The sequence below is a fragment of the Boleophthalmus pectinirostris genome, unplaced genomic scaffold (assembly GCF_026225935.1).
Source record: "Boleophthalmus pectinirostris isolate CB_2022bp ecotype Guang Dong unplaced genomic scaffold, ASM2622593v1 HiC_scaffold_21, whole genome shotgun sequence".
In the NCBI taxonomy this organism is placed as follows: Eukaryota; Metazoa; Chordata; class Actinopteri; order Gobiiformes; family Gobiidae; genus Boleophthalmus; species Boleophthalmus pectinirostris.
The window spans coordinates 23,722,379-23,990,654 of NW_026571175.1; the positions used below are offsets into that span (position 1 = coordinate 23,722,379).

Consider the following 268,276-nt stretch of genomic DNA (forward strand, 5'->3'; position numbering starts at 1 on the left):
TGCTATAGGACAATATATTTCGGGGTCCAATATTTATCATGGGTGGGTATGTTTTCTTTGCAATAGTGGGGAGATTTTGGCCATTATTTATGTAATATGATGAGATTTGGGCTGTAGGGTAGAATAGGTGCCATCTACTGCCTCCACTCAATTTCATTTCTCTCCAGCGACTAGGACAGGTCCAAGAAGTGAAACCGGCTGATGAATCAGGCTAAGAATAAGTCACTTCTATAGCTAATTATTGATTAATTCTGCTATTTATTTGTTGTTGTGTTAATTACAATGTGGTAATTATGGGTTTACTCGGATTTTATTATAAGAAATGAGTCAAGGAGAACATTAGTGCCAACTGAGATCACTGTTCAGATCAAGTCGTGTAGATTCTGTGCACTGTGTGCCACCTGCTTTTCTCCATGAAGATGTTTTTGCTTTGTCTGGAATGTTTCACAGTATGGTATTAAACCTTTCTATCTTCATGGAGACCAAACCAGACCAAGTTACAGGTCAGATCTGTGGAGATCTGTCAGAATACCTGTTTTCTTATGTGTTTTTGAGCAATAAAACCATCTGTAATTGAATAAATGTTAGGTAGATCTGTTTAATGTCATACTGTGAGAAAGTGACTCACTATCAAAAAATTACACAATGCACCTTTAATAAAAAGTGAAGAAAGACTTAATTTAAGACAAGACAAGCTTAGTAACTAACTACACACTTAAGAGACTAACCTAACTTCTTGGTATTTCTTGAAGTTTTATTATTGTGTTTTATTATTACTAAAGCACAACCCCACAACAGAAAATAAAATACAAAATTACAAGCGCATTGTGTTGCATTTTTGTATGAAAGCACTCTATAAATAAAGTTTGATTGAGTGATTGATACAATAAAAAATACAATAAAATACAATAAAAGATTCAACTAGTCCATTCCTTTCCAGAGTTTTTCTTTTCACGCTTTACCTTACAACCTCTTGTATATTGCTGAGATATTTTATTACTTATTTTCTGTTTCTATTTTATTTTTACTTATACATATATATTTATATAATTATGCCTCATTTGACACCATTTTCTTGCTATTTTTGCTACTTACTTGGAATTTATTACTATTTATATTTTTTTCTCTTTGTTATTATATTGTGACGTGTGAGCTACTGTGTCCAAATGATTTCCCTTGTGGATCAATAAAGTTTGTTTAAGTCTAAGTGTAAGAGAAGAATATGTCTTCTTTTGTTCCACTGTATTTTGTTGTGTATTATTTGTTCATGGATTCACGGTCATTAAAATTCTGCTAGGCGTATTCCACATTACATTACAGTACATGTCCTAAAAGTGCTAAGGGTGCAATACAGAAGCTGAACAAAGCCACCCCATCACAGAAACACCAGAGTAAGCAAAAGGGGTCGGACCCTCATGAATCAGTAACTATCAGTAACAGTGAGGTAGTCATTTTTTCCATGTTTTATTTTCCATTCTATAAAGCTACAGCAAATAATCTGTGTCCTTGTATGTAATCTATTTATTTAGAGTTTACATGAGATGCCCTTCCAGACCTTTTCCATTCATTATACAGGCTTAGGACTAGCACAAAAGAATATTAAGGACTATACAGAAGTTTTAATTATGCCTATGTGATTTCACTTCATGGAAACCGTCTGACCTCACAGCATTAGGCTTCGTTCAGGGGGCTACTTTTTTATTTAACTGATCACTGCTATTTGGTTGTGATGTATGCAATGCGCTAGTCAGGCTGGCTCCACCTAGTACCTCTGCTCAATTTCATTTCTCTCCAGTGACTAGGTCAAGAATCTGAATACACTAGACAGTTTGCAAGAACCCCAGAAGTGCGAGTCCAGGCACCAGCCAGTCAACGAAGAGCCATACATTCTGTGTTGGCAACGGTTCCAGAGATCGAGGATTTAAAGCCAGAATAAAGAGAATGTTTGGTGAATTTTATCAAGGGGAAAGATGTTATTGCCCTTCTTCCTACGGGATTTGGGAAAGCTTAATATACCAGTTAGCTCCGTTAGCGGTACATTACATACGTCACGACCAAATAACAGTGCTTGGTTAAATTAATTAAACGAATTCTAATGCTGCGAGGTCAGAGGTTTCTAAGAAGTGAAACATTCTGATAAATCAGGCTAATAATTCGCTGCTAACGGGGCTAACTGGTATGTTAAGCTTTTCCCAAATCCCGTAGGAAGAAGGGCAATAACGTCTTTCTCCTTGATAAAATTCACCAAACAATCTCTTTGTTCCAGCTTTAAATCCTTGATCTCAGGAATCGTTGCCAACACAGAATGTATGGCTTCTTCTACATCTTGTTTACTGGTGTGTTATACCACAAAAGGGACCCAGACAGACCCAGTCAGGGAATTTGACATTATGGCTTTACAACTCTTCGCTGATTGGCTGGTGTGCGGTCTACAACTTCAGGGGGTTCTTGCAAACCGTCTGTATTCTGATTCCTGACCTAGTCGCTGGAGAGAAATGAAATTGAGCGGAAGCACTAGGTGGCGCCAGCCTGACTAACGTGGTTGTGCTTCTGTTATAAAATATGATGATGTTACAATTTCAGATAGTGGGCACTGGTCTGATTCTATGGAAGATACACTAAACTGAGAATCCACAAATGTTGAAAAAAAAAAAAAAAAAGGAATAAGGTAAACTCTTTTCACAATGACACAATCTCACTTTGGGGTTGAATAATGGCACAACTTTCTGAGGCTAATTTCACTTTCACTTTTACTTTTACTCTTGCATTTTAAGTGAACAGGCCACCTATTGTTAATCGCTTTAATTTTCCGTCACTCTGAACCCCATGGGTAGAGTACTTTATAGTAGTAGTCCTTGCTGAAAATTTTGCAAGGAGAGTCAAAAAAATATAACTTATTATTACTAGTTGCCACAAGGGTCCAGATCCTGTTCTGGGGTCACTTGAGGTCACCCCCACATTTGCCCAGTCCACAGAAACATAACTGCTGTTTCTCTACAACATGCTGATTCACCACTTTAACCTGTGCAAGGCAAGCTTAGTCTAACTGACACTAACGACTCCATGATAAAGAGTGCGTGTGGGACTAGTACCATTGAGTAGGAGCTTATATAAATCCACTACTGCAGGTTTATCCATGTCTGCATTTCTCGAGTTCTATACATGGAACTGCTATTTTTTCACATGTTTTGCTCTTTATACCAATATATTTTTAGTTCTATATTCATCATGGTCACAAAGGGCCAAACGAGAGTTTTTCAGAGATTTGATCCAAGCGTTTACAAGGATTTGGCATGATCTTTGCAATACTGAACAGCATATTCTTTCTATGTTTTAACGCAAAAATTATACTATTACTTCTGAAAGTAACTGTAGACTTTTTGAAAGAAGCAATGTCACTGTCAGGGCATGGCATGACCTGGTCTTGCAAAAAGGTACAAAAAAATGAGGCATACATGGACACAAGGTTCAGTTAAGGGGTAAATGCTGTTTACATCTGAGACACAAGTCACATAGTACTGTATGAAGCTAACCCCCTAGAGGAGCTGAAGGACGTGTCCGGGGTGAAGGAAGTTTAGAAGTCCCTGCTTAGACTGCCCCCGCGACCCAGCCCTAGCCAGGCTGGAGCCACCTAGTGCCTCCGCTCAATTTCATTTCTCTCCAGCAACTAGGTCAGGAATCGGAATACACTAGATGGTTTACAAGAACCCCGGAAAATGTAGACTGCACGCTGGCCAATCAGCGAAAAACTGTGAAGCCATGATGTCAAACTCAAGCTCCTGTCTGGGTCCCTTTTGTGGTACAGCACAGCAGTAAACAGAGCGATCAAGATGGATGTAGACGAAGCCAAACATTCTGTGTTGACAACAATTCCCAAGATCGAGGATTTAAAGCCAGAATAAAGAGAATGTTTGGTGAATTTTATCAAGGGGAAAAACGTTATTGCCCTTCATCCTACTGGATTTGGGAAAAGCTTAATATACCAGCGCATTATATACATTACGACCAAATAGCAGTGATTGGTTAAATAAAAAAAGTACCCGCCTACTGTTGAGTGAATGAATCCTAATGCTGGGAAGTCAGACAGTTTCCATGAAGTGAAACTGGCTGATGAATCAGGCTAACCCGGCCCAGGATAAGCAGAAGAAAATGGATGGGTGGATCATTAAGAATAATAGAAATCAACAGATGTGTTTTTTTTTTTTAATAGCCAATATAAATATTTTCCCGATCAAACAAAGACATGTTGATGCTGATTTTGATCATACTTCATAAATTATTTAAAATGGTATACTAAATGTCTGTTTGTACTCTTCTGCATAATACAATAAAAGTACAATGTAGAAAAACAACATTAACAGACATTTTTTGACACATCACCTAATCACATTATGTGCAGTGCACTTTTTGCACTTAAATTAAAGCTGTATGTCTTTTCTTTAAGTAGATAAATATTGGCCTAAGGGGGATTCAAGATACAAGATTCAAGATTCAAGCACAGATAAAAAGTACAAATATCATATCATGAGTCAAATAAAATCCCCATTTGAACCTTTTGATTCTCCCTCTGCCCCCTCTGAGTAGGCAGCAGACATGTGCAGTTTGGTTTAGCCACAGACCAGATGCTTCACCAACGCACCGCCATTGGAAAAGACATTAGAGTGTGGCCAACGTGTCATGGTTTAAAGCATTTTTACAGTGTGTAGTCAGGCAGGTCAATGCAGGCAAAGAAAAGTCACTGAATACAGAGAGGGTGGAGAGAACTTACAGCATCTATAGAGACACTGGTGATTATTAAGTGTCAATTAAGAACCACATTAAAGGCTGGAGGTATATCAGCTGCAATTATATCCCTCAGTAGAAGAATATTGACTTTTTTTTTACTTAAGACTATTTAATTAATTACAATTTGTTTGCACTGTGTAACTTTTTAGTTGGGGATCCGTCACCTGCTTGTTTCTATGGATATGTCACTGCTAACCTGGAATATTCCACAGTACAGCATTAAACAATTCTAAATTACATTTATTCAATTGCAGATGGTTTTGCAGGCCAGTCTGCCATTTTGTGTTCGTGCCTGTCTCTTTCGTGTCACTCACTCGTTTGTACTAATATGTGTCTGACGTTGTTTGTTGCATTGAGACACTTGTTTAGTTTAGTTCTGTTTTGTGCCTTTTTTATTTTGTCACTTGATTCTGTTTGTGGGTTTATGTGGTTTTACTTTGGGGCACTTGTGTTTTAGTTTTGTTGTGTGTCTCTTAGTTTAATCACTCGTTTTTGTGTAAACCTGCGTGACCCGTTTTTTGTTTTTTTGGGGGGGTTTTTTGACACAAAACTTGTATGTTAATCCTCTTTTGTTTCTTAGTTTAGGTTATTTTCTGTATATATTTTTAGTCTGTTTCATTAATTTATCTTTTACATTCCTGTTAATTAAACATTATTTAATTTATTTGATTCTCCATCTTGGTTCTTTTGTTACTTTCCGTGGCCTTAGAGTAACCAATACATAGAAAAACAGACATTCTGATGTGAGCGGGGGTGCCTCTCCACAGATCTGACCTGTAACTTGGTCTGATTTGGTCTCCATGACAATAGAAATGTTTAATACCACACAGAGAAACATTTCAGACAACGCAATAGCATTTCATGGAGAAAAGCATTTGATGGACCCACCACCAGAAAAGTTACACAATACATCTTTAAGCTATAACTGTAGACCAATAAGGTAGATTTTAGGCATTTTACATTTGCTTAAAGTCTTGTCAGCTTTAAATTGGTTGAAGTTGATGTTTAAATAATCACAACACCACAAAATATGCGCCCTCTAGGGATCATAAGAGCTACTGCAATGCTCCTCCAAATCAGCTGCATATGACATGTCCTGTCTTCCGAAGTTACTTCTCCAGATGAGATAGTCAAAAGGGGCTCAATAAATGATGGTAAATTGATTTTGAAGCATAAATAAATCATTCTTAGATGGTGCAGGGTGGGCATGGTCAAGGAATGAGGGATGAGCAACTCTATAGTAAAGCATTTGTACCTGTCCTTTTGCTGAGGTCACGTGACAAAGAGAAACGTTACTCTGAGGAAGACAATGGGGCACTTAAGACAAAAAAGCAACATCTTCTGCAGGGGACTGGGGTATTTATAGAAACATGGGCCATGGGCAAGTTGTCTTGGCTACAGCATTAAGCTAAATTAAGTGTTTTAGATGTGTAAGCTACTAATGGCCTATTCAATTATAGTTAGTCTGTGTCATAGGTTTGTATCAGCAATCTTATCACTTTCTTAAAATCACATTAAAATTACTTATTACGAAGCCCTTTAGGAAGTTTGACAGATTTGGCAATAAGGGGGCATAATCTGAAATCCTTAATTGACATGTCACATTTAGCAAATTTAACACTTAAGAAAATAAAAATAAATGTGAAAAAATGGTCCTACCTTCGCTGCATTTTAGTTGTCTCGACTTTTGCGCGCTTTCCAAATAATCCGTGAGTCTTTTTTACGTGGCTGCCCTCGTCTCTGGTGCAGTGCGTCTGTGGTAAGTGAGGAGATGCTCTGCGCAGGTACAGCCCGCGCACTGCTCACAGAGGAGAGGGACGAGTGCGGGTGCGCGAGGAAGACGAACCAGAACTGCCCACTTTGTCCACGAGGGCGAGGATGGGGCATGGCTCGAGTTATGCCGCGTTATAGGGCCATATAAAAAGTAAGTGCGCACGAGATGACCCATTTGGACCGAGTGCAGTGTATTTGGAGAGTCAGCGCGGAGGGAGATGCTGATGTGGGTACAGCTAAATGGGACTGTAATGCAGCAGGAGAACTTGAAGAAAGAGTTTAGTTCACACAATATATGATAAAAAGAATAAATAAATACATTAAAAGATACATTAACTAAAACTGGACAGGATTCATCATGCATTTTATTTTTTCCCTTATGTCTCACGTAAAAATACAAGTGTCCAAAGTGTTTGTTAATCCAATCAGTCAATCAAACTTTATTTGTACAGCACTTTTCATACATTTGAACCAACCCCACCCCACCTCAGATCCTACTGTTCCATAAACAGGGGCCATAAAAGCTAAATGACACCTCATGAGTTTTAGTTTGGACTCTTGGGACAGTTAAAAGATGAGACCTGAGGACCTAAGAGACTGAGTGGGCTCATATGATAAAAGCAGATCAGATAAATAAATAGGACTAAGACCATTAAGATCTTTATAAATCAATAAAATACCTTTAAAATATTGTGTAACTTTTCTGGTGGAGGGTCCATCTCTGTCCATTTCTATCTTCATGGAGACCAAACCAGACCAAGTTAGATCTATGGAGAGATGACCCAGCTCACAGTCAGAATGAATGTTTTTCTAGTTTTTTGAGCAATAAAACCACATGCAATTGAATAAATGTAAAATAGAGCAGTTTAATGTCATACTGTGGAACATTCCAAGCAGAGAAAAGACATATCTATACAAACAAGCAGGTGATGGACCTCAAACAAAAGTTACACAGTGCACCTTTAAATATCAGAGCCATAAGATGAACAAATATTTTCACTTCTCCCACATGCAAATAGTAGGTGCAAATGGGTTTTTGATGTCAATACATAAATGAAGCAAGACTTATTTGTACAGGTCTGTCTGGATGAATTAAAAGCGACTTGCAGTTTACACACTGAGTCACAGAATACTTCTCATACATGGTCCAATCAGAGTTCTGTAGTCTGAATACTTGGGATTCTTTTACATCAGGTTGCATTATATTATAGTGTAAAAGCATAACATATCATTACAAACAACGTTATTCTTGTTATTATGCAATAAGTTATGCTAATTAGAGACAAAAAAAAATCACACACGCAATCTCCGCAAGAGCTGTGTTTTCTTTTTTTCCTCTCACTAATACCAGGCAGTTCAAAGCCAAAATGCATGATGAAGTACTGCCATGTATTCCTTTTATTTTAGGAAAGTAACTGTATTCTGAGCACCACCAAATGAAAGAGTAACTGTACCAGAATACATGTACTCAAAATTAGTATTCACCAACTCTGTGCCTATGAGTGCATGGATTTTGGGAGAAAACTACAAAGGCGACATCCAAATAGCCTACCATTTACTCACTACACTATATTTGCTGTTTTTCAGTAAGACACCTACTTTATTCTCTTTCCTTTCTTCCTTCTCCTTGATCCCTCTCCTCGATTCTGTGGGAAATGGGTGAGGACCAATAAAGTGTGATTATCTGATCTGATGTCTGCCTCCTGAAGCCTCCCTCGTGTTTACTCCTTTCCTTCCGTGGTTTTCTTTGGGACACCACTTAATGACACATTTGACTGACAGCTGAAAAATAGAGGATCGAGAAGAGGAATCAAGGAGAACAAAGCGAGGAAAGAGAATTGAGCCACATCCTCAAAATTGTCCATGTAGTGCATTTCCTCTTCCTCTGCGGTGAGAGCTACAGTTTGTGGCGGATGTTGGTCCGAGCTCAGCGTTTGGTGGTCTGGACCTGAGGAATCTGACATCTACATATAATCACAGCAGGTCAGGTGTGTTAAGTAGAAATATTAAACCTCACAGGTGAGTTAACAGTCCTATATTACACAAAATTAACTTTTGTGAGCTTTAAGTCATGTTATAATGTTGTCACCTCCTCAAAAACACAAATGGAGTTATGTTTTGTTTTGTTTCATTCACACATGTTTGCCTTTATTTTTAGTCTGTCTACTATGGAGGTCTCCAAAGCTCAAAACACTCACAAAACATCATTCAATGATAATGTAAGTTTGTATTGTCAGGTTCAATTTTAAAGGGCCCATATTATGTTATTTTCTGACCTATGTTATAATGTTATATGTATATAATTCCTCATTAAACCATTCCTGGAGTTGTGTTTTGTTTCATTCACACATGTTTACGGAGTTCTTTCGAAAAGAAAACACTCTGTTCCACCTTGTGATGTCATGAAGCTGTTGTTTTCAAGTTAATAGATCTTTTTTCCTTCAGTTCCAGGGCTGAAATCATCCAAAAGATTTTAATGAAGATGTATGGAGTTTAAAAACAGATTGGAGCACTTCCTGTATTACCACATGACATTACAAGGTGGGACAGAGTGTTTTCTTTTCGAAAGAACTCCGTAAACATGTGTGAATGAAACAAAACACAACTCCAGGAATGGTTTAATGAGGAATTATATACATATAACATTATAACATAGGTCAGAAAATAACATAATATGGGCCCTTTAAAACTGAACCTGACAATACAGACTTACATTATCATTGAATGATATTGTCAATTAACACTTTGTATGAACATTTTTTGCCATGGCGATTTGGCTGTAAAACCTAATATACTATATAATATATAAGCCTGTTTATTATGAAGCTGACTACAAGTCGACAGTGGCAAAGCAGCTCAGCATCTCACAGCAAGACGGTCCCAAGTTCAAACCAAGAAGTGTGTTTAAGGTTGAAATATAAATTTCTCTGACTCATTACAGATGCAAACTAAGTACTAAAGTCTTTTGCTAATTATCTATTGCTTCAGTTTTTAACAGTATTGTACATTTAAAATAGTTTTTGTGGTTTAAATCTCTTGGGTCATTGTGTCAGTGGCATAAATTAGTTTCAGTATGATCATTTATCACCTGGCAAGGACCTGTACGCTGGAGAAAAACACCTTCATTTCCTGTTTGTTTGATGACTTCTCACAACCACAGGCATTGGTCTAGAGAGCTTAAATTCAAATCACAATCGCGTGATCCTGGCCTGGATGTAATGGGATATGAAATCTAATACAACTGAACACTATAGCGCCTCCTACCATAAAAATGAAATGTCAACATTATCAGATTTGGACCAAATTTGGGGATTAAATTCTATGCATGACTACAAGCAAAAAATATATATTACTGACATGGGGTAGTTTCCACGATTGGCCAGCACATGCTCTGAACAATCGTGCTGAAATTTGGATCACTATAGTGCGTGATCTCGGCCTGAATATAACTATACTATGAAGCATAAAGTGTACTCCATACCGCCCCCTACCATGCAATGCAAATGAACCATGAACCATTTTTTCCCTGATGTTTTTTAAATACGTTATTATTTTACCAATTAATAAAAATCAAGTGACTTCATCAGGCAGAGTGCAAAGATAGCAATAAACAAATAAATAAATACATAAATAAATACATAAAATAAACAAATAAAGGTGCTCTGTGTAATTTTTTTGTTGGGAAGGGACAATAGCATGGTGGGCAGTCACATGGTGGGGTGTGGTAGGGGCAAGAGCCATCATCACTGCTGGTGGCTTTCATTATTTTCTATTTTATTTTTACTTGTATATATACATTTATATAATTATGCCTTATTTGACATAAGTCTCTTGATATTTTTATTTATACTTATTTAGATTTTATTATTACCATTTATATTTTTCACTCTTTGTTATTATACAATATTGTGATGTGTGAGCTACTGTGCAGTCCAAATAATTTCCCTTGTGGATCAATAAAATTTGTCTAAGTCTATATTTATTTCAGCAATATATCTTACTTGAAAATGTGTTACCATCACAGGCCTAGATGAGGGAACATCACTGTAACATGGGTAAAGTTGTTAAAAGATGATTTGGCACAATATGTCATCTTTAAGTGTCTGTAAACCTCTAAAACAAGCTACAGCCTATAACTGTTCATGGAAGAATAAGTAACAAAGGAGGACACACACAATGGTCACCTTGTAATTTCTGCTCTGTGGCTGGTTAATCAAGAACAGTTCTGGTAAATCACAGTAAACTTCAAACCGCAAGTGACTCAGGCAGAATTAGGGCTGTTTTTTGCTGATTCACAAATGATCTCAAGGCTGCGTTTTAATCAGTCCCACCTGGGTCCTCACGTGTCAAGCGAAAAGAACTCTTCAGCATTTCTGCAATACAGTCTAAAATAAAAATAGCCATCTGAGCTAAAATTTGTTGCACATCTGAAGGACTTTTAAGACTAAATCTGAATACTCTGATCTTGTTGATCTGAGCATGGCAACAATATAATGACAGCATCTAATTATAGGAACCTTGTTTGAAGCTTGGAGCTACTGGAAAAAAACTGCAGGATTGCTTCTGTGTAGGATTTCAGCACACATCCATGTCTGAATGATGGGTCTAATTTAGTCTTTTCTCAGAGGAGTTTGGACCAGTTTGGCCTAAACGTGCTACAATAAAAAGTGTTAGAATTTTAAAGGGCCAATAGTATGTTATTTTTTGGTCTATTTTATAATGTTGCTTCCTCATCACAAACATACCTAGATTTGTGTTTATTTCATTCACACATGTTGGCGGAGTTCTTCTCTCAAACTGAAAACACTCTGTTCCACCTTGTGATGTCATGTCATGTGTAATACAGGAAGTGCTCCACGGTGTTTTTAAACTCCACACCTTCACTAGAATTATTTAGATGATTTCAGCCCTGGAATTGCCAATCTCTACTGAACTGAAAGTAAAAGCTAGCCAGACTGGTGCCACCTAGAGCCTCTGCTAAATTTTATTTCTCTCCAGTAACTAAGTCAGGAATTGGAATGCACTAGACCAGGGGTCGGCAACCCAAAATGTTCAAAGAGCCATATTGGCAGAAAAAAACAAAAACCATACTTGCCTGGAGCCGCAAAAATTTAAATCCTTATACAAGCCTAATATGAAGGCAACATAGGCTGTCAGTATATTAGCGATACAAGCCTATTAAAATGACTAAGTAGGCTACAAATACAAATGAGCATTCATGATTACACAAACCCCTTTTGTGACCCTGTTGATTCCTTTGTCATTTAGGCCCCGTTTACACGTACACGGGTATTTTTAAAAACTGAGACATTTCCCTTCGTTTGTACACATCGTTTACACGCAAACGGCGAATTTGCCTCTGAAAACGAATCTTTCTAAAAACTCCGGTTAGAGTGGAGATTTTGGAAAACTCCGGTTTCACGTTTGCGTGTAAACTGAGATAAACGGAGGTTTAGGAGCTGACGCGCTGAAAGTGCGACCGACGTTTACCTGTTGCTTTGACGACGATGATGGAAGCATTCAGAGCAGCAGTTGCATTTCTTCTGATCGTGCATAGGAGCACATGTAGAACTTTGTATGCAACTCCGTGCACATCAGCCCGGAGCAGAAGCTCTGAGCTCGGGCACCAGCACCAAACACATGGGACGCGGCTGGGGGTCCAGTGTTGGTCAGATTGTCCGGAGGCTTCATCCTCCATGTCCTGGTTCCAGACGGGAGTGAGCAAGACCAGCGCGCAAAGGACTGGGTCCGAGTGCTTCAGTGCAGTCATCTGTGCACTGGTTCCATGCGGGAAAAGCGAGAATGCACTGTGGACCACAGGTCCGGGCGAGCTGCTCCGGTCCTCTGCACTCGACCGCGGCTGGTTCCGAGGTGGTGCAAAGCATCCGGACAGAAGCGTGAATCCCATTTGGTTCGTTATATGTTGTTCTGAGCGGTCCGTCTGCACACGTGTTTTTTTGTTGTTGTTTTTTTTCGGGGAAAGCGCTTCTCAGGTGGAGACACCGAACACCAACCCCGCTTCAGCTCATCTATTTGTTCTGCTGAAACACTTTTCATGTATTTGCATTTGCACACACAGCTGATGGATCAGATCCATGACTAGAGATGAACGAGGGTTTTACCCCTACAGAAAACCATATTAAAACAACAACCAAAAAAATCATTCCTTTTCCATTTTCACTCATTTTTGAAAAAGCTCCAGGGAGCCACTAGGGGAGCATGCGGTTTGCAAGAACCCCAGAAGTGCGAGTCCAGGCACCAGCCAATCAGCGAAGAGCCATACATTCTGTGTTGGCAACGATTTCTGAGATCGAGGATTTAAAGCCGGAACAAAGAGAATGTTTGGTGAATTTTATCAAGGGGAAAGACATTATTGCCCTTCTTCCTACAGGATTTGGGAAAAGCTTAATATACCAGTTAGCTCCGTTAGTGGCGAATTACATATGTCACGACCAAATAGCAATGAATGGTTAAATTAAAAAGTACCCGCCTACCGTCGAGCGAACGAATTCTAATGCTGCGAGGTCAGACGGTTTCTACAAAGTGAAACCGTCTGAAAACTGTTAACTTGAAAACTGTTAACTTGAAAACTACTGCTTCATGACGTCACAAGTGGAACAAAACATTCGGAGTTTTGAAGACGTAGACAGACTAATAATAAAGGGGTTGAGTAAGATTTCCAGGAAACTCTACATGGGTACAGTATTACGTACCAAAAACTGTATTTAGGCTATAATCACATCTAATGAAAATGAGGATGATTTTCTAGGATTTCTTTTAAAAATACTGCAACAATTTGCTAGACCCATAAAAACAATAATTATGCTGCACTTTGGTCAAGAGGATTGGATACATTAGTGCTATAGGCTAACCTCAGAGTCTTAATATTGTTTCCTGGCTCAGATGATTTGTTGAATGTCTTTCCCACTCCCATGTTGTGCCACTTGCTGTGCTGACATGGCACAACAAAAAAAAAAAAAAAATGCAAATAATATGAACAAGATAATCATCCCGAGTCTCTGGATGTAAAATAATTTTCTGTGGTAGCATCACAATATAGTCATGAATATATAAACCATCCTTCCTCTGTAGTCTGTACATGTTCAAACCATCTCTAGTCTAACTTTTCTGATTTCATCCCAAAACAATACGAGCTGTGATATTCCCATACTGCTCAAAACTCTACTTCACCAGTTTTTTTTTCTTTTATATGGAAAACCAGACAACCTCAGTTACCCTTCACCAATATTAGACACACCACCTTTCAGACTGCAACAACTTAGAATGATGACCAGTTTTTGAATCATTTTCCTTCACACAAAAGTCCCAGACCTCAAAAGCTTCAAAGTTTCCAGTGAGAGCATGTTTCTATTCAAGTATTAGATTCTGTAAGCGGTGAAGTGGGCACAAGTTTGGGGAAAAACTGCTCAGTCATCGCTCGGGTCGGTAAAAACCTCACAATGCTTTGGGCATGAGGCTCACTGCGCCCACCGGAAAATGGGCTCTACAAACTGTGTCATGTCTTACTTTATCCAGGAAATGGGATTTTTGTGTCTACTGCCGGGCAACGTGGACAGTAGCATCGACAGCTGTGGATCTGGCAATGCATGGATGTGGTTTTAACTGTAAGTGAATCTGTGTGGTTAACCAGCCAAAGAAAAGAGACTTCACAGAATTTAGCTACCATTCACAACAACTACCATTAAACCTGGATGATAACTCTGACAAGTGTGGTCATTTATAAGGCTGTAGGTCTGGGACTGAATTTATTACACATAATAAAACACATAAAAACAACATTGCATTATTTGTGTTTCATGGCTTGGTTTTGCCCAGATTATGACTTGTTCTGAAGTCCTTCATGGGACAAATTAACAATCAGAATCAGAAAATCTGCATCACTCAACTTCTCCCAGTTGCTATAAAAACAAGTAACTTCACATACCAAATAATAATTTTCAACAACTTTATGAAGTAGTAGCATTGGGAAATAAATATGATAAACAGTTGTTGTTTCTAAGGTAATTTATTTTAAACCAGTGTCTCCCAAGTGTCAAAGGCAGCCTCTCTTTTTAACATGACAAATTATATGTCAGTTTTGAGTAATTTATCCTCACATTTCTGAAGCTATTTCAACCATATTGTCCCTGCCAAGAGCAATACTGTGAGCTCCAGAGACGACAGTGTCTGCTGTTGTGAACAGTGGAAAATACCAAGAAACAGATCTGTTGGTAACCAAAATTAAGTTGTGTAATATTAACAAGCCAAAAGTGGATTTTCGGAGCTTAAGGGACTTGCTAACAGTAGTCCTCCTGTATTACTAATAGTAACATAAATTGGGTATTTATGCATCACTCTGGGGTGGATTTAATGCTATCTGGCAACCTCAATACTTTTACAGGTTTCATCCGTTATTTCAGTGTACCGGTATAAAGGCATAAATAGGCAGCATTGTTTTACACCAAAATCAAATAGACGTTTTGATCTTTGATTAATTCTTTGTTCAACACTCACAAACAAGACACATTCTGATGAATTTAAATTCTGTTAGAAAATAAATGACTGTAAATGCTGTCAGTATAATTTCTGATAACTTAAAAATTCTAATTAAAATATAACACTTTGATTGAAAACCCAACTTGAAAACAACACAATTAAAAAAGCAACTGAACAATAACTTAACGGTCACATTTATTTATACAACAAACAAACATATGAAAACTCAAAAGAACATTATTGAATTTTACAGTGAATATGTGTCTATTGGACAATCTGGTGATATATTTTCTTTGTCCAATAAAAGTAATCTGGACAATAATTTGTTGGTAAATAAAGGTGCTCTGTGTAACTTTTTTGGTAGAGGGTCTGCCATGTGCTCGTTTCCATGCCGATTCTATAACTTTGCCTTTAATGTTCCACAGTATGCTTTTGGACTTATGTTCTAGCATTTATACAAATACGGTGTTTGTGCTCAAAAATGCACTGAAAAACATGTATTCTTACTATGAGTGGGGTTGCCTCTCCCCAGACCTGTAACTTTGCCTGGTAGACATGCTTAATGCCATACTGTGGAACTTTCAACACAAAGCAACAACACATCCATGGAGACAAGCAGGTGGTGGACCTTCCACCAGAAAAGTTATGCAGTGCACCTTTATACAGGTTAATACCAATAAGACCTCTTGTGCCTCCTGTTCTCCACAATGCCCATCTTTTCCATCACCTCCTCCTCCAAAGTCTTCAGTGAGGGTACATAAGTCTTTGCAAGAGCATCGTCAGGACTGGTGTCCTTGGGACCATCTGTAAAGCATAAAAGTCAGTTGTTTATAAAGAGAAACTGTGTATGGCAACATTGGCAGGGCACTTAGTCTGAAAAGGTGTCCGAGTTTAAGGAGCAAACTCGTTCCACTATAAATGTCCAGACCACAATGCATAATGACTGGCAATTGAAAGAGGTAGCAAACTGAACAATTTTCAGAGTAAATGATTTAATTGTTTTACCGTTATATTGCTAAGTCTAAAAATAAAAATGCTTATACAACAAAATCTTTTTTTTGGCATCTAACCTCAAGAACAGACAGAGATCATAGACTGTATATAGATGGAGTCTGGCACCAGTTCACTTTATACTGAAAACCGTTGCCCTTATCTCTGTAATTGCTGTTCTCTACATGATCCAGGTGTTTTTATTTCACTATTTTGTCCACAAATCAAGATTTGAACATAATAAAGGCAAATCAGGCGCTCCTGCTAGTGTTAGCAACAGGTCTGATTGACAGCGTTGCTAGACGGTGCGAGCAGGAAGGGACGTTACCTTCAACAGCCTCGCTATGGATTGGCTCTTTGGTTGCTATGATACTCATGGTGGGAATTCCTAATATGGAACTCGGCTCCAAATTCACCACAAGCTGCAATGAGTTTCATTTGACTGGAGCCAAACACTATGGGTGAAGCCACACTACCTTAGTTCACTTCTTTACAGTGTACAGCAAATATCAAATGCATACTGGGAGAGCCAGCGCCATATTAGGTTTGTTTTTTTCCTAGGGCATTTTTATTTTATAACAGGAACAGAATGTTATCAATTTAAGAACTGAAATGATGAAAAAATAATAATTTTGTGATTTTTTTGTTAATATTGGTTTATGTTTCACTTTCAACCTTTTTAATATTTACATAATACACATTGATTCCATCTCATACATTCGATATTAATAAAGAGCGTTTATAAAGTTATAAGTAATAAACTAATAAATAATTATAAAGACAACTTGCTATTTGACACTCCATCTGTACAAGATTCTTTCTTATCCTGACCTTTCCATTGTTGTGGGACGATGCCATCTCTTCTCTCCACCACAGGTTTGGGGATGATTCGACCTGTTCTGAGAGAGACACGCACCTTCTCTCCCTCCTCCGTGAACCTCCACTCTACTTCTGCGGGTTTCCTATAAAAAAATAAACATATATACTGTTCATATAAAAAGATATGGAAATGAACATTTAACACAATAAAAAAAATAGTAATAGACTGGATAATACCTGTCAGAGGGGTCAATAAGGGCCACATCTCGGACCAAGAGAGGAGCTTCTGTGGCGATGTAGGTCCCTCGATAATCTGGGGTTTTTCCAACATATCTGTAATGCTGCAACAATTGGAAAAAAAACAAGCGTATTTAAGTGTAGTGAACCCATACTAATCAAGTTAATTTGCAAGTATAAAATGTAACGAGCATAATAAAACCACTTTTGTGCCATCTGGTGGTGAACCATCAAACAACACAGTTATGTTAAAATGTGAATAAGTATTTGGTTGTAATTAGGCCCGTCACAGTAATTATTATATCGACTTATTGTTCAGTATATGATAACTGTATTTTTAAGATCAATATTTATCATTGGTACATTTTCTTTGCAATCATGGTAAGATTTTTGTAATTTCTGTTGTAATACGATAAGATTTGAGCTGTAGGGTTGAATAAATAACTTATATGGCAAATTATTGGTTCCTTATGCACTTTACTGGCTGCAGGTCATGCCTTGCTAAATGATACTGTTTAAAATTGTTTACTGTGATTATGCTGCTTCATTTTCATTGTGTCAGTGGCATAAAATAGTTTCATTCACCGTTTATCACGATGATTCTCTGCATCAATATATCATGCTACAAAATCATGGCAGGTCTAGTAATTGCGCAGTTATGTAATTTATTATTATTGCAAACTGTTAAAAATGTTGTGGAAATATACTCAGTTAAAAAAGACAATAATACTTTCTTATTATTACATGAGTTATTACTTCTGTGATTAAACAACTATGATAGAACTGTTGACTGAGATCCAGAAAAAGGAAATACAACAATAAAACATTATCGGTATCCTTACTGTATTGAGCCCCTCCAACATAACCCAGTTTCTGTGTCTGAAAACTTGGATGACTTTTCCTTGTTTTCCTTTGTCTTTTCCTGTGAGAATTTCAACCTAGGAATAAAAAATGTAACCATAGACGTTTCTTCACAACAAACAAAATCATCTTATATTTCGCAGCACTGAATAAATATATGTATTTTCTTACCCTGTCTCCTCTGAACACACTCCAGTCTTCTGGGGCTATGGGCTCCACAAACACCTTCCTCCGTTTCTTACCAGGGGGATTCAGTCTCTTTGCCGCCTGAGTCCACGGTCTGTTTGTGCCGTAACGATAGTCTTTGGGCACCACCACCCTCATAGCCATCGCCAACAACGTGGTCAGCCTCATTGTGCTGCGTAAAGAATAATATTATTACAAGTTTAGGATCCACTAAATCCACTGTCAGTCAATGAGGCTAAGCACAGTTCATGCTAACAGCTAACAATTTCATCAAAGTTTAGCGTTAGATTACTGTACTTGCCCAATGCCGTGTAATGTCAGGCTTTATAGTCTTAAACTCCATTCATATAGACTGAATTTAAAGTTAATTCGACTTAAAATAAGGTAAAATGTTGAAAACAGTACATGCACTACCTGTCCTCTCGTGATGCCAATGTCACATGGAAACACAACAAGAAAAACACTGACCTCTACTGGCCAGGAGGGAAAATACATAAATACGTTACAATTTCTAACGTAGTAAGTAATTGATAGTATCAGAGGTAATTCAGTAAAAAAGGTAAATTTACAAAACTAAACTACTTTCAGCCTTCTTCAGGACTTTTATCTTGTAAAATGTTTTTGGCATATAAAGTCGGGTTTCCTCTAAAGAAACCTTAACCGCCCCGGATAAGCGGACGAAAATGGATGGATGGATGGATGAAACCTTAAAGGTGCATTGTGTAACTTTTCTGGTGGAGGGTCCATCAAATGCTTTTCTCCGTGGGAATGTTATTGCTTTGTCTGGAAAGTTTCACAGTATGATATTAAACCTTTCTATCTTCATGGAGATGAAACCAAACCATAGTATTGGTCAGATCTGTGGAGAGGCAACCCTGGCCACAGTCAGAATGCCTATTTTTCCTGGTATTTTTAGCTGCAAAACGACCTGTAATTTAATAAATTTAAGGTAGAGCTGTTTAATGTCATAGTGTGGGACATTCCAGGCAGAGCAATAACATCTCCATAGACAAAAAATAAACAAGCAGGTGATGGACCCCTACTAAAAATTACACAGTGCACCTTAAAAAGCTGTACCAAATAAAAACAGAAGTGTCAATATTAAGCATATCTCAAACAGGAAAAAGAAAACTACATAGGCTACATGTGTAGTAACCATTGTTAACATATGAGGAAGTTTATGTAGAAATTATTTAAAATCTTTATCCTTAGGGTGTACAATTAAACATATGTTTAGCCACACATTTGCTAGCCTTAAACTACACAAATTATGCTGATGCATAGAGCAAAAACTGACTTTTCCCATAAAGACACAATTAAGGTAAATATCACAAAACATTTTTATTTTATAATCAACAGGTTTATTCAATGGTCTAGCAGCTCTAACAGAAAACTAAGCAGCATATAAGGTTCAATGGCAGCTTTGAAAACGTAAAACTAAACCAGAAACTGCTGTGAAATGTTGATTCTGTACAATGCAGTGATCCAAACACGGGCATAATCTTGAATATTGGAAGATGTTGAAAGAAAATCCAAAACAAACCGCTAAACCAATTGTAGATTTCAAGTAACATTTTAACATAATAACTTTGGGTTTCAGATAAATTACATATTACAAAAGAAAAGAAAAATAATTAGGCCTTTCCAGTTAATATATTTTCTCTGACAAAACATCATGACATTTTTGAGTGGTGGTTTTGAACATTTCTTAACACCAAATTATTATAACTGTTCATAATTTGCTTTTAAATAAAACATGAAGGCCAAGCTGTAACACAATTAGGAATGTCTTCTACTTTAAATAACATCATGATAAAAAACAATAAAAGACTATCTTTGAGCCTTACTTTCTTATCAAATGGGGCTTCATATATTAATTGGATATATTAACTATGCCCAGTCCCCAGATGTAAAACAAACAATTTGGTCACATGCAAAAAAGCACTACATCAAAGCAAAAACACAATTAACAAAATCTAAGCCACAACTGACTTTGAGCAAAGAGAGTAAAACGTCTATAAGTGCAACTTATCATGTACTAAGCAACAATACATGGTTTAAGATCAGCAGAGAAGTCAGACAGAAAAAAAAAAATATTAAAAGCACTTTTATGAATGAGTGAGTTTTGCCTGTACAACTATAGGGCACACCAAGATTAACATCCTTAATGTAATTTATTTAAAATCTGGGTCTTATTTTCCATATTCAGTGTTTATTCCCTCTAAAATTCAGATTTATGACACCTTTCAAGTCCTAATGCAATTGCACTTAAAAATAATAATATATACACACCTAAAACCACATTATAAATGAGCTCTCTGACTTATGTTTTTTTTTTTTATCAGATTAACAAACTATTATTCCTGGGATATATAATATCCTCAAATCGCAAATAAAAACTTGTTTGTTTAGATACAAACATCTTTTTATATCCTCTTGTTAATTAAAATGGTTCAAATGTGAAGAAAACTCTTTTGACGTTTCGATAACCACAGAAAAGCACCTTTTTCCAGTCTCTCCACAAGTCGACGTTAAGCATTGTCTGATGCAGGCTGCAGGAAGAATGAATCAACATTTAGAACAAACAGAAAAATAACCATAACATCTCATTATCGTGTCACCGTGTAATATCAGAGTTATCCAAACCTTTTCTGCAGTGGGGGCGTTTTCCTCTTTAGATTCACTCGGTGTTGAGTCTTTGGGTCCGTCCACATTGTTTACTTTGGGCTCTTCGCTGGACTTGTCCCCATCTTCTTTTGAATCCTCTTCTTTCTGTGCATCTTTTTGCCGTTTGGAAGATGCCTAAAGGTGATATGAGGTCAGTCAGTTTCTGTTAAACACATGTGTCTACATTGTCTTAAAAGGTTTCAGGTGTCAGTAGAACATTCTATTTTTTCACGTGGAGTTTGAATAAATGTAGAGGAACAACTGCCATTAAAGGTGCCGCAGTAAGAATGCATGTTTTTGAGCAGGATGAATGCCTGTAATTAATTAAGGGCAAATTTAATGTCACATTGTGGAACATTCCAGGCAATGTACTAAGATCTCCATAGACAGAATCAGGTGTGGAACCTCCATTAGAAAAGTTATACAGTGCAGCCTTAACAGCAAAATCACTAGAAGAAATTAGTACTCTTATGTACTTTTATGATTGATGATATAATAGAAATATGAAATCATTCAGGGATAGGCCTGCAGATGCCAACCCTCAGTTTAAGACGATTTTAGAATCTAACGACTAATTCCCAAAGTACATAACTAAAGCACTACTTGCGACTGACCTCCGTAGTATCCTCTGCTTTCCGTTTGTTTCCTCTTTCGTTCTTTTCATCAATGACCAGAGCTCCTTCGTCTTCATCACTGCTCCCTCCTTTCTCACCATCACCAGTCGCTTCAGATGCATCATTGTCTTTCTTTGAAGCCTGAGGCAAAAACAATAACATGACAAGATTAAACATTTTTTCAGTTTTTAATCATTAATACTTGGCATTTGTACTTTCTGAAATAATTTGGAAGGTTATTATTGTGATTAGACATTGCACTATGGGGAATAGCAAACTAAAGTGAATGCAAGCTGTCTCCAAAGGCATTCACGCCCAGCCTGTTATCAGAGGAAACGCCTACCTCATACTCCTCATGTGTAACGGTAGGGTTGTTCTCAATCTCCCATAGTCCCTCTGCAAACCCTCTTCTCTTGTTGGCTTTTCCAAACTTCTCCTTAAATTCTTCATAAGGGGACAGGTCTTTGGCACCCAGGAATGCCCTGTAGTTAAAAAAACCCACATTATTACAAGAAATAGAACACTAATATTTAACTGACAGAAAGGCTACAAAAAAATGTTACTCACGTTTCATGTGTCCCAAAGAAGAAGACCTGGTACTTGTTTGAGGGAGATTTCACAGCTCCTTCAGGTAGCTCATCAATCTGGAAAAAGACATTCATAACAGTGTCATACAATAACAAGAGATATTAAGGCCACTCTTTTCTGCTTTGTTGTTATTGGCATGCTTCAATCAGAAACTAACAATACAGCCTACTTATCAAAAGAAAAAGTATTAGTAAAACACACTCACTTACACGTTGTTGTACAGGTCAAACAAGATTTTGTGGAATTACACTGATGACCCAAGTCAAGTGTGAGAATCTTGGGTGCTGTTTTTCGTAATATGATAATAATAAAACCGTCAGAAAGAGCCTACTTGTTGCTAAACTCGTCAAGTTTTAATGCAGTTTAAAGGCTGGCCCTAAACTCAAACAGCGCAAAGGCTGTGGAGCTGCGCAGCCCGGAGCCTGTCCTCGGAAAGCCCCGCAGTGAAGCCCCGCCGCGGGGAGCAGGTCTGCGCTGTCATGACCGCAACACGCAGGTGACGATGTGCGATAACAACTATTTAGGGCCACGAAGATTAGACCTGGCCTACGATAAAAGGCCCTTAGGGACCGAGAGCCAAGTGTTGGTGACTGAAACGGCCCGTTCATTTAGAAAAGAGGAGCTGTAGATATGAGCTAAAGAGCGTTTCCTGAACACGGAGAACCACCCGAAAGTAATTAGTCTCTGAGTTGAGCAGAGTGCCATTAGCTGCGTGTTTGCAGCACATGGCTAACACCGGCTAAAGCTAACTCCTGTTAGCCAACTAGTGTCAGGCCGCAGGAGTAAACTATACTAGACACCAGGGAGGACTGCGACTATTACAAACGCAGAAACCACACACAGACACGACTGTTCACTGCACCAGCACTTACCCTGGCAGGCCAATGAGGATAACCCTTCATTTTAGCAAACACAAGATCTCCGGGTTTATATTCCCTTTGCCGGTTGGTTCTGGGCATTTTTTTCTTCAAAACAGCAACAGTAGAAATCAATATAATAGATAGTGGTTCTTGTATGCAAATAGACAATCACTTGCTCCAAAAACTGAACCAGTGAATGTCAAATCCTCCAGGCGCCGAAAAGTGGAGTGCGACTTTTTCCCGCGGAGTCGGACCAATGAAAGCAGCGATAAAAAACCCCAGCACTGTGCAAAAGAAATAACACAATTTCTACAACAAAAGAGCCCAGAGACTGTTGTTTAATAATTACTACACCCCCGCATTAGCTCTTCCCTCCGACTGTTTGGGTTTGAATCGGAGTGACGGACGCGCCCCCAAGACCTGGTCCAAATTGCGCCCCCTACCGATCAGAGCACAAGACTGCACATGACTGGAAAAATATAAGGACAGGGACAGGTAATGCTCCAGGTCTATGCAGTACATCTGTTATCCATTTCTATTCTATTCTCTAATACAATTAAAAGTGGGTTCTTGAGTTGACCATTATGTTCTATGTGCACCATAGCATCTGTTTAGTTTGGGGACATGTTAGAAAGAAAAGATTCATGTGGTTGGCAGACTGGCAGATGATTTGCTGAATGGGAGGCAACCAAAAAGAAATAGTGGGAAAACATGTGTTAACATGCGTTTGATCTATCCTTCAATGCTGAACACAGCAATGAGAACACAGTGCCATACACAAGGACCCCTCTCCAAATACTTGGCCTTGTCAGCCAGAAACCCCAGAATACTCAGAGAAAACCCACCAAGACACAACGAGAAACAAGCAAACAGCACAAAAGGCCCCTGCTGCATAAGTCAAACTCAGGACCTTCTTACTGCTGTGAGGTGAGAGCCCTTACCATTCAGCCACCGGGACAAGTAGCCTAATGATACAAAAATTTATTTTATGAGCTTGACAAGCCTATTAAAGCTCTACACTGTCTTCATTAGTTCATCATTCATTCAGTAAGTCTACTTCTGTAGCCACAGCTGCCCTGGGGTAGACTGATGTAAATGACCAAGCGAAGCTGCCAATCTGTGCCATCAATCGCCACCACCAGTAATTTAAACATCGTCATAGTGGGTGAAGTGTCTTGCCCAAGGACACAACAATGCACTTCTTGTCAGTTAAAATACTAAATATGAAATAATTTTTCTAGCCACTTTCTGACAGAGGCAGTAGCAGACAGTTCAGTTTGAATTTGACTGATATTATGCTTTATGCGTACTTCCACTATAATGTATATAATGTGCTGCCACTTCACTCCACGGCCACTAGATGTCCCCACATTTTAACAGACACCGTTGGTCTAAAATGAAGAAGGAAACCTGCGCACAAACCTGCGCAGAACACACATTTATCTGTCAGCGATGGAGGCTAATGTTTTGATGTTTTGATGAAGCTTGGATGCTAACTAGCGCGATTTTCTTATCGTAATATAACCTTAAACGCGCTGTTAGCTGTCGTCTTTAAAGCACAACTGCAGCTCTATTAATCCAACCATCTGACCATAAAGACAGTCAACTTGGAGATATCGCTGCATTAGCCGTTTAGCTAAAGGAGTGTTGCATAGTCCTGATGGTTCATTGAATGTGTTTTGTTCTTAGTTTAGAAAGATAATCCATGCACATTGCTTTTCGATACGTATTTTAATATCTTAGTGGTATCCTACCTTCATCTTGATCCAGAGCCACGGAACACCATTGTTAGTGGGCTTGTTTCAGCGAGGAGAAAAAGAGGTTCTTCATGTGCACAGGTCATAGCAATAAATTAGCATTTAAAACCATCAGAAAATATGTCTTTAGTCGCTTATGGCAGCAGTGATGAAAGTGATTCAGAAGAAACCTCCAGCTCGCCTCCGCAGAGTAAAGGAGGACTCTTCTCTGTCCTCCCAGCTCCTAAAAAGACGAGTGCTGTCAGTACTGGACCAAGTATAAAACCCACAGCAAAACCAAGCACAGGGTCTGGGAATAGCGTTTCCAACGATGAGTCCATCCCTCAGCCGCCTAAAGGAGGTCTGTTTGCCAGTCTGCCCAAACCCAGAAAGCGAAATGAACCTGTCAGGATTACTGCACCTCAGATTCAGAAACGGGACGTGAGTATTTGCCTATTTCTTTGTCGTATAACCCAGATGTTCTGTCTAAGTATTCACTTTGTGAAATGCATAATTTTACAGTCGGACTCAGATGATGATGAACCAACAAGCAAGAAAAAAGTTCAGGTAAGCTTGCAAATTCAACTTCATTGGAGATGCTTTCTATTTTTAGTCATTTAACATCAAGTGTACCTGTATTTCAAATGTTTACTGAAATTTGTAACTTTTCTTGTGGGACTGGCACCTGCCTGTTTTCAAAGAGATGTTATTGCTTTACCTGAAATGCTCCATAGTATGGCATTAATCTGATCGATCTTACATTGATGTGTGTTTTTAGTGCCTGAACAACATGCAGTATGTTAGTGTGTGGGGTTGCATCTCCTCAGATCTGGCCCATAACACTGTCACTTCACCTTGTAGTTTCCATGGAGATATATGTTTAATGCTGTACCATGGGACATTCCAGACAAAGCCATAACATCTCCATGTATACAGGCAGGTGGGGAATTCTCTGCCAGAAAAGTTTCATTGTGCACTTTTTAATATTGCAGCATTTGCTGTATTGTACATATTTTTTCTTGCAGGGAGGAGGTGGTACAGGCCTGTCTTCTCTTCTGCCACAGCCCAAAAACATGTCAGTTAAAGAGACTGACAGACCATTGATTCCTTACACACTCACCAAACGACAAGAGCCTAAAGCAGCCAAACCGAGCGCTCCCTCTGCGTTGCTCAGTTCCAGTGCATCTCCCTCTGCCATCAAAGCTGCTGCCAAGTCTGCCGCCATGCAACTCGCAAGACAAATTGCGAGTGACGATCATGACGAGGAGGAAATAAGCCCAGAGAATTACTTTTCACTTGAAAGTAACTCTCAACTGGCTCCCGCTGCTGTCCCAGAGGTGGAGAATGAGCCCAGACCTGTGATTGATCCTGTTCAGTTTGCAGCATCAGATGGACTGGGTCACTCAGATGCACCTCTAGATTTTGGGGCAAATGCGGAGGAAGGTGGGGCATGGGCAGGGCAATACCAGGAGGCTGATCCAGAAGCTTATTCTCAGGTAATAGATGCCTTATTATGTCTTAAAAATAAATATAAAAAAATCTTGAAAATCTTTTAATAGCTTATGTTCACATGATAGCGTCTATGCAGTTAAAATTGAACTGGAGGGCAGGACTTTTTACCTGTCAGATGGCAGATGTTTTGATCTTGTTTATGGTTAAGACCTCTGTAATTACTGCCTCAGAAACTGATGCCATTATTGAACACCAGGGACGTGTTTGTCGTCAGTTGAAAGGACTCTAAGACGCCCCTGCATCCATATCAAATTATGACATAATCAAATTCTTAAACACGAATGAAACCCATTTTATTTTACATTACATTATGATCCATTTATACTATTCATATTTCTTTGATATTTTGCTATTTACAGGGATACTATAATCAGCCATATTATGAAGATCCTAATGTTGACCAAGGAGAGACTGGAGAAACTGGAACAGAAGAGCCTGGCAACTCAGCCATGTTTGATGAAGAAGCAGTAAGAACTTTGATTTATTTGCTTAGTTATGTAGTTTATTTTGGTTCACGTTATTATGAATAGAGATAATAATCATCTACTGTATCCGTGTGTAGTTCATGAGATTGCAAGGGAAAAGAAACAGAGGAAAAGAGGAGATAACCTTTCTGGAGATTAAAGGTGATGACCAGTTGAGTGGGACACAGCAGTGGTTGACCAAGAGCATAACAGAAGAGAAACAAAATCGATCGTCTTTCAGCAAGGTATCCTGAATATAATTTTTTCTATTTATCAGTTTGTAAATTAAAATGTCTAAATACATCTGTTATATTTTTCAGAAAAGAGGAGGAATGCCAACTGGACAACAGAGACGCAAGCACCAAATCACATATCTTATTCACCAGGTGATTTATAGAGTTTCTGAACATTTTAGACATATTTTGGCTATAGTTACATTGTTAGCTACCTCCATTTATGTATACAGTTTATGGCCCTATGTGACTGTTCCAAGCAAAACTTAAGCGTAATGTTAAAATACACCCATATATAAAACTTGCCAGAGATTACAGTATTAATCTGTAATTTCATTTCAGGCAAAGGAGCGCGAGTTGGAACTAAAAAACAGCTGGGCAGAGAACAAGCTAACTCGAAGACAAACCCAAGCCAAATACGGCTTCTGAAACCTCCAAATGATGGACTTTTTATGGATAACCCACTGGTTTACCCTTTTGCTGTTCAGATTTCACCTCTAATAGGAGACAGGTATACAGATCTAGTTAGGACTATAGTATTTACCCTCCAACCTGTATTTGTGTGAGATAGATATTCATTTTTGGTAACATATTTGATAGTGTTCCTATTGTACATTAAACCACACATATTTACAGTATCATATAGGAGATAAGTCTGTTTTCTAAAAATGCAATGTACATGTCTGAATTCAGTTTTATCTCTGGCAGAAATAATGTAAAGTGACCCAATAAGACATATATTAATTGAAAAGCCAAAACATTAATGTTTTGGCTTTAAATATGTATACAGACTATTCATATTAACTAACAAATCCCTTTTTGTGAGAACAGGTTTGATTGTCTGGCAATGCATGCTTGTGGCAGCTGGTAACAAACTGTAACATTTGTACAAATTATTTTTAAGAACAGTACATTTATAATAATCTCTTCTTCACATGATCAGAGTATAGATGTTAATATTGTAAATAAAACTGCCAGAGAATCAAGTCTGTCATGGTAAATGTTTCCTTTTGACAATCCTGTTTTAGCTATATATTGTCTGAACTCAAATTTATACTAAAGGTTAACTGTCCATTATCATAAATAAGAAAGCATTGATAAGCACTCAGTTTGATCTAAATATTGAGCTAGCTGCCCTGTCTTCATTTACAAAGGCCCTGCACAACCTCTTTGGAAAAAGAAAACTACATAAGGCAATACACATTTGTACGAAACATTTGAGCATATGAGTTTATTATTGTTGTGTTGTGAAAAATAAACTTTTTGAGAGCGTTTGTTTTATTTAAGAGTAGTTCCTGATAATGTAGCCATTAACTTATGATACATTTTACACCTGTGTTGGATTATTTACACCATTTTTGTTTTTTAGAATTCATTCTTTCTTGGGGCTGTCACTTGACGGAGCTGTTGTGACATCAGGGGCTTCATTCACAGAGTCCAAGTCAGATGGGACGGTCTTTAAATCATTGTCCTCTCCAGAATTAGGTTCAGTGTTGGTCGACTCTACCTGCTGTAGTCTTTTGGCTTTTAGCTTCTGAGCACTGGCAGAAAGGTCTTCATATGGTACAATGGACAGAGGGATTCGCACAGTGTCCATTTTATTTACCTGAGAAAAATCAAATACAATTTTAGAGGGAATTTAAATACACATTAACAATATAAAAGCTGGGTTACCAGATTGTAAAACTGTGAAAAGAGAAAGTATGTATTGAAATGCATCTCATCACACTCACTCCTTCCCAGGTTTCACAAACCCTTTAGTATATAGCTAGTATTCACATGCATGCATCACATTTTGCTTTAGAACAGCTTATAAAATAACAAAACAAAGCAGGGTAGATCACCATTGTACACCCAACAATCTCTACAGCAAAAGCATTTAAGGGACACACATCAATAAACAGTGAACAAGTCGTATTTTGTCATAAAAAGCTGCTTTTACAATACAGTATAAAGAAGGGTATTTTCACAATATAAAATCAAATACTTCCACTTTAAATCAACCAGTTTATATTACCATACTACTTAAGAAGCAAAATGGCTGTAGAAATACTGAGAATGAATTGACAAACCCACAGCATCAGCATTTTTAGATACAAACTCCAATTATATGGTTTGCACATTGAGAGTAAAAGCTGCGAAATATCTTACCGTCACTTCACACCAATAGTCTCCCAGTTCCTTGATTGGCTCTTGTTGGAGGGTCAGCGCATGGGGCGGCACAACCAATAAAAACTTAAACGGTAAGAAAAAAACAAACCAAAGTTAAAACAAAGAATTATAAAAGAAAAAAGTCTGGAAAAGAAATGTTACCTTCTTTTGAAACTGTCTGCAAACCACTTCTTTGGTAACTTGGAAATCCTCTGTTGGCATTTGGTTTATGTTCAGTGTTATACGTTTAAGAAAATCGACAGTCTGTAAAAGCAAAAAAACATGCCAAGATTCTTATAATGTTAAAAATATTCCTTTAACATTATACATTATCATTTATTCGTACCATTTGTCCTGTTCGGGTTTGTGAACTTTCTTCAGACTTCCCCTCTTGTCGCAGCTGTGGAATAAATAAGAGAGTTGTCTGTATTAAAATGTTACAGTAAAATATATTTGTTAATGCATTTTATACCATGATCAGTGAGAAAAGACCTTTTCACAACGGCCGGAAGTGCCCCACTTTAGGTTTGCAGAACTTACGGTTAATGGTTTTCTATGGCAAAATGTCTGTGGAAATGCCTTGTGCATTTTCCACTAGCTTAATAAATTTGCCCCATTACCAAATCTCCAACCAACAAGATCCACAAAGAATAAACATTCTTCCATGATGAATTTATCCACAACTATCAAGGTAAGAAAGACAAAAGCTTAGAGGCGAACAACGACTAGCATTAGTAAACTACTCCTGAGCAAAACTAACATTATGGTAATGAATAAAACATAAGTAAGTAAATTAAAGTCAAATTAAAAATCGATTTCATGATATTGATAGATAGATAGATTTGTACAGTTCGAATGCTAGACATCGCTAACATACCATACCACTAGTTTTGCTCAGAAGTAGTTTTCTAGTCGTTGCTTGGCTTTAAGCTTTTGCCTTTCTTACCTTGATAGTTGTTCATGGAAGAATTTATGTCCTTTATGGACATTAACCATTAACCATTGTGAAAAAGGTCTATTCCAATGGCTTAAACGGCCGTGCGTTGATACTGCAAAACACACAAGGAGTCTGGCAACAGCCAAATCACTGTTCTATATCACTGCTCTGCGGCTATCACCATGACATCCCCATAGCAACGGGTAAACAAATGTTCAACTACTATGGATATGATGTAGTAGGGCTGGGCGATATGGATCAAAAAATATATCTCGATATATTTTGCTATATCTCGATATACGATATATATCTCGATATACGATATATATCTCGATATATGTTCAAGAAAAAATAACCCCCTAAAACTGAAAAGAAATAATACATATTTCCTTCTTTTCATTCATAAATAAAACAACTCAACACAAGCTCATCTTTGCATTAACTCTGTTATCCAAACCAGAACCATAACCATGAGCTCATTTAGCAGAGGAAGCTCGGGATATTCCTTATTTTAATAGATCCATATCCAGCAGTAAGGAGTTCTGAGGTTTAATCCCACAATCCACTGCAGATCAAACCCAACGTTTCCAAATACTATTGTACAAGTGACACTGCAGCAGATTATTAATTAAAATATTCTGCATAAATAAACTTTACATTGTTAAACTTTACAAGATATAAAGGATAACGACTATAGAGCCACATCAGCCCGTTTGAGATAATAATGTGTTTAATGCAGTTTTGCGCACATGTGTTTACATTTTACAGAAACGAAACTTAAGCGCATGGCTCATTTGCATAAACAGCGCACTTCTCATGCAGCTCAGCTCGTTTAGCTTCTTTCGGGCTAAAGGACGCGACTCGGTGGAATATGAGGATGTGCTGCTGATGGTTTTGTCTGTAAATGATGGAAAAGGTTCGTGGTGCTTGAAGCTTTTCACTGGCACCAACTTTCGGCGTTCAGGGCGATAGTGAGGAGTGAAGGAGACACGAGCGAACAAAATCAGGGAGGCGGGAGCGCGCGGAGGCGACGAGAGAGAAGATAAACATGCGAAGCGGCGAAATCAGAATTGAATATAAGCATTATATCGATATATACGATATGTCAGAATTCATATCGAGTTTAAAAACTATCTCGATATATTTAAAATATCGATATATCGCCCACCCCTATGATGTAGTACCTAGGATCATTAAAAATAACAGATTTTTTTGGACATTTACAGACGAGGAACAGGTTTTTCACATTCACAAGTGAGACATTTCAGTTTGCAGCCATGGTTTAAGCACATTATACAACTTGGAGCTGTGCGTTGTGCAGTTTTAACGCACTGTAATGCTTTTACATATCACTGCTCTGCAGCAATCATCATATCACAATATCAACAGGTAAACACATCCTCAACTTCTCTGTGTAATATGAAAAGACTAGCTCCATTTAAAACACTGAAATAACTGATGTGAAACATTTACAGACAGTGGAAAAGCTTTTCACATTCACACGTGAGACATTTCAGTTAGTAGCCATGGTATAAGCACATTAAACAACTTGGGGCCTCGTTATTTAATGCTTACAAACTGCCAAACGTACCTTTATCTCCTCAGCAAACATTTCCTTGTTTTCTGGTGAAGGATACACTGCCATCCCTTGTGCTAGCAACTTATTACGACCAACAGATTTCTTCACAAACACTGTATCCCCTCTTCCACCAAGCTCTAGAAGACAAATGATTCCATATTAAAAGGTGCATTGTGTAACTTCCTGCAAAGATGTTATTGCTTTGTCCAGAATGTTTCGCGGTATGGTATTAAACCTTTCTGCCTTCATGGAGACCAAACTAGACCAAGTTACAAGTCAGATCTGTGGAAAGGCAATCCTGCTCACAGTCAGAATGCCTGTTTTTCTAGGTATTTTGATCTATAAAACAACCTGTAATTTAATAAATGTAAGGTAGAGATGTTTAATGTCATACTGTGGAACAATAGCATATCCATGGAAACAAGAAGATGATGGACCTCCAACCAAAAAATTACACAGTGCACCTTTAAGTTTTCAAATATTAACTTCACTACAGCATATCCTGTTGTGGTCAGTTCTTTTCAAATACGATTAACTTGGCATTGGGACAACCACTTCTGTAAATAATTATAAGCCTAAAATTCAAGTAAATTGTTCAAAATGCTTAGTGAGAATCAGATATGATCAGAGAGACATTTGGCCAGAGAGTCATTAATTAAATTTAATATAATAATAAAGAAATAATAATTTATTTCTTTAATTTATTTATGCTCAGATCTTTTAAATGGAGACATCTACAGTCCTGTGTCATAAAATGCTATGTAAATAAAATCATGTGGTTTGGAACAGACTCAGAGAACAGATTTGTCGTTATTGTTCAGGAAATTTATACTGAAATAAAATTTTATTTATTTTAATACCACAATTTCAATGAAAAGAAAAAAGTTTATTGTTTTGATTTTAAATAGCTAATCCTTTGTGCTACTCACTGGGCACGGTCTGAGTCAGGATGAGCTCCATCTTCTCTTGGGGCTGGTGTTTCGTGTCCTCCACCAGTTTGTAAATCCTGTGGCGTCGAGGGTTAAGTCTCGGTGGGCTGCCTCTTTTAGACAAGGGCACCTGCCACCAGCGCTCCACTATCACTGTGTACTGAGAAAAGGGAACAATAAATTTAATTTGAGACACATCTTTCAATATTTGCATTATATTAATTATTATTTGGCCAAGTGTATTAAGTATACTTGTTGTTATGTGCAACTCTTGTTTATAGAATGCGCTATACAGTACTTTGTTTTAGATATGGTCTTTCTTACCACAGCACACTGCAATTTTAGAGAGTGGTTCACATATAGTTTTGGAAAAATATGCAGATAGGATCTGGGTAACCAGATTTTCAAAATCAAAAAATTGGGACACCCGAGTTTTGTGAAACGAGTGCGTAATTGTGAGTGCGGAAAATTGTTCTGCACTGGGCCCATTCATTACTATCATGTGAGTCAGTATAGTCACATTTTCTCTGTGTTTTGGTAATTTATAAGCAGCTTTTCTGTTTCACCTAAACAGATGCCAATGTATACCCCTCTTGACTGTTGGCAGGGATGTTTAAAAATAGGGACACCTGGAACATTTGTGGTATAAAACTGGAACAAATCACCGGTTTTGGATAAATCTGCTGGGACAGGGGACACAGGGCTCAAAACTGGGACTGTCACGGGTAAATAGGGACATCTGGACACCCTAGATTAGATAATACTGGTGTATTTCTTATTTCCATAGTCACTTAATCACAAAAAAATCCACACATACTTCCTACACCGTTCGGTTATCAACAGACTGTCCCCACAGCTCACGGGGACACAGGACAGACCTGTGCGGGGGTGAGACACTGACCTGTGCTGGGGTGAGACACTGACCTGTGCTGGGGTGAGGGATAAACTCCGGACAGACGCACGCGGCTGGACTCGGAGCAGCTCGTGAAGGACGCGGCGGCACGAGGACCACATATTTTTTAGCCGCGAGACTCTGCGTAATAAGAAAAGCGCTAACACAAGCGGTCTGGAATCAAAACATCTAGAGCTGTTTAGAAATGACACGCAGTAGACAGGTGGATGTGTGTAAGCAGAAGTTTAGTGCAACAAAATGACTGAACCGAAGCTAGAACTAAGGCAACCGCTAACTGTGCTGTGATGAGAGGACCCCAAGAATGACAGCAGGCTGTTCTAAGATTGCCTGTTTAAAATGCCACAATTGACTACACTGGCTGTTCGGCTTCAGTTATTTGGATAAGATAAGAAAAACATCTAATTATACTGGGCTGGCTGTTAAACATGTTTTAGCATATGACTATCTTTTATGTTTATGACATTTATGTAAAACATGAAATAAAATAAAATTCTTAAGTCAAAAATGGTCATAACTGATTAAAAAACAAACAAACAAACAAACAAACAAACCAACAAAAAACATAAGCAAATCAAGTAGTGTACAGAAGGGTTTTAAACTAGGGTGACCAGACGTCCCTGTTTACACGGGACAGTCCAGTTTTGAGTCCTGTGTCCCTTGTCCCAGTTGATTTATACAAAAAACCTAGTACCTGATTTCTGGTTTCCAAGTTTTAGATAAGACAAGAAGTAACCTGGTTTACCCCAGGTCTCCCTAAATTTTTGATCAAATTACTGATCTAAACCAGGATGTTTCAAAAAAAAAAAAAAAATGTCTCAAGAAAATTAAAGGTTCTGCAAACGCTGACGACGAGCAAAATGCAAAAATTTCTGGACACTACGCGCTGTAGAATTTAGAAATTGCAGGGTTGACAGCCGTGAGGTGTGGAGCAAACTCCTCTTCACATCCTTAGTCCTTTAAAGTCCTTCGTTAGTTATAGTCCTGGTTTAGACCTTGTTTAGTCCTGGTTCAGTCCATAAATAACGGCTCAAAATTACACAATAAGTTAATAAGTAACTTAAAGTAACTTACCAAAAATAATGTAAGGCATATAATACTATAGCCAAATTTATTGAAGTAGGCACACACATAATAATAATAAAATCAGTAGAAAGATAAGTGCATAGTCTACAAATAAGGCATCAGTGTCAAGATTATCAGATGGCCCTTCAGTAAACCTATATCAGTTTAGCATTTCGTGAAAATAAAATCTACACATCTACTAATCACATCTACTACTACAGATAGAAAAGCCCTATTGAGAGACCTACATCACTAACTTTTTAAACAGTTATCAATGCACTTAAGAAATAAAATGGAAAAACACCAACATAATATCATATGCATTATCATTATCATATGCATATCATTAATTCAAATCTATGTGTACACATTTTTACACATCACCAACGATAGGTTTATAATCACTAGATGCAGTTGTACCATAAAAACTGACGCGAGCCGGCAGCAAGTTCCGTCCTGCCTCCACAGCAGTGCAGCAGGAGCATGCGAAGAAACAACCTCCACAAATACATAATAAACCTGAAGTCGCCCAAACCAGAGTGGTGATGACAAACGCAAAGATGTAAAAAGGTTTAAAGCAGAAATGAGGCGATTCATTGGAGTAGTCGGGTGGATAGATGCTGTAGACCCACACTGAGCCTATGGAGAAAACACAACAACATTTCAACATTTATACTGAGCAGGATACGTGTAAAATGTTGCTTTCATCATAAATACAGGGAAATTCAAAGAGTTTAAAGGTGCACTGTGCAACTTTTCTGGTGGAGGGTCCACTGTCTACTTGTCTCCAATCTCAAAATAAAGGTAGATTTGACCATTATTGCACATCAATGACAATATTTTATTGCTGACTGAATAATTAGTATTACTCAAGTTTAAAAAAATGAAAAACAGTACTTGAACAAGCAATAATAGGATCCATAAGTCACTTAATTGGACATTAAATGTAGCCCTGTATATTGCAGACCTACATGCAGATTGTGACAGGGTGACCCAAAAAAAATCTCTTGCTACCCACCCGAGTCTCACGACCCAGTCTTTGAGAAATACAGGTATATGGGAAACACAATGTATTTAAACGTACAATGTGTAACTTTTCTGGAGGAGGGACTACCACCTGCATGTTTAAATGAGTTTAATGCCACACTTTGGAGCATTCCTGACAATGCAATAATTACATACAGACAAACAGGTAATGGACCCCCTATAAGAACAGTTACATACTGCTCTTCCTGTGCAGTTAAGACAATACAATTTCTCACCTGCAATAAACCAACAGAAGTCAAAGAGATAGAGCAAACTGATGCATGTGGAGGCCACCATAAAGACAGGACCGTCCACCCAAATACTTTTGGTGTAGGTCAGAGTCAGAGAGATCAGACTGACTGACCCCAGAACGATCATGTAGATGGGGATATAAGGTTGAGCGGGACAGCTTTTCACATGGATGGCCCCTGTGTGAAAAAGACGTACAAAAACATTATGCACACTGTTCTGCTGATGAGGTGTACTGGATCATAATCAGAAAGGTGTTTGAGTAAATTTCAGTCTAGCATGGACACACTACAAACTGTCAATGTACCAGGATCATCGCATCCAACTACTATAGCTGAATGTGTTTATTAGAAATATACCATTAGAGGAAAGTAACCGAGTACAAGCAATTATTTTATTCAAATGAAAATTTAGATTTTACTGTGGATAATTTTAAGTTTTACTTCAACACATTTGAGAGCATGTACTTCCTACACTACAGTTTTGAGCTTGACTGAAAAGTAATTTTTTTTTAATTTTACCTTTATTTTACCAGGCAAAACATTAAGAACAAATTCTTATTTACAATGTTGGCCTGGGCATGCCAAAGTAGCCAAGGGAAGGGGAAGGGGAGTTAAAACAATTAGACACTCAACATCATTCATTAAAACATAAAACAAACATTTACATCAGTCTCTAAAAATGTAGGGGATATTATTTTTTTAACCATGTTTGTGGTTTGAGGTGTGAATAAAGTTTTCAATTTCAATAAGCTTCAGCTTTAAGCAAACAACAATAAACAAAACTCATGAGAGCATTAAGAATCTAATTCATTTTGCTACTGTTGACCTAAATATGTATACTTTTTGAATCAATGTTACTACATTTAACACTGAGTGAAATACTTTTACTTTTTACTCTTTTACTTTTAAATGGATACTTTTACTTAAGCAACAAAACTGAGTACTCCATCCACCACCTCATTAAAGATATTACAACAAGTATACGTATTAATGTGCCCAGTAGCTGCTTGAGTATTATAAACATACCAAAGCCAATGGCTGCAAGTAAAACCATCCACCAAAGGAAATTAACCACAGCTGAAGACAGAAAAATAAAAATGTTAACATAATTGCAATTTTCTCCAAAAATAATGTATGAATCAAATGCAAAAACTCACCGATTGATGAAATTATCACTGTGCTTTGAGGCCTTGGTGCATCTTCAGGAGGGGAGTCCATGTCTAGAGAAAATATTCAGTTAATAGAGAAAAACACTTGTATAAATCGTATGCTTTTGTGTCCTTACCTGTTTGGATCCTAAATTGTTTGCTTTCTGACTTTCTCACAAATTCTGCAGGATGTTAAGACATTCAAGCCCAAGCAGCAACTGTTTTCTGCAATGCCGTGGTCTGAGCTTTTGACTCAGAGGAAATCATGATGAAATTCACTGATATCTGATTGCATGTGAGGGCTGTTGGTGATGTTATCAACAAACCAAAAATGTTCAGCCTATTTATTGTAAAGACAGACCCAAACTAACACAAAGTTGGTGGACATAAATTCGCCAGGGATGCCCACGTAATACAAAAGATATAGTTAACTAAGCTTAGAACATAAGTTGGCATGGTAAATGGTAAATGAGGAAGAAGTTCAAAAAGTGAACCTTTACAACTACATGCCTTACGTAACAAAATATAATACACATTTTCCAGACATGTGCAGGATGTCTTTTTTGCTATTGCTGTTGCTAAGTGTTTTATTGTTGAAAAATTTTGAAATGCATGCACTCTTACAGCAACAGCCTGCAGATCAAATCTATAATTTGAATACCATGGCGATAGAAGTACAATGCCATACTGTGGAACATTCCAGGCAAAGCAAGAACATCTCCACACGCTCACCAGAAAAATTACATAGCACACTTTTAAAGCAGCATTACGCATCTTTTCTGGTGGATGGTCCATCACCTTGTCTCCATGGAGATGTTATGTGTTGCCTGGAATGTTGCATGGTATGACTTTAAACATATCCATAGCATTTACTCATTACAGGTGTTTCTATTGCTCAAAAATACAATAATTCCTCCAGTGAATAGGGGTGACTCTCCTCAGATCTGACCTGTAATGGAGCCAATAGTAGTCTCCCTTGATAAAGATAATTTAAATCTTTACCATGGAACATTCTAGACAAAGCAATAACATCTCCATGGAGACAAGTAGGTGACGGACCATTCACCGGAAAAGTTGCGCAGTGCACCTTTAATGTAATAGTGAGTAAAGATTAAATATTTGATAACAACTTTTTAATAAATAAGTCCATATCTGTATCTTAGGCTTCTTTTTATTTCAAGCTACATTTTTTGTGATAATTTTATGCCTGATGCTTTCAATTGTATTCTTCAAAGTGACCACAGGAGGCACTGAGCTAAACTCTTTTCTAAGCTGAAATTCAATGATGGTCTGAATCATGGGTGCAGCAGGGAAGTCCATGCAGATGATGCCCAGACGCTGGTTGAGGTTGGTTTTGGCCTGGAGATATTCGTATAGCTGGAGGTTGACTCTTTGGGCTACAGCTCTGGGGAATGCGAACAGCCCCGCCCCACTGCTGAAGGTGAGGTAGATCCGCGCCAGGTTTCCCCCCGGAGCAGCCTCCAGGTGGTTATGGACGCTCTGCCACTTCTCCTTCACGTGCAGCAGAGTGGGCACCTGCGTGGCACAGACAGACTCAGTCACAATACGATTCAACAAAAATCATTATCTTGTATGAATTAGAGAAAATAATTTTAATTAATGGTTGTAATGAGTAAGTATTAATAATAATTTAAATTCCGTAAAAGTGTAACTTTTCTTGTGGAGGTTCCGCCATCTGCTTGTATCCATGGTGATGTTATTACTTGCCTGGGATGTTCCACAGTATAGCATTAAACAAATACATTTTCTATTTATTAAATTCTAGTTTTTATTTCTCAAAACTACCCAAAAATGTGCATTGTTACTGTAAGCAAGCCTACTTCTTGGTCTTGATAATAATGCTGCTTGTCTCCATGGAGATAGTTAAATTAAATGCCATATTGTAGAACATTCCAGGAAAAAAACAATAACATCTACACGGAGTCAAGCAGGTGGCAGACCCTCTATAATAATAATAATAATAATAATAATAATAATAATAATAAATTTTATTTATATTGCACTTTACATAAAATAATCTCAAAGTGCTACAGGTAAAAACAATGAGTAAAAAGGTGCATCAGAAACAGTGGATCAAGCTAAAACCAGTGCAGGAATTTATAAGATAAAACCAAATTGTTAATCTGATCCAAGTTGATGAACTGTAGGTTTACATTGCAAGTTCTTGCAAAAGAAATGTGGAATGCGACAACTACCAAATATATTAAATATTGTTTTAATGATAAGAGTTTTCTGGGGGGAGTGAATAGTTTGTGACATGAATGCAAAGAATTTAAGTTCAATCAATATTGTAGCATTATGGACTAGAAACAGAAATAAAATATAAAAGAAATGTACGTAACACTTTTTAATAACTACATCCTGATTCATAATGATCAAATGGTTTATTTAAAATCATTTAACTTAGTAACTACTGTCTAACTTTTCTCCATGCTTGTGTCCATTGAGTTGTTATTGCTTTTTCTAGAATGTCTCAGTATGGCATTAAACATTTTTATTCATTAAAAACTTGAATTCTTTCTGTGAGCGAGTTCGCCTCTCCACAGATCTGACATGTAACTTGGCCCTGTGGCCATCAGCTGCTGTCTCTGTAAAGATACAGAAGTGTCATGACATCTTTGGAACTTTCCAGGCAACATATTCATGGACAGAAGCAATTAACAGACCCTCCATCATAAAATTTACACAGTGCACCTTTAATTAATAACCAACCTAACCTCTTATTTAAGCAGTTGCTTTGTTTGAATCATTCCTAATCATTCTTGATAAACTATAGACTAATATCGTGCTTCTTTCAAGTCATACAGTAAACAACAGTCATTTAATTAAGGCAAATCTTTGTATTTTAGATGAGTTTTATATGTACCTGTATGCAATTAAATTGTGTCTTAATACCTTCCAATCATCTGCTATGTCCATGGACCAGTAGCGCATGCCCAGGTCTGGGCCAGAGAAGTCTTGCATAATGATGATTTTGCCCCGCACCTCCCCCAGTGTGGGCACCAAGCGGCTGTGCCAGAGCAGGTCCCAATGGGCATAGCGGTGAATATAATCCACCACCGCACCATAGATGTCATTGGTTTCACTGAACTCCTCCTTCACCCTCATCAGCACCGTCTCTGTGGGAAACTCTGTGAGGAAGTCCACCACTCCCTCCAGAACGTGCCCAAAATGTGCCCGCTGGTATGAGACCCCGTGGTGGATGGTGAGGTTGCCATTAACGTGGCGAACTCTGATGTCCAGGAAGCGCACCCCGGCCCGCAGCTGTGAGGCCAGACTCCAGGTTTGGCACTCGGCATAGATCCCTCCGAACAGCGCCATGGTGTTGTGGGTGCCGGGCATGGTGACTTCAGACAGCGGCTGGGCATCAGGGAGCTGGGACATCCACGAGGGGTTCAGGAACTCAGGGTGGGGGGTGTCATCGTAGTCTGGGCGCTGAATGGCACTGGAGCTCAGACCAGTGATGCTGAAACCAAGAGAAGACTTTGATATAGAAATATGTAACACGTAAGAAACAGTAAATAAGTAAGTTGAGCTTTTCTACACTAAAATACAAGAAAGAAACCAAAATACATAAGCACATTATTCATCTACAAATACAACAAAGCAATTATACATGTTTGTTCATGTGCATTCATCCTCACACTATTTACATTTTTTTAATTTATTTCATTCATAAAGTATAAAAAGTGTCACAACATCAAACATACAAGAAATGAATGAAAAGGAGCAGAAAGAAGATTAATCTTTTGTTATCTGCCCCCTTTTCCCTTTTCCCTTTTCCAGACAATACATCAACACTGATAGTTACTAAACATTTCAAATCAGTGCATTTCAGTTCAGGCACAATTATCAATCAATTGCAAACACAAATCTTCACTTTTATGTAGAACAACTTTCCGTTTTCATACATACACATTGCTCACATTGATTTTATGTGTTTTTTAAAATGCCATTATTGTACTTGATTCTTTTATATCTTTGTCAAGACTATAAATTAACTCCTTTCACAGGCACACTTTGCTCCATAACCTTGGTTCTGAATGTGTGTTTTTTTTTTTTTTTTAAACATGTAGGTTCCTTTTAAATTGTAGTGACTTGCTCTCATCTCAAACACATCGTTACAGTTTTGGTTTGTTTTAAGCTATGATTTAAGCCTCAAGGTGAACTTTATAAACTTGGAAATTAACTTAATTTCAGTGGGTTTAGCGTGTTTCAGAGTTTATAGCTCTTTTAAGAGAAGCCCGACTGTAGAAATGAAGTTCTGCACTAAGGGATTTTGCAGGTGTTTATCTATATCTCTTTTCTATATACTTGTGCTTTATTTGACACAGGTCTTACAATTTTTGCATCTTCTTTCATTTTTATTTTTGTTATTATGTTGTAATGAGTGAGATACTATGTCAAACATTTTTTTCTTGTGAATCAGTAAAGCCTGACTAAGTCTGTATAGTTTTAAGCTACAAACAGATGGGGTATAGAGCAGAAATTGAGCCCTCTAAGATATAATTTAAGTGTATTCTGTCAGCAATGTGACAAACAGGTTCCTTTTATGATACAAAAAGGTCTGTTGCATTTCAAATTAATTATTTCAACAAAAGGTTGTACTTACGCCAAAAGTAAAACCACTTTTAAAAACATGGTGTCTCTTTTCACTGTCCAAAATCTTCTAAATCTGCAGAGGAAAAAGTGGTGCAAAAATGTCACAAAAATTATAACAGTTTCAATAAGTATTTACACAAGACAATGCTTCTATTGTTGAACTGCTAGGTTAACATTCATGTCCTTGATTGCAGGAATCTAAACTACACAAATAAAAAAAGACACATTTCGGATAAAAACAGAACGGAACAAAACAGTTGTATCCCGTCTGGTGTGAGGTGCCCCCAGTGCACCCATCTACACAGTTTGAATGGAAGACTTAATCTTTTTAATCCCAAAACATAAGCACCCGCCCGTCTCTCTCTCTCTCTCTCTCTCTCTCTCTCTGTGTGTGTGTGTGTGTGTGAATGCTGCTGGAGGGTGGGTCTGGCCCAAATGTCCCGCTAGAGTCCACATACCTGAGTCCAAAAGCTGGTCCCTGGTCCGGATCACGACAGACTGGACGGGGACAAACCTGAGAGAGAGAGGGGTCAGAAAGAGTGACGGAGGAGCAGTGTCGACCCAGGATGTAACTGTGAAAAATACTGAAATGAACAGATGACGTAGGACTGTGGGGGGGAGTTTCTTTGGCGTTTTTGTTTATTTTGAGTTAATTACTAACAAAAAAAAACACAAGGCAATTCATTTCAGGTAAGGATGCCAATATAAATACAAAATAAAAATAAATAATAATAATTTTCACATATTTTTCACATATTTTGGTTCAGTTTTTTTGTATAATTGTTAATAATTGTAACAAATTTTGAAAGTTTAATTCATGTATCAAATCTTGTCTGATTATTATATACTGTACTGTAATTTTTTAATCTTGCGTGTGCTTTGTACTATTTGTATGTTTTGTACTCTGTATCTTATGTTGTTTCTCAGTAATTGTACATAGAATGAGAAGATTTTTGTATTTTTTTTTCTTTAATCAATTAATAATATTGCAGTTTTAAAATATCAACATTAGTAAAACATATATTATAGCAAAAATATTCAAAAAGTTAATTTATAGTGATCCACCTCTGTTTATTTAATAGTAAAAGTGTAATCTTTCCAGAGTAGATACATATTAAGTACAGCTAGTCCCATTAAACCACACAGAATCCTGAGAGTGTGTGAGGAGAGAGAGAGTTTTTGCAAAATGTGTAAAACATGGAAAAACTGTCAGGTGTTCTCATTCTGTCCCTTATCTCTGTGTGAGAAGTCAAATATTTCACAACATCCATGTGCTTTTCTTGTTGGAGAATATTTGGTCAGGTGGTAATACCCACTCTAGTGCACATACAATATTTTTACACTGAGGCCACAGGAGGCAATAGATAGGAAGTTATGTAATCCATATCAACAATGTATATAATAAATATTTGTTTTGTTTTTCTGAATCAGTGTTTGTTATTGTGTTTGGGATGTAATGTATTTTTATTGTTCTGAGTATTTGTCTAATAGTTGTTTTTTTTTGTTTTTTTTTTGTTTTTTTTTCAGTCTTCCAGTGGTGGGAGTTGTTGTTTTGCAAGTCTCAAGTAAGTCTCAAGTCTTTGACCTCAAGTCCAAGTCAAGTCCCAAGTCATTGGCCCACAAGTGCAAGTCCAGTTCAAGTCCTCTGCTTTGAGATTCAAATAATTTTAAGTCTTTTAACCAAAGTACCAAATACAGCTTGTATTTTTGCAATTTAAAGTATACGTACTGAAAAAATCATGGTATATTTGAAATGCTACTTTTTCCTTTTTAAATGTCTTGACAAGACCTTAGTGCAACTCAATACAGTCATAATAGAAAGAGATTTAAAAGGGATTTATAACTGTTATTTTCTTATGTAGTCTGCACTGAAATGGTAGTATAGTTGTCTATGCAGTTGTCTCTGTTTTACAGTTTTGTATGTGTATTACTGTATATTACTGTAAGAAATTGTATGATTCAGTATTACAGTACTTCAGTTACTGTTACAGCCATAGTAACAAATAGAGAAGTGGGGGGGACATGTTCCAGTTTGTTCCTGTGAAATTAAGCACTGTATGTACTGTAATGAGAAAAGTATTTCTTAAAAACTTTCTTTTTTTTTTTCAGGAGAAGCATCAAGTCTTCTCAAGTCTTAGTCCATTTTATTAAGTCAAGTCTCAAGTCCTCAAAATATTGACTCGAGTCTGTAATACAATTCTTATAGCTGTCAATTGTTGTTAAATGTAGCTGAAGGTGATAGTTAAGCCACAACAAATACATGTGGTTGTTCCAATAACATGTACAAATAAATCACATCAACATTACTGTGGGTAAATAAGAGTGTATTGGAGGAAACCCAGCCTTTTTATTTCTCAAGTAGGTTACCCTAAAATATTGTCTCTAAGTCTCCCCATATTGTGTATCAGTGTTTCTTCAGTCATTATAAACCTGATAATAAGTAGGCTATATTAACAATTATAACTATTTTATTTTTAAAATCTGAAACCAATGTATGCCTAGTGAGTGTTCACATGCTTCTGTTTGCAAAACCCCAGAAATGTAAATTATATCAAATTCACTGAAATTTGATTAGCACTGCTCAGAGAGATGTCCAGAGAGATTTTAACAAGCAATGTTTACTTCAAGTTCTGTATATACAATATCACAAATTTATCAGCAGTCAGTTGCAGTGCTAAAGATGCACTACAACATTTCTAATGGGTGGTCTGCCACCTGATGTCTTTATCTTCAAATGTTATTGCTTTGTCTAGAATCTTCCAAGTCTGAATTAAACCTACTGTATCTATCACAAGGGAGACAAGCAGGTTACAGCACTACGCTACATTTCAGATCACAGAAGGAATTGTATTTGGATTTTTATTTCTGAGCAATAGAAACACCTGTAATGAATAAATGCTACTTAGAAAAGTCATACCATAGGACAGTCCAGGCAAAGCAATAATATTTCCAGAGAGACATGCATATGGCAGAACTTACGCCAAAAAACTTGCACAGTGCACCTTTTAAAGTAGCCCCATTGTGCTGTATATCAAACATTTTTGCAGTGAAATGTTGGTATTTGTTATATACACTGACTCACTCACCACAAGAGGGCACTGCGCCATATTTCAACATGACACAAGAGATTTTGTCTTCACAACATCCTCAGCTCACACAGAGATGACAGAGGCATAGACTGTTTGTAGGTCAAAGAAGAAAGGAGTCCAGAAGAATAGGCAAAACAGCCCTGTACGAGCTGTGAGTGTCAGGTGTCCACGGCCACAAAGGACTTCATGTAATATGTAAAACGTACTCAGAACTGAATGCACACTTTAAGTTGCCTTGACTTTTTGTGCTGCTGCCAACATAAGAAGATTCAGAGCGAGATTTGCAAAGAAAGAAGGACAAAGGCATCTGTTAAGCAAAATAGATAAAGAAAGGAAGTTGGATATCACACTTCCTATCAGTTACATTTTGAAAAGATTTAAAACTATATTGAATTTCTGTTTTAAATAAAATCAAGTTGTTTTTTTAAATGGTGTAGGCTTATATGATATGTTTTTTGTTTTTTTTTCCATTTTAAAGATTCTGTACTACAGAGGTGGGTACCTGCAAGTCGTGACTTGGACTCAAGTCAGACTTGAGTCACTATTTTAGGACTTTAGACTTGACTTGATAAAATGGACTAAGACTTGGGACTTGACTTGGACTTGAAGGTCATTGACTTGGGATTTGACTTAGACTTGAGGCCTGTGACTTGAGAAGACTTGAGAAGCACTCAAATCTGAATTCTTTCTATTCTGACCATAATGATTCACACTAAGATCTTGTCAAGACATTTAAAAAAATATTTTCTACAATTTTTATATACTCTATAAATACTCATATATAAATATACTATGACTTTTTAAGCACAGTTTATCTTAAAAGTCATATAAATTGCAAAAGTTTTAGCTATATTTGGTACTTTGGTTTAAAGACTTGAAATGACTTGAAGCACAAAGCAGACAACTTGGGCTTGACTTTGACTTATGGGCCAGTGACTCTAGACTTGACTTGGACTTGCCTGTATTTGATTTGGGACTTGCCTCGGACTTGAGATCAAAAACTTGAGAGTTTCTTGAGACTTGCAAAACAACGACTTCCACCTCTGCTTTATTACACAAAACTGACTCTTGTGAGCCTTTAGCCATGTTAGAATGTAGTTACCTCAAGAAAAACATACCCAGAGTTGTGTTTTATTTCGTTCACATATGTTTCAGTAATCCTGCTTTATCAGTCTGTCTGTCCAAAGCTCATAACACTCTGTTCCACCTTGTAATGTCATGAAGGGTTCAGGTTAGGGTTTCAAGTGAAAAGCTACCTTTTTCCACCTGTTCAGAAAAGACTGACAATTCCAGGGCTGAAATTATCCAAATGATTCTCGTGAATGTGTATGGAGTTTAAAAACACAGTGGAGAACTTCTTGTATCACCTGACATCACGAGGTGGAAAAGAGTGTTTTCTGTTTGAGAGAAAAATATCAAGAATTTGTCTGTTAAACCTGTGTAAATGAAACAAAACAAAACACAACTCCAGGTATGTCTGTGATGAGGAAAAAACATTATAAGATAGTTCAGAAAATAGCGGGATATGGGCCCTTTAAAAACAGTTTTCACAATAGGCCTACTCCTGAATTTGTGTTGAGTTCCGATTAATAAGGTGTAGACCAATTAGAAAGTTTCTGCTCATTATATAAATAGTATTAAACTGTATTACTTGTCTTGCCACTGTTTAACTATGGATACTGACACACCCATGTCATTGAAGCATTGACTAGACATATAAAAGAATGTGATGGTTGTAAAAAAAAAAAATGACGTGGGATTATGCAGACAGAAATATGTAGTTCTGACAAAAAGGCGGACGTTGCAGTGTGTATTTGTATGTAGGACTAATCTCTGAGGTATTTAGTCGTTAATACTGGCCAAAGGGCCGAGACAATTAAAAGATTACAATGAAAAGCACTGCCCTGTCAAGCTTGCATGTTTTCATAGCCTGTGGTTGCATACTGGAGTCCCCTAGACCCGCAGTGCATGTGGAAAACAGCTCTCAGCCAATCAGAGGAGGCAGGATGGGCTTCTCGCTTCCTCGTTTCTTTGTCCTTATATGGCAAAAATGGGCGGTGCTTATTTGACTGTGTAAAATGGTGGATAGGAGACAGTGAGACAGCTGCAGCAGACACAACACAGCTACCAATATCTTTATCTAGAGGTGAGTAAACATCTTCTTGGCACTGTTTTATAAGATTTAAACATGTTTGTGGTGAGTTTGTTTGGTGTGGGTGATATCATTTGAGCAGTTTGGGCAGCCTGGTTCCTGTTTGTGTGTGAGAGGCAGGGATTCAGGAAATGATAGAAAAGTGGTCTCCCAAACAAACAAAGCAACACTGAATTTTGGATTTAGTGTTTTCTTCTTCTTGAAAATATAATCTTGAAATTCTGTCGCCTGTAACCATGTGTTTGCTTTAAGGCCTGTTACTATGAAGACACACCCACTGTTGTCTTTAAGTTAATTTTCCAGAAAGGCAACATTGAGAAGTGTGAATAATGCAGAAGATATGCAATTATGAAATGCCATTTGTATTGCTGTCAGTGTTACAAACGAAACCATAATTTCTTACATAATGTTTAACCACAAAAACAAACTTCTAAAGGTCCCCTTACTTCAAAATAATGTTAATGTCAATGTTAATGTTTAAAGCCCTAAAGAAGACAAAAAAGTACAACCAAATTACTGTGTACAATTTTACAACTGCTTTTGAGTAAATGCATTCCAATTGCTACTACTGCAACCACAACAATATGCATTGATACTCCTTCACCTCTTTGTACTATTACTACTACGGCTACTACGGCTACTACTACTACTACTACTACTACTACTACTACTACTACTACTACTACTACTCTGGCCCTGATTCAAACCCATCCTTTTTAATTGCCTCCTCTGTTCTCACTTTGCCCCTAAGGTCAAAAATCCCTTTATTTCTGTGAGTTGCCACATGTAAGCTTGCAATTAACTATTTAAAGCAAAATTTGATGTTGAAATGTCCTCGAAATGTCACCTAATTTCAGCTTCCTGTTTCATAGTGCTATTTTGAGGACAGATGACCATTCAAAATCATATAATATTTAGTTTGAGTTGTTAATTGCTATGGCAACCTAATTTTTCATTATTTTGAAACCCATAGATAACAGGAAGTTGATCCCATGACTAGTTTAATTATTATATTATATTGTGATGTGTGAGCAACAGTGTTCAGATAATTTCCCTTGTGGATCAATAAAGTTTGTTTAATTATTTGTCTAACTATTTCAAAATTGCTCTGCGTATCATTACAATACTTGTTTAAAATGGAATTCACAAAAATAACTTTAAACAGGCCCTCGCTCGTTGCTTATTTACACAACTTCTCCCTGTTTGTGTAAAACCTGAGCCCGCAGTTGTTGTATGGTGGTAACAGAACATCATACTGTCTTTTGTGTGTTTGGCATATGTGCAGCAGCTGTAGGCGTGAGGGTCACAGCCGATGCAACTCGAGACCTGGCCTTGAGCTTTTGCTACAATGGTGTGAGATCATCTGGAAATCTTTAGCAAACTTTATCCAAACATGTTGAAGCAGAGATATTGGGGCATTAAAGACTGAAGCTGTCACACCCACTCAACAAGCAGCAGTAATAAAAAATGTTTATAGTGAATCATAATGCATATTTGAGGTTTGTAAGAAGTCTCTTTTGAATGGGCTTGATTCTTTCTTATGTTTACAGTTGAAATGGACCAATTATGCCATGTAATTTATAATCACCAGATAAAACCAGTGAAATATTCAGTATTCTGTAAACCATTGTTATAATCACAATAATATGAAATGTTATAAATGATCAATAATATGGATGAGATTTGTGATGGCTAGAACTGTCATTATAGTTGCAATATTGACTTTCAATATATTATGCATATGGAGATGGATATATTTCAAAATATTATGGAACGATAATTTTTTGGGGGTCAGTTGTTGCTGTGGGGACTTTTTCTTTGTATCAGTAGGTCATTTTTGGTTATTCTCTCTACTTGTTCTACTGTAGACAGTTGAATTATGAACTTAAATTACACAATCTAATCACTGAAATGTTGGAATCTGCTGTTTATTAATACAGCTCAACAATATTTAACAGTATTGTACATTTAGAATACCTTTTTTGTGGATAATTCTGCTTTATGATTTGGTTTCAAATCATATCAAATAATTTATCATTTATTAGATTAGATTTGAGTCAACTTTATTGTCATTACACATGTATAAATACAAGGTAACAAAATGTGGTTTAGCATCTAATCAGAAGTGCAAGAAGCAGCAAGTGTGATATATACAGAATGTGCAGTATATACTATATAGACAATATACAGTATATTACAGTGTAGATTGTAGTGAATATATACAAATAAATATGGCAGTATGAACAGGAGGGAATTAGATATAATATACATGGGGGAGATATAGGCAGAAGTATTATACTATGAACAATATACACAGGGTGGCAATAGAAAATATAAATATGTATGACATATATAAATGAGCAAAGATATATATGAATAATATAAATACAGAACGCTATAAATAAATATAAGGTTATGTGGCAGATGTAATATGAATATGTAAGCATGATAAGCAGAGATAAACAGCACTGGTGATATGTAGTTTAGATGGAGGGATTGGACAGGGTACATTCAATGTCCGTGGGGGAGATGAAGAGGGAGGGGGCGAGTGGGTGATGTGGTAGAGGGACAGCGGGGGATAGAGTTCAGTAAGAAAACAGCTGTGGGGAAAAACTGTTCCTGAACCTGCTGGTTTTAGTCCTAAGGCTTCTGAAGGGCCTTCTGGAGGGGAGGAGTTGGAAAAGGTTGTGGCTGAGATGTGAGAGGTCCTTAAGGATGCTGTCAATATTGTCAATATAGGATGCTATATTGACTCTATTGAATATATCGCACGTCAAAATTTGTTGTCGTGACAGACCTAGACATGTCTAGATTATCTCATCAGAATTTATCACTGTTTGCAATATTTGGGCCGTGTGTTGTGGCGGTTTATAGCAGCAGTTCTACTGTTGGTGTATATATTACATAAAAACTAGCAAAATGATAATCAAAGTCACATTTCCTTTCCTAACTTTTCTGGTAGAGGGTCTGTCACCTGCTTCTTTCTATGGTGATAATGCCTAGAATGTCCCACAGTATGGCATTACACAATTATCTCTATGGAGACAGCAGGTGACACCACAGGGCCAAGTTACATGTCAGATCTGTCGAGAAACCAACCCACTCACAGTAAGAGTGTATGTTTTTGAGTAAATGCAAGATGCTTACATGCCTCATCGGAACAACATCTCCATGGAGACAAGCAGGTAGCAGACCCTCCACCAGAAAAGTTACACAGTGCACCTTTAACAAATAAAATCACCTGTTATATTTCCGTGTTAAGATCCGATTTCTAACTATATTTCTGCTCTGTGTAGGTAACGCTTACTCATTTAGGGTGGGTGAAGATTCGGAGTGATGGCTGATGCAGCAACAATAAAGAAACACGCAGCTACTGTCCTGTGCTGTGTGGAAAAGGTCTCCTCCTTTGCCTCCTCCATTGACCCTCTCTTTGGGATAGTCTCATCTCTGGTTGGAATCGCTCGTAAAGGCCTTGTGGACGAAGAGGGCCACCCGCTAGATGGCGACTTCCAGGAGATCAACTCAAAACTGGAATCCATTTCCAAGAAGAACCACAAATGTCTGAGACAAATACAAATCGATGAGATAAACGAGAACTACGGCAAGTACGAGGAGTACATTAAACATCAATATGCAGCTTTTAACACAATGGTTGCTAAGCTGAAGAAGGATCCGGACAGGACGAAGATTCACATGGAAACCTATGAAAAAATCTATGAAAGAGACAAGAGTGACTTAAGCCTCAATGTCTATTACAATGGAGTCATGGGAACGGGATCTTTGTTTGGAAGAAACCTGCTTAAAGTTTATATGGAGCATTGCGATGGCGATTTGGAGATAATGGAGCATAGATGTTCACACCTCACGCATCTCTTTCACATGGGGCTAATCGCGTTGATGGCGTACACCGCTGTTACCGAGGATGACGAGGATGAGGTGAGGGAGAAGTGGGCCAAGAGGGTGGCTGACATCCAGGGCGAAATGCAGAAGGTGCTGAGTCAATGCAAAGATAAGCAAGCTCCCGCCTCGTGAATGTAATTACCCTCCTATAGAGATGAAGGAGTAGTAACCAAAGTCAACTGTCAACAGGAAAGACATGTAAACTATAACAGGATGCTGTACAAAGAAGCCATTGTTTTATTGTTTTTCATTTAAGAACTGCATTTAAAACTATATCTATAATATTGTATTTTTGTGCACTGTGTAACTTTTCTGGATCCTAGTACAGGTTTTTTTCCGTCTTATCTTTTCCCACCAAGCCCCTTTACAGGACCAAATTCCTAGTTTAATGCCATACCATGGTCCATTCCAGGGAAAGCAATCTCCCCATCATAACCTACCAGGTGCTGGACTCTTTCCAAAAAGTTACACAGTGCCCCGTTAAGACATGTTGTGTGTGAATACTATCATGCTGAGAGTTTGATGCTTATTTTAAGTTGTACTATGCAATCAAATAAAGTGGAATCTTGTGAAGACTTTTTTTTTTTTCATAATATTACATGTAAACCTACAGGCATACACTTTTAAATGGGGAAGAAAATGGTATGGAGACTATATTTCCAACATACCTAGGGCTAACCAGGTATTACACCCAAAATCAAGTTCAAATTCCTCAAGGCACCTCCTGTATACGTGTACACTCACCTGTTGTTAGGCAGGTTTAGGTGTTTCCTGGATTGCCCTTCTGAAAGGACTTGTTTCTAAACTTGCTGAACTTGCTGTAAACTGCACTCGAAGATGTCCGGAATGAAGAAAATCCACATATAGCCACTGATTACAGATGTCTATGAGACATGGAATGCAGTACTGTACATACTATAAACAAAACGCATACTGGTCATCATGGTAGTGCCCAAAAAATGCAGTTTTATATTACCACTGTTTATAATAAGCATAACGTCTTGCAATCATAATTTAACTGTACCTGATTATATTTCAGACTACTTAATAGTTTAGGCAAAGCAATTCATTAAACACATATTGTTAAAAACATAGCTTGTAGCAAAAAGACGACATTTGTGATACTCAAAGCAAAGTTATCACCTTCCCCCACAGTAGTTGGGTTGCAACTGTGTTTTCAAGTCCTAATAACAGGTGTTATTAGACTTTAGCCTACACAGTAAATATAGTAATATATGTTCAGCATACTAAATAGCTTTCAAAGATACTTATAAACACAAAAAGTGACGCACAAATACACAGTAATAACAACAATAATATGATATGATAAATGCTCATATTTAATCATACTAGTGTTAAAACAAAACCAGTAAAATAAAATAAGAGCAAACCCATAGAATAACAATAAATACATAAAACTAATAAAATAAAATAGAATAATAATTAAATAAAAGACACAGAGGATCACACAACTCATGCAGTGTTAAAGAAAATCAGGATAATATCCCAAATTTGTAGGGTCCATATTTGAAACTTAACTTCGATATGTTTGTACACTTTTGAAAACAACTGTTCTATTACCAGTTGTTCACAATGTAGTTTTGGCTTGATTGATGCTTGGATGGTTGAATAGATTCAGAAAACGCCACAGATGAGTCAAAGTGGGCCCCAGCTTTACGCACGGGCCTCGCGCACTGAGTCCCCCTCGCCACCAGAGCCCTCTGTTTCCACGCGCAGCAGCGAAAGAAACATAACATGACGCCTCCGCTCGTCTGTACCGCCCTGCCCAAAGTTAAAGGCCTATAACTAGCCTACTACTACTAATTATCAGCTGCATGAGGTGAATAAAATGCGCCGAGGAATGGAGAACCCGGCGCGAAACGAGACGAGAAAAGTTTGATAGCTTGGGGGAAAGTCGAGTCGCCTTCGGTAAGTTTCAGCAAAAAGCGACGATGTCAGTGTAGCATTTCGGCTACTACTAATGCTACTGCCCCAAAAGTAACCAGGCTCTATTAGTAAACATTTAGCTTGGAAAATGACTTTGTACACAATAAAGTACGCAGTGTAATAATAATATAATATCTTTGTTATTACACATTACGCACGGGAGCGCATCTGGTTTCCGGGGCGTGACCTTCCTCTGAACTCTGCAATTTATTTTTGCCTGATGCGAAAAGTTAGATTCGTGATTAAAGTGCATGTTTTCATTACATTTTATATAAATTTTATGAGCTTATAGACGTAGGCTTCACCTTGTTTACCGGCACAATATAGGCCTATTATTACTAATTGATGGAGCAGTGTGGACGTTGCTAAGACCCCCAACGCATCTCCAATTTCCTGTAACAAGAAATCAATCCTGAACAATATTTACAGTTAAAACAAATACATCAATTATTGACAACTTATTTCATGATTATTACATAATTTAAGTAGCTTATATTGATCCTATCACAATGCAGCTCAAGTGATCTATTTAAGATATAGGTCTAATGTATTACTACTCTGGCTCGTGGGTGCTTTAAGTGCTCAGATGGGTTCAAAGCATTATTGATGAACTGTGCTTGATCTCCTGCCAAGTTGGTTTTAAGTGATTAATTCATAGATCAATGGCAATAATCAATAGCCTTTTAATCCCAATAATGGCTCGACTGAAGGCTTCATGAAAAATAACAAGTGCATTGAGATGAATTAATGTGAATATAATGTAATTGGAAAGAGCAGAATCTGTTGCGCTATAGATAATAATGGCTGTTTATTTTCTGTTGACTAGGCATGAGTCTCCATAGTATTTGGCCCTGGATAATGATGCTGGATCAGGACTAAAATAAAGACGTCACAATGGGCAACGAGGACAGCCTGGAGGATGCTTTTGTGGCTGTAGTTCGCCCAAAAAGTCAAGTCAGTCTGAGCTCCAAGGAGTACAGAGCCAAAGCCTATGAGGTAAACTGGAATTTTTGGGACCACTTTATAATAATCACACATTAATTTTAAACTTGCATTGTGTAACTTTTCTGGTGGAGGATCTGTCATATGCTTTTCTTCGTGGTGTTATTGCTTTGGCTTTCTATCTTCATGGAGAGACAACCCTGCTTATAGTCAGAATGTCTGTTTTCTGGATATTTTTGCAATAAAACCATATGTAATTGAATAAATGTAAGGTAGAGCAGTTTAATATTTTATGTACTTTTGAAAATTTCTGGCAGAGCAATGACATATCCATAAAAACAAGCAAGGAAGTTACATAATTCATCTTTAATAAAGCATGAACGGAGGCTTAAGTCATAATGTATTAGTTATTAAGAATGATTAGGCTTTGTAATGACTAGAACTAGGTATTAATTTGTAATGACTAGAACTAGATATTAATTTCTAAAGCAATCCACTGTAAACAGGCCTTAAAAGCTAACACACTGCTGATAGTTTTTTATTTTGGCTACTTACAGATTCAGCCAGTATTTCATAATCTTCATAACCGCGACTTATTCTTCAAGAATAAGTCAATGCAAGATATATTTCAGATAGACTTCATCTCTGTCCAGCTAGAGAATAATAGACTTAAACATGACTGTATTGTGAAAACCAGAAGTGTGTATTTTATCACAACTATTCCATCTTCTATAAAAACAGGTTTTAATGTAAGTTTTTTGTGAAATCTTAAAACCTAAATTGATCAAATTCTGCCTATTTTATTTCACCTCAAAACATTTACTCTTGTGTGGTCCTGAATGTTATGGCTGATCTGAGTATTTTTTGTATTTTTCACTGACTTTCTGCAAATTTTCCCTAAGATCCTATTGATTGAAGTGCCTTTAGAAGGAAAAGAGAAGAAACGAAAGAAAGTCCTGTTGGCGACGAAGATTCAAACAGGAGGCGACAAGTCCAAGTCTATTTTGGATTACGTCGATGAAACTGTGAAAACTATGGCCAACACTCAAGGCTTTGTAGGTGAGTGGAAAGAAAAGATAATTGTATGTAAATGAAAATGATAAAGCACAGTGAGCTTTAGCTTCTGCATACACCTGGTCATTGTCTTTAGAGTTTGATTTCATTTTAAAGTTCTGTAAGTTTTTGGGCATTAGACTGAATCTAATGTTTGTCGACTGTAATGGAGTATGCATTGACCTAATAAAAATGAATGAGATAAAAGAAAGATATGCTACATGATATAGGTTTAGCATTTACAATAATTTATGGTAATATTTAAAAGTGAAGTAAGTAACTTTTCTAGTGGAGGGACTGTCACATTCTTTTTTGAGAGATTTTAATGTTCCACACTGAGTATGGCGTTAAACTTGTCTATCTCCATGGAGAGAAAAAGGTGATGCCTCCAGGTCAAGTTACAGGTCAGACTGTACAGAGGTGAGCACACTTACAGTTAGAATACATGTTTTTCAAGGTATTTTTTAGCAATTAAAATGTAATTGATCTGATGTACAAGGCAGGTTTATTTGTATAATACACACACATCCCCTAGCAGAAATTGTACAAGAAGTGGGAACAGGACCCAAGACTGCCAGTCAATTGATTTTGACGTATATGACAATTTACACTTTATGATAGTTTACATGTTGTTTTGCGCTGCAGGAAAGAGAGTGGTGCACATGAAGAAATTCCCCCTGGACGGAGACAATGAAGGACGAGAGGCTTCATTATTTGTAGTGCCAGCCAGTGTTAAAGGTAAGCTCCAACTATAAGTAAAAAATATTATTTTTATCTTTTATCCAATAAAACGCAATTACGCAAAATTGACTCTTCTGAGCTTTTAGTCATGTTAGAATGTTGTTACCTCCTCACACACCTAGAGTTGTGTTTTGTTTCATTCACAGATGCTTGAGTAACCCTTTATTATTAGTCCGTCTATATTTCCAAAGCTCAAAATGCTCTGTTCCACCTTGTGATGCCATGAAGCAGTCTAGTAGGTATTGACAATTACAAAGCTGATTCTAGTGAAGGTGTATGGAGTTTAAAACCATTTAAAACTGTATTATCACTTAATATCACAAGGTGATATTAAGTGATAAAAGTGTGATAAAAGTGTGTGAATGAAACAAAGCACACAACTCCAGGTATGTCGGTGATGAGGAAACAACATTATAGCATAAAAAATTGTGTAACGTGGGCCCTTTTACTTAAAACTGCACCTATTTCTTGTTTTGGACAGATAATAGCAAACCTGTTTACAATGCTGGAAGCCCCAACTTCTTCTGCCTCCAGGACATCATGAGAGTCTGCAGTGAGACCAGCGCACACTTCTGTCCAATGACCTCCAAGATGCTCCTTGCTTTAGATAAGTAAGAAACACCAAACAGAAAACTATAGGATGTCTCAATGTCAGAATGTAGAGTTATGATTATAGTAATTGTTGAAAGTACATTTAAAACATGCCACATTTGTGAATAGACTTAAGATACTGAGTTTAATTACATCAGGATTCCTACATAATAAGACCCTTTGTGATCTGCTAATTGTGGCCATTCAGATTGCTATTTGAGTTTGATAAATCTTGCCCTCCTAATTAAAACTTCCCCTCTGACTTTGTTCTAGGTGGTTAGCAGAGCAGCACACAGTACCTCATGCTATTCCTGCCCTGTTTAGACCTGCTCCAATGGAGCGGGTTAAGACCAATGTAAATAACCCAGCCTACAGCACAGAGGGGAAGCTGAGTGAGGAGGGTCTGCACATGGGCTACACTGCGCTGGAGATCAAGAGCAAAATGATGTCTCTGGAAAAGGCTGAAATGTGCATCCTCAACCCACTGTATGGGTCAGACCTGCAGTACACCAACAGGGTAAGTGAGGAGCTGCTCCAAGGAAATGAACATTATAATCCTTAAAGAAATACTATGTAACTTGAAAGGTTGCCACCTGCTTGTGGAGATTTTATTGACTTGCCTGGAAAGTTCCACAGCATAATATGGCACCATAATGCCAAAACAAGTTCCTGTTTTGTGCTGACAATGGCAATAAAATTTATATGGATCCTAAACCTATCTACCTCAATAGAGAACAGCAGGTGATGTGACCAAGCCAAGTTACAGTACAGTCAAAAAGAATACAGATTTTTCAAGGTTTTCCTGAGCAAAAAAAGGTATTCTTGAACAATAAAAACACTGAAATTGAATAAATGCAAGATAGATCATTTACATTTTTTACCTTTAACCACGAGGTCCCATTAAGACTCAGAGACCTTTAATTATTTCTATTATGTGGCCTAACATGGATGAGAATGGAAAAAGGTCACAGACAGTGTATATACCCCTATTGAGAATTCAAAACACTTTCAATCAATCTCATTCATGTTCCCTTAAACGTATAAATGGCAGCCTTGCTCAAAGGCACAATAACTGTTTGTATTGCCTGTAGTGGACTGTTCTTTTATATCTTTTCCTCTGGTATGGTTTGGTTTATCCTATTTGTTTGTTTGTAGGTAGATAAAGTCATAATCAACCCATATTTTGGACTTGGAGCTCCAGATTACTCCAAGATCCAGATTCCCAAAAGAGAGAAGTGGCCCCACCCCAACTGTGTATCTGAAGACAAGTGAGTTATAATAATGTTTATTATCATATATGTTTATATTCAACAGAAAGTACAGAATTATTAAACTGAAATCTTAATCTTCTCATATGTTTGTAGGGATCGTCAGTGGGTGGATGACTTCCCTCTCCACCGCAGCGCTTGTGAAGGAGACACGACTCTCCTCTCTAAACTTATAGACAGTGGATTTTCTGTCAAACAGCTGGACAGTGACCACTGGGCTCCTATTCACTATGCATGCTGGTCAGTTTTATTTTTGTACTCAAAAATAAAAACCTTAAACAAATAAAATCCAACAACTACTGCTATTGAAAGTACTACTATTGCTACTACTACCATGACTAACTTATGCTTCTACAGCTACTGCTGCTCCTAGTTCTACTAATATTGCTACTACTCAAGGGTCAGTGTCAATGTTTATTTATAAAACACGCAGGAATCCATGCAGGAATACAGGAATCACTGCCCAAAGTGCAACATTGTTTTAAAACAATAAAATATCAACTGTGCTGGTCTTGTGCCAAACGCCAGTGCAAATAGTTGAGTTTTCATTAGAGCCTTAAAACGTTCAGTGTTTGAAATCGAATGCTCAAAGGGAGGGAGTCCAGCGACTGCCCAGTAAACCACTAATACTCGGCTCTACAAATTTTAGTCCTAAATCAATCAGTCAATTCAGTATAGTGTTTGTGCCAGATTCACTAATTCTATCTAATTTCAGGCATGGCAAAGTTGAAGCCACTAAACTTTTGCTGGAAAAAGGGAACTGTAATCCAAATCTGCTTAACGGTCAGCTCAGCTCCCCACTTCACTTCGCTGCGAGAGGAGGCCACGCTGAAATAGTTCAACTCCTTCTACAACATCCTGAGATCGACCGGGTTAGAAAATATATCATATAGGATATTTGATTATTGATTGATTAGTGCTGTTATTTCTTAAATATTCTAATTCTAATTCAAATTCCAGCACATAGAGGACCAGCAGAAAAAGACGCCTCTTCAAGTCTGTGAGGAAAATAAACAGAATGAATGGGAGGAAACAGTGAAGCTGCTGCAGCAAGCTAACACCAAACCTGTAAGTGAACATGTGGTCATAATTAATGCTAATCTTGCTATTCTTAACCAGTAGCATTCTTAGCCATTCAAAATTACACTAATTTTGGGAATCACATAACATTATTAATTATCTTTATGCATGGATTTGGTTAAGGCAAGGTATCACCAAATCCTACGGTCTTTCTCTATATAATAATATATATTTGTTTTTTAGGTGTGCAATTATATACATCTATTATTGATAATATGACATTATGTTTACATACAACTACCTCAAAATCATCTTGCAAAATTGTGAGATATGAGATAAACAATTGATATACTTACAGTTGCATTTAATATGTCAGTCACTAGGTGGAGCTGTTTTTAACTTTTATCAATAATCAAGCACTATTTTTTGCAACTTTTCTCATGTCACTCCCAAATATTAAGTTTTAAATTGAATTAGTTTGTAAGATGTATTAATATAAATACAATAAATGTTGTGTTTTTTATTTATTGACATTATAAACTCTTCCTATAGTATGAGAAGGTGCGCATCTATCGCATGGACGGCTCTTATCGATCTGTGGAGCTCAAACATGGGAATAACACCACAGTGCAGCAGATCATGGAGGGAATGAGGCTCTCCCAGGAAACTCAGCAGTACTTCACCATCTGGATCTGCTCCGAGAATCTGCGTAAGTCTGTTCAATGTATAGAGGGCTAGGTCTGTCACGATAATTACTATATCGACTTATCATTCAGTATATGATAGCGGGAACTATGTATTTTGGGGATCAGTATTTATACAGTTTGTACAGTTTGTACAGTTTCATTGCAGTAGTGGGGAGATTTTTGTTGTTTTTGATGTAATATGAAAAGTTTTGAGTTTCAGAGAGTCTAAAATGAGACTTTTGTGGCTAATTATTGCTATTTATTTGTTGGAGCTCAGGCCTTTTGAATGATATTGTTTACTTAAAATGGTTTATCTTTCATAATTGTTTTTGTGTCAGTGGCATAAAACAGTTTCAAAATATTATTTTATCGCAGTATAACACACTAACTGTACCAATTATATTATGCTCCAGAATTTGTTATTGTGACAGACCTATATAGGGCTATACAATATAAGTAGTATGTAGGCATATTGCGCATAGGAAATATCATACATAATTGCCGTGAGTGGCCCTGTATCCATTGACCTGACTTGTAACTTCTCTAGTGCTTGCCTGTGTCCATGGAGATGTTTTTGCTTGGCCTGGAACATTCATAAAATGCATTGCCATAAGGAATGTTTCAAAGTTGGTTTTACTTCCAGACATTAAAAAGTCTATCTGTCTCAAAGCAAAATATTAACAAAGGAATAACATCTCCATGGAGACAAGCGTGTGGTGTGCTCTTCACCAGAAAAGTTACGCAGTACATCTTTAAGTTAGACATATCTGCTTTTGTTGGATGACTGTCGTGTGTTTATGCTTCAGACCTGCAGTTAAAGCCGTACCACAAGCCTCTGCAGCACCTCCGAATCTGGAGCGAGATTGTGAACGACCTCACGGTGCTTGACCCCCAAAGAGAAACCCCTCAGCTCTTCCTCCGCCGCGATGTCCGACTGCCACTGGATGCAGAGAAAAAGGTATAAGAAAGGCAAAGACCAAATTTGAGTTGAGGGAAGGGCTCAGAAAATATAAAAACAATTCTTATTAACAATAGTGATATAATATTAGTGTCAGAAATAGTACAAAAAGTGACTATTAAGGGTTTGTAAAGTAAATGCAAAATATATGTTCAATAATAAATAGATTTCAATACTTTAAAGCTAAAATTACTCACTACGAATAACTGTCCTTTTTAGTTGCTTGTCCTTAAATTTGCATGTAAACATACAAAAATGCATTTCCTGTCTTTATCTTAACCCTGTTTCTTTTCTGTTTACAGGTGGAGGACCCATTGGCCATTCTTATTCTGTTTGATGAGGCTCGTCACAGTCTTTTAAAAGGGTTTTATCCTGCTCCGGACAGCAAACTCATCACACTGGCCAGTCTCCTGCTGCAAATCATCTACGGCAACTATGAAAGCAAGAAGCACAAGCAGGGCTTCCTCAAGTAAATTACGTTTTCATGAAATTAAATTATGCATATTTAAAAGCAAAAGTTACAAAGACATAATCATATTTAAAATGTTTTTTCAGTGAGGAAAATCTAAAATCAATTGTGCCGATTTCTAAAGTTAAAAGCAAAGCCTATCATTGGACCAACAGGATTCTGCATGAATACAAGGTAGATAATAATGTGTATATGTTTTATTTTGTTTTGATACTTTGCAGTGACATTGTGCTAGGGGTGTTCTGCATGTATCTTTAATGGTGGAATGTTCAGGAGTTACCATGGTGACACAATGAACACATTAGCAAAAAAAAGTATGAAGATAGTCTGAAAAGTCAAAACACAAAATGGATTTAAACAAGACATTGTCAGGAGCCTGTGATTAATATGAGCAATCCTGGTTTGTTTAGGTGTTTTCAACAAAAAGGAAAGAGTGACAAACTGAAAAACTGTTGGCAAATGTGAGCTAGCTTGTGACTGTAATTTTATATGTGAGAGACTTGCTGAAGCCCCAAAAGCATTTCTCCTATTGTAGTTAAAAAGTCTAATTTGAGTAACAGAGCTTCTAATAGAGTAGTGCTCCCAGTTAGTGTCACACCTCCAGGGAATGTTGATGTCATCAGCTGCAAACTATCAATTGAAACATTTCAGATAAAAAACAAACAAAACATTGTGATTTTTACTGGGCTAAACGAAAAATAATTATCCCTTTGATTTCCAGGCTCTTAGCACGAGTGAAGGAGTGAGCAAAGAGATGCACCACCTGCAGAGGCTCTTCCTGCAGAACTGTTGGGACATCCCCACGTACGGAGCGGCTTTCTTCACGGGGCAGGTCTACACCAAGGCCAGCGCCAGCAGCCACAAGTGCATCCGCGTTTATGTGGGGGTCAACACCAAGGGGCTGCACCTCATGAACATGGAGACCAAGGTTAGAGCTGCTGCAAGTATTAGGAATAACATAAAAACATAATGATTTCATGATTATTCAAAATTATTGACTCCATGACCCTTACCATTATTTTCAATGTAATGTAAATTTAAAGGGCCCATATTACGCTCTTTTCTGATCAATGTTATATGTTTCCTCATCAAAAACATACCTGTAGTTGTGTTTTGTTTCATTCACACATGTTTAACACACAAACCCTGCATATTTAGGCTAAGTTTTTCTCTCAGACAGAAAAAAATATACCACTTTGTGATGTCATGTGGTAATACAGGAAGTGCTCCACTGTGCTTTTAAACTCCACACACCTTCACTAGAATCAGGTGAATAATTTCAGCCCTGGAATTGCCAATTTAAGGTCATGACATCACAAAGTGGAACAGAGGGTTTAGAGCGTTGGAGTTGTAGACAGATTAATAATAAAGATTTACTCAAACATGTGTGAATGAAACAAAACAGAACTCCAGGTATGCTTTTGAGAAGGTAACAGCATTCTGACTTGGGTAAAAGCTCACATGAGTCTATTTTGCATAAAAATAGGACCTTTAATGACTTACACAGTACAATTCACTTATGGATCAAATTGTGTTGACTTAAACTAACTTTTGCCCTCTTAGGTCCTTCTGATCAGTTTAGAATATGGCACTTTCATGTGGCAGCTGGGACATGCCGACCAGTATTTTCAGATCCACAGCGGAGAAAACAAAATGAACTTTATAGTGCACACTAAACAGGTATGTATGGTATTATTTTTCAAGGTGTTCTTAACCAGGATCCCATATTATGCTATTATTACTTTTATTTCATTTTGATGTACACTTTTATGTTGTATACCTATTTTACTGTTGGAAATAAAGAAAAATGTTAATTGCCAGACTACTTAGAACCTAAATTATATATTTTACTCTGTCTTATTTTGCAGGCTGGCCTCATTGTTAAACTCTTAATGAAACTCAGTGGACAAATGACCCCAAATGATAAAGTTCAGACTTCAGACAAATACACGTTTGGTTAATCTGCCCCAGAATCTTTCACAGCTGCCAAACACCAGCTCTTTTTATATTCACCTCTTTTACTGCAATAACATTTAGGATGAAGAAGAGCAAAGATGGACTGCCTACTTTTGTATATCAAGCATATCTTTCACGTTTTACCAAGACATATATTTTTGTCGTTTGTAAATATGTTTATTTAATGTTTTGTTTAAATAAAGGGAAGCAATTTGTGAATAAAATGTCCCAATACTTGTTAATTGGAAAAATTACACACTAATTAGTTATTACATACTTACAAACACTTAATGCAAATATGCTATACAATATTAGACTTAAACAATCAATTTATTGGCACATATAAAAACAGGAGTGAGATTTTAGCTTATTAAACTTTTAGTAATTTAATGCAGTATTATTTTTTCCACTAAGAAATAAGCATAACATTATTTAGTTATAATAATAATGTTATAATGCCAGTAAATTAAGATGTTTAAATGTGCATAAACTGATGTAGCCAAGATTTTTTGAATTGTTTTTTTTTTTTTTGTGTGCAAAATTATGTGTACAGACAAACTGGCAATGGTAAATGGTTAGGTAATTAATCATGACAGGTCAGACAGGAACAAGTAAATAATAAATAAACTAATTAATCAAATTAGGTGATAGGGGTTGTTCTTGTAAAATGGTAGCGTTCTTGCTGTCCACAAAGGTGAGAGGCAAAAAAAAAAAAAGTTGCAGCTCTTTGATAAATGTTATGAAAAGGGGTTTGCATATAAAAATTTTGTTTTTGTAGCTGAAAAATGTCCAAATATAGTAAAAACGTTCAGAACTAGTTCATTCATGTAGGTTATCCTTACATAGAAGTTCAAAGATAATGTATGGATCCAAGAAATGGACCTCGAAAGTCAATACAGTGAATATTAGTGACATCATATAAGCAGACATGGGTTCAGGGCCAGCAGCCAATCAACACGTTGCTCACTTGACTGACACCGGAGCCTTAGCCAATCAGAGGCGTGCATTTGTCAGGCGGGGGCGGGATCACTGCTGACAGGTAGAAAGTCGGAAGATAATAGATCCATATACGCACGGTTTTGTTGGGAAAAGTTGGCAGTGTGGCGACTGTGAGGGGAGCGAAGGGTCTATAATTTTGTAGTGTAACAGCTTTCGTGTAGGAGAAACCATGTCTGTCCATTTATATAACATGAGCACTAAATTGCTCTCAGATACTGTAGAAAAGATGACCAGTAACGCGACCTCCGTATTGTTAGCGGTTTCTGTAATTACACTGACCCTCGGATACATCTCCAAAACGCTGCTCAAAAAGACTACTGAAACAGATAAGGTAAGAAATGCACATCATTTATCTAATATTCTATGCAAAAAGACGTCTCAATTAACGATTACGGTGTATTTGTTGCAGAAATATCCACCTTACATCCCCTCTGCACTTCCGTTTTTGGGACATGCCATCTCATTTGGGAAAAGTCCAATAGAATTCCTTGAAAATGCATATGAAAAGGTGAGATTGTAAAGTTGTATTTACCTAAGGTGACCAGACGTCCCTATTTACCCGGGGCTGTCCCAGTTTTGAGCCATGTATCCCCTGTCCCAACAGATTTATATAAAACCACTGACTTGTCACAGTTTTATACAAGAAATGTCCCAGGTGTCTCTATTTTTGACCAATTTGATCTAAACTGGGACTAAACTAAGCCTAAACCAGGACTACATCAGGTCTAAACCAGGACTAAACTAAGATTAAACCAGGACTAATCTAAAATTAAACCAGGACTAAACTAAGACTAAACCAGGACTACATCAGGTTTAAACCAGGACTAAAACAGGACTATCACAATTCTTGACTTATCTAATCGCTGCCAACAGTGAATGGGATCATAAATTGTCATTTGTTTAGCCAAATACATAAAACTGTGTTTGCAAATGACCATAAAGCAAAAAATAAATAAAAAATGCAGCAGCAAAAGTCCCTCATATTATGACTTACACGAGAATCCTACCATATATTTACCTTGCCTGAAATCTGAAATCAACCTGGTCATCCTAACATTAATCACCGGAGGGCGCAATCATTCAACAATGTTAATTAAGATCAATATAGGGCTTGTAAAAGGACAGTATAACTTTTCTGGGAGTGTGTATGTGTGTGTAAGGTCATTGCTTTGCCTGGAAGATTCCACTGTATCGCATTAAACAGTTTGCCGTTTTTTTATTGCTAAATAATATACATCGGATAACACGAAGGATTACTGTGACTAGGCTCGCCTCTCCACAGGTCTGACCAGTACCTTGGCCTGGAGGTGTCACCTGCTTGTCTCCATGGAGATAAAAAAAATGAAATGCTATACAGTGCAACTTTCCAGATAGTTAACATCTCTATGAAGACAAGTGGGTGAACTTCCACGGGGAAAACTGCATAATGCAACTTTAACTAACTAAAAATACTCTTAATTGTCTATAAAGTGACTACATGTGATTTTAAATAGTTGTCTGTACAAGTTTATTCCTGCAAATTCTACCTAAACCCCGTAGCTCTAAGACCGCTGTAGGCTCTAGTCTCTTGCACCCCTACAAAATACATTTAATAATTAGTAAAACTACTATCTTGTCTCTCTCAGTATGGGCCTGTCTTCAGCTTTACCATGGTGGGGAAAACCTTCACATACCTGCTGGGAAGTGAGGCAGCTACACTCATGTTCAACAGTAAGAACGAGGACCTGAACGCCGAAGATGTCTACTCCAAACTCACAACCCCAGTGTTTGGAAAAGGGGTCGCCTATGATGTCCCAAATGCTGTAAGTCCATAAATGCTCCTTACTATTGGCTTACACTCCAAACCTTGGGTTAAGGTAGATTTTTTTGTTTTGCAGTTGTTTTTGGAGCAGAAGAAGTTGCTGAAGACTGGGCTGAACATTGCTCATTTTAAACAACATGTGAAGATAATAGAAGAAGAGACGATCGAGTATTTCAAGAGATGGGGGGATAGCGGAGAAGGAAGTAAGTTATTTTCTTTTTTTTTTTTTTTTTTACTTTTATGAAATATAATGAAAAGCATAAATTGGTTTCACTTCATTTATATTCAGTTTGTGATCAATACATCTGGCCATTGCTAATTTGAATGTTTGTGAGGGGAATCTAAATTACTTGAAGTAGTGGTGTAAATAGTACATAGTATTTGGTAACACTTTATAATACTTTATAATTAGCCTGAATAAAAATGTATTTAATTCATAATGAACAAATAATTTATTAAGAATGAGTCAGGCTTAGTCACGTCTTAAAGGACCCATATTGTGCTATTTTCTGATCTATCTTATAATGTTTCTCATCACAAACAAATCTGGAGTTGTGTTTTGTTTCATTCACACATGTTTAATACACGAATCCTGCATATTTAGGCTTTTCTCAAACAGAAAACACTCTGTTCCACCTTTTTCACATGGTAGTACAGGAAGTGCTCCATTGTGTTTTTAAACTCCACATTTTGAGCTTTGGAGATCTTGTAATGCAGGGTTACTCAAACATGTGTGAATGAACAAAACACAACTTCAAGTTCATGTTTTTTAGGAGTTTACATTATTATAACATGGCCTAAAGCTCACAAGAGTCAATTTTGCCCCAACTCCTAACCCCTTAATCAAGTCGTTAGTAAGTCTGAGTCTTAATATAATTTATTGCTCATGCTCATTGCTCAAATCTTTGTTCATACTTTATTAGGCTAGCAGTAAATCGGAAAACAAACTGACTTTATGTTAAACTGTTTTCAGATCTGTTCGAGGCTTTGTCGGAGCTGATCATCCTCACGGCCAGCAGTTGTCTCCATGGGAAAGAGATCCGCAGCATGTTGGATGAGAAAGTGGCCCAGCTCTACGCCGACCTGGACGGAGGGTTCAGTCACGCCGCCTGGCTCCTCCCCACCTGGCTCCCCCTCCCCAGCTTCAGGTAAGACCTTCACATGTGTTAATAAACATTTTTATGACATAAAAGTTCATACTGATTTTATAGACAATTATAACTATGTAAATTGTAGGGCTGAGCAATATAACACAATTTTGTTTAGTAATCTGATCCTTGTGACAATACATATCTACTATTTTGACGATATTGGTCTAATGTACTTTCTAGCATATTAATAACATGGTAACTAAAAGTGTAGTTCAGTTAAAGAACTTTCATAGTAATCTGAGCAATCCTAACCTAATCCCAGAATAAAGACCATAAAAACAGCAAACATATTTTATATTTTCTTGATAATCTTATGTAAAACAGGGTTCATCCATCATCTGTGTAATCCTGAAATAGTCCAGATAGGAATCCATAAAAAAAAAAAAAAATGAATTAGATGTAAGGCAGTGTTCAGCAGCAATTTGATCAGAACTAAATTAGATGCTTGGATGAGTTGCAAAATGTCTTCACTCGAAAAAAAATTGTCCAGTTGTCAGAATTGAAATTTCCTTTTGCGATTTTGTGCAACCATCATATCTTCTAAAACTTTGTGTATTACCCAGAATTAGTCTTCTTGTGGTAAAATTAACCAACTGTAAATGTATAAATGTAACTTTACTAACTTCTTTACAGGAAACGAGACAGAGCTCACAGAGAAATCAAAAACATTTTCTTCAAAGTGATTCAGAAGCGGAGGCAGTCTGAAGAGAAAGTGGACGACATACTGCAGACTCTCGTGGACGCCACCTACAAGTAATTTACATTTAAAACCACTGTGCCCAACTATTCTTTTAACACTTATTTATGTATTTCAAATTAAAATATTTTCTTTTCTTCAGAGATGGACGCCCTCTGACAGATAATGAGATCGCAGGGATGTTGATTGGGCTGCTGTTGGCGGGTCAGCACACGTCCTCCACCACCTCCGCCTGGATGGGCTTCTTTTTGGCGCGGGACAAATCTCTTCAGGACAGATGTTTCGCTGAGCAGAAGGCCGTGTGCGGAGAAGACCTGCCCCCGCTCAACTTCGACCAGGTCAGACTAGAATTTGATACATTAAACAGGGTCAGTGAGTTAAAGCCACAGACTGTATGAAGAAGTGGACTAAGTGAGTGTGACATCACCCACAGAGTTCAGCTCCAGTCAAACAAAGCTCACGAGGCTAGCAGTTATATTCCAGACAGACAAAATAGCGAAATAAAACACCAGAATCATGTAGAGCGGGTTAATATGAATATCTCAAGACCAAAATGACAAGGTTTGCTGCAGCAGTTACAGAAAGAGCGAGAGGGGTGGCAGTTTTTCAGTGTAGAGTCAACTGGAAAGCGCCCCCTCACTTCCTATTGGGAACACGGTAGCGGGTCCATTTATGTCCATTTAAATACACATTCTATGCTTAAAGCCCACTGTAAGCTAGGGTTTTCATTATAATTCTTGAAATACACAGTAGTCTATTGGTTACAAGCAAAATGTAACCTATGCCACATTTCTGTAATTAATGGAATTGATTGAATCTACTAGTTATTAAGTTATCATGATTTAAGACCTTTTTTGATCACCTTAGCTACATATTCAACTTGTAATTTTGCTGGACTCCACAGATTTTTGCAAATTATAATTTGTTAAATTTACATAATATTGATTTCTCCCTGGACATTTTAAATGGTTCTTACATTATTTTACAGCAAGTCTATTGTATTTATTAAAATGATTTGTGTTTTGAGTTATATTTTTCTTAAGTCTGTTTGTTTTTGTTGCAGCTGAAAGACCTGAGTTTGTTGGAGCGCTGTTTGAAAGAGACTCTCCGCCTTCGCCCTCCGATTATGACGATGATGAGGATGGCTCGCTCCCTCCAGGTATCATATAAACCCTATTAACTCACTATATATGAAGTATTTATTACATTACACACATTCATGAATATTTATAATATTTTCACAGACGGCTGCCGGTTACACCATCCCTGTGGGACACCAAGTCTGTGTGTCTCCGACTGTGAACCATCGTTTGCATGATACTTGGAAAGAAAGACTTGAATTTAACCCTGATCGCTACCTCAATGACAACCCTGCAGCGGGGGAGAAGTTTGCCTACATCCCATTTGGTGCTGGTAAGAATTTCTCAAACTACATGATAAATAAAGACTTCTAGAGTTCTGTTACTTTGCTCTAAGTACTACTAGATCTCAGCCAGACCCAAACAAGGCCTATTATAGACCGGGTTGAGAGCAGAAAGCCCAATGTTTTCTTAAATGATGTGAAAAGTTTGAGAATCACTTTAATTAGGGGAGTCAACAGGGGGATAAAGGGGTCTGTTGTCCCAGGCCCCAAGATCGTAGGTGCCCAGAAGTGGAACCTCTGCCTATTTATTAATATTAGACGGTGATCTATGTGAGCCTTCTTGCCCACTTGAATACATGATTAAGGACACGCATGGCACACTATCAAAAGTAAAATGATTGAAACTCTAATCTATAACTATGGTGTTTCCAGGTCGTCATAGATGCATCGGTGAAAACTTTGCCTACGTTCAAATCAAAACAATCTGGTCCACGATGCTGCGTCTGTACGAGTTTGATCTTGTTGACGGTTACTTTCCAACGATCAACTACACGACAATGATCCACACGCCTCACAACCCCATCATCAGATACAAGAGGAGGAAACTCTGAGAGACTATTTCAATCAAAGGAGAAAAAACCTGTGTGGAAAATATGCACTTTCTTCTGACGAATGACTGCCCCTGGCCTTACATGTGGTGCTTTTCTACTACAACATCCATCCTATTTAAACATTTATTTAAAGTGCCCATATTACGCTATTTTCTGACTTGTTATAATGCTGTTTCCTCATCGTAAACATGAAGTTTTCTTTTGTTTCATTCACACGTTTACCACACAAAACCTGCATATTTGAGCTGAGTTCTTGTGCTCCACTGTGTTTTTAAACTCCATACAACTTCATTAGAATCATTTGGCCATACCAACTTGTAGTGGCCATATTGGCTCTTGCTTGATCTCGTTACATCTCAAAGCAAGGCCGGGCCTGTTTAGTACTTGGATGGGAGACCGCTGGGAATTCCAGATGCCACAGTGGGGCACCAGTGGTAAAAACTGTTGTTGTGTCCTTAGCCAAGACACTTCACCTACATTGCCTAGTATGAAAGTGGTGTGTGCACAAGTGTTGTTGGTGGTCATAGGGGCTGATGGCGTAAACTGGCAGCCTCATCCCCCCAGGGCAGCTGTGTAGTAGCTTGCCACTGCTGAGTGTGGAGTGAATGAATAATGAACTGTACAGTGCTGTGGATGTCTTGAAAGGCGGTATATAAATGCAGTGATTAATTAATTTACTTCTTAATTTGGATTAATTCCTGGAATTCCCAATCTCTATTGAACTAAAGGTAAAAGGTAGATGTTAACTTGAAAACTACCACTACATGAAAAGGCAAGGCAAGGCAAAAGGAACATTTTGAGCTTTAGAGATGGTAGACAAATAAACCAGGTTTACTCAAACGTGTGAATGAAACAAAACACAATTCTGGATGTGTTTTTGATGAGGAAACAACATAACATGGCTCAAAGCTCACAAGAATTAATTTGTGTAATATAGGACCTTTAAAAGAAATTTCAAGTTGGGAAAAGGTCACATGTATCAGTTACTTGATTAAAACACTTCAGTTTCTACAGGTTAAATGTGTTGCTTTGAATTGTGTAGAACAAAATAAATAATCACTTTATGGGTATCAGCTTTCAGTTATAGGCAATGTTTGAGATCTTTTTCCAATTCAAAGATATAGTTTGTTTTAAATTGTTAATCGCTATGGCAAAACCACAACTATTTTGTCCTGTCACTGTTTTATAAGCAGATAGTAATTTGTTACTCTACTTCATACTTTGCTCTGACAGATGTATATTTGTAAACATAGGCCCTAGTAAATTCACATGTTATTTTTGTATTATCATGAAGCTCTTTCTGTCTTGTTTCCAGATGCAAATAAACAAACATTTGAAAACCAACCTTTTAAGATAGTGTATTCCTCTTTAATTCAGTTTTTGACAAAATACCCCAAAAATTCATAGGTCCTGGGCTTTACAAAAATACGTTCTCTACAAATGTCGTCTTTCCGCCCTAAACAAAACACAGTGTAGTGAGGATCCAGTAGCAGCCTCCATGACAGTAAACCCACCCACTCTCAACACAACGCTCCCATTCAGCAAAAACATACGTATAAATTAATCAAGTCTTAAATTAGCAGTAGACAAATATACACAACTGATCTTCCACAACAGAGAGGCAGATTTAATTACAAACATAGCCGTTATTTTCAAGTGCTGGCGACAAAAAGCCTGATAACAACAATTCGTACACTAATAAAAAAATGCGTTTGGTCCACATGAAAGTACAGTCCACAGCAGAATGGTAGAAAACAGCAGAACGCTCAGCACATCAAAAGGCATCTGAGTTTCTTCAAGCCAAAGTAACCTCCACAGCATCTACCTCCTCAAGCCAAAGTGCAACGGCGCATATGAAGAAGAAGCACCTGTGGAGGAAAAAGACACATCAGTACTGAGGAAAATGTACAATAATTAGTTTATAGTTAAAGGTTAATATTACGCTATTTTCTGATCTATGTTACAGTATTGTTTCTTCATCAAAAACATACCTGGAGTGGTGTTTCTTTTTATTCACACATGTTTAACAAACTTGATATTAGAGGTTATAAAAATATTCTATTACCAATCATGCTGTAAATGTTGTTTTAAAAATATGCACATTTTATTGGGTGCATTGTTTAAATAAAAAGGTAAAAATCCTGCATATCCAAATTTTAAACCCATTTCTGTGTGTTGAATTGCAAAAAATTATATGACAATCAAAAAACCTGTGGAGTTGCCATTTAGTCATCTGATTGATTTTAGATTTTGAAAAATACACTTGTAACAATCTCATAGTATTTTCCTGTCCATCAAGTTGGACTATTGACATCTTTAGTTCCCTTTAGACCAGAATAATCATTTGTATAAACTTAAACATTAACAACATCGGTTCATTCAGTAAAGTTATTTCACCTGATGTGACACTCCCCAGCCTCCTCTGCAGAGCCTCCAGTCTGGAGATGTAGTCTGTGAGCGCTCGATCTGGGTCGTAGTTTTGGAGATGAGAACAGGTGAAAGGGCCGTGCTCCCCGGACACGTGGTACCTTCAGATACAGGTGATGGAGAAAACAATCATTAATATAATGCAGCACATATGATATAACACAACATATTAAAGCTTTTCATGGTTAGCCTATGAGATAACGATAAAAAGGTTGCTAATGGTGGTCAAAACCAAAACCCCCTCTCCAACCAGTAGAATCAGTCAGCATCAAAATAAGGGCAATTTATATAATTCACCTTCTAAGGCAATTTTCAATTTCAACATTGAAAGTGAGCATGAGGGTGCTCCCAGCTCCATCGACTCTGGTTCTAGTTGACTTTACATAAAAAAAATTTCACCTTTCTCTGTGTCTGCTGCAGTGAGTGTCGTCATTTTGGTCCTAAAATGTTTGTATTAACCAGTTCTACATGATCCTGGTGTTTCTATTTTGCTATTTTGTCCGTAAATAAATTCCTGTTCCTAATATAGAACTTGGCTCCAAACTTGTTCGTATAACTGCTGGCCTCCCTTTGTCCGCTTCTTTATAAAGTCTATGGGTACTACTGAACCATGGCAGAGAATGTTCCCATTGTGGGACAAATAAAGGTTCTCTTATATAATTGACATACAGTCCTTTAATTAGTCTGTGATTTATCGATTTCTTCTTGTTTTCCTGTTTATTATTTGTTTACTGTACCTGTGTTGAGCGGGGGAGACAGCTGATCTGGGGGACTCCCTTCCACTGCGTCCTCTGCTACTGGAGACTCCTCCTCTGTCTCTCTGAGTCTCCACACTGCCCGGGCGAAGGTAAGGCGAGTCTCTCACATCAGTACCTAATATAAACAAATAAAATACATTTTAGACTTCTCTGTACTTTACTAATAACCATTCAAATATTTGTCCTGGCTTTATAAAATGAATTTTTTACCTAAAGTTTGACCTGAGCCATTTTTAGTGACTGTGGGCGATGCTGAGCTGCTTATCCCAGTCGCTTTATGCCACCTCTTCACCAGAAAACGCATCCTAAAAAGAAAATAATGGAATTCTTTTTATAGCTTCATTATTCAAAAGCAACAGACAATAATTAAGGAAATGCAACATAAATAAAGACTAAATTAACAAAACAAATGATAATGTAATGTAATGTTTACAGGAAACGATATAAGAATAGGATACATAACCAAACTCTATTATAAAGATAATAATAAAAATGATTAAGTATAATTGTTATTGTGCATTAACTTCAGAAAATCAACACATCTAACAAATCATTGTCGGACTATTTTATGAGGACAATTATGCGTAAGTCGTTTTGAAATAAACTATGACAGCACTGAAGGTGCATTGTGTAACTTTTCTGGTGGAGGGTCCGTCAAATGCTTTTATCCATTTATTGCTTTGTCTGGAATGTTTCACAGTATGGCATTAAGCCTTTCTATCTTCATGGAGACTGAACCAAACAGTTACAGGTCAGATCTGTGGAGGTGTAACCCTGTTCACAGTCAGAATGCCTGTTTTTCTAAGTATTTTTGAGCAATAAAACCAAATGTAATTTAATAAATGTAAGGAAGAGCAGTTTAAAGTCATACTGTGGAACATTCCAGCCAGAGCAATAACATCTCTATAGAAACAAACAAGTGACGGACATCCAGCCAAAAAGTTACATAGTGCACCTTTGTTGTTGTGCATTAACAACAATTATACTTCAGAAAATCAATAGGTCTAATAAATCATTGCTGGAATATTTAGTGAGGATAATTATGCATAGTAATAGTTTTGAAATGAATTATGACAGCATTAATTCCCAAGAGTGTGAGTTCCATGTGTTCACCTGGAGAGGGCGATAGAGACCCTGACTGCAGATCTGAAGCGCGTGAGCCCTTTGCGGCGCTGGCTGAAGGACTCGAGGCTGGACAGAGCAGGTCGTCCGCCCATCCGGGACAGGAGCATGAGAGTAGCCTCCTCACACTCCTGGAACCCTCCCAACAGCAGCAGCAGGTACTTCTTCTGATAGACCAGAGCTTTACGGAAACTCTCGGACCTCAAGTACTTCCCATACATCCTCTAAGGAGAGACGACACAAGTGTATACAGAGACAGAGTATGAGATCATTACTTTCTAGACTCTGAAAACCACTCATCTGTTTTATTCTACTGGTCATAATGCAATGCCTGATGTATGTAAAATTAAATGAGCTGTTATTACCTTTAGTGCAGCATTGTCAGCTTCAGGTCCGCTGATTTCCCTTAGCGTTTCGGTCTTGACTTCAGTTTTGAGTCGGGCTATCTGACTCTGAGCCTGAAGTAGAGCTTTCTCGAGTCTGGCTCTCTCCAGGGCCCAGGCCTGACGCTCCTGAGACAGCAGCACACTGGAGCTGTCCCCCTTCTGCCCTGATCTCCGGCTGCTCATCTAAACCAGGAGAACAAACTTAGATTAGAAACAGTACATAATGCAACTTTTCTGGTTGATGGTCACTACCTGCTTGTCTCCATAGAGATGTTATTGCTTTGCCTGGAATGTTCCATGGTTTGACATTAAACATATCTATCTCACATTTATTCATTACTGGTATCTCTATTGCTCAAAAATACCATAATTCCTCCTGTGAATAGGGGCGACTCTCTACAGATCCGAACTTTAATGTAGCGTAGAGCTGCAATCTGCTTGTCTCCCTTATTTAAAGTACACTGTGGAACATTCTAGACAAAGCAATCCAAAGTTATTTCCATGGAGACAAGCAGGTGGCGGACTCTCCACTGGAAATGTTATGCAGTGCACCTTTAACCACTAGATCAAGATCCATTTCTGTTTGAATAAATATTTGCATTGAATAATACAATTAGTACTTAAAATACCACATGTTATTAGGCTTCATTATATTTAGATTTTTGGTTAAACAAGAAAACCACCAGAACAAACTATAAGAGTAACATTTTATCTAATGCAAACAAATGTTGTAAATCCACTGGTTTTATAATGTAGGTCATGGTAAATTTGCACTTTTTTATTATTTAAATTGATGTCTATGTAATTAGTTGTCCAGGTAGGTTCCATAGCAAAAGAAAATTTTATTCTGACAACATTTTGCCACTCTTCCAAGAAGCTTTTATCCAGAATTTAATTTAACATATTAAACTCTGTCTGTAAAATATTTGTGTAATTTTGAGCTAAGTTCCACACTGCATTATGAGCTCTTGTTGTACTCACTCAAGATATATTTGTATTACTATTATTTTTAAGTACTTATTTTGAATTTATATTGTGGCTCTTTGTTATTATAATATATGTAATGTGTGAGCTACTGTGTCCAAATAATTTCCCTTGTGGATCAATAAAGTTTGTCTAAGTCTGAGTCCTCACAGCGTCAGTGGAGCCCAGAGCGTTGTGCCTGTATCTCCGTAGCTCCTCCTCCAGTCTCAGCATTTGGTTCCTCAGATCGTTCTTCTCTTCGGTCAAACGGCTGACGAATCCTGTGAGCTCTGCGTTCTGTCTCAGCAGCCGCTCTGTGAGGGAGCTGGAGCCACCGGCCAAAGAGGAGCTCTGTGGAGACGAGCGTGTGGTCAAACAGAGCAGAGCGGCAGATGCACCAGTGGGGATAAACAAACAAGATGCACCAGCAAAGACAGGGAGGAATATCAGAGCTACATGATCAAACTGGTAATAAAAAAATTTACTTATAGGTGCACTATGTCACTTTTTAGTTGGGGGTCCATTACGTGCTTGTTTCTATGGAGATGTCATTGCTCTGCCAGGAATGTTTCACAGTATGACATTAAACAGTTCTAACTTACATTTATTCAATTATAGGTGGTTTTATAGCTCAAAAATACCTAAAAAAAAACACGTATTCTGACTGTGCGGGGTTGCCTCTGGACAGTTCTGACCTGTAACTTGATCTGGTTTGGTCCCCATGGACGTAGAAAGGTTTAATGCCATACTGTGAAACATTCCAGACAAGGCAATAACATCTCCATGAAGAAAAGCATTTGACCACCAGAAATGTTACACAATGCACCCTTAAACTAATATTGTTTATATTACAGTGTTTGCATTCTGATATAATTGTCAATCAGTGAAATCACTGGGTTTGTTTAAAGACTGTAAAACATCTTTGCGCTCCTTTAAAAGCATGTATGAATAAATAAATATGAATCATTATAAGGTGTACATTCATCTACTTTTTCTTCTTCTTCTTCTTATTGTACCAGTACCCATGTTTACAAGGCAGAGTGGCACTAGTTCACTGTTTTAAGTGTTTATAGAAAAATGTCATTCATACATTTATGCATATGTATTGTATGGGTTTCTGTTCAGTCCTTCCAAAGTAGAAAAAGTAATATTCAGAAAGTGAAGATAAAAGATAAACAAAATTGTAAAAAGACTTGCCTCTGGGAGGGGAGGGAGACCCGGGAATTGCTTTAACATTGAAATGACCTCATCAATGTTGGACTGAACCCAGGACAGCTCTTCACTGTCAACCTCAGTGGGTCTACAGAGAGAGATAACAGCAAATAAAGTAAGTATTTTAAGTTATGGTTATGATACATAAAAAATATAAAACGGGGATCTATTTTAACTCTGCTCAGTACCTTCCAGCAGCCTTGTTGACGAGGCCATGGATCTTAGAGGAGACCAGGTGTAGTTTTCCCAGGATGTTGTCGACCGTGCGCCAGGGCCCGTGGTGCAGACCTGAGCTGGGACCAGATCCAGTCAGGTCCAGAGGAGATGACGGACTTGAGGTCTTCTGCTGCATCACCCAGTCCTTAGTCCGGTCTGAGGTCTCGCTCTCCCACTGGGTCTGTAAGATAAAATGGGGGGTTAAATATGCAATTACCGGAGATGTTTTTGCTTGGGGCTGGAATGTTCTCCTACAGTATAAAATAAGAATATATTTTTAAATATAAGTATCTCCATCAATAGGCTAAATTACAGGTCAGATTTGTGAAGAGGCGATCTCTGTAACAACGCAATAATAACACTTCATTGCGACAAGCAGGTGACAGGCCAGACAAGTTATGCAGTGCACCTTTAACATTTGTTTAACATCATTTTCAGATCTCGTAGTAATAGTAGTATAACTGTCACAAATATAATCAGAATGATTTTTTTTTATTTATCTACAAGATAAATTTGTCATACATTATATAACATTTGATTAGCTTCAATTGTGTCACGAGATTTTGAACATTTATAGCGCTAAGTGATTATATCGACACTATTACTTTATTGTATTAAGGAGAGAATTATATTTTAGCTTCTTCTAAACAAAAAAAGACAAAAGCCATGCCTTTATGTTCACCACAAAAACATTTGCAATTTCTAAGGTAAAAAGAAATTTACTTACAGCTCAGTAACAATGGTGTGATGGTGGTTAATTTACCCTGTTTTGCTACTTAAGACTTCATGCATTAGGACTACAACATAAATAACAGTTGCTGACAGTCAGTACTCACAGTGTGGCCCTCGGCTTGCATAGGTCCAGCCCCATCTCCGGTGTCCTCTCCTCTCCTCAGCCTCTGCTCCAGTCTGCTCTTCTGCTCCTCCAGCTGTTTGCCCCTCTGCACCTCTCTGTCCAGCTGCTCTTGGGTCTGTCTCATTTGGGTTTTGACCTTTTCCAGTTGGGCCTGAGCCTCCAGCAGAGCCTCGTGATCCCGGGTCGAACGTTGATTCACCAAAGTCAGCTCCTCGTCTTTACGCACCACCTCCAGTTTCTGCGCCTCAACTTGACCCAAGAGTTGGACCACCTATATGAGAAAGATTATTTGTTGTAAAGTGTGATATACTTAATATCTTTATTATACAATTATATAAAACGTACAGCGAGTATCCAGTAAAATGCCTATTGTGATTACAAACCTGTGCGTGTTTGTCATCCAGCTCTTTTTGCAGTTTCTCCAACATGGTTCCATCCTCCTCTGTTCCATGTTTTTCCTCCTCTCCTCCCTCTGCAGTGCCGGGACCAGCACCATCTGTGGACCCACCCCTGCGTAGCTCCCTTTCACGGCCCAGGGCGGAGCTCATCTCCTGGGCTTTGGCTCGCTCTGTGTCCAGCTGCACCTGGAGCTCCTGGAGGCGTCTCTGGAGGCTGAGGCGCTCCTGTTCGAGTTGCTGTGACGACTGAGCGGAGGCCTCACGCTGCTGCTCCAACTCAGAGTTTAAGCGTGACACCACAGACCTCTGCTCCTCGAGGTCCAACTGGAGGTCCTATGCGGAGAGACACACATCAGACAGTAATTATGAAAGTACATGTTAAAATAATATACAAGTTAGAATTGATATTTGCCATTTAAAGAGTAACATACAGGTGTTTGTTGGTTTCAGCTTCCTGTTATGCATAATATTTTTTCCATTAAAAAGCTATAAGACTTAATTTTACATTGTTGATTTACAGCAACAGTCAAAAATGTTCATCATTCTGAAACTCATGGATATGAAAAGCAAATAATTGGTAAAAACCTGTAATATTGTAGTAAATTACCAAAGCAAAGAAAGTTTTTCTTTAACAGTGAAATAATTACATCATGCTAATCTGGATACAAAGGATTTTCAATTTCAGTAATTGTGCTCGTACCGGTATAGTTTTTGAAGGGCATTTTAAGGCCTTGTAATTGCTGATCAGAAACAAAATGGCAGCTGCACAAAGCTCACCTCAAGCTCCTCTCGTTGGCTCTCCTCGCTCCTCCCAGTTCGACAGCGTTCCTTCTCCACGGCCCACTGCAGCTCTCTGCTCTTCTTCTTCTCCTCGATCAGCTGGTCATTCAAGGCATCCACCTCGGAGGCCTTCTGTGACACCTCCGCCCTTTGGACAACACACATATTACTCATTTAAAAAGAGCAGTGTGCAGTTTTCTTATTTAATTGTCTGGAATGTTCTACAGTATGGCATTAACTTGTTTATCTCCATGGAGACAAGCAGGTGATGCTAAGTTACAGGTCACATCTTTGGAGACAGCAAGCAGGAATGCTAAGGAAGTTTACCAAGTTATTTTCGAGCAATAAAAACAACTGAGTAGAAAGTTTAATCAGGAACATTCCCGGCAAAGCAATAACATCTCCATAGAGACAAGGTTGTAGACACCTCATCAGAAAAGTTACATAGTGCACCTTTAACAACATAATTCATTTTCACCCATCTTCATCACTTTTTGGAGATATTAGTACAAACCTTAGAGTGTCGAGTTCTTTGATATGTTTATGTTGGGCCTTCAGTGTCGTCTCTAATTCCAGTTTGGTTTGAGACAATTCAGTCTTCAGCTCCTCCACCAGCACCCGCTCGCTCCCCACCTCAGGGTGCCCCTTCAGACTGAACTCTGCACCTAATACTGTCGCAGGGTCACCACCTAAAATAACAGAAAAGAAATGTGGGATTATCATTCAATTAGATTAAAAAGCATTAGTAAAAAGCAATCAATTCTAAAAATACTAAATATATGAGGTGCAGTAAATACAGATGAGAAGAAAAGTTAAAAGATCAGATTAAAACATTAACAAAAGTCTCAATATTTGTTTGCAACGTTTTCCAATTTATAGTAATATTATATTTTAAAGGTGCACTGTGTAACTTTTCTGATAGAGGGTCACCAGCTTCTCTCTATGGAGATGTTGACTGAAATGTTCCACAGAGACAGCAGGTGACAGCATAGGGCTAAGTTACATGTCAAATCTTTGGAGAGGCAAGCCCACTCATAGTAAGAATGCAAGATTTTAAGTCAATAAAAACACATTTTAAGTACAAAAGTCATCCTGGGACATTCCAGACAAAGTAACAACATCTCCCTGGAGACAAGCAGATGGCGGACCCTCCACAAGAAAACTTACACAGTGCACTTTTCACTATTTACAAAAACATGTTATATGTTTAAAAAATACGGTATTTAAATTAAGTGGATAAATCAAGAATAGCTAATTAAGTTTACCTTGATGAAGCTGCTCGATTTGACTTCGCAGCTGGTGTATTTCAGAAAGGAGACTGGACCGGTCAGCGCTATGGAGCAGCCCAAACGCTTCCCTTTGCTGAGCATCCTAAAAAGTAAACACTGTTAATTACTATGTCAAAACAAAGCACACATCACAAAAGAAAACAAAGTAATAAATCAAATCTATAAATGAGTGTGTGAAAGTTATATCAGTGTTGTCCATCGCTGTCTGTATCTTAGTTTACACTTCAGTTAACTAACAATGGCCTATTACTGCAGAAGATTAAAATGTCACATATACAGTTACATCACATGAGTAATCTGATTTCTTTCTGATTGTTCACTCCAAAAAAGTACATAATTAAAAATAAATAAACACAAGAATAAATGTTGGAAATTATTGAATTAAATGGTGACTAAAAATATAAATGTGTAAATAAATAAATAAATACATACATGAGGATTTTTATTTTTCAATATATGCTTTTTTATCTGCAGAATGTATGCATGAATGTGTAAATGCATTTGTTTATTTACACATTTATATGTTTATTCACCATTTAATGCAATACTTTTCTAAATGTATTCTTGTATTTATTTACTTCTAATTCTGTAATTTTATGTCCTCTATACTGTGCAGGTTTTAGCAAGGAAAATTATGCAAGTAGATGTACTTCTAAAAATCTGTTAATTAACACACATCACCAGTTGTTTTGATCAAAGTTGATTTTGTGTATATCATAAGCACAAACAAAAAAAATAATACCTGTTATTGTTATCTGATTACTGGCTACACCCACACAGACAAGAGGACTTTAGTAACATAAAGATAGCAGGAGATTTGCCAACCTGCTCAGCCAGTCTTTGCTCGAGCTGATTGAGGTGGATGATTGCGTCGCTGGTGTCCAGCAGGTCCAGTTGGCTGTACAAAGTGTTTTTCAAAACGCTTCTCTCATTCTGAAAGACCTTCTGCACAGCATCCAGCAGCTGCCCGCGCCAGTCCACACCAACAGATGTCTATGATGATCAAATATACAAACATGAAATCCAAGTAGAATAAAAAATGTCATTTAAGAGACAGGCTTCTAAAGAGGCATTTTTTACCTCCTATGACAAAATTAATTAAATAATATACCATCAGCATGAGAGAGATTTCTAGCTTCATCATCAAGAATTCCTTCAAATATTATACTGGTGTGCCAGACATTTGCTATTTTTCTATTCTAACCAAGGCAACTTTAGTAATGATTGACAAACATGAGCTAGTAGCCACAAAAATTACAGGCAAAAAGTAAACAAAAAATGTATATCTAAGTTATGATGCAAATTCAATGTTGCTGAAATGTAGGCTGACCAGACATCGCTATTTACCCGGGACAGTCCCAGTTTTGAGCTCTATGTCCCCTGTCCTAGCAGATTTATCAAAAAAAACATTGACTTGTCCCAGTTTTATACCAGAACCAACTGACCAATCTGATCCTCACCAACAGTAAAGAGGGGTGTATATTATATTTTGTTTAGCCAAAATACATTAAAAAATGCTTGAAAATGAAAACAGAAATCCCAAAAGTTAGTGGAGAATGGACAATGTTACGCTCTCTTTTCTCAGTTTTATTTGTACAAACCACCCCACCCTGGGTGTGTCGCAGTTTTGAAGTGAAAATCTGGCCAATATGTGCATTTACTTTAATCTGCATTGGCTTCCTGTAAAGTTGTGTTTGTACCTGTGATTGTGAGTGTGTTTGCATGGAGGTGATGAGGCTTTTCAGAGACTCCACAGTAGACAGAAGGGCGTCACGTTCCTTGATCCAGCCTTGGACATTGAACTGAGCACTGGGATCAGCTTCAGACAGGGGCAGCTCTGACAGGGACAGCACCTGCATGCCCTCTTGATGGACCTCACGGAGCAATGTCTACAGGGAAATCATTGAATTAAGAACAGTTTTTCATATTCCCAAACATTTTCAAGCTACGATGGCAAAACTATATTGTTATCATTACAAAAAAATAAATTAATATGTACAGTTGAACATGTGCAAGCATGTGTGTAGGCGGATGATACAAATTGAACCTCCTTTATCTCTTGTTTTCACTTTATCAAGTAGATAGCTGTAAATAAGGTACACTTGTATTCCTTATTATAACATTACGTGTGAACATTGTAAACAAAAGGTGAATATCATAATTACCATAATAAGCTTGAAATAAAAGTGAATAAATTCCTGGGTAAACATATACTTTTTAAAGGATTATCTAGTATTTTAGCTAGTAACACTTTGCCAATATAAGAAACCCTAAATATGATCAAGGAATAATTTGTTCATACAGCATAATATAATATAATACGACAGTTTTCATTCTACCTTGATCCGATCTGGTAACGTCTCATCATTGTCTCTCCTTGCACCCTCTGGAGTGGTCCTGTACTCATGCTGGAGATTGGGGAGGTCGTATCCTGTACGCTGACTGAAGTCAGAACTACTGTCTGAAATTCAACCAGTGAAACACAAATGAATAATGTTACGTGTTAAATTCAAGTTTAAATGTTTTCAAGGGGATACTCTTACCACTGGTGTAGCCATCTTTGAACTGGGACGGTGAATGCTCGTGTTTTACCGATGAAGCCTGAGATAGAGAACAGCACTTTTTATAGATAAGTGTTACAATTACAAATGCTATTTTATTGTCATAAAATTATGATATGCCTGGGCACACTTAGTACATAGACTGGACATTCGGCTCCAGTCATTAACTAGAGAAAAGGGCGACAATTTCTCAATTTGAGTCTGAAGTGCCTCCATGAACATTTCCTGCTGGAAGAAAGCGGAATGCGGCAGCCAGTGGGTTAGCTATACCCATTTATATATACAGTTCATGCTTGAGTATTTAAATTATGTATTTGTATAATTCTAATGTAATCAGAAAACCCATGTCTCTATGCCCTTACATTACACTAAATCTCCTGACATTTTCATTATCGCATAGTTTGAATATGAGTACCTGGTGTTCTCTAGGTAAGCTCAATTTACAATTACAATGAAAAAAGCAGACAGTATTCATCTGGAAGGTCACTGTTTGAAATGGCCACTGCATAGTCTTTGGGTCTACAGACTGAGTGATGTAACAATCATAGAAATGCATATTGTATAATATGTACCTCATTTGATCGCAGTTTTTCGATGACTGTCTTCAGCGCCTTACATTCGTCCTCCAGCGCTTGTGTGTCTCGCCGTAGATTTTCACTTTCTGCAATGTGTCTCGACTCCATGTCCAATATTTCGGCTGCGTGAAGTTCCTGCATTTGCTCGATCTTCTCCTGAAACTTCGTGATCACCTCCTCCACCTCATCTTTAGTCTCACAAGACTCAACTGCGCCCTGATTGGATATTTGTAAATTTTCTGTTTGTGTGAATGCATCTATAACGTGATGTTGCTCTGTGCTGCCATTGGACTTCAGACTGTGTGATTTGTGGGACGAGTGACTAGAAGAGGAGTTTTTCCTGGAGAGAGAGGACTTTTCTTTGGCGCTGTTGGCTTTTGAAGCAGGCTGTTTTACCCCTTTCTTTTTGGACTGAGTGATAGAGGAGGACGAAGAGGATGGTGGCTGGGGAGATGGAGATGGTGAAGGAGGAGATGAGATGTCTGTCTCTTTGACCAAAGCAGATTGTGCTTCCTGTAATTCCACTTTGAGACTTGAAATCAAACTCTCGCGCTCACTGGCTTCATCTTGTAGTTTTGCAGTTTGTTCTTTGTACCCGATTAGTTCTTCTTTGGTGTTCTCCACATTCTTCCTGACCTCCTGGAGTTGCTCTTTTAGTTTGGAAATGGTCACTTCATTAGACTTAAGCTCATCCTCCAGTTCCACATTTTGCTGCTTGATGCTGTTGAGTTCGTCTTTGGTGGAAGCTGCAGTTTTTGTTGCCTCTTCGAGTTTCTGAAGGACCTCTGTAAAGCTGCCTCTGTCCTCATTTTCTTTAGCCTAAAGCACAAATGAATACAGTCAGAAAAAAAAATAAAAAATCACCAAAAAATCTCTGTTCACTCACTTTGAAAAGCTCTTCTTTAAATTGGGCTATGGTCATTTCCCGCTCCTTTGAAAACAAGGATAAACATGCATATAACTTTACAAAACATTATAGAAATTCTTATTTTCATATTCAAGTCTTATACAAGATTGCATGTTACATTATACACTGTGTTTCATTTAAACACTGTTGATATTTAATTTAATTAATACATTTTGTTAACGGTCTTGTTGCAGTACCTGTAACAGCTCCTGTAGCTTGTCCACACTCTCTCTGTAGCTGCTCAGTTCTTCTTTGGTGACAGAAGCTTCACTTTGAGCCTCTTTAAGCTGCTGCTGGAGCTCTGACGCCCTGGACCCCTCACTGCTGTTTGAAGTGGCCTAAAAAGTGAGATGACACCATGAGCCATGGCACATAATTATATTTATATATACTTTATCATTTCACGTACTTGCAAAAGATCCCCTTTGAGCTGAGCTATAGTCATTTCCCGCTCCTTTAAGAAAAAGCGCATACAAGCAAAAGGTTACACATAACTTAAAACATTATTTAATAAGAATTTTTTATATTTTCATAATTTTGTGCAAAATATTTACCTGTAACAGCTTCTGTAACTTATCCAGACTGTCCTTGCAGCTGCTCAGCTCTTCTTTGGCGGCAGAAGCTTCGCTTTGAGCCATTTTGAGTTCTTTTTGGAGTTCAGACACCCTGGCCTCCTCACCACTGTTTGAAGATGTCTAGGCACAAGAGATGACAATGTTAGTCTTACCATCTGGCATATTTACACTGCAGTGTTGTAGATGTTCATTAATATGCACTGTCCATATTAAATAAATAAATAAATAAAATAAAAAACATAACTATATAACTAGTTTATAAATAAATAAAAAATAGGATTGTACCATTTGAAGTTTCTCATCAAGCCTCTGTATTGCTATTGTTTTCTCCTAATAAAAAGAAAATAAAAAGTATTATAAACCACATAAAATAAATTATTAAGATTAGACACCAGGGGGAGTATTCCTTACAGTGAGCGTGCCCTGGAGGTGGCTGCTCTCTTTGAAGCTCTGGGGTTGTTCTTTGGTGAGTGATGCCTCAGAGGGCTGGTCAGCAGAGGAAGAACGGGTCTGCTGAGAGAGGATAGGAACAGAATAATTTGATACTAGCAAATCAACTGGAAAAGAGCTTATTTGCTAATATTGAATTTACTCAGGTTATGACCATAAACTCCAGTGTAGAGCTACTCTTATGTCTTAGTTACCTGTAATATTGGTGCAGATCTGTGGGAGGCCCCGGTCTTCATCTGACTGAGCAGGTCCATCAGGAGGGCCAGTCTGCGCTCATACTCCAGCACATCCTCCTCTGAACTGGACAGAAGCTGATTCTGCAGCTCCTGGTCCTTCTGCATCCCACTCAGGCCCACCTCCAGCTCCCTCAGCTTCTCCGTTAGATGGACCACTCTCCCTGTGGAACCCCCTCTAGTCTGACTGTACCCACTGATGTCCAAGTGTGGAATATTGAAGCTACCAAAATCATATACTACAGGCTGGTGTTTGGGTTGTGGAGATTGCTGCTGTTGGAAGGCCTCAAGAGTGGCTTGGCTAACCAGCGCTGAAGCTACTTTGTCCCTTAGATTTTCCTCTAATTTATAAATCTTTTCCTGGAGACCATCTGCGTAATTTTGTGTTTGCTCCACTAGGAAGCGACAGCGACTCAACTCATCATCTCTTTCACTCACTAAAGCCTCAAGTTCATGTATTCGCCTGTCCAACTCCTCCACTTTGTCGGTGGCGCTCTGCTCGAGTGCCTGTACCTCGGCCTGCATTACCACAAGAGCAGCTGTCTTTTCCCTGAGAGCATCTTCCAGGTCGATTTCTGAATGTTCTGCTTTTTCTGATTCGGCTAAAGCTTCGGCACTTTCCTTCAAGCGCAAATATGTGTCCAAAAGTTTACCATGTTCAGATTTGAGAGTGTCAAGCTCTTTGGTGGCTGAGTCCATCTTCTGCTTAACTTCATCATACTCCTCATTTGTTGGTCTTTCTGCTAAACCTTTGTCTTCTTCGTAGTCTTCCACTGCTCCAGTTTTCTGCTCGATGTTGGCCAGATCTTGCTGTAGTTTGTCTATGACGGCGTTGAGTTGTTCCATCTCTTCTTCATGGTCCCTTTTCAGACGCTGCTGTTCACTTCTGAGACACTCTACCTGTGACTCCAAGTCTCTGACCAGCTCATCCCTCTCGTCCATTTCCTACAAAAATGATCCACAAATATTAGAACTTCATAATTAGGTGACTTTGAGACCAGTGGCTTCACAGACAAATCTCTGAGTCCATGCTTTGACAAAATTTTCTTGATATAATATAAACAGGCATTAATTTTTATTCAATAGTTAAAGGTATTATAAAAAACTGACTCTTATATTATAATGCTATTGTCTACTCAAAACATACCTGGAGTTGTGTTTTTGTTTCATTCACATATGTTTGAGTAATCCTCCATTATTAGCCCGTTTACATCTCCAATGCTCAAAACGCTCTGTTCCATCTTGTGATGTCATGAAGTGTTCAAGTTAACAGCTACCATTTACCTTTTGTTCTATGGAGATTGGAAATTCCAGACCTGAAATTATCCATGTAATTCTAGTGAAGATGAAGTTTAAAAACACAGAGGAGGAATGTTTGAGTGAGTGTTTTCTATTTGAGAGAAGAACTAAACCTAAATGTGCAAGGTGTGTGGGTAAAACATGTGTAAATGAAACAAAACATAACTCCAGGTATGTTTGTGATGAGGAAACAACATTATAACATACTGTAGATCAGAAAATATGGGCCCTTTAATAATTCAAATCAATACATCACCATCATGAATGTGTTGAACTTAAGTACTAATTACCATTTATTTTGCTCTATTGTAATGTATGAGCTACTGTATACAAATTTGTGTCTAAGTCTAAGGCCTTTCTACTACAAGAACATACAGTGTCAACACTTTGATGTACTTGGATCCAACACTTAGACCCAACATTGCTACTCATTTCATACAAAAGCCAGACTCAGAGATTACATGCCACATCAAATGAACAAAAGATCACAGCAAAATATGGTGATGTTACTTACCACAACAACAAATGAAAAACAACCAACAATAAATGTGATGGTGCAAAACTATAAAAATGGATGCAAACTAAAATACACACAGCACGTTGCACTACCACGAAACTATGCGTATGCGAAATAGCCTTTTTGCATTTCGTATATGCATATTGTGTTACCTTATTATCAGAGGCAATGTCCGTGTGTTGATGTTTAGAGATCTGTTCATTAAGAAGTGCTATTTCCCTGTCCTTCTCTTCCACCACCTTCAAAATCAAAGGTTATAATGTGATGCCTATTAATACAATGATTAGCAGCCACTCCAAAAGTCTACACAGCCAAGAGGTAGACTTTTAATTTGAGTATAAAAAAAAGAAAAGCAAAAATAAAGGTAGCAAAATGTAAAGGTGCAAAATCAAAGGATGATGTTTTTAAGCTTATTTCATCTTTTATTTTACCATGACAGCAGTGTGTCTCTTAAAATAAAACTGTTAATCATTGTAATAATTATACATTATAATGCAGACATAGTTTAGTACCTGCAGCAGACTGTCCCTGGTGTCGAGGTCTTGCTGTTGGCTGTCGATCTCTTTCCTTTGAATCTCCAGCTGCATCTGGAGCTGCTGCAGCTCCTCACTCTTATTCTCCAGCTCCTCTTTGAACTGCTCCAGCTGTTCCTCCAGGTTACAGATCTGACATACAACAACAGACTTTTACAGTGGGCAACAGTACAAGCAATAAAAGAACATATTTCATATTATATTCCAGTACAAGCAATAGAATAATATATTTGAGATTATACTGCATCTTTTAAATATGCTTGCATAAGAACATTATAGTACCTCCTTCTCTTTTCTCTCCAAAGCCTCCCTCTCAGTTTGGAGCTGAGCCTCCAGACTCGGATGCTTGGTCTCTGTGTTGGATGCATGATGCTTCTTTTGTTCAACCTGCAGCACACACAAACATGTCAAACTGTGGCCATAGTCAGCACTTAAGCACAGTGAGGAAAATGCATTAATCTAATGAAAACCGATGTATAACACAGCATAGCTCTATCTGCTGCCTCAGATGTTGAGTGTTTGATTGGACACTGGGGGGCAATGTTAACAGTTGCTAGCGTGCTCAGTGTCAGAAACAAACTGCCGGTCGGCTTCAGCACACCCACACATTGTTCTCGCTCGCGGTGCGCTGTCTCTGTGCTGTTTGTCACCTCATTCACATTCATCAGTGCTGCTCTGTGGCCATTGTTCTGTGCTTCAGCCTCAGCCTCACTCACCTCCAAGGACTCTGCGCTGGCCAGCAGGGCCTGCTCCAGCTCGCGGATGCGGCTCTCCAGTTTGTCAATCTCCTGGTCGCGCTCGCCCAGCTCTCGCTGCAGCTGCTCCGAGCTCAGCAGCAGCTCACTGCACCAGTCTGCCTTTTCCTTGAGCTGTGTGTTTAGCTGCTCCACCTGACACAGGGAGAAGAGGAGAGAGGAGGACGAGAGGAGGGGGGGACGGAGAGGAGAGAGGAGGATGAGAGGAGAGGGGGGACGGAGAGGAGAGAGGAGACAGTCGCTTTAATGAGATTCGCTCACAACACGCAGCAGCGGCGGAGCTGGTACATGTGCAGCTAGCCGCGAGGTCAGCTGATCCACCTGAGAAAGGAGGGTGCAGGGACAGAGGGAGCAAGGACTCATTCAGGGACTACACACTACAGTGAACAGTGTTACCACCACTACATAATAAAGCTAAAAGGGCCAAAGACAAGGGACACAGACCCCCTATGGGGACAGACAGAGCCACCTGTGGGAGCATCGGATAACACTGTCAGAACAGACCAGGGTGAGAACAACTGACAACAAATGTTTTTCACAGAATTATATAAACTTCAATTCACATGGAAAAATCTCATTTGCAAACTGATTCGGTCGAGACTGAAGAATTATCTTGAAGAATTATCCAATTAATGCAGAGTGCACTTTAGCAGTGCACATGATCGTGGATATGAAGAATATTTCCACAGGATAAAGAAACAATAGACAGACTTGGTGGAAGAATGACAACACAACACAAAGCTAAGTAGACCGTGCGTGGAGTGTATGTGCTACCCACCAAGGTGCACCAGTTAAATACACAGGGAGACAGGGCTTATGTGTCAATATTGAGGAAAGCAGAGGACAAAGGTGTGGTTACTAATTAGCACTAAATGTTTTCAGGACAGTTGGCTCTACATACATCTAGAAGCAATACCTGTCTGGTTACTCGATCCACCTGCAATGGCCAAAGGAGAGAGAGGTACAGCAGGTCAGGGGGGCAGTTACAGGGCACAGGGGCGGAGCAAAGGCAGAAGAAGCACTTAGTAATGGAAAGGCAGTGGGAATATCCAATGCTCTGTTCATGAATTTAGTATTTTAGTAACTCAATGAATCATTTAAGCAGACAAGCAAGCAACTTAAAGGTTAAAGGTAAAATATTACACAGAACTGACTGTGAGCCTTAAAGCCATGTAATAATGCTGTTACTTCATCAAAAACATACCTGGAGTTGTGTTTTGTGTCATTCACACATGTTTGACACACATTTAGTCTCTCTACATCTCCAAAGCTCAAAATGCTCTATTAAGTTAACAGCTCCTTTTACCTTTGGTTCAGTGGAGAGTGGCAATTCCAGGGCTGAAATGATCCAAATGATTCTAGTGAAGGTGTAAAGAGTCTAAAAACCCAGTGGCGCACTTCCTGTATTACCGCATGACATCACAAGGTGGAATAGAGTATTTTTCGTTAGAGAGAAGAACTCTGCCTAAATGCAAGGTTTTGTTTGTATAAAGTGGGAATGGAAGAAGACACAGCTCTGGGTATGTGTTTGATGAGAAAACAACATTATAACATAGGTCAGAAAATAGTGTTAAAATGTCCAACTTAAATCAAGATAATGCATTGTTTTTGTTGTTGTTTCTTTTGGTCACATAATTAAATCTCTAGAGTGCAATCAATGTTTTCTATGAATCTTGCCTTGGGACAGGATCAACAAGTGCAGTAACTTTGACCTGAAAATAATAATGTAAAGTTAACTCTTCATAAATGAATGTTGTCCATGATTATGAGTTTATAAAATGGAAAAAAAGAAATATAAAAAAAAAATAATTGGACAAATAAAAGAAGTGAATAATGACGTCAAATGAGTTTTCCAGTTGAGCCACCAAAGCTCCAAGTCCCTGGGAAGCTTATTTCTTAAACCTGATAGTGCATGTTCACACTGCTCTTAAGGGAATTAATTAAATGTAATTGGCAGATGTTGTGACGCAAGAACAGAGGACGAGAAAGCTCTTCAAAATAATCTGTGACACAATGACAGGGAAGTAATCAGTTTGAGAGCAACATGAGTGATTCACAGCAAAACCATCATTAAAGGTTCTGTATTACTCAAAAATTTACTCTTGTGAGCTTTAAGCCTTGTTATAATGCTGTTACCTCCTCAGAAACATACCAGGTGTTGTGTATTGCTTCATTCACACATGTTGGAGTAACTCTTTATTTATAGTCTGTCTATAACTCCAAAACTCTAAAACCTCTGTTTCATCTTGTGATGTCATAAAGCTGTTTTTGTTCTGTGGAGATTAGAAATTACAGAACTCTTTTTGCCAACCTAAAACTGCAGATTGCTTTGAACATCTAAAAACTTGTGAAACTCAGGCTGAAATCAAGACAAAAGTTGCAAGTATTTAATATTGTGCTTTGTTGTTATTTTGTGTTTTGTTATATTGTACTGTTCTGAATTTAAATGTGCACTATGCAACTTTTCTGGTGGAGGGTCCGCTACCTTCTCGTCTCCATGGAGATATTATTGCTTTCCTTGAAATGTTCCATGGTGTGACATTAAACATGTCCATCTAACATTCATTCATTATGGGTGTTTCTATTTCTCAAAAATACAATAATTTCTTCTGTGAATTGGGGCGACTCTCCACAGAATTGAATTGTAATGTAGCGTAGTGCCGTAACTTAACTGTCCTCTTGTGATTTAATCTATTCTGTGGAACATTCTAGACAAAGCAAAATAATTTCCACGAAGACAAGCAGACATAGGCTTTCCACCTTTAACACTAAAAACTTCCAATGGACTTAAAACAATGCATTTAGATTGTCCAGTGTATTAGCTATGTCTTTATCAAATAAATTACAAAAATAAACTGACTCAGACAGTTGATTTTTGCATGCTGTCACTGCTTCTGACTACACAACATTACAGGCTGCTATCCAAGCGTAACATGCCATTAGAGCCTTACTGTATTTGCTGTACTGTTTTGCTGTTTGGCATTATTATTATATGGGAAACTCGCATCAGCTTACATCAGTTACACAGCGCAGTCCCTGTTCTCACTCGGGATCACTTTCAGGTAATCCCAGCAGCTCCATTGTTGAGCTGTGACTATCATCACAACACTGTTATGTGCAGATATAATAAGTGTTTTCTCAAGTTACCTCCAGGTTTCTTTGCTCAGAGCCAGACTGAGGCTTCTGAGACAACTTCAGCTGATCCTCCAGTTTCTGAATCTCAGTTTGGAAGAAGTCTCTCTCATGCTCCCGGTCCACAGCTTGTTCCTGCGAATTAAGTGGAAAAAACAAAACAATTAAGGTCCTACATTACACAAAATTGACTCTTGTGAGCTTTAAACCATGTTAGAATGTAGTTAACCTCTCAAAAACATACCTAGAGTTGTGTTCTGTTTCATTCACACATGTTTGAGTAACCCTCAAAATGCTCTGTTTCACCTTGTTATGTCATGACGCAGTTGTTTTCAATTTAACAGCTCCCTTTTACTATTTTATGTGTTAAATATAATGATAAAAGGTCTGTATTGTTTATGTTCCAGAAATCTATACTGAAAGACATTTTTATCTGTTTCAAATAAGACAAAATTAAATATTGATGATCAGTATGAGAAAAAATGTGTCCAACCCTACGTACAATGGAGTAAAAAATAGCCACACCCCAGCCAAATGTGTTTGTGAAAATATTCAGTATCATTGTATCAGGTTTAGTAGTAGTACTTCCAACTTAGGATACATTTAGGGCAAAACTTTTCAATCAGTGATGCCAAAAAGCCTCTTAAAGCATATATTGCCATTTTCTTCACAATTAAAATCTGGACTTTGATCTATTTATTTATTTATTTATTTAGGGGCAAACATTTCTGTAGATCAACGGTTTGTTTTGTTCCACGCAGGCAAGTTTCAAGAAACAAAGGTTTGACTGTATCTTAGCATCTTGAAAGTGTTTATAAAATGAAACATTCCAGCATCAAGAGTCAATGGAGTCCTCATTGGATGATTACACATTTGAAGGTAATAAGTAACAAACTCCATCTCTTTGTAACACTTTTACTTCCACTTTAATAGTCTGAGTTACTCATGAGGTGAACACTGACACATTACCACAGGGTAGTAAACCATTTCAATCTGGGTCAAACGGCACAGCACTGAATTTGTAACTACTTTCAGTGGAAATCCACATGTTACAGGAATCGGGATGACTGATTGCGTAACTAATAAATACAAGATATGGACAGAAAAAATGGCTTCTGCCATGACCTGTTATTCTGAAATTTCTAAAACTTTTGCGGCTGTATTTTATATAAAGTGTAGTTATTATAAAGTGCCACCATTTAACTGACTACTGCCCTACACTGGGGCATTGTGAAGTATTCATGGATTTGCATTGTTACCAGAAGTTGTTTTATGATATAATTACATTTAACTCACATCGAGAAACCTCCTGTTCTTGTCGAGCTGTTTCTCCAGTGCTTGGATCTGCTGCTGCAGGTCAGTGGTCTCACTGGTCTGCGTCTGCTCCAGCTCCATCACACGGGTCACCTGGTCCTCCAGCTCCGCCTCCAGGATCTTCACCTGCTTCAGGAGATCTGCGCTCTGCTTCTCAGCCTGGAGCTGCACCTCCACCTTCTCCTGCATCAGTTTTTCCGTCTCCTCCAGCAGGTCTGTCCAGGGGCCAGCCAGGAACAAGTTAGTGTGTGGATGTTAAGGGCATATGCACATTTGACAAGAATTAGTTAGACGATGCTTGAGAAAGAACCAATAAAGAGTCTGAAGTTTATGTATATTCATGAGTTTCAACTTCCTGTTATATGGTGCCATTTTGAGGACGGTTGACCATTCAAAAGATACAGTTTGGAATTAATAATTATAATCATTCTAAAATCTATTAATAGCACTTAAAGTATCTAAACTTGAAGGACTTAACATATCTAAAATATCTAGAACTTTGTACATTATATCACTAAATAAGTAAATAATAAAATACAGTATGTGCAAGCTCTTTTACAACAGAGTACAAAATGCTTCATCTGCCACTGCAGCTATTGAAGTCTACATCAATATCAATTTCACCTTCCTGTTATATGCATAATTTTTTCACAATTCGTGTTTATGAAATTACTCATGTTTACCAAAGTTATCAAAATAATGTATCAACTATGCGTGAAAGGAAATACAGCATTTGAATTAAAATCAGACTCTTTGTAGATCTCATTCAGCATCACTACAAAATACTGCCCATTACCATCACCAACACCATCCACCACCACGATTCAAATTTGCCCCTTTTATGCCACCAGTGAGTTACCCCCCTGCACCTCACGTACCTAGGATTAGTGCCAACATGAAAAAGTAAAAGTAACAAAAGTGCAGGGACAGCTTAAGACATGTGAACAGGTGAGACATTGCAGTATCCATGCCCCATAAGCGCACACAGGCGGGGGAGAAGAGGTTCCTAGACTGCCAATCATCTTTATAACATGCTAAAAACCAAGGATTGTTAAACTTGGATCGTTTCATAGGGTCAATTTGTGGATGATTGACAATAAGGAAAACGGTAAACAAATAAATGTCTGGAGCTTACTTCCCTTTTTGCATGCCTTAATATATGCTTACAATATTGATTCAAAGACATAAAACTGACAAGACATACAATAGGTCAATCAAATGAAGCTGAAGCCGAGGTTAGTGATTGCATTGAGTAAGTGTGAGCCCATAGCAAGCAAGCTTCAAGTGTGTGCTGGTCAGACGCTGGATTAGGGTTAGAAACGTAAAGTGTCACGCAGCTAAACAAATGAAATAAAAAAGAGACATGACCGAGCCATGCGTGAAGTGGACACACCTGCTTCTGGAGCTGCAACCATTGCAGCTTCAACTAGTCCTACAGGAGAATCAGAAAGCACAGGTATTCATCATGCTGTCTTTGTATGAACAGAAGAGTGGAGGAGAACAGTGTGTCTCAGTGTGAAGTGAAGAAACAGGAAGTGAGAGGATGATCTAATATTGTTACTACTATATTCCCAGAGTTTTAATCCTAAATACTACAACTAATACTCACCATTTTATCAATGCATGCGGTCAAGAGACACCTTTTTGATAATAGATACATGTTATGGTTCAATAATTATCTCAGTGAAACAATCTCAGATACATATTAGGAGCTCAAGATTTTCAACAGTGGTATCTTTGTCATGTTAAAGCAAGCTAAAATAATAACATGTATACAGGAACCTAAAACACAAAGATCTACATTGCTGTACAATCTCTTTATTAGTAAATTCAAGAAACTGGTCATTATTATTCATTTATAGTCTCTATAGCTACAGTTAAGTCCATGCCCATGGTCTAAACTTTAATATTTATTGAAATATACTGAAAACTTTACTTCCTCCTTGAGCAATAAATGGTTACACCTAATACATTACACTGCTTCATATTTAAACCTCCCAATAGTCTTATTATAATCCACACATGTAGTAGTAGTTGTAGTCGTAGTGGTACATACGTAGCTCTCGGGGCCCTGCCTCCTCCCTCATGGCCTCCTGTTGCCGTGACATCAGCTCCCTCTCCTCCTGCAGCTGAAGTCGCTCCTGCTCCAGCTCATGCAGACGAGAGCTGGTCACCTGACAACACAAAGTACCACATATTTAATGCAGAGAGCAGTATATATTTTAGAGGGCAAACTTCTGAAACATACTAATCTGTGTGTGACTGATGTATTTTTGCTTTGTACTTGATCTATTAATGATTTATTCATGCTTGGTTCATGTTTTTTCCCATTATGCATGGTTGAGTGATTATAAATGTATAACATCAAATGTTCATGAAATGATACACTAATCTAAAAGGATATTTGTTCTTTATAGAAATTCAAACAGGGCAAATACTGCGTACACTTCCTATAGAGACTGCTTAGAGGCAAACTGCTAATCTCAGAGCAGACATGGACGTTAGTAGTGTAAAAACTGTGGACCTGCTGCAGCTTGTTCTGATCCGGTTGGGTCAATGTAAATGCTCTATTTCCGAATATCTGTCTGACACTGTGTTAAGCGTTTCTTTGATGAGCACTGGTGCATGAAGAGCCAAATGTTGGATGAAAAATAATGCAAATCGTGTTGATTCAAATACTGTTGTATTGTATTAGATGATAATCCCTCACCTCTAGCTCCTGCTCCAAAGTCTGTTGTAGCTCTTCTTTTTGACGCAGTTGCTCCTCCAGCGCAGCTCGTTCACCCGTGTAGCCATCAATCACACCTAAAACAATACAAAACTGTAACAGTCTCGCTTTCACATTTTAATCTGAAAAATAAGCAGGTTTGATCAATAGTCATATTAACAAATTGATCTGTTAGCAGCTAATTCACAATGTTTCCTATAAAGTTGAAAGTCAATTCAGTACACATGTGTAATGGGTACCAGTATAGTTTGATCAGGTGCCTTGACTACTATTTGCAATACCATAGTTACTCTGGGTGAAACCAGCTCATGCTTACTGCGTGACATTTAGAAGTCTCTACACATTATAGACTTAATTTTGGACAATGGTGTACTGTATATTGAAAACAAACCACTTTAACAGGGATTTACTGTCTCTCTTTCTTGCATCATTCAACACAGGAATTTGCGGTGATTACTTTGAGCCTGGTCTTGCTTCGTTAAAGCGCATTCAGAGCAGCCATCCAGAAGAATGAGTGTTTAACAACATCCAGCGTTATTGTACCTACCACAGGCCACAACTGTTAATATATATTTAAGTGGGTAGTTTAAATAACATTAAGCTCTTCAAGATTACCAAGATAAAAAATAATAATATTCAGGTTTTAATTGTGCATTTTTTGAGAGAGCATTTGTGCTAAAAGGTAAAATGTTGAAAGTTGAACAAATTTGCTGTAATATATTATGTTATGGTTTACATAGATTTCTGTGTTTAATTTCAGATTACAAACTCCAGTTGGTTGTTAAAGGGGCCATATGACGCTCTTTTGTGATCTATGATATAATGTTGTTTCCTCATTATAAACATACCTGGAGTTGTCTATTGTTTCATTCACACATGTTTATCACATGAACCCTGCATATTTATATTTATATGAATTCTTCTCTCAAATGGAAAACACTCTGTTCCACCTTGTGATGCCATGAGGTGAAAGGAAGTGCTCCACTGTGTTTTTAAACTTCATACACCTTCACTAGAATCATTTAGATAATTTCAGCCCTGGAATTGTCAGTCTCTACAAGACAAAAAGTAAAAGGTAGCTGTTAAGAATAAAGGATTACTCAGTGAGTGTGAATGAAAGAAAACACAACTCCAGGTATGTTTTTGAGGAGGTAACAACATTATAAACATGTTCAAAAGCTCACATGGGTCAATTTTGCATAATATAGAACCTTTAAATATCATACAGTCATGGGAAACATTGCACTGGCATTCAGACAAACGTGTAAGTAAATGTTCAAATGTCTGACCCATTTCGCTTTAAAAGAGGCACAATGAGCTGCTGTATTACTGTTCTGTACTGTTCACAGGTCAGTAAGCATTAGACACAGAGATGGCACTCATAGGAAAATCATAGTAAACATCCAACCACTGATATCCAATACCTAGGCCGGTCACAGTAACAAATTAAAGTATGATTTATTGCTACTGAGAAATATCACAAAAAATTATACTATTGAAACTACTTTATGCACTGACACAAAGCAGGATAATAAGAAGAAATGTCAGTAAGTCAGTAAACCAGTTTCAAAATATATTATACAGTATCATTAAAAGCCATTAAAAAGCTGCAACACATTAATAGCAGAATGAAGAGATATTTAGCCATAAAAGTTACTTATTCAACCATCTACAGCTCAAATCGTATTACATTTTATTGTATCACAACAAAAAAATTACAAACATCTCGCCAATTTGCTCCAGCTTTCATTTATTGAACAATAAGTCAATGAAGTAATTACTGTGACAGGCCCACTAATAATACCAAGTCTGAACTAACTCGTGTTACTAGTGCAAACTGGTTATGGGGTGGATTACTGTAATGTTGAACTGGAGCTACATAGAAACCAAATGCCATCTCTGTCAGTCAGGTGATTACTTTATTTTCCCAGACCAGGAACTATAGGAGGGCCAAGTTTGCCTAAGGAGGGACAGCTCTTTGACACACCAACAATAACAGGTGTGCATTACAAAATATATTCACAAAAAAACTATAAATATATTGCCTGGCTTGCTAAGGGTTGAGAAATTAGTTGTGTAGATTCAGTGAAAAAGATATGCTTTGAGGGTTTAAGAAATATTAGTGAATTAATAATATTATTCAGTTTGTCAATTAGCAAAAAAAACTCAAATACAAGCTTTACTCATACTTTTTTTTAAATAATATTAATTTAAAATACTTACACTTGTTTGTGAAAGTAACACTGAATATATATAACTAGTTTTGAATTGGAAATTGGAATGCGGCATGCTTATCAGTTTGTATTTCCATTGTAATCAACATATTGCACATGCTGAAATACAATTATATTATAAAAGTGAGTTAAGTTACCTTATATATAAATTCGATATAAAATACATCTGAATCATCTGTATAATTATGATGTATGTGTTTTTAAGCAACATTTTCCACATGGATTCATGTGCTGTGTACTCGCTGACATTTGATACAGAGGAGGATCTTTTTGCAGCTTAAGCCTCGTCTTTGGTTAAATTCAAAACCTGTTTGAATAGACCACACCCATCCCTTTAAGCTACCTGGATCATCAACACAAAAGTGACAACTCATTCCTCCACTAGATGCCCAAAAGTCACGCGTAATCGATTTGAATCACTCCCTTAAAATTAAAAGAATGTCACACAAGCTGCCAGCTATTTTTTAACTTACTCATATTTCATTTTAACAGATGCCATAGGACTATAAAATTTGGAAAAGTAAATATTAGCTTGACTAAAAACAAACAGGACACAACACAAGCTGAGAAAATGACAGGACAAAACACAGTGTTGATTTAGGAGGCAATACTCACATTTGACCCCAATGGAAGAAAGGACAACAGTTGTATTGTGTATGCAGCTTTAGATGTGGGAGAACAAGCCCCCGTGAACCAGGTGTACATGACATTGATGGGAATTAACTGCTTTAAGATCTTAAAGTTGTTTTTAGTGCTCATGTCATCCAAATTGGTTCAGAGTTGTTTTACAGCACTGGAATAAATGTTTACTTTTGTTTCATATGAAGGTATAAATGCACTTTTCAGTCATACTTGGTGATGGCTTAAATCTTCTCCAATGACACAACAGAAGAAAGCTCAACTTAAACTGTATTTCTGCAGTGAGATGTTGAGAAATGTACTTTTTTGTTGCCACATCTCTGATTGGGCGCATTTTTATGCTGAGACTACAACGGACAACGGGACTCTTATCCAATGACACAAAGAGACTGAAGATCTCAAAAGGGAACTGAACCAGCCCACTTCACATTACTAGATGAAATAATAATCCATTATACTGCCTGTGTTCAGAAAATGTCCTATATCATCATCTCTAATATTTCCGCATTTCCCAACATGTGTTGTAGTACAGAGGACAGTGGTTTTGTACCCTCAGCCCGGTGCAGCTCCAGAGCCAGCCGTTCTCGCGCTCGTGCCTCCTCCATCAGACGTTCCTGCAGCTCATCCTGACGCCGCAGCAGCTCGCTCATCTCCTGATTGTGTCTGAACGACTCCCGCATCAGCTCCGTCTGTGTCAACCTCGCATGGTCAAGCTGCAAGAAAAATCGATGTAATGAATATCAAACAGTGAACTGACAACACTGGCAATTAATATAATTTATGATACCAAAAGACACTGAAATGTTGAGGAAAATCCACATAGAGACAACTAGAGATGCACCACTCAATTTTTTTTCGGATCTGATACTAATTCCAATAGCTTTAAATATCTGCCAATAACTGATATCAATTGATACCAGTGCAGAGACCAAAAGCTGCATTTATTTCCTTATTTATATATTTCTTTATTTTATTATTTCTAATAAAATAAGACTTTTTTTTATATAAATAAAAATTCTGAGAAAACATTCTGGGCCAACTACAATCAGTCTTATTATATCAATTTAAATGTCCTACCAGTATATCTATGTTATATCAAGATATATTTGGAAGTCAAAATCCAATCCAGCAAATTTTTCAATATCAGCGTCGATACCAGATACCAATATTGGATCAGTGCATCTCTAGAGACATCAACTGAAAAAAAGTTAGATTTAGGTCATATTTTTATTTTAATAACTGATGTCATTACTAAATGAAATGAAAACAAAACTGTTTAATTTTTGTGTTTCTATTTCAGTGAAAGAACTCTCACTAGCACAGTGCAGTTAATCAGAGTTTGGAGTGACTTTATTTCAGTACCATGTGACACAGAAATTCAGCAGAATGATTTCCTAAAACCACTGCCATAAAGTCAGGTGACAGATGCTCTTATTCCCTCATAAAATTCAATTAAACATCACAACACTGTTTCATAAACCTTTGGCGTGACCAATCCTATTCCTTTCACTGTTACTTTCCATAAATTTCCCTATCTCCTTGAGCAAAGGTCTTGTTATATCTACAGTGAACCAGGAAGTCCCACGTGTCATATACAGTGTGCTATAATATTTTGCACCGTTTTCACAGTTGTGCTGCTGGGCACTTATGTGAGAAAACATGAACTGTGCTTTACGTTTGCATGTGCAGGCCTGACTGCTGTGAAATATTTAACAGACCCACTTCTCTTCAGTGACTCAGAATAACTACATAATAATGTATAATTTAAAATCTATACAGTTGTCAGGCAGAAACTTACTGTATAAGGTGGGGTGGGGAGGGAGATTTTAGAGATGACTTTAAGAAGATGGCCATTTGTCCGGTGGTTGACATGAGAGATCTGGGTTTGCACCACCACAGCATTTTTCTCATTCAAAGTGCTACAGAGGGGGAATGGTCGGGGCAGGGGGATACGGGACTCAACCTCATAGATGTCCTGATCCTCCCCTTCGACCCACGTGGTGCTGTGCATGCTCGAGTTCCAGTACGACCGGTACGAATCCATGGTGAAGAGTGGGCTTGACAAGATGTAGCTCCTTCGCAAAATTCATTAAAAGCTTCTGTCACTCATAATAATCCAACAGTCCGCTCCCGGCTTGGTGCCAGACCTCAAATGGGAATAAATCCAGTGGAGAAGAGAAGAAGAGGTTGAGGTTGTTGATATATCACCGAGCAACTGTTCCTAAGCATTCCCAGCACACACAAGTAGAAGGGTAAACAATATAGGTAGAGTGACATTCACGTCACCACAGTCACATGCCACCTGCTGGAGGTAGAACCAGTTCCAGGTAAATAAAGGGGGAGATATAATCCAAGGTAGGTCAGACGCTGTGAGGCTGGGAAAGGGATAGGTCCTGTACAGAAAAGTCATCCTTGGGAGCAGCTTGTAGTCACTTTTGAGTCCAGCAGCGCAAAGGTGGTCCCAAAACGATAGAGGTATGTAAACAACCAAACCTGCATCTCTCTACTTTGGTGATCCTTTTCCTGAGTTTCCAGTGACCTTGTTTCTTCACAGTGGGATCAGATCATGTCGCACAGTAAAGCTCGCTCCCCCGCGTCTGTCCTCTCTCTCCACTGTCTCTCTCTCTCTCTTTCTCTCTGGAGATTCATTAACAATACCATGCAGCCGTAGCAACCATGACCTGAAGGGGAAACTCCCGGGGGCCTCCTTTAGTTGTCCGGCAGCCAGCTGAGTTTGTAATGACAGCGCATAACATCTCTTCCCTCTGTATTTCCTATTGGAACAGTTGTCACTATGGCTTCTGCCCTTCTCAAACCATTATACTGCGTTTTTTCCCCTCCTGTCAAGTGAAGCGCACTAACCCCCGGCACGCTACTGACTTTGTGACTCAGCTAGCTCTGCGCATGCTTCAAAAATATCATCCCAGACTTCCACACAAATCCATCTACGGAGACTATTTCACTTCCGATACTGATTTTACAAACCAGGATCCTGTTCAGCAAATGTGGGAGGGAAAAGTAGGTGTGGTTTAAAGCGATTTTCCAGGTAGACTTGCAAATAAAGACACAATGCGTTCTTTCAACTCCTCCCTCACTCTCCCACTAAAGTTGTCTGACTGGATTCCCTCGTTTGTGTCATCATACAGTAGTTATAATGGTTAAGGAGTTTTGACAAGTTGTGTGTTTTGGCCCCACCTGCTGACAATGTTTGACTTGTATTTTAAACTTTTTGCATGAGCTGATAAGAGAAGGTGAAAAGGCAAGCTATTTACTACTAGCAGTAATTTACAGCTGCCAACGACACTTAACATTCCTGACCGGCTTCTTGTATCAATCTCTGCGTGAACCAGAGGCAGACGAGACACAATGATCTAAAGGCTACTGCTGTTTAACCACAAGGCTAATGTACATCCGATCAATAGTAACAGGGAAATCATTAAACAAGCCATTTCAGGTGATTACAAGTTTATTGTGCTGGAGATTGCCTGTCCTCTCTGTTGACAAAGCAAATAATCTAGGGCCTGGGACAAATAAAAAGATTTTGTGTAATTTGAACAAAATAAATAATTCTTGGAGTCATGGATAATTCTGTGACAAAATTGCATGTAGGGCATATGAAAAATCATTTGTGTAAAAAAATAACCTCCAAACAGGCCCATCTCATATTATACTTTTCAATAAATAAAAAAACTTCAATAAATCTTCTAAATCTGACCATTAAAATAACAACAGAATAAATTTGCATTAATATTTCTTATTAAAAACAAATAAATATGGCTTTTAATGCTAATTTCATGAGCACAAACAGAGCAGGCTCTTAGTTATTCTTCTTGTCTAGTACAGGCCGAAGCTTATCATTGATTTTTTTAAATGATTAGATCGCAGTTCAAATTTGATTAAGTGCCCGTCCCTTGTTTTACGTATCATTTACTTTACTCAAATATTTGTACAGCACAGTATATGCAATTCAATGGCTCTTATTACCCAACCAAGACCACACAGGCATGGCTACACCATTGACGCCTGGCTGGAAATGTCTTCTTCATTGCTATTTTTAGATCACTGAGATAAAACTCATTTGAGTGTGAGTAACGCGTGCGCCACAGCCAACGGGAAGATCTGCTCTGCACAGTCAGATACTACGTGAACGCAACCAATGGCCTAGTTAGACCTCGTTAGACCGGGATCGGCCTCTGTAGACTGACCCAGGCCTCAGCGGGCATGACCTGAGGGGAGCCGCTCAATTGGACAGACAAAAGGTCCATAAACACAGAGCGTATCCATAGGCAACCGCTGTGAATGAGGAGGGGCTTTCTGGACAGGACGACTTTGTTACGACAACATTCTGCAACCTCATTCCCACTGAAGAGGGGAAATCACAGAGGGGTTAATACTATAGGGGAAAGGTTTTTACGAGCTGACAGTGTGTGAGTCTGGAGGTTTCTGTTTACATTTAAAAGGAAAAGCAACATGAGAGTCTCCATAGTGGCAGCATCTCAAATTTCAGGAATAATTGTACCCTATGGCCAATTATGTAACTAAATCAACAGAATAAACTAAAAGGAAATAGAAAGACACTGTATTGGCTTCCTAGGAAAAAAAAATGATTCCACGGAAAATGAAGGAATAATATTTTTATAATAGTTTTTAGGAGCAAATATGAAATTTATTAATAAAATTACTTTTTAAATAATGGGTCTAAAAGACACATTGTTGATCATGCAATTAACAGCTTAAAGAAACAAAATAATGGCTTAGTTTGTGGTATTTCGAAACCAGATCGACTAGAATTCTTAGTATTGTTTAATGTGGACATGAATTATCAAAACATTAAAACTAAAACAAAGGTTTGCGTTGTTCAATGACACAATAAACAAATAATTATGACTTCACTGAAGCAGCTTTTTCAGTGCAAGAAATGCTATGGTGCAATGTCACCACCAAGTTACTGTTGAGGACTACCTGACCAACACCTTAAAACCTCATTGTGAAAATTTGCAACAGTCATGGAACCAACCAGATCCAAAAGAAGTCTTCAAGCCTTAAGCCACAGTTTGGCGAAGAAATACAGTTTAAAACTAATACAGCATACCTGGTCAGTGGCGTTGGTTATGGCCATCAACATCTTCTCGAGTGCGTTCTGGAGGCGAGTGCTGATGTTGGTGAGATACTCCTGGTTTTCCAGCTGTGAGGCAGCTCCCTGCAGCAGATGGTCCATGTGTTGTAACATCTCCAGGTCCTCTTCTGCCTCCACATCCACAAACGGATAAGTCTCCTCATCTGCACCTGACTCGCTGCCTGAACCACTGGCTGCAAAGTGATCAAAAAGAGAATTTAATCAGATAATTTTATCTTACTTTTATGAGTTTCAATCATATCTTATTTTAACACATAAAACAGTTGTACAGGATGGTCCTGCCATTTGTGTCTTCAACCCATTAATACCTTAATATTTCTAGTTGAGATATTAAACTGTATAATTCTAATTGCACAATTTCATTATATACTACTTTGCATATCATTTTGAATAGATGGCACCAATATAATGCAATAAACTTTGGTATGCGGAATTTGAATGACAGACATTTACAGAATTGAATCAGGCATGAGGCCATGGTGTTCCAAAGAAAAATGTTACTGCCAGCAATGTTTCATGTAATTATTAGTACTTCAATAGTGATCACTCACTATGGTTGGGGAAGTAAATTTTCCACAAATTTTTCCCATAGACTTTTTGGAAAATTTAAATATTAAGAGTTTAAAGGCATCGCAGAGACTAACCAGCTACATGCTAACTACGATCTATAACACAGTCCAAAAAGCAAAGTTAAAATACAAGACTTTTCTATTCATAAAGCTTCAGAAACATATTTTAAAGGGGTTGTGGACATTAGTTAACACATTGCTGATAAGCCCTAAGCAAGTTTTCAAACTTTTAATATATATGTATATTTTACAGAAAGTCTATGAGAAAAATTAATGGGAAATTTAGTTTCGGACCCGGGGCGTGGGCGGCCATTGTTGAGCTCCATTAGAATGCAGAATGTACGAATGTAACATCTAGAAAATTACAGACCTGAGAAGCACTGTTGTATGGATGAAAACCATAGTAAAAGTAAACTTAAATCTCCATAGATCATGGGTAATCCTCTGACAATGCTTGTGTGTGTTTTGCCCAAACAGAAACTTGGCAGGGGGTCCGGTCTTTGTTCAGTTGTGTTCTGTTTGTCTTATGCCACCGCAGGGGAGCTCACATGTCAGATACAAAAGTCCCTGTGTGACATCCACATCAGGTGGTTTGTGATTTGATTCATGATTGGACACTTTATATTTTCTGGTGGAGGGTCCATCAAATGCTTTTTTCCATGGAGATGTTACTGCTTTGCTTTGAAAGTTTCACAGTATGGTATTAAACCTTTCTATCTTCATGGAGAGCAAACCAGGCCAAGCCACAGGTCAGGTATTTTTGAGCTATAAAATCACTTGTGATTTAATAAATGCAAGGTAGAGGTTTTTAATGTCATACTGTGGAACATTCCAGGCAGAGCAATGACCTATCTATAGCAACAACCAGGTGACGGACCCCCAACCAAAAAGTTACATAGTGCACTTTTAAGAGTTTATTATACTGTTGTAACTATCATAATTTTTGAATCACTAAAGATGCATTCACACTTGTACTAAGACCACACAAATTTAGAACTAAACAAATTCTAAATGTCCAAACTAGATCAGGAGTAGACCAGGACCAAAATGGGCCTACATCTGAACTGAATTGGGCTCAAACAAGACTAAACCAGGTCAAGCGTGAATGCACCCTTCGCAATCTTGTAGCTGCCCAAGTGAAGTAAACATCCTTCCTTTGATCTACTATTCATGTATTATTACTGTGACTTGCCTGGAGTTACTTTAACTTTTTCTGTGCTGGAAGCTTTTCTCAGAGTCTGAAGATGAAGGCCCAGAGTCTTCTCCGCTGCAGAAGTTGTCGTCAAGACGTCCACCAGAACCTGACTGAGCTGCTCATTGGCTCTAAGCAGCAGCGCCCTTGAAAGAGAGAGAAACAATAAAGGAATAATGTGTCTGTTTTTATTTGTCAAGAAATTTAAATTGAATTGTAATTTTGCATGATTATACGTTTGTTGTTTTTGTTTTTATGTTCTTTCTTTACTGGGATCGCCACAGAAAATCATACCTCTAAATTCTAAATCGATTTCGCAAGTTGCCTGAGGCTGAAAAAGGCTGAATTTTCTCAACTGCTTCTTTAGTATCTTTAGGACTGCCTTATATATATAGATGTTTACACTGACTGCTACCCCAGACATATCCTAGTCTATTTATCCGGCTTGGAACTGGCATAAATATCAACTCGGCCTGTCATGATAATACATTTTAAAGAATGATATATTGCTACAGAGAAATATTGCGATAACCGATAATACTGAAACTACGTTATTTCTCTCTCATAATAACAATAAAGCAGGACTATCCCAGTGAAAGTTTTTTTTAAATAGACAGTATCGTTAAAAAGACATGAGCTCTAACAAATAAATATCAGAATTAACCAATAATTAGCCATAAAATTTACTTATTCTACCTTCTACAGCTCAAGTATTACTGTATTACAACAAAAATATCTCACCACTATTGAAAAAGTAATGTACACACGATAATTACTGAATCTAAAAATATTTAGTTCCAGGTTTGGTATATTGAAAGATAAGCTGATATATTAATTATCGTGACACGCCTAATATCAAGTTTTACTAGGTTGTCATCAATGTCAAAACAGCATCCACTCTAATTCAGATCAGCTTCTAAACTAATGAATAGTTAAAATATCAAGTGCTCTGTACCTCTCATCCTCGTGTTCATCCTCTTGTGATCTTGGCGCATGTGTTGTTTTGGCTGCGGATGACACCACCGCCTCCACCTCAGCTTCTCTTTCACCTTCTCCCTGCTTCAGAGCCTGGACGGGCAGTAGAGACAGAACAGACAGCAGACCGGTCATTGCAAAGTTACATAAAACCTAACACATAACTTCAGCGGACTCCTCACTGTATGTCTGCTTATGTAACAATTTAGTCAAAGTGGATTCAAATTAGGCATTGCTAGTCATACAGAGGAACAGTCGCCTTTTAGCAGTTAACAAATGAGTACAGAAAATGCACACAGACACAGTTTGGGCTAGTCTATCGGAGCCGAGCGAAACACTACGGTCTTTGTGCTGCTATGGCAACAGGTGCACCTGAGGCTTAATGCTGGCAGAGGCAATAGCGCCGCCCGCTGGGGAGAAGAGAACAGCACAGACTTTGCTCATTTGCAGTCCCAGCGCTCAGTGCAGCATGTGTGAGAGAAGCTGAGAGGGTAAGCAGAGACTGGTACCAACTGTGACTGTGAAAGAGGGCTTTTTCTTTGACTGAAATTTGGTTTATTAAGAGACAAGTAGCCCAGTGAAAAGTTACTACTGGGTCTTTAGTCCAATGAGTCTTTATTTCTTTCCCTTTTCCTTAGTTTTAATACATATAGAGACTGAATGAACAACTAATATAACTAATAACAACTCATTTTGAAATATACTAGTATTTCTCGTTATCTCTGCCCCATTTTCTACAACCTGGCTCTAATAATAAATTATTTAAAGACTACTTTTGTATATTGCTCAACACATCATGTATTTTATGAAGCATATATGTTATGTCAATATTGTAGTTCATGGTTATTACTGTGCCTACTGTGCTTTCTTTAACAATTACAATTTATATTTTGTTTGTATGAGCTGTTTAATCACCAAAATGTGCGGCTGTTAGCATAGTATGAGCAGCGAGTAGCAGTAGTAGAAGCAGCTAAAATTACACTTTTTGGCACCAAGTTTTTTACTCTTGGCCAGAGGTTATTTGCCAAAACATGCTGCATATTGTATGTTCAATTTTTGATGCTTTATTTAGAAAATACCAAGGCTATTGTTTAGAGAACTCAGAAAAAGGATCTCGCTGTGCATGCAGTTTTAATTATATGGTTAAATCTTAAAGGGCCCATATTGCCCTATTTTCTAATGAACATTATGTAATAACGTTGTTTCCTCATCAAAAACACACCTGGAGTTGTGTTTTGTTTCATTCACACCTTCACTAGCATAATTTGGATAATTTCTGCCCAATAATTGTCTATAATCTCTACTAAACAAAAGGTAAAAGGAGCTGTTAACTTGAAAACCACCACTACATGACATCACAAGGTGAGCTTTGGAGATGTAGACAGACTAATAATAAAGGATTACCCAAATGAATAAAACAAAACAACTCCAGGCATGTTTTTGAGAAAGTATAAACATTCTAACATGGCTTAAAGCTCACAAGAGTCAGTTTTGTCTAATATAGGACCTTTAAAGCCCCTATACTTCATTTTATCATAACTGGATTTCAATGTTACAGATGAGGAGTTGCGTGTCTCCATTTGGTGAGAAAAGAGGAGCTGACAGCAGTGGCTATCACAAAGTAAAGCCTAATCATGCAGTAAATACAAAGTGAAAGGCTAACAGGCCTGAGAATAGCCTTGGCACGCTTCAACTTCACTATAAGTCGACAACTTTGGAATGAGGAATTTAACGATCAGAATGGGGTACAACGGGGCAATATGGATTTTTTTCCCAATATGGAGAGTCCTATTTATTTTAACAAGAAATTTGCAGTGATTTCAAAATATAATAAACATGGTAGATTCATAAGGTGGTAAATGTACTTGCTACTGTCTCTTTACTAAACTTTTCCCAGCTAACAGAATTTTATCTTCTTTTTTACTATTGAACCTACCTGGAAGACCAAGAGATTACATAGATTTTTACTAAAGATATATAGACCAGTCTCAGAGATTTCACAAGTTGGGTGGCAAGAAGAACAGCTGGAACCCCACCCACATGTTATTTTTTTTGTGTTTATTAATAAAGCAAAAATTACAGTGTATTTAAAACCACATGTTTGACACCTGCAGTGCGACAAAGTGCATCTGGAAATTGACAACACAACACATCAGTAAATGAGTCATTAAATTAAACTAACAAACCTACACTTGAAGGTTAAAAACAGATTATTATACTTACACTAACCTGGTTCAGTGCTCGTTCTGCTTTCTGGAGTTGATCTCGTAGCTTTTGTATTTCTGAATCTCGTTGTTGTATCTCGAGCTGCAGTTGGTCCCGCTCAGATTCAGCCCAGTCCCCGGTGACGGAGGCTCTCGGCGTCTCCTCCTCTTCCTCGTCCTCTTCGGTTTGCATTGAGCTGCTGGTTTGATCCAAGTCTTTACTGAGACGAGCCAGTTCAGTCTTCTGAGCGAACTCCACCGACATCTGGACTATGGCCTGATGAAAATAGGAACAATATATCTGGTTTAGGCAACTTTATCGGTTAAAACTGATTTTGTCATTTAAGATGAGATTTGGGTTTTCTGTTGCCATGGAAATGTAATGTTATGTAGGTGGAACTCAGAAATCTATGGGTGGAACTACTTTATTTAACACAATAACAAACAATAAACTGACAATTCAGCTCCCTCTTTATCGTCGCAATTTTGAATACTTTTGACTATTCAAAAGATAATACATATATGGACTTATGCATTTACATAATTCTGCATTTAAATTTTTCTAAATTAGGTTGACAAACTCACAGTAGTTCTGACTTTAATAATATAGATAGATAATTTGTATTTTATTTTATTACTTTATTCATCTTTAGTATCTTACCTTGGCAACCTCTTCCTCCACTCTCTCCCAGTGTTGTGGTTCTAGTCCAGAGACACTTTCTTCCTCTCCTCTAGCCCCTCGCCCCCTCTCCTCCGTCAGCCTCCTCAGCTCTGCGCGGTGCTGCTCCTTCAGAGTCTCTACTTCCTGGACATACTTTTGCTGCAGTGCTTTCTTCAGAGACTGGAGCTGTGCAGTCGTAGTCCGCCCTCCCTCTGAAAACTCCTCTTCAGCCTCCTGCATCGAACCAAAAAGAAATATAACATTACAGACAGCAGAGATGGTCATGTGACTGTACAGCCCAGGCAACAGATACCCAAGGTTTGACCACTTATAAATACACCACTGGATTCTACTTTTTTTCAGCACTGATGAAAAAGAGAATACAATTTTAACTTTCCATTGAACCACCATATTCTTTAGTTATATTACTGACACTCAAACTCAAATATGACAATAAAATCTATCATAAGAATTGTGGATGATGTAATCATCATTACTTAAATTTACTTTTTTCAAACCTGCATGCTTATAAATTAACATAATTTCCCCTCACAAAAAAGAGAAAGGAATAGAATAATATAAATAATATAAATAAATAGCAAAGGCATTTAAAATCTGAATAATAAGTTTCAGATTTCATTATTTCAGAATAATAAAAAGAAAAATGCACTGAATTTGAATGTTTTTCCTCACACAACCATCAACAATTTTCTTACATACTTGTATCCGTGGAGATGTTATATATATATTTGACTGGAATGTTACATGTTGTGACATTAAATATATCCATCGTGCATTATTCATTATTGCAGGTGTTTCTTTTGCTCAAAAATACAATAATTCCTTCTAAGAATGGGGGCGACTCTCCACAGATCTGACCTGTAATGTAGTATAATGCTGTAACCTGCTTGTCTCCATCATGATAGCTATGTTTAATCTATACTGTGGAACATCCCAGACAAAGCAATAACATTTCCATGGAGAAAAGCAGGTGGCAGACCCTCCACTAGAAATGTTGTGCCATGCATCTTTAGGGCTCGAAAAAAGTCTGGCAAAAAAAAAAGAAAAAAACACAAGTAAAATACATAAAACTATCACAACATTTGTTTAGTCAGGAGAAATCACAGTTGAATTATTTTTTTTTGTTGATCTTTTAAATGAACCTACCTTAAGAGCAGTAAATCCAAGTCTCCACTTTGCTTAAGCACTTTTTCGTCCTGTATTTACTATTTTATGCACATGTCAGTACTGTTTTTCTGCCCTCTATCTGATTTGTTTCTGTATAACGCTGCAGTGTTTTAGAGGTTTGAGAGCCAGAGACCAGCCTCTTATGAAAAGAAGTAAGTTGCGTGAATAAATCGAGCTACATGAAAGCCGTCTCTCATTCATGTCACTTTATGTCCCGTTGGTCAGAGAGAAACAGGCCACGCTGGTGAGTTATGCAATGTCCGAGCTTTTTAATCTTCAGATGTAACAGTCTTCTTACTACCCCAGTGAAGCAAAACTAAAGATTTAGGGCATGTTGTTGCCTAAAGCGAGCTGCTCCTGCCTCTCCCCTCAACCGCCCTTAACTGTCATACTATTTTAATGTAAAAACATGCTTTAACTTGAATCAAAAAGCAATACATTGAATATTAATTATTTTAAAGGGCCCATATTACACTGTTTTCTGATCTATGCTATAATGTTGTTTCCTCATCACAAACACACCTGGAGTTGTGTTTGGTTTGGAAAACACTTTGCTCCACCTTGCGATGTCATGAGATAATAGAGGAAGTTTCCCCTGTGTTTTTTAAACACCATACACATTCACGAGAATCATCTGGATGATTTCAGCGCTCAGATTGCCAATCTCTACTGAACAAAAGGTGAAAAAGTAGCTGCTAACTTGAAAACTACTGCCTCATGACATAACAAGATGGAAAACAGAGGATTTTGAGCTTTGGGGATTTAGACAGGCTAATAATAAACGATTAATTAAACATGTGTGAATGAAACAAAACACAACGCCAGCTATGTTTTTGAGTATGTAACAACATTATAACATGGCTTAAAGCTCACAAGAGTCAATTTTGTGTAATATAGCACCTTTAAGAAACATTAACCAATAAAACAACCCTACCTTGAGCTGCTCATGTTGTTTGTCAAAACTGCTGGAGTCCGTAGATGAACTGAAAGACAAAACACATAATTTAAGATAGAAGATAGACTTTTTCTATTCAAAAGACATAATACTTTGTTTTAAATTGTATGCTGTGGAAATACATTTTTTAGCTATCTGAAATCCATATACAGTATTTAAATATTTCAACTGAGGTGGTAAACAGACTATAGGCACATAGACAGACAGACAATTTTGTTCACTCTCACTCTCTTTATCGGTCATGCTACTTCAAGTCAAAACGAATATCTGGGCAAACATCTCATAATAATGAAACTAAAAATAATGTTCGAATCTCCTTGCTGACTCAAACATCACAATTTATACAGGTTTGAGACTGACACAAAGACTACATCATTTATGCCCTTAACTAACTGTAAAGCAAATTAGCACGTGGTGTTTGCCCTTGTTAAAGTACAGTTTAAAGGTGCACTGTGTAACTTAAATGCTTTTCTAAAGGGGGATTTTATTGCTTTGTCTGGAATATTTCACAGTCTGGTATTAAACCTTTTTATTTTCATGGAGACCAAACCAGACCAAGTTACAAGTCATATCTGTGGAGAGGAAACACTCGCCCACTCACAGTCAGAATGCCTGTTTTCCTAAGTATTTTTGAGCTATAAAATTACCTGTAATTTAATAAATGTAAGGTAGAGTTTAATGCAAGAGCAGATGAACAAGCAGATGACGGACGCCCAACAAAAAAAGTTCTATAGTGCACCTTTAAGTAAAAATCTAATTGAAATCTTTATGAACAAGCAGCTATTACAGATGTGAGGGAAAACAATCCGTGTATCATTCGTTCATTCGTTTTTCAATATAAAACCAAAAATAAGAAAACGAAAAAACAACAGTTTTCTTCGTTATTTGTCTCCAAAACCAAAATGAAAAAACGGATAACGATTCGTTTTTTCAGTTTTCGATTTTGTGTTTAAATGAAGAATGGAAAAAACGGATTACGGCCGTTTCCCGTTTACGTGACTTCAGTGACTGCGATGCCGAACTTTTGCACCGCGTACGGACTGAACCGGGACTGATCCAGGTCCGAGACCAGACCGAGACCAGAGCGGGACTGAGACCGGGACCAGACCGGGACCAGAGCGGGACCAGACCGGACTCCGAGCTTTGACTCCGAGCCTCCACGGGGTCCGAGCCTCAGCTTCGAGCTCCGGCCCTGCCGTGGGCTCTGAGCCTCCGGTCTGGTCCCGGTCTGGTCCTGGTCTTGTCTCGATCTCGGTCTCAGGCCCGCTCTGGTCCCGGTCTGGTCCCAGTCTCACCGCATACGGACTGAATCAGGACGGATCCAGGTCCGAGACCAGACAGAGCTGCTCTGGTCCTCCGCGCTCAAGAACCGCGGCTGATTCCGAGGTGGTGCAAAGCCTCCGACTGACGCTTTCACCCCAACGAAAACGAACCGAACTAAGACCGGGACCAGAGCGCTACTGAGACTCAGTCCCGGTCTCGGTCCCCGCTCTGGTCCTGGTCTCAGTCCCGCTCTGGTCCCGGTCTCAGTCCCGCTCTGGTCTCGCTCTGGTCTCGGACCTGGATCAGTCCTGGTTCAGTCCGTACGCGGTGCAAAAGTTCGGCATCTCAGTCACGGAAGTCACGTAAACGGGAAACGGCCGTTATCCGTTTTTTCCATTCTTCATTTAAACACAAAATCGAAAACTGAAAAAACGATTCGTTATCTGTTTTTTCATTTTGGTTTTCGAGACAAATAACGAAGAAAACTGTTGTTTTTTCGTTTTCTTATTTTTGGTTTTATATTGAAAAACGAATGAACGAATGATACACGGATTGAAAACCATGCAGCACTACTGTGTTAGGCCATTATAATGACAAAGCAGCAAACAACTTCAGTGTTATGGAAAATAGCAGAACCACATGTAACTGGCCATTGCACATTCAAATCTATTATCTGCAAATTTCTATTACTTCTTGCACAAAACAAATCGCTACAATCCAAATTAAATTACAGCCTATAGGAAAAAGACGACTATTTTCTTCAGTGTATTCACCTGAAGTGGCTGGGTGCTGCGTCGACCTCTTGCAGCCGTTGTTGGAGCATGAATAGCTCTGTAGCGTACCTCTCCTCCGTTTCGGCCGCTTGTTGCTGGTAGTGGGCCCTGAGTCTCTCCACTTCTTGTCTGTGGCTGTGTTCAAGCTGCTGCTGCTTCTGCTGAGCCTCAACTTTGAGCATCTGAATTTCCGAAGAGGTTTGGGAGGTAGACGTGACGGCGGTGGAGTGTGCATGTTCACCCACATCTAAACAGAAAGAAAGGAGAGAGTGTAATACAATACGCTCAACAGGGAAGCATTTAGGGTTCGGATCAATAGTATTAAAGTTTAATGAGAGCCCACAGCAATGCAAAGAATATAGCAAAGTAAAAAATTATAACTGAAAGAAAATGAAAACAGTTCAATTACAAGATGTACTAGCAGGTCTTAGTACAGAATTCATGCCACCAACTTGATGATGCCAATCAACAAAAAATTACATACAATACACTAAGAGCCACTAAATACGTGTTGTTTCAAAATCTGCCAATTTACCAACACCACTAACTTATTTAAAGGTGCACTGTGTATCTTTTCTGGTGGAGGGTCTGTTATCTGTTTGTTTGAATCAATATGTCACTGCTCTGCCAGGAATGCTGTTGAATGTGTGACATTCAACAGCTCTAACTTGCAGTTATTACATTACAGGTGGTTTTACTGCTCAAAAATGCCTAGAAAAACAGGCATTCTACTTGTGAGCTAGGTTCCCTCTCCACAGATCTGACCTGTAACTTGGTCTGGTTTGGTCTCCATGATAGAAAGGTTTAATACCATACTGTGAAACATTCCAGACACAAAAGTAACATATCCATGAAGAAAAGCATTTGATGGACATTCTACCAGAAAAGTTACACAATGCACCTTTAATATGTAATAAAATTGATGAAAAAGGTACGGTTAAGGTACCACAATCAGAAATTAGGTATCGTTCTAATGCACAAAAAATGAAATTTCTGTATTTTTTAACATTGTATGTCATGAATAAGTATCTGTCCATCTATTAGGATTATTATATTAAACAATTACAAAAAATATAATAAGCAAGAAAAACTCTGGAGTTCATTATACAGTAAATGATAATTGTTAAAATATGAACAATACATGAACAAAACAAAAATGTAATTTGCTCAGTATTCATAAGTGCAATTGCATAAAGTGAAATAATGTGACTGTCGATCCATTCATCCATTTTCTTCCGCTTATCCGGGGCAGGATAGTGGAAATGGAAACAGTTCATGATTAAAACTCACCTTTGCTTAAGTTTGAAGTTTGAACGCTGGAGACCTGGAGACGCAGGCTTGAGATCTCTTTGTCAGTGCTGCTCTTTAGATTATCGTACGCACTTTGCAGCTCCATCATCTTCAAAACCAAAAAAATGTGAGTTATTGAGTTGAGAATAAGATAAGGCTTGTAACTCTTGTAAAGGTATTTCAAAATTTTTCTTGCACAAACTATCTACCTTGCTCCCATCTGCCCTGAGCAGAGTCTGGAGCTGAGAAAGTCGATGGTGCTCCTGCTCGATGCTATCCCTGACCTGCTGCAGATCTCTGTACAACTCTGTAACAGGGGACAAATCAATATATTGTTCAGACAAGAAACTTCTCACACCAAACACCACATCAGAAAAGATCTCTTCCAATATTTTGAATGGTCTAAAATGTGCCATTTGAAAAACATAGACCAAAGTGGAAGAAGAAATGTTTTCGTAAGGACCATATGCATTTAAAATAAAGTACAGATACGGTCAAACTGGACACTAATCTATACGAAATTAAAACCAAGTACAGATAAAGAAAGAGGAGGATTGTTATAGGTATATACATATTTTACTTATCAAAATTAATCCAAAAACAGGAATAAACCAGAACTCAAACTAAACTTAACCAAACCCAGTCTGAACCACGCAAGGTCTGATAATGAAAACATTATGAGGACTAAACCATTGAAAAACTTGTCTGAAGCAGTGTAAGTGCTTTATTAATTAATCATGAATAAAATAAGTGCAGTGTACCTCTGGCTGCTTGTACAACAGATGAAGATTCACTAGTTTCAGGTCTCTCATTTGAAGAAATAGGAGATTCTTCAGCAATGGCTGTGTCTGAAAAGTCTTCCCCAAACATTTTCTGAAAGAACTGGAGAGAGGGCCCAAGGTAAACACTGGCTTTAGTGCCTCATCACACATAAATATGTATATATATTTTACCAAAATGATTTCTCTGCATTCCTCAGACACAGCTTCAACCATGTTCTGGTATTTGGACAGCCTTGGAGCAGCTGTAAAAGCTGTAAAATAATTAATTACGAATAATTAATTAAGTGAACTCTCTAATCAGGGAAGACATATTTGACTGGTTACACAGTATAATCTTTGACAGACAATAGTTTACAGTGTCTTGTACCCTAATTTTTCATGTAATTAAGTATTATGTAGTTTTGTGTTGCTGTAGTACAGATATATTGTACAAGCACATAGTATTGAAATCAAATAAAAAAATAATACAGTGAATAAACAGGATGATAGGAATGCGTTAGGAAAGTGAGGATTAAATTTGGACAGTACAGCGCCTTTAATAACACGCCATTTAGAAAGCATTGATGATTTCTTAATATAATATAATAAATTATGAAGATATATTACCATGCCCCACTTCAGTGATATAGGAATGAATGGTCAGCGATTTACTAAAAGCTGACCATTCAATTTCATGAACAAAGAATAAATGAAAACCACAGACACAGACCTTACAAATAAAAGATAAAACACCATTTTTATCCATCACAAAAAGACATATTTGTTTGGTTATTTTGGTAGTACCATCTTTCTCTTTCTCACCCTGGTCGCGCTGATCTTTTTGAAGTCTCATTTCCACTGCTTTGGTTTGTGCCTCCTCCTGTAGCAGCTCCAGTTGTGCAGCGTGAATCTGAGACAGGCTGAGGTGCTGGGCCTCCATCTGCAATCTGCACTCTCCCTGAGCACAGAAAAATACACATCACAATCATATGGGATAGGGGTGTTATGAAAAAGATCGATACTAGGTCTGTCATGATAATTACTATATTGACTTATAGTTCAATATCTGAAAGCTGGAAAAATATTTTTTGTTTTTTGTATATTGTAAGAAATTGTATTATTTAAGTGATGATCAATTTTTATCAACACATGGCTTAGGAACTCCCAGTTTGAGAACCACTGCTCTATGCTATACTTGCATGGTTTCATTCATTGATTTGTAAATAAGCTTTGTTCTTTTTGTTGCTAGATGTCCTAACATAAATATCCCACAACACACAAAAGATTAAGTTAACAGTCCATCCTCTTACTTTCATTGGCATTTAAGATGATGTATGTTAGTATATCTGTACAAAATTTAAAAAAAATAGTCTTTGTATCTATGTGTTGCATTTACAAAACTCAGGAAAGACCATCTCCATTTGAACATTTGGACACTATTAAATCAGTCTTGGTCATCCCTGGTTCAAGCATTCGTTTCCAAATATTGAAATGTAATGCCATATTTAAGCCAATCTCATTTCTGTTATGACAATCTGTGTTCAGCCCGCATGGCCTTCTATTACAACAACACAAAAGAAATGTCCTCCTGGTTTGAATAATGCATTAGAGCTTTTGTAAGGCTCACACAATTATGAAATAGTGACGATGTTGGCTTTGATGTCACGTCTTTAAAGAGCACTTGGCATTTTAATAAGGCTGTGTTTAACCCCCCTCTCTGCTGTGACTTAATCATGGGACTAAGGGCTGAGAAAAGCAGAGCAAAAACCTGTTGCAGCTGGTTAATACAGATTTATATGATTTATTTTTTGTCTTCAACTGTGAAATATCAGGTTAAATGTAAAGTGTAGCAGGATGCGGGTCTAATGTTGTCTCATAATACTACAATAGTGTAGCCATAATATTAAAATTACAAGCTCAAACATTGACCCTTTAATGGGCACAATACTTGATACAGATTTCAATGATTATAGTAAAATCATACAATATAATGTTTTTTCAATATTTACACTAATCTGTGATCTATGTTATCATGTTGTTTCATACTCAAAAACATACCCAAAGTTGTGGTCTGGTTCATTCACACAAGCACACAAATTGCATATTGAGGCTGAATTCTTCTACCAAACTGAAATCACCTGTACCACCTTGTGATGTCATGTGGTAAGACAGGAAGTGTGCCACTGTGTTTTTAAAGTCCATACACATTTCCAGCCTCTGCTGAACAAAAGGTAAAAGGAGCTGTTAACTAAGAAATAACTCCATATGACATCAAAAGGTGGGACAGAGCATTTTGAGCTTCATAGATGTAGACAGACTAATAATAAAGGATTACTCAAACATGTGAAAATGAAACAAAACACAACTTCAGATATGTTTTTGATAAGGTAACATAATGTGGCTTTTTGGGTTTGGGGTAATATAGGACTTTAAAATTGATATTGTAGCTTTAATGCTGGTTTACGGTCTGTCAAGTCTGTATGTTTCATTCAAGCATCTAATGATATCCTCAATCTAAGAAAGGCTTTTTTTCTTCATCATTTATAAAAGATCATATTGCTTTTAGTGTCATTGGCCTTCTTTCATCTACTTTTTAGCAAGCAGTGAATTTAAGTATTACATTGGAGGGACTTTGTTCTTCCCAATACAGCCTTATGCATTTTTAACTGTAAACTATACAATACTACAATCACCTTAGAGGTCACATGATCGATATTAAAACTGAATTAAAAAAACATATATTTACATGGTCTGCAGACTGTGCCACTTCTCCAGCTCCCTGACGCATTGCAGGCTGAGTACGATGTCTCATCCCATGCCTGGTCACCTGCAAAAAGCAAGCAATTATCTTTAAATGTTACACTTTGGAAAGAAATCACATAATGCTGCACAAAAAGACCAGAGATTCTCTATGAATCATTTCCTGTGTGGGACTGCAGACAGAGCACTGTAACAACAAACAGTGATCATCAAACTTTCACCAACAAATAGGTTTTAACAAGTGACAAATCCTGGACTGAACCATGACCAAACAAAAAGTTGACCAAGTCTTAAAGGGGCACTAGGGAACTTTTCTGCTTGTCTCCAGTGACATGTTATTGCTTTGTTAGTTTATTCTGGTCAATTGGAATAATCATTAATCATGTTATAATGATTTATGAATAACACACAAAAAAATAAAAAAATCACATAATCCTTCAACTAATCTACAGACGGACAGGGTTCAGGCTTAACAGTTATTTTGCCAATGCTCTTAACATATAAAACAGAATACAAGGATACACAAGATCCACTTACAGAAGCAGGTAATCGACCCTCCATCAGAAAAGTTACATAGTGCACCTTTAAAAACCGTTATAAAACCATAAACTTTGATTTGTCATGCTTAAAATTAGCACCAGTTTGAGAACCACTGTCATATAGCCCACATGACCTTATTGAAAATGTAAGCTAATACTACTGAACAAGTTTTCTCATGCCGATCACTTAGAGGCAGTGATAAAAGGTGAAGCAACGACACACATTCGAAGCACTTCTGGTTTGTTTTGCCAAAGGATAAACGAACCATCGAATCATTTTGAATCACATTTCAAACCAGGAAGTGCAAAATCTTACTGAACACAGGCGTGAAAAGGCGTGACAAAATCCACTGTCTTTAAATTTGTGAAGTGATAGATTTAAATGAATAAATGCTCACCTCAAAAGCTTCTCTCCCTGCAGGATGGAAACAAAACTAAAATGTACAATTGTCTGTGCAACCATAAATACTGACAATTTGTTCACTCCTTTCTCTAGGACAGCTCAGATATTTTAAGGAATTGGGTCAATAAAAAGGCCTGTCACTATAGTTATTATATCAAGTATTCAATACAGAAAGACCAGTATTTTTCAGGTCCAATTATAATCGTGTGTACCTTTTCTTTGAACTAGAAGGAATTCCTTTTTTAGTATTAAGCCTATATAACAAATTGAGCTGTAATTGGTAGAGTAATTCACATTGACAACCACTGCAGATTAGAGGAGTGATTTTGTAAGGAAAGCAAGCGTCCATATAATTCAGAACAAGCATTAAATAGATTTTTTTCCTAACCGATTAGAGCAATAATTGTGGCCATGACAGAAATTCAATAAATTAGACATACCTTTCTTAAAAACTATTGCTATTCAATCTGTAAAGAAAAGACAAGCTGAGAATTGTAAGGTGGTGCTTTAAAAGAGGAAAGGAGCAGAATACTGATGCCTATTACAAAGTCAATTATGCTCAAGCCGTACTGTATATTTCCCTGCATAAAGCCACATAATGTATTTGAATAGTGAGATTCTCAGTCATATGTAAAACACATCTTTTCACAGCGGGCAAAGACTGAGCTGCTACTCAAATGTGAGGCAGCGTGCAGTCTGTGGTTAATACGGAGCCCCTCAAAGGTGCTATATTTCAATCTGGCACCTCTGCGTAAGCACTAAGGCCACTAAAACGACACATGTTTTATTCACCCTTTGTGAAACATAATAGTAATAATCAGTGTGCAAGTAATTTATGAAAACTAGTCCATGTCAATCAAATATTTCTTTGTTGACAGTGCTAGCATCATGCAAATGGGCTCAGAATCTTACCAATAATGTATTTTAGAGTACTTACATTGCTCAAGTTAAAGGTACAATATGTAACATTTTCGTTCAGGGTCCATCACCTGCTCGTTTCTATGGATCTATCATTGCTCTATCTGAAATGTTCAACAGTATTAAACATCTCTGTCTTACATTTATTAAATTACAGGTGGTTTTACAGCTCAAAAATACTTAGAAAAACAAACATTCTGACTTTGAGTGGAATTGCCTCTCCACAGATATGACCAGTAATTTGGTCTAGTTTGGTCTCCATGAAGATAGAAAGGTTTAATATCATACTGTGAAACATCCACAAAGCAATAACATCTTCATGGAGAAACATATCTGACAGGACTTCCACCAGAAAAGTTACACAATGCACCTTTAACAGGAAGCAATACATGGACTTTTTTTTGATAAGTAAATGTACAACAACTACAATACCCTTTTTGATAGAAGCAACAGACTGTTTTCGAATCCTCCCCAGCCTGCATATTTAGTGGCTGTTTGCTAATACAGGTACTACACTTCAATAAGTGACCTCTGCCTCACAATGAAGCTATGATTGCACACATTTCATTTGAAATTTGGCACAACACATTAGCGGGGATACTGAGGTGTAGTGCCTCGAGTGTAATTTGAAATATGCAAATAGGATGTTACTGATCAAATGTAGCAAGTCAAATCAACATTTCAGAAGTAGCAACATAATGGCTTTGTTTACATGCACACCAAAATATGATTATGTGATTTCTGCACCTTTAAGATGATTTAAATAACGTGCAAACCGCAAAGCAGATGTGACAGACCATGATCAGAAAGAAAACAGACAATTTTGCTGTTTACTTATCATTTTAATAATGTTATAACTCCAAATATTTAATAATAATCAGATTTTCAATGTGCATGGAACCACTGCTTTTTCACAGTAAAACTATAACTGCATTGACTGTAGCACACATTACAGGAGTTATGTTAAGTACACAGAACCTTTCTTGCACTTTTTGAACGTCACTTCAATCAGAAATGCTATTAAATCAAACTACAACAGCCCATTATCAAACATGCGCAGTCCCACACACTTGCTCCTACCTGTTTGCTGGCGTTTTGCTTCGCTGTTTCTCCGTGGCTCTCATCTGACTCGTCGTCCTTAGCGATCTGCTCGTGTGTGCATGACATAACAGCAGTCTGCTCTCTGGGCTCTGCAGCACTTGTAGCTGCCTCCGCTGGCGTACCTCCCTCCTCTTCTTCCTCTCTCTCCTCTCTCCCGCTCTGAACCACACCAGCCTGGTTTTGCTTGTTCCTCTGTCTCCTTTTTCTCCTGTTCGCCCCGAAGGCGGCTGCGGACTTGCGAGCAAAAGATGGTCCCTTCACTGCTGGACCCTCCTCTCCCAAAGCTGGAGATGGGGTTTGCGATCCCCTTTGGAGCTCCGGTGTTTGCCGAATTTTATCTCTCTCCTCTTCGGTCTTTCGTAATAGTGTCTTAAGAGTTTGAATTTCCCCTCGAAGCTGCTGACACTCCGTATTAGAAACAGTAGTCGCTTTTTTGTGGGTTTTCTCAATCTCTTTGCAGAGGTCTTCATTTTGGGCAATGACCTTTGCGTTTTCCTGCTTTACTTTGATCAGCTCTTCCTCCAAACACTCCACTTTGCTCTCTGCTGTTGCTAGTTGATCTGTGACCTCATGTAGCCTCCCAGTCAAGCTCTCCTTCTCAATTAAAGTAACATTAAGCTTTTCCATTAACTCAGTAGTGTCCTTTTCAACAGCGATTTTACCCTCGTCCATTTTAATTTCGCTAACTCTGTCCTCCATCTTTTGAATCTGTGTCTCAAGGCTGGAGATTTTCGCCTCCAGCTCCAGTGTCTCTTGTATCTTTTGCTCCTCTAGTTTAGTCTTAGCTTTAACTAGACATGCGTACTCGTCCTTCAGTTCTTGATAGTTCACTTCAAAGTTTTTCTCGGCAAAAGAAAACGTGGTCCTCTGCTTCTCCATCTCCTCTTTGAGTGTGACCACTTGTAGCTGATATCCGTCTCTCTCTGCTCTGATGCTTTCAATGTCTTTAATTTTCAAATCTATTTCTTCTTTCAAAGCTTTGTTAGACGTGTTCAATACCTCAATTTCAGACAGCCGCTCTTTCAAAGCATCATCCCACATTTGTTTATTTTGTTTTGCTTGTTTTTCTGTTGATAACATCTTTTCTTGTAAATTTTGTATTTCATTATCCAGTCTTACCCTCTCCTCCCTTCCTTTCCTTAGCTCTTCAATCTCTGTCTGTAACTCCTGCAACTGCTGCACCAACTCATCTCCTTTAGAGCTGTGCAGAGCCATGTTCAAATCCTCCTTTAGCTCTAGAATTTGATGTAAAAGGTCCTCCCGTTCAGTGGCAACAGTTTCCTTTTCTTGTTGTAACAAATTAATTTTTTCATCGTAACTGATCCTCAAATCGTCCAGCGCTTTTTCATGTTTGATAGCAGCTTCGTTAAGGAGATTTTCAGTATTCATGAAGCTCTCCCTTTGCAAGTCCTCTCTCAGATTTGTAAGTTCTTCTTCATGACTAAACAAAAGCTGAGTCCTGAGTCTGTCCAGCTCTGCTTCCTGTGACTCCGCCATCCGATCGAGTACCGCATCTTTCTCCCGTTCCAGCATTTCAAGCTTAATTTTGTAATTGGTTGTTTCCGATTCGTACTTTTCTTGCATTTCTTGTGTGTTTTCCTGAGCGATTTCAAGTTGGCGTTTCAGATTGTCGATTGTGTCCTGGAGAACTTGCAATTCGCTTTTATGGCTTTCCTGAGAGACTGCATTGTGAGAGACCAGCTCTACTTGTTCTTTAGCAGATTTAAGATCTTGCATGAGACTATCCACCTGTTCCTGCAGGTCTAGTCTTTCTTTATTGACTCTGTTTAGCTCTTGTACAGTTTTATCATGAATTACTTGTGATTGCTGTATTGTTTCTTGAAGCTGCTTAATTTGAACATTAAGCGCCTCTTTTTCACTAGTGCTAGCGGACAAAGTTTCAGATAAATATTGCGTTTTGAGAAGTTCCATTTCAGCTTGATGTTGCTGGTTTATTTGCTCCATTCTTTCAGCATTTTGCAAGTTCAACTCCATCTTCATCTGTACAATCTGCTGTCCATACATCTCATCTAGCTCTGCTCTGAGGACTTCCAGCTTCCTTTCTGTGTCCTCTTGCATTTTCTGAATCGTTTCGTTTTCCGATAAACTTCCCTGATGACAACGCTTCTGCAAATCCTCAACCGTGCCCATGAGCTGCATAATCTCATTTGAAGACATCCGCTCCTTTTGTTTAGATAGAGACAGCTCATTCTTACAGCTTTCTAACTCATATCTCTCTTTTTCTAGATCCAATTTACAGTTATTCAGTTCATTTTTGCAGCTTTCCAGGTCAGACTTAGTGCTTTCCAAGGTTTCCAGGTATCGCTCTAGCTCCACCTCCTTTGTGGCCATTTGCTGACTGAGGTCATGAAGGCGTTTTTGCGAAGACTCCACCTCCAGTTCCAGCTGAGAGATAGCATAATCTCGTTCAGTAATGATCCTGTCTTTTTCAGCTATGATCTGGTCTTTCTCATCTGTCAGTTGCATATTATGTTCACCTGCAGCCCGCGTCAGTTCTTCGCGAAGCCGATTCAGTGATTGCTCGTGTTCAGAAATTATTGCACTTTTTTCAAGTAGTAACTGGGTTTTCGCTTTCAAAGTTTGTGCAAAAGATTCCTCGGACATCCTCAACTCTTTCAATGATTGTTCCTGATTCAAAATAGTCTTTTCTTGTTCCGCGATCAGCAGGTCTTTCTCATTTAGGCACTCCTCTGCTCTCTTCTTTTCCTGCAAACACAGCAAAGCAAGTGTGCTATAATTATATATATTTTATATTTTTATTTATGATACATAGCCCATATTATGCTATTTTCTGATTTATGTTAAAATATTGTTTCCTCATCACAAACATACTTGGGGTTGAGTTATTTTGTTTCATTCACACATGTTTAAGAAACACATCCTGCATATTTAGGCTGAGTTCTTCTCTGAAAGAAGACATTCCACTCTACAAGTATTGTTCCAGACTCCATTAACCTTCACTACAATCATCTGGATGATTCTAGGTAATGTATTGCCACCGCCTCTGAACTAAAAGTAAAAGATAGCTGTTAATTTGACGACTACCCATTCATGACATCACAAGGTGGAAAGGAGCATTTTGAGCTTTGGAGATGTAGATAGTGTAGACAATAATAAAGGATGAACGAAACAAAACACAACTCCAGGTATATTTTGTATGTTTTAAAAGAGGAAATTACATTCTAACCTGGCTTAAAACTCACAAGAGTCAATTTTGTGTAATATAGAACCTGTTTTTACCCACAACAGTAAGAACACTGATTTCTCTTATTTGCTGTAGTAGCCAATATAAAGACTAGACTGACTGCATGTAGCTTTAAACAGCTGTAGGCAAATAGTTACATATCTTTACATGTATGTACATATTTTATCAATTGCATTCACCACAGTAAACCCAGAACTCATTTAATTTTTTAAATCATGACATGTTTTGATTGATTCATTTTTATTTAGAGTTTGTTCCAAGAGAGAAACAATAATCATGTATACTACATATTCATTGTAAACAACAGAAAAGCACATTTCTCGAAAAGGAGTGGGAAGAAGAAAAACTTATATTAACCCACCCCTTTTGTTATTGCCCTATGTTAAAAGCCATTGACTGCAATTACAGAGAAAAAAATCTGTCACCAAGTATACAAACACAATGAGGCAAATGAAAACCATATTCTAATTGAAGTTTTGAAAAAGGCAATGAGTATGAGTCTTAATCTAGCAGTGATTTGCAAAATTATTGGCAGCTGACTTTGTTTTCTAGGTTTATTGTATGTAGAAAGAAGCCATAACAAACAGTACTCCAATAATTAGTGGACTAGACAGATAAGTAGGATTATTTGATATTTTGTGACGGTAGACAGTAAAAAACATGCAAAAATGATTAGTTCTTTCATTTTCCTCACCATAGCCATGTCATTGATCCTCTCCTGCAGACGGGTGATGGTCTCTGTCTCCTCTCTCTCCGTCTCTCTCTCATTCTCCCTCTCTTTTTCCTTCTCCCTCTCTTTCTTCCTCTCCTTCTCCATCTCCTCCCTCTCCCTCTCCCTCTCCTTCTCCTCTCCTTCTCCCTCTCCCTCTCCCTCTCCCTCTCCTTCTCCCTCTCCTTCTCCCTCTCCCTCTCCAACTCCTTCTCCCTCTCCAACTCCTTCTCCCTCTCCCTCTCCTGGGCCTGTTCTTGGAGCTGTTGTTGGAGCTGGAGGAGCTGTTGTCTGGCCTGAAGGAGATCAGCCGCTGTGCTGCTGTGGCTGCTGTTCCTTAGACTCTCTCCTGCCTGGAGCTGTGGGGAAATACAATAAACACATTGAGATAAACATAACAAAAAACTGTAGTGATTTTCTTTAGAGTTACTATCAGTTTTAACAAAGTGAATAACAGTGAAGCATAATTTTTGACCATTAAAAAAACATGTAAAGATAGAATTTGGTTTTCACCAATTTATTGCTATGGCAACGGTGCAAAATTTTCATCTCTCTAATACCCATGAATAGGACTTCATGTAGCCATATTCAGTGGTGGACGGTAAAGATGAGGTGGTGGCAGGTAAGGTAAGGAAGTTGTGTATGCGTATCTTTCTACTCCACTACATTTTAGATCTGGACTGAAATGAAAAATTACTTTTCTTTATGGTTTGTCACCTGCTGAAAAGGCTGAGATTTTTAGCACATTTGAGTTTCCATCCCAACTTTGAGGAAACAAAGATGGCTAGAAAAATTAAGAAATCAATTTAATCATTTAAAATCAGCTAAATTCTTTTAGTGCTGTCATGTGATTAAAAAAATTTAGAGATTAATTAATTATGATCTGTAATTAATTAATCTAATTAATCTCATTTTAATCTCACCTAAAAATTGCTGAGAAAAGCCTTCAATTTGAGGTATTTTCATTTAAATTCATTATTACATTATTGTGGCAGATCAAAAGACTAATATAGATTTAAAAAAGTGACTTTATAAAGTCATTTATTGTTTAACAAATCTCTCCAATTTGGCTGTTGAGCCCAAGTCTCCATGAATAAGAAACTGTTTGTTGTAAAGTAGCAAAGATGAGGAAATCTGAACATAATAACCTTTGTGTACTTAAAGACAATAAAAAGTCCAGTCTTTCCTTAACCATATTAAAAATATTATTGATAGAGAAATGCTTTATATATGAGATCACTGGTTTTAGTCCTGGTTTAGTCCTGGTTTAGACCTGGTTTTAGTTCTGGTTTTAGTTCTGGTTTAGTCCTGGTTTAAGTTCTGGTTTTAGTTCTGGTTTTAGTTCTGGTTTTAGTTCCTGGTTTAGTCCTGGTTTAGTCCTGGTTTAGACCGGGTTTAGACTGGGTTTAGTCCTGGTTTTAGTCTTGGTGTTAGTTCTGGTTTAGAGGCGCACAGGAGGAAGCGCGGTTTACGCCGCGTACGCGAGAAAACACGATCCACACGCGGCTCACGGGAGGACAGCGATGTCCGCGCAGTGTCTACGGAAGGAAACGTGGTCCGCGCGTTCTCAGGGTAATGACGATGATGAAGGTGTGTGTTTGTTTGTGTGTGTTTGTGTTTGTTTGTGTGCGTGTCCCCTCATGTGGCAGGTCACTATAGGACAGTAGTGCAGACATCATGAGTCTATGCAGGTTGTTTTCAGGCGATTTTATATTTGTTATTTTCTTTTATATTTCACGTCGGGAGAATAATTTCCAAGACACGAATGTGTTTTTACCTGTGCGCTGCTGCCTCTGTTCTACTGGCTCTTCGACCTCGTCCATTGTGCGACTGACGCCGCCAACGTTAACATGACGTTTACATCGCTGTTACTGCGCGCGTTTTGTGTGGCTTTCCGGCAATGAGTGGAATTACCGAAATAAAAAAATTTATAAATGTGTTTTGTGTGTGTGTGTTGTTGTCCAAACAACACATAAAAACAGGTTTTATAATAAAGAAACTCACATACAGAAACAGTAAAGTTAGAGATTAAAAATGAGATTAACGCGATTAAAAAACATAACGCGCTAAATATGACTGTAATTAATTAATCGCAATTAACGCGATAATTTGACACCCCTAAATTCTTTATTGTTCTAAATATTTCTAAAATTCTTTGCAAAATACTTTTCCTTTTAATGTTTTTTTTTATGTCATACTTTTACTTAACTTTTTGCCTTTAACCTTTATCTGTACTTTTACTTAAGTAACAAAATTGAGTACTTCATCCACCACTGTTTAATTCTACCAATGATCATGGAGTATTGTTTTTGTAATGCTATTACTACTACTACTGTGTTTATATGTGCTGTATTTAAGTATCCCGTAATACTATACTGTATATTTGTGCTGTTTACTTGAATAAACTTGAATCAAAGCTACAGCTAGATGACACATATGAATACTGCCATTGTGTCTTTGGGCAAGACACACAACGCGCCTCACCCCAGTGTCTGCATACACTGGTGTATGTGTTTGTAACTAAGTGGGTGGTTCCTTGATGTAAAGAGCTTTGAGTGCCTTGGAGATAGAAAACCACTAAATGTGACTATATTTGGATTTAACATGTACTATTTCCTTGCATATACTTAAACCCTCACCATTTTGCATATAAATAATTGGCTCCCAGAAAATATGATTCCCAAACCTGTTGAAACTGAATTTGTAGTTTCTGGCTCTGCTCCGTCAGCTCCAGAAACTCCTTCATGATCTCGTCCTTCTCTTCTCGCGCCTGCTGCAGGTTGGCTGTCAGCTGAGTGATGATGCCGTCGCGCTGTTTCAAGGCTGCCTCAAAGTCCTGGAGCTGAGGGAACAGTGCGAATGAAAGGAAAGTTATGCAATAGTCCTATAAGCCTTAGAGGACCATAACAATAGTTCAAGGTGTATCTGAAAATATGATCTGTACTTTACTGCTGCAACTCAGTGAGAAATGTATGAAGCACGTGTTAGTGAGGAGATTTATAAAAAAGAATACTGTATATACCAGAGCCCATACAAAGGATCAGTTATCTAAATGTCTCCATGGAATTGCCTTGCCTGGAATATTCTACAGTATAACATTAAACACATCCATCTCCACAGAGGCAAGCATGTGACGCCAACAGGCAAATTACAGGTCAGATCTGTGGAGAGGATGGCCCAGTCAGAGATGGAATGCATGTTGTTTAAGGCGTTTTTGAGCGCTAAAAACACCCATTATGAAATTATCACTAGGTAGGTTTAAAGTTATACTGTGGCACTTTCCAGACCAGAAAAAAATCCCCAAGAGGACAAGGCAAAGGCGAACCCCTCACCAGGTGCATTGTGAACCTTTTCAGAATGGTTTTCCTTAGTTTCAGAAAAGAAAGGCAGGATCTGTGTCAGTTGAGAGCCAGAAAAATGATACAGTCTGAGTCAGTTATTGAGACTATAAGTCTAAATACAGCAGTCATTTAGAGCAGCGTGAAATGTGATTTAAATAATTGCATGCAAATGAATGTTAAAGTGCAAGGTGCAATTTGCTACAGAGAAAACAGTGAAGAATTTCGAAAAACTAAATAATCTAGTTTGCCAAGAAATGTGGATTGTCCTTTCATAAGTGATAGGAGTTAGATGAAAAAAAATTTTGTTTAGTGAAAAAGTAGAAATCTAGATGTAGAACACAATCAAATCTGCTACAATCAAAAGGGGTTTTGTTTAAGTGTTAAAGGGCTTATATTTTAATATTTTCTGATCTATGTTATAATGTTGTTTCTGCATCAAAACCATACCTGGAATTATGTTTTGTTTCATTCACACATGTTTAAACACACAAACTCTGCATATTTAGGCTGAGTTCTTCTCTCAAACATAAAACACTGTTATACCTTGACATGTCATGTGGTAATACAGGAATTGGTCCACTGTGTTTCAAATTTCATACATCTTCACAAGAATCATTTGGATGTTTTCAGCCCTTGAATTGCCAATCTCTTCTGAAGTTAAGCTAAAAGGAGCTGTTAACTTGAAAACTACTGCTTCATGACAATCACAGGGTGGAACAGAGAATTTTAAGCTTTGGAGATGTAGACAGACCAAAAATAAAGAATTACTCAAACATCAGTGAATGAAACAAAACACAACTCCAGGTATGTTTTTGAGGAGGTAACAGCGTTGTAACATGTTCTAAAGCTCACAAGTTACCTGCTGCACTCCATCTGCTCCAAAGGCACTCCTCATCTCCTCCAGCTCTCGGCTCAGCTCCTCCACCTCTCTGGACTTCTCTGCCAAAATCTCCTCCACCTCCTGCAGCGAACCCCCCCTAGACACCCGCTCCATCGACTCTACCTCCTCCTGCAAACAGCACCATGAGGATTTTAAAGCAATTAAAAATTATGAGACAGAAAAGGTGGTAATGGTTAGATGGCAGATGCATTCAGACATTAAAGGTGCACTGTGTAACTTTTCTGGTTGAGGGTATGCCACCTGCTTCTCTCTATGGAGATGTTATTGCTTTGCTTTGAATGCTCCACAGTATGGCATTAAAGGGCCTATGCAATACTGATATATGTTATAATGTTGTTTTCTCATCAAAAACATACCTGGAGTTTTGTTTTGTTTCATTTACATATTAAACACACAAAGTAACCTTGTATATTTAGTTCTTCTCTCTAACAGAAAACACTCTGTTCCAACTTGTGATGTCATGTGGCAATACAGAAAGTGCTCCAGTGTGTTTTTAAACACCATATACCATCACACCTTCAATCTTTACTAAACAAAAGGTAAAATGTAGCTCTTAACTTGATAACAATCGCTTCACGACATCACAAGGTAGAACAGAGCATTTTGAGCTTTGGGGATGTAGACACACTAATAATAAAAGGTTACTTTAACAGGTTACTTTATAACATAGCTCAAATATCACAGTTTTGCATAATACGGGACCATTAATGTAATACTGTGGAGCATTCAGGGCAAAGCAGTAACATTTCAATGAAGCAGGTAACAGAAAAGTTGCATAGCTGAGGACAGTACATAGTCTTGAGAATAAAGTAGAAAGTGTTAGTTAAGTTTGAAAATGTACTAATTTAATCCAATGAATAACAGTCTAAAGATGACATTTTAGGATAGCAATTAGCAATTTTTATGTTTAAATTTAGTGAGTGTATGTCTGTACATTGTCCCTTCAGACTAAACTAAAATCAATGTGTAGTTCTTTTTAGGAGTTTAGTTAGTCAACAACAAATAAATGTAAGTAAAAGCAGACAAGCATTAATGCTATTATAGTTTGAATGAAATATCTTAATTATTTTAAACAATGCTGAATATTGTGAAAAGGTTCGGGAGCCCATTTTGTTTCTTTCAATATTAGTCACATCGATATGTTTTCTTGCATTCAACCTCATAAATTATAACAGATATCTTTGATTGTAGCAGAATGAGTCGACTTTGTCTGAATAGCAATTTTACCTTACAACATCTCACAGAATAACAAATGAAACTGTTATTTTCCCATTTTATATTTCAAAGTCTTTATTATGCTCCCTTAATAATTATGTGTTTTCAATTCAAGCACTTTCATAAACCAACTAAAACTAAACTGTGAATTTAAACACACAATATCTGTTTTCTTTTCAGACCGTTGCAATTGCTTTAACTGAATGCCTTGTGGACTACAGGTTCAACTAATATTTAAATGTACATTTTGTTATGTATTTTTTAATTGTAAATGCTTTATGTTTTTAACTGTGTACTCAGGACTCCCTTGAAAAAAATATGTTCAGCTTTCAGCATCATAAATGTCATAAAGTCATGTTCTTTATTTGCTAAATGAAAATATTTTTAAAAGACAGTACTGACACTTGAACTGTAGCTGAGTTTCATGATAACATCAAAGCATTTTATAGGTCAATAACATTTAATACAAACAGGCGGCAGCTAAAATGAATATAGGTAGATTTCTGTTGTAATATGGTCAAGTTCTGGGATCCAGTCACTCATAAAAATGATCAGGCTCAACATTTGTAAATTTACCTTTTAGATATTTCACAGGAAAGTATGATGTAATCAATAACAATAATGGAAATATCATGATATCGTATTGTCAAAGGTCTCACAATAATATCATGGACCATCACAATATATCAGATTAAGTCTCTTCGCTTAGATGAATAGTTATGGTGCAGCAATAGCTAAAAAACAGAGGGAACTACATAGACCATGATCCTCTGCTGTGTTTCAGTGCAGAATACATGAAGACATAACTGTTCTATGCACTTTTAAATCTTTGGTTTAAGTCTTGCCAAGGCATTTTAAGAGGAAAAAGTAGCATGTTCACAGTTTTGTTAACTACAGAACATCGCAATAAATATCATACAGTGAGATGCATATCAAGAAAATATCGTACTGAGAGATTTGGGTATCGTTACATCCCTAGTTGAACTTGGTATTTTCAATTATTGACCCAAGTATTCACTGTATTACAAAATTTTTTTGCATTTTAACAATATTAACTTTTGCTGCCCCCATCTGTATTAAGTAATACTGTCCTATAAAGTTCTGTGATGTAATCTGAAACCCAGCAATAGGCAGAGCTGTTTAAAGCCAGGAGCACATGTAAGAAGCCCCATAGGTTAGTAGGTTACTGGAAACTGCACAGACGCCCATGACACAGGAGGTTATTAACAGTTAAGACCGGCAGCCCCGAGTGATGCCAAAAAGCAGAGCTGGACGAGCTGCTAGAGCGGATTACTGTACCCAAATAAACTCCTTCGAAGACAGCGAAAGACTCAAGGTCGTCTCGTGGCACCCATTGACCTGTTAATTCATAATGCTATCAGAATGAAATCAGTCATAATGGTTTGAAAGTAAGACGGCTGATGTTCAAAACTTTTTCCTTTATTTTTATCATTTATTTTTGTTGCTATGCCTCACAGTACACAGTACAAAGCAACAAAAACAAATGATCTGACGGCTTTTTACCAAAACATTGGACATCAGCCATCTGAGTGTGCACCTCTATAAAGGACTTTGGTGTGTGTTTTCTGTTTCATTTGAGGCTAAAAGTAAAAAATAACCAAAGCTGTTCAGTTAGAAAATCTGACAAAGTGTAAATGTTATGCCATTTAAATGTAGGCTTAAGACACTGTAGTTGTATTATACTGTGAATAATCACGTTAAGTTCACTATAATTGCCACAGTATTTTTGCCTTTTTGCCAAATGTTGTTACATTTATCCAGGTTTTGAACTGGTACAATAGCATTACTGTCATGTTTGAATTCTACCTAGCCAGGAATTGGGGAAACATGTATGTAAGTAATGTACATGGACAGTATTTGTAATTAAGTAAGAGTGATAAAACATTTTATTTCACATAGTTTCATCTTCCAACTTGCAAAAAGACAAGACTATATATATAACATGTATGCCATATTGACTTTCTGAATTCTTCTGCTCCTAAAAAGTAGATTTGGAGCAGAAGCAAAACTGTCAGAGGTGAGCTGCAGTCATTTCTCCTCTGCTTCTGCTTCTGCTGCTAAAAATCTTGGCACATTTTGCAGCAAGAAATCTTCAAAATTGTGTTCTTGGAAGAAATTGAATGTCAGAATGATGATGTGTGCATTTTGAAAGTTTTTTATTTTATTCATTCATTTATTTTTATTTTTTTACCTCTGAAGAATAGTCTTCTGCCGTTGTTGACACCTCACTCTCGGGCTGTAACAAAAAAGAAAAACAATTTAAGATACAATGGTCCACTGCCATAACAAGCATCATTTATTAAAGGTTCTATATTACACAAAATTGACTCTTGTGATCTTTAGGCCATGTTAGAATGTTATTACCAAATCAAAAACATACCTGGAGCTATGTTTTGTCTCATTCAGCTTTGAGTAACCTTGCATTATATGTAGGGCTGGGTATCATATCAAGAAGTTGCCAATACCTCGATACATTGGCCACGATACGATACATATCTCGTATAACGGCCTATGTATCGAGTGCACTTTTCGGTTCGATACAATATATTTCAAATCGATTCGATATGGTTCAATAAAAATAATGGCTAAATCATGGCTGCAATACTAAAAGCCTTTTTTAAACCACTTCTTCTGCAAAGTTCATTTGAAACACAAACATTTTAATCATAAAAACAGTGAAAATGTCAAATGTGTCTCATAAACAAGTTTCCTTCCACTAAACAAGCAACAAAACTGTAGCACTGCAACAAAATAATTTAGTAAAATATACAAAAAAATACTCTTGTATATTGATACAGCAGCCCACGATATCGATACTGTATCATCACATTAAATGTTACGATATATTGATATTTCAATATTTTTGCACACTCCTAATAATAGTCAGCTCAAAATGCTCTCTTTCACCTTGTGATGACATGTAGTGGTAGTTTTCAAGTTAATGTCTACTTTTTACTTTTATTTTAGTAGACATTGGCAATTCCAAGGCTGAAATCATCCAAATGATTGTAGTGATGGTGTATGGAGTTTAAAAACACAGTGCAACACATGACATCACAAGATGGGACAGAGTGTTTTCAGTTTGAGAGAAGAACTCAGCCTAAATGTGAAGTGTTTGTGTGTTAAACATGAAACAAACACTACAAACACAACTCTGGCTATGTTTTTGATGAGGAAACAACAGTATAAAATAGATCAGAAAATAGCGTTACATGGTCCTTTTATCAATGTTTCCATAATCAAAAAGCAATACATTTTTTTCTTTTTACCAAATATATTATTTCGTTTTTTTTAAATAAAATAGGCCCTTACATCACCAAATCAACAGCAGTGATAGAAAACGCCCTGCTGATAATACATTATAAAACCCATCTTGACACTCGGTCACTTTAAAATAGAAATTGGAGGTTGCCAGCCCCACAGAGAAATGACATTATCAGTGAAATGTATTTTGTTGGGTCAAGAGTTCAAGGCTGAGCAGGAAAGCCATTTTTATTGTTACTCTGTGGATGTTGTCAATATAAAATGTTGTGTCTAATGAATCATGGAAAATTCAAGGACTTCAAGATAAAAACACCGAAGTGGGACAAATGCACACAACACTGAATGTCCACCACAAAAAGGTGTATGATTCAGCAACATAAGTGTTTTTTATAGATTTTCTTTAGCATTTGGAAACAAAACAAAGGGAAATGAAAATGCTGCACTACTAACAAGACACAAGGCTACGTAGTACAAATTAAATGATGTAGTTAGCCACCAAATATCAGAAATTACATGGATCGAATACAGAGCATTTAAGGTTTACTGCTACATTTTATTTTGCAATATTTCACATTAGCAAAAAAAGAAAAAAGAAAAAGGATACACAGATACAAATTGATATTAAAACTAGTGATGATGCTCCTTTTCAACAAGTTTCAATTCTGAAAAAGGACCTTTTGTTAAGTGACTAAATAAAATTACCTAAAAGTTGTGGAAAATTGTTTCTTTTGCCCAGTCATTTATCTTCTTTTGTTAATCATCAAAAAACTGAAAAAAAAAACATCACAAAAACCACAACCATTTGTTTTTGAGACACCTATTTCATATATGATTTGTCCTGAGCATTATGAAAAAAAGTTGACTTTTTCAAATCTTTTGTAAAACTTCTCTGAATATTCTCCAGCGAAATTCATGAAAAAGGTCCACAGTCCTTTTACAGACAAGAGAAAGAAAAGAGCAAAACAGAGAGAGAGAGATAGAGATAAAGAAAGAGAGAGAGAGACACACACAGAGAGGCAGAGAGAGACAGAAAGAGAGGGAGAGAGAGGCAGAGAGAGAGAGCGAAAGACAGAGGCAGAGACAGAGAAAGACAGAGAAAAGGAGAGACAGAGAGAGAAGAGAAAGGGAAACAGAGAGAAAGAGAGAGAAGCAGAGAGAGACAGAGAAAGGGAGAGATGGAGAGAGACAGAGAGAGAAAGAGAGAGGGGGGAGAGGCAGAGAGAGGCAGAGAGAGAAAGAAATGGAGAGACATAGAGAGAGAGAGAGAGAGAGAGAGAGAGAGAGAGAAGAGACAGAGAGAGAGAGAGAGAGAGAGAGAAAGAGAAAGAGAGGAGGGAAAAGACAGAGAGAGACAGAGAGAGAAAGGGAGAGATAGCAAGAGAGAGAAAGGAAGAGACAGAGAGAAAGGGAGAGACAGAGAGAGAGAGAAAGGGAGAGACAGAGAGCGAGAGAAAGGAAGAGACAGAGACAGGAGAAAGGGAGAGACAGAGAGAGACACACAGAGAGAGAGAGAGAAAGGGAGAGACAAATAGAGACAGAGAGAGGGAGATAGACAGAGAGAGAAAGGGAGAGACAGGGAGAGGGAGACAGAGAGAGACACAGAGAGAGAGAGAGAGAGGGAGAGACAGAGAGAGAGAAAAAGAGAGACAGAAGAGGAAGAAAGACAGAGAGAGGGAGAGAGAAGTGGATGTGGGGTGGGGGCAGAGAGAAAGAGGAAGGGAGAGAGAAAGAAGCAGAGTGAGAAAGAGGTAGAGAGAGACAGAGGGAGAGAGAGTAAAACAGAATCTAAGAAAGACATGAAAGAGTGTGTGAGTGACAGAGGGTAAAAAACAGAGGGAGACAGGCCTAAGTGTGCTTCAGGTGAAAAGCTTATTCATGAATTTAATCAACCCTGAGGTCGACGTAAAGTGTTGCTCGCTCAGATGGACGGACCACAGGAGGACGTGCGGATGGATGGACCCAACGCGCCCCAAACCTGTTTAAAGTCAATCGTCTGTTTCCATGGCAACGCCGCGGCGGCACACATCAGAAATCAGCTACAGTGAGTTTAGGGAGGAAGAGAAAAGTACAAGCTACATCTGTGTGAACAAGAGGAGGAGGAGGAGGAGAGAGAGCAGAGCGGCGGTGACTCTGCAAAACGGGGTAGTGAATACACAGCTCTCTTATGACTTTATGGTAAAAAAAAAAAATATGGCTGTGGGTGAGTTTTTAACTACATTTAAATGATATGATTTGATGAAAATAATCAAAATCTGTATTACATATCAGCCCAAAAATATCGTCTGAGCTTACTGGCAATCAGTATGGGCATCGGCCATGGAAAAAAAATATATATATTGGTCGATCTCTAGTTTTGAAAGTTCAATTTTTCTTCAGAGGCAAATGTTCTTTAAAAACATACTTTGATTATTTACCTTATTTTTTATATTTGGAAAAGCATGGAGCTGCATCACAATTTTTCAACTAAATAAAAAAAATGACACAGTAATTTTAGGGAGAAAATAAGATGCTGCCGCCCAAAGAAATACTGAAGGTTTTGCAAAAAGAACAATTAGTTAAGACCTGCTAATTAGAAAACTTGGGGCAAAAACTTTAACTTTTTTAAAAGAGAAACGAGCTAAAATGTAGTTTTAATGTTGCACAGGACTTCCACAATCAAAAATATGAAGGTAATTTTGAACCTTATTTATATATTTTTAAGAGGGAATCATTTCATGGAGTAAGTATATGGCCACTGTCTGGTCCAATGTGTGGTTATGTGTTTTTAAATTGAGTCTCTCATTATCATGTAATGAATCCACTCAATGGCTTTAAATAAACTCAGTGTTGAAACTCAGCCCATGACCCACTTCTGGGTCCCATCCCCCAATTCGGTCCCACTGCCCTGTTAAATAAATGTGTGTCAATTGATCCTTTGCTGAGACACCATGGTGACATAAGGCACAGATTAGCAAACACTGCCAAAAAAGTTTAAGATAGTCTGGAAATTTAAGAAAAAATACAAAATGAATTTAAAGAGCACATTTTCAGGAGCCTGTGATCAACACGAACACATGGTCCTGTTTTGGCGTTTGATTTTCAACAAAAAGGTGAGGATGACTAACTGAAAAACTGCTAATTAATTCTAACTAGCTGTTCACAGTAATTTTATGTGTGAGAGACTTGTTTAACAGCACAAATTAGTTCACCTGTTGTAGTTCCAGCTAATACCAGTCCTTATGGTCATATTGTGTAACAAAACTCAGATTAGAACACCAAAATCACTTTTTTCAACTACTTTTTTCATTAGCTGTGTAAATTGGTCTAAAATAGAAATGTATATCTATCCCTGGCCTTATTTTGGCATTTTAGTGAAATATTTGTTAAAAATCTGACTTTTGGGTCAAAAACTGTGTCTGTAACGGCCTCTTTAGGATCACCTGCAGCCAGAAGATTAGAATTTTCGGGTTTTTACTAACGACCGCTCTGTAAAATCAGACTAACTAACCTTGACTAACAGAGCTTTAGATTGAGTAGTGCCTTCAGTTAGCAGGGACTGTTGATGACCTTAGTTAACCCTGGTGACTCCGGTTAACCCAGGTATCCATAAAGAAATGATCAAGATAAGGTATTATGCTGTTATTGGTGTTTTCATCAGACTCACCATACTCCCCCTACTGTTGACAAATGATACAATAGCCTTTTAGAAGAACCACTTAAAAACATCAGAAGTCTCACTGCCACTGAAGCGCTGTTCGTTAATGGACAGTGAATTACAGTTTCAAAGCCTGTGCATTAGGTGAAGATCAAGCTCTCCCCTCAAATTAAAAATACATTGTGTGAAAGGGGAGCAGGCACCATCGAGCCCGGACTCGTCTCTTTGCTGTTATTACTCAAAGCAGTTTCCATCAAGACTTCTATTCAAAATCACAGGACGTGTTTTTGGAGAGCTTTGATCACATGGGCCCCATCAGCTCAGAACAATGTGTGTCTCAGTAATAGCCTCAAAAATTCACCACTGAGACCAAAATCTGGGGTACTTTTCTCCATAACTTCACATCCACAGGTATGCTGGAGCCAAGGCAACATTCCAATTCAAATAATTGCTAATCTGTCTCTGGTAATTGGATTTGTCTTTAAACTTCATCTGAATTTTCGCTATAAAACCCATACAGTGTTTAAACAGGGTTCCTACAGGTTGCTTCAAGTTAAATTCAAGTCTTTTTAAGACTTTTAAGAGTTTGATAACAGCGTTAATCAAACTCTGTGTTCTGCTGAGATTTTCTCTGATTTTTCGCTTTTTGCTTGTGCTGTAGCGCGTGATCTTCAGTGACATGTTCGGACAATTTTGACCCGGGGCTGCGTTTGAGTTTTCAATTATTCGTTCCACCAATCGTTATTTAGGCAACGTTATTTAATCAAATAATGATGGTTGACAAATTCAACTACTGTGGAGAAATGTGATACGGAGAGGTTACGTACTGCACAAATTTTAAGACTTTTTCAAATCTTTTTAAAATATTATTTATAAATTAATAAATTCTGTGACTTTTAAAGACATCGCGGGAACCCTGTTTAAAGAACTGAATAAGTAAGTTCAGTCAAATGAAGTTTAGAGTCAGTTCCATATTAGAAATAAGAATTTATTTATGGACAAAACAGCTAAATAAAAACATCAGGATCATGTAGAGTGGGTTAATACTGTATGAACATTTTCAGACCATAATGACGAGGGTTACAGCAGCAGTTACAGAGAGAGTGGTGACAATTTTTCAGTGTTAAGTCAATTGTAGCCAGAGTCGATGGAGCCAAAAGTATCCCCATGTTCACTTTCCATTTAGAATGCGGTGGCTAGCGAATTAGCTTTGTTCATATACAGAGACTATGGATAAAACCCAACAATTGCCATTCACTCAATATATAACATGTCATGATAAAAAAATCTTCAAACTCAGTTGAAAAAGATTAATACCCAAAAACCGATGTTGATACCACAGAATAATAATAAAATAGTATCTTTTTTAGATAATATAGTACCAATTTGAATTTGAGCTTCTCTAACAGTACCATGTGCTCTCATAGTAGCTCTGATTGAAGGTCCAACTTTGTCCTATTTTGTCCCATTTTTTATCTGTTCAAGTGAGTAGTCATAGTATCTGTGACTAACAACCTTTGAGCCAACATAAATCAAATAAATACATAAAGTCTTGATTTGTCATTTTCAAGATTCAGTTGTTATTCTGAGATTTATTTCCTATGATATTATTATGTATTATTATATAATTCAGACTCCATTTACAACACAGTAATGTTGTTTTCACAGTTTGCTCTCATATTGTGCAGCCCTAGTTTGTGAATTTGTGAATTTGTGCATAAAAGCTTTTCATAAAAGCTTTCATTGTTTTGCTCAAAATTGCAAAGTTACAGCTACAGCTAAGGGGCAGGTTGCCACGACAACTAAAACAAGGTGTTTTTATTACTCAAAAATATCTAGAAAAACATGTATTTTTACTACGAGTGGCTTTGCTCCTCCACTGATCGGACCGGCCCAGTAACATTATTTGTCGCCATGGAGACCGACAAGCTAACAGGCAATCCAGAGTACCTTTAAATATGCCCCTGATTATTGCAATTAATGAATGGGAAATGCAGGTAGGCCTGTCACCATAACAAATTTTGAAGTTCAACATATTGCTGAAGTAAAAATAGACTATAAACGATAATATTAAAACCAAATCAGGAAGCAGAATTATCCACAAAAAGTATTCTAAATGTACAGTACTGTTATGCTGCAATAAATAAATTTAAAAAATGCAACATTTGTAATAAGGTTATAACATTGTACTTCAGCATCTTAAATTTTATGATATTGCCAAAATATAACAAAAAATTCCCACTAGAGCAAAAAAAAAAGTATTAAAAGAAATTAAAATAAATATTGATCCTCAAAAATGTTTGATTGTTCAATCTTTTGTTCCATCTTTCATATACTGAGCGATAAGTCGACATGGCATTTACTGTGACAGGCCTAGATACGGGCAAACTGCATTGTGCACTGACACAATGATAAAACAACTGTACAAAGTAAATTAGGACTTTGATTTTAAATAATATAAATTGTGTGTACCTCTATGGTGTAGGTCTGATCATGTTTGACCGTTTCTCCACTGCGCAGAGTCTTGTTGAGGGAGAACTCTGTGGTGGGAGGGTGGGTCCTGTCTCCTCCCTCATGTACTTGGACAGCGGGCTCGTCTCCCCCAAGTGTCCGGTTCAACTCCCCCTCCGTCCTCCCCAAAGAGTCCCCCTCCGAGTCACCCTCTGCAGGCTTCTTTTTCTTCTTCTTCTGTTTCTTCTGAGAGTCCGCGTGGGCTTTTCTCTGTCGATACTCAGCCAACTGCAGAGAAAAATAAGACAACCAAATCAAAATTTACTAATGGATGGGATCAAATTCAAATATACAAGTAAAAATATGTAAAAGTACCACTAAAAACCCACAGTGAAATTGCGTAGCTTGGAGAAACTTGAGCGTAACATTGTGCAGATTCACAAAGTGCCCTGTTTTCAGCTCCTCCCTATGTCTGTTTGACCCAGCACATGCCTCTCACTGTACCAGCTCCTAATCCGCACTAAAGGGATTACTTTTACTAAACTATGTCAGTAATTTGGACAAATCAACATGAAAAACTGAAACTGTGGGAGAGAAATGTATTTTTCAGTTGACAAATGTGATGTGATCTAAACTTGAATAAAAATAATAAAACTGGCCAATGGTTATATAACAATATTGGAAACAAGACAAACTCTGTAAATAGACTTCATGACTAATATAGCTGGGGTACCTGATACAAACCATTAATTTAAATCCATACAAATTATTCCTAGCTCTCAAAAAATGTATAAAAGTATCAGACAAATGTGTTTCTGACACGTAAATAGTGTGTAACTTTTGGACAGAATTCTCTAATCTCTAAAATATTACTCTATAGTTCCTTTAATTTTCTAAATATTTTTCTACATTTCTAAACAAATAATGTTTTGATTGGTGTAAAACTATGATTTATATTTACAAGTAGGAATGGGGCGATGAACAATAATATCATTTATCGTGATAAGAAGGGTAGACAATAATCGTCTGTGGAACATTTTATATTATCGTGAAAATCGCCAACAAAGATAATCGCCATTTTATTGCCAGAATGCCAAACAAAGCTACTTATTCTTGATGTTTTCTTTGGGATCATTGTTAGGGCTGGGTATCATTGAGAAGTTACCGATACGATACATATCTAGATACATAGGCCATGATACGATACATATACGATACGGTGCACTTTTGATTCGATACGATATATATTTCAAATCAATTCAATACGGTTCAATAAAAAATAAAGGCTAAATCATGACTGTGATACTAAAAGTTGTTGTTAAACCACTTCTTGTGCAAAGTTCATATGAAACACAAACATTTTAATTTTCCAAACAGTGAAAATGTCAAATGTCACATATATGAGTTTCCTTCCACTAAACAAGCAATAAAACTGTAGCGCTGTGACAAAGTATTTAGTAAAATATACAAAAAAATACTCTTGGCGATATATTGATACAGCAGCCCACAACATTGATATTGTATCATCACATTAAACGACACGATATATCGATATTGTGAAATTTTTGCACGCCTCTAATCATTGTTGTTTTCACTTATAACTAAGTACAATAAAACAGCTGTATAAATATGCAACCTATTCAAAATATAATATCATATAAAAATATAATTATTCATACCCACAACATTTTTAATCTGTCAGCAACTTTAATAATTGCCGTGATATAATCGTTAATTGCAATTATTTTAGTCATGATAATCCTGACACCAAATTTCAGTATCATCCTTATTTACAAGAGGTATTATTCAACCAAATTAAGTCAAAAAATTTAAATAATTCTAACCTGCCATACGCATTTTAAGGCAGCAAAACAGGGTGGACAACATTAGTTAAGATTTGTCAAAAATGGTGTGAAAAGTGAACAAATGAGAATAGCAGGACCACCTCCAGCAGTTTACATCTTGAAATCTGCATTGTTTTCATTATACTAATATGTATCTCTAATTTCGGTTTGGCTCTAAATGTTAAGTTTAAATGTGCAGCAGTGTAATGTTACTACTAATTCGTAAAAAACACATGTTATTCAGATAGCTCAATAACACTGAGCTCGTTTGGTGATTTTGTATAAAGGTTATGGGCCAGGGCGATAAAACGGAGAGTGGGACGAGAGTGCCCACCCACAACAGCCCGCTAAACCCTCAAAGGGCTCTTGATGTGCCCCTGCTCCATCTAAATATACCCAGTGTTCTCCTTCAAATAAGAGGCCAGTGTCACAGAGAGAGAGAGGCAGGGGGAGAGGGAGGGAGGTAGGGCGGGAGAGAGAGACATAGAAAGGGAGAGAGAGCGAGAGAGAGGCAGGGGAGAGAGAGAAGAGAGGGAGGCGGGGGGAGACAGCGAGGCAGGGGGAGAGAGGGAGAGAGAGAAAGGGAAGGAGAGGGTGGGGGGGATGAGAAAGAGAAAATGGGGGAAAGAGGGAGAGACAAAGAGAGGAGGTGAGAGGGGAAGAAGGGATGAGAGAGAGAGACAGAGAAAGAGAGAGAGAGAGTGAGAAAGAGAGAAGAGACAGACACAAAAAGAGAGAGAGATAAAGAAAAGAGGAGAGAGAGGAAGAAGGGATGAGAGAGAGAGACAGAGAGAGGGAGAGACAGAACAGAGAGAGAGAGAAAGAAAGGGAGAGAGAGGGGAGAGGAGAGGAGAGGAGGGGAGGGGGATGAGAAAAAGAGAATGGGGAGAGAGAAAGAGTGAGAAAGAGAGAATGAGGGAGAGAGAGAGAGAGAGAGACCAACAGAGTGAGAAAGAGAGAAGAGACAGACACAAAAAGAAAGAGATAAAGAGAAGAGGAGAGAGAGGAAGAAGGGATGAGAGAGAGAGAGAGAGAGAGAGAGAGAGGGAGAGACAGAACAGAGAGAGAGAGAGAAATAAAGGGAGAGAGAGGGGAGAGGAGAGGAGGAGGGGAGGGGAGGGGGATGAGAAAAAGAGAATGGTGAGAGAGAAAGAGGGTGAGAAAGAGAGAATGAGGGAGAGAGAGAGAGAGACAGCCAGATAGAGAGAGACAAAGAAAGGAGGAGAGAGAGGAAGGGATGGAGAGAGGCAGATAGAGTCAGAGAGAGAGAGATAGAGAGAGAGGCGTATATTGTGAAAAGCAAAATGGCAAACTGTACAGAAAAGAGGTATTACCTAAACTTCAAATTTACTCATGAAATGTCAGCAAATAAAAATAGTCAATATTACCGTGTGGTCCACTGTGGTCTATATTTACTCTGGTATAGATGAGGACCATTAGTATTCAGGAAACATCCAATTTATGTGATTTCTTTTTCAGTATACTGGTTGATAATGAAATAAGTACCCATTTTTCACTTTATATGGTTCTTGAATTTTTGGCTGGCTATATTGGCCCCACATAGTCTACATTAAACTTGACTGTACAAGGGCATAACCAAATTAGACTTTGTTGCTCTTTGTAATATCATAAACAGATTACACTGCTCAAAAATGGCTGGACAGCAAATTATTAAAATAAAAAATATTTGTGCCACCATAGTTGTAAAGGTCTTATATTATACAAAATGGATTCTTGTGAGGTTTTAGTCATGTTATAATGTTGTTACCTCATCAAAAACATACCAAGAGTTGTGTTTTGTTTCATTCACACATGTTTGAGTAATCCTTTATTATTACATGTACATTGTGTCTACATCTCCAAAGCTCAAAATGCTCTGTTCCACCTTGTGATGTCATGGTAATTTTCAAGTTAACAGAGACCTTTTATCTTGTGTTGGGCAATTCCAGGGCTGAAATAATCCAATATGATTCTAGTGAAGGTGTATGAAGTTTAAAAGTACAGTGGAGTCATGAAGTACGTGTGTTTCCTGTTTGAAGGAAAACACTCAAGCCATGTGTGAATGAAACCAAACACAGCTCCAGGTCTGTTTGTGATGAGTAAACACATTATAACATATGTAGATCAGAACATAGCGCAATATGGGCTCTTTAACAAACTCTATGGTGTACATTAGGCTGTAATATCCATTCTGATTCATCCACACTCAGATATGTAATGTTGGGGTTTTTAGATGTGCTTTCTCTTGAGTTTTGGACTACTCTCTGGTCCTTGCGAGCTGCTTATCACTCCATACTCGCCCTGTTCTCTGGAGCATATGGAGGACTGGAGACACCACAGCTCCATCTGCCAAACAGAAACTACGTAGGTGTACCTCCGTCTGCTGTCTGAATTCACATGACCAGATATTTAACACACAGCTTTTAAAACAGGTCTGATAGTGGTTGCTAATTATCAACAACAAACATGGCAATGGCGACATCACAATCTGTGCTCTAGTCTAGTAGGCTCGTAACCGTGGTAATCAGCCTACTGCTCAATAAATGAGAGTTGATATTTTCTTTTACTGAAAGTTTATCATTTGTAGAATGTAAGGCTTTTTCTGAATTGTTTGTAGAGGGTTGAATGACTTGTATGACTCATGTTTAAAGGTCCTAAATTACACAAAATTGACTCTTGTCAGCTTTAAACCATGTTATAATGCTCTTATCTCATCAAAAACATACCTGGAGTTGTGTTTTGTCATTCACACATGTTTGAGTAATCCATTATTATTAGTCTGTCTGTATCTCCAAAGCTCAAAATGCTGTGTTCCACCTTGTGATGTCATGAAGGGGTAGTTTTCAAGTTAACAGCTGCTTTTACCTTTTGTTTAATAGAACTTGGCAATTCCAGGGCTAAAATTATCCAAATTGTTCTAGGTGTATAGAGTTTAAAAACACAGTGGAGCACTTCCTGTATTACTGCATGACATCACAAGGTGGAGCAGAGTGTTTTCAGTTTGAGAGAAGAACTCAGCCTAAATATGCAGGATTTGTGTGTTAAACATGTGTGAATGAAACAAAACACAAACTCCATCTATGTTTTTGATGAGGAAAATAGGTCAGAAAATAGCATAATATGGGACCTTTAATATAGGCCTGTCACAAAAATTACTTTATAAAATGATATTACAATATTTTTTGAGGGTCAAATTTATCGTGGGCACTCTTTCTTTGTACTAGTGAGGAACTTTTTGGTATTTTTCTGTACCATGATCAGATTTAAACTGTGGAGGGCTGAATAAAAAACTCTCCTTATAGACACGAACTAACTACTTAAGTGATTATTGCTATTTATTTATCTACTAGTTATGGGGATAACTCTGGTGTAGGGTTATTGTGTCAGTGGCATAAATTAGTTTGAATACTCTCATTTATTGCCTATATTATCTTCTATTGTACTTTAGATTCATTTTTGATTGTACATTTAGTATATTTTGGGGGGATAATCCTGCTTTAGGATGTAAATGGTGTGAATTTGTTTACATATCAAGGTTTATAGCCTATATTTTCTTCAGCAATACACAGCACCTCACAATGCCCACAAGAGCTAATGTGGCACCATTAAGTAACTAGATTATGCACACAACGTCAGTTTGCACTCAGTCCATCATTGATTCGTTTGGATTCACCTTAACACGGCTACCCAAATACACTGCCCTGTACTGTAAGCTATAGAACCATCTTAAAGGTGCAGTGTGTAACTTTCCTGGTGGAGGGTCTGTCAAATGCTTTTCTCCACAAAGATGTTATTACTTTGTCTGGTATAAAACCTTTCTATCTTTGTGGAGAGCAAACTAGGTATATCTAGTCATTTTTGAGCTATAAAAACACCTATAATTGAATCAGTGTAATGTAGAGCTGTTTAATGTCATAGTGTGGAACACTTCAGGCAGACCAGTGATATCTCCAGAGAGAAAAGCATCTGACAGACACTCCATCAGAAAAGGTACATACATAGTGCACCTTTAAGTGTGAATTTATAATTTTATTTTTGCATAGAAAATTGCCTGAAGGGGAAGATATTAATCCTCTAGTATTAATTATGGAGAGTAAAATTACCTAACAACAAGAGCAAATAAAGACGTTGGTAGCTAATTACTCCAATTAACAAAACAAGCAGCTGATGTCTAAAAGGACCTTGTCGGATATCCTTACACGTAATAAGATTTTCCAATGTTGCGGTTTCGTATTTTTACTCTGCCACTGGATGAGGATGAAAACAGCCTGCAGCCGTACATCTTATTCCCCTTTTATGAGAAAAGCTCAGTTATCACATGTTCTGCATAGACTGCACTTGGGTAAAAGCAACAATCTCAAGGTCTCCAGATGCAAGGCCAGCACCTCCGTCACACAAAGAGCTCCACACACCTGCCTACACAAAGCACAAAATGTTTACTGAGGAAAAAGAAAAATATAGCAAAGTGTTTATAATATTTACAACATTGAACAGAACAGTCACACATTTTTCACGTTTATAACTACAATCCTATAGGAGAAGGTTTTTTTTTAATTATTATTATTATTTTTGTTAAGAGTTTTATTGTTAAGTGTTTTGGTGCAGAATTTGGAGAAGTTATTTGGCCATTTTTATGTTAAAGGTGCACTCTGTAGCTTTTCTGGTAGAGGTTCCACTATACCTGACTGACTAAAGCAAGATGTTACTGCGGTGCCTGGAATGTTCCCCATATAGGCATAGAGAAATTTATTGATCGACAAGGGACATTACTTGAACACATCACAACATACAGTAATAACAAAGAGAAATAATATATAAATGATAGTAATAAATTCTAAAGAATTAGCAAAAAATAAAGACTGCTGTCAAATAAGGCATAATTATATAAATGTACAAGTAAAATTGAAATAGAAATAAGTAATAATACATTTTCTGTCTTCATGGAGAAAATAAGTGATATCATTTGAACATGTTACAGGTCAGGTCTGTGGAGAGACAAGCCCACTCACAGGAAGAATGCAAGTTTTTCAAGATATGTTTGCGCAGTGAAATACAAGTAATTAAATAAGTGCTAGATAGACCAGGTAGTAAGACTCCAGACCAAGGAAAAAAAATCCATACAAACAAGCAAGGAATGGACCCTCAATCAGAAAAGTTACACAATGAACCTTTAAATGGCACTATCTTAATTAGATCAATATTGAATACCTGAATACATAAAAAAATGTATCACCAATTTCCACAACAAGCAAAAGAACTATGCATAAAACATGAAAGACAGTAGTTTGGGGTTAACACAAATGTTGGTACTCTAACTGATGATATTGGTGCAAAAAACCTACTACAACACCATCAGAGCATTATGGACACAAATAAAGCATTAAAAATAACAGTTATAATCTGTAGCATCCACGCAAAAGGACAGCACGTCAACAATATTATCCTCAGTGTTATAGTCAGTGGATAATGGGGAGCTTCAAGTGCCTATTATATTGATCATAAACTACAACAAAAAACACTCAAAAAATGAAATGTTGGTCCTATTTGAATCTAAAATTTCATCTCTATAGAGTGTATAAATAAGTGGACTACGGGAGTGTGACCCATAGCGTTCGGCTCCAGTCAAATAAATTAAGCTTGTGAGGCCATCAGTTATTGGAGCAAATTTGGAGCCAGTTCCACGTAAGAAATAGGAGTTTATTTATGGACAAAATAGTTAAATAAAAACACCAGGATCATGTAGCGTGGATTAATATGAACATTGTAAGACTATGTCCATTTATATAGTCTATGCTTGTATTGTTTAAATATTTAAATAAAAACAAAAATTCAATTGAACAAACTGGAAATGGGACAACATAATGTCTTTCAATAGAGCAAACATTACCTTTTTGAGAGTGATAAAATTGCTGAAAATTATAGAAATGTTATCAAATGCAAGATGTGACATTCAAGGACCCTAGTGTGAAGTCTCTTAATAAGACTTAGTAATGAGGTAATCTCAAACGTTCATTAATCTGCTTGTCACACAGATGCAGGGCAAGTTCTCAGCATGTTTAGTCACCTGCAGGATTAAACATTAAGATTTGGGATAAGTAGATCAACTTGTGCTCACTGTCCTCAAAACCTACACCAGAACCAGTAGCCATGACGATAATAAACACCCATCAAGTCAGTATTATAGAAACTTAAAGGAGCTTTTTTTTGCTTTTCTTACATAGTATGACATTAAACTATTCTGTCTTCATAGAGACCAATTCAGGGTAAATTACAGGTCAGATCTCTGGAGAGGTGTCCCCTCTTACAGTCAGAATGCCTGTTTTTTTTATGTATTTTTGTAATAAAACCACTGTAACTGATAGATGTAAGATAGACCTGTTTAATGTCATACTGTGGAACATTCCAGGCAGAGCAATGTGATCCCCATAGAAACAAGCAGGTGACGGACACTCCACCAGAAAAGTTACACAATGCACCTTTACGACACAAAGGTGGAGGTAAATCACACTGCAACTAAAACTAAAGGTGCACTATGTAAGTTCTAATGAAGGGTCATTTACAGCTCAGATCTCTGGAAAGGCCAGCTCACCCACAGTAAGAATTCATGTTTTTCAAGGTATTTTTGAGGAATATAAACACCATCTTGAATACATCCAAACATGGTAGTCCATTTAGAAAAGTGCAATTTTAAAGTCAGATCTGCAAGAAAAGAAGTCTCTAACCCACACATTCATAATTATTTCAATTAAACTGTAAAAGTGTGGAAATATAAATGCAATGATAATTATTGTAAAACTATATTGTAAAATGTGTTGGGTTTCTTCCACCTCACACAAACATCTGTACCAGCTGAACTATAGATATATTTCTGGGAATGTCAGGATGATCAGATGGAAGAGGTGTAATATGAGAATGAGCAGCTCCACGATGCTGTAATGTCCTCACTATAATAGAGCCAGGTTTTCCACAGAGCAAGATGTCTGCTGCAGTGAACAACAAAGCAATGGAAATGATCTCTTAGTCATTTGTACACTGTTTGTGACAACGACACAATGGAGAGATGACAGACAGCGCTGACACATGTTTGGTAATATGGATGCTTTTTACTCCATGTGTAACAAGGACACATGCCGTGTTGCTTTTGCTTTGTTTGAATTACATTACAAAAACAGCCAATCTGTTGTTTTCTTATAGTGGGCACTAATTTGAATATTGATTTAGCACACTTCTTTTCCTGATATTTTCAGATATTGCCTGGCATATAAGGATTTGGATAAGGGAGGATTTTGCATGCAATTTAAATTTTTGGAATGAAATATATAAACATAAATGTGATGCACAAGAACAATGAAAAACAAACAAACAAACAAAACAAAAAACCCCACACATTTATGGGTGAATGATTTCTAATACATTATCTAAAGAACACTTGGCCAAAAACCTAACCTATTATCTCCAGTGTACATAATGAAAGTGCAGTTAAAGAACTTGTGAAGTGCGAAAGTGAGGCCGTGGTGACACAGAGCTGCTGTGGAGAGGAGCCTCTAACGGGACACAAGAGCCTTTTATTACTAAAATGCCAAAGTCATAACCACGGCGACGCACTTTAGTTTGGGCTGCCTGCTGTGCAACCTGACAACCACTGCAGGCTCTTACAGGCTCTTACAAAACAAGACGACATCACAAGGACCGAACTACACTCAAATCTCCTCAACTACAACTGCAGGGACTAATTTTGTTATTGTGTTCTTATCAACACTAATGACCCTCCCAACAGACAATTTGCCCTTAATAAAAAACAATTTAGTATGTACTTGAATGGTGCACTATATTTTCCTCTTCCTATGATTAGAGAGATTATTCAAAAACTTTTGACACAAACCGTTTGTGCATTATAATAATGTGTGTAATACTACTATAACAGATCTAATATGTTTTAAGTCCTAGTGCCTATATCATCACAAATAAAAATAAGAAAAATAGTAAATAAATACAAGATGTAATGCAGCCTGTAATGAAAATTAAAGTGTTATTTATTTATTGTTGTTTCAGATATCACTGAATGGATAGCATGCTGTTATAAATTTTGTGTATAGTTTATTTTATTGCCACAGCACCCTCCACCTACATTCTCAAAATGTGTACCTGATATATACTGCAGCTTATGTCCATGTTAGATGATTGCTTATGACAAACCACTACTTAATTAGTTAGTGTCCTTTCATCATAAGCAACTCACATTGCAATATTTTCGTTAAGTTTTGAGTGTACTACTATTAGTTTAAGTTTAAGAATCTCCAGCCCAAGGGCACTTAAGCTATAGTGACTGAGTGGTATGTTGCCAACAGCTGCTCAATGAAAAAGACCCAGGCAACTACCACTGATCTTTCCAAACACAAAGTCTCTGCTATTAACCTATGGGGTGTATTGTCATTCACAATGCTTAAGTGAAAGGGTTGGGGGTTGACCTGACCTGATTGTGGATGCTCGTGATGTGATAAAGCCACTGAAGCACAAGTTTGGCATGTGGGGCACTGCTAGCTCAAGCTACTGTCCTGTAAATCCTGTTACACCAGCCTGTCAGCCTCATTCCAATAGCATTTAATGAGCTTGATAACACCGCGGGTCTTACGATTTAGACGGTATTAAGTTGACATTTACAGGACAAATTGGGGAGAATATAAAGAGAGTTTCAGTATTGTAAACCTGCAGCATGACAAAGGAGTTGAGTGGTTAGCCGTGGCTAGGCTAACCCCGGCTGACAGCCAGAGCCAGGCGCATGTTTGGACCCTGACAGCTGAGAGGGCTCTGAAGGGGAGAGGGGGGTGTACCAGAAACAGCTGACAGCAACAAGGAAACGCATCGACATATCGGCAGTCTTTCAGCACAACTTTACTACAATGTAAACTGTAATTAGAAGTTATGCTAGCAGTTTAAACTCAAAACATACCTTTGCTTTGCCGGCCTCCAGCTTCTTTTGCCTTTCCTCGTCTTCCATCTCCGCTGACCCTGTAGCTGGAATAAAAGAGAAATAGCTTCATACGACTAGATCTCCAAGGGCTAAGTGCTCGATGTCCTTGTTTGACTCGAAGCTCCCTGTCAAAATCACGCCTGGTTAGGATCTGTCTCCTTGTTGGTGGCAGTCCGCCGCCATGTTTTCCACGTAAACACGAGACGGTCTGTGATGACGCGGGTAACGCTGCCGCGGCCACGCCCCCTGCCACGCCCTCAGCCACGCCCCTGGCATTCCTCTGGAGCGGCTTTCACTGACACTCGAGTATTACTAAAATATTACAATAACCCATTGAAAAAAACACTCTTGTTGTTAAAATCCGGCAGCCTTAAAGACTCACCAGTGTGCTTTTTAAAGTGCGGATATTTATCTTTTTATTTAAGTCAATTAATTAGGTTAATTACACATATTTATTATAGGGTGACCAGACGTCCCTATTTACACAGGACAGTCCAATTTTTGAGCCCTGTGTCCCCAGATGTCCCTTATTTTGACCAATTTGCCTCTCACTGCTTACAGTAAGGAGAGGTATAAATTGTCATTTGTTGAGGTAAAATACAGAAAAGCTACTTAAAAATGACCAAAACTCAAAGAAAATGTGACTATACTGACTCACATTAGTGCCAAGTGCAAGAAATGTTTTCCTTAATTATGCCCTTGTTTCACAATTTCACAAAAACAGGTATGTCCCACTTTTCATTTTGAGAATCTAGTCACCCTAATTTATTATGTTAACTAATGTAGGCTACACATATTTATTCTGTTAATTAATGTAGGCTACACAGGCTACACATACTGTATGTTATGCATACCATAACGTATACAACATTCCTGCACAATGCATATTAATATAACACAATATGGCTTGACTAGTTGACTACTAGACCATGGATACAAGGTTAGAAGAGGGAAAGGATTTACAAAATATTATTCATCTACATTAAGTGACTCTGTGCAACCATATGTTATTGGGATTTGCTGCATAATTTCCATATTGACTAATAATCCCAACAGTCACAGTCTAACACTCACTGACAGAAAGAAAGGGTCTCTAAAACTAAAGTCTGCCCTGTTTCTATGGTAACCTGGAGGAAAACTCAGTAGTACTTTTTATACTTTTGAAGCATTTGCATTTAAAATTCATTCAATCCTCACCTCAGGAATAATTATATGATCATTATTCTTGATGTTTTAAAGAAAGTAAAACACTTGAGCTTCTTTTGTTAAAGATACAGCAGGTAACATGAGAGAAGGCCTGAGCTTCATTTTCTAGGACAGGTGGCCTTGATACAAGACTGAGTGAACTTTGTTTTAGCTTACTTACAGACGTCATCTGGCCTATTTCAGAGTAAATGAAATCATCTGTACTGGATTTAAATTATGGTTTGTCAGAAACAGAATTATGCAAGTTTGCTCAGTTAATACAAATTGAAAAAAATAAATGTATGTTTTTTTCTTCAGTTATTTGCAATGAAGTTGATCAAATCTGGTATGTGAGATTAAAATAACTGTATGTTTATTGTTTTTAATTTAGAATTGACCACTTTGGTCACAAATACTTATTAGACTATTAAAATGTATGCTCTACAATGCAAATGCAGCTATCTATGATTCAATTTTGTTTTGGTCTTTTATTGCAATTAATTGATGCAAGTTCTTATCAAAAGAAGTTAAAAAGCGGCAATTGCCAATACGTGTCAATAAACACAGAAATAACCAGTTGGATTTGTGATTTTCAAAAATTCACATCATACTAAGCCATGGCTATATGTGAACATGCGTGACAATAGCCAAAATGTATTTAGATTAGACTTTTTACAGTGTTTGTGACAGCATGTCACCTCCAGTTTCCAGATCCTGAATCATTACAGTTGTAAACATACCTGTGGCAGAGGCAGCAGCAGATGAAGAGGAGGGCCTTGGCCTGTGACTGACCGGAGCGGAACAGCTTATTGTCTGGCAAATTTTTAATTCCACCCATCGTCTTTTGGACATCTTTAACGTAGTTCCTCCATTTACAGAGTCCTCAGGCGTCTGTAAAAATGACTGAGCATCTGAAAGTTTGCAACTGTTTGTAAATTATTGATTGACAGAAGGAGTAGTATGTCAGCAGTTACCCAAGCAACTTATAGGCTAGTCAACCACAACAAATGCACCACATCAGAGTGGCATTAATATTTATAAGAAAAATGCCAATATTTATTCAAGTGTACCCTCACTGAAATAGGCCTATGAAAAATGTTACTTAAACAAAAATATTTTTAGCATTAATCAGGAATATGTTTCATAGTTTTAAGCAACTTGTAGCCGCAGCTTTGGGGCTGATACAGATGTGGCCCCTCCGACCTCCATCACTCACTTCACATTTACAGACATGACGTGTGTTTCCATTCTGGGGCAGTATGAACAGTGAGGGCAGGATTAGGACCACAGTCCTCATGGTTACTAAACAACTGCACAGTCACTACACCATTGACATACTTTTCAGTTTGCAGTATAGTCTGTAGCCTTTTTTTGTAGCCTTTTTTTTTTTTTTTTTTTAGTAAATGTAACAGTAAGGTTTAAATAGCCCAAATAAACTGGATTATATCTTAATTCTTATTCTAAGATTTTTGGTTATTAATATTTTGAGATCTAATGTAAAGGTGTATGTGCCATTGTAAAAAAAAAAAAAAAAAAAAAAAAAAAAAACGTTAAATAATATTCATGGTTATTTATTTTTGTTTGTTTATATGCATCACTCAACACTGAGCTAAAACTGTATCCTAATTTCACCATTGCTCATTGATCATGGCCTTGAATAAAACTGTTCAAACCAATCAGCTTCAGAGATCTCAAGAGCAGCTCTCATCACATTACTATGCAAAATGAAACCAGTCAAGTGTAAACATAGGCCTACACAGTGATATGATGAGGATTACAGAATTGTCCTTTTGAGAACATCTTCAGACAATCAGGGAAATGAACTATTGACATCAAAACACTTAATTTCCTGGAGGTTTTGGAGTGAAAGGTTGTCTGTGTAATGAAATACATATCACTGTGTTGTATTTAAATATTCATGAAAGGTAGTGGTGGGCCTCATCAGCTGAAAGGCTTTCGGTCATTCAGCTTTTCACTGCTGTTAGCCACAACACATGGCAAATGCCCCCACTCAGGCAACAAGAGCATTGTGTTTTGCATTAATTATTGATGCACAAAAAAAGTAATGGTTCAGAGGTAAAGATAATCCTAATGATTTGGTACATTAGGGAAGAAATAGAGCTATTGTAAATTAGGATGACCAGATATTCAAAATTTAAAACTGGGACACACTCAGGTTGGGACGGTTGGTATAAATAAAACTGTGAAAAGAGCTTGCAAGATCATGTATTCTTATGTCAGTCATAATCTGAGGGACTTCTTTCACTGCAAACATGTTTTTCTGTATTTTGGCTAAACAAGTGACAATTTATGCTCCTCTTTACTGTTGGTGGGGATCAGATTAGTCAAAAAATGTAATAGTCCTGTTTTAGTCCTGGTTTAGAATAGGGACACTTGGAATATTTCTTGTATAAAACTGAGACAAATTACTGGTTTTGTATAAATCTGCTGGGACAAGGGACACAGGGCTCAAAACTGGGACTGTCCCAGGTAAATAGAGACATCTGGTCACTCTATATTTTGTAAATACAAAATGAACATGTGTTGTCTGCTGTCTTGGTGCCTGTTCAGGGGATTGTGAGACCACTGTAGTTTGAGATTTGATATTGCTTTATGGGTGCACCCCGTTTAAGGTTCAGCTGGCTGGAAAAGGTGTCAGTGAATAAAATACCCATTTATATACCCATAGCACCCAATTTAACCTACTGACAGAATACAGGCTAAACTAATTTCACATAAATTTATCAAATCAAATTTTGTTGGCATTTTTTTATTTAGTTAGGAAGAAAATACAGTAAATAGAATACAAATAAATATCCTGTCAAAATAAGTGCTGGTAAGAATAGACCCTAGTTATTTTAATAGATCCATGGCCTAAATCATGGCCATGAAGGTAATCCAATGTTTGTTAAAAAGTTAAACCTACGGGAACATCACCTGTACAATCCTGTTCAGCCTTTGTTTCCATCTAGTGTTTAAAATGAGAACAGCACTAGATGGCTCCAATTATCCAATTATCGCGAGAATTTGTGAAGTTTCACTTTGCGTGTTCCCCGGAAACGCCTTCCTGCCAAATCTTACCACGGAACAGGTCTCATTCAACGTAAGTTTTTAAGGTGTGTTTTTCCCTTTATCACGTTGAGTAGCATGTTAGTTCGTTCAGATTCTGGTATTGATAAAACAATAAAACATAGGAAGACTTTCAAAGTCAATACCTTGGACACCCCCGGGTTGGTCGTGGTTGATAATAATATAATTGTGAAACGAGCGCGTAAGTAAAGAAACTTGATTTATTCACGATAACATGTGAGTCAGTGTAGTCCTAAACAAAAACCTGAAACAAAAATCCTAGACAGTTTCTGTCTCTCTTTAGTGTTGGCAGGTATCAAATTGGTCAAAAATGGGGACACCAGGGACATTTCTTGCATAAAACTGGGACAAATCACTGGTTTTGGATAAATTTGCTGGGACAGGGGATACTAGGCTCAAAACTGGGACTAGCCCAGGTAAACGAGGACTTCTGGTCACCCTATCTTAACTCTATAGGAGTTATTTTAAGCAATCATGGCAGCCCTACTCTGCTATTTTCTCTAAATATTTCAGTGGACACCTTTTAGATCTAGAACACGTTTTGATTCTTTGCTCTGTAGGTAGACCCTAAAACTCTTGTGGAAAAATAGAAAGTATAATAGAAGTAAACCTTCAGTGTTTTATTTGTTATTGTAACAGTAGTCAGTGCAATGGCGGAGTCTACTTTCAGTTTTTATTTAGTGTTTTTATGTGTAGTATTTTTGTTTATGTTCAAAATGCCTGTCCAATCCATCATGACCTATCACTTTTGCATTTTTATGGAGAGATTGCTATCGAACTGACTCTTGCTTGTTTAACTTCCAGATGTTTGTCTGATGGACTGAAAATGGCAGCAGGAGTCAGAGCTTTTCTTCATCGAGCATCTTTTGGCTTCACTGCAGCTCAAAGAACGTCACAGTGTTTTTCAAGGCAGCTGTGTAATGCCACTCCTATAGTCATCGATGACCCAAAACCTGTACCCAACCCAGAAAATGAATCTCTGCTGGAAAACCTTAACCTCATGGGTGTTGATGTGAAGATGGCCCGCAGACGCCAGCCTGGAGTGCTTCGTAAAATCTTCACAAATGAACAAGGAGTGGCAGAGTTTCTTCAAGGCAAAGGGGCAAGTCGCAAAGTAATTGCAAGTGTCATAACGCGCTATCCTCGAGCTATAACACGCTCTATTGATCACCTTGAGAAAAGATGGGGATTATGGAGGAATATTTTCAAATCCGATGAGGAAATTGTTAGCATCCTGGATAGATCCCCTGAATCATTTTTTAGAACAAGCGATAATGAAAATCTAGAGAAAAATATTGCTTTTCTATCCTCTTTAGGACTCGACTCAAAAGATCTGCACAGACTATTGACCACAGCCCCACGGACATTTTCTAATAGCGTTGAACTGAACAAACAAATGGTTGAGTTTTTGAAGGATGCCTGTGCCACATTTGGAGGAGACAACCCAGAGCAATTTGCCAAAAGTGTAATCTCAAAAAATCTCTATATTTTAATCCGTAGTACTAAAAGAGTCAAAAATAATATTGATTATTTTAAAAAGTCTCTTCAACTGAAAGACCATGAACTATTGGCTTTGCTTCAAGGTTCAGCGTCGGAGATACTGGATCTTTCCAATGAATGTCTGAAGAAAAATTTCAATAACCTTCAACAGAAAATGCTTGCACTTGAATGCAAAAAATCAGACATTAAGAAATTGATCATACAGTATCCTATGGCTTTGTACATTGGGCCTGACACTCTGAACTACAAACTGGACTGTCTTATCAAAGAAGGAGTAACTATTAAACAGATAGTGGAAAAGCCCAGGGTATTAGACTACAGCACACAGAATATTATGGGAAAAATAGAGGAGCTAAAAAGTATTGGATATGACTTTCAGAAAAATGGCATCAGCATTTTAGACTTGAGTCGAAAAAGATTTGATGCAAAGATGAAGAAACTGTCTGCCCCACCACCAGAAGGGTCAGTCTAATGAAGAAGTGCCATCATCCAGAATGTATCTATGTAACTGAAGACTGCACTCACTGTACATTTTGCACACATTTCATATTACTTCAGTGTAATGAAGTAAAAGGGCTATACATTTTCAATAAAACCCAGCTGACTGTCTTCTTTTCTGTAGCCTTTTTAACTTTTTTTTGTCTACAAACTTTTAAATTGCTTTGATACAACTGTGATACCTGTTTTCAAATAACAGGCATACATTACATTAAAAAATACAGCACATGAGTGTATAAAGGGGGAAATCACTTGACTCAGTTCGGAACCTTTTTCGCATCTTCTGTTCTGTTCGGACCTATTTAAGGGTTGCACTCCGAAACTCATGCCGTCAGTGTTGTGTTGTTCATGTCAGCGCTGCAAGAGACAAGTGTCAAACATACAGTTTGTTTCGATCTCAGATTATACAGTGTGTCTATTTTACGAAGCAAGAGATTTGCATTTTGTCCAGTGTTATCCGCGTCATAAAACAGAAATTTTGTACAGTTAGCACAGTAGCATTTCACAAAACTCTCAATGCTTCTTGGTTTTTCACCACAGATTTTCACTCAAAGCTGATCTTGGCTAGTTACTAAATTGGTGAGTGATCTTTTAAAGTATAGCTCTATTAAGTAAATTACAACTTGTTATAAAATGTTATTACTTCCTGTTGTGTTCATTTTGTCAGTTTAGGAGTAAACCCAAGTGGCTCTCACTCATTGATCTGGAGTACTGTATTATTATTATTATTATTACTGTTTAATTGAAGTAAAATGGAGAAAACTGTAGAGGAAAGTTCTGCAACAAATACAACAGATGCTGCTGTGAAGGGCGAGGCCTACATCAAACCACAGTAAGTTACACTATCAAGAATGTTTTACACGCTAGACTTAGACAAACTTTATTGATCCACAAATTATTTAGACTAATTTCCACATAATTGGATTATTTGGAAATTAAATGTCACAAACAAACAATCATGTCAGTAGTTCATGTTTCTGTTGCATGTAAAGGGTCAAAATAAACTTGAAAAGATGTGTCTTGTCAGCTGATTCATAAAACCAACAGCGTGGTTAGTTCCCATATCCTCTAGCCATCGCATGTATGAGCTTGCAAAGTAGTGAACCAAGTCAGTCGAACTAGTACTTTATATTTAACACAATCCGTCATTCTTTATAAATTCTTTAAGTGATTCAAAAATATATATCTGTTTTTTCCCTCCAGATTTTTAACCACTAAAGATGCATTTCATGAGTTTGTCGATTCAAACTGGAAAGCAAATGGAGCCAAAGGTGGTGATGAAAATGCAAAGGAAGATGCAGAGGTGACAGCTGTGGATGAGCCTGAAGCTAAGAAACCCAAGTTAGATACTGATAATAATAAAAGTGAGAAACCAGATAAAAAGCAATGGCGTGGACAGAACAAGTCAAGACCTCACACTAAACCTACCGCATATGATGAAAAACGCCTCTGTCTCTCCATCCTTAAGGTATAAACTTTCATAAATCAGTTCTTTCAATTCTTGCTTTAGGTTGATTTTTGCTTTTACTATATAATTCTTATTTTTTGTCTATTCATGTAAAGGACGACAAACAATGCTCCTATGGAGAAAAATGCCATTTCTACCATGACATAGCGGAGTATATGAAGACCAAACCTGCTGATATTGGGGAGAAGTGTTACCTCTATGACACGTTTGGAAAGTGCCCTTATACTCTCTCTTGTCGCTTTGCCATGGCACACACAACAGCAGACTTCAAAACAATAGAAAAGACAGATCTAGTGAAGGATTTTGAGGGAAGAAACATTGTGAAGAATAGTTTGAGCAAAGATCTCCAAATTAGTCTCAGGAAGCGCTCCGTGAAATTCCCCAAATCAGACGAATATCTTAAAGCCCTGGCCAAACAAAAGGAGAAGAGAGAACAACAAGAAAATGGTACATTATTTGTTGTTTGTTGATTTGTTGTTCATATGTTCCTTTTAAATAGCCATTCATATAATTTTCATATAGTTTCTGCATTTAACATTATAAACTGCATTACATTTTGTTTTGTTTTTTTGGACAGGTGCCAAAAATACATCTGCAGATAAAGTTGAAGAGGTTCAACAAGTGTCCACAGAGACAGAAACTCAGGTAGTTCTTGGGGAAATATTTGATCTTTCTGATTTTCTGATTTCTTACTACAAAGATGAATTGTATCAAGTTATGTATTTTTTGCAGGTGAACACAGAAAAACAGGCTGAAGTTAAGACTGTTGGCCCATTAACAGATATAGACATTATCAAACTAAGACCCTGTGAAAAGAAGCAGGTAAAATGTTAATTTCATTATCTGAGCAGTGTGTGATATGATAAAGTTATAGTTTGTAAATGTGCTTTGTAGTTTGTAAATAAGCTTTGTAAATGTGTTTTCAGGTTGACTTTAAGGACAAACTCTACTTGGCACCATTAACAACTGTATGTATCACTGCCCCTTTCTATTTAGCATAGAGCCTGATCACATCTTGGGTATATGTAATTGTTCCTTATTCTTAGTGTGGAAATTTGCCATTCAGGCGCATTTGTAAGCGTTTTGGAGCTGACATCACGTGTGGGGAGATGGCCATGTGCACAAACCTGCTCCAGGGACAGCAGTCTGAGTGGGCTCTACTAAAGAGGCATGAATGTGAAGATGTTTTTGGAGTTCAGGTGATTTTTGTAGTTTAAAAGGCCCATATTGCATTGTTTTCTGATGTGATTTATGCTGTTTCCTCATCACAAACATACCTGGAGTTGTGTATTGTTCCATTCACGCATGTTTAACACACAGCACACCCTCCAGATTTAGGCTAAATTCTTCTCTCAAACAGAAAACACTCTGTTCCACCTTGTGATGTCATGTGGCAATACAAGTGGTCATTTGTGTTTTTAAACACCATACACCTTCACTAGATCACTTGGATAATTTCAGCCCTAGATTTGCCAATCTCTACTGAACAAATGGTAAAAGATATGTAGATGTTACCTTGAAAACTACTGCTTCATGACACATGTTGGAACTGAGCATTCTGAGCTTTGGAGATGTAGACAGACTAAAATGTGTGAATAAAACAAAACCTAACTCCAGGTATAGTTTTGTTTAAGTAACAGCATTCTAACTTGCAAGCTTACAAGAAACAATTTTGTGTAATATATAGGACCTTTTAAAATCAACATCAAACTTCTATATTTGTCTTTTGTAGTTGGAGGGTTGTTTTCCAGACACAATGACAAGATGTGCAGAGCTCATCAACAGCAACATAGAGGTCGACTTTGTGGATATAAACTCTGGATGCCCCATTGATCTTGTTTACAAAAAGGTGCAAACAGTCTAAATGTTCAAGATGTATTGGGTTATATATATGCTTGTGTAGCGTGCAGGTGTAATGTGTGTGTGTAAGTATCTTTTTGGGTTGCCAAAAAAAAAAAGATAAATAAATCGAAAACAAAATATACAAGGAAACAGAAAATATGTAAATGTAAATTTGCATGTGTGTATTTACATTTTAGGGCTGTCAAATCAAACATTGCATTGAGAAACTCTGTACTACTTCTCCTTCCTTTTGTTTACAATTCTTTTGTGGTTTTATTTTATGTGTGTTTGTTTTATCTTTTGTTATGTATTATGCTTATTTTGTTATTAATGTGTTGGGTATACATACTCTCAAAATGATAAAAGAAAAGAGGTATTGGGTTAAAAAAAGCCTTACTTATTGTTTTTTTTTATCTGCTTCTGGTAGGGTGGCGGCTGTGGTCTGATGACACGAACCAGGAAATTTGAACAAATAATAAGAGGAATGAACTATGTGAGAAATATTATTTTATGTTTTATGCATAATATTGACTTATCAATTATATCAAGTGTTTAAGTAAATGTCTGTACTGTTTAAAGGTTCTAGATGTCCCTCTAACAGTGAAGATAAGAACTGGTGTACAGGAGAAGTGCAATATCGCTCACAAACTCATCCCAGAATTCAAGCAATGGGGCGTCTCTATGATCACGGTGAGTTTTAGTGAAGAAACATTAAACTTCTCTTATCCTATGATAATATACAAAAAATAAAGTATCACATGAAAAAAGCCACTTAAGTAAAAGTATTGAAGTACCCGCTTACTTAAAAAAAGTAAAAAGTATTTCATGCAGATATTGAGAGCTAATAAAACTTAAAATGTTAATTCAATCAATAGCTCTTTTTATTTGTATGTTTTTGTTCGCTCAAACTATGAGCATGTTAAAAAAAATAACCACCTTAGCCTTTTCAGCAGGACTCAAAACGATAAAAAAAAAAAAGTACATTCCAATCCAGTAAAAAAATATAGTGAATGTTCCACAGTATGACATTTAACAGCTTTGCATTACATGTATTCAATTACAGATGGGTTTATAGCTCAAAAATACCTTGAACTAACTGTGAGTGACTTGATCTGATTTGGTCTGCATGACGATTAAAAGATTTAATGCCATACTTTGACATATTTCAGACAAGGCAATAACATCTCCAAAAGCAATGACAGACCCTCCATCAGAAAAGTTACACAATGCACCTTTAAGTGTCCACTATTTATTTTTACTTAAGTACTTACTACTTTTCCTTGATGAAATAAAGCTAAACTATCAATATCCTCATAGCTACACGGTCGATCCAGAGAACAGCGCTACACAAAGTTAGCCGACTGGGACTACATCAGCAGCTGCTCCGAGCTAGCAAGCCCTGTACCTCTTTTTGGTATGCCTCATCTCACTTTGCAATGTGTGTGAACAAATAATAAACAAATAGACTGAACTATTGGTGTTCTCTTTGTGGAATTGTAGGTAATGGAGACATACTTTCCTATGAAGATGCCATGAAAGCAAGAGAGACTGGAGTTTCTGGTATCATGATAGCGAGGTTGGTAAAAATATTGTAATAATTTGTTGTTTAAAGGTCCACATATTATGCGAAATTGTTTGACTGTTAACTCTTATCCATGTCAGAAATCATGTGTTTTGTTTCGTACACACGTGTTTGACTAACCCTTTATTACTCGTCTGCCTACAACTCCAAAGCTATCTTTTAACATTTTGTTTAGTAGATACTGGCAATTCCAGGGCTGAAATCTTCCAAATGATTCAAGTGTAGGTGTATTGAGTTTAAAAGAAGAGAGAAGAACATAGCCTAAATATGCAGTGTTTGTGTGTTAAACATGTATGAATGAAACAAAACACAACTGCAGGTATGTTTTTGATGAAGAAACAACATTTTAACAGATCAGAAAATAACATAATATGGACCCTTTAACTGTTGATATTGTACTTTTTTTCGTCACAATCATAATAATATGTCTGGTTATAGGGGAGCTCTGATTAAACCATGGATCTTCACTGAAATCAAGGAGAGTAGACATTGGGATATTTCGTCTGGTGAACGTTTGGACATCCTCAGAGATTTCTCCAACTACGGCCTGGAGCACTGGGGCTCGGACACACGCGGAGTGGAGAAGACTCGCACCTTCATGTTAGAATGGCTCTCCTTTATGTGCAGGTAATATGTGAATGATCTTTTGAAGTTTTTGAGGTATGGATAGACTTGTTACTGTACTTGATTCACCAATTTACCATTCAACTGCTCATATCTTATTCATATTAGCTACAATTAAAATTTTGCTTGAATATAAGGAAGTTACAGTGTTAAAGGTGCACTGTGTAACATTTCTAGTGGACGGTTTGCCGCATGCTTGTGTTCATGGACGTTATAGCTTTGTCTAGAATGTTCCACAGTGTTTATTAAACCTATCATCATGAGGTAGACAAGCAGGTTACAGCACTATGCTACATTACAATTCAGATCTGTGGAGAGTCCTGCCTATTCACAAAAGGGATTATTGTATTTTTGATCAATAGAGACACCTGTGATGAATAATAATGCCAGATTGATATGTTTAAAGTCATACCATGTAACATTCCAGGCAAAGCAATAACATCTCCATGGAGACAAGTAGGTAATTTTTAAAATGGAGTAGTCCAATATTTGTGCTTATTGCAATATATCTTGCAACAATATAGTGTAGTGTACTTTGTGATAGGTGTAATTATGGCCCATGTGTGTAAATATGTCATATTTTAGATATATTCCTGTTGGTTTATTGGAGCGAGTGCCTCAGAAGATCAACGAGCGACCTCCGTACTACATGGGACGGGACTATCTCGAGTCACTGATGGCAAGTCAAAATGTTGGCGACTGGGTCAGAATCAGGTATGGAAAAAAAACCCCAAAAACTACAAAATCACTCTCTGATCATTTAGCAAATAACAAATAATCCTGACAAAGTTGTTTTATTTTTTGTTTCTAGTGAAATGCTGCTTGGACCTGTTCCCAAAAATTTCAACTTCCTTCCCAAACACAAAGCAAACGCCTACAAGTGATTAACCCCCCTCTTTTATGAATATATTAGTTTATACTTTTATTTACTTGCGTGTTTTCAGTTGCGTGTTGACACTTTTTAAACAATCAAGGCTACTGAATAGTCTGTTAACTCAAATTTGTCTTAAAAAGACACATTGATTAAGTTGATAAAGATGTTTGTCCTACAATAAAGCCCTTTGTCCATCAGTTTTGTGTTTGTGTGATGAAGAAGATGATGAAACTTTTAGATTGATTAAAACATCAAAATGCTGAATAAAGATAAAATTCACAAACCACCAAAGAAAAGTTATGAGCACAACAAACGAATCTAGGCTTGTTTAATAACATTAAGTTTATTGTTGCCACACATGTAGGCCTATGCATTGCAGTCAATATTTTTTAAAATGAGACATAACACAGACGTTAAAAGGTTGATAATTTTTTTTCAAATAATTCCAAAATAAAAATAATAATTACTTTCCTCCCATGCTAAATCTTGTCCAATAGCCAGGCACTAACTGACAGCCACCAGGTGTGACTCATTACCTCCAAAGTTACTTGGATCTGGTGTGGTGCTCCTGCTTCTCTTTACAGTTGGACAGCACGAGGCTCTCCTCTGTCTCCTGTATCTCCGTCTAAATGGGTCTGAACAGGGTCGAGTTTGTGGCCTTCCTCACGTGGACTCTGCTGTTGCTGAGTTTGGTCCAGGGATGGATCGACATCACCAACTCACACAACCTAAGGGACATTTTGGCTGGACGGTACTCCCTTGATGCAGGTGAACAACTGTCCAATAAACTTTTATGTGTGCTCTGTCTGAATGAGTGAAAGTTCTAAGAAAACAAGAGCTATTTGTCTTTTCTTTGGTCAAAACTAGTGCGACAACAAGTGCAACTAGCATAAAATAATAATATTTTTTAAAAAAAACGGTAGTCCAGTTGTAAAGGGTTGATACTTGACATCATGTTGGGGGTGTTCTGCATGTACCCCTATAATGGAATGTTTTGTAGTAACCGTAGTGACAATGCACACAATGATTTAAAAAAAAAAAAAAAGTTTTAAGTCTGAAAACTCAAGGATAAAATGCAAAATGGATTTAAACGACACACATTCAAGAGCTTGTGATCAACACAAACATTCATGGTCCTGTTTAGGAGTTTGATTTTTCAATAAAAAGATGACTGTGACTAACACTTTCTAATGCTAACTAACTTGTGACTAAATATATGAAAGATTTGTTAAATAACACAAATCATCTCAAATGTTGTGAAAAAACTGATTCAGTTGAAATGATCAGATTGTGTTAAAACAAAACTGATTAAGAGCTTCAGAATGAGTAGTCCTTTAAATTAGCATCACACACACATCAGCTGCAAAGTATCAGTATATAAAATAGGCCTACATTACAAGTAAAATGTACTCCTAATTAAAAAAAAAAAGTAATTTGTTGCTTTGAGTTCTGTATTTTAATTTTCTCTTTTAATATTTTAGTTAAGCCTGATGCCCACGTAAAACTTCCTGTTCAATTTTACAACGAGCATGATGCTGATGAGGATGATGATGAGGAGGAAGAAGATGAATATTATGACAATGGGGAAGATGATGATGATTTAAAATCTGGATTTTATGAACCTCAAACTCCTCCTACTGAAAAACCTGGCCCTGAAAAGGAGGACCCTACTGGATTCCACTTTTCTTGTACTACAAATGCATTTAAGATCGCCTTGTCTATAAAGGAAGTGGCTGAAGTTAAAATCATCGGTAAATAGATGGCAGTAGATGTGTTTTTTTTTTTCTTTTTGTTTTTATGAATTATACATTACTTTAAGGGCTTGTTGATTTTATTTTTTTCTAGGCCCTAAAGACTTGTTGAGTGTTCAGGATGCAGCGAAATCTTGTGGTTACAATCTGAACAAAGAAAAAGGGATCTTGATTGTGCCCTTTACCGGGTGCTTTGTCAAAAAGGAGGTAAGTTTATGAACCCCAATTGGACAGATGGTAGAAGAAATTGCCAGAAAAGTCTACATTTAAAAACTACACATATAATGCCTTATTTTATTAGATTATTTTTTTCAGAGCAAGAGTTTAACTATTATAACTATACTGCAGTGTCACTAACTATACACCGGGACGAGGGGGCTTTTTTAAAATTTTTATTCACACACCTGGGATACTGTCTTGTGGAAGTCAGACTGCAGATGGCGATGTCATCCTGCTTCCACCGGTAGGAAGACCACGCCAAATCCTGTATAAATCAGATGACTGACTCATCACAGCAACATCACGTGACCACTCTGAGGAAGACTGTTAGTGAGCAGTTGAAACTGTCAGGTATGAAAAACTCTTGATCTGAAAAAAGAACCTAATAAATTATAAGACCAAATTAACCACTTTGGACAACACATTATGCCTTTTAAAAATACAGTACTTGCCAGTGGTTGTTATTCCTATTAAAAGTGAAAGATTTTTACATCTCAGCTGTAGATTGAAAATGTGAAAACATTTATAAAATGGCTGCTAAAACTCAAAGGGACCATGGGTACAAGAGGTCTTTTTTTGTGCCGTTTAAAATAGCTTTTTACATTCTACCTATTATGTTTTGTTTACCATCATTTTATTTTAAGGAGATGGACTTCTGGACTCTACAGCTGCTTTTGTCTGGAGGGTCTCAAGTCCGTACTGCTACTTGTCCTGGACCAAAATCTGTTAAAAGTGGACTGTCTCCTTGGACTAACCCTCAACAAACCTCCCTGATCTGCCCATTCACTACAGTAGCCCCTTCCACTGTACAACATCCCACGGATCCACAACACCACCACCATCAACACCACCACCATCAACACCACCACCAACACCACCAACATCAACACCACCAACACCACCACCAACACCAAGTAATACAGCTACCAGTGCTGTCCACAACACCAAGTAGGTTTTATTCTTCATTTACAAAAATTTTAATGTTAGAAACTCTTATAAAAACAGGTCCAAACAAAAACTACACTTGGAAATGTATGCAATGTTATGTTGGGACAAGACCCAAATGGCACCTCCCAGGTTCACCCACCGTTTTTGGTACCAAATTGAGTTCTAATGTTGACTGATTTGACTGGTCCTGGTTTAGTTCCAAATTTAGTCCCAGATGAGAACAAATTTAAATGTGGTGATAGTGCAAGTATGAACACACCCCCAGTCTGTAATGAGCTGTTATCTTCAAAGTTGTCCAAAGTATTAAACAGCTGAAATTGCTAAAATATCACGTTTATTGGTTTAGTGGAAGGAGTCACAGTAATGGCTCATTTGTGAATAGAGCTGGATAATGGACTGTTTAAAGGGTCTATATTACACTGTTTTCTGATCTGCTATAATATTTCCTCATCAGAAACTTACCTGGAGTTTTGTTTCCTTTACACATGTTTAACGCACACAACCTGCATATTTAGGCTGCGTTTTTCTCTCAAATGGAAAACGCACTGTTCCACTTTGTCATGTGGTAATACAAGTGCTCCACTGTGTTTTTAAACTCTGTGCACCTTCACTGCAATCATTGCCAATGTCTACTGAACTGAATGTAAATGGTAGCTGTTAACATTAAAATAACCACTGCATTTTGAGCTTTGGGGATGTAGACAGACAAATAATAAAGGATTACTCAAACATGTGTGAAAACAAAACCCAAACCCAGGTATGATTTTTGAGGAGGTAACATGACTTAAAGCTCACAAGAATCAATTTTGTGTCCTGTGTACTTGAAATATTTTTGTTAACTTGAATGTGTCATATTTCAGAGTGTGCCTTCCCCACTGTGGAGCGTTTGCCATGTGGTGGTGCCTGGATGAGTAAACAGGAATGTGATGCTCTGGACTGCTGTTGGTATCAGGCCTCCTGCTTTTACCCAATGGATGGTAGAAGTTTATTCTTTTTCTATACAAGATTAGTGAAAGTAATGTTATTCTGTGTATACAAATGTTAGTAAAGTCAGAAGCGTAATTTATTTGAGCGGCAACTTGGCAAGACTGTTCAAGTCCAACAACAAAATGTATTACAAATGGGATTTAATGTGGTGTGTACAGTGTTTGGTAGAGAGACATGCACATTCAATATAAGTTGCTAGTGCTTGCCAGGTTCAGATGTGCAAGTATTTTCATTTTAATTTGAGAAGTTGTGTTCATTTCATCCTGGGAATATTAGCATGTTATTTGCTGTGCAATTGTTTTTATTGTATTATATAAATATGGTCTTGTGACTCAAATCTTTTCAAATGTACCTGACAAATACATGTTATTCAATGATAAATGATTCCCTTGTATTGCTGTCTTCTCCCCTCAGAGTGCACAAGCGACTTCCACTTTGTGTTTTCCATCCACCATGACACGGCCTCCCTCCCCCTGGACCCTTCCAGCCTTGTCATCCCCGGCACCAACTGTAATCCAGTCATCCTCACGGACACTGTCGCCGTCTTCAAGTTTAAAATGAATGAATGTGGCACTAGAACGTTTGTAAGTTGAAACCCAGGATAACCCCCAAAAAACAACTTGTAACTTCAGTTAAATGGCCCATATCACACTATTTTCTGATCTATGTAAACTTGTTTCTTCATCAGAGACATATCTGGAGTTGTTTAGTTTCATTCACACCCACACACAATTCCTGCATGTTTAGGTTGAGTTCTTCTCTCAAACAGAAAACACTCAGTTCTACCTTGTGATGTCAGGTGGTAATATGTGTGTGGTGCTCCACTGTGTCATTGCACTAGTCCATACAATTCACTAGAATCATTTGGATCATTACAGCCCTGGAATTGCCAGGGTCTACTGAATGAAAAGTCAAAAGTAGCCATTAAACTACTGCTTCATTACATCACAAGGTGGACCAGAGAATTGAGTTTGGAGATGTAGTCTAACTAATAATGCAGGATTAATCAAACATGTATGAATGAAACAAAACACAACTCCAGGTATGTTTTTATTTAGTTAACAATATTCTAACATGGCTAAAAGCTCACAAACAATTTTGTGCACAATAAGACCTTTTGAATTGTTCAACATAACTTTGATTCTATTTGAATTTTTTTTTCCTATTCATCTTTTGACCTCATTGTTTGAATGTTGCTAATGAAAACTATTAACCCTTTTAACTAATTAGACAGTTGGTGGGACCCAGATTTATCTTGCTGAAGTGCAAACGGCTGTTGAGACTCTAAACCTAAAATATGGCGCGATTTCAAGAAGTGCTCAATTGCGGTAAGAACAAAATCTTTTAAAAGCTCCAGTTTCATTATATGTTTCTTCATGGTCAATTCTCTTTTCATCTAAAGTCACTCTTGCCACTGAATGTTTAAAAGTGAAAACTGTCATTTTATTTTGAGACAATTGATGTCACACTTTTAGTTTTACTGTTTGATTGGCCTCTTACCTTTTTAAAAAAAAATGTTTTATTGTAGATTCCTGATTGAGTGCCGCTACTGCTCCTCTGGTAACACTTTGGCCAGCACTGGATACATGGTGATAACTCCCAGCTCCACACTGCCCTCTGCTGTCTCCTCTCATGGACTGTACGGGGTTGAACTGAAAATGGCAAAAGGTTCATATAATTTCAATATCCCCAATGCCTTTGGAGTGGAGCCAAGTTTAGACTGAATGTTTAATGTAATGACGGTGACTGATTGGCAGCTCTTCAGTAATCTCTAACTAAATACATTTTCAAATATTTTGTAATGTATTCTGATAAATGGTCCAGTCAAAGTACTGTATTCTGAAAACTTAATATTTTTGCATCGAGTTGCATTTAAACTATAGAGTAAAGATGTAACATAGAATTAAAAAGAGCTTTGTTTGCAACTAGAGAAGGAAAAATAACACGCACTTACCAAGAGCACTGTTTCATTATTTTTCTCACTAGTTATGTGCAGTTTGAAGCCTACATTGTGTGATCAAATACCATAATGTATTTAGATTTAAGAGAGGAAGATGAGCGCTTCAGTGGGTCCATCAAAGTTCAGGTCAAGGTGCTCATCAGGATCAAAGTGGAAAAACTTCACTTGTAGACATTAAAAAGAGAAAAATCCGAGTGACTAATGTTAAACGGGACTTGCCTATATGTGATGTATTTTAGAAAAGTAACTATTTTGAATACCAACAAATGAAAGTGTAACTGTACCAAACTACAGTAATTAAAATGAGTATTCCAAATGTGGTTCAGTTACTTCACCATACTGATTAGTAAAACTTTCATTGTACCACCTAATGATGTAAGAAAAAATTTGAGCGTCAAAGTTCAACCTCCACTTCACAGATCTTAACTGACATAGGCTGCATCTCAATTCATTCCCCCCTTCCTTCTCGATTCCTCTCCTTGATTATCCATTTGTCAGCTGTCAATCAAATGTGTCACTGGTATCCTAAAGAAAACCATGGAAGGGAGGTGTAAACATGAAGGAGGCAGACATCAGATAAAAGAATCAAACTTTATTGGTCTCAGTGAGGAGTTTATATCCTCCCTCCTCGATTCGTCGTCTCTGTGGGCAGGGCTTCCTCTTCTTCTGCAGAATTGAGGAGAGGAATCAAGGAGAAGGAAGCGAGGAAAGAGAAATGAGACTTGGCCCTAGGAAACATGTCAAAGATTTGATTGGGGTCTTTTTTTTTTTTTTTTTTTTTAGATGAGACTTATTCCTCTTTCTACCCCACATACCATCTGCCCCTGCGCCTCCTGCTGGGCAGAAAAATCTACCTCCAGTTGCACTTACTGTCTCCAACTCCAGAGGCGGTCATTTTGGTCAACTATTGTATTGCATATCCACGCTCTGCTTCCAATGCTTTAGTGCTTGTTTATGAAGGGTAAGGGACTAGCAAAGCCCTTTTTTAAATTTTTTTTTAAAATTTATAATTATATCTTTATCCACATAACTTTTCTCTCTAGGTGTGCCAATCCTTACGACCCACACACATTCGTCCTCTTAAACAGTGACTTTGGTGCAGCTGGGAATGAGAGGAGGTTTGTGGTCAAGGCTTTTCAATTCATGGAACAAAATACAAACCAGTATCTGGATGAAGAAGTAAGCAACATTTTTTAAAATACTTAGAAGAGACATATGGATTAGGAATAACTTGATGTAATATAAAAATATAATTGTTTTTTTGTGCAGATATACTTCATGTGTTCTACAGAAGTTTGCTTCCCAATGGAGAGAACATGCGAAGAACAATGTTTTGATGGAAATGTGGGTTTTAAGTTGTAGGTGAAATTATTGCATAAATCTATAGTTCTTTTCCTTATTTTTTTCTCTTCTGTTTCCAACTCCATTTGAATGGCGGTGTGTGCAGATGTAGCGGCCTCTCGCTCCAGATGACCTGCATAGGGGAAGACTTAACATTAATAAACTATTTTATTGTATACTCTGTGTGCGATGTTAATTTATCCAATGATAAATACCAATAAAGCCTATATAAAAAGATAAGTATCTGTAACCTTAACTGGCCCAAGGAGGAGTGCTAAATAAATGTGGTAGTGTTAAAAAAAATATATATAAAGGGAAGGATACAGACAGCAGAGAGTCTTTCATCAGGATGCAGTCTTTTATAAAGCTTTGGATGTTAGCATGATGTAGAAGTTATAATGGTAGAAATCTTAAAATTTTCAATAAAGTACTGCCCATGAGAACATTTGGACTACTTCAGGGGGGGATCTGAGAGCCAGCAAAAATTGGTCTTAGTAGCGTTTTTTTTTTTTTTTTTTTTTTTTTTAAATCTGCAGGCCTATTTTGTAAGAAATCACATCAGTATTATAATACTTTTAAATGTATTTTAGTTTAACAGTTGACTTAAATCGTTGATGACCATATATAGTATTTTATCTATCCTTTTAGTGAATGCTAATTTCAATATGAATATTCATAAAAAATATATATTGCTCCAAAAAAATAAAAAATAAAAAAAATGTCAACGCTGCCATTGCCGCCATTAAGACCAAGCGCACGATCCAGTTTGTCGACTGGTGTCCCACAGGATTCAAGGTGGGCATCAACTATACCAGCCCCCGACTATGGTCCCTGGAGGAGACCTGGCCAAACTGCAGAGAGCTGCGTGCATGATGAGCAACACCACGGCCATTGCTGAGGCCTGGGCTCGACTCGACCACAGGTTTGACCTGATGTACGCCAAGCGCGCTTTCGTCCATTGGTATGTGGGAGAAGGGATGGAGGAGGGAGAGTTTTCTGAGGCCAGAGAGGACATGGCCGCTTTGGAGAAAGATTATGAGGAAGTGGGTGCTGATTCTGTGGAGGGAGAAGGAGAGGAGGATGGAGAGGAATGGTAATTTGTGTTATGTATTTGTTAGAAATGTTTTCCAGAGATTTTACAATTTTTTTGAGATTTGTTCTTGTTCATACCACTTTTAATGAGTTAATGAATGTTATTGGAAATATTTTATGATTAGCAAACATTGCATTTATTAAATAAAGTACATATACGAACTAAAGGCATATTGTTTTGGTCTCTGCTCTGTATATATAATAATAATGTGTCGTTGCCAAGTGCATAAACAGAACAGAACTGTCAATCAGACTCAGAAATCAAGTGCATCAGACTGAGTACGCCCTTACAGCGCCCTCTAGTGGTTAACCGTGCGCAGGACAAAGGGGCAGGGGCTCCAGATTTTAGAACACAAATTGCTGTGACCGAAGAGACGAGCATTATTTGACTCCCTCTGACAGGACTACAGATCTGAACATGGGACAGCCGTCCTGCTATGAGATGGACTCAAAGGTGCCAAACCTGCTTTAATATCGGGAGCGGACAACACACTTGCAGTTCATTGCTGACTCCCCTTGTAGCGTTAAGGTTAAAGTTAAGATTTACCGGGCTTGTAAATTGCAGTGTGCATTTGTCACTTGCATAATATCTTCTGTAAACAAAAGGAGTAGTCTGCGTCATATCGACACAAATCTGTCTGGCATAAAGTTGCAGTGCATTGTGCGTAATGTCTGCCGCGGCCACAGATCCACAGGTGCATCCATGGATCTTATTTTACTGCCATGGGTGCTTACTAGGGATGGGCATTCGATGAAATTTTCTTAATCGATCGTCGGAAGAATTAACGATCGATTATCGATTAATCATTAACGTTTTTATATTAAAATGATCATCATTATTATTACTATCTGCACTACTAATCTGCATAAATAAATTCAAATTTACGACATATAAACCGTAACGACTCTAGAGCCACATCAATCCGTTTGACATTATAACGTGTTTAATTCATTTTTGTGCAACTCTCACAGAAACGAAACTTAAAACCGCATCGGCAATTTACATAAACTCAGCGAAGATAAAAATACAGTACTCTTGTGTCGCTGATGCGGTCAATTTCTGTCGGATTAAAAGACATGATTCAGTGGAATACAGGTTAGTGTGACCATATTTGCGTTTGTCAAAACCAGGACACTGTACGGGGGGTGGGAGGTTGGGACTCGTCATCGACATTGCGCGACTCTCACCTGGTAAAGCTTTTTCCCACTGGACACCGAAACATATGTTCCTGCTTTGTACACTGTGCACAAGGACTCACACTTGTCCCGAACGCAACAGAAAGCGTGGAATTTCTAGTACAAATCATCGTTAAATACACATTTGTGCTTCGGCACGCTGCAGGCTGACCTACTGTTTGTGTTTGCTCGCTCCTTCTGAGTGCAGAGCTACATGTACAGACCCCTGTTTGGTCACGCTACGCACAGCAACCTACATTAGGTTTGTCGATTAAAATGAACGTAATCGATGAAATTCTTAATGATTATCAATTATCGATTAATCGATTAATCATGCCCATCCCTAGTGCTTACAATAGAATTATTATAAAATACTGGTGCATCCTGCGTAAAAGTCACACAGGAGTGGAGCGCGCAGGAGGTGAGGGTATATGTGGGGGTATATCTGAACCGTGGGGAGCTCTGGTCACGTGATCTGTCCGAAGCGGTTCAGAGGCCGAGAATCCTGGCAATGGAATATTGTGGGACACTTGACTAAAATCGTAAGTTTAAAATATCCTTTCTGTCTCATCCTTAGTTTTAATGGATCATGGATAACTTTGATTATTGTCACATGATGGGTATCTGATGTAGGAAGTCATCTTGTTGCACGAAGCTAAAGCTAACTTATGGACTAGCCATGGAAAGAGTTTTCTTTGAATGCTTTTGTGGTGAATGAATGCACAATTTGTTGGAATGAAACCATTTAGATTAGTACGCAGGTGATTCAAAAACAAAGCTTACCACAATAATGACATATCCTGCTATCAGTACGTAATTACTGGTGTTGTCATTTGCGAAACAGTCAGCAGCTTTACCAGAGGCGTGGTTTTTGTCCCATATAAGAAAGCACGAGTAGAAGAACAGCAACCAGCTACGCCAGCAAACACTGTCCTCTGCTTGGGTAAACTTCACCTGCTGTAAAGATGGCTCACCTCCCAGCACTTTTTAAATATGTGGACGAGAATCAAGATCTTTATGTTAAGGTAAGTTGAACTTTGAAAAGCAATATTGACTCTGCAAACTGTCTGTCTGCCTTTACTTGAAAGAGAAACAGCTTGAAAACTTAGAAGCGTTGTATCTATCAGCAATCAAATGTCTTGAAATGTTATCTTGAATGTTTGAAAGCACAGTATTCGTGGCTGGACTTGCTCTCTGTTGTGTGTGTGTGTGTGGGTGATCTAAAATCGTATATTCTATGCCTTAAATGTGACGTGGTTGTTGTTTATTTGTTTCCAAGCGTCTTGCTGATTGGGTTGCAGTCCAGAGTGTGTCAGCCTGGCCAGAGAAGCGTGGTGAAATCAAGAAAATGATGGAAATGGCTGCAAAGGACATTGAGAAATTAGGGGGTACTGTGGAGCTGGTGGACATTGGCAAGCAGAAGGTATATTATAACTATTACCGTGTACTACTGTTGTCTTATATTGATTTCTAACTTTACTTTTTTGTGTTATGCAGCTACACTCTGGAGAAGAAATCCCCCTGCCCCCCATCATCCTGGGACAGTTGGGATCTGACCCAAACAAGAAGACAGTGTGCATCTACGGTCACCTGGATGTCCAACCAGCTGCTCTAGAGGATGGCTGGGACACAGAGCCTTTTACTTTGGTGGAGAAAGATGGTAAATGAAACACATTTTTACTTTCACTTTTGTTTTATGATCAAAATGGCCCAAAGCAATTTTAAAGTGAGTTTGTGGGTGGGCACATCAGCTGCTGAATTAAACTATTAAGCAACCTTGCCACAGAGAGTGAAATGATTTGAACTATGCACTGTTTTGGTGCTACCTCACTGTAACCAGGCTAACCAGTTTTAATGTTGTAGTTCTAATTCAACTTAACTATTTTTCTTTTAAGTTTGTTTTTATCAGTCTGTGTTTTCTGATATCCCCATTAGCTACACATTTCCAAAGTCCATCCACTTACCCATATGTTTAAGGGTAGAGTCTGGGTCTTATCATCTTTCAAGATAATTAGAGTTAAATGACTTGATGAGTTGAAGATGTAGTAGCTGGTTGCCATGTGATTGATTGCTGAGTGTGTCTGTTTAATTGTAGAGACCGTAATAATTTATTGCAACTGTAACAAATCTTGAACTTTGTCATGATTTTGTGAGTCAGCTGACAGACACAGCCATATCCTCTTTCCTTTTGTCTGTTCAGCTCCTGATTTCATCACATTACAAACCACACGTGACCAGTTTAACTTTCTATACCATAATATAACTGAAAATCTACAATATAAATGCATATATCAAAATCTATAGCAAAAATAGTCTCCTGCTATTTTTGCTACTTAGTTTGAATGTATTATTACCATTTATATTTGATCTGTTATTTATTGAAACTAATATGATTTATCTTTTAGGAAAACTTTATGGAAGAGGATCCACTGATGACAAAGGTCCTGTTTTGGCCTGGTTTAACTGCATTGAGGCTTACCAGAAGACCAAACAAGTAAGTCCTAATTTTAACTTTAATAACATGTATCCCAGGAATGCTTTTATTAGCATAACAAAGTGTTTTACTAAAATGAAACACCACACCTAAGTGACACTAATGAAATTATTATAGATGAATGCAGCTGCAGCCGAACCTGCTTTTGCAGCATCACAAATTATATAATCAAATTAAATAAATAAGCAACAGTTCAGGTAAATATGCTCTATCTTTGCTGTGTTGGAGATTTCAGTGTTAAGGTCCAGTCCTGATTGGGTGATTGCTGCTTGTTGATCACGTTAAGGATTTCAGTACATAATGTGATCAAAGGTCTTGAGTATAACGCGACCGTCGTGGGGAGTAAATGCCCTCCACAATCAATCATTAAACCAAGTGCTGTCACCTGTTTTCATCTTACCTATGAAGACAGTTAAATGTAGGGATTTGTGAACTTTTCAAAGGCTTTTTTCTCAGACAAATTTTCATCTTCACCATTGTTCATATAATAAAACAATCTTAATCTAGTAGTTTATGGAGAAGTCTTCAAAGCTAAAGGAGTTTTTATTTTTGCTTATAACTGTATCATAAGCACAGATCATTATTCCCTACTAGTGAGTTTTGACCTGAAATGGACTACACAGTTTTTGGGGCAATTATAGCATCTGAAGTGTGTTCAATATAAAGTAGTTCTTTGCATCTTTTATGACTATATTCAATAATTTATTTGATTATTTATTATTTTCTTGGCCTCTATTGTTTTAGGGTTTTATCATTGTTATCATGAGCACTGGTAGAGCATTTGTTTGTTTTAAAAGTTTTTTTCTGTGCAGCACTGGAAAAGTTGTGTTTTCTTGTGGATTTCTCATGCTTTCTTAATAAAATGTTTGATTCATTCTTTGTGCTGCAGGAGATTCCCATCAACATCAAATTCTGTTTTGAGGGAATGGAAGAGTCTGGCTCAGAGGGTCTGGATGATCTTGTGTTTTCACGGAAAGACACTTTCCTTAAAGACGTCGACTACGTGTGCATCTCTGACAACTACTGGCTGGGCAAGACCAAACCCTGCATCACCTATGGTCTCAGAGGCATCTGCTATTTCTTCATTGAGGTATAATTCATACTTAGTAGCTGCACAATAAAGGTTGGGTTTGTAGCCTTTGCTCATACTGGTTTAAAAGAAACGTTTCTGTTGGAGGGTCCGTCACCAACTAGTCTCCATGGAGATGTCATTGCATTGCCTGGAATATTCCATGGTACTTTAAACATTTCTATTTAGCATTTATTCATTACAGGTGTTTCTATAGCTCAAAAATTCTTTCTGTGAACGGGGACGACTCTCCACAGATTTAAACTGTAATGTATGTTACTGTTATGTAATCTTACCTGCTCGTCTCCTTCTTGATACATTGGTTTAATCTACTAGTAAACTGTGGAACATTTTAGACAAAGCAATGACATTTGTATGAAGACATCGGGTGGCAGACTAGAAATGTGAATATGGACATTTCTTAGAAGCTCAAAGCTTTCAGTAAATGAGCTACAGAGGCCTGCACTGGCCCTGAATAATGATTGGATGCTTGTGCGTGGTTTAGGTACTGTTAGAATACTTTTGCAAGGCGTATTCTGCTTTCTGTTTGAATAATCTGCTTGAGAATCAACTTCAGTGGCAATGGAGTGGTTGGCTGCTTTTGTGACTACTTGGCTCACACACTGAGGAGTTTTTAACGTCATATAATTTAACCAACTAAGAAGTGACGCGTGTGTAGTTCAAAAGGCACAAGTAAGGGACTGTTGGATTTTGTGAAATGAGCTTTTTGTTTTTCCTGTATCAATGGAGCTAGCTATGGAAATTTGAGTTGCTACAGTTTGGTTTTTTTTAACACCAAATGTAGCAGCAAATGTGGCAGAAGACCGTCCTGTGGAAACACTTTGGAGGAATGGACCATTTCATCACCAACTGAAACACCAGAGCAGAATGAGAGTTAAGCCTTTCCTATTGTGGTCATGTGGCGCCCCCTAGAGGCTGCTGTGATGCTGCAGAACACAGATGAGGGACACTTTTGGCTCTTCCACAGGATCTGCTGACCCTTTCTGACCAGTCCTGCCATTAAACTGCACTGAGACCTTTGACAGAGACACAAAGGACACAGAGAAGCGCAGTGTAAATGTTGCAGCAAAACTTGAATTTCCCTCAGGATCAATAAAGCATTTAAGAATGAACTTTGAAGAATGAAATTGTTATTAGAAAATTCAGTTTTTGTACATGTTTACTTTTTGGACAGATATGGGATAGGTCAAGTTAGTTTTTATCTAAGTAACATGTAAAACCTGCCATTAATGGGAAAGACTATTTAAATGTTATTGTTATAGGTGGAGTGCTGTGAGAAGGACCTGCATTCTGGTGTGTTTGGAGGTTCTGTTCACGAGGCCATGTCAGACCTAATCGCACTGATGGGTAAGGATACAATGATCTACAAATGACTGTATATGTAAATGTATTTGAAGGACAGTATTTAACAGTGCCTGTGTCACTTTATAGGCTCCCTTGTTGACAAGAAAGGCAAGATCTTGGTTCCTGGTATATATGACGATGTGGCCCCTTTGACAGACGAGGAGAAAAAGCTCTATGAGAAAATAGATTTTGACCTGGACGAATACTGCAAAGATGTTGGAGTCTGTCACTTGTTGCATGACACAAAAGTGAGTAAACTAACACGGTGAAACCAGTGAACAAGGGATTACTGCAATTTGACTACATTATTTAATATTTTTTCTAATAGGAGCAAATCCTGATGCATCGCTGGAGGTACCCATCCCTGTCTCTCCACGGGATAGAGGGAGCCTTTGCTGAAACTGGAGCAAAGACTGTCATCCCACGAAAGGTTATCGGGAAATTCTCCATCCGCCTCGTCCCAGACATGGACCCCAAAGTTGTTGAGAAACAGGTAAATTAAAAGTGAATTATGTAACTTTTCTGGTGGCGCATTTGCCTAAATTTTTGTCTACTTGATGGTGTTATTGCTTTGCGTGGAATGTTTCACAGTATGATATTAAACTTGACTATCTCCATGGAAATGAGCAGGAGATGCCGCCGGACTAAGATACTGTGGAAAGTGTGGCACTGACTGTGGGTGGGCATGGCCTTTGAGCAATAAAAACATAATAATTGAATGGAAGATGGATAAGTGTAATGCTACACTGTGAAATATTTCAGACAAAGTAATACCATCTTCGTGCAGACAAGCAGGTTACACACAAAGTTACACAAGGCACCTTAAAATACCAAAATAGTTAAGAAGAGAGGGGGACAGATAAGGACATGTACGGCTCTATTCTTCCTACTACCGGTAAATACAAGATAATAATAAGTAAGAAGAAAATAATAATTAACAAAAAAAGATTGTTGTATAAATTGATGGAGGAACTTTTTAAAAATAGTTCACTGGTTATTAAAACTAAAAAGGTACACTACGATTTTATATTTATCAAAAATCTTCTAAAACCACATTCATATATGCATTTATTCTCTCTCTAGGTGGTCGGACACCTGGAGAAGCAGTTTGCAGAGCGGGGAACTCCCAATAAGCTGAAGGTCTACATGGGCCATGGAGCCAAAGCCTGGGTATCTGACTTCAACCACCCACACTACATGGCCGGACGTAAGGCCATGAAAACAGGTACTGAGTCAATGATCAGAGTAAACATCTTTTAATAAAGGGACTCAGACTGACTTTTGGTTTGCAGTGATGACACAAAGCCACAAAGCAAGGTCAAAATGAAAGTGAAACAAAATTGACTGAGTTACATTTTAGTTTGTAGAGATTTTCAGATATTGTATTAGAATTCCACCTGGGTTACCTTTACCATAGTTAGAAGAGCACTAGTATAATGTTATATAAGTGATATTTTCTGTGTTCATTAGTATTTGGAGTGGAACCTGACCTGACTCGTGAAGGAGGAAGTATCCCAGTCACACTGACATTTCAGGAGGCGACTGGCCGCAATGTGATGCTGCTTCCAGTCGGGTCCTCAGATGACGGTGCTCACTCCCAAAATGAGAAACTAAACAGGTAAAAAAGCAGCGTACAAACAATATGCTGATTTTAAAATGGCATATTCATACTGGTCTTTTTTGTTTTGTTTTTACAGATCTAACTATATCCAAGGGATCAAGATGCTGGGGGCCTACTTCCATGAAGTTTCTCTACTGGAATAAAGTGTTTCATTGCAAATATTTCATCCTCTGCATCACTGACAGAAGTAATATCTACAACAAACTATCTTCCATAGTATCTGGTTTTGTAAATGCTGCTCAACTATGAGAATAAAAGTATTTTTACTTATCTTTGTCTTTGTATTGCATTTGGTTTTCAAAGTCTTGGATTTCTAAACAGTACAATAACTCGTGTCAGTGCCTATAGCGAATGTGGCATATTTGACTGTGGCTAAACTCTGGCTTGCAGAGACAACATTTACATTTGATATGAGCAACTGCCCCTTTATCATATTGACACATAGTTCTAGTCTCACACCACTTCATTTCAATATATAGACAGTTAAATAATTTAGCGTTATTTCAAGAAAAGGTAATTTTTGCTTTTCATATCACGTCACCTAAGTTGTTTTATACAATCACGAACTGTCTCTCATAGACTGTTTGATTGTCAAAGCGGAGGTAGTTCTCTTTCGGGGGATGGAGAGCGGATATGGCAACCCAGACTGCGTCATCCGGGCGCGAAAACTGTAAACAGCACGGGCGCATGTGCAGCCTGCGGAAAGGCTTCTTAAGAAATAACGTTGCATATTTTTACTGAGCAAAAATGTCCGATTAAGTGCATATAATAGCGATGACTAGTAGCTAATGTTTGCCAGTGACTGTAAACCCGTTTCAGTCTGATTCTTGAAGCTAAAGTGTAAAACTCGTCATGGACCGCTACAATGAAGTGAAGGTTTTACTGAAAAACTGGGAGCAAGACTTCGTCAAACAGCACCAGAGGAAACCCAATAAGGTACAATAATCTGTCACTGCCGCACACATACAAGGAAACCAGTTTCTAAATACATGTTGTGTTCTCAGGAGGATATTGATCAAGCACCCGAGGAAACAAAGAGTAAGTGCTCACATATACAAAATTTATGACATGTTACGTGTCAGAAGGTAGTCTTGTTAGTGTTGAGTGTATTTACTTTGCTATGTTTGCATCTATGAGATATGTACGGCAATGCACAGAATTAAAAAAAATTAACATTATACACAAGATTGTTGTCATTACAGAATTATATAAAGAGTACAGAAGTTTGAAACAATCTAAAGAAAACACCACCAGTCAGAGCAGCAGTGAATCAGCTGAGCAGAGCACATCTAAAGAGGACAGCTCAAACTCAAAGGTAGAACAAGGACTGTATTTAATAATTTGAATTTAATTAATAGAATAAGTGTGTATACCCTGTGTGTAAATCTTGGAATCTGTAAATTGTCTTGGCAGTGTGAATACTGGGTGCTTTTTATCTCTTCTTTTATAGGAAACAGATTGCTGGGGTTCACATTTGAATCGTAAGTCGCTGCCGGTTGCCTCTCCAAAACTCACAGCGCAGGACAAAGATAATCTAAAGGCTTCAGCACAGTACTACGGTCTTAAGATCAAGTCTAATTTAGTTGCACTTGGAAAGGTAAAGCCACTAATCACAGTTTTGTTTGATAAAAAGCTGTAATGAAGTGATAATATCCTGTATTATCTGACATGTAGGAGAGGCCAGTGTCTTTAAAGAAAACTCCAAGTCGGACGCCGCTGAACTCTTTGAAAGATGGACAAACTGCTCACACAAACAGCCCTGTGTCTACTCCTAAATCATCACTGTCCACACCTGCTCTGCTCAACCCCTTCTCTCCAAGGTACTTTTAATACATGTTCTTATACATTTTAATACTAAGGACAGATATTTCTTTAGAACACATACGCACATATTAGGTTTCAGTGCTTGGGGACATTATATTGAATTACATTAATTTCCTGGAGACTGACCCTATAGTCACTACTTTCCTAACCTTATTAACCCAGATCTGAACTTTAAAACCTGGTGCTGATTTAATAATAAGGGATTTACGTCATGGGAACCTGATGTCTCTATCCATAAGAGGCAGTTCCCCTCTCCATAATATGAGTGTTATACAGATTTTAGTCCCCATAGTGTCATAAAGACCCATTCATAATTACTTGGTTTGAGAATAATTTATCTCTTGTTCCTCTTTCACCTTCCAGCTGTGTATTTATTCACCAAGAATGTTAAAGATTGTTAATGTTATTACAAGCTTTTATTATTTATTCAGTAATTTTGTTCCTACTTTCTTAGCTAAAAGTTAAGTTTTATTGTTGTATGTGGATATAACAAAGAAAATTCTGTTTTTCATGAAAGACTTAACTCCAGCTCCCTGGCTTCATGGTCAGTACCTTCTGAAGAACCTGAAGAGCCTTTTGAACCCTTTGCTGCTTTCACTGAAACAACAAACTCCATCAGTGAAAATGAACCCGCACTCAGTCCAGCGCCTTCTACTGGCAGAAAATCCTCTCTTTTTTCATCACTGTCTCCTTCCAAAAGTTTAGAGACTACAACAGAATCTTCAAATTACCAAAATGGTAATAAAGTGAATGGGAAAACTATACAAACACCGCTCAAAAACAACGTGGAAGAACTAGATTTAAATGGATTAAAGGGAACCCCAAAGTTTTCCAATAGTTATCGAGGAGGCATTGGTGGAAAAATTACTGCAGCAAAACCATTTCTTGCAAACAGAATGACTCATATTGACCAGAAGTGGTTGGAAAGATGTCAGGTTTTTGGAGAACTGGGAGCCGAGGAGAAACCTGTTGTGGGAAACAAGGACGTTTTTATTGAACAAAAACAAGATAAAAAAGATAAAGAGGAACTTGAATTAAAATTAAATCAAGTTGAAATTGAAAAAGTGTACACCAAGGACAGTAGTAGTCAAAGTACAGGTAGTGATGGTGGTCAAGAAGTAAAATTGGCAAGTAGTGTTCTAAAATCTGAGGTGAACAAAAGTGAGAAACAACGTGTTCAACGCAAAAGAAAAAGTAAAACAGTTGACAATGAGATTAAAGAAATGAACATGGATTTAGAACCATCAGGAATGACACCTCCACTGACCTCAGAAGAGGGTGTTAAAGCTACCAAAAGAAAGGGGCGAAAGAGGCAGAGACAAGGAGAGGAAGAAGAGGGGGGAGGAGAGGAAGAGGTGACAGAAGCAAAGAAGAAGCGCAGAAGGAAGAAGAAAGATGCAGACGGCGAGGTTAACGACCAAAGTCCCAAACCAGTGAAAAAACAAAGAGCTAAAAAGAAGAGAGATGAGGATGGAGAGGAGGAAGAGGAGAAGAAAGAGAAGGAACCTAAGAAGGTAACTGAATGTGTATCGTAGTAGAAATGTGAGATGTTTCAAAAAAGGTAGGTTTCAATAGAGTGCACACAGTTGCTCAAATTAAACATATTTCTGTCCAGCCCCCACAGGAAAACTTGTTTGGAGAGGTGGAGGAAAATTTTGGAGCCAAAAAACTATATCAGCCTGGTTTAAACAAGCCGAGGTAAGTCACCTCACATTCAGTGCATATCATTACAAAGTACTGTACTGCTTCTACAACACTGTAAATACTGTGTTCACTATAGGAATATGAAAACAGAGGGAAACTTTGTGAAAATAAACCTAAAGAAGAAATCCCATGTGAAAGGATATGCACTGAGGGGGATGGCTCTAAGGCGGCAGGTATGTTTATAGAAATAAATAAACTACTTTTGGTTAATTGAGCATTGCCTAACATCACATCTATAGACTGTACAAATAATTGGACATAACTAAACTGCTAGCTGCTGCGTTCTAAATAGGAAGTGTTCATGGGGGCACTTCTGGCTACACTGACTCTGTTTCCAATTGACTTTATATAGGAAATCTAATAACCCCTGTCTCTGTAACTGCTACTGTGAGCCTCGACATTTATGTCTTAAGTCTTACAGTGTTTGTATTAACCTGTTTACAAGATCCTGATGTTTTTGTTTTGTTACTTTGTCTGTAAAATGCACGTGGCTTCAACTTCCCTCCTATAACTGCTAGACTCGTGAGCTTTATTTGACTGGAGCCAAACGCAATGGATGACATTGCACTCCCTTATTCCACATCTTTTTATACAGTCTATGGTTACATCTTATTGTAATGAATGATTTCATAGATGTACATGGAGAAGTTCCAGTTGAAGGGGGAGCGTTTTGGTGGCGGTGGCGGCGGGTTCTTTCGAGGGAGACGAGGTGGATTCCGAGGGTCACTCAGTCGTCAAGGAGACACCTGCTACAAATGTGGGGGCACAGGACACTGGGCCATGGACTGCAAGGGGCGAGGTAACATTAGGACCAAAGGAGTTTATGCATTTTACAAACTGTATTCATATTTCCAATCATATGTAATTCCTGAAACCTATTTGTTAAACTACTAAAGCCTCTCTTATTTTAGTCTTAAAGTTCCTATATTATGCAAAATTGACTCTTGTGAGTTTTAAGACAAGTTATATTGTTGTTTCTTCTTCAAAAACATGCCTGGAGTTGTGTTTTCTTTCATTCATTTCTTTCATGTTTGAATAATTCTTTATTATTGGTTTGTCTGCATATCTAAAGCTCAAAATTCTCAGTTTCACCTTGTGATGTCACAAAGCGGTAGTTTTCAGTTCACAGCTACCTTTTACCTTTTGTTCAGTAGAGATTTGCAATTCCAGGGCTGAAATTATCCAAATTATTCTAGTGAAGGTGTATGGAGTTTTAAAACACAGTGGAGCACTTGGTGTATGACCACATAACATCATAAGGTGGAACAGAGTGTTTTCAGCTTGAGAGAAGAACTCAGCCTAAATATCCAGGATTTAACGTGTGAATGAACCAAAACAAGACGGGTATGTTTTTTAATGAGAAAACAACATTGTTACATAGATCAGAAAATAATGTAATGGGCCCTTAAATACATGCAAATTAGGTATAAGTCTGCTTAAACCCTCAGTGACCAAGGATTGTCCCATAGTTCAGTTTTTTTGTTTGTTTGTAGATTTTAGCTATTTAGAAAGTCAGAGTCACAGAGTGTGTCTTTTCCATCAATTCCATTGCGACAGATCTGAAATGCTGTGATTATTTAGAAGGAAAATGACCAGATTTTCATGGTGATTCAGTTATGGAGTTACATAAATCTACATAATATCAACATCAATCTCCTACTTTATCTTTTAGCCCCCCCCCCTTCAACACAAGACGAGCCGCCAGCCGAAGAGGAGCCCTTTGAACTTCCCACTCTGGAAGAAGTCGCCAGGGCAACGGGAACTCTGAAATCTGAGCCTATAGGTAATAACACAATATTGAAGCTTTTTGCATTAGGAGTTATTTTCTCAATGGCGTGTGCAATAGTTTCACAGAGCATCAGTGAAGATTCTAACCAGGACAATGATGAAGAGAACAAAAAACGTGATGAGATTTTGTTGAATGTGATCCGTCCTGACTATGAGCGCCCTCCTCCTCCCCCACCAATGGAGCCCCTGTTTCCTCTTGGGGAAAATGGGAAAGTTCAAGGTAAAAACTGCAATCGAAAGTATTAAAAATGACATTAGAATCAGGCAATAAAATCACAAATTTCAACTTTTACCATTTTTGTTTTATGCAAACTATATTTCTAGGTCCAATTTTACACAAAATTGAGCTTGTAAGCTTTAAGTAATGTTAGAATATTGCTATCTCATCAAAAACAGTGGAGTTGCATTTTATTTCATTCAAACATGCTTGAGTAATCCTTTATTATTAGTCTGTTTACATCTCCAAAGCGCAAAATGCTCTGTTCCACCTTGTGATGTCATGAAGCCATAGTTTTCAAATTAACAGCTACTTTTAACTTCAGTTCAGTAGAGATGGGTAATTCTACGACTGAAATTATCCAAATTATTCTAGTGAAGGTGCATGCAGTTTCAATACACAGTGGAGCACTTCCTGTATGTATGTAACCGCATGACATCACAAGGTGGAACAGAGTGTTTTTTGTTTGAGAGAAGAGCTCAGCCTAAATATGCAGAGTTTGTGTGTTAAACGTGTGAATGAAATAAAACACAACTCCAGGTATGTTTGTAATGGGAAACAACATAACATAGATCAGAAAATAGCTTAATAGGACAATTTTATAAAATACTTTGTTATAAAGATTGACATAATAACATTACGCTTCTACTGTTTACAGAAACGCCAGCTGAAGTTTTTGCTGGCCTCAAAGATTTGGGCTATCAGTCATTCAGACCTGGACAGGAGGACGCCATCATGAGGATCCTGTCTGGTAATACAATCTTTCCATTGGTGTATTGATTTATTATAAGTCATTATATTTGCTCATTTTTAACATGCACTTCCAGGTCTTTCTACATTGGTGGTACTATCAACAGGAATGGGCAAATCTCTCTGCTACCAGCTCCCAGCTTATCTGTACTATCAACGCTCTAAATGTATAACACTAGTCATCTCACCTCTGGTCTCACTGATGGATGATCAAGTAAGCGTCAGAATATATTAATAAAATTGACCAAAGTAAGGCTTTATTAGCAGCATTATAAAACCGTGAAGAAAGTTGGCAAATGGGTCTAACATGTAAAAGAAATGACACAAATGAGGTCTATGATGTTCTGAAGTAAACGTTTGTATAATCCATTAGTCATTCGCATCTTTGTCCTTTCTGCTCAACTACATATTTGATTAATATTAATATAATAATAATTTTGAATAATAATTTTACATCTTACATATCTTTTTATATTTTCTGTAGCTTTCAGGAATATCGCCAAAGTTAAAGGCTGCTTGTATTCACTCCAACATGACAATGAAGCAGAGAGAAGCTGCTATTGAAAAGGTAATACTCCCAACCATCTAACTTAATACTATTTTTCACTAAATACTGTCTACTTATGTAATTGTATATGTCATTTATTGGTACTACTTAAGGCCAGTGTAACCCACATGCACATTTTAGACTGATCATTATTTTTTCTTCTCCAGGTGAAGGCCAGGCAGGTGTGTGTGCTGCTCCTCTCACCAGAGGCCCTGGTCGGTGGAGGTGGTTCAGGATCAGGATGTCTGCCCCCTGCCCAAGACCTCCCCCCTGTGGCGTTTGCCTGTATAGATGAAGCTCACTGTGTGTCTGAGTGGTCTCACAACTTCAGACCTTGCTATCTGAGGCTCTGTAAGGTAAGTCGTAGTACATTAAAATCTAGCGTTTTTAAAGCATTTTACATTCAACTTAATTCAGTTACATTATTATACCATTTTAATCTAGCCACAAATGACATTAAGACTGTAGTATAGTAATACATACTTAATAAACTAAATAAGCCACTTCACAAGACGAGAGAGCCCCAGTGGACCTTAATCTGCTGTACATCTTCACCTAAAAGCCAAGGGCCACTCCTTTGAGGATAGTGAGGTACAGATATTAGCCAAAGAAAAGAATTGGTTTGAGAAGGGAGTTAATGAGGCTGTTTTTGTCAGGAAGGTTAGGTCTCCTATTTACAATTCCATCCTCAAACCTAAAACAAAGAGGGCCATAGGTGGGGAAAAACCCTAATTTTGGGCCTGAATGATTATGCTGATATGTCCCCTCACTCAGGACAGATGAATACGCCTAGCTAACAAACAGAAACATGTATGACGTTAATTTCAGATTAGTTTCAGTGTAGTTACCTCCTCCCTTCAGGCAGATATAAGGAAGTGTTCACCAGCGTCTGACCAGAACTGAAGAAGCAGCTTGGATGAGCTGCGACACATTTTCAACCTAAATAAGCATTTGTCCGGTTGACAAATTGAATTCCTCCTTTGCCATACTTAAACACTTTTCAGATGCTTATTTCACCCTTTGTTGTAATCTTTGTTGAAGCACTTTGTGTTGCATTTTTGTATGAAAAGCGCTCTATAGATAAAGTTTGATTTGATTGATTATTCTAACAAGGTTTAATTTGTGATCCTTTTTAAGATGTTGTAGTTAAAGTATAGGAATGCCAAGTTTAAAAGGCCTTTAAACATTATTAAAAATAATTTATTTAAATATCAGGAAAACATTACTGATAGCTAGCAAGCCTTTGGAAATATTTTTGTATGTTTACTATTGCGTATAAACCTAACATACGCATATCAGCTATTCTTTTAATTCTACTATATAGAGTAGAGTGTTTAAATTGACATAACTATCCCACTAGCTGCCACTTTCCTAATAGGAAGTGAGCATGGGGGCGCCTCTGGTTCCATCAACTCCTGCTCTAAATGCCTATACATTGTAAAATTGTTGCCCCTCTCTCTGTAACTGCTGCTGTGATCCTTGTCATTTTGGTCTGAAAATGTTCGTATTAACCCGCTCTACAGGATCATTGTGTTTTTATTTTGCTCATTTGTTGGTAAATTAGTTTCTATTCCTAAAGTGGAACTCATCTCTACGTCATCTTCTGTGCATATTGTTTAGGTCCTGAGGGAGCGTCTGGGCGTACAGTGCTTGTTGGGTCTCACAGCTACAGCCACTCTGTCCACTGCGTTGGACATCGCTCGCCATTTGGACATTAATGACGAAGACGGCATCGCTGTGAGGTCCGCCGCCGTGCCCCCAAACCTCAACCTCTCTGTGTCTATGGACAGAGAAAAAGACCAGGTACGCCTCTTGTGTCAATATTTAAAGCTGCATTATGTAATTTTTCTGGTGGAGGGTTCGCTGGTGTCTACTTGTCTCCATGTTTTTGCCTTTCCTAGAATGTTTCACAGTGTAGCAACAACCAGATCAGTCTCCACAGAACGAAGCAGGTAGCAAAGTTGATATTGAGTTCTATGAAAAGGCAATCATGCATATTTTTCAAGGTATTTTTGAGCAATAAAAACTGTAATTGAATACATGGAAAAAGATCAAATGCCATACTTTTAACCATTCTGGGCTCAGCGATAACATCTCAATGGAGACGAGCAGGTTACAGACTTTCCAACCAGAAAAGCTACACAGTGCACATTTTTGATTTTATCATTAACTTATTTGATACTTGACCACAGGCATTGGTTTCCTTATTGAGAGGTGACAGATTTGGATGTTTGGACTCCATTATTGTATATTGCACCCGAAGAGACGAGACCACACGAGTTGCTGCACTACTTAGAACCTGCCTGCAGGGGGTGCTAGTTAAAGAAAACCCAAACATTACCAACAACAGTGAGGCTCAGAGCAACCCTGTAGGACAGAAGAAAAAGGAACTTGGTATGGAGTGCATAAAACACAAAAACTATTTACTTTAAAAATATGTTATTTATGTAATATTGTGCTTGTATGGTATAAATAGCAAGGAAAAAGATCCGTAAACCAATCAAATGGCAGGCAGAGTCGTATCACGCTGGTCTGTCGGGGTCTGAACGCCGCCGTGTCCAGAATAACTTCATGTGCGGGGAGCTGAGAATTGTCGTGGCAACTGTCGCTTTTGGGATGGGACTGGACAAATCTGATGTCCGGGGGATCATACACTACAACATGCCCAAGGTATGCAGGAAGAAATTACAACCATTTCTATCTCTTGTCACAATAACAAGTTTTTAAGTGTGATATATTGCTGAAGTAAATATAGATGATAAACGATAAGAGTGATTCTAAACTAAAACTTAAAAACTATTGTAAATCTACAATATTATTAAAAAAGCACGAGCTGCAATAAATAAACAAGCAGAATGAAAAACTCTAGTAATTAGTTTGCATTTGTAATGAGTCATGGAAGTTATTAATTCACCCTTTTACATCTTAAATCTTATTGTATAGCCAAAAAAAAAAAAAAAGTACACATGATACATACTGAGCCCCAAAAATATTGTTCCAGTTTTCATATATTATATTGAACAATAAGTCGATTATTGTAATTATCGTGACAAGCCTATTGGACACTAAACATCTGTGTTGATAAATGTCTTGTAAAGGCCATAATTTGTGCCCCTGACAATTTTTTATCTTAATTTTCACAGTTATACAAAGTGCTAGGTAAAATTTGCAGTGAATGTAAGAGTGAATGGTTGTCAGTGTATTATTTTGATTGTACTTGAGTACTTGTACTTGATTTAACTATTGTAGCCACTCAAATACTTCAATTGAAAAGTGTTAGAGAATAAAGCAATGATTTTAACAGATTTTTTATAGTTATTTGTTTACATTGTTATTTCTCTAGAGCTTTGAAAGTTACGTTCAGGAAATTGGACGAGCTGGAAGAGATGGAGAGCCGGCCCACTGCCATCTGTTCTTAAACCCAGAGGTGAGTGTAATTTTATTATTATTTTTTTAATATGTTTTTTCTTTTCTTTCCTATTTTATAATTTTACATACATATGTAATCTTGTAGGGTGATGATCTCCATGAACTTCGTCGTCACATTTATGCAGACACAGTGGACTATTACACAGTGAAGAGACTGGTTCAGAAAGTCTTCCCTCCATGTAAATGTAAACAAATCCACCAGAAACAACAGTTACTTAACAAGGTAAGTAAATATTTATGTTTATGAGTAAAGTGCTGTTTGAGAGTGAGGTTTCAGAGTGATGGAAAAGTGGCACTTTAAAATTCAAAACAAATCATCTTTTGAATGGGTAAAAGTACTCAAAATGGCACCTATACACAGGAAACTAGAACCAGTTAATTGTGATAAAAGGTGCACTGCATAACTTTTCATCTTTTTGTCCCCATGGAGATGTTAATGCTTCGGTTTAAATTGTCCACAGTATAATATTTAACTAATCTGTCTTGCATTTAACATCATTAAACATTAAACATTAGTCTTAGTGATAGTGGGGTTGCCTGTCCACAGATCTAACCTGTGTATTGGCTTGGATGTCTCCTTGGAAATTCACAAGTCTATGGCCATACTGTGGAACATTCTAGGCACATCTCCATGGAGACAAGCAAGTGACAGATGCTCCAGCAGACATGTTACACAGTGCACCCTTAAGACCTAAGTGTCTTAGTCAGGGCTTACGAGTAAAATCGAATCGCGTAGGCTGGTCTGTGTCTTAATAAAGGACCTTTCATTTTTGTGCACAAGGGTTGGATGGCTTCACCTCCACTACCTTCACATTTCTGCATTGGTGTATATGCAAAGATAAATTTCTGTTCTTTCATGTCAAGTGGCCTTATCCTTGAAGAGCAACACTCTCTTATATCCTTCTATCTGACTCACTAGACACCCACTGAAGCACTCACCTCATCTCCTGTTTTTATTAATGTAACACTGTTTACTTGTAGGACATAGAGGACTCTGAGCTACTTGAAATGATGGAAGTCTGTGAACAGGAGAATGGTCTGATCGAGCAAATGACACCATCTATGAATAACCAACCAAAAGATGCACCACAACCAACACCAGTAAGTAATACTATTTAAACAAATAAAACAAAAACATTAATATATATTTAGTGCTCTCTAACTGTTAATTGTGACTAAAATGTGGCCACTGCTGAGCCATAGACTATATATCAATGAACATAGCTAACCTGCTCGCTGGCATGTTCCAAATCAGAAAAGAGCATCGGCGGCTTCCAGCTCCATTAACACTAGATCCACTCTGGATCACTTTACATTGAAAATTTGTCACCCTTTTCTCTGTAACTGCTGCAGATTGGATTTGCAATTGGGCAAAGGAAGAGTGACTGATTTGTTAGTCAGATTTGTTAGTCATTTTAGTTGAATTTACACTTCCTATGAAAGTTTAGGAATATCATTGTGTGTATCAGACTGTTTTTCCTTCACTATCTTAAAAGAGGAAATGTTTTGCTTCCAGGTTGATAGTACTAAACTACCAGCTGAAGCTGATGCTGCTGCACCTGAGCCTGAAGCCAGAGATGACAAGTCTGTTCAGCCACAAAGTTCAAATGTCGACAGTGAATTAGAAGAAGAAGAAACCGTGACCTTTGAGTGGCCGAAAGAGCGCATTTGTCACACCCATGAAAGAGCCATTCCTGTCCAACAAACTGTGGAGACTTTAGACATCACAGAGGAGGGTACGCTGACATGTTATGCAATTTTCTGATTTCTGTTATAATGTTGTTTTCTCATCACAAACAAACCTGGAGTTGTGTTTTGTTTCATTCACACATTTATTTCATAAACCTTGAATATTTAGGCTCAGTTGTTCTCTGAAATAGAAACCCTCAGTTCCACCTTGTGATGTCATGTGGTAATATAGGAAGTGCTCCACTGTGTTTTTAAACTCCATACACTTTCACTGAAATTTGGCTAATTTCAGCTCTGGAATTGCTAATCTGAAGGTAAAAGCTTGCTGACCCAAAAACTACCACTGCATGACATCACATGGTGGAACAGAGCATTTTGAGCTTTGGAGATGTAGACAGACTAATAAACCAGGTCCATTTTGTGTAATGTATAACCTTTAACCAAAGTTACAGAAGTACTTAAATATTCAAAACTGCTTTATTTTCCATGACCATGAAAATAAAACTTGGTTCTATAAAATATACCTAGAAATTATAGAAAAAGCTAAGAAAAGTAATATAGTTTAAATATTGAGCCATAAATTAATGAATATGGTTGCTGTAGCATTTATTGTGAGAGGCCCACAGCTTTAAATAAGACACATTCACAAGATAAAGAATGTTTTTTTTTTTTACTCTTATTTCGTTGTGATCCATCGCCGTCTCATCTGAAACAGGTGTGGAGACGTTGCTGTGTTATTTGGAGCTCCATCCTCAGCGTTTTGTGGAACTACTTCACCCAACCATGTCCCAGTGTAAAGTTGCCTGCTACAACGGACCACGACAACTTCAGAAACTCACTAAAATGTAAGAACTTCATATTTTCAGTTTCAGTTTAGGGATGATCCAGCTATTGTGACCAGTAACCAATCCAAGTATATGCTATTATAAATCCACAAATTACCTTATTGAATTATAATGAAAGGTATTTTATCCAACACTATTTTTATGTCGATAGATGTAGATATAGATAGAGAGAGAAAGAGATAGATAGATACATGAATAGATAAATAAACATACACCCCGTCTTCTATTTCCATTAGAGAAACAAATTTGAAAACATCCACGATTATCATCTTCACTAATATAATCCTGATTTTAGTAGATAATACCGTATTTATAACTATGTCAATCTATCGTACAAACACTAGAGGGCAATAAATTAGTAGCTTTTGTTAAAGACGTCTTCCTTCTATGGCATTATGTGTTTGTCCTCTTGCATGCAATTTTTCTTTTAATTGTCAGACCCCATTAGAACAAATTCATTTAGGACTTCCTCACATACTCCAAGTACAGTACACTGACATCATGGCTATATTTTGGTCCTGTATTATGATATTTTCTGATCTGTGTTAATGGTATAATGTTGCTTCCTCATCACAAACATACCTGGAGTTTTTTGTTTCATTCACACGTTTAACACACAAAATCTGCACTTTGTCATGTCATGTGGTAATAAATTTGGATAATTTCAGCTCTGGAATTTTCTGTCTCAAAAGGTTCCAAGGCAAAGGTAGCTATTAACTTGAAGAGTACCACTACATGACATCACAAAGTGTAACAGAGCATTTTGAGCTTTGGGGATGTAGACAGACAGACAAATAATAAAGGGTTACTCAAACATGTGTGCATGAAACAAAACACAACTCTAGGTGCGCTTTTGATGAAGTAACAACATTATAACATGACTGAAAGCTCACAAGCATCAATTTTGCACAATATAGGACTTAATAACAACTTAACAATAAAAATAAGATGTTTTTGTCTTTTCCTTGCAGCTGTCCTCCTGTGGCTGTGGTTCTGGCCCGGATGCGGATGGTGGGGCAGCGGGTGGAGGTTCTGGACCAGGTGGAGTTTGACGTGGTGGAGGTAGCAGACACAATGGGTTGGCAGCTCCCCCTGGTGAAGAGAGGACTCCGGCAGCTACAATGGAGCTCTGGTAACTTGATATGTGTTTTTTATGGTGGTACTGAAATTAGGGATGATGATATTAAAGAAGTCTTATGTTTTTATGTATTCATTTATGTTTTGAGTATCCTGATAACGATCCAGAGTTGTGTTTTGTTTCATTCACACATGTTTAACACACAAATCCTGCATATTTAGTGTATGTTTCTCTCAAACTGAAAGGCCTCTTCTCCACCTTTTAATGTGATGTGTATATGTGATCAAAGAAGTTCTCTATTTTATATATTTATTTATTTATTTTTGAGTATGCTGATAACAATAATCAGATAATCAGAAGACACTTTTTGCAACCCAATGGTAAAACATGTCTTTTAAATTTATCAGTTGATGTTTTGTTATCAGATAAATGCGAAAGAAAAGGAAAGTATAACATTCAATAATTACACAAGCCAAATTCATAAAACTGTTGATGATTATTATAATTTCAGTTCATGAAAACTTCCAGTAAACTTACGAACTACTCACAGTACTAATGCATTCAATTCTAGGGGTGTGCAAGAATATAGAAATATCGATATATATCGTAATAATACCTTTGGTTATACAGTATTGTTATTGTGGGCTGCTGTATCAATATTGGCAAGAACATTTTTTGTTTCTTTTAGCTTTTTTTGTGACCACATTATAATTTTGTTGCGTATTTAATGGAACTAAACTTATTTATGGAATACACTTGACATATTCACTGTTTTGATGTTTAAAGTAGATGTATTTCATATTCGCTTTGCACAAGAAGTGGTTTAAAGGTGCATTGTGTAACTTTTGTGGTAGAGGGTCTGTCATCTACTTGTTACTGTGGATATGTCATCGCTCTGCTTGGAATGTTCCACAGTATGACATTAAACTGTTATACTTTATATTTATTCAACTACAGGTGGTTTTATAACTCAAAAATACATAGAAAAACAGGCATTCTGACTGTGAGCGGGCTGCCTCTCCACAGATCGGACCTGTGAGTTGATCTGGTTTGGTCTCCATGAAGAAAAAAAGGTTTAATGCCATACTGTGAAACATTCCATATAAAGCAATAACATCTCCATGAAGATATTTGAAGCATTTGACTCTCCACCAGTAAAGTTACACAATGCACTTTAACAAAGAAATATTGTTGCTAAAATGTATTTGGTTCTTAAAAAACAACAATCATGAGCCTTGTATCGAATCGTGAGGGACCATGTGATTCCCAGCCCTGTTCGATTCCCACTGACCAGCTGAAATAACTATTAACATTATCACAATATAAGCTGTGTTGACCTGTGCCCATATTTCAGTATTTTCATTTATACATTTTGTACCAAATCCTACTCACGGCAAATGTGTTTCAGTGGGGGGTCGCAGTGGCGTTATGGTGGAGTTTTCAGCCCCGTCGTTTTACTTTCGTTCCTATGGCGACCTCAGCAATGAAGAGATGGACCAGGTCTGTCACTTCCTCCACAACAGAGTCCAAAGCCAAGAGGCCACACAGTTGTACCAGCTCACCTCCTGCTTCAAGGCTTTCAAAAGGTACACGTGGATTTTATAGTTTTATTACTAGAAATGTTATAATTCCAAACTAAAGATAACATACCAGGAGATGGAAACTTGATTACGTCTAATTTATAGCTCAGAAAATAGATCACTATCTGGTTCCAAACTCTTGTATATACACTTTTTGTTGCTTATTTTTATTTCTAATTCACATTGTTGAATTTACAGTGTGGCGTATCAAAGAGTAACTTCCTGTGTTGATGATTTGGATGAGAGCCGTAGTCTTCAGCTCAAAAGTCTCCTCTTTGAATATTTTGAAAAGAGGAGAGACCAGCACCACACACTTGCTCCCATGGAAATCGAAGAGCTTGACAGATTTAAGGTTACAACAGTATCTGATTTTGAGTTATAATTCCTATTAAGATTTAAAGTGTGTTGTGTTAATGAATTATTTGAATGTTGTTTTTCAGCTGTTGGACTGGGAGGGTCAGATCAGAGCGGACATTAGGAGTTTTCTCGCTAACAGAAGTGATGAGAAGTTTTCTGGACGGGCTGTGGCAAGAATCCTCCATGGCATTGGTGAGATCACAGTTGTTTTGATACAGTTTAACTTGAACAACTGACATGATGATTTTCAAACACCAGAGGGCGGTAGATGACGCCCTCTGGTTTTAGATGGTTTTAGAAGTAGTCTGGTTTCAAGAACAGACAATAGGAAGCTAGAAAGGTGATAAAAATATAGGGCAACTGATTCATTTCTGCATAGACATCACAAACTCTTATCCACTATGACTATGCGGTTACCTTAATGGTTAGCACAATGAAAAAAAAAATCAGTTAAAAAAATAAAATAACAAAAGACGAAGAAGAAATAGTTAAAAGTATAATATCAGCAATTTGTCTTGTTAGAAGACAAAAAGACATAAATATTAGTAAACAGTAGATGCATTTTTATTGTATTGTATGCAGTGATTAAACGTAACAAAAAGTTGTAAAGTGCTGTACTTAAGTCAATTTTAAAGTGGATACCATTTACTTTTACTTTACTGCATCTAAGAGCAGGTATCTGTGCTTTCAACTTCACTACATTTTTTAACAAAACTGAAACGCAAAAGTGTTTTTTATTATTTTTATTATTATGCATGACCTGCTAAAATGGCCAAGGAGTTTGAGCAAGCAAAAATAAAATATACAAGTTAAAACAGCTAGACAAGAAATTTCAGTTGTTTCCGTTGAACAATATTCAGCATAAAAATGTATTAGAATTATTGAAACATTATAAGGTTTCAAAATCTGCAGGAAGTATCTGTACTTTTACTTTGGTAACAAAATGTAGTACTTTTTCTACCACTGACTGTATGTCACTTTTCAGGGAGCCCTTGTTATCCTGCCATAACCTATGGCAAAGACAGACGCTACTGGAGGAAGTACATTCAGTTTGACTTTAACCAGCTCATCAGACTGGCCACTCAGGAAATCATTAGTTTTAAATGATTGATGGAGGTTAATGGGTTTTATTACATGATTGGTAGCCACTTAACTTTTAACCGTTTTAAACAAAGTAAATATTGTAATAAAATATATATTTTTTTAACTTGGTCTGGTCTGTATTATTCTGTTATTATGATGTATAATGTATTATTCTAGACTACCCTCACATTTATACATGTAATTGTAACATAAGAAAAACCACACACACAATCCAAATCTGTGCACAAGGAAGTAAAACTCCGCTAACTGGTATAATATTAACTAAAAAGAACCTGAAACACAAATATTGATTCGAAAGCCTCCAATGATGTTATGTGTCCAGTCTTGCTTCGCATGTAACTTTTGTTGGGTATGTTAAATTTTAACCTGAGCACACAGACTTATTCTCAGTTACTGTCCAAATCATGTAGAATTCATATTTTACAGCTGATATCAACCTTCCCTGGGGATGTGATGCTAACTGTAAGCTCTGCTCTGTTTGAAACTGTTACTCTACTTAGACTTTAATCTGAGCTTTTTTTTAACACAGTCTGACTAGAAAGAACTGACAGGTGAGGTGATTTGTGATGTTCTGACGTTAAAGTCCCTCTCAATAACACTACAGTCACAAGCTATGAGTAAAGGAAATTTTCTTTATAGCCTTAGGTCAAATGAGTTTGTAGTTAAAATTACTAACAAGAATACATGCACATTTCAGAGTATAGTGCTTCAAGTGCTTATTAAAGGGCCCATATTACACTATTTTCTGATCTATGTCATAATGTTTCTTCATCACAAACATATCTAGAGCTGTGTTTTGTTTCATTCACACATGTTCAACTCACAAACCTTGCATATTAAGTGTTCTTCTCTCAAACAGAAAACACCTTGTGATGTCTTGTGTCAACACTTTCACTAGAATCATTTGGATGATTTCAATATGACTCAATATCTACTAAACCAAATGTAAGAAATAGCTGTTAACCCAAAAACTACTGCTTCATGACATCAGAGCATTTTGAACTTTGGAGATATAGAGAGACTAATAATAAAGGGTTACTCAAACATGTATGAATGAAACAAAACACAGCCCCAGGTATGTTTTGATAGCGTAACAACATTCTAACATGTCTTAAAGCTCTCAAGAGTCAAATTTTGTGTAATATAGAACCTTAAAAAAAAACCAAAAAAACACACATAAAGCCATCAAAGCCATTGAGAAAAAATAAGCAAAATATCTGTTCCTTATTGTTTGTAAATGGGTTATACTTGATTACTTGTTTCAGTTGTTTCACTGACATGTTTCAACCTTCTCCACCCGTTGACCTTGCTGCTATCACTCAGATTACATTGTGATTTCAGTCCATCATTTTGTTTAGTAATTATGACTGTTTTGCTTACATGGCATTTTCAAAACATCTTGTTACTTTACAGTCTTCAGTAGACTTTGGCATCAAATGAAGTCCTGGGTTCACTAATATAATGGCGTAATTCAGGTTAAAACCCTTGTAGACATAATGTGCTCTATAATGTTAAAAGGCTCAAAGGTCCAGCCATGAGTTTATTGGCAGTGAAAACTCCACTTGAAGCGAGACAAACTAATAAAAATTACCTACTGCTTACTTACTACTACTGAATTTCATGTGAGCTAAGTCCTTCCAGACTGACTACACTTTTTAAATGTCCATAAAGCTGTGGACCTGTGCAGTGCACCAGTGGAGTCATTGTGTCAGAGTGACTTTTCAGTGGACTCTGCTCCTGATAACAACTTTCACACAAGATAAAGGATAAAGGGATTAGATCATAGAGATATAAAATAAGTCAATCATTGTAATCTGTCATATACAAAGGAGGACTGCCAAGAACGTTAGATCTGTTAAAATTAGGTACAAATTACTACTTTCACCTCACAGCGAGGTTATGAGTTCAGCTCCCAGAACGCTTGGGGCTTCCTGTGTTTCTGCCCATATCAGTGTAGGTTTCCTCTGGGCACTCAACCCCAATCAACCCAAAATATAAAGTCCGTCAGCTAAGGTAGCCCTGACCAAGCTCATGATCTGGAGAGCATATATACCTTTAAAAATTAATTTGTGGAGAAGGCCTGAATTTTAATAGCAATAGACAAACTATTAACATGGAGTCATTGCTTTCTATAAATTATTCATAATTCTGCATTCCATTATTTTTGCCAAAATACTTTTCAGTACACATTTATAAACAAGCTAAACTTTAAATATACAATTCAAAAGAAATCTTTAGCTCAGGAAATTCACAAACTGCACACAGTCACAAAATCACAAAATGTCTAGTGAAAATGTAAAACTTCTGGTGTTTAAAACCACAACATGAAAAACAGTGGCCTATTTTTCAGCCATGTCCACTTGTTTGCTCCGAAGGCACTGGAGGTTACACATAACAGCAGATAACATTATCTGGGGAGAGTCTTGTTTTACAGTTTTCTTCTGCTGTGTCTGAGAAGTAATGAATGCTGTGTCATCAAATTTCACTAAAAAATACCTATTGATCCTTAAAAGCTAATTTGGTCCTCATAGAGAGACAGCAGGAGCAGGACGGTCCAGCCGCTCAGGAGGCCCAGGTTCTGCAGCAGGAACATGGTCCAGGGCCTCCTGCTGTCGATGTGCACCAGTGTGGGGAGCTGAGGAGAGAGGCAGGGTTACTCTGGATCTGCTGTCTGTGTTATAATAATCTATGTGTTTAAACTGTGACTGTGAGTCTTACCATGTCAGCCAGCCCCACATACAAGAAGAGCCCTGCGGTCACTGCAGAGATCCACTGCTGTGTGGCCACATCAGTGGCCACAGACAGAGCGATGTAAAGCCCAATGAAAGAGGTCATAGCACTGGACACGTTCAGCAGCAGTGCTCTGCGAACGGAGACACCACTGTGCAGCAAGATGGCAAAGTCTCCTGTAAAAACATAACAGCTCTATAGTAACCCTTGTATTATATTTGATTATCTTACAAATGTCGGCAGACAGTATAATGGACTAACCCAGTTCATGAGGTAGTTCGTGGCACAGGACGGCAATAGATGTGGCTAAACCAGACTTCCATGACACAGAGAAAGCTGCTCCCAGCGCCAAACCGTCAGCAAAGTTATGAATACTGTCTCCAATAGTGATCATGTACGGAAGCAGTCGCTGCTCTGCAGGTTACACAATACAGTATAATGATATAAACACAGAGTGCACTTTTGTTACAAAAAAACGTATTAATCCAAATGCCTCACCTCGTGTGCGCTCCTTCTGAGGTTTCTCCTCCTCATAGGCAATCTGAAAAAGATAATGAAATATGTAAGTGTGTGTGTACACTTAATATTAGAATAATTTAACAGAAACTGTGTGTGTGTTTCTCACCAGATCTGCTTTCGACACTGACTGCATCTTTTCTTTTTGTTTCTTTTCTTGTTGATACATTTCTAAAACTCTTCCGTGGTCACAGTGGTGTGGGTCAGATTCATCCTAAAAATAACCATTAAAAAATGTAATAGAAATGATTTCCACAGTAATGAATGTGAATGTTTAAATGTGAATTTAACTCAGTCTCACCCCATGATGATGTGTATGTTGGTGTTTTTTGTTTCTGTGCGAGATAAGAGAGAAGATCGTCTCCATGAGGTAGAAGATGTAGATTCCAGACATCAGCACAAGCATTTTCTGAACATAATCTGGAGGTGCTCCGGTGTGCACGTGGTCACTGCTGCTCCCTTCCTCATGCAAGTGGAGACCAAGGAACTAAACACAAAACATACTGATAAATCTGTCATATATTTAAACAGGTAGTGCTAAATCCCCTCTCACTGTGCTCACCATCGGCAGCAGATGGAGCAGCGCGTCTCCAGTGAGGGACCCCACAGCCAGACTGATGCAGAACTGAATACACAGCTGGAAGACGGTGGTGCAGGAGCTAAAGAGTAAGACCACGATCCCAAACATGGCGAAGAGGGTGATCACCACATTGGCCAGAGTCGCATAGAGGTATCCTGCAAACAGATGGGAAATGTTTTGGTTTTTATAGAATCTGTGCACAGCTACAGTCACTATTATTAAAAACAGAAAAAATATAATAAACGACTTATTAAAATTCAAATAAATTAAAATGAAGACAACCCAATTATTTTTATATGTATATGGTGTTTTTTTTATATGTACTATGCCTCAAAATTAGCATTTGCATTGAGACAAACATCTGTCTAAACCACGACTAGACCAGCAATAAACCCAAACTGAATCAGGACTAGACCAGGACTAAATCCGTACTGAACTAGGACTGGATCAGGACTAAACCTGGATTGAACCAGAATTAGAAAAGTGCCAAACCAAGTCTACATAAAGCCAGGACCAAATGAACAAGTGTGAGAACACCCAAAAACTACTTTATTTTATCCTATTTAATGAAACAGGGACAGAGGAAAGAAATATTATATATAATATTATATAGTATTATTATGTAGATAGAAAAACATACGTTCGGTTTTACTGAGACCATCAGGGTTAACAGGACTGATGGTCACAGAACAGGCTCCACTGAGGATCTGCTGGACCAGAGCTGGACTGAGCCGAGCCAGATCAGAACTGGCCTCAGAGCTGCTGTTCATGAGACCGTAGATCTGCATCAACTCCTCAGCAGAGAAACAATGCTGAAATCAGAAAATATAGATTTTTATGCAAAGTCAACACAGTAACAAAGTGTATTGGTTTAAAGATGAATCATAATGTATTTTAATTACATTTATTTAACCTTTAATACTGAGAACAAATTCTTGTTCTTGTAAATTCTTTACAATTACAGAGCATAACCTTGGGAGAGACTTCTTATCTGGATTTTGAAACAAATTTGGGTGACTGGATCTAAAACTTTTTTTTTTTTGTCAATGTAAATTTAAAGCATATTATTTGGGAATATTTGGGAAAGATTATAGTATTATTTTTATCAGTTTTTTTTAAATGACCAGAAGAAGTGTGTTGAATGATTGGTCTGATTGCTGCAAATGCAATGGTGGAACAACTACTCAATGTTGTTACTTAAGTAACAGATGTACAGATATTGGAGCAAAAAAAAAAAAAATTACTCAAATAAAAGCATCACATGAAAAATGTACTTAAGTAAAAGTATTAAACTGTTTAAAAATGTACTAAAAGAGTCAAAAGTAAAAAGTATTTTGCACATATTTTTAAATTTAATAAAGCTTGAAATGTAGTGATTTTAATGAAGATTTGTGTTGAATTTTGTGCAACAGAAACAACTGAATCAATATTTTTTTTTACTAGATGTTTTTATTTATATATTTGTGTTTGTTCAAACTACAAATGTGTTAAAAATAAACCCTCAGCCTTTTCAGCAGGTCTTAAACTATAATAAAAAATATTTTTACTTTTCAGTCCTATTCAAAGTGTGTGAGTAGAAACTACACATACCTGATCTCAATGTAGTGAAGTAAAAGTAAAAAATATCCACTTTAAAATCTACTCAAGTAAAGTACAGATGCCTAAAATGTAAACTTAAGAACATTACTTTACTACTTTTACTTTGTTACACCACTGGTCACATGAACCCCACACTGCTCATGTTGTTACCTCATTCCAGGTGTTGTTGGTCTCAGTGGCCCTTGTCTGCTGCAGGGCTGTCCTCTTCCTCCTGTGGTCAGACTGGTCATGGTCCTCCTGTCCATCAATAGTTAGAGCGTGATCATGATCGTGATCATGATCGTGGTCGTCCTCGGAGTCTGGGCCCAGCTGGAGACTCCTCATGAGAACTTTCAACTCTGTAATTAAGGAACACGGACAGAATTCACACCTATCTTCATTTTTAGATTCAAATTCAGATTGAATTTGTTTGTCATTGCACTTGTACAATTACAGTGCAACAGAATGCAGTTTTAGCATCAGTAAATCAGCAAGTATTACTTAAATGTACATATGACAGAATATTATATGACAGACGTAGGTATAACATGAGCGTATTGCCGTTCTTTACATTTACATTACTAAAGTGCATGTTAAAGTCTACTGGTCTATTCCTGGTTTGGTTCCAGGCATAGTCCCAGTTTAACCCAGTCTCAGATACACAGACATATAAAATGTATTTGGCATACATTTATGAACAATTAAAAATAATAATAATACTGTGTATCATATATATGTTTTTATTTAATTTCCGTTTATTATTTGGCTTTTCAAAAACATGTTCTTAAATATTAAGCAGAAGGAGTAATAGGTGACTGGCATTTTGACTTTTACACAATAGTTCAACTTTAATTAGTTTACTAATGACAAATATTAACTAAAATTAAACACTAATACAAAATCCTTGATGTAACGATCTTGATGTGTGATTTTACCGATATTTCTTATGTTTCAACACTTTATACCTTCCACGGTGAAGTTGTCCGATCCCAGACGCTCCATGATGTTATTTATGAAAAAGCTCTCATCTGGCAGAGTGGTCCTCATGAAGCAGTTCCCCTTCAGAGCGTGGAGCAGGACGCGCCCTAAAACCACCTCCACTTCACCGTCCTCATGTCCATCCACGAGGTCACCTGCCCCGACGCAGCTCTGTCACCATGTAAGAGATCAAAGGTGAGGGATCACACAACTTTCATTAAATCATGAATATAAAACTGGAATCTTAAATACTGTAGGCCTTAATAATGTTCGATAAGATAACATTTATTGTGCTATCATTAGTATTAGAACAAATTGTATTTATACAATGTGTGACAATTTAGATGACGCAGAATATGGTCTGAGTATGAGCTTGTGGCCTTGTGCTTTGTTCAGTAATGACACGTATCAATACAGAAAAACTGGTGATGCTGAACAAAGAGAAGTATATGTCTCTTAACTTAAGTGTTATTTATGAAAAAGCTCTCATCTGCTGTTAGTTGGTATTTATCAAACACTTATTAATTAAACACTATTGTAATTCCCACTACTTAAATGGGAAGAAAATTATTCATGGCTTAATATTTGCAAAATAGGGCTTTAGACAAAAATGCATCTAAGTACTAAATACAAACAATTATATAATTTAAAACTTATTATGCTTTTTAATATGTTAATAATATATTTTAATAATATATACCTATTAAAATGTTGTCCCTAAACTAAAGTTAAGGGACCATATGCTCTTTGTTCTGTCAATCCAAACAGCTCCTCTTTTCTTTTCCTTGAGTCTGTGCTTCCAGACTAACAGCTCAAATCTATCCTATAATTTAGTCACCAAACCTACTCTTACATTGATGAGTTTGGGAATTTAACTCGACTGACAAAGCTCTTACTTTCATTTGTTACTGATGTTACAATTGATCACTGAGCCACACAATCTCAGCTACTGGCAACAAACAACTTTAAATTATTGACTAATATGTAATGTAATATATATAATGCAGTGGTAAATTGAATTGTTTTGATAATACTTCTAATACTCCGCTTTTGCTTCTGCTAATATTAGTACTACCAATACTACTGTCTTTACTATGTCGTCATGTTACTAAAATAAAAATAAAAAAAATAAATTCAAACTCGATTTCTTGACTAAGGAAAATGTTTGATACTTGATACCAATTTCAGAACCACAATGATAATAAGAATGCTCTTATTTCAAGATAATAGTGTTGCAGTTATTAACACTAAATTAAACTCGTTTCTCAACTTGTTCCATGTGGTCTTTTTAAAAACCTTATAAAAACTATTCAACAGTGGGTGAAATGTTGTTGTAAAGCATAAATGATTGTGTAGATAAATTAGCATTGATATTTGTGACAGTCCTAAAAATGCTGGGTTATTTTTTCTACCCAGCTGCTGGGTTAGTACTGTTGGGGTTATTTTTACAGAGTTGGGTTGTTTTGCTTAACCCAAATCCTGGGTCATTTCCAATCTAACATAGTGATGACATTGTCCCGCGTTTTTCCCGTCTACCCAGCATTCCGGGTCAAATCGTCTCAAACAACCCACAGATAAACCAACTGTAAAAGTACAAACTATAAAATGGACAGTTAAAATTACATTTTACTGCTGAATTTATAATGTTTTGAATGTATTTATTTATTCATTTATTTTTTAAATTATATTTCTTAAATATGACTGTCATTATAAGCATTTAACCCATGTATCGAGTAGAATTAACCCAGCAGAGTAGTAAAACACAGTCTAGAACTGAGTAGTAAAAACAACCCAAAAAGTTATTAAGCCAAACTGCTGGGTCAAATAACCCATAGTCGTGTTGTACCTGCCCCTCCACAGGCCTGTAGTGGAGACTTTGCAGCAGTATCTCCACTGTATGAACATCGATCTCATGGAGGAAATGTTCAGTCTCCTCTTTCCATGTTCCTTGTTTTATCGCTGAACAAACTGGTCCTGGAGATTTGAGATACAGGACGCCGCCTCCCGCCACAAAACTGAAGTCTGGAACGCTTAAAGACAAACTGTATCCTGTGTTATCCTCCTGGTATGAGCTTATCAGCTGGTCAATGGCATCTGCAGGACTGCACTGTAACACAAAACACAAACAAAACTTGATATGGGAACATTATCAAAACTAAAAACACAATTAAAGGTGAACTATGTAACTTTTTGGTCACCTGCTTGTTTCTATGGATAGGTCATCTCTGCCTGGAGTTTTACACAGTATGACATCAAACAGTTCTACCTTACATTTATTCAATTACAAGTGGTTTTATAGCTTGAAAATACCTCGAAAAATTGATTCTGACTGTGAATGAAGTCGCCTCACCACCACCAGGAATAAAATCTCAGTGGAGAAAAGCATTTGTCGGACCCTCCACCAGAAAAATAAGACAATGCACCTTTAAAGGTGGGGGAAACTGCAAATGATCACTACTCACTGATCTATTCGCCATTTAAATCTTATTTAACTGGGTGAAGCAACTTTTTGTCAGAGAAGTTTGACATGTTATAGGTCTATTTTACATAATTACTTTGAACTGTCTCAACCACAGATAATAATATGTCATTGGCATAGATCACTTGTTTTATCAGGATCTATCAGACGTTTTATTTTCACTGTCGCTAATAAGCACTAAAAGAAAGGTCATAAAGGCAAAAGTGTGGCCTGAAATCACACGGTCAACTTAGATCCATTCAGCACTTATTAAACCTATTAAAGGATGAAAATGATAAGAGCATTATAAAGGCTGTATTGAATTTTTTGTTACATAATAATTATTTGAAATTTTTTTAATCAACAACAGATTTTTGCCATTTGTAATAAAGTAAGATTTGGGTTGTAGACGGTAGAATAAATAACTTATGTAGCTAAATCTTGGATCATTCTGTTATTTATCTGCTGCAGCTCAGCAGTGATGGATGAATTACTCAATTTTGTTACTTAGGTAAGTACAGATACAAAGGTAAAAAGTTACTCAAGTAAAAGTATCTACTTAAGTGAAAAGTACCTGTTTTAAAATGTACTTTAAGAATAAAGTATTTTGCAGAGAATTTAGTGGATGTTTTTTTTTTTTTTTTTAATTATTATTATTTTTTAGAGATTATCCTGTTTTGTGTCCATGGCATTAAGTAGTTTCAACATTTACATTTTTTGCCGCATTTCTCAAAATATGTTATTGTCACAGGCCTACAAACTTACGCTCATAAATACCTGTGTGCTTCAGTAGTATTACTCTGGGAAAAATAAAAGTTAAAAGTGAATGTTAAAGTAAAAGAAAATAATATTAGGCCTACTAAGCGATTCTCGTGAGTTTGTGAACTTATAAAAATCGCGAAAATTTAGCTGTGCAAGGTTAACTAAAGCTATCTACAGTATGCCCCAGAAAAGATACGCCATTTTTGTTGCACTATTTGCGTAAAAACACAAACGTTTCCTCATAAATTATGAAACATGTTTGAAAAACTAAACAAACGTATTGAGTAGGCTAAGCTAAGAGTAAGTCAAATATTAATGCATTACTTCAAATACTTCAAACAAAAACCCACTCCGTGTCCTTATTTCATAATAGCCTATATGTTTTTTTTCTTTCACAGAGCGTATCCATTACGCTTCTTTGAATACAGACAAATCAAACTTTTTATTGACAGTCCATATTAGGTCGATTTGCCAACTGAAATGTTACTATGAACATGGTTGTTCGTTTTTTAATAATACTTAACGTTACGAAATATAGGTTTTTGTTTTTTTAAATTATTATTATTTTTTATCAGTAAAGGCCTTTTAACACGTTTTGGACCTCGACCCTGCAGCAGTTCCGTCTTTACCTGCCAAAAGCTCCGCGCACCTGCTGCAGCAGGAGCCCAATAAAACCGTACCTTTTCACACGACACTTCGCCGCATTGCACACGGTTCTCCAGTGTATTAAAGACGGCGCGCACGGCCGCCTGGGACAGTTGCTGCTCCCCCGGTGCCACTGCGCTCACCACCTCCCGGTACACCTGCTCCAGCGCGGGCGAACCGGACGCACAGCAGGCGAACATGGAAAAGAAAACAAGGATTGACGTGGAATACATCTTGAAGAAAATGTTTTTTAAGAGGAAACTTGTTGAAACTCTGGTTTGAGTTTAGAATGTCACTCAGGACTCGTTGAAGCGCACAGTCTTGGGCTCACCTTTTTATCAGTTTAAAACCGCTGGAGCTGCGTTGGACTCTGGATCGTGATTGGCTGAGACTAGGCGCGTGCTACACACCTGAAATGCGCGCTCACCTGTTCTGTAAAAAACATTCTGTAACATTTTACAGTTTGTCCTGTTGGCATGATGAAGAGGAGTCACTTCCTTATTGGATACACACTGCACAAATTTGTGCCCTGACAATCTCCTCTGGATTACTGATGGACTTGTGTAGTGATAATCGGTACTGGGACGATTTGATTTATCTTGAATGACAAACATTGTTGTTGTAGGCCTTACTCATACTTTTTAGCGATAGTTTATCAATGAGTACACAATCCAAAACATGTAGAATGACAATCTTTCATTGAGACGCAGGTCTGCTCCAGTGGTCATCCCTCAGACAGAGGCACATTGGGGAGGTTAGGTCCAACATTTCAGAATGTGAAATAAATAGGCTAGTGACATGGAAAGATTTTCTTAAAAAATAAAATAAAATCTACTCCAAGTGTATACTGTATACATGTATTAATTTAATTTGACCACTAGAGGGCGGGGCTGTACTGTGAACATAGTTTTACTGATGAGTACCATATGTAGCTGTATAACAGTGTTTTTAGACACTTAAACAGACGCTGTGTTATTTTTGTTTAAAAGATTAACTTCAGCTGTTACAACTTTTCTACTCATAATACTAAGCACTTCTAGTCCTGAAAGTGTTACAACTTTAAAAGCTTGCCTCTATTTCTCTATTTAGTAGTAGCAGTCTCTTATTCCTATGAATGATCTAGTGACTGAATTTCAGCTGCTTCAACTCAAGATCAATACTTACTTGCAGGACTAATACCTGGGACAATAGACACCCACTGACATTGATTATAAGGAGAATTTGGAATTACCACTGTGTCTTCACATTGGATATAGAAAAATGTTAACCAAGTAATAACATTGTGACACCGTCCTGACTGTCCACTATGTCAAAGTCATTGAAAGAAAACAATCTGGAGTTGATTGACCACTTTAGCCTCCTTCCACATGAGCGGCCTTACATGGGACCCTGGACATCTGGTCTCTCTGCCCCTCACTCTGTGGACTCTCTGGAGGTGACCCGTTTGTGGATAATCTTTAAGACAAAACACCCACTGCCCACTGACCTGCTTTCACCCTCTACTCAGCCAGAATGAATTAATGATCTGTCAAACAAACCTGTGGATGTTCTCAGCGCTCATCAAGTCCCACGCTGTTTACATAAAAACACGACTCTTATTATCGTTATTATTGTAAAAATATGGCAACAAACTGACGCTTAATCAACATATGTTATCGCTATTAACAGCTGCGATATAAATAATAACATACAAATGGTTCTTTAGAGCAGAGTTGTTTCATTTTGAGGCAGTTTGGTGTTTTAACAATTTTATCAACTGTGCAGTAGTAGCAGGTGTTGTGTCCTTGGGCAAAACACTTTAACAACCTTGCCCATGTAGTGAGTGATTGGTGGTGATCAAATAGGCAGTTGGCAGCCACATTTTCTTCAGTCATCCCCAAGGCATCTGTGACTATAATGAAACTGACTAAATTAATAACACTAGTCTATATAAATCCAAGTTGCTATTTTTACTATTTATTAAGACTTGTACAGGGTTTAAGTAACATCAACAGTCTTTCTTTTTGTCCAGTGACCTGCAAATTGACTTCCTTACACTCCTGCCTTAATTTCAACCAGTGTGCCTTGAGATATTGCCAGATGGTTGTTGAAGAATTCCAGTTAACATATTCACACATGGATTTATTTAATAATTAACATTTCTGTGTGTCCTGAGCAAACCTCTGTGCCAGTAAACAAAGCAAAACTACTTACTGCCAAAGACGCAGTGTGACTGGATAGGCTCATGGCTTTATACCCGTTTTGGTTACAGTGTATTTGATAGTTTCTGAAAATAGTCTGAGGATAGAGATGTTTCAGCTGTTCCTTATAATGTCGAGCTCTTGACACTGGACTCAACCCCACTTCCTTTTTGAGACGGATTTCTCCATCCAGAAATAAAACCATGGAGCTTAATCCACTTAAACATCGGACAGTCTCAACCAGCACAAACCCGAGGTACAGAGCGGATGAAAGAAGAAGAGGTCTCATGTGGAGGGTTGGCATCTTACAAATACTGGGCTTGTTCACCCCCTAAACTTTATGCTCTATGTAGCTTCTGGTGGAAGGTTCACCTGCTTGTAACCTGTTCGGAATATTTAGCATATATATCTTTCAAAATATATATATATTTTTTTACTGCTAAAAAATATATAGTCTTGTGGTGTCACCTGCTTGTCTCCATAGAGGTACAGTGCATACATTTTATGCCATACAATGGAAAACTGAAAGCAAAGCAATAAGATTTCCTTGGAGACCCTTTACGTATAAGTGGCACCTTTAAAGGGCCTGTATTACTCTATTTTGTGATCTCTTTTATAATGTGGTTTCCTCATCAAAAAAATACCTGTTCTGTTGAGTTGTGTTTTGTTTCATTCACACAAACCCTGCATATTTAGGCTTTTCTCAAACAGAAAACACTCTGTTCCACCTTCTGATCACATATGGTAATACATTAGCTCCACTGTGTTTTTAAACTCCATACTCCTTCACTAGAATTATTTGGATAATTTCAGCCCTAGAATTGCCAAATCAATACTGAACAAAAGATAAAATGTAGCTGTTAACTTGAAAACTACTGCTTCATAACATTACAAGGTGGAACAGAGCATTTTCAGCTTAAAGGATTGCTCAAACTTGTGTGAGTGAAACAAAACACAACTCCCGGTATATTTTTGAGGAAGTAACAGCATTATAACATGTTGTAATATAGGACCTTTAAAGAAAAATCCATTCTTTACCTATTATATATCTGCCTAAGACAATCATAGTGACGTCTAAACTGGAGACGTGTCAATAAGAGCATTTGGATCAAGTAGTTTGCATGTGTTTTTAGGACGTTGGGGTCATAGGCCATCCCTGAAATCTGATTGGCCGATCCACAGAGAGGCTTTCCTTAAAGACGTGGACTAGGACCGGTGCCACCCTCGGGCCACCACAATGGAAAATAGTCTGGACACACCCCTGCCAATCTCACTATACAGCAAGACAGTCCGAGGTTCAGTGCCCTGGACAGGTATATGGAGTTCCTAAGTGTGCTAATATTTCAAGCTTGGTGACTTTTTACAAATACCCAGATGTGTTTATTTAAAAATAATGGGGCTTAGTAGCTTCTAGTAATGGTTTGGACACATCTCATTCAGTATTAGTTTTATATATTTATGTCTTTTTACATTTTAGATACATACAGAAGACATCAACTATATGAATCCAGTATTGTGTAGTGAAGAAAAAAAGTAATTCATTTTGTTTTTGTGAAGCTAACTGAAAGCACTACTCTGTTACTCAAGTTAGATGTAATCTGAGTTTTATTTTAATGCAATCTGACCAGAAAGAACTGACTTAGGTGGAACTACAATAGGTGAGCTGATTTGTGCTGTTAAACAAGTCCCTCTTTAAACCACTGCAGCAGGGGTCACCAAACTGTTTTCTCTGGGGGCTACATTATTGCTCCTGACTGTGATGGGGGGCCAGGGTCAGGTCAGCTGTATAACAGATTATATTCTTGAAAACCGCCACACTTTCTTTACAGATCAGACAAACTGCACGGTCCTTACACTGAACAAAAAAATCTGTCATCCGCTGTTCTTTTGAAAACTCAGCCCTCTGTCAAGTTTTTGTACTTTAACACAAGCCATTTTGTTGCCCTTAACTGCACTACAGAATTCTGTGCATGCGATGACTGTAACTGTTTGATCTCGAGCTTGTCAGGTGACGAAAATTTGAAGATAAATTTGGGGGCAAATGTAAATATGTCATAGAATTATTTAAGTATACATATAAATACTTCATATAAATCATTTTTAATTGAAAAAAAATCAACAAAATCCAAGATGCAGACATGTTATTATTTGCCAAAAAGTAATTTAAAAAACAGGCCATGACGATTTTTGACGATTGCCTCATAGGGCCAGTTCATGTGGTGGGGGGCAGAGGGGCTGGAGGGCCGGTCAAAGGAGCGTGGAGGGCAGGAGTCAGCCCGCGGGCCTTAGTTTGATGACCCTTGCATTACAGTCTCAAGTTTGCATTAGTCAGCATTTAGTCACGCTCACTTTTTTGCTGAAAGGACTGTGAATAGTGATCACAGGCTTTTTTAATCCATTTTGGAGTATTTTATGGTAAATCATTTGTATGTTTAACATGGTAACAGCCATCCTGCCATTATTGTTTATTATATAATTGCATCATATCTCCTGTATTACACAATAAAGCTTTTTCTTTTCTTTTTTTTATATATATATACCCCCAAACTGCACATAGGTCTTACATAAATCTGAGTCCAGGGTCAGTGAAGGCTATAGCTGCATTAGCATAATACATGTGACAGGTGCACAGAGCATGTGCATATAGATGTATTTTATAATTTAACGTTAAGCGCTCTATTTCTAACAAAGGTTGGTTGGTCAAATTAAACGATTTATTAATTCACTGGTTTTAATCTTACGGCTCTTTCCAACCTTGGAAATGGACACAATGAAAGGAATTGGAGAATGAAAATGGGAATGAATTATGTGGAAATGCGGTACTTAAAAATAATAAGCACACCGTGGTCTGATTGGTTTGGTTTAGTCGTATTTAAGTCAGTGGACTGGGAAATGAGAGGGACACAGGAGGCAGGAGGGGTAAGGACAGGAGAAAAGGCCGAAAATGTAAAAAAGAAAATGATGTTTTATTTAAGAATGTGAAATATGCTGCTAATTTTAGGTTTGTATCTGCTGCCCCCTGCTGATAGTTTGTGTCAATGCTTCAAATTCATAGTTTTGTTAATTTAAGTCCTGTTTGTTGGCATTGTTGGAGAAGTTTTAGGAGCCTGTTCTTTAAAGGTGCACCGTGTAACTTGTCTGTTGGAGGGTCTGACATCTGCTTGTCTCCATGGACATGTGCCTAGAATGTTCCACAGTATGGCCATAAGTTTACATATCTCCAAAGAGACTTGCCATCCAAATCACAGGTTAGATTTGCGGAGAGGCGACCCCACTCACAGTAAGAATTTATAGTTTGTAAGATATTGTCGTGCAATAAATAACACCTGTAGTTGAGTAAATGCAAGCCAGCTTAGTTAAATGCCATACTGTGCACCATTTAAACTAAAACATCAACATCTCCATGGAGACAAACACGTTGTGGGCTTCCTCAAAAAAGTTACACAGAGCACATTTAAATATTTTGAAATATTTTTTATGAACAATTTGTCACAGGTACACTTTATTAGTCAGGCTGGCACCACCTAATGCCTCCGCTCAATTTCATTTCTCTCCTGCGACTAGGTCAGGAATCAGAATACACTAGACGGTTTGCAAGAACCCCGGAAGTGCGAGTCCGGGCACCAGCCAATCAGTGAAGATCCATATATTCTGTGTTGGCAACGATTCCCGAGATCGAGGATTTAAAGCTGAAACAAAGAGAATGTTTGGTGATTTTTATCAAGAGGAAAGACTTTATTGCCCTTCTTCCTACAGGATTTGGGAAAAGCTAACCAGTTAGTCCTGTTAGCGGCGCATAACGTACATCATGACCAAATAGCAGTGATTGGTTAAGAAAAAAAGTAAAAAAAGTACCTGCCTACCATCGAGCGAACGAATCCTAATGCTGTCACGTCAGACAGTTTCCATGAAGTGAAATCGGCTGATGAATTAGGCTACCAGTTTATTGTCCTCATAGGGAAATTTGTCCACTGCATTTGACCCAATGTGAAAGTGGGATGAAAAGTTTACTTGGAAAGCCAAAACCACATGCTTTGAGAAAACCTTACAAAGATGAGTGGCGTGATTGTGATTTGGATTAGCCAATCAAAGAAAGACAGATGCTCCTTTCTGGTAACAAACATGGCAGTTTAGGGGTAAAAAACAGAGGAAAAAACTGAGAGGACAAAGAAACAGATTTCTGTAGAATCTACAGTTGAAGCACCAATCTCTTATTTATCTCAAGCCAAATAAGTTATATATTTTGTTCTGATGCAAGAATTTTCAAGAGGAGATATCTTCCACATTTGAGAGACACGTGTTGCAAATTCGCAGCTGAAGGGTTTTTTCCAAGGGACTGGTTGGTGAAGGCAAGAGTGGGGAGAGACATTTAGTATACGGCCACAAAGGGGAATTGATCTCACACAAATGAGGGCGTCACAAATATGCAGAGCTTCCTATTTGTAGACATTTGCTTCTGCTCCTCTTCATGTGGTGGAGCAGCAACTCTATTCTTAGCTGCAAATAAAATAAAATTCAGCTTCTCCATATTCAGTCACTAAGCTAATGTTCAAAGCTCCTGTTCAAAAGCCTGATCCTTAAACAACCTTTGAACAAACCCAATCTTATTGTAGTTCACTTTTAAGAGCTTCACAATCAACTCAATATAAATCCACTGTTATATAAAACTTATAAGAACCGGAGGGGACTTTTGCTTCTGATGGAGTGTTTATTGACGTAAAACTAGTGTCAGTGCTGACAGCAGATGCAGGCTGACTCATTTTACAAAGTTCAAATTTCATCATAAAATCGCTGTGGAGGCACTTTTAAACACAGCATGAGGAGATGTTGTGTTTCAGATCTGCTGCAGTTTGGAGTGGAAATTAAAAATCACTCTGTGCATCTGGAAACGATCTGGGCCTTATATAATTACTGCAGACTTATCCTGCTTTACAACTTTATATTATTGTTGGTGCTTTAACAATAATAAGTACAAAGTTTTAATCTTCTCCTGATTTCTTCTATCAGAGGTCAAATTGGGGCTGTGCTGTGAAACCACTGCATGCAAATTCAGCATTTCAACAACTGCATCTATACAGAACTTCAAACACTGTTTACTATGAATCATTTACCCACATACTGTCACATTAAATCATCAGACTCTGGACATCGAGTTTGGATAAGTGTCTTTGCTGAAGAGCACAACAGCATTTTCAGCGAGCAGTGAACCTTCAGGCTTTGGGTTAGTGGGCCAACACGACCAACTCAGCTCTTGCTGCTGATACTGGCACAACAAGTACACTTATAATTACAGCTTATAATTAGTTGCATTAGCTCAATTATAAGTAAAACGCAATAGGTGAAATTATTATCAAGATTAAGTTAATTAATCATTAATTAAGTTTTGAGTAATCCTGACTGGTTCTCTGTTACACCTTGCTGTTTTTCTCTAATGATATTTAACACGTTTAACACTTTTTTCTGCTTGTTTCCTCTGGCCTCACTACCCTTTTTGATGGACACAGCAAATCATATTTCCTGTTGTCCCTGCTATATCTTTTATGTCAAATGCCCTCCCTAACTAGAACCGTCTGACCTCGCAGTGTTAGAATTTGTTCGCTCGACGGTATAGGTGGACTTTTTTTTTTTTTATTTAACCAATCGCTACTATTTTGTTGTGAAATGTAATGCGCTGTTAAGGGGGCTAACTGGTGTATTAAACTTTTCCCAAATCCTGTAAGAAGAAGGGCAATAACATCTTTACCCTTGATAAAATTCACCAAATATTCTTTTTGTTCCGGCTTTAAATCCTCGATCTCAGGAATGGTTGCCAACACGGAATATATGGCTCTTCGCTGATTGGCTGGTGCTCGAACTCGTACTTCCAGAATTTTTACGACACGTCTAGTGTATTCCGATTCCTGACCTAGTTGCTGGAGAGAAATGAAATTGAGCGAAGGCACTAGGTGGCGCCAGCCTGGCTACTCTCTAGCAAAGCTCACTGTCATCATTTGAGATCTGAGATTCTCTTCAAAACACCTGTAATTATCAGTACACTTCCACACGTTATACCAAATACATTGTTTTTTTTAAAGAGTACAGCTCAGTAAGACATAATTTTGACAAACTTGACACTTCTCACTGCTCACTGATCCCATGTATTATCTATACAGGGGCTTTTCAAACAGTGTCACTAAAACTGCAAGAAAACAAAAACAAATGTCCCAGAGAAAGATTAAATCAGGTTTACGCTCTGCCGCTGCTGCCCTCAAGCGGTCATTAACATCCTGGTGAGTTTATCAACAAGTAACAGTTGGTTGTTAATGGAAGAGGAGAGAAAATGTGTTTGCAGACTCTGATTACCCATTATAATACAGTTAAATCTCAGCGTGGGAACATTTTTTATAGTGTTTTCAAATGGCAGTGGCCACAATGTGATGGATTAGTTAAAGGTGCATCATGTAACTTTTACGGTGGAGGGTCTGCCACCTGCTTGTTGTTATTACAGTGTTATTATTTCATTTTAAAATTTTAACATTTTCTAAGCCATGGAGATCTTGCTTTGCATTGTTTCACATTAAGTACATCCTTTCTCTTTGTGTGTGTTGTTTGTTTTTGTTATCTTAAAAAAAACAAGAAAAAACAAACAAACAAAACACACACAAAGGAAAAACACATCAATCTTGCTTTTAAAAATTCCAGGTGTTTTATTGCTCAAAAATACATGCTAAAATACAAAACATATTCTTGCTCTTAATGGGCTCACCTCTCCACAGATTTGACCTGTAATTTGTCTACTTGTCTTTTGGGATTGATTAAGTTAAAGGTGGACCATGCAAATGAAAAGTTATATGTGCACCTTTAAGCTTCTCAGTAACCTGATCAATTTCTGAATATCGTAAGAGTTTGTAAAATAAATAAATACATTTTAAAAACTCAATGTATTGGTTTGTAGACAACTTTTTGTCAGTAAATATTTAAGAATTTGTTTATTCAATATGCATTCCTCCACATAATGCCATACATGTCATGACAGAAAGCATACAATTAAGAACTCATAACAAAATATGCAAATTAAGTTTTGATCTGAAAATCCAGTCTAAATGTAATGAACAAAACTGTGATAATTTAGAAGTCTAATTGCTGGCACTGGACCAGGAAAATATTGACTTTGAGACGGCCCTGAAGAGTTGAACAGCTAATGTTGTTCCCAAAAGATACTCAACATGCAACAACTCCACAACATGCTTCTGCCCCATTATAAATAACTATAAAATCATAATTTGTTTGCGTTAATCAACATCTGTTGGTTTAAATACAGCTTGCTCCACTCTACATATTTGCATTAACACAAGGAGCATAATTAAACTGCATATTTAAATGTAACACGCAGGTTTAAGTGACTTGTCTGTGTGAAAATGCACAGTCTATGCAGTTTTGATCCAAATGAATGTGTGCATGAGCATATGTGTGAGCTACAAGCTTGTCCAGGTGGCCAGATAATTAAACAACATCCCTCTCACTTGATTTTACATGGGTTTTCAGCACAACATCTGGCAACGTGACGAGAGAAAAGACCCGAAAATATCAAGATGGATGGAGAGAGCCAGGACAAAACGCTGTTGAGTCTGAATGAAGTGAATTAACGGTCACCTTTGTTGGATCTAGCGAAGTCCACTACAATATGCTTCAGTTTGTTTTAGTCATTCAGTTTTCAAGGTTCTATCATGAGTTATGTTTCTGAGTGAGTTTTCATCTGGCATAAATTGTAATGGTTTAGCATTTCTTTTTATAGTTACAAGCATATTTGTCTGGAAGTTTGGAGGATCTAACGTCTCTCACTCTCATCACCTTCTCATTGTCCCCTTCACTCTCCTCATCCTCTCATCGTCTCCTTTACTCTCCTCATCCTCTCATCGTCTCCTTTACTCTCCTCATCCTCTCATCATCCCCTTCACTCTCCTCATCCTCTCATCATCTCCTTAACTCTCCTCATCCTCTCATCGTCTCCTTTACTCTCCTCATCCTCTCATCATCCCCTTCACTCTCCTCATCCTCTCATCATCTCCTTTACTCTCCTCATCCTCTCATTGTCTCCTTTACTCTCCTCATCCTCTCATCATCTCCTTTACTCTCCTCATCCTCTCATCATCCCCTTCACTCTCCTTGACATCTCTCATGGTCTCCACTCTCCTCATCCTCTCATCATCCACTTCACTCTCCTCATCCTCTCATTGTCTCCTTCACTCTCCTCATCCTCTCATCGTCCCCTTCACTCTTCTCATCCTCTCATCATCCCCTTCACTCTTCCCATTCTCTCATCGTCCCCTTCACTCTCCTCATCCTCTCATCATCCCCTTCACTCTCCTCGACATCTCTCATGGTCTCCTTCACTCTCGTCATCCTCTCATCATCCACTTCACTCTCCTCATCCTTTCATCGTCTCCTTCACTTTCCTCATCCTCTCATCATCCACTTCACTCTCCTCATCCTCTCATCATCCACTTCACTCTCCTCATCCTCTCATCGTCCCCTTCACTCTCCTCATCTTCTCATCATCCCCTTCACTCTCCTCATCCTCTCATCGTCTCCTTTACTCTCCTCATCCTCTCATCATCCCCTTCACTCTCCTCGACATCTCTCATGGTTTCCTACACTCTCCTCATCCTCTCATCATCCACTTCACTCTCCTTATCATCTCATCTCCCCCATCACTCTCCTCATCCTCTCATCTCCCCCTTCACTCTCCTCATCCTCTCATTGTCTCCTTCACGCTCCTCATCTTCTCATCGTCTCCTTCACTCTCCTCATCCTCTCATTGTCTCCTTCACACTCCTCATTTTCTCATCGTTCCCTTCACTCTCCTCATTCTTTCATTGTCCCCTTCATTCTCCTCATCCTCTCATCGTCCCCTTCACTCTCCTCATCCTCTCATCGTCTCCTTCACTCTCCTCATCCTCTCGTCATTCCCTTCACTCTCCTCGACTTCTCCTTTACCACCTCTAGTGTCCAGGCCTCGGGGTGAAGTCATTTCTCCTAAACATCATCTAATCGGCCAAATATAACTCGTTCAATAAAACTACTAAAACTCTCTATTTGTGTCTCTCCAGGTTGAAATGCACCCACCCACTGCAGTGTGCACCCTGCAGCTGTGTCGACCAAGAAATCAGTGAGAAGACGTGAAAACAAAATTCTCACAACAATCAAAAAACATCTTAAACAGGCCAGTAGAAATCACTAGTTTCTTCGTTTTCACACTTCGAAAAAGATTCAACTTTAGAGCATTAAGCCATAAGTCTACATGGGGCTATGTGCGTACATCATCACTTCTTCACAAGTAAATTCATAAGTCAATTTTACATATTATTTAAATTCTTGCCTAACATGATAAACTGTCTGGCTTGGAGGAGCTCATTCTCCAACAAGCTCCTAAAGCCACACTCAAACAATGAGATACAAGTCTACATTCATACCATACTCTATACAACTGTACAACTCACCCTTATGAAACAGATAATACTCCCTACAACAGTACGACATCTCACCCTCATGTAACAGATAATACTCCCTACAACTGTACAACAACTCACCCTTATGTAACAGATAATACTCCCTACAACTGTACAACACCTCACCCTTATGTAACCGATAAAACTCCCAACAACTGTACAACAACTCACCTTTATGTAAAAGATAACCCCTATGTCCTGTCAATTATCATATCGTCTTTGCACAGTTTCCCCCTATGACCTCTTGGAGATATTTTGTGTATTACTAAATTTCTATATTTTATACTTGTACATGCGAGTATACATTTGTATAATTATACCTTATTTGACACTAGTCTCTTGCTATTTTTGCTACTTCTTTTGAATATATTACAACCATTGATATTTTTGCTCTTTGTTATTATAATATATTGTGATGTGTGAGCTACTGTGTCCGAATAATTTCCCTTGTGGATCAATAAAGTTTGTCTAAGTCTAAGTCTAACTACAGTCCAAACACGGGCTCTAATTTGTATTACAAGAACAAAATTACACTGGTACTTTTACCTGAGATAAATAAGAGTTGATTCTGCCATCTGTGCTGTTTCTCTGTCCTCTGTGTTGTTATTTCCATTTCCTTCCGAGCCTGTCAATCACTTCCTCTGAAATCAGGAAGACAGAATGTGGTTCCAGTCCCACTCGTCTTTGTAAAGTTTTGCTAAAGCATGTGGTTCTGATTCGTCAGGTGAATAAAAGTTCTGATGGTAGAGTCCTATAGCCTGACCAGCCAGTCCCTTCTACATTCTGTTTGAACCATAAAGAGTCTGGAATCTGACCATAGAGCATGAAAATCATTCATCCAAACATGAGACAATCCCATCACTGTTATTTATATCACATGTCTCTCAAATGCTGAAGACATCTCTTAAAAATTCTCGTAACATTCACAACAAAATATATACGGTCTTTTACCTGATATAAGTTACAGTTTGGTAGCCTGATTCATCAGCCGGTTTCACTTCCTAGAAACCTTTTGACTTCGCAGCATTAGAATTTGTTCACTCGACAGTAGGTGTATATTTTTTTCATTTAGCCAGTCGCTGCTATTTGGTTGTGACGTATGTAATGTGCCGCTAATGGGGCTAACTGGCAGATTAAGCTTTTCCCAAATCCCGAAGGAAGAAGGACAATAGCGTCTTTCCCCTTGATAAAATTCACAGAACATTCTCTTTGTTCCGGCTTTAAATCCTCAATCTTTGGAATCGTTGCCAACACAGAATGTATGGCTCTTTGCTGATTCGCTGGTGCCCAAACTCACACTTCTGGGGTTTTTGTGAACCGTCTAGTGTATTCGATTCCTGACCTAATCTCTGAAGAGAAATGAAATTGAGCAGAATCAATAGGTGGTGCCAGCCTGGCTAATAGTTTGGTGCTTTGATTGTTAATTCTCAGCAAATCCACTCCTTTTGTTTTTTGTTTTTTTAACCGCCATGTTTGTTTTGATGCGAACGGTACATGCTTCTCTCTGATTGGTTAATCCATCTGTCAATCATACCCGCTGAAATCAGGGAGACAGGATACAGCTCCAGATCGACTCATCTTAGTAAAGTTTTGTCAAAGCGTGTAGTTCTGGCTGGTCAGGTAAAGAGCCCTACAGAGGTTGACAAGTCGACATCTGTCCTCCCTGTGTTCATTTTGTATGTAAAGATAAATATTTCAGAATCAGCCAACTACACACCAGTATTTGCATGACAGCATTTCAAAGCTTGACACCCAGTAAACTCACTGTAGCGGCTGACACAGTGTAAATTAGTGCGACTTCTCCAGATTTGAAGCCTGAAGCGTGTGTTTTCATTTCTTTCTTAATCAAACCCGAGGATCAGCTGCTTTCTGAGAGGTACAGGCCTGTTTTTAATTAACACCAGATGTTTCTACTGTTTTCCCCACAAAGAACAAGTCTCAGCAATTAATTACAAAAAAAAGTTGAATATTGTTGACAGTTGTGTGGATGGAGATGCTTTAAGTGTATATTCCCTCTTGCACTTTAAATACCATTGATACTCTATTATAAGGCTCTGTTGCTTTGTGGAGAGTGGGGAGAAAGATGAAATGACAATCTTCGGCGAGTTTTTATGATTTATGCGTCCAATTAGACCTGATTTTATGGCAGCACTTGCTCTGAAAAATGGCAAGGCAGTTTCTTCATCTTGTCCAATATCTCTTCTTTCACTGCACTAGACTTGATTTAGGGCACTGCTTATGGTACAGTAAAAGTGTGTGTGTTGCAAAAGCGTCATTATCCAACATGAAGCCCATATTTGATTACTTTGGAACAAGATAAACAATATACTCCCTGAGCCTTACAGTCCCAGGCATTTTTAACAATTTCTGTCACTAGCTACAGGTTTGCTACCTGTGCATTTCTGTAATAGGGGTTTAAATTGCCTGAAATGTTTCACTATTAACCAACAATTGTCTCGCAATTTACTCAATTTATGGTATCGATGTAACATTTCCAGAAATAAGAAAAATAGAGTTTATAATGTTCTTGTTTTATTGGTGTTTTCTTCAAACTGATGGGAAAATTTACTGTTTAAATCAACCACAGTGTTCACATAATTTAGGATCTGTTTCAGTACTATTACAAACAAAGATGAGGAAAATTAAAGGTGCACTGTGTAATTTCTCCTTGTCTCCATGGTGATGTTACTGATTTGCTTGGCCTCTTCTACAGTATAGTATTGACAGATATGGGCCTGGTGATGTGAGCTGCTTGTCTCCATGGAGATAGTTAAATTAAATGTCATACTGTAGAACATTTCAGAAAGAAACAACATGAAGTCAAGCAAGTATTCAACCCTCTACCAGAAAAGTTTACACAGTGTACTAAAGGTACACTATGTAACCAACTGATGACGTTTCTATATATCTGTTTGTTGATTTGTACTTGTGGTGCTGTGTTGTTGTCAGGACAGCAATTAGCAAAACAGAAATAACAAAAAAAAAAAAAAAAAAAAAAAAAAAAAAAAACAGCCATATTTAATTGAGTGAAAAAAATTAACAGAAAATTCTTCTTTAGAGAATATGATAGGGTGACCAGATGTTCCTCTTTCCCGAGAACAGTCCCAGTTTTGAGCCCTGTGTCCTCTGTCCCTAGCCTGATTCATGAGCCGATTTCACTTTGTAGAAACCGTCTGACCTTGCAGCATTAGGATTTGTTCGCTCGATGGTAGGTGGGTACTTTTTTTTTAATTTAACCAGTCGCTGCTATTTTGTCATGACGTACGTAATGCACCAAATCTCATAGGAAGAAGGACAATAACGTCTTTCCCCTTGATAAAATTCACCAAACTTTCTCTTTGTTCTGGCTGTAAATTCTCAATCTCAGGAATCGTTGCCAACACAGAATGTATGGCTTTGTCTACATCCATCTTGACCGCTTTGTTTACTGTTGTGTTTTACCACAAAAGGGACCCATACAGACACTTGAGTTTGACGTCATGCCTTCACGGCTCTTCACTGATTGCCCGGTGCGTGGTCTACAACTTCCGGGGTTCTTGCAAACGGTTTAGTGTATTCCGATTCCTAACCTAGTCGCTGTAGAGCACAGTAGAGGTAAGATCTTAAGACCGAGCCCAAGCCCAAGCCTAAAATGTCAATCATTACTTCGGGTCGGGTTGGGCTCGGGCTTCTCTCTCGCTGACTTTTTTTCAAATAAATATATGTTTATAAAATGTATGCTAAAACGATGTGTGGATACTAAACTAAGGAATACTTGTTATAAAATAAATAATATGGATAAAACAGAGAAGTAATGCAATGTAATTGCTATTTAACTACTAAACAGGATCCGCAGAGCCAGAGCTCTGCGCACGTGAACGCCCCCTCTTAATTTAATAATCTTCCCCTCCGCAAGTCTGCATCTATTTTGACCTGGTATCCCCAATATGGAGGAGCAAGAAGTTAAGGATAAACTAAAGGCAGGAGAACTGAAAAGACAAACATGCACCGGTAAGAGTGAGGTGTGGAAAAGCTTCAAATTGATTGTTGAAAATGCTACAGAAACTTGCGTTGGCTTCGCTGAATGTTGTCAATGTGGCGCTTTGCTTTCATACACGAGTCCTCACAAATAAAATATGACATTTCGGGTTTGCTTCGGGCTCGGGCCTGCAAATCAAGTTAATTGGTCGGGCTCGGGCCGGGTCGGGTTTTAATACCCGCGGGCCGGGTCGGGTCGGGCTGGATTTTTTAGGCCCGATCTCACCTCTAGAGCACAGGTGTCAAACATAAGGCCCGGGGGCCAGATCCGGCCCTCCAAGACCTTTAATGTGGCTCTTGGGTGATTTTCTACTAAAATATTTAAATTATATTTTCTATTAAAATATTGGTAATTTTCTGCGTTGCTTAGCATAGCAGTGTCTCCAGAGCCTCTGTGCGTGGCCCCTCCCAAAAGAGCAGCACAAATGAAGACTTGCCTCTTTCCAAACGCTCTTAAAGGACGATTGTTTTGACTGTTGACCGTGACACCCTCATCAGCAAAATGTCCAAAATTAGAAAAGTGGAGCCGAGTGCAGGATTTTCCAAGAAAAATTGACTTATTCCTATTTGCATACAAGTTCATGTTAAAACATTGTGTTGAAATTGAATTTTTCTTAAAGTTTCAGGTTGTTCATAATATTATAATATTATAATAAGAAAGAGTTCATCAATTAAAAAAAGATTTCTGTAATAGATTTGTGTTTCTCTGCACAAATATTTGAACTTATTGTTATTTTTGGGGTTTATATGCCATGAGTTTTCTGATCCGGCCCCTTTGGGATCAAAGTAGGTTGGATACGGCCCCCGGACCAAAATGAGTTTGACACCCCTGCTGTAGAGAAATGAAATTGAGCGGAGGCACTAGGTGGCATCAGCCTGGCTACTGTGTTGTTGTCATGACAGCAATTACCAAAACAGAAGTAACCAATAAAAAATAAATCACCCACATTTACTTGAGGGAAAAAAAAATACTGTAAATTTTTCTTTAGAGGATAGGATAGGGTGATCAGATGTCCCTCTTTCCCCTGGACAGTTCCAGTTTTGAGCCCTGTGTCTCCTGTCCCAGCAGATTTATCCAACACCACAGATTTGTTCCAGTTTTATACCAGAACTGACTGACCAAGCTGATCCCCACCAGCAGTAAAAAGGAGAATATATTGTCATTTGTTTAGCAAGAATACAGTAAAATGTGCTTGAAAATGACTACGAAGCAAAAAAATTTACCATCAGAAGTCCCTCGGATTGTGTACCGACCTCGAGCTCTTTTCACAATTTTATTCAACCATCCCAGCGTAGGTTTGTCCCAGTTTTTAAGTCTGAAAAGCTGGTCACAGGAAACCAATGTGTAAACCAAGATGCTGGATCTATGCTTTTGCGTATTCATCCACCCGCCAAATCATAAAAAAACTGTATTAACCATCATGAAACCCTGAAACAAAGCTAGCCTCCTTTGTCATGTACTATTTGATAATGTACACTTGTAATGCAATTTCCATCTCGAAACACAATCTACGTACTTCCAGGGGACTACGGGGAAAAGTGTAAAATAGTAACAAAATCTCTCTGAGTCGTCCCTAATCGAGTCGAGCAACTGGTTTCCTCTCTCCCTGTCGCCATGGAAACCGGACCTGTGGAAGGGGCTCGGTCTAATTTGAGTTTTTTTCTTCTTAATATATAATCTCCGCTAATCCGGGACCAATTAGTTTCTGCCCACCACAAAGAAAATCAAGGCCTGTTATTCTTGCTGCCTGTCCCTCAATTTCCTTCCTCCATCTTGCGCCTCTCTCACAAATGCACAGCAGATGATCCCGCATTGATTTAGCCCCAAATTAATCCAATTAGTTCCAACTAACACTTTCGTCTCACCCGCTTATTTTTCATGTCCTCATTTCCTGGCTTTAAATTAGGAATACATTTACGAAACCACAAGCAGAGTGACTATAGTGCTGCTCCATTTGGCCTGGTGTGGTACCGCTCAGGTCAGTCAAATTGCCCAAAAAAAGCCCCAAGAGTGACTTCAACGAGGAATAAACTCCAACCATTATTCACCTAAAAATGAAATATTTTCTCACCAAGTAAAACTTAACTTCAGGTATTTAAAAGGATACGTGTACTGAATTAAAATCATAAAAAATGTTTATCATACTGGATCATCGTTGCGTTTATCCCAATTATGTTTTGACAAATCTTTCATCCTTTTATTTATTGATCTTTTATAGTCTTTAAAGGTACACTCTGTAACTTTTCTGGCGTAAGGTCTGCCTTCTGCATGTTTCCAAGGAGATGTTGTTCACTGCAAAAAACAAAATCTAGTCAAGTTAAAATGACTTGAATTAAGAAAGTTTTATCATGATTTGAGTAAATTTCACTTCACAAATTAAATTATCTGCCAGTGAAATAAGACTTTGGGTATTTAAAATATGAAAATACATCTTGCTACACTTAAAATAAGAAAATCAACAAGTTTTTGCATTTAAAATAAGAAACAACATCAAATGTTGCTTGAATTAAAAAAAAAAAAACTTTTTTCCCGGGGCCTATATTTTAAAAGTCACAAACCTTTATGATCCCTCAATAGACATTATTCATTTAAACAATGAAAAACAGTAATTGAGCCAGCAATAAAAGGGATCCATAAGCCTATTTGGACATTAAATGTAGCCCTGTATATTGGAGATCTAGATACAGATCGTGACAAGGCGACCACAAAAAATCTCTTGTAACCCGCCTGAGGGTTGCAACCCAGTCTCAGGAAAGAATTACAACATTTGGGACAAACTTTACAGTGATTGAAAACAATCCCGCATTTCCATCCACCCACCCACTTATCCAACCCCACACCTGCCCAACTCCACACAACCAAACAACCCAGACACGCACACCCACTCGCACACACACACACGCACACACGCCCTAAGATAGTAAAATACATAAAATCCCCTATAGTAAAATGTGAGGCTGAATACTGTGCAAAATCTATATTGTAAGTTCTGCTGTACACAAGTTCATTTTCTTTTAATACTTTGATAATACACAGGTTGCTCTAGGTTCAACTCCCACAGATAAATACAGTTGTTGTGTCATTGGGCAAGACACTTAATCCTCCTAGCCCCGAGTGTCTTTGTACACTGGTGTATTAATGAGTGTGTGGTTCCTTGATTTGATGTGGTTTGAGTGCCTTGAAAGTGGAAAAGCACTGTATAATCAAATAACGTGCCTTTAAAATGTACAATAAATCATTTAGGATAAGATTGTAAGATGCTTTCAACTAACCTTCTCCAATTATCCAAGTTCAGGTTCACTGGCATTTGTGAAGAACACACATCTTAATTTCTGAAAATGCTACTGAATGCCTCTCCACGCTCTTCACTCATTTTACACTTAACTGTTGTTATCCATACTGAACCAGAGTGACCCCTCCTCCCGCATTCCTCCAATAGTACCCAGCCTTATGCTCCTCTGTCCCACGCTGGTTGTGTTGCCTCCTCCCAGCCCGAGTGTATGTCTTCTGGCTGTGAGATCCATGTTCACGCTGAGCCTCAAACTCACTGTTATTGTCGCGGTCGGGGGCGAGGCTGCGATCAGAGCCATAGAGAGACGCAGCAGGGCGCCCGACACAGATTAGACCTCTGGGGGCGCTACACTCACCACGAAATGAATGCACACAGCTATAAGGGAATATACAAAAGTAGGAGAGACAAGTGGAAAAGCATGTACAGGGAGTTATTTGGGTAAAAGGGTATTTATGAAACAACACAGTAGAGTAGAAACAAGTGTGGGTACTGTAGGGCTGAAGAGGTGGACTTTATGCCAAGGAAAAGATGGGTCAAGCTCTCATCTTTTTTTATAGTGTTACTTAAAAAAATTACTGAATAGTTAGATTTTTATTAAAGGTGCATTGTGTAACTTTTCTGGTGAAGGGCCCGTCAAATGTTTTTGTCCATGTCCTTTGTCTTGAATGTTTCACAGTATGGTATTAAACCTTTTTTGTCTTCATGGAGACCAAAACAGACCGAGTTACAGGTCAGATCTGTGGAGAGGCATAATCATAATCAGAATACATGTTTTTCAAGGTATTTTTGCACTATAAAACCGCCTGTTATTAAATAAATGTAAGGTAGAGCTGTTTAATGTCATACTGTGGAACATTCCAGGCAGAGCAATGACATATACATAGAAACAAGCAGGTGACAGACCTCCAACTAAAAAGTTACATAGTGCACCTTTAAACTGTAAACAGTCTGAACATGAAAGAGGCTGAGAGTACACACATGTTATCGGTTCTTCCAACTTTTCCATGAACCTTTCATGAGCCTCCTGCCTTCGAGGCTTGAAAGCTCAGAAAATTCCAGTTTTCACCTCTGTCCCACCTTGTGAAGCAATAGTTTTCAAGTTGACATATACCTTTTCCCTTTTGTTCAATAGAGACTAACAATTCCACGGTTGAAATCATCCAAATGATTCTAGTGAAAATGTATGGAGTTTGAAAACACAGTGGAGCACTTCCTGTATTACCACATGACATCACAAAGTGGTGCAGAGTATTTTCTGTTTGAGAAGACAACACAGCCTAAATATGCAGGGTTTGAATGTTATATTATAACACAGATCATAACATAGTGTAATATGGTCCCTTTAACTGGTAAACTGGTTCCTCTGGGCGTCTCTTGGAGACTCTTGGTGGAGAAATGCCTCCAGCTGTGGTTCAATCAATGCTTTTGCCGTGGTGATTGTTAGTGGCTTGTTTTAGGTTTGATGATCTGTGACGATTCCTCCATTCGTCAACACCATGGCTGTGTGATTGGATTACAATGACAGACTTGGAATCATCTAATTTGGTGCTGCTATGGGAGCTCTCTGCTGTAGCCTTTTATCACCAACTTCTGTGGTTGATTGTACTGAGTTCACTCCTTTTCCCTTTGTGCTCAGTTATTTATGAATGAAGCTGCCTTGCCCTTGCACAATGACCAGGTTGTAAATTCACCATAGGTTGCCATAATACCCATGTTATCTACAACCATGCTGCACCCCTAAATAAATGTGTTTTTTGGATTGGTCCATCACTGTAATTGAAGAAAAGGGGATTGGAGTGTCTTGCACAAGGGCACCAAGTTAGTGTGATTTGGTTCAATAGAGAACAATACACATGCTCACATGGTTATTGCACATTACCCCATCCATTAAGTGAGCCTTGATTGCCTAAAGTGTTTTTGTACCATTACTATTTTGAGGGAATGAATCCGAAGGACTGCTGGATTGTGTGAAATTAATTGTTTGTTTTTTCCTGTATCCATGGAGCCTGTACAAGAGACTAGCTAAGGAGCTAGCTAGGGACATTTGAGATGCTACAGGCTTTTTACACCATATGTGGCAACAAATATGCCAGAAGACCTTCCAGAGGAAATACTCTGAGGGAATGAACCATTTCATCACCAACCAAAACACCAGAGAGAGGGAAGAATGAGGCTTTTGCTCTTGTGTTCACCTGACTCCCACAGGACTGTGATGCTGCAGGACACAGAGGAGGAACACTTTTAGTTCTTCCTCTTCTCAAACTGACCTGACACAGATCTGCTGACCAGTCCTTCTGCTGAACTGCACTGAGACATTTGACGGAGACAAAAAGGCCACTGAAAAGCACAGAAAAAGTTGATTTTCCCACGAGATTAATAAAGTATCTCTCTCTCTATAGTAACCACACCTTAATTAACCATAATAAAGAATCACGAAAGGATGCTAAGGATGGTTCAGGTTTAGACACATTACATTAATACTCTCTACTCTCTACTCTAATGCTCTTGCCCTAACTTCTAACCCTTACAATAGTGTTGTAGTACTCGAGACCGGTCTTGTTCTTGAGACCGGCCTCATGACAGTTTTTTTTACGGTCTTGGTCTCATCTTCGACTCGAGCGCTTTTGGACTTGGTCTCATCTTGGTCTTGAAGGCTCTGATGCTCATTTAGTGCAATCATATTTCATTACGGCTGGTGTTGTCTGCAATGTGTACCTATGTGCGGGAAAATCAATCAGATAGAATGGAGATAGATTTATAAAAACATTGGTATATATGTGTCAAAATAACTGTAAAATACAAATAAATTTAGAAAATGACCAAGATGGTTTTGATTTGGTCTTGATGGGCTGTGGTCTTGGTCTTGTCTCGGTCTCAGGACCCTGTGGTCTCAGACACAGTGCAGTCTTGACTACAACTCTACCTAACGCCTTAATGAACTAGATATTAAGCCTGAATTATTCTGCAAATATGAATGAATATGAATAGATTTACCATTGTTCTTTCTATATGTCCTGCATGCTTATATTGACGATAGAAAACAACAATTGACTGTCCTTCACATTGGCTCCTTCACAACAAAGAGAGTGACATAGCACCCACCTCCACTCCCCATATGGCCCGTCTCCTGAGACGAGCACCGATCAGGGTCTGTGCGTGTGCCTTTTTATGACGCGCAGAGGCAGAGGAGAGGGGAGGCCAGTCAGTGCACCAGTCTGGAAATGGGGAACACATTAATCTTATTTGTCATAACCTGTCCCGTGGGATGATGGGACAGACCCCCCCAGTCCCCGTCTACATCTGACCCCCCCCTGTGTGCAATCGTATCTGCGCTGGACAGAGAGACTGAAGCTAATTACATGTGAGAGTTAAGACGGTGGAAAGGAGACAAAGCCTGCAGTGTGTGTGTGTTTGGTGTCCACTGGTCCAAAGCCTTGTGTTATTTGGCATTTTTATATATGCAGTCTATCTCCACTGTGCATATTCACTCATTAAAGCGTGCTTCAAACTTCATGCCTTTCTGAGTAGGGAGATAATAAAGGGGCTGTATGCAGAAGTGGGCTTAAATGGTCTTGAAATGGAGTTCTTGTGTTGCAGGGAAAGTGTTTAATCAACTGATAGTGCTGTGTTTTAAGAGTCATTGGTGAAAACAAACACTAAAAGCTTTGCTCAATTATCCTGAGCCTATAAGCGATCTTCAGTAGGTGTGTTCCTATTGGTTGTTGGGCTATAGGACCTGTCAATGCCAAGTTATTGTAAAGTACAAAGGCGTCTATATTTAAATGTTTGTGTGCTGCTTGCATTATAGAAACGGTGAAAAATCTGGATGGATGAAGAAGCATTGGCAAAGGCAGTTTTCAAATATAAAGCAGCTTTGAGCTCCCTACTCAGGCCCGAGTCTACAGGGTTGGAAAAGAATGCATTGCAACTTCAGTTAAAAATGTTCACACCCTCAATTCAAGTGTCCAAAATAATGCCACTTAAATGAAGCCAATTATGTGGTGGGACCAAGTCAGTGTTTTGCAATTCTCAAGTCTAACTCTTGAAATTAATGAATAAATCTCATATTTTTGCCATTTACATGCATTTTGTCTGTGGTCCTGCTTTAAAAAATCCTGATCAAAAATGGAGAATTGGGGAAAGTCATGTCTCTGTTTTGTCAAATGAAGCACTAAAAGTAACTCTCATCTCTGTAAAGAAGGTCGTTTTATTTTATTTTATTGTATTTTTTTTATTTTGAGGAGAAGAATCAAGTTGTTTCAAGTCACAGGGCCCCTCAAGTCAAATCTCAGACCATCAAAATAGTGATTCAAGTCTGACTCATGAGCTGCAAGTCTCCACCTCTGCGAGAGCACAAACCTCTTTTAAGCAATACAGTGTAAGATTTAGAATTGCTTTGGTTTATTTGAATACCGACTGAACATAAACCATTATTTGCTAGATGTTACAAAAAGTAATAACATACAGATGCATTGGTTTAATGGCACAAAACCATCAGAATTGGAGTCACATGTAGCTGCCTGTATTTGCAGTATAGTCTTTTGTTTTGAAGTTCCATTAACCTTCATTATGTTGAAGTGGGAGCAACGGTCTCTGTGGCACTGCCTGAAAACAAAACGACTGAAACGAATATAGCCCTCACTGCAGGCCCAAGAGGACTCTCCACGCTCTCTACAAATGACTACTTTCTCTTTTTTACCTTGAAACATTTATCTGCTTGTTTAAAGGTGCAATGTGTAACTTTTCGAGTGGAGGGTCCATCAAATGCTTCTCTTCAGGTCGATGTTATTGCTTTATCTTGACAATATGACATTAAATCTTTCATGGAGACCAAAACAGATCAAGTTACAGGTCAGATCTGTGGAGAGGCAACCCTGCTCACAGTCAGAATGCCTGTTTTTCTTGGTATTTTTGAGCTATAAAAACACCTGTAATTGAATAAATGTAAGGTAGAGCTGTTTAATGTCATATTGTGAAACACTCTAAGCAGAGCAGTGATATGTCCATAGAAACAAGGTGACAGACCCCAAATGGAAAAGTTGCACAATGCACCTTTAAAACTCCACCTTGTTACTTTTGTGGTTGGGTTGTCTACTTGTATATTCCAGAGTATGGCATTAATCATAACTCTCTCTTATTTAAAGTTCTAATCTCAAATCAGTTCAAATCTATTATTATGCCAGACTGTTGATGTGAATGTCTGTGTTGATAAAATAACTGTAAAAGTAAAAACAACCTTGCATTTGAAGAATTTACGTCTGAGCAGCAGCAGCGAGTTGTACTTTCTGATAGAAAACTTGGCAGCGGCGGACTGATATATGAAAAAATAGTCCCTCAACATGCGACGATTCATGCGATGCAAGGTTAGTTTTATTTCAAACATTATTCTATCAACACAGATATTTACATCTACAGTCTGGCGTGATAATAGATTCATGTCAGGTGTTTTGTGGAGTGGATAAGACTGTTTTTAGTGGCAGGATAACTATGGCCATTGACATGCACTAGCCTAGCACCAGTGACCTCTGCAAATACAAGGACTGGATGGAATATTTAAAAAAGTGTCTCCACATATCTCCAATACTCTGGCTCACTAGGAAATGGGGTTTTCCAGACTTTCCCTTTAATCTTGAGTGTTACCAACCAAAAATGCTTTGAAAAACTTGTTCTTACTTTGAAAATGTGATTTGTAGACTAGAGCTGCTTGTCTCCATGGAGATAAATGAGTTTAATGTCTAATGTTTAATAAGTGGCAGCATATAGTGTACCTTAGGCTTTAACCAAAGTAACCAAATACTGAATCCTTGCATAATCCAAATTTCTTTCATAATTTATAAACTTTCCAAAGCTCTACAGCAAATACAAAATTTAATGAAGTTATAATCTAAGGTTTCTGTAGCTTGGGGTAAATACTATATTTCACATTCTCTTCTGTATTATTAACAGCTACTTCTTGAGCACTTTTTGTCCCCTATTTCATCTCAACCAATATTTTGCCTGATAACCAAGAGGCATATTTTGAAACGTTTTACTCATAGAAACCACATTTTTACATTATTTATCTTAATGATCCAATTCCTGACACACTCCGGTTGTTTACTTGTATTTTGGCTTTTCCTTTCACCTCCTGCCTCGGCCCCATCCCACTGAAATGACAGCTATTAGATTTCTGCCTTGCCTCTTTTCACAGACTTCCTCTGAGCTTCTTTGGAGTATCCTGTACCTTTGTCTCACACTGGTTCACTCCATGTTTAAAGCACTGATATCAAACGCACCTGGATTATTTGGATGTATTTGGGGCATATTTTCCCCCGGTCTGGACGCGGCAGGTGGCTCTGACTCATGGTTACAGAGATGAGAGCATCAGTGTTGACAGAAGATTACATTAGACGACTGATATCATCGCGGAGTCACTCGGAAAATGTTATCGCCCAAAACAAAACTAACACACAAAGGATTCCTCCCACTTCACACAATGGCTTCATGCTCCCACTCTCAAATCATGTTCAAGATTGTAGATATAAATGATTATTTGTCATTATTCAGTTTGAATAGAAATTGATGCAGGGTATTGAGTTAATGAGGTTTCCGTACCCTTTGTCAATATTTAAAGGGCCCATTTTACACTTTTCTGATCTGTTATAATGTTGTTTCCTCATCACAAACATACCCAGAGTTGTATTTTGTTTCATTCACACATGTTTAAAACACACCTGCATGTTTTTCAGGAAGTGCTCTACTGTGTTTTTAAAATCCATACACCTTCACTAGAATAATTTCAGCTATCTTTTATGTTTTGTTCAGTAGAGATAGACAATTCCAGGTCTGAAATTATCCAAATTATTCTAGTGAAAATGGAGCAGTGGAGCAGTTCCTGTTTTACCACGTGACATCACAAGGTGGAACAGATTGTTTTCTGTTTGAAAGAAGAGCCTAAATATGCAGGGTTTGTTTGTTAAACGTGTGAATGAAACTAAACACAGCTTCATGTATGTTTTTGATGAGGAAACATTATAACATATTAGAAAATAGTGTAATATAAGACCTTTAAGTTACATTTTGTTTCATCCATTTACATAAGGTCTCACAAATTTTTGCGTGATATCATTGTGGTAATTTTTTAAAGTGCTCCTTCATGTTTTTAAATTCTATATCCTCACATATGTTTCCAACATAATTAGGTTTATAATATTTAGGCTGCAAAAATGAAATGGCAAGGCTCTATGCTCTAAAGGCTCAACTGCATAATAGGACCTTTAAAGTTCTGCTGAGACAAAGCATGAAGTGTTCTTGTTTTCAACCAATTTCCATAGTACTAGACAATAAACTCACCAAAACCACAATAATTTTGCCTTAGATGGTGGAATCATAGACTGGATATATATAAAGTGACATAGCTAACCCACTAGCTGCCATGTTTCTAAATCGGAAATTTTCATTGGAGTGTTTATGGTTTCATCAAATCCAGTTTCCAATTGACTTTACATTGTCAATTGGAAACTGGCACCAGCAGACTGATATATGAGAAAATAGTCCCTCAACATTCATGCGATGCAAGGTTAGTTTTATTTCAAACATTATTCTATCAACACCGACATTTACATCGACAGTCTGGTGTAATAATAGTTTTGCTTCGGGTGTTTTGTGGAGTGGGTAAGACTGTTTTTAGTGGCAGGATAACTATGGCCATTGACATGCACTAGTCTAGCACCAGTGACCTCTACAAATACAAGGACTGGATGGTACATTTTAAAAAGTGTCTCCACATTTCTCCAACACTCACTCACTAGGAAATGAGGTCCTATGTCCAAAATTTCAAACAGTCCCTTTAAAATGTTTTTTTTATAATCTGCCCTAAATAATCCATTTTGATTTAGCTATTTTGCCCAGAGATAAATTCCTATTGATAATATGGAACTTACTCTAAATTCGCTCCTATCACCGCTATCATCATGAGCTTAATTTGACTGGAGCTGAACGCTGTGGATGACGTCACACTCCCATAGTTCATTTCTTTATGGTTGGGACTATCTAAAACAGATGTAATATCTCTCACACACCTTCACTGAGCATCTTTTAAACCCATTTTTGAGTAGCCCAGTACACTCACTCTGTAAAAAATAATGTCTAAATTATTCACATTAAGAAGATTTAACTTGATTTGAGTGGACTGCATTTGTAAGTAAAGTAGTCACGTGTAAGTAAAATTATCTACCAATGGAATAAGATTTTTTTTTTCTTAATTCAAACAGCATATGATTAAGCAAAAAGAGTTGTTGTTTTTCATATCTTCAGTGTAACTAGATGCATTTTCCTGTTTCAAATACAAAAAGACTTGTTCCATTGGAGTGTAATTTTACGTGTATAACATGTTCTCAATTCCAGCCATTACAACTTGGCAAGATTTTTAGTTTTTGTACTGCACACATGATTTCAGTGTTTTGATCAGTTATTGAGCCAGCCTCTAGTGCGTTAGCCTTCATGATGTTCACTTTGCATGACACAGGAGCCAATTTAGCGCAGATATGAGCCACAGCCTGGGGGTTAATTAGGGAATAGTAAACAGCTCACATGTGGCTGCTTAATACCCCTCTGCCTTATAGCTCATTTCACAGCCCACCCGCTCTGTGGCTGACTCCCCGCGGCGCAGCTTTCTCCATTGGTGTCTACGGGCCGGGGTCATGGGCGTTACCCCTGCACCCGCACCCGCAGCCCCCCTCTCCGCAGTAGCTGTCCCACCCACAGTCATCAGAGGTGGCGATGGGGCAGCTGTTTGTCCGATATGAGGGTAATTTAAAGCAGATGAGGTGGTCCCATTCAGCCTGCGCCCCCAGACACTTCATCAATATGAGGGAGACAATGGGTGGAGGAATGACGCATGGACATATGGAGGGGACAGAGGAGAGAGGGACATAGTCTTACTAAAACAACACTGTCCACATGCATTTTAGACGAGACTCAAGAATGTAATGGCATTATTTTAATATGAAAGGGTGAAAGTCAAAGTTTCTATTGACTTATTAATAACAAACATTAAAAACAAACCAGTATATCCACAGTAAATACAGAAATACAGTATATAAAAAGAAATATTAAAGCAAGTCAATGTAATTTACAAAAGCAACCACATAAAAACAAAGTAAAGTAGTGATTAGTGACACATTGGCATTGCACTTTATTTAACACACATTTTACAAAAAGTGTGTGATTTAATAGACCACAATAGTGACCACAGAAAAGGACAAAGCCAGAGGGAGAATTTTACTTCTATGGGCAGAGAAATGATGCTTTGACATATGGAGGGGACAGAAGAGAGAGGGACATAGTCTTACTAAAACTGCATTGTCCACATACAGTTTAGGGGAAACTCAAGAAAGTAGTGGTGTTATTTCCAGATGAATTTGTGAGTCGAAGTTTGTATTGACTTATTAATATGTAAATGTCTTCTCTTTGTTACAAGGAAAATCCAAAGGGACCCTAGTTTTATTGAGAAGACATCACAAATATATATGGAGAATTTGGACTAACCTATATGTTTAAAACTACGGTTTAAAATCCTCTGGGATTGTTGTAATATTTTTTAATAACTACACCTTGTTGATTGAAGTATGATTCAGGTTTAGAAACAGCTTAAATGAACCCCCTAATTTATTTGTTCATTATGAATTAAGTCTTTCTTCATACTTTATTGAAGCTAATTAAGATGTAGTTGCTTAAACGTGTTGCCAAATTATTAAACTTATTATATATATATATATAAAACACACACACACAGGTAATTCAAGGTAATTTTTATTTATTATGAAAACTAAAGGACACATTTCATTTAATTGAAATATGAGTTCTGTGAAAAATAGTCTCTCTGGCTAATTCTGGTACATACAGAAATGTTGATTAATGTACACTGTTCATGTTAAATAAACCAAATAAATAAAGTTCAACAGTCTTAGCCCTGGCTAGAAATGTTGTAGTGACAATGTGTTGCATGCTTAATTTACATACAATTTCCTATCAAATAAATATCAAAATACAGTAAATAAATACATACATACATGCATAAACCATACTTCACAAATGACCAGTCTGACCAGCTCTCATTTACACCACAGCACCAGTGTTAGTGAAAAATTAAAACAAAATGTTCACTTTTTGAGTTGCACAAGAATCAAAAACCCACTCATTGTTTGAGCCGAGAACAATGCCTTCACTCCTCCCTCACACCTCCTGCTCCCTCTGTTTACCCCTCTGTCTCTAAACACATCCACACATCTCTCAGTGCACCGCTCAGATCCGGGGCAGTAGAATCTTGATCTGCCCCTGGTGCATCATGCTGCTTAAACTTCCATAGATGCACTACTGCAGAGACAGTGGCAACCGCGCAACAAAAGACCAATCTGTTAGTCCAATATAGGGCCAGTCAGGTGTGTGTCCTGGAGCAGTAAATGAACACTCTCTCTATCTCTCATCTATCAAAGCTTTGACACCGGGAGCAGCTGGGAGCGAGTGCAGTACCCGCCCCTCTCCGCGATACTACTTTAGCAATTTGGGGTAATTAGCCGCCTATACAATGTCCGCCTGTGATCCCCAGGGGTGCCCCGCTCCTCTGGGTGTGTATGTGGGGCGTAGCTAGGGTTGTCTGGTAAAAAGGATCAGCTGCGTTAAGCGTCGCGTGACATCTAAACTACTAATTCATTGCTACATTAACGGCAGTAATTAACATGAGGCCAGCGGCACACACAAATGGAGGAATCCCCGGTGAGGGCTGTAAATGACACCTCAATGCTGAGTTTTATGGGTGAAGACGGGGACCAAACGGTATCTGTAAAAAATTGTTTGTTGGTTGTGTGTGGTTCAGCATTTTAATTTTTAGACAGAAAGTATGGTGGGTGCTTCTGTACACCACAGCTATAAACTGAAATGTCTCACCTATGAATCTGAAAAACATGTCCACTGTTTGTAAATGTTTCATATCAGTTATTTCACTGTTTTAAATGAAGCTAGTCCCTACATACTGCTCACAGCAGTTGTGGATGGGTTTACCCGTTGCTATGCTGGTGTGTTAAAAACTGCACAACACATGGCTCCAAGTTGTATGATGTGCTTATACCACAGCTACATACTGAAATGTCTCACTTGTGAATGTGAAAACCCTGTTCCCCGTCTGTAAATGTCCAAAATATCAGTTATTTCAGTGTTTTGCAAGTTAGTTACTACATTCTACCACAGAACTATAATAAAATCTGGAAAATGAATCAAAGATGGTGTCATATTGTTTTCAAATGGCCTGTGCTCATTGGCACATCTTGCCAAAAAAGAGTTACATCCACATTACTTCCTGAATACTGGCCTTACGCCGCAAAACGTGTGACGTCAAAAACATGCAGTTCTGACCAATCAGTGCACGAGCTGCTAGAGTGGAGCTAGTGCAGGCTCAGAGAGGGGCTAGTCTAACTCTTACGAAGCTAGGTGCTTTGATGATTAAAAAATGTTTTAAAGATCACATATTCATGTGTCAGCCGAACACAGACAGTTTGATTTCACAGAAAAATGCATTGTGCTCTATGGGACAATTCTTTGAGGGCCGAACTGCCGTACCTATGAAGTGACCGCTAATCGATCTCGCTCTCGGACTGAGGGGGGGTGTATTATCCAGTTCTTATTATAGATCCATGGTATTAACGCGCGGCATGACCATGGTATGAAGTTTAATATAAGGCATGGGCAAGTGTAAAGTTTGTGCCACTCCTAAGGTATCGAAAAGGGTTAAACAAAAACAAAACAATATATTAAAATTTTATACTGAAAAGTATGAAAGGAAATATTAAAGCAAGTCAATGTAATTTACAAAAGTTACCACATAAAAACATTACCTTAAAGTAGTGATTAGTGACACATTGGCATTGCACTATATTTAACACGTGTTTTACAAAAGGTGTGTGATTTAATAGAAAGTGACCACAGTAAAGGACAAAGCCAAGAATAACAGGTTCTTAAAGAGAGGTATTTTACTTCTGTGTTAATTGCTAACACATAACATATTTAGATCACCATGTTACCTGTTATTGTTTTTTGAAAATGCTATATTCACCATGTTTGATAAGTTTCTGTTTTGTTTTTGACGCTCTGAGTCTCCTCTTCCTTTGCTCTTCATGCTGACTTACTCTTCCTACAGAGCACTGTCACAACACAATCAGCGTGTATCCCGCCTATGACTATAACTACCATGTACTGCATCAGATTTGTTAAGTTCTTGTGTACAGTTTTGTATCATGTTTTTGTATATACATTATATATACAGAATAATATTATATTATATATATTATAATAACAAAGAGAAACATATGAATGGTATAATACATTCTAAATAAGTAGCAGAAGTAGCAAGAGACTGAACAGGCATAATAACGCATAATTATATAAATGTAAATGTACAAAAAATATATAGTAATAATAATAATATCTCTTGTAAATCTTGCAGTATATTCACTGTTAAATAATACTGTTAAAACTGAAAAACAAGAATCTACATAAAATATTCATCTACTGAGCTACAACTATAGAAAAATACAAAACGATTATTTGATTTTGATAAAATACCTCTCCATTAGTACTTATTTCCTCACACAAATCAGACTAACCATTGGCAAATAAAACATCTTTTAATCTAATATTAACATTACCATTTCAGCAATACACATTATAAGGGCTCTACCCTATCTCTCTCACACAGAGTAGCTTGAAAACAGAGCCCCCTCCTCACCAGGTCCACTTGTGTGTGTTCTTAAAAGGAGACGGTCCGTGTGAATGAGCTCTCTGTGGATAACGGCGTGAAACTGAGCAGCGCTGTCCTGCTGTGACAAGAGCCAGGTGTGGAGACGAGAGAGAGAGGCAGCCGAGGAATCAAGCATCAAATCAATAACATCTTGATTGGGGATGATTAGCCTGCTTATTTGCTCCCTTCCTGTGTGTTAGTTTTAGCGCATTGTGATCCCCTCTCCACGGCTCTCCTCGCCACAATCCGTCCAATCACGGGCCCATGTTAGCACAGTCATTAAGGTTAGCGCTGTGCATGCCTCCCTACAGATTTCAAGCCACAATAAAGATGCTGTTTAATGATCTTTTGTCTTGGATTTAATGGTTGTCAAGTCTTTTAATCATCCACTTGTTTTATGGCTACACCAACAGTTCCCGTGTGCACCAACGTGAACCCAGGGCTAATTCAGTACTGCATATAAAGGGAGCGAGGATACCAGTTGCGCGCATATACTGTACAAATCATTTATTCACGGGAGTTATATTTCAAATGCTATGCCACCTGTTTGATTAAAGAGGAACTTATTACGATTCTTCACCCTCGATTTTGGTATTAAAGATCCTATATTACACAAAACTGACTCTTGTGAGCTTTAAGAGATCAACTCCACATATGTCTAAAACAAAATGATAACATAAACAAAAAATAGTGCAATATGGGCCCTTTAAACTTTAACTTTTGACTTGGATCGCTTTACATTTTGATATATTATTGATCCAAAAGGGCTTAAAAGCTCATAATATCCACTTTTTTGTTTGGCTCTTCAACTCAAAGGACCAAAACACTTCATAATAACTACTCTTTAATTAGCCTTAATAAAACATGGACAAAGTCAATCCATTATTAACAAATGAGGGAATTAAGAACAACCCAGGCTTACATAAAACACCTATCCTCTTAATTGTGTAGGTACTAAATCATCTGAATCATTGGCGATTCCAGCTCACACAGATGAATGCTGTCATTGTGTCCTTGGGCAAGACACATAGCATACATATTGTTTGTGTATGCTGATGTATGAATGTGTGTGTGAATGGGTGAGTGGTTCCTTGATGAAGCGCTCTGAAGATGGAAAAGCAACGTATAAAAATGTGACCATTTACCATTTACAAAGTCTTTGTTCATGCTTTGTTAAGGCCAATTCAGATGTAACTGTAAAGCTGTAAAGAAAAAAGTATAAAAATAAATACATAAAAACAAAAAGATTAGGAAAATGACAGCATGATAATAATAGCATAGCATCTAATATTTTAGCTCATATTTATTTTATTTTATATTTATTTATTATATTTATTTTATTTTATATTTTAGCTCATATTTAGTTTTCAAAATTTTGCACATTATTTCTTAAAAACAAACAAAAAACAAGATTAAATAGACACATTCTTGAGATTCAAGGACACTCCACAAAGGATTAAAATACTTAAAGGTGCATGGTGTAACTTTTCTCATGGAGGGTCCATCATCTAGCCAGGTTGGTGCCATCTAGTGCCTCCGCTCAATTTCATTTCTCTCCAGCAACTAGGTCAGGAATCGAAATACACAGAATACACAGTTCGCAAAAACCCCAGAAGTGTGAGTCTGGGCACCAGCCAATCAACGAAGAGCCATATATTCTGTTTTGGCAATGATTCCCGAGATTGAGGAATTAAAGCCGGAACAAAGAGAATGTTTTGTGAATTTTATCAAGGAGAAAGACGTTATTGCCCTTCTTCCAACGGGACTTGGGAAAAACTTAATATACCAGTTAGCCCCGTTAGCAGCATGACCAAATAGCAGCGATTGGTTAAATTAAAAAAAGTACCCGCCTACCGTCGATCAAACAAATTCTAACGCTGTGAGGTCAGACGGTTTCCACGAAGTGAAACCGGTTAATGAATCAGGCTATCCATCACCTGCTTTTTTCACTGATCTGCCCGGAATGTTCCACACTATGGCATTAAACAACTCTACCTTACATGTATTCAATTACAGCTGGTTTTATAGCTCAAAAATACTTGGAAAAACAGACATTCTGACTGTGAGCACAGTCACCTCTCCACAGATCTGACCTGTAACTTGATCTGTTTTGGTCTCTATGAAGACAGAAAGGCTTAACACCATACTGTGAAACATTCCAGACAAAGCGATAACGTCTCCACGAAGAAAAGCATTTGACGGGAATTCCAGCAGAAATGCACAATGCTCCTTTAAACAAATAGTACCAATAACACAAGAGGCATGCTAAATTACATGTTTTACTCCCTGTTTAAACTCTATACATGCTAAAATATACCATTGATCTCTGTATTGACTCGCTGCACTCACTGTGACCTCAGATGCCCTGGTCTCTAACAATATGGGCCTTGTTTCTTCCATCGACCAAACCATGAAATAACCATCTGCATTTCCTTTAAGTCCTTCTTCCTTTCTTTTAACCCACTCACCATCTTTCTTGGACTTGGTTATCTTTGTCGCTTCTGTCCCTTTTCTCCCACAATGCCTTGCACTGAGACACAAACCATTGAAGCCAGGGGGTTTCTGATGTGTGAGTCACTCCAATATGAGGCTGATCCAGACTTGGCCCATTTTGTGTGTTTCAAATCTCAGCACCTTTCTGCCCCGCGGTACCATGGGTATTCTTGTTGTTCCTTCCATTGACCTGCAAATTCAATGTTTGGCTTCTCACGAAAGTCCAGTAAAAATCAATTATGTATTTGACTAGTGACCTCTTGTGCCTGTGGAGTGGTTTGCATTCATGTAAAGAGGTCTTTCTGGGTCTTTCTTTGTTGAGACTGCACACTCTTTCCATTTCTGGCAAACTGACCATGGACCTTAAGATCTGGAAACGCGTCCTTCAATCTCCAGTCTTTGTTCAGTGATTTTGAAGGATGAGTCAAAGGCAGAGATCACATTTTCTAATGTGGGGGCAATACAGTTCACCTTAGGGCCTGTTAAGGAATCAGGAAATGCGTGGTTTGCATGGTAGTTGTTGTTAGTTTTACTGTGAAAGTTTTGAAAAGCACTTATGAACTCATCGAGGTGAAAAGGGATCCAGCTTTTTCAGTTTGGATACAGATTTCGATACTATAACTTTAAGTATCTGCCAATACTTGAAATTAATTGAATAAAACAACAACAACAGCAACAACATTTATTTCTTTTAAAATTTAACTAAAATAATGCTGAACAGATCCACTTGTGTGATGTAGTTTTCATGTATCTCAAGTAATCACATAACAACTTTGTATATACTGTATAAAAGTTCAAATATTCTGACTTTCTGGGTGACTACAAACAGTAAATTGTCTCATTACTCCAGTGTATATGTCCAATGAGGATATCGACTGAAACGATATTTGGCAGCTGATATCGATGTAGTAAATTTTTTCAGTATCGGTTCAGTGTATCCCTAGAGGTGAAAAATCAGGATGCTTGGAATGCATAAGGTAAGAGAGGAATAACTTTGGACCACTGCAAACCATTCAAAATGCACTAGTTTTTTTTTCACATTTTTAAGACACACAGATACAGCACCTTTAAATTTACTTTTAGAAATCCCTTCCATACTTCTTTCTTCCATTATCATGTCAGCGTGGGTCCAGGCTGATCCAGGCTTGGCCCCATTTTTGTTTTCCAAATCTGGCCCTTTCTATCCATCTTTCGAACATACAGCTTCACGACAGAAGCCATGTTATAATTAAGACTTATGATCTTCCAAAATGTTCACGTAAAAAAAAATGTTCTTTTCCACTTTATTTGTCACTCCTGACTCTGCAGGTAGTGGTCCCGCAGCTGACATCTGCCCGTGCACCCCATAATTACTGTCACCCTTTGGCAAAAATTACACATGGGAAGCTCCAATGATAAGCAATTAGAACAAGATCTCATTTTAAGGGCAAAGTCTTCATTTTTGACTAATAATAACTTTATCTTCCTTTAAAAGGCTCATAAAACGCTTTTTTCTGATCTATGTTATAATGTTGTTTCCTCATCACAAACACATGGAGTTGTGGTTTGTTTCATTCACACATGTTTAACGCACAAACCATGCATATTTACGCTGAGTTTTCTGTTCCACTTTGTGATGTCATGTGGTAACAAAAGAAGTGCCCCACTGTGTTTTTAAATAATTAATCCATTTGTGAAGCCTGATGAGTTTTTGCAATACAGACCAGGGTTTATTCCTGTTACAGCAGATATGGACAGGGCCTAGGGCTGCCCTGGCCAGAGCCCAACAGCCTCTTTTCCAGCGGCATGTCCCTACTCCATTTGACCCGAGTCCCTCCCCAAGTATCTGCCCCAGATCATCTGAGCTCTGAGTATTTATACAAAATACAAGTTACATACATATCAAAGCAGAGTGGCTTTTGTTTCAGAGGCTGGTGCTCAACTGGCATACATTTGAAGACAGCTAAGAGCCTGTCCATACGACAGCGTTTTTTGGTGAAATGGTTTGCATTCATTTTGGCCTTTCGTCCACACAGAGCCGGTGTTTTGGGTGGGCCATAATGGTGTGTTTTGAGAATGGGTTCCAGAGTGGAGAAATCAAAGAACGCTGGTATTGCATTGTTGTGTGGACAAGCAAACCTCAGCTTTGAAAAACGATGATGTCGTGACCCCATCATCGACAGGGTCCTCCGATGCAGTGAAGGCTGCAGCCCTCGTGTCACCTCCGCGGACCATAAGGCCATTGTCGAAATGTGACAGGTGTACTGTTGCATTAAACTGTTGTTTAATATTATTCTAATAATTCTCATCCTAATCTTATGGCTAAAAACAAAAAAAGTATGTTTAACTTTTGCAAAATCTAAAATAGGCTAAATTACCTTAAAGTTTAAAAAAAACCTGTGATGAGATATGCATTATTAAATATTATTATCATTGTTAACAGTACCACATATAGGTGTGGCATGTGTATTACATCGTTTTCACTCTCCCTTGTCGTCTGGATGTGAATATTTATTGATCTGACACGTGTGTGAATGCAAATCTTTTTCAGCCCGTAAAAAAAACAAAGCAAAAAAACAGGAGCGTTGTCCTGTGGACGTAGCCTGAGAGAAATGTTTCCACAATGTAAATTTCCATCACAACATCACAAGGTGGAACAGAGCTGTGTAGACAGACTAATAATAACGTTTTACTCAAACATGTGTGAATGAAACAAAACACAATAAAACATAACATGACTTAAAGTAAAAAAGAGTCAATTTGTTCGTAATATATTACTTTCAAGAAGTGCAGGATTCATTCACTTTGACCCCAATTTGCCCCGAAGAGAAAACTTTTGGCTCACAAATCAACCACTATTTTTTAGCAAACAAGCAAAGAACATGTGGAGCTGCAACAAGCAAAAACAACTAGTTGCCTCAATGTGAGCTACAGTTTGGGTTCCGAAAATTGCTTGTTTGCACCAATTTCCTTGACATCTGTGGGGTAAATTCCACATTAATTTATCTGTTATTGTGTATTATGAAATTTAAAAGGACAAAATGACACACTTTTGGAAATTAATTGTTTCTTTTCATCAGTACAATGTTATTACCAAGTCAATGGGTCTGTGGTTGTGAAATTTGCAGCATAGTAATGATGAGGTCAGGAGGAGGGCGCAGTCGTAATTGCTTCCCAGTCTTTTTCAGTCTTCAGTTTTCAGTTGAACCTGCTAACAAGTGGTAATTTAAAGTTTCCACACACTTATTACTTAAATAAGGTTATGAACTTTGAATATATTTTGGTACTCTTTCCGTTGCACCATAAATAAATTAAAGAAAAACTTGACTACAGGTTACACACTCACACATCTACAGTAAAAGATCAAATAAAAACTGGTGAAGATCTAGAAGTAACTTTAACACAAAAATCAAGAATCAGGGTGAATATTTCATTATTGTATAAAGCAGCGGTGTAGTGGGGATTTTTTAAGTGGGGGTACGCGATTCATGACTGAACCAGGACTAAACCTGGACTGAACCAGGACTAAACCAGGACTAAACCAGATCTAAACAAGGACTGAACCAGGTCTAAACCAAGAGTAAACCAGGTCTAAACCTGGAGTAAACCAGGACTAAACCAGTTCTAAACCAGGACTGAACCAGGACTAAACCAGGACTAAACCAGGACTAAACCAGGACTACATCAGGTCTAAACCAGGTCTAAATCAAAACTAAACTAGAAAAGCACTCAGAGAGCGCAGACCTCCGACAAGGACTACTCCCATTTTTTATATAAATTGCGATAAAATCAGTCTTCTGAATCAGATCCGGACCAGCCTTTGGAATATGAAAGAGGATCCCATTGTCCATCCCTGAGTCAAATTTCATGGGGTTTGGTCAATAATTAACAGAGATATTGAGAAACAAATTTTTGACCCCATTTACCACAATGTTAACAAAAATTTCAAAGTGATCCAGAATCCAGGATTTCTTCCGGATCACCCCCAAAATGAAATCAGTTTTTCACATTTCCAACAAATCCTGAAAATTTCATCAAAATCGTTTCATAACTTTTTGAGTTATGTTGCTAACAGACAAACAAACAAACAAACAAACAAAAACAAACAAACAAACAGACAAACACCGGCAAAAACATAACACAGGACTAAACCAGGATTAAACCAAAACTAATTTTAGACTTGAGACTGAGAGAGAGAACTCCAAGCCTCAGATGGTGGCTGTGCTGAGCCTAGTGGAGCGAGGAGCTCTATAGCCTGTCCTTTCTCCTGCGGTCACCCAGTGGTCTATGTGGGTGCACCTCCAGGCCCGCTCTGACACTCAGTTCTGGTTCATTCCTGGTTCATTCCTGGTTCAGTCCTGGTTCAGTCCTGGTTCAGTCCTGGTTCATCATTCCTGGTTCATTCCTGGTTCAGTTCTGGTTCAGTCCTGGTTCAGTCCTGGTTCAGCTCTGGTCCCTCATGTCTCAGGTCACTATAGGACAGTACTGCAGATGTCATGTGCCTATGCAGGTTGTTTTCATCATTGTCAATAGCTCCGGTTTGACATTTAAGTTGTAGCTATTTTATATTTGTTATTTTTTTATGTCTCACGTTGGAAAAGTGGGTGAACAGTGTACCCCAGTGTACCACGCCCACTACACCCCTGGTATGAAATAAAAAAAATCATAGAACATGAAGTTGGTTATGTAATAATTTGATGTTTTCCTTTTGACAATTCTCCTATCCTAAAAATAAAAGGATTCATGACATCATAAGGTGGAACAGAGCATTTTGAGCTTTGGCGATGTAGACAGACAAATAATAAAGCTTTACTCAGACATGTGTGAATGAAACAAAACACAACTCCAGGTATGTTTTTAATGAGGTAACATTGTTATAACATGGTTCAAAGCTCACAACAGTTATTTTTGCGTAAAATGGGACCTGACTCTGGAAACCCATGTTCAGTTGTCATTGTACTTTCTTGCTTAACCCACTATTGCAGCTTATAACAAACTAAAATAAATAAATAATAAATAAACAAACCAACCAACCATTAAACCATTACAATCAGTATATTCTTGGCTAGAGACGCTATGTGGACAAATACTCCAGCGCGTTAACAAATTCATTTATGCACTATCTCACCTCTGAAGTCTGCCCCATGTGGTCACAAAGGGTTACTGCAGCTCTGTTCACTAATTGGCTTCACTTTCCACTGTAATAAACCTGCCTGTCTTTCTGTACGTTTTTGCACACCTAATTATTTGTTTGGCTGCTCAGTCTGTCTCTGTGGGGTTTTCATAAAATGCTGATGAGGAGAAGCGGAAATAAAGTTTTGTCACGTCAGACTTGTTATGATTTTCACAATTGTTGTTTCAAAGTAGAATATCTGCATTGACACCTTTCAGGCAGCTCCACCCCATCCCCCCTGCTTGCTCTCTCACTCTCTTTCTTCCTTTCTTTCTCTCTCTGTGCTGTTTTGTGTTTTGTTTGACCTTGTTGCTGCACAGCCTGAGGGGTGAGAGTAGGGGAGTGATTGGGGTTGCCGGTCAGATTCCCTCCCGTTAACAAGCTGTCATGTGCACGCTGGCGTTCCCACACACACACAGCCTGCAGTTCACTGGCTAGTGACCCCACTACGCTTCCCCATAATGCGTTGATTCCTGTAATTTAAGATGAGATTTCACAGGGTTCTCAATCAAAGTACGGCTCCCTGATGCACTATATGTTATGTTTAGAGACCTTATATTTGTTATATCTGTTGCGTGTTTACTTTTAATATCGTGAAAGATAAACAAAAACTGTTGCAGATACACTTATGTATAGAATTATTTGGATACAGCAGCTCACACATCACAATATATTAAAATAGCAAAGAGTAACAATATAAATGATGATAATACATTCAAAATAAGTAGCAAAAATAGCAAGAGGCATAATTATACAAATGTATATATACAAGTAAAAATAAAATATTGAAATATGGTAATACAAATATATCTCATATGATCTAACTCATGAGTGTCTGTGGTGTATAACTCTGCTACCACCCCACAGTGTCAGTATTATTTCATTTCATTTAATTTATATTAAGTTAATTACATCACACATAATCTAATTCCTTTATTTAGACTTATATTCTAATTTGGGTGCACACATTTGAGTTAATATAAGTCTGAATTATTTACTCACACTTGTTCTTTTTGGTTTTTTTTTTTTGAGTGCTGGACAGAGGACCCTCAGAAGAGACCATCAATGAATCGGGCGGAGCACTATTTGGTTAGTTTTACTAGATTCGTTTGTTTAGTTTGCTTTGAGGTCAGTTTGTTGTCACTTATTATTTTCTGTTTTATATTTATTTACCTTCTTGTTATTTTGTTTAAGTTAGTAGTTTTAGTTAATTATTTAGTGTAATTCCTCACTCTTGTGTTCAGTTTTATTTGGTCCTCATGTATTTAAACTCCCCTGTTCTTTGTCTGGTTGGGTTAGTTTTGTTCTGTTTAGTTTGATATAAGTCACTCCAGTTGGCCCTGGCTTGTTTTGTTTTTTTGTTCATGATTTACCTAATTTAAGCCTTTGCTAAATTATCTCTTTTTTTGACTTTATTAAATTTAAACTTATTTTTATACCTTGTCTTTGCCTTTCTGTTTGGTCCACTACAGTGTCCAAACTTTTTTCATCAAGAGCCACATATCAAAACGTAGACAAAGCAGAGAAGCCGATCATGGGCCATCGACTGGTGCTCAATACAGCGAATAAATCAAATAAATGCATTTAGAACAGGTTTGAAAGAGCCACCAGACCTTTATCCATGTTTAGATCATTAACAGGACACAGTAAATATTTGGTATTGGCTTTATCAAGGCTTTTTCAGAAACTGCAGTAAAAAACTGCAGTAAAAAGCATTGTTTAAGGTATGAGCCAATTCAAAAACAAGTCTGAAGGCCAAGAAAAATAGGACAAGCCTGATCTAACTCTTTCTATCCTCACAGTGTTATACAGGTCTATTCCTTGTTGACACACATGTGCAGCTTTATTATTGAATATAGGATTATATAGTAGACAGCCTTTTATTGGGAGGAAATGGAGCTTGTAATAGAGTCCAGACTCCGGTGTTTGGTTTACACTTGTAACATATTCATGTAGTGTACAACAGTATGTGGACATGTCAGCATTACACTAATTGCGCATGGCTAACACCCTGTATGCTGATTTATGCTAATTAGCCATATGCAATTGAGTTGTAGTTGTTTACCGTTGTTGTCCTTGAATGTTAAAACCTTGTAGCTTGTTTTTAAAAAGCCCACATGCTCTGACTTAGATCTGCCTCGTTACGTCTCCTGGGAGACTTTTTCCATCTGGATTGGTTGGTTTGTTTATTAGTCTAAAAAAAACAACAACAAAAGTAATTTTAAAGGTGCACTAACTTTTTGGTTAAGGGTCCGTCACCTGCTTGTTTCTATGGAGATGTCATTGCTCTGCCTGGAATGTTCCACAGAATGACTTTAAATAGCTCCATCTTACACTACATTTATTCAATTACAGGTGGGTTTATAGCTCAAAAATACTAGAAAAATTGTTATTCTGACAGTGAGTGGAGTCACCTCTCCACAGATCTGAGCTGTAACTTGGTCTGGTTTGGTCTCCATGAAGATAAAAAGGTTCAATACCGTACCTTGAAACATTCCAGACAAAGCAATAACATCGCTATAGAGAGAAGCATTTCAAGGACCCTCCACCAGAAAAGTCACACAGTGCACCTTTAAGACACACACAGTTGTTGTTGTTACTGTTATTTTATTTAGTTATTTATATTTACAGAAGCATAATATATATATATTTTTAGCAATTAAATAGGCTTTACTCAATGTTAAGTCATGCAAAAATTATCCTACATATAAAAGCAGCTCATAGGACAAAATTACACCATTGTGTGTTGTCTGGATCTAATTATGAAGCGCTTTATCCTCTGAGAACCAGGGAATGCACGGTTAGCATGCCAGTTATTGTTAGCTTAAGATTTTTTCAAGTTTTTAAGACAGTAAAAATCATGTACAGCACATTTTATCATCTTGAAAAATGTAAATGTGCATTGTGTAACTTTTCTGGTAGAGAGTCATCTGATTTTGTTTCCATGGAGATGTTATTGCTTTGCCTGAAATGTTCCACGGTAGCATTAAAAAAAAAATTATAATTTTAAAAAAGAAGGATTCCCTCCTCACAGATGTGATGTGCAACTTGACGTGGTGGTGTCCCCCTTTTTTTTTTTAGATACGTTTAATGCAATACTGTGGAGCACTTTGGACAAAGCAACAACATCTCCATGGAGACGAGGAGGTAACGGACCCTCCACCAGAGAAGTGACACAGTGCACCTTTAATTAGAATCCTGCTTATCTCAAAAGAACTGGCTTCCTTCATCTTTATTGTCTAATTGTGTAAGTCAGGCTCACATTTGACACGAGATACAATATTGTAAAAAGGAGCTTTATAGGGGTTAGCTTCTGAGGGGTCCTGAGGGCGGCAGCGTTGACCTCTTGACCCCTCGGAGTTCAAAGGTCGTGAGCAATCGAGAGTCTAAATGCGAGCAGAAGGGGCAATGGACTCCCCTGACTGTTCATTACGAGGCTGTCTCTTGTCTCGTGTAAGTGTGTGTGTGTGTTAGCGGGTTAAGAGCCCGTCTATAGAGCCACGCTGAATAGACCGTAATGATTGATCTGATCCTCTCCACCCTCTCCCTCCTCGCAGTGTCTTTCTCTCAACGTCAATGCCGAAATTAGAGTTTAGCAAACAAGTCTGGGTCAGAAGCTTCAGGTTGGAGAACAGAGCCAGAAAATTCTTCTAAATAATACACTGGTTTGATGGTTTATGCATTAGCTTTGAATGTAAGTTTATAATTTATGAGAGAAATACCGTTAGGCTTCAGTGTTTGGTCACTGCGTATAGAAGCTCAAGTTGAAGGTGGATGTGTAACTTTTCTGGTGGAGGGTCCATCAAATGCTTTTCTCCATGGAGATGTTATTGCTTTGTCTGAAATGTTTCACAGTATGGTATTAAACCTTTCTGTCTTCACGGAGACCAAACCAGGGCAAATTCTAAGTCAGATCTGTGGGGAAGCAACCCCGCTCACAGTCAGACATATAAAACCACCTGTAATTGGATAAATATGAATAAAATGTAAGGTAGAGCTGTTTAATGCCATACTGTGGAATATTCCAGACAAAGGCAAGGCAAGGCAAGTTTATTTGTATAGCACAATGTGTAGACAAAGTAATTTAAAGTGCTTTACACAATAAGAAATACATTAAAATCACAATACGGACAATCAAAACATTAATAATCATCATAAGATTAAAAAAAAAAGAAAGAGAGACATTACACACCTAAATTCTGTCTAGATTCTGTCTCACATCTTCAGAAAGACTGGTCTAGATTTTTAGAGCAGTGACATCTCCATAGAAACAAGCAGGTGATGGACCCCCAACCAAAAAGTTACATATTGCACCTTTAAGAGCATGAACTGTAGAGATCTTGTTTTGTGGGAGTTTTGAAAAAGGCATTTCACATGAAGGATATTGATTGATTAGTTGAAATAAAGGTGCACTGTTTAACTTTTTTTGGTGAAGGGTCTGTCACCTGCTTGTTGCCATTGAGAGGTTAATGCTTTTCCTAAAATGTTTCATATTTGTTATTAAACTACTCTGTCTTGCTTGTATTTAGTCACATATATACTTGCATTCTTACTCTGAACAGCATCATCTCATCACAGATATGACCCGTAACTTCGCCTGGGAGTATCAACAACTTGTCTCCATGGAAAGAGATATGTTTAAAGGTGCACTGTCTAAGTTATCTGGTGGAGGGTCCGTCATCAGTTTGTCTTCATCGAGAAGTACCACAATATGGCATTAAACTTATCTCTATAATTACAATTACAATTATAATTGTGTTGCACCACAAGGCCAAGTTACAGTTCAAATTGGATCTTTTCAAGGTGTTTCTGAACAATGAAATAGTTATTAAGCCTCTCTTTAACTGATAGTTAAATCAATGCAATATATATAACTTTAATGGCATACAGTGGACCATTATGGACAAAGCAAAAATGTCTCCATGAGACAAGCTGGTGATATCATCATCAGAAAAGTTGCACATTGCACCTTATGGTGTAAGGCACTACTGTCTCCAGAAAAAATATATTGCACTTTCATGGCACTTAAAGGTCCTATATTACACAATATTAACTATTGTGAGCTTTAAGTCCTGCTATAATATTGTTCCCTCATCAAAAACATACCTGGAGTTGTGTTTTGTTTCATTGATTTGTGTTTTGTTTCAGTGTTTGAGTAACCCATTATCTTGAGTCTGTTTACAGCTCCAAAACTCTAAATGCTATGGTCCATCTTGTGATGTCAAGTTAACAGCTCCTTTTACCTATGGTACTGTAGAGAATGGTAATTCCAGGGCAAAAATGATCCAAACTATTCTAGCGAAGGTGGGTGGAGTTTAAAAACACAGCCGAAAATATTCTGTTTTACCACTTGACATCTGTGTGAGGAACTATATATGCAGGGTTTGTGTGTTAAACATGTGTGAGTGAAACAAAACACAACTCCAGGTATGTTTTTTATAAGGAAACAACATTATAACATAGATCAGAAATAGTGTAATATGGGCCCTTTAATGAGCCTTATGTAGCTTATGTGTTTCCTGCAGCTCTGAAGGGGGTTTGCCTCATAAAAAAAGACAACTCTTCTTTGTTCTGTCTTTCTTCTTTCTAATGAGTTTCCAAATATTGCATGTTATTGTGTGCTGGCACTTTTCTGCTGACTTCACATTGTGGGTCAGCTTGTATTGTTCTCGTATTCTCAAATGTCCCAAAGCATTTTAACTGCACTCTACGGAGAAGGCCACTGAGCACTTGTCCCCATCAGCACCTTGTCCTGTAATGATCTTTCTCTTTTATTTGGAGCTGTATTAGTTCTCCACTGGAAACGCCACAGAGGGAGGAGACGCTCATGTTAGCAGTTATCAGCAGGGAGCATGTCAGGTCTGTACTGGTCTGACGGGGCCTGATAAGAGCTCTGTGATTACCATGAGCACACACATATACGCAGACAGACACACACACAGACACAGACACGCACACAGTCACGGATATACACACACACACACACACACACACACACACACACACACACACATATATATATATATATATATATATATATATATATATATACACACACACATAAACGCACACACAGACAGAGGGACTTGGGCTAGTCTATTGTTGAAGCCATAACAGATGTCTGGGGGAAACCTGATAATCAAACATCAGATTTACAGAAAATGGACAATATGGATGAACACAACAGTAAACACACTTCTTGAGTATGACAAAATGACAAGAAATAAAAAAAGAAACCCCCAGAGAGCTGCTCGACTGTTGACACAAATAATAGTCAGTGGTTTGTATGCAATATTACAGTGCATTTCACCTTTAGTTGTTCTCTTTCAGCAGTTGCCAGTAAATCACACCGTCCGCTGACACTCAAGGTCACAGCGGCTCACAAGATTTGGTTTCCAAGCCGTGGGCCTTTCTCTCTGGCTAATGTTCCGGTGTGGTTTGCCCAATCAAGCTTTGACATCTACAATTTAGTACACTACTTAAGAAGATAAGATCGTTTTTGTTTTGTTTTTAGTATTGAAGGTTGTGTGAAATACCAATATATACAGTATTTAAAAAAAAAATAAATCAAAGATACTATTTTGACAGGACTAGACTTGACTGACTTTTGATCATCTTTATTCCAAAATCATGGTCCATTTTTAAAACAGACAAGGACAGTGACATTACAAAACAACACACATTTATGTTTTTATAAGACAGCAATACCAGTGTCTCCACATATTGAACTGATATCTTATTGCACTGAATGTCAAATTTGTGAGTGACATTATTATTTCATTGTCTGATTTGTTCAGTCTGCAGATAAAACTTAAAATTTTTAGTGCAGCTTGCAAAGTGTTCACAAACATTTCAGTCACACTCGTCCATCGTGTCCTCCTCAAAAGCACCCGTACAGCATCATTGTGGGCCACCTGCGGTCTTTGCAAACTGGCTTTTTTATTATTAGTCCAGAGGTGAGCTGTGTACAACGGTGTACAATATTTAACAATAACAACTTTACATCCTTTATATAAGAACCAAACTTACGCATAAGAGTATTTGCCTGAACATAGAGCATCCTACACTGTCTATACACATTGTCATTATCCAACATCATCTGATTTGATGTTTGTACCTTTTTTGTAGTTTTGTGTCTATACTGAGTGTGGAGAGAGCGCTGGGGGGTGGAAAGGTTTTCGTTTCATTTTTTGTTTTGTTGTTTATCTCTATTTTCCTGTGTACATTTTTATAAACCGGATGTATACTTGTAATTCTGGTTATTGTATTAACTTGTGCACTTGCGAAATTCAGACTACAAAACTTCATGGAGCTTTGCGAAACACGAAAGCGCTCTGACATAAAACCATTAAACCATGTCTTCTTCAAACTTCCTCATCATTTGCTCCTAATTTATTTCCTGATCCTCTTCTTCTGCTGCTCGTCTATGGTGTATGGTCTTCTCCGCTCCACCCCTCCCCCTGCGCTCCTGTGCCGGGCCCCTGGTGTCATTGGGGCCCTTTGTTCATCGGTGGTCCGGAGCACGCACACAAAAACACAGATGGAGTGAGTGGGTCTGTCCCAGCAGCCGCTACATCTATCTAACAGCGAGGGGCCATTGTTCTCCAGTGACAGCAGAAGCATAACTGAGCATGGGCAGCCTCCAAACTACAAAGTAATTAGCAATAAACACGGCAAATTCATAGATTAAACTGGTTTACAAAAATGACATCTTTACTCCAGACTTTTACCTTTTTGTATATATAGTTTTTTTTTCTTTTTTTTTTCAGATGTAAAAATAAACAAATTCACATCTTAAACTCATCTTTCATTACCCATATTATAAATTAGGCATGCACCAGTCCAGCTTTTTCCGTACCAATTCTGATACCAATGTAGGGATGGAAAATTGCACTTACTCCCTTAAATCACAGTTTAGACATCCAACTGTCTTATGCAATTGCTATTTATCTTTTAAATAATGATTGTATGAATAAAAGTTCAAACATTATGAGATGTTCTAGGCCTAAATCAGCCTGTAAATTGTCTTATTATGTATAATTAAAGGTCCAACAACGATATTGGCTGAAACAATACCATGGAACTAGAGATGTAACAATAACCAAAGTATCGTGATATTGTATCGTCAAAGTTCTCACACTAATATCGTGGACCATCACAATATACTGAATTACAAGTCTCTTTGCTTAAATTAAGAGTTATGGTGCAGCAATAGCTAAAAAAAAGACAGAGGGAACTACATTGACCATGATCCTTTGCTCCATTTCAGTGTAGACTACAAGAAGAAATAACAGTTCTAAGCACTTTTAAGTCTTAGTTCTTTGGATTAAATCTTGTCAAGGCATTTTAAGAGGAAAAAGTAGCATATTAACAGTTTTGTAAGTCTCCACAAAATAACGCAATAAATATTGTACCGTGAGATTTATATCGTGAAAATCATACAGAGAGATTTGGATATTGTTACATCCCTAATTGTGAGCCTCCCCACAATATCGTGAGCTTTTCCTCAATATCACAATAAATATCGTACCGTGAGGTTCATACTGTGACCATATCGTATCGTGAGACTTGGATATTGTTACACCCCTACATGGAACCAATACCAGATCAATATTCTTTGCATCCCTATTTTAAGTAATATCAGTTTAATGCAAACATGGCTGGTTGAGTGCCAGACGTTTTACCTTTTGTGCGATCGGTCCAAGTATGTACAACACATTCACAGTGTTCTCAGTTCATCAGTGCAATAATGAACACATCAAATGCAGCTGTATTGTTAGCATATATGGCAGCTCACATACATTTGCTATAGACTCACATTTCTGGTGAAAACTTTACCATATTTTACCTAATTTTAAACTGAAAAACATGGAATTTAAATCATCTTTCTGCCTTACCTTAACAGTAACTCAATGGAATAAATGCATGGCTCTGCAACTCTCTGACACTAGCATCAGCAGTATTAAGGAGAGACGGGGAGATTCACAATAACACACGAAGGAGGTGATTGGCTGTTCACTGTTTTTCTGCCTGTATTTCTTTTTTTTACAATATTTTCCTCTGATCTGTTTAGCATCTTAGCTGACCAGGAGCTTCTCGTGCAATAACCGCCCCTCTGTGCATCACCGATTGTATTAAACTTCCATGTAAAGAAATTGACATTGACAATAACAAGAAAAGCTCTATCTCTGACGTTGTGAGGTAAAACACAAAGGAGAATTAAAATCGTCCATAACAAAATCGTTTTCTTGCACCTTCTAAATTATTGATAATTATGTGTTTTTGTGTGTAGCACTTTTCACTCACACAATTTTATGTACACATAATAGACCAAAGGAACAGCAAATATGCAATGGAGATTTGTGGTCATTTGTGTATGCATGGGTAAACATGTGTATTTAGCATCTAACAAATGTAAAACATTGTGAGACTGTCTGTAATAAAGACACCTATAACTTGCCATTATTTAACTGGCAATTCTATTATTGCTCTTTCACTTTTCTATTAGCTGATCCATTACATACTTGAGATACATTTGCACTGCATGAAATGTTTATCTATATAAAAATCATTCTAATCTCCATATTACTAACCTCGCACTCGTCATCCCTCTGAAAACAGTTCTACACATGAGTCTGGGGATGACTCTTGCTGAGAAAGATTGAACCCAGTGATCAGAACCTTCAAACAAATATTTACAAATACTTACCCTTCATGTTGATTGGTTGAGGCATCACAATAGAGGAACAAGACAAAAAAGCAAACTTTAGTTAAATCCAGTTGAGAGAAAAGCACTTGTGTCTTATCTATTCACACATGTTCCCTCTTTTTTACACAAACAAAATAGTTCATCTTTCTGCTGAAATAGGCTGAAGTACGTCTATCAGCGTCACCATGTTTGGTTTGGTTCATTCGGTGCTGGCTTCCACCAAAACCACAACACTGCCCTATTTACTCAGTCTCCGCACCACTGGGGGTGGGACCTATCACATGCAAACACTTCAGCCGGAGCTGACAAAAATTGCCAGAATTCATCTCACTGGCAAGGCTACCATAAAACTGCATCCCACTACAAACCCAAACAAGCAAAATGGGTCTTTCACTTTCAGAATTGGAGTCGAGATGTGAGTCTTGCTAGAAATAGTTACAAAGCAGTAACAAGGCCAAATAATAAAACACAATAAGAGGCTTGTACAAAGATGTAACAGACTGCTAAAGATGATTTCTCTTGCACAAATGCTCTCCCCTTCCTCTTCCTCCCCCTCCTCCTCCTCCTGTTTATGAACTCCCTCTTGCTTCTTGATCTGACAGTATATTTTTGCCGGGCCTGATACAGTCTCCCGGAAATGTCCGCCTCCCGTGGCTCTTCACACAGACCTGTCAGCCGTCTCTCACATCTCCAGTTCAGGACTCAGATCTGATTTCTGCGTTGATGCTGCTGCTGCTTTGTGGTTGTGGAAAAAACATGCACCAAATTACAATGTTGAGGAGGTGAGTGATATGAGCTGACCTGATTTGTACTTGTGAGCATTCCCCCAAGGCCCAGTGAAGGAAGGAGACATGTTTTTGAATCGACTGTTGGCAGTTTGTGTAAAAATCCGAGCTAACAATGCAGAGCCGCTACTTCCATATTTACATGCATATAATGACTGCGTATTGTCAGAAAGATAAAGAAGAAATAGGTTTGGGACCGAGATGCCAAGGATTTGTTCAGATAAAGTTGTACTTGTTGAAACATTTGGATATTACCTTGTTAGTGAGGAGTTTATTCTGTCTATACTTTTTGGCATTAACAAAACACTACACTGCAACTTTTCTGAAGAAGTATCCAACATTTGTGTGTTTACATTGCCCGGAATGTTCCACAGTATGGCATTAAATGTATACCTCCATGAAAACGGGCAGACTTTACCAAACCAAGTTACAAGTCAGATCTGTGGAGAGAGAAGCCAGCTCACAATAAAAGTGCATGTTTTTCCAAGGTGCTTTCAACAGTAAAAATACTTGTAGTTGTATTTGATTAAAGGCTGGATTAATTTAATGCCATATTGCGGGACATTTCAGGCAACGCAATCATATTTCCCGACAAGTATTACAAAAAAGTTACTCTTGTGAGCTTTAAAAGGACAGTCTGGAATTTTGGACATAGGACCTCATTTGCTAGTGAGCCAGAGTGTTGGAGACGTGTGGAGACACTTTTTTAAAATATTCCATCCAGTCCTTGTATTTGTCTAACCCACTCGACAAAACACCCAAAGCAAATCTGTTATTATGTCAGACTGTCAATATAAATGTCTATGTTGATAGAATAATTTTGAAAGTAAAACCAACCTTGCATTTGAAACATTTATGCTTGAGCAGCAGCAGCGAGTTGTACTTCCTGATAGAAAACTTGGCAGTGGCGGACTGATATATGAGAAAATAGTCCCTCAACATGTGACGATTCATGCGATGCAAGGTTAGTTTTATTTCAAACATTATTCAACATCAACACAGACATTTACATTGACAGTCTGTTGTAATAATAGTTTTGATTGTGATTTGTGGAGGGGTAAGGGTTTTTAGTGGCAGGATAACTATGGCCATTGACATGCACTAGCCTAGCACCAGCGACCTTTGCAAATACAAGTACTGGATGGAATATTTTAAAAAGTGTCTCCACACGTCTCCAACACTCTGTTTCTCTAGGAAATGATGCCCTATGTCCAAAATTTCGCACAGTCCCTTTAAGCCGTATTAGAATGTTGTTACCTCCTCAAAAGCGTACCTGGAGTTGTGTTTTGTTTCATTCACACATTTTGAGTAACCCTGGATTATTTACATGTCTGTCTACATCTCCAAAGCTCAAAATGCTCTTCTCCACTTTGTGATGTCATGAAGCGATAGTTTTCAAGTTAACAGCTACCCTTTACCTTTTGTTCAGTAGAGATTGGCACTTCTGGGACTGAAATGCTCCAAATGATTCTATTGAAGGTGTTTTTGATGAGGAAACAACATTAAAACATAGATCAGTAAAATAGTCATGGTAAGTATAAAAATGGCTACTATCATCACGCATTTAAACAATAATAATAATTGATCCAGGTCTATTATTATTCTCTATTGTCATTTAGAAAAGCATTTGATTGACAGGTGTCTTGACCTTAATAATAGCCGGTGATTGGTCTAACAGCTGCCGTTCAGATCGCTGGAGGGGATGCAGCATTGATGTTTGCAAGCTGTCAATGTCACAAAGATGAAAAGTGGTGGGGACATCATTACAATATTAAACAGTATTGCTAATAATTATTTCTGCTGAAGATTCCCAACACATCAGAGCAGAAAAGTCTCATTGTTATGTAATAAAAATACAATCCAGCAGTTTAGTTTTACCTGATCATTACATGCCAGACTATAGACGATGTAATATAATGATGTAATGTGGGTGATGTAATGGTGTGTATGGATGATGCAATGAAATGTAAAGTATGAACAGGCGACACAACACGGGTAAAGTGCATATTATTATGGACACAACAAACCAGACGCACGGTGATTTTTCAGATTTTGTTTTGCTCGAGGACACAACAACAATCAAGATTCAAACCACCTATCCTTAGTTACACATTATAGACTCTTTCTACTTCTACTACTACTACTACTACTACTACTACTACTACTACTACTACTACTACTACTGCTACTACTGCTACTACTAGTATTACTACTACTTCTACTAATATTTCTACTACTACTACTACTACTACTACTACTACTACTACTACTACTACTACTGCTACTACTGCTACTACTAGTATTACTACTACTTCTACTAATATTTCTACTACTACTATTACTACTACTACTACTACTACTACTACTACTACTACTGCTACTCTGCTACTACTGCTGCTACTACTGCTGCTACTACTACTGCTACTACTACTACTACTACTGCTGCTACTACTACTACTACTACTACTGCTTCTACTACTACTGCTGCTACTACTGCTGCTACTACTACTGCTACTACTACTACTACTACTGCTACTACTACTACTACTACTACTACTACTACTACTACTACTACTGCTACTACTGCTACTTCTACTACTGCTACTACTACTACTAATATTACTAATGCTAATCCTACTACTACTACTACTCATAATAATAATAATAACAATAATAATAATACAACAGACAATGATGCAAACATCCAATAAAGTAGAATAAATAAATAAAAAGACAAAGTAAAGTAAAGGGTAATGTACTGTTGTCTGTTAAACCCAGTGAGGAGGGCTAGAGAGCGCGATGCACCTCTCATAGCTCCTGCACAATTTTGCTTAAACTTCATTACTAAAAGACATCTAAGTTGCCAACATGTTCCTAAAACGTTTCTAAAACTGTTAGCTACTGATAGCACATAGAATTGCCTGTGAAAGTTGCATTTAAGTTTAATTTAAGTAGGAGGCCTCATCGAACAGTAGGTCCAGTGCAACCACGGGAAGAAGTTCCGACAGCACCGTCAAATCAAGCAACACCAAAGCCTGATCCGAAACATAGCAACATGGACACAACGGCGATCAAAACTTACATCCTTGCCTCCCTGCGACAGGACATCTCCACGATAATCAAAGAGGAGATGAAGAAAGCCTTGAGAGACAACTTCGAGTCACTGAAAACGCAAATAGAAGATGTGAAACCTGAGATAAAAAACCTTTGAGGAGCCGAGCTACTGCATTCTGAACCAGTTGGAGGCAGGAAATGGATTTGGAGTCTTTACCAACATATCTGGTCTTTAGTCTAAAGCAGACTCACACATAGGGGGCGGCAGTAGCTCAGTTGGTAGAGTGTTTGTCCACTGACCCACAGGTTGACGGTGCGATTCCAGCTCCCACAGATGAATGCTGTCGTTGTGTTTTTGGCCAAGACACTTAACCCACCTTGCCCCCAGTGTTTGTGTATTCTTGTGTATGAATGTGCGTGTGAGTGGGGAGTAAATTCTTGATGTAAATCGCTTTGAGTGCCTTGAAGGTGGAAAAACGCTGTCTAAAAATGCTGTAAACTGCAATATTGATCTAAATCGACTTCAGTGCTTGTTCAAAAACATAGAGCTGATCCTTTACTTGTGGCCTTGTTTTAATTTGCAAAAAAGGAAGAAAAGAAAAAAAAAAATTGCAAATACGTGCAGAGCCTTGGGCCGGATAGAAGATATGGGCTTGAATGCAGGCTAACTCAAACATCCATGAATCACCATTTATATTTTTCTCTTTGTTATTAAAATATATTGTGATGTGTGAGCTACTGTGTTCAAATATTTCCCCTTATGGATAAATAAAGTCTAAAAATCAATCAAAATTCAACTTATGATGAGGGAAAAGCATGATATTATAACATTGTTAAAAGCTCAAAAAGTTGATTTTGCATAATATGTCTCCTTTAAAGACTTTGCCAATACTTCAAAACTTTCAAAGTACTGGCTAAACTAAAGCAATTTTCATTATCCAGTTTTATTTTATGTAAGCATGTATTTATAACTTAACAGACTATTTAAACAAACACGTCTCCAAAGTATACAAAACGCTTTTAACAGGGGAGACTGATGCTATCACTGGTGCCTATAATTGCCGCCATTGTTTTTAATGAAAAACTGTTGCACATCCTTAAGAAGCAATTAAAAGTAAAAATGGACTGACTTCTCCCTTTAAATCCACTGTGACCACAACAAGAGTAAACAGATTTATTATTTGTATCTTGTGCAGCGCCGAGACTATCAATCATACGCACACATCCGTTTGAGAGCGTAATTAATCTGAAATCCCTCCATCGCCATCAAAACAAACCACAACAAAGCCACACAGAGTCTATCATTAGCGGAGGGAGAAGACGCCACAACGCCAAGAAATACAAAATAATACAATGAAATAAATAAATAAAAGTCTCCCACTGTTTTGCTCACAACAGCATCTTAACAAGGTAGCACAGGAGATTTAACAAGCAGGTTATTCTTCCTTCGCCTCGTGGCCTCCATATTGAAAAAAGTGTCCGTTTCCATAGTGACGGGGCATTGTTTTTTTTTTACAATACAGTTTTATTACAGCCGGCTCTCTTTTCAACTTTTCGTCTGGGTTGTGAGTTCTCCCATGTTTCCTGTTAATAGAAAATAATGTGTACAGTTCTCCCCGATAATCTAAAGGCGACCTGGACTATCATAACAAAATCACACTGGTTGGTCAGTACAAGAGTGCAAACATAACGCAGACTAAGAATGACTGCTGGACAAATGCACAGTGTAATTAGTGCAGTTTTGCCATTTGCGTCTCTTCATTAATGAGTCATTGCTTCACCTGGAACTTTCCACAGTCTGACATAAATAATAATACTAAAAATAACTTAGACTTAGACAAACTTTATTGATCCACAAAGGAAATTATTTGAGCACAGTAGCTCACACATCACAATATATTATAATAACAAAGAGCAAAAATATAAATGGTAATAATACATTCTACATAAGTAGCAAAAAAGAGAGCAAGAGACAAACAGGTGTCTAATAAGAAAATTTTGTGCATAATTCATTCACTCCACTCCAATCCACATGTTAGATAAGATACTGTTGTAGCCACAGCTGTCCTGGGGCAGACTGAGGGAAGTGATGCTGCCAGTCTGTGCCATCGGTCCCTCTGACTACCACCAACACTCACACCACTTGTATTCTAGGCAATGTGGGTGAAATGTCTTGCTTAAGGACACAGCAACAGTTTTTAGAACCTCACTGTGGCACTTGATTTTCCCAGTGGTCTCCCACCCAGGTCTTGTCTTACTTAGCTTCTGATATCTGAAAAGATCAAGCTTTAACAAAGAGCTTTGGTCCAAAAACGTTTACATCCTGCATTCATTCAATTACCAGTGCTTTTAATGCCAATGAAAAACAATTTTACTCAGAGCAAAGTGAACTCCCCACAGACTGGACCTGTAACTATCACGACTTGTCTCTGTGAAGACAGGTGTTTAATGCCAATATTGTGTGACATCCTCACCAGATTAATAACATCTCCATGGCTTCAGTGCACCTTTAAAATCAAAGAAGTGACATTAATACTTGTGCACATGTGTAACAGGCAGAAAACAGTTCCTGCTTGACACGGGTAAACAGAATCAAAGTTACAAAGTGATTTCCTCATTAAACGGCACCTGGGCAATAAAAAATAAATAAATAAGTAACAGTATGCTCACGGTTAATCCACGAATCACTTCAAATCCTTCTTAAAACAAGCTTACAAACTGGAATTGCCTATCAAACTTCAATTCTTTTAACTTGTAGCAAATTTCTTAACCACTCACATATACTTCTGTTACATTACATTAGCTTCTCTGTTTTTCAAAGAGTCTTTCATCTTCACCTTTTCCCCTTCCCACAATGCGAGCCTGCATGTTGTTTTTCTGTGTACCAGTCTCCACCTATTGGCCTGTATACTTCATTATAGCGCTAAGAGGATTTGGAGCAGCAGTGTGTCCCAGGACCCAATTAACCCTCAGATCGTCTCCTTTTCCCCGTGTTGCAGAGTTGTTGCTCAAAATGAGGGACCTGTTTAAATAACCACCTTGTGACAGCCATTTTCATGTTTGCAAATTGCAGGGTAAATTGTCCAGAGAGGCAGGAGGCGGAGGAGAGAAGGAGCTGTGTGTGTGTGTGTGTTTGTGTGTGTAGTTGTTTGTGAAGGTCAGTGAGAAAGTAGGGACAGATTGGTAATAGATCTGAACGCTGCTTATGTTTGATGTGTAAAACCGAACCTGCCTCAACATCAGAAACGCAGAGAGAGGAGGTCAAATGTAAGACTTTTCAACGCTTCAGTTATTATTAGCAGTGTTTTAATAAAAGGTCCCACAAACAAAACAAGACTCTCTCTGTAAGATCCACTCCGAGAGCAAACACACACACACTAAAGGAACACTATGCAACTTTTCTGGTACGAGTCCAGCACCTGATTGTGTCTATGGAGATATGCTGGAGAGACTGTTTTCCCTGGAATATACCACAGTATTAGCCAGGCTGGTGCCACCCTAGTGCCTTCGCTCAATTTCTTTCTCTCCAGTGATTAGGTCAGGAGTCAGAATACACTAGACGGTTTGCAAGAAACCCTTGAAGCGCGAGCCACCAGCCAATCAGCGAAGAGCCATACATTCTGTGTTGTCAACGATTCCCGAGATCGAGGATTTAACGCCGGAACAAAGAGAATGTTTGGTGAATTTTATAATTTTAAGGGGAAAGACGTTATTACCCTTCTTCCTACGGGATTTGGGAAAAGCTTCATATACCAGTTAGCCTCGTTATTGGTGCATTACATACGTCATGACCAAATAGCAGCAATTGGTAAAATGAAAAAAGTACCCACCTACCGTTGAGTGAATTCATTCTAACACTGAAATCGGCTGATGAATCAGGCTACCACAGTATGGCATTAACTGTGCTTATTATTTTACAATTAAAAAATGCCTTTTGCTGTAAGCAGGTCCACCTCTCCACAAATCAGACCTGCACTGGAAAATAACAATATCTAATTAAATTAAAATGAATTAAATTGAACATTTAACTTTATTTGACTAGATTCAACTTGACGAGTAACATTATCTACCAACGGAATAAGTGTGTTTTCCTTAATTCAAGCAATATTACATTTTGTTTCTTATTTTAAGTGCAAAAAGTGCTTGTTTTTCTTATTTTAACTGTAGCAAGATGTATTTTCATATTTTAACTACAAAAAGTCTTGTTCCACTGGCAGATAATTTTACTTGTCAAGCGAAATTTACTCAAATCATGATAAAAATGTCCTTAATTAAAGTCATCTTAACTTGGCTAGAGTTTGTTTTTGCAGTGTGTAAAATGGTATGGTGATTGTCTCCATGGATATTGATAAGTTTAATATCAAACTGTGAAAAATTCCAGGCAAAGCAACAACATCTTCAAGGGGACAGACCTTCCACCCAGAAAGTTACACAGTGCACCTTTAAACAGCTGATAGTGAATTCAGAAAGAGCTGTGTAATGCATTTGTAATTTGAAGTCTCAAGTCTTTGGGGCTGAAGTTTGTATCTTTTGTTTAATGAGTTAATTAATGGCTCCTCTCTTGTCGTATCCATGGACTAACAAAGGGGTGACTGGCAAACTGTTACTCTTTATGTCCTGTAACAACTGGTCTTGACACAGTCTGTATAAACCTTTTTCAGCTGCAACCTTAAAAAACATTGTAGTTATTATAGGTTATTAGGACAAATAACCATCAAAGGGCCAATATTATGCTCATTTTTTATCTGTTATAATGTTTTTTCCTCATCACAAACAGACCTGGAGTTGTGTTTTGTTTCATTCACACATGTTTAACACACAAACCCTGCATATTTAATACTAACTTCTTTGTAACAGAAAACACTCCACCTTGTGATGTCATATGGTGATACAGAAGTGCTCCACTGTGTTTTTAAACTCCTTAAAAACTCACTAGAACAAGGTACTTGAAATAGTCCTGGAAGTGTCAATCTCTACTGAACTAGAGGTAAAATGTTAACTTGAAAATTACTGCTTCATCATATCAGAAGGTCGAACAAAGAATTTTGAGTTTTGGGGATGTAGAAAGACTAAAAATAAAGGGTTACTCAAACATGTGAATGAAACAAAACACAACTTCAGGTATGTTTTTGAGATAACAGCATGATAACATGGCTAAAAAACAAGAGTCAGTTAGTATAACATAGGACCTTTAACAACATTGGCATTCACAAATACAAAAAGTAAAAAAGCAGAATTATGTTTATTATACTTTATACTTTATATACTACTATAATATTTTATTTTCATGAAAGGCTATAGGTACATCATTTGGTAGGTCAACAAATCCACTACTGAATTTAAAATCTGACAAGCCTTGTTTAAGACTACTGCATACATTTTCAATTTTCCCTGTATGATCTGGGGACCCCCTGAAGTCATTTTGGGACCCCTGCTGGTGTAAGCAGCATGGGTGTAGTTTATCACTCTCAGTGGTGGATGGAGTACTTAATTTTGTTAGCTAAGTAAAAATACAGATAAGGGGTATAAGATTACTCAAGTAAAAGTATCACATGAAAATAACTAGGTAAGTAAAAGTATTAAAGTACCTGTTTAAAAATGTGCTTAAAGAGTAAAAGCTAAAAGTATTTATAGAGTTTTTTTTAACAATTAAAGCATCAAATGTAATGATTTTGATCATGGGTTTAACTAATTTTAAGACTGAGTTCTTACATTTTGTAACTGTTTTTGTTTTTGGTTTGCACAACATTGTGAAGTTAACTCAAATTAAATGTGTCATCTTTTTTCAGCAGGTCTCAAACCATAAAGAAAAGTACTTTTGACTTTTCAGTCCAGATCTAAAATGCAGCGGAGTAGGAAGTACAGATACTTGCTCCCAAATGTAGTGAAGTAAAAGTAAAAAGAATCCAATGGAAAATGTATAGGTACCTAAAAATTTTACTTAAATATTGTACTTTTACTTTTGTACTTCATTACCTTCCACCACTGATCACCTTGGAGCACAAACACAATATTGTAAAAAAAATGTGGGCAACCCTCTCATTCTTGGATGGATAAACCTCTCTACACTTCACAATACTCCAGTTTCATTGTCAGTTTTCTTCTCCTTTATCTTTTGTGCAATAAAATAACTCCAAGCATCCTGTCTATAAATCTGGTGTACATTTTAGTGCTGTTGATGAGAGTATTTGAGGCATGTTTCAGACCTAATCTTTCTCCTTAATGAGTGTTTTGATCATAGGACAGCTGACAGCGCCTCAGATGGGACAGTACACACGGGACAGTAAAAGCATTTGGTCTGACCGGACTGAGACCCGCACATGTCCATTTAAGGGTGTCCTGGGGCACAAGGGGGGAGGGGAGGGGTACCAGGTGTGGGGCAGCTGTGTGGACAGGCTGGTTAATAAGCCTCTGTGGGTGAATTAATGACTCATGAAGCAGGCCCATATCTCTCTGAGGTCCGTGGCCTTTACTGTGCAATGAAAGAAAACATGCCAATAATATTATAAGACAAACAATACACCAATACACAGGGGTAAGGCTGTTTTTGTGAGAGGATTTTACACTCTGTCAATCTATTACACTGTTTTCTGATGTGTTGTAATGTTGTTTCCTCATCAAAAACATACCTAGAGATGTGTTTTGTTTTGGTCACACATTTTTAACACACAAACCCTGCATATTTAGGATGAAAAAACACTTTGTGATGTCAAGTGGTAGTACAGGAAGTGCTCCACTGTGTTTTTAAACTTTGCACACCTCCATTAGAACTATTTGGCTAATTTCAGGAATTGCCAAATGACATGTCAAGGTGGAACAGAACTTTGTAGATGACAGACCAATAATAAAGAGCAGTTGGGAGTAACGCGTTATAAAAGTAATGAATTACTGTACTGCATTGCTTTTTGCTGTAACGCAGTAATGTAAAGCATTACAGGGGAAAGAATATAACATTTTACTCAGTACAAATGTGAGTAACACACGTTAAAATGCTTTTTTAACCTGGATTGAAGTGGTGGGTTTTTCGTTTTTCTTCATACAAATTCAGTAAAATCACAACAATATCAGCAGGGGTAAAACGCCATCATTACGGTTCCAAATGTCGGGACGAGCCCGGAGATGCCCCCGTGTAGACCGTTGGGTAACCGCAGGCAAAAGGACCTGTACAGATCTCTGCGCTCCACGGGACAAATCGCATTTTGAGGACACCCTCTTCCATGGGCTCGGGGTTCTCTCAGGGGTGGTCCTAGATTCAAAGTCCTAGTCCAAGATTAGTTCTGGTTTAGACCTGGTTTAGTCCTGGTTCAGTCCTGGTTTAGTCCTGGTTCAGTCCATATACGGTGCAAAAGTCTGTCATTTTTGCTCGCTGATTGTTATTTGACAATCAATGACAGTTATTTTGGTGAGAGTAACTTAAAGTAATGCAGTAGTAATGTAATGTCTTACATTTTAAATGCAGTAATATTGTAATGTAATGAATTATTTTCAAGTGACAGTAACAAGTAATAAATAACTCATTACAGTTTTGAAGTAACTTGCCCAACAGTAATAAAGAGTTACTCAAACATGTGTGAATAAAACAAAACACAACAGGTATGTTTTTGATGACATTATAACAGGGTTTAAAACTCACAAGAATCCACTTTGTGCAATATGGGACCTTTAATGAATCTGAGAAGAAACATAAATAACAAAGTGCATCACCGAACGACTGAAGACTAAATGTATAGGATGAAAGTTAAAACCAATATTAGTTTTGGCATTATATAACTCCATGGGGAAGAAGCCTGTGAAAAATAATTATCAAGTATTACACAGGTTTCTCAGCACTAGAGATTCATTATAAATCCAGGTTTAATATATTTTCTAACATTATCAGTATTGGACTAAAATTGAATCCTGCTACAATAATGTTACATAATATAAAACCCACATCTTTGCACAGAGACTTTGGCTATTTTAAAGTGATCCCCTCTTGTCATTTATCTGCTGTTTTAGTTGTTGTAGATGGAAGCAATTAACTTGAACATCCAGAAAGCCAATAATTAAAATATATAGGTCCCGTAGCAGAGTATAAACAGCTAATGAGTTAATCAGTGCATTTGGTGTAATTTAAAACCAGTGTCTTCGGAGGTTAATAACTACAAGTTTATGGTGTAGTCAACGTAGTTACAAAATGATAAATGGCTTTAAGTTGGGGCTCCAAGGAGAAGAAATGCATTATGTGAAAGATGAAAAAGCATTTACAAGATTGAGCTGTGGCAAGCCAAGGCTATTTTAAAAATGCAAATGAGACAAAAATCAGACTGCTGTTTTATGCTATTCTAAAAGGTTGCAAGGATTTGAACCATAACTTCCCAAATGCACCACCAGACAATAATGAGTTTATTATAGGGTTAACTCGTAGCCATGTAACTAAAACATTTCCCAGATTTTGATCACGTTTTGAGGTTTTCATCAGTCGGTTTTACTTTGTGGAAACCGTCTGACCTCTCAGCATTAGGATTCGTTTGACGGTAGGCGTGATAGGTTTGAATGGTGCTATATGCCCCTAATACTATGCTCTGTGCCTAGTTGCAGTGATGTGGTTCATAGTGTGATTTCATGTTAATAAGTTAAAAACTGTTAAAAGGTTTGCAATAAATATAAACATTAAGCTTTAAAAACAGTTAAATATACTTAAAAGTTAACAAAAATGTTTGTTCTAGTTTATTTTTCAGTAACATTCATCATATCTGTAATTGACTGCTGAAGCTGGGCTCCTTTGTTTTGATTGGTAATGCCTTCACCCACCACTTGAGCGATTTCGCGCTCTTTCTTCTCATTGTATTAAACTTCTGCATGAGAGACGCAGCGTAAAATCACTCCAGTGGTTCTTCTATTTTCTGGGGTACAGTACAACATTCCCCAGTCACAGGTTTACAACATAGGTGGGTACTTTTTTATTTAACCAATCGCTGCTATTTGGTCATGACTTACATAATGCGCGAAATCCCGTAGGAAGACGAGCAATAATGTCTTTCCCCTTGATAAAATTCACCAAACATTCTCTTTGCTCCAGCTTTAAATCCTCGATCCTCTTCGTCTACATCCATCTCGACCGCTTTATTTACTGTTGTGCTGTTCGAAAAAAGGGACCCAGACAGGCACTTGAGTTTGACGTCCTGGCTTCACAGCTCTTTGCTGAATGGCCGGTGCGCGGTCTATAACTTCCGGGGTTCTTGCAAACTGTCAAGTGTATTCCGATTCCTGACCTAGTCGTTGGAGAGAAATGAAATTGAGCGGAGGCTGAGTGTCCAGAAAAGCTCTATATAAATAAAATGTATTATTACAATTATTATTAGTAGTAAATTCCTTGTTATTGGGGATGCCAGTGAAATGAACTGAATAAATAAATCATAAATAGTCAACAGTAAACAGTCAGCAAGGTACTTTAAAATGTGGGAATAAAACAAAACACATCTTCAGGTACTTTCTGCGTATAAGAGCATCGGATATTAAATATGAAAAGCTTAAAATTGATCTCCTC

At 37.7% G+C, this 268,276-nt stretch overlaps 17 protein-coding genes across 22 annotated transcripts; 10 read left to right on the top strand and 7 right to left on the bottom strand.

Moving 5' to 3' along the window:
- Positions 1-15,231: 15,231 nt before the first annotated feature.
- mrpl24 (mitochondrial ribosomal protein L24) lies at positions 15,232-18,605 on the bottom strand. 3 transcript variants are annotated; one of them, XM_020925864.2, is made up of 6 exons: positions 18,562-18,605; positions 18,133-18,319; positions 17,943-18,038; positions 17,101-17,204; positions 16,876-17,006; positions 15,232-15,858 (listed from the first exon to the last, which is right to left on the bottom strand). In XM_020925864.2, the coding sequence occupies exons 2-6, from the start codon at positions 18,313-18,315 to the stop codon at positions 15,722-15,724; spliced, it is 651 nt and encodes a 216-aa protein (XP_020781523.1). In that variant the 5' UTR covers positions 18,316-18,319; positions 18,562-18,605; the 3' UTR covers positions 15,232-15,721. The 3 variants fall into 3 exon arrangements, with proteins under 3 accessions (XP_020781523.1, XP_020781525.1, XP_020781524.1); XM_020925866.2 differs by having other exon boundaries at positions 18,553-18,600; XM_020925865.2 differs by having other exon boundaries at positions 18,449-18,587.
- An 864-nt stretch (positions 18,606-19,469) lies between these two features.
- LOC110161136 (hepatoma-derived growth factor) lies at positions 19,470-23,274 on the bottom strand. The gene is made up of 6 exons (XM_055157638.1): positions 22,889-23,274; positions 21,996-22,072; positions 21,772-21,910; positions 21,429-21,569; positions 20,794-20,949; positions 19,470-20,699 (listed from the first exon to the last, which is right to left on the bottom strand). The coding sequence occupies exons 1-6, from the start codon at positions 22,973-22,975 to the stop codon at positions 20,679-20,681; spliced, it is 621 nt and encodes a 206-aa protein (XP_055013613.1). The 5' UTR covers positions 22,976-23,274; the 3' UTR covers positions 19,470-20,678.
- A 1,029-nt stretch (positions 23,275-24,303) lies between these two features.
- prcc (proline rich mitotic checkpoint control factor) lies at positions 24,304-28,095 on the top strand. Its single transcript, XM_020925836.2, has 7 exons — positions 24,304-25,053; positions 25,135-25,179; positions 25,638-26,108; positions 26,484-26,591; positions 26,687-26,833; positions 26,909-26,974; positions 27,164-28,095. The coding sequence occupies exons 1-7, from the start codon at positions 24,754-24,756 to the stop codon at positions 27,248-27,250; spliced, it is 1,224 nt and encodes a 407-aa protein (XP_020781495.1). The 5' UTR covers positions 24,304-24,753; the 3' UTR covers positions 27,251-28,095.
- Positions 28,038-33,619, bottom strand: mrpl9 (mitochondrial ribosomal protein L9). Its single transcript, XM_020925837.2, has 7 exons — positions 33,342-33,619; positions 32,418-32,577; positions 31,501-31,625; positions 29,319-29,372; positions 29,135-29,236; positions 28,973-29,056; positions 28,038-28,427 (listed from the first exon to the last, which is right to left on the bottom strand). Exons 1-7 carry the CDS (start codon positions 33,429-33,431, stop codon positions 28,194-28,196), a joined length of 849 nt encoding a protein of 282 aa, XP_020781496.1. The 5' UTR covers positions 33,432-33,619; the 3' UTR covers positions 28,038-28,193.
- An 800-nt stretch (positions 33,620-34,419) lies between these two features.
- LOC129410117 (transmembrane protein 272-like) lies at positions 34,420-37,030 on the bottom strand. Its single transcript, XM_055157507.1, has 5 exons — positions 36,955-37,030; positions 36,827-36,889; positions 36,696-36,746; positions 35,655-35,846; positions 34,420-35,031 (listed from the first exon to the last, which is right to left on the bottom strand). The coding sequence occupies exons 2-5, from the start codon at positions 36,885-36,887 to the stop codon at positions 34,766-34,768; spliced, it is 570 nt and encodes a 189-aa protein (XP_055013482.1). The 5' UTR covers positions 36,888-36,889; positions 36,955-37,030; the 3' UTR covers positions 34,420-34,765.
- An 825-nt stretch (positions 37,031-37,855) lies between these two features.
- Positions 37,856-42,016, bottom strand: si:dkey-266f7.9 (uncharacterized protein LOC100006223 homolog). Its single transcript, XM_020925867.2, has 4 exons — positions 41,899-42,016; positions 41,451-41,513; positions 39,734-40,304; positions 37,856-38,353 (listed from the first exon to the last, which is right to left on the bottom strand). Exons 2-4 carry the CDS (start codon positions 41,477-41,479, stop codon positions 37,994-37,996), a joined length of 960 nt encoding a protein of 319 aa, XP_020781526.2. The 5' UTR covers positions 41,480-41,513; positions 41,899-42,016; the 3' UTR covers positions 37,856-37,993.
- Positions 42,017-46,590: 4,574 nt separating this feature from the next.
- rpz2 (rapunzel 2) lies at positions 46,591-51,154 on the top strand. Its single transcript, XM_020925862.2, has 2 exons — positions 46,591-46,675; positions 49,978-51,154. The coding sequence occupies exon 2, from the start codon at positions 50,018-50,020 to the stop codon at positions 50,711-50,713; it is 696 nt and encodes a 231-aa protein (XP_020781521.1). The 5' UTR covers positions 46,591-46,675; positions 49,978-50,017; the 3' UTR covers positions 50,714-51,154.
- A 1,149-nt stretch (positions 51,155-52,303) lies between these two features.
- krit1 (KRIT1 ankyrin repeat containing) lies at positions 52,304-62,436 on the top strand. The gene is made up of 17 exons (XM_020925840.2): positions 52,304-52,510; positions 53,355-53,524; positions 54,373-54,529; positions 55,169-55,261; positions 55,746-55,875; positions 56,129-56,372; positions 57,011-57,123; positions 57,220-57,363; positions 57,839-57,995; positions 58,084-58,191; positions 58,696-58,852; positions 59,636-59,787; positions 60,090-60,256; positions 60,343-60,430; positions 60,978-61,184; positions 61,820-61,936; positions 62,125-62,436. The coding sequence occupies exons 2-17, from the start codon at positions 53,423-53,425 to the stop codon at positions 62,215-62,217; spliced, it is 2,229 nt and encodes a 742-aa protein (XP_020781499.1). The 5' UTR covers positions 52,304-52,510; positions 53,355-53,422; the 3' UTR covers positions 62,218-62,436.
- Positions 62,437-63,252: 816 nt separating this feature from the next.
- Positions 63,253-70,178, top strand: LOC110161131 (lanosterol 14-alpha demethylase). Of its 2 annotated transcripts, XM_020925843.2 has the most exons (10): positions 63,255-63,542; positions 63,621-63,719; positions 64,837-65,013; positions 65,089-65,215; positions 65,986-66,160; positions 66,797-66,916; positions 67,003-67,198; positions 67,924-68,019; positions 68,105-68,273; positions 68,656-70,178. In XM_020925843.2, the coding sequence occupies exons 1-10, from the start codon at positions 63,381-63,383 to the stop codon at positions 68,832-68,834; spliced, it is 1,500 nt and encodes a 499-aa protein (XP_020781502.1). In that variant the 5' UTR covers positions 63,255-63,380; the 3' UTR covers positions 68,835-70,178. The 2 variants fall into 2 exon arrangements, with proteins under 2 accessions (XP_020781501.1, XP_020781502.1); XM_020925842.2 differs by having other exon boundaries at positions 63,253-63,719.
- A 2-nt stretch (positions 70,179-70,180) lies between these two features.
- Positions 70,181-150,179, bottom strand: akap9 (A kinase (PRKA) anchor protein 9). The gene is given in 58 exon segments (XM_055157614.1): positions 70,181-70,702; positions 71,232-71,362; positions 71,999-72,134; positions 72,230-72,324; positions 73,133-73,365; positions 73,507-73,710; positions 74,662-74,841; positions 75,688-75,790; positions 75,891-76,099; positions 76,755-77,045; positions 77,158-77,505; positions 77,950-78,100; positions 78,467-78,641; positions 79,218-79,323; positions 80,067-80,234; positions 80,942-81,130; positions 81,581-81,702; positions 81,785-81,842; positions 82,375-83,196; positions 83,264-83,308; positions 83,482-83,622; positions 83,694-83,738; positions 83,839-83,979; positions 84,145-84,189; positions 84,271-84,372; positions 84,504-85,487; positions 86,511-86,597; positions 86,871-87,023; positions 87,174-87,278; positions 87,608-87,781; positions 90,794-90,913; positions 92,075-92,307; positions 93,486-93,524; positions 94,149-94,266; positions 94,803-94,897; positions 98,244-98,406; positions 102,786-103,003; positions 104,592-104,737; positions 105,547-105,659; positions 107,796-108,047; positions 108,432-108,665; positions 110,554-110,602; positions 112,611-112,857; positions 113,901-114,009; positions 114,110-114,207; positions 114,662-114,782; positions 114,854-114,933; positions 115,484-115,619; positions 117,408-117,488; positions 120,362-123,109; positions 124,303-124,449; positions 124,452-124,676; positions 127,004-127,159; positions 128,518-128,667; positions 131,074-131,133; positions 131,987-132,031; positions 139,166-139,432; positions 149,939-150,179. Coding segments are annotated over 58 exon segments (12,288 nt in total). The 5' UTR covers positions 149,987-150,179; the 3' UTR covers positions 70,181-70,655.
- A 4,005-nt stretch (positions 150,180-154,184) lies between these two features.
- On the top strand, positions 154,185-156,355 carry LOC110161151 (transcription termination factor 1, mitochondrial). Its single transcript, XM_055157480.1, has 2 exons — positions 154,185-154,260; positions 155,039-156,355. The coding sequence occupies exon 2, from the start codon at positions 155,061-155,063 to the stop codon at positions 156,204-156,206; it is 1,146 nt and encodes a 381-aa protein (XP_055013455.1). The 5' UTR covers positions 154,185-154,260; positions 155,039-155,060; the 3' UTR covers positions 156,207-156,355.
- Positions 156,356-156,498: 143 nt separating this feature from the next.
- dus3l (dihydrouridine synthase 3-like (S. cerevisiae)) lies at positions 156,499-162,819 on the top strand. 2 transcript variants are annotated; one of them, XM_055157478.1, is made up of 16 exons: positions 156,499-156,811; positions 156,900-157,064; positions 157,436-157,700; positions 157,796-158,147; positions 158,278-158,345; positions 158,433-158,522; positions 158,627-158,668; positions 158,747-158,899; positions 159,433-159,549; positions 159,970-160,035; positions 160,122-160,232; positions 160,860-160,956; positions 161,043-161,118; positions 161,563-161,751; positions 162,334-162,462; positions 162,560-162,819. In XM_055157478.1, exons 2-16 carry the CDS (start codon positions 156,985-156,987, stop codon positions 162,630-162,632), a joined length of 1,908 nt encoding a protein of 635 aa, XP_055013453.1. In that variant the 5' UTR covers positions 156,499-156,811; positions 156,900-156,984; the 3' UTR covers positions 162,633-162,819. The 2 variants fall into 2 exon arrangements, with proteins under 2 accessions (XP_055013453.1, XP_020781507.1); XM_020925848.2 differs by having other exon boundaries at positions 156,905-157,064.
- A 331-nt stretch (positions 162,820-163,150) lies between these two features.
- LOC110161142 (zona pellucida sperm-binding protein 4-like) lies at positions 163,151-170,004 on the top strand. The gene is made up of 12 exons (XM_055157479.1): positions 163,151-163,390; positions 164,104-164,373; positions 164,468-164,580; positions 165,237-165,540; positions 166,401-166,517; positions 166,942-167,111; positions 167,758-167,855; positions 168,056-168,195; positions 169,271-169,448; positions 169,531-169,666; positions 169,757-169,831; positions 169,935-170,004. The coding sequence occupies exons 1-12, from the start codon at positions 163,252-163,254 to the stop codon at positions 169,938-169,940; spliced, it is 1,746 nt and encodes a 581-aa protein (XP_055013454.1). The 5' UTR covers positions 163,151-163,251; the 3' UTR covers positions 169,941-170,004.
- Positions 170,005-170,545: 541 nt separating this feature from the next.
- On the top strand, positions 170,546-170,925 carry LOC110161122 (tubulin alpha chain-like; the record flags this gene model as incomplete). The annotated part of the gene is given in 2 exon segments (XM_020925832.2): positions 170,546-170,635; positions 170,638-170,925. Coding segments are annotated over 2 exon segments (378 nt in total), but the record flags the coding sequence as incomplete, so codon positions are not given.
- Positions 170,926-172,502: 1,577 nt separating this feature from the next.
- On the top strand, positions 172,503-178,915 carry cndp2 (carnosine dipeptidase 2). 2 transcript variants are annotated; one of them, XM_020925838.2, is made up of 12 exons: positions 172,503-172,638; positions 172,941-173,121; positions 173,376-173,519; positions 173,594-173,756; positions 174,502-174,590; positions 175,480-175,680; positions 176,943-177,027; positions 177,112-177,272; positions 177,353-177,517; positions 178,108-178,249; positions 178,495-178,642; positions 178,722-178,915. In XM_020925838.2, exons 2-12 carry the CDS (start codon positions 173,062-173,064, stop codon positions 178,786-178,788), a joined length of 1,425 nt encoding a protein of 474 aa, XP_020781497.1. In that variant the 5' UTR covers positions 172,503-172,638; positions 172,941-173,061; the 3' UTR covers positions 178,789-178,915. The 2 variants fall into 2 exon arrangements, with proteins under 2 accessions (XP_020781497.1, XP_020781498.1); XM_020925839.2 differs by having other exon boundaries at positions 172,620-172,638; positions 172,982-173,121.
- A 398-nt stretch (positions 178,916-179,313) lies between these two features.
- On the top strand, positions 179,314-195,660 carry recql4 (RecQ helicase-like 4). The gene is made up of 28 exons (XM_055157552.1): positions 179,314-179,581; positions 179,650-179,683; positions 179,848-179,960; positions 180,096-180,242; positions 180,320-180,465; positions 180,987-181,983; positions 182,085-182,167; positions 182,250-182,346; positions 182,807-182,972; positions 183,846-183,956; positions 184,020-184,181; positions 184,837-184,929; positions 185,006-185,142; positions 185,413-185,496; positions 185,643-185,831; positions 187,096-187,278; positions 187,668-187,869; positions 187,952-188,145; positions 188,819-188,902; positions 188,990-189,127; positions 189,886-190,005; positions 190,421-190,640; positions 191,309-191,438; positions 192,410-192,570; positions 193,925-194,102; positions 194,295-194,448; positions 194,537-194,645; positions 195,439-195,660. Exons 1-28 carry the CDS (start codon positions 179,498-179,500, stop codon positions 195,558-195,560), a joined length of 4,638 nt encoding a protein of 1,545 aa, XP_055013527.1. The 5' UTR covers positions 179,314-179,497; the 3' UTR covers positions 195,561-195,660.
- A 2,317-nt stretch (positions 195,661-197,977) lies between these two features.
- slc39a4 (solute carrier family 39 member 4) lies at positions 197,978-206,129 on the bottom strand. The gene is made up of 12 exons (XM_020925859.2): positions 205,840-206,129; positions 203,786-204,046; positions 201,927-202,110; positions 201,133-201,320; positions 200,024-200,195; positions 199,366-199,538; positions 199,105-199,290; positions 198,913-199,017; positions 198,786-198,828; positions 198,549-198,701; positions 198,276-198,463; positions 197,978-198,192 (listed from the first exon to the last, which is right to left on the bottom strand). The coding sequence occupies exons 1-12, from the start codon at positions 206,002-206,004 to the stop codon at positions 198,064-198,066; spliced, it is 1,947 nt and encodes a 648-aa protein (XP_020781518.2). The 5' UTR covers positions 206,005-206,129; the 3' UTR covers positions 197,978-198,063.
- Positions 206,130-268,276: the final 62,147 nt, after the last annotated feature.

Bases quoted from the DNA above. Each gene is read 5' to 3' on its own strand.
- mrpl24 (XM_020925864.2), bottom strand. From the start codon at position 18,315: ATGAGGCTGACCACGTTGTTGGCGATGGCTATGAGGGTGGTGGTGCCC. The intron at 18,039-18,132 runs GTAAGAAAATAC...TTTTATTCCTAG, and splicing joins GTGTGTTCAGAGGAGACAGG to GTTGAAATTCTCACAGGAAA. The intron at 15,859-16,875 runs GTCAGGATAAGA...TATGCTTTACAG, and splicing joins CGTCCCACAACAATGGAAAG to ATGGTCCCAAGGACACCAGT.
- LOC110161136 (XM_055157638.1), bottom strand. From the start codon at position 22,975: ATGCCCAGAACCAACCGGCAAAGGGAATATAAACCCGGAGATCTTGTG. The intron at 20,950-21,428 runs GTCAGTCGCAAG...TATCACCTTTAG, and splicing joins AAGCAGAGGATACTACGGAG to GCATCTTCCAAACGGCAAAA. The intron at 20,700-20,793 runs GTTTGGATAACT...TTCTTCCTGCAG, and splicing joins ACGCCCCCACTGCAGAAAAG to CCTGCATCAGACAATGCTTA.
- prcc (XM_020925836.2), top strand. From the start codon at position 24,754: ATGTCTTTAGTCGCTTATGGCAGCAGTGATGAAAGTGATTCAGAAGAA. The intron at 25,180-25,637 runs GTAAGCTTGCAA...TTTTTCTTGCAG, and splicing joins CAAGCAAGAAAAAAGTTCAG to GGAGGAGGTGGTACAGGCCT. The intron at 26,109-26,483 runs GTAATAGATGCC...TGCTATTTACAG, and splicing joins ATCCAGAAGCTTATTCTCAG to GGATACTATAATCAGCCATA.
- mrpl9 (XM_020925837.2), bottom strand. From the start codon at position 33,431: ATGTGGTCCTCGTGCCGCCGCGTCCTTCACGAGCTGCTCCGAGTCCAG. The intron at 31,626-32,417 runs GTGAGTAGCACA...TTTGTCTTCTAG, and splicing joins CCTGACTCAGACCGTGCCCA to AGCTTGGTGGAAGAGGGGAT. The intron at 29,237-29,318 runs GTACGAATAAAT...TTGCTTTTACAG, and splicing joins AAACCCGAACAGGACAAATG to ACTGTCGATTTTCTTAAACG.
- LOC129410117 (XM_055157507.1), bottom strand. From the start codon at position 36,887: ATGGACTCCCCTCCTGAAGATGCACCAAGGCCTCAAAGCACAGTGATA. The intron at 35,847-36,695 runs GTATGTTTATAA...TTTTTCACACAG, and splicing joins ACTTGCAGCCATTGGCTTTG to GGGCCATCCATGTGAAAAGC. The intron at 35,032-35,654 runs GTGAGAAATTGT...TTTTCTCCATAG, and splicing joins CTTCTGTTGGTTTATTGCAG to GCTCAGTGTGGGTCTACAGC.
- si:dkey-266f7.9 (XM_020925867.2), bottom strand. From the start codon at position 41,479: ATGTTTTTAAAAGTGGTTTTACTTTTGGC. The intron at 40,305-41,450 runs GTAAGTACAACC...TCTTGGTTTCAG, and splicing joins AAAGTGGTTTTACTTTTGGC to CATCACTGGTCTGAGCTCCA. The intron at 38,354-39,733 runs GTATTAAGACAC...TGTGCCACGCAG, and splicing joins ACATAGCAGATGATTGGAAG to GTGCCCACTCTGCTGCACGT.
- rpz2 (XM_020925862.2), top strand. From the start codon at position 50,018: ATGGCTGATGCAGCAACAATAAAGAAACACGCAGCTACTGTCCTGTGC.
- krit1 (XM_020925840.2), top strand. From the start codon at position 53,423: ATGGGCAACGAGGACAGCCTGGAGGATGCTTTTGTGGCTGTAGTTCGC. The intron at 56,373-57,010 runs GTAAGTGAGGAG...GTTTGTTTGTAG, and splicing joins ACCTGCAGTACACCAACAGG to GTAGATAAAGTCATAATCAA. The intron at 58,192-58,695 runs GTAAGTGAACAT...CTCTTCCTATAG, and splicing joins AGCAAGCTAACACCAAACCT to TATGAGAAGGTGCGCATCTA.
- LOC110161131 (XM_020925842.2), top strand. From the start codon at position 63,381: ATGTCTGTCCATTTATATAACATGAGCACTAAATTGCTCTCAGATACT. The intron at 66,917-67,002 runs GTAATTTACATT...TCTTTTCTTCAG, and splicing joins CTCGTGGACGCCACCTACAA to AGATGGACGCCCTCTGACAG. The intron at 68,274-68,655 runs GTAAGAATTTCT...TGGTGTTTCCAG, and splicing joins CTACATCCCATTTGGTGCTG to GTCGTCATAGATGCATCGGT.
- LOC110161151 (XM_055157480.1), top strand. From the start codon at position 155,061: ATGGCAGCAGGAGTCAGAGCTTTTCTTCATCGAGCATCTTTTGGCTTC.
- dus3l (XM_055157478.1), top strand. From the start codon at position 156,985: ATGGAGAAAACTGTAGAGGAAAGTTCTGCAACAAATACAACAGATGCT. The intron at 158,148-158,277 runs GTACATTATTTG...TTTTTTGGACAG, and splicing joins GAGAGAACAACAAGAAAATG to GTGCCAAAAATACATCTGCA. The intron at 160,233-160,859 runs GTGAGTTTTAGT...ATATCCTCATAG, and splicing joins GGGGCGTCTCTATGATCACG to CTACACGGTCGATCCAGAGA.
- LOC110161142 (XM_055157479.1), top strand. From the start codon at position 163,252: ATGGGTCTGAACAGGGTCGAGTTTGTGGCCTTCCTCACGTGGACTCTG. The intron at 167,112-167,757 runs GTAAGTTGAAAC...TTAACTAATTAG, and splicing joins AATGTGGCACTAGAACGTTT to ACAGTTGGTGGGACCCAGAT. The intron at 168,196-169,270 runs GTTCATATAATT...TTTTTTTTTTAG, and splicing joins TGAACTGAAAATGGCAAAAG to ATGAGACTTATTCCTCTTTC.
- cndp2 (XM_020925838.2), top strand. From the start codon at position 173,062: ATGGCTCACCTCCCAGCACTTTTTAAATATGTGGACGAGAATCAAGAT. The intron at 173,520-173,593 runs GTATATTATAAC...TGTGTTATGCAG, and splicing joins TGGACATTGGCAAGCAGAAG to CTACACTCTGGAGAAGAAAT. The intron at 177,518-178,107 runs GTAAATTAAAAG...TTCTCTCTCTAG, and splicing joins CCAAAGTTGTTGAGAAACAG to GTGGTCGGACACCTGGAGAA.
- recql4 (XM_055157552.1), top strand. From the start codon at position 179,498: ATGGACCGCTACAATGAAGTGAAGGTTTTACTGAAAAACTGGGAGCAA. The intron at 187,279-187,667 runs GTACGCCTCTTG...ACTTGACCACAG, and splicing joins TGGACAGAGAAAAAGACCAG to GCATTGGTTTCCTTATTGAG. The intron at 194,103-194,294 runs GTACACGTGGAT...TTGAATTTACAG, and splicing joins TGCTTCAAGGCTTTCAAAAG to TGTGGCGTATCAAAGAGTAA.
- slc39a4 (XM_020925859.2), bottom strand. From the start codon at position 206,004: ATGTTCGCCTGCTGTGCGTCCGGTTCGCCCGCGCTGGAGCAGGTGTAC. The intron at 199,291-199,365 runs GTGAGCACAGTG...TTTTGTGTTTAG, and splicing joins TGCTCCATCTGCTGCCGATG to TTCCTTGGTCTCCACTTGCA. The intron at 198,464-198,548 runs GTTAGTCCATTA...ATGTTTTTACAG, and splicing joins CGAACTACCTCATGAACTGG to GAGACTTTGCCATCTTGCTG.